Genomic DNA, 288,358 nt, shown 5'->3' with positions numbered 1-288,358 from the left:
CACCAGGAGGCTCTGGGATCAGCCTGCCTAGTGCATCTGGAATATTGTACAGGCTCCATTCTCCGCCGCTGGAAGCGAAACTGGTTTGCCCTGTGGATGGATGGAACCCTGGGATACTACCATGATGAGACAGCACAGGACGAGGAGGATCGTGTGCTCATCCACTTCAATGTCCGTGACATAAAGATCGGCCAAGAGTGCCACGGTGAGCAGAAGCCCCTTCCTCTGTGGCACTGTGACTGTGGGCAGAGCCCTCCCCCTGTGTCTGAGAATACCTGCAGTTGGAAGCCTCTTTGCAGCTTTCAGAGGCATTTCCCAGATGTTGCTTCTAAGCCTCTGTCAACTCCAATTCAGTTTGGTGTGAGTTAAGAAATAGGTCCTTGGCTATATGTGGTGGCTTATGCCTGTAATTTCAGCACTCTGGGAGGCTGAAGTGGGAGGATCACTTGAGGTCAGGGGTTCTAGACCAGCCTGGGCAACATAGCAAGACCCTGTCTCTGAAAAAAAAAAAAAAAAGAAAAAAAAAGGTTAGATGTGGTCACATATGCCTACTTGGGAGGTCAAGGCAGGAGAAGTGCTTGAGCCCAGGAGTTCAAGGCTGAAGTGAGCTATGATCCCAGTACTTTGAGAGGCTGAGGCATGTGGATCACTTGAGTCTGGGAGTTCAAGACCAGACTGGGCAACATGGCAAAACCCCATCTTTACCAAAACAAAAACAAGGAAAAGTGAGCCAGGTATGGTAGCGTGTGCCTGTGGTTTCTACTCAAGAGGCTGAAGTGGGAGGATTGCGTGAGCCTGGGAGGCAGAGGCTGCAGTGAGTGTTCATGGTACTGTACTACAGCCTGGGGGACAGAGCTAGACCAAGAAAGAAAGAAAGAGAGAAAGAGAAAAAGAAGAGAGAGAGAAGAGAGTAAGAGAGAAAGAGAAAGAAAAAAAGAAAGAAAAAGAAGAAAGAAAGAGAAGAAAGAAAGATAAAGAAAGAAAGAGAAATCAGTCCTTTAGTGCCTTTCTCCTCTGTGCTGTGTCTCAGAGGTGAGTCAGGAACAGTTCCTGCCCTCCAGGCACTAGTTACTGGATGAAGATGAAATGAAATTAGGAGGCTCAGAGTAGGGAGCGAAGTGGCCCAGAGTCACAGCAAATCTCCACATTCCTCCCCCAAGGGCTCAGGCCACAGTTGTAACAGGGTAACTGAGGGATGTATGCTGAGGGAAGTGTCAGCATGGAAAGGTTGGAAGGTTTGGAACTGTAGAGTAGAATCCCTGAGAGAGTATATGGGATCGGAGGAGGTTGGCAGTGGCCAGTAAACAGCCCAAAGAAGTCAGTTCCTATTCTTGTTCCTGGTTTACTGGGGGGACCTGGGGCTTGTGCCTGTGGAAACCCATATATATGTGTCTGCTTCCAGATGTGCAGCCCCCAGAGGGCCGGAGCCGGGATGGCCTGCTCACCGTGAACCTACGGGAAGGCTCCCGCCTGCACCTATGTGCAGAGACCAAGGATGATGCCCTGTGAGTCACTCCCAGGAGAGGATGGGGTGGAATCTCGGGAAAGTGACCAGGCACCCCCTTCTCATTGGGCCTTCCGACTCTCTGACAGTAGGAAGAGGGCACTAAAGCCAGTCGGCAAGGGTGTCTCATTGGAGGTGGGTGGAGTGAATATGGAGGGCTCACGGTGATTGGCATGGCACACAGTGGACTCCTCATGCAGTCTCAGATGAACTTGGGATTGCTGAGGGGAGGTGTGCACACCTGCCTCAGGTGTCTGGTTCCTGGTCTTTAGCAGCCTCTGTGTGAGCCCTCACCTGAGTGTTGCAAAGCAGCAGGGCAGCCTAGTGGCACCCTTGCTCCCCTCTGAGAAGACGCCCTGCCCTTCTGGTGGACTCTGATCTGAAGGGTATCCCCAGACCTGCCTACAAAGGCAGTCAGCTATGTCCCAGGCAGGGGTACCCCAATGTCAGATGCATATCCACATGGCCAGCCTGGGTGTGTCCTCCTCAGGCGCCTGCTAACTCACATACCATCCCTTCCTACCCTCTGGCTGAGGGGTGCATGGCCTTTGCGCTGGAGGAGAGTGAAAGAGATGGGTGTGTGGGAGTAGGGAAGCTGAGCTCCAGGCAGACAGCACAGAGCCGCCTTGTCCAACCCAGCAGGTGCCATGGCAACCAACAAAGGCCCAATTGTCCTGTGTCTGCTGGGCCTTCCTGGGGCTCTGGGGTCAGAGCTTTGGGAAACTGTTTTGTTTGTAGATTTGGGGTGTGGAGGGGGGCTGTGGCTAGAGCACCCACCCAGGAGTGTCAGAATCTGACATCCTCTGAGAGACCACCCAAGCCCCACTGTCTACTGTGTAGATGAGGAAACTGGAACTTCTAGAGACAAGAAGAATGAAATTAGGCTTACTTAGTGTTTCATCCATGTGACTGGAGCAGGGGAGGGGTCACCTTTGTCTTCCTGAGGGAGACAAGAGATCTCTCTTTTCATGAGAGACTGGGGCTTGAGGCTGGGTTGGAGAGGAAAATCTAAAATGTGGGGGCCCAATTCCCCTACCCCTGAACTCCTTCCTCATGCTCTGGTGGGATTTGCTTTGCAGAGCATGGAAGACAGCGCTGCTGGAGGCAAACTCCACCCCGGTGAGTCCCCCATTCTCTCCCCCTCTCCCCACCACCTCCATGTGCCATGGAATCATGAGTGACTCAGACTCGGTCTCCACCTGCCGGAAGTTCTCAGTCTCATGTGTTTGTGCAGACTCTGATGCCTAAGTCCCAAGTGGGAAAGGATAGGGGACAGCCAACTGGTGCTCAGAGGAGAGAGAGAAGCCTCCATGGAGACTTGTTGGAGGGAGTGGCATGTGAGCTGGGGAAAAGGAACTGTCTTTTATCGAGCAACTATTATGTGCCAGGCGTGGTGCAGGTACCATTCCAGCTGCTCCTCACAACGGTCCTGTGAGGTTGGGGTTATTGTTCTCTCCCTGTAAGACTGAAACTCATTCATCAGCACAACAAAGATTTAGTGAGCTCCTACTATGAGCCAGGTGCTCTGCCAAGTGCCAGCGATTAGGGGTGAACCAATGGGATGCAGGCTCTGCCCTCCTGTACTCAGCCTAGTGAGGAGCCAGACATGAAATGATTAATTATTCCACTTTAATAGTAATAAGGGCTCTGACAGAGATTTGTAGTGTCTGGCCCTTTCATCCAGGTGGTAGTTCAAGCAAGGCTTAAACCAAGAACTGAAGGATAAACAGAAATTGACTGGGTGAAATGTGTGGGGCTGAGGTAAAGGGAATTCAGCATTCCCTGAATCCCCTTTGCTAAACAGCATTCCAGTCAGAGGGATCAGCATGTGCAAAGGCTCTGACAGAAATTAAGATGTTGGCAAGCTGAGGAACAGAAGGACAGCTGGAGTGGCTGGTGCTTAAGGAGTGAGTGGGTAAGTGGGGAAGGAGGATTGGCAGGACCAGGCCTTGTGGGCTGTATGAAGGATGTTGGTTTCTGCTAAGAGCACCAGGGAGCCATGAAAAGTTTTTGAGCAGAGGGATGGCATGATCAGATCAGGTTCAATTTATATTTTTAAAAAGATACTTGTTGGCCGGGCACAGTGACTCATGCCTGAAATCCCAGAACTTTGAGAGGCAGAGGCAGTCTAATCACCTGAGGTTGGGAGTTCAAGACCAGCCAGACCAACGTGGAGAAACCCTGTCTCTACTAAAAATACAAAAATTAGCCAGGTATGGGTGCATGCCTATAATCCCAGCTACTCGGGAGGCTGAGGCAGGAGAATTGCTTGAACCCAGGAGGTGGAGGTTGAAGCTGAGACTGTACCATTGCACTCCAGCCTGGGCAACAAGAGCAAAATTTCATCTCAAAAAAAAAAAAAAAAAAAAAAGATAAAAAGACACTTGTAACATTTGGCATGTAAACAACAAAGAGTAGTCTGTCAGTTTATGAAATTTTGATAGAGAAAAAAGAAAAAAAAAAGATAGTCTGGCTGGTAGGTAGGGAAAGGATTGTAGAGGGCAACTGCAGACACCTAGAGGCCAGTTAGAAGTCTGAGACACCGTCCAGACAACAGACTGGAGATCTGGACTAAGGCCTTGCTTGCCGAGACAGGCCGATGAGTACAGGACACGTTTAGGGGATGGAGTCAACAAAGCTTGTGACTGATGGAGGTGAGGGTTTCAAGAGCTGTCCAAGGCCCATCTTGGCCTCCACCCCAATCTGCCTGACTCCAGATCTGTGCTTGCTCTTTCTCTGTGTGGCAAAATGGAGGCCCCGCTCACCTACAGAGAAAGTCCACTGGGAAGCAGCAGGGGAGACCTGGATGCATTTAGAAACCCCTTCAGGCATCCACCTGCTGAGGGCCAGGCATCATGCTAAGCCCCTGGCATCAGTGACATTTCATCTTCCAACAACCCTGGCAGGGCAGGTGGGTGGAGGTTGGTATTTAGTCCCATTTTATAGATAAGGAAGCTGAGGTTCAGAGAGGGCAGGTGACTTGTCCAAAGCTTATAGTCTTAAGTCAGTGGAAAAGCCTATCATGGAACTTAGGCCAGTGAGATTCTGAGAGGAGCGCATTATCTGCCGAAGTAACTGCATGAGCAGAGACAGAGAAGTAATGTGTGTGTGTGTGTGTGTGCACAAGTATCTGTGCACATATGCATATGTCTAAGGGCCCAGAGTCTGCTTGGCTGGAGAGCAATTCATGGGGTGAATAAAACAGGAGAGTGACCTCTGAGGTCATCGGGGCCAGCTCACTATGGGCCTCAAAGTCCAGTTGGAGGAAATGGACTTTTCCTGAGGCCTGTACGGAGCAAAAAAGGACTTTCAGCATTGGGGGCTGTGGTCAGATTTTGGGGGACAGACTCAGGCTTCCAAGTGGCAGGTGAATTGGAGGAAGCTGGGAGTAAGGAGGCTATAGCGGTAGTCTGCCGGGTGGAGGGACCCCAGTTGGGCTACCCTGGCTCTGAGCTCTAAAGCTTCTTTATATGGGGTGAATCAGTTCCACCAAAGAGAGGCCGAGGGAAGGAGGCGCAGGCGACCATCTGCACTCTGTGACTCTATGAAGCGACCTCGTCTTTCTCTGCCTGCCCATCTCCTGTGGCTCTCCTGACCCTTCTCTCTGCCCTGACCTCTGTTCTACGTCCCATATTCCACATACACACATTCCTCTGGGCCTGGGCTTACTAGAGTGGGGACGTGTTTGTGCCTGTGTGTTCACCTCTGTGTATATGGGCTTCTCTCTGTAGCCTGTGTGGGAATGACCTGCCCTTTGTCCTCTGACATGCTGCAATTCCTACCTCACTCTGGATGGAGGCTCCAGAAGCCCCTAACACCAGCTTTACTGGGAACACAGGGCCTGGGGCCACAGCCAGGGACGAGGCTTGGGGTGAAGTGGACCAGGTGGGCTAGAGGACAGATGGAAGTCACCCTGTCCTCCCTGGAGATTGGAAACCCCAGCAGCATGAAATAGGGAAGGGTGAGCTAATTCTGGAAAGAGACTACTTGTCCTTTTCTGTGTAACTTTGGCAGTCATCAGCCTTCTCTGAGCCTCCCCCATTACCATGAGAGCTGAGGAGAAAGAGGACACTCCCTGCCACAGCCCAGCTGGCGAAGGGCTCTGGTAGGGTCTGGAAAGAGCTCTGAGTCTCTTCAGGTGTAGAGGGCCTCTGACACCCTCTCCCTCCCCCTTCTTGGGTTTCTGTGGCTTGAGCAGGCCCCAGGTGGAGCCACCGTCCCTCCCAGGAACCGCCGGGTTTGCTCCAAGGTCAGATGTGTGACCCGCTCGTGGAGCCCCTGTAAGGTTGAGAGGCGGATCTGGGTAAGTGCTGGCTCGGCCCTCCCTGCCTCCATACTGGCCACCAGGATGAGCCTCCAAAACCTGGCCTAGTCACATCCCTTCCCTGTGGCAAACATTCCATGGCTCCCTATCACCCACGGAACACCAACCAACTGCTCTGCTGTACCCTCTGCTCCCAGCCACACCAGACCTTTTCCCTCTGCCAGCCTTTGCACATGCCGTTCCCTCTGCCAACAAGACCTCAGTTTCCTCATTCACCTGACAAACTGATGCCCATTCTGTAAGGCCCCACCTCCTCAGTGGGGACTTCCTAGACCACCAGCATCGTCACTCCCTCCCACAGCCTAGTGGCACTAAGGCTTAGTACTTTCTTCATTTTGCCTGGTTTCAGAGCTGGTTTATTCTTGTCTGTGTAGTCTTCCATGAGGCCTAGAACTTCCTCCAAGGCAAGGACCATGCCTGATTGCACTGCCTCTACGGAGCTTGGCACAAGGCTAGGTATATGGCACATGCTTAATTAGTGCTCAGTAATGGGGAGTCTATGCTGACCCTTCTTACACAGTGGAGCTCAGGGAATGTTCATTGAGTGAGCAAAGGAAGGAAGTAAGGAGTGACAACTTCTTTTATAGCAATACTACTACATAGTCTAATTTAGTCTAGGTCTGTCTCCACTTACCCTGAATGCTTCTTGAAGGCAGGATTTCGGTCTGAATCTTTTCTCTGTCCCTGTGCTCAGCACAGGGCCTGGCATGGGGTAGGTTGCAGGAAGGGGCTTAAGTGGAAGAGTACCTGTGATCTTACAGTTAACTGGGAGCTCTTCTTACACAGTGGGGCTCAGTGTGGCTGTGTATCAGGATTGCTTAGGAACTTACAGGCAGTAACAACAAGTATTCATATCCTACCTCTGGATGTCCTAACTTCAGAGATCTAGCATGGGGCCTAGACCTAGGAAACCTGTAGTTTGAACCAGTCTCCTGGCTGGGTGCAGTGGCTGATGGCTGTAATCCCAGCACTTTGAAAGGCTGAGGTGGGTGGATCACTTGAGGTCGAGTTCAAGACCAGCCTGGCCAATATGGTGAAACTCCATCTCTACTAAAAGTACTAAAATTAGCAAGACATGGTGGCAGGTGCCTGTAATCCCAGCTACTCAGGAGGCTGAACTCGGGAGGCAGAGGTTGCAGTGAGCCAAGATCACGCCACTGCACTCCAGTCTAGGTAACAAAGTAAGGCTCCATCTCAAAAAAAAAAAAAAAAAAAAAATCTCCTATCTCCAAAATAAATAAATTGTCTCCCGATGATTCTGATGTGCAGAATCACTAAGCCTAGAAGTGCCTGGGCCACCAAGTTGTATAGATGTGACACTGTTAGATCCTGTGTCTTGGAGAGGTTACCTAACTTGATCAGGGTCACTCAATTCATCAGTGGCGGGTCTGGGACTTCCAGCCCATCATTCTGAGGTATTCTTCATGCCTAAAAAAATAGGATTTAACAGACTGTAAACCTAATAACACCTCAGCTAAGGGGAGTCATTTGTATGCGACCCCCTGATTGGTCAACACTGGTCTTATCCACAAAATAGCTGAGCCTCTGGAGAGGGAGAGGTAGGCTCAAACCCTCAGGTTCTGCCTATGGGTCCCTGGGCTATCTCCACTTGTTGCCAGGTGACTTACAGGAGTTTACTTCTGGGCCTCCCATATCTGAAGAGTAAAAACAGGTGCCCTAGAGGGACATGGGATGCTCCACCCTCTCCAGGGCCTCCCAAGGCCACTGTCTCACTGTGCAGCAGCAGGGCAAGGTGGAGACCCTGAAACTCAACTTCCCCACCAATAAAATTGGATCTGAGAACTTAGATCCCTCCAGCCCCTTTTGGACTTGAAGCCTGGATTCTGGCACTGCCTACCAGAAATCCCTATTGGATCACTGATAGGGAGGGAGCACCATAGAGTTCACTGATGTGTAACATTGCTTGTCTGAGCCTCTTACAGTGTCTTGAGACTGTTTGTTTTCCCTGACTTGAAACTGAACTCAGAGTTGGGCAACCTTAGTTCCAGTCTGGCCTTGCATTTGATTCATTGGAATAAATTCAATAAACATTTATTAGGTACCTGCTGTGTTCCAGTCAGATCTGATTAGACCCAGTCTCTGCCCTCACAGGTGTCTCCTGGTCTGATGGGAGAGACGTACATTCACAGGTACACAATGGCTTCAGCATGATTGGTGCTGTGATGCAGAGATATCCAAGGGCTGTGGGTGTCCAGATGGGAGAACCTGAGGTTCAAGGAGTGATGCTTGAGTTGAGTCTGAAACACAGGTTGGGTACTTGAATGAGAAAGGTGAGAAGCACATCCCTATCAAGGAAAATGGCATGATACTTGAAATCACAAGGTGTGCTTAGAGACCTTCCCCTTACCACCAGACTTCTTGAAAGAGATGTCATGACACGCATATTGCATCCTTCATCTCTCAGCCTTTTTTCAACCCTTCATAGCTTGGTTTTTCCTACTCAGCAACTCCTCTGAAAAGTTTTTTCAAGGTCACTCACAGCTTCCAAGTTGCTAAAACCAGTGACCTATTCTCTTGGCATTGGGCAAAAGAATGGACAGAAGAACATATTTAGAAGGTAAAATCACAAGACCTGCTGACTGGTGTGTCAAAAGTGAATGTGCAAAGACAAGGGCAACAACCTGCTTTCTTTCCTTCTTTCTTTTTCTTTTTTTTGAGACAGGATCTCCCTCTGTTGCCCAGGTTGGCATACATGGTGCAAATGCTGCTCACTGTAGCCTCTACCTCCTGGGCTCAATCGATCCTCCGGCCTCAGTTTCCCAAATACCTGGGTCCATGGGCATGCACCACCACACTCAGCTAATTTTTTTTTTTTTTTGAGACGGAGTTGTGCTCTTGTTGCCCAGGCTGGAGCACAATGGCACAATCTCAGCTCACTGCAACCTCCACCTCCTGTTTTCAAGCGATTCTCCCTCCTCAGCCTCCTGAGTAGCTGGGATTACAGGCATGCACCACCACACCTGGCTAATATTGTGTTTTTAGTAGAGATGGGGGTTTTTCCATGTTGATCAGGCTGGTCTCTAACTCCTGACCTTAGGTGATCCGCCCACTTTGGCCTCCTAAAGTGCTAGGAGTACAGGCATGAGCCACTGTGCCTGGCCTCACTCAGCTAATTTTTAAATTTTTTGTAGATACAGGTTCTTGCTATGTTGCCCTGACTGGTCTTAAACTCCTGCATTCAAGCAATTCTTCTGCCTCATTCTCCCAAAGTGCTGGAATGACAGGCATGAGCCACTGTGTCTGGCCTTTCTTGATATGAGTGCATGGTGATGGCGTGTACTGAGAAAAGCATTTATGAGGCTGAGCACTTTGGGAGGCTCAGGTGGGCAGATCACCTGAGGTCAGGCTGGTCAACATGGTGAAATCCTGTTTCTACTAAAAATGCAAAAAAATTAGCCAGGTGTGGTGGTGGGAACCTGTACTCCCAGCTACTTGTGAGGCTTAGGCAGGAAAATTGCTTGAACCTGGGAGGCGGAGGTTGCAGTGAGCCGATACTGTGCCACTGCACAACAGCCTGGGCAACAAGAATGAAACTGTCTCCAAAAAAAAAAAAAAAAAAGGATTTATAAGAAGAGCAGCAGGTTTAACATATGGAGAAATGTTGCAATCACCTTGAGATGAGTGGAGTTTGAGACACCTGGACTTCTAAGGGGAGCTGGACTGTTCAGTTGTGAATCCTGGTTAGAGAGAGACATAGGATGGAAGAGGGCTAAGAGGAAAGATCCAGAAGAGTAGGGGATCATAAGCCCTCTCCAGGTCTGCTTCCTCATGGGTAAAATGAGGGGTGTGGAGCTTCCATTTAATTCAGCACATAGTTCTTGGCTCCTGATATGCACTAGGCCCTGCTGGTGACACGAACGAATCAGAGTCCTCACCTAGAAGTAGCTTGCATTTGGGCTGCAAGAAAGGCAAAGAGAAAGGATAGCAACAAGAGGCACAAGCAAAGTCCAGAGAATTCAGGAAAAAAAATCATTCTTCCTGAGATTAGGAGCTTCCTGGAGTGGAGTGGGTGACCTCTGAGCTAGGCTTTGAAGGGTTGGTGGAAATCTAATGGGAGAAAGGGAGGGCAGGAAGTACATTCCAGAGAGAAGACTGACCATTGTCTGAGCCTTAGTCCCCAACCCTATGGCTATGTGGAGCTAATACCTGCTTTAAGGATTAGAGGCAGTAACACATGTGATCACTTCCTTCAGGACCTGGTACATAGTGGGTGCTCGATAATCGTTACAGCCTAGTGCAACCTAACAATTTTTGGTCATTGATGGACCACATATACAATGGTAGTTCCATAAGATTTTAATGGAGCTGAAACTTTCCTATCACCTAGTGATGTTGTAGCTGTCATAATGTTGTAAGGCAATGCATTATGATTTCTATGTTTATATATGTTTAGTTAGATGCACAAATGCTTACCATTGTGTTACAGTTGCCTACAGTATTCAGGACAGTAGCCTGTAGTACAGGTTTGTAGGCTAGGAGCAATAGGCTATACCACATAGCTTAGGTGTGTGCCATCTAAGTTTGTGTAAGTACACTCTGATATTCACATGACGACTAAAATTGCCTAAGGATGCATTTCTCAGACTGTATCCCTGTTGTTTAAGAGATGCATAACTGTTTTTTAGTTACTTCTCATCCCTATCCTTCCTTTCCCTTCCTTCCTCCCCAATCCCTGTTTATTTCCCGGGCCTGGGGCTTGGCCATGTTCCCCTCCTTGTGAGCAGTAGACCTGGGTCTCTCAAAGTGGGATCATTATAGAGCTGCTAGCAAATATTAGACTATGAAGAGAAGTTGGGAGCCATGGAGAATTTTTTGAGCTAGGTGGAAGGCCAGGGTAGGAGAATGGGCATCTCTGGGAGGTGCATGCAGGGCGGAAGTTTTAGAGTACAAGGATTGTGGACCTTGTGGGGAAGGCCGGGCCTTTCTTCAAGAGATTCCTGGTGGCAGGAGGCCCATTTCTAAACTGGGGAAGGCAGCTCCATGGATCTGAGAGAGGCCTGAGCCAGGCATGGGGATGGGGACCAAACCCAGGCCAGGGAGTTCCTGGGCATATGACTTGGCTGGATTCTCCAGGTGCGCGTCTACAGCCCATACCAAGATTACTACGAGGTGGTGCCTCCCAACGCACACGAGGCCACGTATGTCCGCAGCTACTACGGGCCGCCTTACGCAGGTAAGTCTCCAGTATACCCCAGGGCTTGCCTCCATCCAGCGCCGTCTCAGCCACGGTCCAACCAGGCTTCATCCTTTTAGTGTGCAGGATTTTCCCAGGCAGAACCCTCCGCAAGCCCGTCCCCATGCCGAGACTGGGATAGCCCTGGGACCAGCATTCCTCTAGAGCTGACCTCATCCCTCCAGGCTGGCTCCTTTCAGCCCTGCGGTCTGAAATACCCATTCCTGAGCCGGTAGCGGCCCCTGGTGGCTATTGCAGGAATGGCCGCCTCCTCCCTCCTCCTAGAGCCTGGTGGTCGGCAACGCCCAAGCGTTAGATGCCACGTGGTTGTGCTCAGCGTTCTCAGGGTTTCCTTGCCGTCCTGCCCTAGCCCGCCATAGTGGACTCCTAGGTTACGGGACGTCCGTAGCAGATCCAAGGCCTAGGAGCCACGGGTGCTCTTCCCAGAACAGGAAGATCACATGAGCAAGGATCTGTTTTTTCGACTGGAGAAGAGGAGAATGGGCTCGGCGCCTTACACTGGGTTGGGCTGCAGGAAGGGAACGAAGATCACTCTACTCCCACCTCTTAAGTCTCTGACCCTCATGTGCTGTCTCCCTCTGCAGGCCCCGGTGTGACGCACGTGATAGTGCGGGAGGATCCCTGCTACAGCGCCGGCGCCCCTCTGGCAATGGGCATGCTTGCGGGAGCCGCCACTGGGGCAGCGCTTGGTTCGCTCATGTGGTCGCCCTGCTGGTTCTGAGACCTGGGACTCAGAGCACTGGCCCCTGCGCTTAGACTACTAGACCCCTCTTCCTCCTGGATCTCACCCTCTACCATCCAAGCCCTGTCCCACTTTGGCCCTATTCTCTCCATTAGTTCCTTCCAGGTTTGGACCATTCCCCCGACTCCCTACCCTCACTTCCCACATGGGAAGAAGCTATCATCCCAGGTACAAACATAGCTCGGAGTCTCCACATCTACTGCCAGACACCCCCAAAATCTGTTAAAGACATTTATGGATAAAGTTTCTCTAAACACACCAGGGCACAGCAAATACAACTTCATTTGGCTTGGAGTTCCCCAGGTGCTGTAGAGACGACATGAACCCGGCTCTCAGGGCTCTCTGCTCTCTCCTCAGGGAGCTTGAGGCCTGGTAGGGAGAACAGGAGTAAACAAGCACTTGATAAAGCTGCAGAGTTATCAGTCCTTTGACAAGAACAGGTGGGGCAGGGAGCAAGGCAGGTAGGCTGGAAAAGACGGTTATTGGCAAGTGTGCAGAGCCATGAATGTCATCACATGTCCAAGGAATTAAATGGGAGTTCATTTGGGCTGGGGTGGAGCCTTCAGGCTAAGGAGGTTCCTGGGTGAAAGGGGAGATGTGAGCCTTCTCTGGAGGGAAGTTTCATGATTGCAACTATCATGAATATATTGCCTGTTTTGTTAATAACACATGCGCATACCCAAAACACCCCTGAGTTAAGTCCCATCCTTCCCACAACCAGCTTCCTGGGTACCCATGCTAACAATTGAGCTGAACTTGGGGGCCCCTGGTTGGGGAACAGGTGAGTTCTATTTGAGACTTCTAGCCCTAGAAAGCTGCCTACATCCAGAAATGCCTCTCATACCAGGAGCTCAGCCCTCTTTTCATAGCTGTGACTGTCACCATCTCAGGCTTTGTCTCATCCTTCATTCTGAGGGAGATGGCAGTGTTCTCCTTTGAGGCCTGATCCACCTTTACACCAGCCCAGGAAGCCCCCATGTGTGCCTGCCCTCAGGTGGTCCAGCAGTTTCCCCCTTTGGTCCCCTTCCAGTCTCTTCCCATCTTCTGTCCCAATCCCCAATGGAAATGCTAACATCCCTGCCTGGTAGCCAAAGTAGCCCACAGAAGTTCCCCTGGAAATGGGGGCTCCATTAGTTCTGCTGCAGAGAGTAATAAAGATTTGGTTGGCTCTAGAACTGGCTGTGGCTTGCTTTGTTCCCCCAGGAGGCCCTGTCTCCCTCTCCATGACACAGCAGCTACTAGTGCCTTCTCTGGTCTAGTAAAAAAAGAGTGTGGATTTTGAGATCAGGTGGAACTGTGACAGCATGTTAGCTGAGTCATTTGAGGCAAGTCAACCTTTCTGGATTTTGTTTTCCCTAAACTTAAGGTAGCTGGTTGAAGCTGACCATTCCTGAAGGCTCAAGAGGAGAGACTACCTTGGAGTCTGTTGTCTGAGCTGATGGATGATCCAAGCCAGGTTCTGCCTGCTTTCTGAGAATACTGTGATGTTGGGGTCTTTTCCAGTAGGTTCCGATCCTTCTAGAGTTGAATCAATGAGTTGTTCTCATAGAACACCAGGTGGCCAGGGAAGGAAACACCACCCTCCTGCATCAGGCCTCTTGAAGCTGTAAGAGAGAACCCCCCTGCTCAAACTGATTTAAGTCAAAGATAAAACATTGAGCCACATAACTGAGAAGTCCAAGAGCTGTGTGATCCAGGGCCTCAAACAGTGTCACTTAAGACATTGCTTTGTTTCCATCTTTACACTTGCAGGGTTGGCTCATTTGGAAGCTGCAGTGATGTTCAGCAGCTCCAGGCTAATGCCCTTCTGAGTTCAAGTCCAACCAAGAGAATTTCTCTTACTATAACAGTGTGACTGAAAGTCCTGGGCCTTGTGGACATCAGTCTAAATTAGGTCCTGTGGCCATCCCCACATCAACCCCAGTGGCCTAGAAAAGGATGGTCTAAAATAATAGGGCTTACAGCATGGGTGGGGTGGTGTCCTAAAGGAAATTTAGGGCACTGTTCCCAGAAGTAGGATGAATAGATGAAAGCTAGTTGGCAAAAATATCAGGTATCCACCTCAGCCACAGTTCCAGAGACACCAACTTAGAGGGGAGACATATATATAAACAGCAATGACTGAATGAGGTTACAGAGGAATGTGGTGCAGTTGGAACTCTGAAGAGGAGGCATACAACTCTGCCAAGGAACTAGGAAAAGCTTTGGGACAGTAAGTGGAAATTTAGTCTGAACCTTGAAAAATGAGTAGGAGTTTGCCAATCTGAGAAAGGAGGGCGAGCTTTCTACACGGAAAAAACAGATGGAAGAAATGGTATGAGCAAAGGCCTTAGAGGCTTGAGAGCACCAAGAAGTTCAGGAACCAGTCTCATATTACAGCAGGTTGCATGGTGAGAGGTGGTGGATTAGGTCAAGTGATAAAAAACCTCATGGGACAGTCTAGCGAACACAGGGCATAGTCCAGTACGTGGCACCAGCTTAAGGACAAGCATGGATGCAAGAAGGAGCCTCGAGAGGACCAAGGTCTGTCAGCATCTGTGCAGTCAGAGGTCACATACCCTGGATGTCACAAGGCCTATACTGTGTTCAGGGGACCCAGCAGTGCATCAAACCCAGTCCCTGATTTGGAACCTCAGCTTTAACTTTTTCTTTTCTTTTCTCTCCCCTCCCCTCCCTGGCGGCAACCTTAATTTTTTCTTCTCCCCTCCCCTCCCCTCCCTCCCTTCCTCCATCCCTCCCCTTTAGTAGCATCTCCATTATGCTGTCTTTAATCATTAAACGGTATCAGGCATGCTCCTGCAGAGACATCTCTTAGTTTGGTTCTGGGAATGACCTTTCCTCTTACTCTCGGGTTCAGTCTCAGGGCTTTTAGAAATCAGTATGTAAGAAAAGCCCAAGCTATCCAGAGTCCTTTCCCAGAATGTGAGGTAAACAAGGGCCAGGGAGCTGGCTGGGCAGGGCATTTGAGATCAGACAGAGCTGGAGGCATTGACACTCATTGCCCAATGCTTCTCCTGCTTTATCTCATAGGTCTTTGCAACAACCCCATGGGCCTGGTGTTACTATCCTTATTTTACCTACAAAGAAGCAGATATAGAGAAGGAAAGTAGATTGTCCAAGTCATGCATGCTGTATCAGAATCTGGATTCAAATATAGATCACTTGACCTTGTCCACCACACCACACTGCTTCTGCACTATATCCTGTGTGGCTCATTACGTGGCAGGAAAATAATTCCCAGAGAGGAGACCAGGATCACTTTAAGTAGGTCAACTGTATAACACAAACACCTCTTCTCTTTTCCTTTAACAAATGCTTTCCTGATAGGTTTTGTGGGCAGACAGGGCTGGGAGCTGGGTACTGGGAGATGAGTTAGACTTGGGCTCTACATTCAAGGAGTGTGTGTGTGTGTGTGTGTGTGTGTGTGTGTGTGTCCCGGGCATGGGCACAGATTATGACAACATGGGCCGTGGGAACTGGTAGCCCCCTGAGGCTATAGGGGTACGGAGAAAGGAGTCTTGACTCAAGTATGGATGGAAGTGTCATAAGCTGGCTGAAAAGACAAATGCTCTTCCAACTATGGTCTTGAGGGAGTTGCTAACTTAAAGAGGAAACAAGAACTAAAGCAGCACTCAGTGCTGAGAGTGCTCTGGGTGAGGCGGATCTGCAGTGTGATGGGTAGAAAAGGGGGTCAGCAGGGTCAAACCATCAGGGGCCTTAAATGCCAGGGAAGGAGCCTGAACTATATACTTAATCCCAGGCCATGGAATCTCTCCAAAAGATTTGAAGCAAAGGAAACATGGTCGAACCAGAAGTTCGATCTCATACACACAAACACAGGCAGTTCTCATGGAAAACACAGTCTCAACCCAGACTACATCATCTCTGCAAACTCTCTGGGCAGCCCAGGTACTGCCTGGCCACTCATAGCCAGCTCACTGGGGGTGTTCAACTCCACATCTGTTCCTGAGACTACCTGCCTCCATCAGCCCCTGCTAGAGGAGATTCTGTAGACAATGAGGGTCTGTTGCATCCCGGCAGTGAGCACTTCTCCAAAAGCAGATGTATAACTCAGTCTCAGAACCAGAGCCCTACATCCAGAATACCTGGCTGGAAATGACCCTAGATGCCTTCTAAAACGGATTCCTCTTCCCTCTGCCCCACCCGACAAGGACGATTCTACTGCTTTCTGCCACTCATAGGGACCGGGAGTTCTCTTACCCTTTCCTTTTCCTGCCCTTGTGAGACAGCTGTCTGTGGGACCTCCTTTCTCAGTTGGTGTTGAGATCTGCCTCCTGAGAACACCCAGCTTGGGTCCCAGCTTTACTTCTGACCAGATCACAGACCTTAGAGCAGGCATCCCCAAACTTTTAACACAGGGGGCCAGTTCACTGTCCCTCAGACCGTTGGAGGGCCGCCACATACTGTGCTCCTCTCACTGACCACCAATGAAAGAGGTGCCCCTTCCTGAAGTGCGGCAGGAGGCCGAATAAATGGCCTCAGGGGGCCACATGCGGCCCGTGGGCCGTAGTTTGGGGACGCCTGCCTTAGAGCTTCCCAGAGGTCTGGAAACATCTTAAATGGTCATCAGAAGACTTCATTGTCAGAATCATGGTCCAATCAGTCTAACACCCTTAAACCTGAAGCACAGAACCTTGAGGTTTGACCCTTTCTGGGTTGGTCACCAGCCTTGGGGATGGAGAGAGGTAACAAGCTAAGGCCAGGATATGCTTAGGAAGGAACATGTGCTAAATATAGAAAGAGTTCCAACTACAAAGCAGATGTTAGCCCCTGTCCTCTAAGATAGTTACCTTCTGGCCAGGCGTGGTGTGGCGGCTCACACCTGTAATCCCAGCACTTTAGGAGGCTGAGGCAGGTGGATCACTTGAGGTCAGGAGTTTGAGGCCACCAGCCTGGCCAAACTGGCGAAACCCTGTCTCTACTAAAAATACAAAAATTAGGCAGGTATGGTGGCGGGCGACTGTAATCCCAGCTACTTGGGAGGCTGAGGCAGGAGACTCACTTGAACTGGGGAGGTGGAGGTTGCAGCGAGGCAAGATGGCACCACTGGACTCCAGCCTAGGTGACAGAGTGAGACTCCTTCTCAAAAAAAAAAAAAAAAAAAAAAAAAAAAAAAATCACCTTCTTCTAGTATATTAGTGGGGAGGAAAGAGGCCTTCTCCACTTGCCAGCTGCTCTCCCCCACACCTTAGTCTGTCTGGACCCACTGGTCACTATTTGAACATCTTAGCGAGATTCTCTTAAATGGATGCCTGATCTCTCCACCTGGACACCAAGTATGGGATCAATGGGGATGGTTTTCCTTTACTGCTCTAGTTTTCATTCTCCACGTCACCACCAGCCCCATCAAGGCATGTGCATCAGACTTCATAGAAAAGGTACAGTAACAAAGGAAAAAGAAGGATATGAAAACATAAAACTAAATTATTCCTTATCCCCCTGTAAGGGGACAGGTTTTTAGTTCACTTGCAGAAGTTCCAACTTCCTCATCTCAATCCTGTCTTCTGTTCCTGGCTTTCTCCAAAAACCTCCCCACATTTCTGCCGATGGTGCTTTCCAGTTGCCCCACTGAATAAAGCAATGAATGCAAATGGATATTCCCGATGCAGTTTACTTCAAAATCTCCCTACTGGTAGGACAGCAACATGAATTTTTAATTCTTCCAGCTGTAGACAATTTTTAAATTATTCACACACACATTAAGACAGACATTAATCCTCATAGACAAACCAGTCTAATCTGGAGGTGGCCTATGGACTAAATCTGGCCCACAAATTGTTTTGTCTGATCAGCACATAGTGTTTTCAAAGTTTTAAATTAAAATGGCCAAAGATGCAAAAGACAGATGACACTAAGTACTGATATGCAACAACTGGAGTCTCCTAAACTGCTGGAATGAGTGTAGTTAAATTGGTACAATTGCTTTGGAAACTGATTGGCAAGACCAAGCATATGCATACATTACAACCAATTAATTCTATTCCTAGGGTGCACCCAAGAGAAATGTGTACTTACCTTCACCAAAAAGTAGGTAGAAAAGTGTTCATGGGCCGGGGCTCACGCCTATAATTCCAGCACCTTGGGAGGCCTAGGAGGGCAGATCACCTGGGGTCAGGAGTTGGAGACCAGCCTGACCAGCATGATGAAACCTGTCTCTAATAAAAATGCAAAAATTAGCCAGGCATGGTGGCAGGTGCCTGTAATCCCAGCTGCTCAAGGAGAATCACTTGAGTCTGGGAGGCGAAGGTTGCAGTGAGCCAAGACTGTTCCACTGCAGTCCAGCCAGGGAAAGAGTAAGACTCCATATAAAACAAACAACAACAACAAAAAAACAAATCTCAATTCCTTAAGTATGGGCTGCACATAGATAACTTCCCTCAAAGAACAGAGATGAAAAGGCAGTGGGTAAGAAGAGTAATATATTATTTTTGGAGACAGCGTCTCACTCTGTCACCCAGGCTGGAGTGCAGTGACACGATCCAGGCACACTGCAACCTCTGTCTCCTTGGTTCAAGTGACTCTGCTCCTCAGCCTCCCATGCAACTGGGATTACAGGCACCTGCCACCACGCCTAATTTTTTTGTAAAAAGTTTTTTACAAAAATCTAAGGCTAAAGAAGTATTTGCCATAGACTAAATAATGGCAGAGCTGAGATTCCAAAGTTCATATTTTTTATACTACCTAAACTGGTAATCCCAGCTACTCGGGAGGATGAGGCAGGAGAATCGCTTGAACCTGGGAGGCAGAGGTTGCAGTGAGCTGAAATCGCACCACTGCACTCCAGTCTGGATGACAGACTGAGACATCATCTGGAAAAAAAAAAAAAAAAAAAAAAAAAAAAAAAAAAGGTTGTAATTGCCTCACAGTTCTGTGGGCTGTAGAAGTATGGTGCTAGCATTTGCTTCTGGTGAGGCCTCAAAAAGTTTACAGTAAGGCAAAGAGGGAGCTTTGCCCTGCTTTTTATCACATGGCAAGAAAAAGAAAGTTATTTCTGTTTCCTCATGAGTTCCTCAATTTAATGTTCCAGCTCTCTAACTCAGCCAATGGAATCCATTCTACGATTTATCCTATGTGTTCTGTATCTTTCCTTTAAAAAACAGGGTCTTGCTTTGTTGCCCAAGCTGGAGGACAGTTGTGTGATTAGAGCTCATTGCAGCCTTGAACTCCTGTGTTCAAGCAATCCTCTCACCTCAGTGTTCTGAGAAGCTGGTACTGCAGGTGTGTGCTACCATGCCCACCTAACTTTTAAATTTTTTTGTAGAGATGGACCATGTTGCCCAAGCTGGTCTTAAACTCCTAGGCTCAAGCTGTCCCTTCTACCTCAGCCTCCCAAAGTGCTAGGATTACAGGTGTGAAACACTGCACCTGGCTGTGTTTATCATTTCAACAATTTAAAGCCGGGCGCGGTGGCTCAAGCCTGTAATCCCAGCACTTTGGGAGGCTGAGGCGGGTGGATCATGAGGTCAGGAGATCGAGACCATCCTGGTCAACACGGTGAAACCCCGTCTCTACAAAAAATACAAAAAATTAGCTGGGCATGGTGGCACGTGCCTGTAATCCCAGCTACTCAGGAGGCTGAGGCAGGAGAATTGCCTGAACCCAGGAGGCAGAGGTTGCGGTGAGCTGAGATTGTGCCATTGCACTCCAGCCTGGGTAACAAGAGCGAAACTCCGTCTCAAAAAAAAAAAAAAAAAAAAATTAAAAAATTTCACACTTAATTTATGATTCTAAATTCGTGTTTCAAATCTTATCTCCTTAATATTTATCAGGTCATCTTTAAATTACTGGTTGTCCTTCCCAAAGTACTTCTGCTTCAGATATTCACTTTCACTTTTGAGGCAGTTTTTAGGTATCAACTACATTGCTGTGTGAGTTCCAATTCCCCTGGGGTATAGGCTAGTAGTATGGAAGGCACAGGGGACAAGACTGTCAAGTTAAGGAGAGGAGGGGACAAACTGGGGCAAGGAGTTCTAGTAACTATAAGACCACATGTAATCACTGCCATTCAGTATCAGTATCATCTCCCCAAGCCACAACTTTTTCAGGACCTTGCCTTTATTTCCATCAGCTTATTGGGGCTTTTTTACCACCCTAATATTACTCTTGTGGACACCTGCACTAGTATTCTGGCCTCTGGCCTTCATTTCTACAATAAAGGGTTCAGCTATGGTTGTCCTTTTCTCTATAAAGAGCCAGATAGTAAACTTTTTTTTTTTTTTTTTTTTTTTTTGGCTTTTAGGGCCAAAGGTCTGTTGCAGCTATTAAACTCTGCCATTATAGTAAGAAAAGTATAGCTGAGTTCCAATAAAACTTAATTTTAAAAACTGGTACCAGGCTGGGTTTGGTGGGAAGGACACAGTTTGCTGGCTTCTGTCCCAAGGCAAAGGTAATAATTAGGAGTAAGGAGGCAAAAGCAGAACTTAAGATACTTTTCTTAATATGTCCTATTACTGCCTCCACCAGGGCTACATCTTTCAAGTTGCAGCCCCTCTCCCCTACCCTCCAACAATACCCACATCAAAAAAAAGTCTTCTGACTCCCCAGGAGTTCCTCACATTTTTTGTTATTTTTCTGGATTCCATCCATATCTGGTAGAGGTCTAGGGAGGGAGAAGCATATGCTAATTAACCATCTTGGTAGGAATGGGAAACCAAGTCAATAATTGTTTTCTTTCGTGTTTTATTTATATATTTTGGCAGCAAAATTGTGTTTATTAAAAAAAAAAATCTGGACTATGAACACACTTGACTGCTTTGAAGAACTCCAAGCCAAATAAAAAGACCAATGTTAAAAGCAGCATAACTGGTTATTTTCTTAAAAATACATAAAAAGAATCAAATGCAACAGTGTAGGAAGACAACCACCCCCATGTCAGAAGTCACAACTTCTTCCAAAGAAAGAATATGACCCATCTGCCATATTGAATCAATATTTATTTCAGGACATGCCATGTCAAAATAAAACAAAGAGTCAACCCTTGCTTTTAACAATTATATTGTATTATAAAAGCACTTTACAACTCCATCCCATCTTTAAGTATAAGTTACTGGTATGTGGGCTAATGATTATCTGTAAGCATTTCTCTATTCAGATCCATAATCCAAGTGCTCTTTGAATATTACAAGGTGACAATAAGTGGGAAGTGGAGGAGGAAGAGGAAAGAGAGGGGACTAAGGTTCTCCCAGTTTAAGGTTTTGTTGCAATGAGGGGATAAGGAAGTATGAAGGTATTTTTGTTGTCTTTTTATCTTTATACTGTGTTAAGTAATGCTTACAACATAAATTCAGCAGGCTTTTCCTGAGCTGTAACTCAGAAGTTTTCTTCCTGCAAACAATGTATTTACAAATGTGTTTATTAGCTTACACAGCAATCTCACAATAACTAGTAAAGATTAAAAGGGCACACTCCTAGTATATTTGTTTGCAGTGTTTTAAGGGAAATACATATTGCCGTGGTGAAGCTCTAAATATATTCAACAAAAGATCTAAAAATTGAAAGTTGTTAAAAAATAAAAGGCAAAGAAATAAATATCACCAAAGAAAAAAGATTAATTGTAGCTTAAATATAAAACTAAATCACTAGTTAATTAGACTATACAGATCTAATACAAACCAAAACCAGCCTGAAAGATCCAACATTAAAAAATGCTAAAAAATAAGGCATAAATCTGCATAACATTGGGTTTTATTTCCATTCTCTCCTTTCCCTCTACTATGCATGCTTTACCTGATCTGCCTCTAGGGGCTTACAAGAAAACGGCTTCCGTCTTCATTTTGACCTCAAATGTCCTGAGCAAAGTTTTTGCTATTCTCCTGAGGGTTCTTTTGTTGGTAAGCTTTAGATACCGTTACTTCTACTAATTTAATAGTTTTGATCATAATGCCAAATTTAAATTCTTCCACTGGTTCTTCTGAAAGGAACTGAACTTTTACAGTGCCTTGCCTACATAGTATTTTTTTTTTTTTTAAAAGAAAACCCAAGCAAAATCTATTGCTTAAAGAGGTTTGTTACTATTTTTTAAACAAACAGAATAACTCTTGACATTTTAAAACCTTGGGAGAAACAGTTCATTAGAACTTCATTATTTTACCACAAAGAATACTAAAAACCTGTTCCGAAGCACTTGGTTACTTTTCTCTCCCAGAGTCTAATAAAGCACATGTGAAAGGGCCATTTGTTTTAGTCAGAAATACATTTTATGTTCTTCTACTTACAAGTACTCAGTATGTTCTTTAGGACTCATTTTGAAGATGCACCAGGACCCTTTTCTCATTCACGCACTGCCTACCATGATAGCTGAATTCTGATCCCAAAGAAGATCTAAGTAATTCATATCAGTGCTCAAGAATAATTTTGGACATCTTGGCCCATGGCCTACAGCAAGTGGTATCTGTAAAATTAAAGGATAATTCCAGTGGGCTTGGTCTGACTGCTGCTTTGCCATCTTATTTGTTTTGAGGAAGTGGGGGAGGCTAGGTAAGATACAGGGAAAGGGGGTAAGAGAGATGTAAGAAAAGCAAGGAGAGATCAAGTAGGCTGTGAATATACTGCTTATTAACCAAGCCATACTCATACTGTTGAGATTTCCATCATTTCGAAGTACATTATCATAACATTAAAAAAAGGAAAAAATGTTAAGAAAATGTATCTAATTTTTAAAGTTATCACTGGAATATGCTGTAATATTTTGGCTTTTTGTAAAATATAAATAATGAAGACACTGACTTTTTTTGTGCTTGTGAAGCTAAAAGATCATCTCCACGAGACAGGCAGCGATGATGAATTGCAATACGTTATTACTGAAGGGAAAAGGTTCAAGCCAATATTCACACTGCAGTCAATGAAAGAGTAAGGGGGCCAAAGCAGTGAGCTTCTGAAGAAGGGTTGAAGATGACATGGGAGATTAGCAGGAACAGCCTCCTTCGTTGACTGGTTGCTCCTGAGGCTTTTCCAGTTTTATGTCAATCACTGAAACAAAAGTTAAGGAGCCATAAATGGGAAAGTACAATTTCAATTCTTCCAAACACTAGGATTTCTGGGATGGCCCTTGTATTCCTATTTGACTTCAGAGCCTACACAATCACTATTTTCTACATAGTCACCTCACCATATAAGGTGCTCAAATGGAATAAACTTGCTTGTATCTACTATATGCAACAAGGGTCAGAATGAGGTACAAGCTCTATTTATGGGTATCTATCCTAAGGAACTTATTCTACAGGAGCAAGAAGTGACATGAAGATTATGTTCCTAATAGAATTATCTATAATATAAATCTAAAAATAGCCTATAAGACAGTTCCAGCAGCAGGGGAAACATTTAATAAATATTGGGACTTTCAGGCCGGGCACAGTGGCTCACACCTGTAATCCCGTAACTTTGGGAGGCTGAGGCAGTTGAGTCATTTGAGGTCAGTAGTTCAAGACCAGCCTGGCCAACATGGCAAAATCTCATCTATACTAAAAATACAAAAATTATCTGGGCATGGTGGCTTGTGCCTGTAGTCCTAGCTACTTGGGAGGCTGAAGCAGTAGAATCACTTGAACCTGGGAGGCAGAGCTTGCAGAGAGCTGAGATTGTGCCACTGCACTCCAGCCTGGGCGACAGAGTGAGACACTGCCTCAAAAAAAAAAAAAAAAAAAAAAAAAAAAAAGGGCATGGGGGGCAAACTTCAACTCAATAGTTAACATATTATGTTTTGTTTGTTTTTTTTGAAACATGATATATATTACAAAGCATATGATACAAAGAACATATTATGTTTTTCTAAAACAATTATGTTTTTTATGAAAACACAAAACATTTACAAGTTGGAAGAGCTGAATACAATGTGCTATGAACTATATGGCTTAGTAAAAATGCCTGCATATGGAAAAACACTAGAAGGTAAATATGAAACACGGAACACATCAAATCAAATTAAAAATCCTTAGTATTAACTAATGTTAGATGTTATAATCCTTGGAAGTGAACTAATACTATGTCCTGTTTCTGAAAACAGAGGCTACAATAAAGCTCCATTCTATTTCTTGCCTGTGTCAAGTAGAAAGTTCAAGTGTTAGAAAAAGTAAAAAATGAAAATACGATATTTTATGAGGAAAAAGCTCAGTCAATGGGACTCAAAATGAAGAGGCAAGGAGACAGGCATTCTGCGTGTTTCCTGCTCATTAAAAAGCAAGCAAGCACACACAAGCCCTCTCACTAATTAACAATGAGCAGCAGGCTACAAAGTATGCACTTGGATAACCAGACCCCATTTGCTATAGAAAACCTCTGAATTTTATGTCCCTAAGCCATCAGTTCCTGGTTTGTAAAAGGCAATGGCACAATATTCTTTAGCCAAGCAAGCAGAACTTTAAAGACTAATGTTAACTATGAAAAATTTCCGATTAAACAAAAAGGATACTGTCTTCTCTGCTTCTGTCCTGTGTGCTTTCCATTCCAGGCAAAGCTGCTGCTACACGTCGAAAGAGCTGTGGGAAAGAGAAAAGTTATAATTGAGAGGCAACATTTAGCAAAGGGTATTGGGGTTTATGATCACTGTACAGTGAGCTGTCTAATGCTGGGCACAGTGGCTCACACCTGTAATCCCAGCACTTTGGGATCTGCCCAAGGTGGGCGGATCACTTGAGGTCAGGAGTTTGAGACCAGCCTGTGTAACATGGTGAAACCCTGTCTTTACAATAAACACAAAAATTAGCTAGGCATGGTGGTGCACGCCTGTAGTCTTAGCTAATGGAGAGGCTGAGCCCGGAGGACTGCTTCAGCCCAGGAGGTAGAGGCTGCAGTGAGCCAAGATCATGCCACTGCACTCCAGCCTGGGCAACAGGGTGAGACTCTGTCTCAAAAATAAGTAAACAAACAAATAAATAAATGTCTATTCATCCTATAAATATTATATAAAAAGTAGTATGACAACTACTAAGAAATATAAAGACATGATTCCTGCTTTTTAACTGGTAAGACATGAACAAATAGCTATTAACAAATAAGCAGCAAAAATGTCACTTGAGTAATAAAGGATTACAGAAATGCAGAAAAATAGCATATCATTCATTTAACAAAACTATATAGTAGCATTCCTATCTTTCATATAAAGAGTTAGGGTTGGGCCAGGCAGGCAGCTCATGCTTGTAATCCCATCACTTTGGGAGGCCACAGTGGGTGGATCATGTGGTTAGGAGTTCAAGACCAGCCTAGCCAACAGGTGAAGCCTCATCTCTACTAAAAATACAAAAAATTAGTTGGGAGTGATGCCTGTAATCCCATACTCAGGAGGCTGAGGCAGGGAAATCACCTGAACCTGGGAGGTAGAGGTTACAGAGCTGAGACTGTCCCACTGCATTCCAGCCTGGGCAACAGAGCACCAGGTTTGGGGGGCAGGCGGTACAGGGAAGAGCTAGGTTCTGAAGTCAGTGTATAATATATTGTGAAAGTTAGTCCAGTCAAAATTACCCTTTATTATTCCTTAGAAAAGCACAATGCTAGAGATTAATATACCACCCTTCAAGTCCAAAACAGCTGGCTTTTCTTCCTTCATTGGAATGAGTGCCAGTGGGAATAGCTGGCTTGTGTTTGAGGTATGAAGCTATGAAAAATATCTTCAACAGGAGAAAGGCACTCAAGCCTGGAGAAACATTCATATTTTAGAGGCATATGAGAACAGATTATGGTACAACAGTTTATACTTCTTACATTGTCCCAACCTTAGGCATACAGCCACTGGGTACAATAGCTAGTGAAACTGCCTGATTATTTCAATTATTTATCTTTTGATTAAGCACGCAACAGAAAATTGAGTCAAAAAAATGTGTTCTCCAGGCCGGGTGCGGTGGTTCAAGCCTGTAATCCCAGCACTTTGGGAGGCCGAGGCGGGTGGATCACGAGGTCGAGAGATCGAGATCATCCTGGTCAACATGGTGAAACCCTGTCTCTACTAAAAATATAAAAATTAGCTGGGCATGGTGGCACGTGCCTGTAATCCCAGCTACTCGGGAGGCTGAGGCAGGAGAATTGCTTGAACCCAGGAGGCGGAGGTTGCGGTGAGCCGAGATCGTGCCATTGCACTCCAGCCTGGCTAACAAGAGCGAAACTCCGTCTCATTAAAAAAAAAAAAAAAATGTGTTCTCCAAACAATATCAGCTGAAAACTTGAAAATAACCGTCTATTATTATCACAAATATAAGTAAATACTTATTATCACAAATATAAGTATAGTGACCACAGAAACAATCTAGTAGCTGACAATGTGACACTATATCAAACTTTAACAGTGTTTTGGGGATACGTTTTAAATTTGTTTTTGTATACAGAAATTCACTCTATAATATAATGGCGATATAGGCACCCCCTCCACTTTTTTTTTTTTTTTTTTGGGAAATATAGTCTCACTCATTATCCAAGCTGAAGTACAGTGGCACAATCACGGCTCACTGAGGCCCCAACCTCCTGGGCTCAAGCGAGCCTCCCATATCCTGGTCTCCTAAGTTGCTGCCACCACACCTGGCTAACTGTTGTTATTTTTTTGTAGAGAAGAGGTTTTGCCATGTTACCCAGGGTGGTCTCCAACTCCTGAGCTCAAGTGATCTGCCCTCCTTGGCCTCCCAAAGTGCTGGGATTACACACACGCGCTACCGTACTGGGTGGCACTTTTTTTTGAGATGGAGTCTCTGTCACCTAGGCTGGAGTGCAGTAGTGCAATCTCAGCTCACTGCAACCTCCGCCTCCTGTGTTCAAGTGATTCTCCTGCCTCATCCTCCTGAGTAGCTGGGACCACAGGTGTGCATCACCACACTGGGCTAATTTTTGTATTTTTAGTAGAGATGGGCTTTCACCATGTTGGCCAGGCTAATCTCAAACTCCTAACCTCAGGTGATCCTCCTGCCTCAGCCTCCCAAAGTGCTGGGATTACAGGTGTGAGGCAGTGCACGTGGCCTGAAATGCCAATTTTGAAAGAAGTTCTACTATGGGTAAAATACTATGAAACACAATTGGATACTACAGAGAAAGTATTTGTGATAGGAAGAATCAATCAATGCAGAAAATCTCATTGTATTAATAGTCTCATTTAAAGAAACTGTCACAGACACTCCAGCCTTCAGCAAGTACTACCCTTATCAGTCAGCAGGCATCAACATCAAGGCAAGACCCTCCAACAACAATATTGACTTGCAAAAGGCTCAGATGATCATTAGCATTTTTAGCAATATTCTTTTTTTTTTGAGACGGAGTTTCGCTCTTGTTACCCAGGCTGGAGTGCTATGGTGCAATCTCGGCTCACCGCAACCTCCGCCTCCTGCCTCAGCCTCCTGAGTAGCTGGGATTACAGGCATGCGCCACCATGCCCAGGTAATTTTTTGTATTTTTAGTAGAGACGGGGTTTCACCATGTTGACCAGGATGGTCTCAATCTCTTGACCTTGTGATACACCTGCCTCGGCCTCCCAAAGTGCTGGGATTACAGGCGTGAGCCACTGCGCCCGGCCCAGCAATATTCTTTAATTAAGATATGTACATTGTTACGACTTTTTTTTTTTTTTTTTTTTTGGACAGAGTTTTGCTCTGTTGCCCGGGCTGGAGTGCAGTGGCATGATCTCGGCCCACTGCAACCTCCATCTCCTGGATTCAGGCGATTCTCCTACCTCAGCCTCCTGAGTAGCTGGGATTACAGGCATTGGCCACCACACCTGGCTACATTTTGTATTTTTAGTAGAGACAGGGTTTCACCAAGTTGTCCAGGCTGGTCTCAAACTCCTGCCCTCAAGTGATCCTCCTACCTCAGCCACCATGCCCAGCCACATACGTTGTTTTGACAAACATAATGCTATTAATAGACTACAGTAAAGTATAAACAAAACTTATACACACTGGAAACCAGAAAATCCATTTAACTGGTTTTATTGACATACTCACTTCATTGCAGTGATCTAGATCCAAACTACAGTATCTCTGAGGTATACCTGTATTCAGTGGGCCTCAATGATTTTAACACCTGGCCATCTAGTCAGAATGTACATTCAGCACATTTCTCTTTCAGTAGAGATGAAGGCAAAGAAAAAGTGGCAGGAAAGATTTCACAGGGAAGAGTTTCCTGAACACATACTGAGGTATAGAAAAGTACAAGGTATACTTCAGAATGGTTATGTAGTCCAGACTGGTTCAGGCATAGAATATGTAAAAGGATCAGGATAGGATGAATATATCTGAGGCCAGACTAAGAAAGATCTTCCTTTACATCCTGTGGGCAAAGGAATCCACTAAAAATAGTAGTTTGCTCTCGGACTTCCATCAGCAATTCCATTGTCTTAATATGGCTAAAGAGACATACAAATCACATAGTGAAATTGAAAGTCATTAAGGTGGAATGGCAAAAAACTAAAAGGTAAAGTGTGGATAGCAGTACAGTGCAGTAGTTAACAACCTGGGTCTGGGCCCTAGGTAGGCCACTTATGTGACAGATCATGTAATCTTCATTCCTCTGTTCCTTGATCTATAAAAGATGGGCTTAAAATAACAGTACACTTGCCTGACTAGATTACTAGATTACTGTGAAACTTAAGGAAAATAATTATGCAAAGTGTTTAAGACTGATCTGCTATATACAAAGTCTTTAAAACAAAACAAAACAAAAAGCAGCCTCGTGAGATGTTTACTTTTGACCGGCTGGGCAAGGTGGCTCATGCCTATAATTCCCACATTTTGGGAGGCCAAGGCAGGTGAATCACCTGAGGTTAGCAGTTTGAGTCCAGTTTGGCCAACATGGTAAAACCCAGTCTCTTCTAAAAATACAGAAAAAAAAAAAAAAAAAAAAAAATTAGCTGGGCGTGGTAGAAGACGCCTGTAATCCTAGGTGCTCAGGAGGGTGAGGCAGGAGAATCATTTGAACTGGGGAGGTGGAGACTGCAGTAAGCTTCCCGCACTCTAGCCTGGGAAACAAGTAAACTCTGTCTCAAAAAAAAAAAAAAAAAAAAAAAAGACAGCTCTATTTCTACCAGAGACAATAACTCTATCAGAGATAAATGAACTCTCATAGGCCTGTAGGATTACAGAACAGATAATTTTGCCAAATGTTATACAACTCTGCAGTGAATTCTAGGACTACAGCAAAACACCCACAGGCTTAATTCTGCTTTAAGAAGAAACTATAAAAAACTGGTAGGAAAGGTGTGGAGGTTGGAGAAGACCTTTTAAAAATATTAGAGCAGAACTGAAACTTTCTTAGGAATATCTAGAAATTGTACCCATAATATACTTGCTTCTGACATAAAATATTTATTAAACTGCTTGCCTATTCAAGATGCATAATCTTTTCGGCCCTTAAGAACACCAGGTTTAGGCAGCTCACGCCTATAATCCCAGCACTTTGGGAGGCCAAGGTGGGTGGATCATTTGAGGTCAGGAGTTCAAGACCAGCTTGCCAACATGGTGAAACCCCATCTCTACTAAAGGTACAAAAATTAGCTAGGCATGAGGGCAGGCACCTATAATCCCAGCTACTTGGGAGGCTGAGGTAGGAGAATCACTTGAACTCAGGAGGTGGAGGTTGTAGTGATCTGAGATTGTGCCACTGCAGTTCAGCCTGGGACACAGAGACTCCATCTCAAAACAAAACAAAAACAATTTATTTTCAGCTACCTTGAAAACAGAAAATCTTTTCAAGAGGGAGGTATAGGAAAGGTTTGGCTACTTTCTGAGTAGAGCTTATGAAAACGGAATAAAATTAGGTTTACAAGTTTGAGACTTTTAAAAAATTAAAATAGATTCTCTTTAGTGAAAAGTACCTAACTAACAAAGTATTCCAGGGCAAGTACCGTTATATTCACATATATCTGCCTATTTTCATTATATATATACATATACTGCTTCATAACACCTATTTTAAAATTCCTTAACATATGGTCCAGCAATTCTACTTTGGGGTATATATCCAAAAGAACTGAAAGCAGAAGTTAAACAGATATTTGCACACCAACATTCATAGCAGCATTACTGACAATAGCCAAAAGGTGGAAACAATCCATGTGCTATATAATATGTAAATATATGTATTATACATAGTATACCCATAAAATGCAGTTATTAATCAGCCTTAAAAAGGAAAGAAATTCTGACACCTACTGCAATATGGATGAACCGTAAGGACATTATGCAAGTGAAACAAGCCACACACAAAGAACAAATATTGTATGAGTTCACTTACATGAAGTGAACTTTATACAAATCTAAGGCTACTTGAGCTGCTTAGTATACATGGAGTACTTCTTATATGGAAAGCACTGTGGAAAAGAGTACATGAACAGCTAACAATCTTAGGTAAGAAGAATGTTTTATAAAATACTACTATTACACATAAATGACAGACATAAAAAATCCATTTTTTAATGACAGAAATGTTAGGCTGGATGTGGTGGCTCATGCCTATAATCCCAGCACTTTGGAAGCTCATGCCTATAATCCCAGCATTTTGGAAGGCCAAGACAGGAGGATCACTTGGGCCCAGAAGTTCAAGATCAGCCTGGAAATAAGGACATCCTGTTTCTACACAGAAAATTATTTTAAAAATATACCAGGTCAGGTGCGGTGGCTCATGCTTGTAATCCCAGCACTCTGGGAGGTGGATCGCTTGAGGTCTGGAGTTTGAGACAGCCTGGCCAACATGGCAAAACTCTGTCTTTACCAAAAAATACAAAAAGTTAGTGGGGTGTAGTGACACACAAGTGCAGTCCCACCTACTCAGTAGGCTAAGGCACAAGAATCACTTGTACCTGAAAGGTTGAAGTTGCCGTGAGCTGAGATTGTGCCATTGCACTTAAGCCTGGGCTACATGCAAGACTGTGTCTCAAAAAATAAATAAATAAATAATACCAAATTGTTTTAATTTATAGTTTTAGTCAATATATTTCACAAACTTGGTGCTTTCTCCAAAATATTCCAATTAGATTAAAAGAATCAGTGCCACTAACCTATACTCAACTCAGGACATCCCAAAATAGGCAAAAAAAAAAAAAAAAACTTTACAAAGGTTTTCAGATTCAAACTTACTTCTTGGTTAAAAAAAGAAGAAGAAGAAATCTTATTTCTTAAATGCCAATGAAATGCTAACAAAGGGTTCTGCTATATTAGGAGTCACAGATGACTTAAGTATAAGGCTAGTACAGTTTGCGTAATACTTAAAAAAAATCCTCATATTTACTGAGTACCCACTATCTAGAAGACATTCTAGGCCTCCTTGGTGTAAGTTTCTTTTCCTAAGTTTTTCCTAAGAAACTTATTAATTTCCCCCTGACCTCCAGGTGTATGGTATTTTAGGCCATAATTTTAGAGCGAAAATTTTTTAGGAATAAATTTTAATATAAAGGGATACACCAGAGAAGGAGATTTCAAAATCACTATGACTACCAGTTCTTACTTATTTTATGAGCAGAAATAATTAAGTAACTATTACTTAAGTAACTTAACTATTTTATAAGCAGAAATATTCTTCCAAAGCAAACTGTTCAAAGAGCAAACTAATCAGTTTTGCCAACTTACAGAAAAAATTCCATTATGAAAGTAAATGTAAGAGTAAAGAGTGTTTTATACAAATTGAATTCTCATAGGAATGTTATTTGTGGACTTTTGACTTTCATTTATTTTTATTTTTCTTGAGACAGATTTTCATTCTTGTCATCCAGGCTGGAGTGCAGTGGCATGATCTTAGCTCACTGCAACCTCTACCTCCTGGGTTCAAGCAATTCTCCTGCCTCAATCTCCTGAGTAGCTAGGATTACAGGCGCCCACCACCACGCCCAGCAAATTTTTTAATTTGTAGTAGAGATGGGTTTTCATCCTGTTGGTCAGGCTGGTCTTCAACTCCTGACCTCAGTGATCCTCCCGAGCCTCAGCCTCCCCAAAGTGCTGGGATTACAGGCGTGAGCCACCACACCCAGTTGCTTTTGACTTTTTGGTAGATCTTAATTTTGGTAGTAAAGTATTTCTTTATTTCTTTCTTTTTTTTTTTTTTTTTTGAGACAGAGTTTCGCTCTTGTTACCCAGGCTGGAGTGCAATGGCACGATCTCGGCTCACCGCAACCTCCGCCTCCTGGGTTCAGGCAATTCTCCTGCCTCAGCCTCCTGAGGGGTTACAGGCACGCACCACCATGCCCAGCTAATTTTTTGTATTTTTAGTAGAGACAGGGTTTCACCATGTTGACCAGGATGGTCTTGATCTCTTGACCTCGTGATCCACCCGCCTCCGCCTCTCAAAGTGTTGGGATTACAGGCGTGAGCCACCACGCCCGGCCTAAGTATTTCTTAAAGATTATTATTTTATTACTTGTATTTTTTTTTTTTTTTCAGTTACTCTTCACAGATCATTTTTTAGAACAGCTAGTGACTTCCTTTTTTGAGACAAGGTCTTGCTCTGTCTCCCATGCACTATCATGGCTCACTGCAGCCTCATCCTCCCAGGCTCAACCAATCCTACCTCAAACTCCTGAGTAACTGGGATTAGTCTCACACCACCATGACCGGCACATTTTTCTCTTTTTTGCAGAGATACTGCCTCCCTATGTTTCCCAGGCTAGTCTTGAACTCCTGGGTTCAAGCAATCTTCCCACCTTGGCCTCCCAAAGTGCTGGGATTACAAAGCATGAGCCATCGTGCCTGGCCTGATTACTTTTAAATCGTATGTGAGATCCTGTCAAATATTTGATGAAAATGGCTTCCTCTCTCACTAGGAATAAAATGCCAAATCCTCACTGAGGACTACATGGTTTTAGACCTCTGTTCTCCAGAACTATCTTTGGGAGCTCTTATCATATGCCTCTTCCTTCACTTTAACCTTACTAATTTCCTTACTATTACTTAAACATGCCAAGTTTCTTTGAACTTGTCACTACACTTGAAGCTTGGAATGCTCTTCTCTGGATGTATAAATGGCTCACTTTCTCAATTCCTTCAGTTCTTTGCTCAAATGTACCTTATCAGACAGGTTTTCCCTATCTTTTATAAGACATCAATATATCATCATTCTCTTCACCAGTACTCTTTATCTTTCTGAACCTTACTTTTTCTATTTTTCTTTTTATGAAACAGAGTCTCAAAAGAAAAAAAAAAAAAAAGAAAGAAACACAGTCACACTCTGTCTCCCAGACTGGAGTGCAGTGGCATCATCTCAGCGCACTGCAGCCTCTGCCCACTGCAACCTCCGCTACCCAGGTTCAAGTGATTCTTGTGCTTCAGCCTCTAGAATAGCTAGGATTACAGGTGTGTACTACCACACTTGGCTAATTTTTGTATTTTTGGTAGAGACAGGATTTCAACATGTTGGCCAGGATGGTCTCGAACTCTTGGCCCTCAAGCAATCTGTCCACCTCAGCCTCCTAAAGTGCTGGGATTACAGGCATAAGCCACCACGCCTGGCCCCTACTTTATTTTTCTCTATAGAATTTATAATCACCTTAAGGATTGTATTTCACATACTGTCTAAACCTCCATACCAGAATGTAAGCTCCAAAATGGAATGGTTAGGTGTTTTGTTCACTATTGTATCCCCAGTGCCTATAATGTAACTAGGATTGCAGGAGGTGATCAACAAATATCTGAGTTAATTAATGACTGAACAGAACCTGATCAATATAATTTCTGCCAGTTCATATTCATCATATAGATTTCTGACCATTCCGTGATATTAAAGTACTACTGTTTTAAGGATATGAAGCACAAGAGGATAAATTAGGGGTGAGGTTAAATTTGAGAGAGGTAGAATACTTTAAGGCTGAAGAGCTCAGATTTTGTAACTAAATAGATCTGGGCTCATATTGTAGTTTAAGTTATAATCTTAAGCAAGTTACTTGGCCTCTAAAACTCTGGTTTCATATCAATAAGATGAATATGCTTATCTGCTTCATAAGGATACTGTGAGAATTAAGTTAAACACTTGGTACATTAAGTGGCTCTAGCAGATGGTATTTAGGCAATTCTGGGAAAGTTATATAATTTCTATGCCTCAGATGTTCTCCCTAAAATCAGAGCAACAACAGCAGCTCACTCATAGGATTGTTACATGGATTATTTCTTGTATTCAACAAGTATCTAAGCACCTAGATATTATATATAAAGTGCTTGCTAGGAAGGCAATAATGAAAGATTTTAAAGTTAATATTCATGGCATAATATTTTCACTATGTGTGCTAGGTGGTCTTGTATCATACATATGTTAATTTCTCTTCTTCTTAGAAGCATCCCCAGTTACTCATCCAAATAAAATACACTGAGTTCAGTTCAGATACTGCTGTTGTTTTGAGAAGGAGTCTCACTCTGTCGCCTAAGCTGAAGAGGAATGATGTGATCTCAGCTTACTGCAACCTCCACCTCTCGGGTTCAAGTGCTCCTGCCTCAGCCTCCCGAGTAGCTGGGACTTCAGGCGTGCACAACCATACCAGGCTAATTTTTGTATTTTTAGTAGAGACAAGGTTTCACCATGTTGGTGAGGCTGGTCTTGAATTCCTGACCTCAGGTGATCCACCTGCCTCAGCCTTTCAAAGTGCTGGGATTACAGGCACGAACCATCGTGCCTTGCCAATAATGCTGTTTTTTAAACAAAGCATTTCTTGACCATTCTAACTATATGTGACCTCATTCAATTATTCAATAAATGCCTTCATGCCAGCATTAATTCTGCTTCTCTCCTTTTCATTTATCTTTTCTGAAACAGGGTCTTACTCTGTCACCCAGGCTGGAGTGTAGTGGCATGTTAATAGCTCACTGCAACCTCCAGCTCCTGGGCTCAGGTGACGGTCCCATCCCAGGCTTCTGAGTAACTGGGACTACAGACACCCGAACACAGCTCACTAATTTTTAAATTTTTATTTATTTTTCATTATTTTGTAGAGGTAAGTTTTCCCTCTGTTGCCCAGGCTGGTCTCAAACACTTGGCCTCCAAGCAATCTTCCCACCTCAGCCTCCCAAGGTGCTGTAAGCCACCACACCTGGTCTTGCTTCTCAATAATTACTGTGTGTCTTACTGTCTGAAGCATTTGCTAGGCATTTATTATGTATGACCCATTCTTTACTGCATAGTCTTCACAAGAATGTGACTCTTCTTCCCAACAATATCTTAAGTTTCTTGAAGTTAGAAACTACATTTTATGTAACTTTTTATTTTCCAAAGTACCTACGGTGGTCTAGCATACCATACTTGATACCTATGGATTAAGGTGCATGATAAAAGTCCAAGATTAATACCTGCTATAAACCAACTGTGGTAGACATGGGAGATATAGTGATGTAAAAAAGATATGATCACCACTAGTGCATAAGGTACATATACTATTTCAGCCAATATAAAATAATTTTCCCACATATATGTCATTGTAACTTCACAGGTAATATGTATACAAGCTTTCACTGAACTGTTAGAGCCGATGCCCATCAGCTATCACTACTTTCTCACAAAGTCTTCTCCTCTCTTTCAAACAAACTTCTTCTTATAAGTACTAATGATTTTAGAAGTTTAAGATCAAGGAGTTTTTCAGCCAGGCACAGTGGCTCACACCTGTAATCCCAGCACTTTGGGAGGCTGAGGTGGGCAGATCACCTGAGGTCAGGAGTTCAAGACCAGTCTGCTCAACATGGCGAAATCTCGTCTCTACTAAAAATACAAAAATTAGCTGGGCATGGTGGCACATGCCTGTAATTCCAACTACTCAGGTGGCTGAGGCAGGAGAATCACTTGAACCTGGGAGGTGGAGGTTGCAGTGCACCAAGATTGTGCCACCTGGGCGACAAGAGTGAAACTCCATCTCAAAAAAAAAAAAAAAAAAAAAAAAATTCAAGAGGTTTTTCTTTTCTTTTTCCATTTTTCAGTACTACAAAATATGTAATAAGAAAGGTGACATCATACACTTATCACTTCACTAAAATAATGTACTAATTCCCAGATGAAAAGTCAGGTGAAAGCTAAAGTAATCACTTATCATTATCATTTCTTCAGCAATTTAAACGCCATACCAGTTTCAAAAACAAAGCAATACTTCCTTTTTTTTTTAAAAAAAAAAGAATTTGGGCCAGGCACCATGGCTAATACCTGTAATCCCAACACTTTGGGAGGTCAAGGTTGGTGGCTCACTTGAGGCCTGAGGTTTGAGACCAGCCTGGGCAACATAGCAAGACTCATCTCTAGGAAAAATAAAAAATTAGCTGGGTATGATACTGGGTGCCTGTAGTCCTAGCTACTTAAAAGGCTGAGGCAGGAGGATTGCTTGAACTCTGGAGTTCAAGGCTGCAGTGAGCTGTGTTCACATCACTATGCTCCTGGGTGACAGAGCAAGACCTTGTCTCAAAAATTTAGAGAGAGATGGGGGAGGGGGGAGGGGAGGGGGGAGGGGAGGGGGAAGGGAGAGGGGAGGGGGGAGGGGAGGGGGAAGGGGGAAGGGAGGGGAAGGGAAGAGGGGAGGAGGGGAAGAGGGAAGGAGGGAGAGGGAGAGGGAGAGAGAGAGAGAGAGAGAATGAGAAATATAAGGCATAAAACTTTTTCATAGGGTATCATTTTATGAAATACTGAATGGAATGAAAAACATTTTACTTAAATATCCTGTATAACACAAATGATCATGTTAGATATTATACTATATTACATTTATGCTAGTTCTAGTACTGATTGTCTTATTTTAAAAATGATAACAATATTCTGTAAGCAGAAACAGGACTTTAGGGCCAAATGTTTAAATCAAAGAGCAACAGGGTTAAGGACAAGACATTTTAAAATAAGAAGGCAAAGTAGTATTATTAGGTAGAACAAATTGTTTTAAGTCAAGGTTCTTGGCTATGGCCTAGTCACTTGAATCATAATCAGATAATAAATTAAGCAAAAGCTCTCTCACAACTATTTAAAAAGAAAGCAACAGAGAAGGCCCATTTTTAAGCCTTTATTACATGATGTGCATTATAATCTAGTAAATGAGGGAATGGGGAATAGGAATCCAATTAGCATATTAGCAAAAAGCTAGGAAACATCTCTGTATATGGAAAAGCAGAACTACATGGTAATTTTAGTACTGATAAATCTATACCTTATATACAGAAAGACTTCTGTGTATCATCTGGTGAAAAGGCATGATTTTGTCAAATAAAATGAGTACAATGCAAAAATCAAAAATAGTTCTGTTTATAAACATACATAGCTGGACAAACACACAATAGTAACAACAGTCATGTAAGACTGTGATTCCCAGTGTTTTCCAAGACAGTGACTAGACTGCAAAATCTACCTAGTTCTGAATACCAGCACCATTTCTGAAACGTGACTGACCTACACAGCAAGAACTCAGAAGGGGTCAGAGATTATTTCATCATAGTTTTATTTCCTTTATCAGACATTTTAGTTTTTACCCCTATAAATTCAGTACAGACTCTAGTTTTGATAATAGCAGAACAGCTTGTATAAGATTAACACACTTGTAGAAACAGCAATGATTAACTCTGTCTCTACTAAAAATACAAAATACTAAAAACACTGTCTCTACTAAAAATACAAAAAATTAGGGGGTTGGGGGGAAAATAAGCCGAGCATGATGGCATGTGCCTGTAGCAATGATACAGGGACATTTCTTATCTCATTCTTTTCATTTTTGGTGGTTTTGTTTTGCTTTGTGTTTTTGAGATAGGGTATTGCATTGTTGCCCAGGCTGGAGTGCAGTGGCGTGATACTAGGCTGACTGCTGCCTCAATCTCCTAGGCCAAACAGTCCAACCACCTCAGCCTCCCGAGTAGCTGGGACTACCACACTGAGATAATTTCTGTGTTTCTTTGTAGAGACAGGGTTTTGTCATGTTGCCCAAGCAGGTCCCAACTCCTGGGCTCAAGCAATCAGCCTGCCTTGGCCTCCCAGAAGTGCTGGAAATACAAGCGTGTGCAACTGCACCCAGCCCAAGAGGGACAGTTGTTTACATAAAACTGTCAACAGGCTGGGTGCCATGGCTCATGCCTGTAATCCCAGCACTTTGGGAGGCTGAGGCAGGCAGATCACCTGAGGTCAGGAGTTTGAGACCAGCCTGACCAACAGGGAGAAACCCTGTCTCGACTAAAAATACAAAAAATTAGCCCAGTGTGGCGGCGCCTGTAATCCCAGCTACTCAAAGCAAACAAATATATTGTTGCTGTTGATTTCAACACCGCCTTCTCAGTAAAAGACAGAACTGGGCAAAAAACTTAAAAGGCTATATAAGGTGGGGTTTTTTTTTTTTTTTTTTTTTTTTTGGCTTTTTGCTTATTGAGACAGTCTTGTTCTGCTGCCCAGGCTGGAATGCAATGGCACAATCATGGCTCACTGCAGCCTCGAACTCCTGAGCTCAAGTAATCCTCTGCCTCAGTCTCATGAGTAGCCGAAACTACAGGTACATGTCACCATGCTCAGCTAATTTTCAAAAAACTTTTCTTCTTTTGTAGAGATGGGGTTTCGCTATGTTGACCAGGATGATCTTGAACTCCTGGCCTCAAGTGATCCTCCCGCATCCACCTCCTCAAGTGCTGGGATAATGGGAATGAGCCACTGTGCCCAGCCAGGCTACATAGATTTGACAATGCTATCAAGCATCTTAACTAGTATACCTGACAACTGTAAAAAAAAATTCTTTTTCCAGTACATATAACAACATTCAATAAGATAGACCGTGCCAGGCATGGTGGCTCACACCTGTAATCCCAACACTTTGGAAGGCCAAGATGGGCAGATCACAAGGTCAGGAGATCAAGACCATCCTGGCTAACACAGTAAAACATTGTCTCTACTAAAAATACAAAAAATTAGGGGGTTGGGGGGAAAATAAGCCGAGTATGATGGCATGTGCCTGTAGTCCCAGCTACTTAGGAGGCTGAGGCAGGAAAATCACTTGAACTCGCAAGGCGGAGGTTGCAGTGAGCTGAGATTGCAGCCATCGTACTACAGCCTGGGCAACAGAGCGAGACTCCATGTCAAAAAAACATAAAAATAAAAATACAGATCACGTAACAGCCCATAAAACTTCTCTCAATAAATTACAAATGACTGAAATATTACAGAGTATATTCTGTGACCATAACAGGATTAAATTAGAAGCCAATAACAATTAAGATATCCAGAAATGTCCCTAAACATTGGGAAATTAAACAACGTATTTCTGTATCTTCACTGCTGTGGTCATCATACCTGTAAATACATTTATCAAAACTTATCTAACAGTGAACTTAAGATGTATACCTTTCACTGTACATAAATGTTTATCTCAATAAAATATTTTTTATATATATATGCATTTTGTTTTGTTTTAGAGACACAGCCTTGCTCTGTTGCCCAGGCTGGAGTGCAGTGGTACAATTCTTGCTCACTGCAATCTCTACCTCCTGGGTTCAATCAAAATAACACCTAATGTTCAAACAGAAAAAAGAGGAGGCATAACTGAAGAATTTTACATCTGTCACCTGCTTCATTCTCCACCCAAGCTCAAAGCTCTCTCCTTTAGGGAATTCAGCCATATATTCATATGGGGTCTGCTCTGTGTGGGGCCGCTGCAGGAAGCTGCAGATACCTTTGCTTAGGGCTTTGAGGCGGGTAGATCACTCAAGACCAGGAGTTTTGAGACCAGCCTAGCCAACGTGGCAAAACCCTGGCTCTACTAAAAATACAAAAATTAGCTGGACATGGTGGCGTGCACCTATAATCCCAGCTAGTCAGGAGGCTGAGCCATGAGAATCACTTGAACCTGGGAGGTGGAGGTTAATAGTGAGCCGAGATCCTGCCACTCATTTCAGCCTGGGCAATAGGGTAAGACTGTCTCAGGTGAAAAAAAAAAAAAAGGTGGTGGTGGCTCACGCCTTTAATCCCAGCACTTTAGGAGGCTGGGGTGGGCGGACCACAGGTAGAGACTGAGACCATCCTGGCCAACATGGTGAAATGCCATCTCTACTAAAAATACAAAAATTAGGTGTGGTGGTGTGCCCCTGTAGTCCTAGTTACTTGGGAGGCTGAGGCAAGAGACTTGCTTGAACCCAGGAGGCGGAGGTTGCAGTGAGCTGAGATCGCGCCACTGCACTCCAGCCTGGCAAGAGAGCGAGACTGTCTCAAAAAAAAAAAGAAAGAAACAAAAGCAAAAAAAAATCTAAATTAAAAATAAGAAGGAATACTATAGCAATAACCAGAAAAGGCTCTTAATCTAAATTTGATTATGTTTGAACTGAGTTACAAATGTTAGATAAGGAAGAAACTAGTTTAGGAAAAAGGACAATAATATACAATGGAAAAATGAGAAAATGGTCTATGTGAAGTACTTCAAGTAGGTATATAATGGCCAAAGATTAGGACAGTGAGATATGAGGGGGGCCATATCAAAGATGTTGAACAGCATGGCCTGGCCTACCAAGGAGTTTAACAGTCATAATAAAATTCACAGAGTAAACTGATCAGCTTGGCATTTTAAAATAAGCACTCTGGGAACAAGATGGAAAATAAACTAAAATGGGGCAAGACTAGTGGCATCTATCAATTAAGAAGCTATAGTAACAGGCAAGGGTATTAGATAGCAAGGTCCTCAATATCAGTAGGAAGAGTAGTTAAGACTCAGACTCTAAATGATTGTTTTCAAGTTATTAATGCAGATGAGTCAAAGAGCTTCTGGATTTCACTAGGTTTTCTCTCCTACTTCATGAAGACTCATTTTCACACTTGGCTACATAACAACTATTTAATTCCTTGTGTACAAATTTGGCTATTACAAAAGAATCAACAGTTTGAGTGTAGGAAGCTTGTCTTCTGTATCTAGCAGGGGTTAGGAAAACTTACTTGTTCAAACAACAAACTGAATAGATTTGACACGATTGATGATCCATCTCTATGGCTTTACACCAGTCTTCTTTTTTTAAAGAAAGTATACCATGCATGAGAAATTCCCTATTTTTTTTTTTTTTTTTTTGAGACGAAGTTGAGCTCTGTTGCGCAGGCAGAAGTGCAGTGGTGTGATCTCAAATCACTGCAACCTCCGCCTCTCAGATTCAAGTGATTCTCCTGCCTCAGCCTCCTGAGTAACTGGGACTAGAGGCATGTGCCACCACACCCGGCTAATTTTTTGTATTTTTAGTAGAAACGGGACTTCACCATGTTAGCCAGATGGTCTTGATCTCCTGACCTTGTGGTCCACCCACCTTGGCCTCCCGAAGTGCTGGAATTACAGAAGTGAGTCACCATGCCAGGCCCTTTTTTTTTTCTTAAGATGGAGTCTCACTCTGTCACCAGGCTGGAGTGCAGTGGCCAGATCTTGGCTCACCGCAACCTACATCTCCTGGATTCAAGCAATTCTCCTGCCTCAGCCTCACAAGTAGTTGGGACCACAGGTGTGTGTCACCACGCCCAGCTAATTTTTGTCTTTTTAATAGAGACAAGGTTTTACCATGTTGGCCGATCCTTTGACTTTGTGATCCACCCACCTCAGCCTCCCAAAGTGCTGGGATTACAGGCATGAGCCACTGCGCCTGGCCAAGAAATTCCCCGAGACTCTTGTTTAAAATGTAGATATATTAGGATACTATACTATGGAATCAACATCCATAAGTACCCCAGGAACCTGTATTTTATTTTATTTTATTTTATTTTTTTGACAAGGTACCACTCTGTTGCCTAGGCTGGAGAGCAATGGTGTGATTGACTAACTGCAGTATCTCCCAGGTTCAAGCGATTCTCCTACCTCAGCCTCTCAAGTAGCTGTGACTAGAGGTACACACCACCACACCTGGCTAATTTCTGTATTTTTTTGGTAGAGATGAGGATTCACCATGTTGGCTAGGCTGGTCTTGAACTCCTGACTCAAGTGATCTGCCTGCCTCAGCCTCCCCAAGTTCTGGGATTATAAGTGTGAGTCACCATGCCTGGATACAACCTGTATCTTAAATAAACTTCCAGGTAACAATTACGTACATTAAAGTTTAGACCCATTAAATCATTCTCCAATCTTCATTTTAGGGAAAACTTACCATTCTAAAACCTTTGTCTTTTGTGGTTTTTTTGAGACAGGGTCCTGCTCTGTCACCCAGGCTAGAGTGCAGTGGCACGATCGGGACTCACTGCTGCCTCAACCTCCTGGGCTCAAGTGGGTCCTCTTGTCTCACCTCCCAAGTAGCTAGGCTTGAACTCCTGGGCTCAAGTGATCCTCCCTTCTTAGCCTCCCAAAGAGTGAGCCATCATGCTCAGGCCTAAAACCTCTGTCTTTTTAAAATTATTGTTTGGATATTAGGTCTTCTCTCTGCCAAGGACAGCAGAGGCAGGGAAAATGATCTTCCTAGCCTCAATGGTTAACTATATGTCTTTAAAAATATGTCTTATAAAAAACTTTTGTAGTATCTTTTTCTATTAAAATTTCCAATGGCAGGGTAAACATGAGATTTCTAATATATACACAGAACTCCTACTACATTTAGTGCACTGTCAAGAATAAAGAGTTGGACTATAGTTATTTGCAGATTTGTTTAGATTTAACTAGGAAAATTTGAATTTTTGTATATAGCTTATATATGAAATAATATCAAAGGCCATGATTTTTTTAAATTTTGGGATGATTTGTAGTGAAACTAAAAGAGAAAAGTTAAACATTTCTTTCACTTCTAGCCATTTAAATATTTAAGTTTTTTATTAAAACTTTTGTTTTGGCCGAGCACGGTGGTTCATGCTTGTAATCCCAGCACTTTGTCAGGCTGAGGCGAGCGGATCACCTGAGGTCAGGAATTTGAGACCAACATGACCAACATGGAGAAACCCAGTCTCTATTAAAAATACAAAATTAGCCAGGCATGGTGGTACATGCCTGTAATCCTAGCTACTCGGGAAGGTGAGGCAGAAGAATCGCTTGAACCCAGGAGGCGGAGGTTGTGGTGAGCAGAGATCATGCCATTGCACTCCAGCCTGAGTAACAAGAGCTAAACTCCACCTCAAATTTTAAAAAATGTTTTTAAGTATTATGCCAGAAGAAGTAATTAAGTATTTAAAACACTCTATTTGACTAGTCCTGAAGCTCCTTTAAAAAAACTTTTAGGCTGGGCACTGTGGCTCATGCCTGTAATCTGAGCACTTTGGGAAGCCGAGGTGGTTGGATCACAAGGTCAGGAGTTCAAGACTAGCTTGGCCAACATGGTGAAACTCCATCTCTGCTAAAAAAAAACAAAAAAAAAGCTTAGCTGAGCATGGTGGTAATCAGTAACTGTAATCAGAGCTACTCGGAGGCTGAGGCAGGAGAACTGCTTGAAACTGGGAGGGGAGGTTGCAGTGAGCAAAGATTATGCCACTGCATTCCAGCCTGGGCAACAGAGGAAGACTCTGCCTCAAAAAAAAAAAAAAAAAAACCACCTTTTATAGAAAGGTTATTTGGAAAAAATAAAAACAAAAGAAAATTTTTAAAAGAAAAAAACAATAAAAATTCAACAGACAAAAATTCAACCCATAAAAAAGTAATGTATTTGTTATCTCATAATTCAAATCAGCAAGTCATTTTCCCAAATGACAGAAATATATTCTGTAAGATCACTGCAATCATTGCCAGTTGAAAGGGGAAGATGTTAACCAATTATTTAAATGTGCTTTTTCTTTGGGATGGAGTTTTGCTCTTGTTGCCCAGGCTCGAGTGCAATGGTTTGATCTCGGTCCACCTTCCAAGTTCAAGTGATTCTCCTGCCTCAGCCTCCAAGTAGCTGGGATTACAAGCGCCCATCACCACGCCCAGCTAATTTTTTGTATTTTTAGTAGAGACGAGGTTTCCCCATGTTAGTCGGGCTGGTCTTGAACTCCTGACCTCAGGTGATCTGCCTGTGTTGGCCTCCCAAAGGGCTGCAATTACAGGCATGAGCCACCGCACCTGGCCTAAATGTGCTTATTAAACTAAGATTTTAATTCTTTTGCCTTCATTTTCTCATTTAAGGGTTCCAGGACTTTTTCTTCCTTGACTGAACTGTATGAGCATACAAAACATGGTCTCTAAATAGTGAAATAAAACACTGTAGGACTCTGTTACAAAATGAAAGACAAGTAATGGTTTTTGTGAGTTAACAAGGAAGCTACACAAAATTAAGTCAACTCAGTTTAAAAAGTTATGAAATAGAAATTTTGGTTACACTTATATTTAAAAGACAACAAAATCAAGTCCCAATAGTATCAGGAACTTTACCAAAATGAGATGTTCTGATAGATAATCTAAATAAGGAAAAATAATAAAGTAGCAAATGGTAGGTTTTTTTTGTTTTGTTTTTTTGAGACAGGGTCTTTAGGCTGGGTGCAGTGGCTCATGCCTGTAATCCAAGGACTTTGGGAGGCCGAGGCAGTTGGATCACATGCTGAGTTCAGTGGCATAATCTGTCACCCAGGCTGAATTCACTGGCATAATCATGTCTCACTGCAACCTCAAACTCCTGGACTCAAGCGATCTTTCCATTTCAGCCTCATGAATAGCTGGGACCACAGGTTTGTGCCACCACACTCAGCTAATTTTTGGATTTATTTATAAAGACAGGCATCTTGCTAGGTTGCTGAGGCTGGTCTCAAACTCCTGGGCTCAAGGGATCCTCCCACCTTAGTCTCCCAAAGTGCTGGGATTACAGGTTGTATAAACCACTGCACCCAGCCACAAAATGGGTTTTGAATTCAGGACAAGATTGCAAAAGAAATCTCTCCTCATTATCACTAGATAGCTGTATCTGTCTGTATGGTTCAGGTTTTCATAAAAAATATATATATACCTAGAAATAAAAATGTTCTAACATCAGATTATGGTAATGGTTGCATAATGCTATAAATTTACTAAATATCAGCCAGGCAGAGGGGTTCACACCTATAATCCTGATACCTTGGGAGGCCAAGGTGGGAGGATCACCTGATTCTAGAAGTTCAAGGCTAGCCGGGCAACATGGCAAGAACCTATTCTCTGGGGGGGGAACAAACTTAAAAATTAGCTGGGCATGATGGTGCATGCCTGTAGTCCCAGCTATTCTGGAGAATAAGGTGGGAGAATCACTCACGCCTAAGAGGTCAAGGCTGCAGTGAGCTGTGATCATGCTACTGCAATTCAGTCTGGGCAACAGGGCAAAAACCCATCTCAAAAAAATAAAAACAGCCGGGCACTGTGGCTCACGCCTGTAATCCTAGCACTTTGGGAGGCCAAGGAAGACGGATTGCCTGAGCTCAGAAGTTTGAGACCAGCCTGGGTCTCAAACACAGAGAATCCCATCTCTACTAAAATACAAAAAATTAGCTGGGCATAGTGTGCCTGTAGTCCTAGCTACTCAGGAGGCTGAGGCAGGAGAACTGCTTGAAATCAGGAGGCAGAGGTTGCAGTGAGCCAAGATGGCACCACTGCACTCCAGCCAGGGCAACAGAATGAGACTGTCTCAAAAATAAAAAATAAAATAAAAATAAATAAAAATAAAATTGGAAGCAATCAAACATTATGAAGATACTAGATATCAGTAGTGTTCACTATACGCTATCTGATAATTCTAGAGCTTCTAAATCTATGAGGCCACTTAGGGTCAGGGCTAGGGGGCTATACAGGAATGCCTTCTTTAGCTATTAACCAAGAAAAGGATAGCTTGTAGCAGGATATACAAGCAATTAGCTCACACCTTATCAAAACGTCTCTAAAAGAGAAAGCCAGCTGGATGTGGTGGCTCACACCAGTAATCCCAACACTCTGGGAGGCTGAGGCATGCAGAACACTTGAGGCCAGGAGTTGAGACAAGCCTGGCCAACATGGTAAAACCCTATGTGTACTACAAGTACAAAAATTAGCCAGGCATGGTAGCGCACACCTGCAATCCCAGCTACTGGGAAATGTGAGGCATGAGAATCCCTTGAACCCTGGAGGCAGAAGTTGCAGTAAGCCAAGATTGTACCACTGCACTCAGCCTGGGTGACAGAGAGAGACCCTGTCTCAAACAAAAAAATAAATAAATATAAGAGAAAAAACATAAGAAATAGAAAAGAGCAACCCAGATGAAGCTACCCACTGCTTTGCCTTAGAATAGTGGCATATGGGCCGGGTGCAGTGGCTCACACCTGTAATCCCAGCACTTTGGGAGGCCAAGGTGGGTGGATCATAAGGTCAAGAGATCAAGACCATCCTGGTCAACATAGTGAAACCCCATCTCTACTAAAAATACAAAAAATTAGCTGGGCATGGTGGCGCGTGCCTGCAGTCCCAGCGACTCGGGAGGCTGAGGCAGGAGAATTGCCTGAACCCAGGAGGCGGAGGTTGCGGTGAGCTGAGATCGCGCCATTGCACTCCAGCCTGGGTAAGAAGAGCGAAACTCCGTCTCAAAAAAAAAAAAAAAAAATAGTGGCATATGGCTAAAATAATGGTATTACACAAATTATTTAACTGTCTGTGGCTCCTACGGGTTCAGTTACTTATCATTTACCACATTCCATATACATTGCTAGGTTCTGGGAATATATAATTTTGATGAGAGAGAGAAAGAGAGAGAGAGAGATTTTCAATATACTGTGGTAAGTAATGATACTGTTTTTGCTGAGATCAGGTCTGTGAAAACACAGAAGACAATCAGGTGTCACAGACAGGAGGTAGGATGGGAATGTCAGAGAAAACGTTGCTGAAGAGCTGACATCTAAACTGAAAGAAACTTATAAGGAGTACAATTAGGAAAGGAAAAAAAGAAGAACATTCTAAGCAAAGGGAACAAAAGCATGAGCAAAAATTTGGAACCATGAAACAATGTTAATGAGGAAAGAATTAGTGATCATTCGATATTACTTACATAATGGTTCAAGGCATGGAGGGACATAAAGTAAAAAATAAAAATAAAAAGATAAAGATTTTTTCATAAAGCTTTAATTATTTAAAGTATGCTACTTTTACCCTTGGTTGATCACCCTCAATTAAGAAAATTATTGGTCTATAAATCTCATAAATCTGGGAACACTACTCTATATGATATATAGCCTTGAAGAATTAAGCAAGTGAATCTCTGGCTGACCTATCTTGTAGAAAATGGCTTGATAATGTGACATCTCCCTATATTTTCCTGTCCTCCCCCAAAACACCTGTTGTAAACATTGCTCAAACACTAGCAGTTTATTAAGGATAAAGTAACCAGAATTTACTTTCACAACATGAAGCAGAACACCATTAGTGACAGCAAATACTTGCTTTCACTTATCTCAGTCTTGGCATCAAATTCTGAAGTAAAGAAAAGTTACCAGCAGGTGCGGTGGTTCAAGCTGTAATCCCAGCACTTTGGGAGGTTGAGAAGGGCGAATCACCTGAGGTTGGGAGTTCGAGACCAGTCTGACCAACATGGAGAAACCCCATCTCTACTAAAAATACAAAATTAGCCGGGCATGGTGATGCATGCCTGTAATCCCAGCTACTTAGGAGGCTAAGGCAGGAGAATCACTTGAACCCGAGATTCGGAGGTTGCAGTGAGCCGAGATCGCGCCATTGCACTTTAGCCTGGGCAACGAGACCAAAACTCCATTTCAAAACAAAAAAGAAGAAAGAAAAACAGAAAATGTATCTTTATTTTTTTTCCTTTTTTTTTTTTTTTTGAGACGGAGTTTCACTTTTGTTACCCAGGCTGGAGTGCAATGGCGCGATCTCGGCTCACCACAACCTCCGCCTCCTGGGTTCAGGCAATTCTCCTGTCTCAGCCTCCTGAGTAGCTGGGATTACAGGCACGCGCCACCATGCCCAGCTAATTTTTTGTATTTTTAGTAGAGACGGGGTTTCACCATGTTGACCAGGATGGTCTCGATCTCTTGACCTCGTGATCCACCCGCCTCGGCCTCCCAAAGTGCTGGGATTACAGGCTTGAGCCACCGCGCCCGGCCAGAAAATGTACCTTTAAAGCAATAAAGTAGGAATGTAGTGAGAGTATGGCAGATTTACAACTTTGCAATACTTCTGTGCACAATCTGAAGTTTGTCAAGTCTTTTTTCTTTTTCCAAAAATTATGCCATATTTATATTTTTCACGGCTTCAAAATACACTGCTAGTTTGTAAGACCTGCTCTTGCCAGGTGGAAGAAAACCGTACACCAGACAATAGAATACTCACCAATTATTTCATGTTTTTTCAATTTGGTAACCTGACCCCAACTTACCTGCTTTACATTGTATCCTGCTTTTGCACTAGTTTCAATAAACATAACATTCAGCTCTTTGGCTTTCCTCTCTCCCTCCTCAATTGACACTTGCCTGTAAAAAAAAAAAAAAACAACAAACTTCTTACTTTTAAGACACGATACAGTACGATAAAGATTATAAAGAAAGCTCTGAAAATAACTTTCCTTGATATAAGGACTGGTTATACAGGTCAGATTAGTTTGAAAATTCATTAATCTGCAACACACTTGAAATTTGTGTGTTTCTGTGTGTGTACACTTAACTTTTTTTTTTTTTTTTTTGAGATGGAGTTTCACTGGTTACCCAGGCTGGAGTGCAATGGCGTGATCTCGGCTCACCGCAACCTCCGCCTCCTGGGTTCAGGCAATTCTCCTACCTCAGCCTCCTGAGTAACTGGGATTACAGGCACACACCACCATGCCCAGCTAATGTTTTGTATTTTTAGTAGAGATGGGGTTTCACCATGTTGACCAGGATGGTCTCGATCTCTTGACCTCGTGATCCACCCGCCTCGGCCTCCCAAAGTGCTGGGATTACAGGCTTGAGCCACCGCACCCGGCCCACTTAACATTTTTTAAAGACTTTTTTTTTTGTTACTGATTTGCTTTTACTTGACAGGGATCACCCTGTAATTTTTTTTACTTTTAAAAACTTAATAGTTTGAGGATTGCTTGAGCCCAGGATGTTGAGGCTGCAGTGAGCCATTATCAGGTTACCACATCACTGTACTCCAGCCTGGACAACAGACCCTGTCTCAAAAAAAGAAAAACCTGGCCGGGTGCGGTGGCTCACGCCTATAATCCCAGCCCTTTGGGAGGCCGAGACGGGTGGAACACAAGGCCAAGAGATCGAGACCATCCTGGTCAACATGGTGAAACTCCATCTCTACTAAAAATACAAAAATTAGTGGGCATGGTGGCGCACGCCTGTAGTCCGAGCTACTCGGGAGGCTGAGGCAGGAGAATTGCCTGAACCCAGGAGGCGGGGGTTGTGGTGAGCCGAGATCGCGCTATTGCACCCCAGCCTGGGTAACAAGAGCGAAACTCTGTCTCAAAAAAAAAAAAAAGAAAAAGAAAAAGAAAAACCTAAAAACAAAACAAAACAAAATCACTTAATAGTCTGCCTCTTTCCTTTAATATTAGACCATAGGTTTTTAGCCTTATAATTCAAATCTTTGTGTAAAATAATTTTTATAGCTAGATAATTTTTGTCAACTTGCTCCTATAATTTATGTAACCATTCCCAAACTATTAGAATGCAATTTGTTTTGAATTTCACACTACTATAAAAATTGTTGCCCTTAATATCTCTGTGCTTAATATTTCATGCAATGCAAATCATTTCCTTAGGTTAGATTTTGTGGATTTCTTTTTTTTGAGACGGAGTTTTGCTCATCGCCCAGGCTGGAGTGCAATGGTGTGATCTCGGCTCAGTGCAACTTCCACCACCTGGGGGGCTCAAGTAATTCTCCTGCCTCAGCCTCCCAAGTAGCTGGGATTCCAGGAACCCACTACCATGCCTGGCTAATTTTTGTATTTTGAGTAGAGATAGAGTTTCACCATGTTGACCAGGCTGGTCTCAAACTCCTGACCTCAGGTGATCCACCCACATCGGCCTCCCAAAGTGCTGGGATTACAGGCATGAGCCACTGTGCCTGGCCAATTTTGTGGATTTTTATAAGTGGAGTGAGTCAAAGACATGTATGGTAAAGCCTCTAGATACAAAATATTAGTACTTTTTCTTTTACAAGGTATTTTGTGATGCATTACAATTAGCACTGTGTCTCAAATTGTGAGCTCTTCAAGTGCAAGATTATCTCATTTATATTGGTATCCCTAATGCCTAAGCTGGCAGATACGAATTTCACAAATATACAAATGTTCTATCATCAGTTGACAAACCCTGCTTCCTACAATACAGAAACCTGGGCAATGGAAGAGAATTTCCACAAGCTCCCATCTGCCTGCATGTGTGCCCTTATGTTGTACCTCTAGTCCTAATACTACAGAAGAATTGTCCTTATTCTCGAAACTTACACCTATGTATTAGATCCCATTCCCTTCTTGCCTACAGGAAATTATTCTAGAATTCTCCACTCCCTAAAAACAAGAACATTCTCTTACATAACACTCCAACTGCTAAGATTTTACATTTGTTTGTTTTATCTTCTCATTCTGTGTATATAAATTTTCTAAGACACTTTTAAAAAACCGTATGAGAGGCCGGGCGTGGTGGCTCAAGCCTGTAATCCCAGCACTTTGGGAGGCCGAGGCGGGTGGATCACGAGGTAAAGAGATCGAGACCATCCTGGTCAACATGGTGAAACCCCGTCTCTACTAAAAATACAAAACATTAGCTGGGCATGGTGGCGCATGCCTGTAATCCCAGCTACTCAGGAGGCTGAGGCAGGAGAATTGCCTGAACCCAGGAGGCGGAGGTTGCAGTGAGCCGAGATCGTGCCATTGCACTCCAGCCTGGGTAACAAGAGCGAAACTCCGTCTCAAAAAAAAAAAAAACCATATGAGAGTAAATTGCCAATATGCAGACCTTTAGCCCTAAATTTTTCAGCTATGTGAATTTCCTAAAAACAAGGACATTCTCTTATACAACCATAGTACAATTATTAAATTTGGGAATTAACATCAATATCATACCATCATTGAACCTATAGGACATTATCCCAATGATGTCCTTTACTGCCAATTATTCCAATGTCCTCTATAGCAAATTACATACTTCTTTGAAAAGAAACTTTCTCAATTATTTGGTTATCCTGAGGTACTCAGAATAAGGAGGGAGTGACAGAAGGAGGGAGAGGAAAGGAGGATAAATGCTTAAGTCAGTCTCTGGCATCTTCCAAAGGTGAACAATGAGTTTTCTCCCTATTATTGTAACTCATGGATTTAAACAAATTTTACAATAATTACTGACTTTCAAATTTTCCTACAGTTTGACCAGTAGAGCTTCTTTGAGTTGGCTCTCCTGAATCTGATATAACCCCAATGGTCTTCCTTGATTTGTGATACATGATGTTCCAGGCCCACTGTTTACATTTTCTGGCCCGGATGCCAAACTTGTCATTTCTTCAAGTAGCCCTGGTTCCTTTGGAGAGAAATGGTATTTACATACAGTACTGTGGGCTCATTCCTCCTGGTTTAAGTCTATTCAGTAGATAGAGCTAGAAAATATTTAAAAATTTCAAATGCTAAAAAATATAATAAGGGCAGGAATGGTGGCTCATGCCTGTAATTCCAGCATTTTGGAATGCCGAGGCAGGTAGATCACAAGGTCAAGCAATCGAGACTATCCTGGCCAACATGGTGAAACCCCATCTCTACTAAAAATACAATATATTAGCCGGGTGTGGTGGTGGGTGTCTGTAATCACAGCTACTCGGGAGGGTGAGGCAAGAGAATTGCTTGAAACCAGAAAACGGAAGTTGCAGTGAGCTGGGATCACACCACTGCACTCCAGCCTGGTGATAGGGTAAGACTCTGTTTCAAAAAAACAAAAAAAGTAATGAATTCATGCTTAAATTTGTTATTTATATTTAACTTCATTAATCTTATAGCTGTATTTCCATCTCCCATGTCCAAAATCTCATTTCCCAAAGACAATTATTAAGCAAAGTATTCATTATTTTATGCAGAATACATAAAATGATTTTGAAATAAGAATACCCAACATCATCACCAACATGTTTACTACAAACAGTAAAGATCTGGCTGGCTGTGGTGGCTCACGCCTGTAATCCCAGCACTTTGGGAGGCTGAGACAGGTGATCATTTGCGGTAAGGAGTTCGAGACCAGCCTGGCCAACATGGTGAAACCCTATCTCCACTAAAAATATGAAAATTAGCTGGGCATGGTGGTGCATGCCTATAGACCCAGCTACTTGGGAGGCTGAAGCAGGAGAATCACTTGAACCAGGAGGCAGAGGTTGCAATGAGCTGAGATCACGCCATTCACTCCAGCCTGGGCGACAGAGCAAGACTCACTCTCAAAAAAAAAAAAAATTAATTTTTTTTTTGAGACAGAGTTTTGTTCTGTTGTACACATGAGTGCAGGGCAGGATTGTAGCTCACCATAACCTCAAACTCCTGGCCTCAAATGATCCTCCTGCTTTGGCCTCTTTTGGGAACAGAGGTGTAAGCTACCATGGCCAGCCTAATTTATTTAAACTTATAATTTATCTTTCCTTTTAGGTCCTGATTTATAGTTTACTGATTGTACAGGTCCCAGTCCCTCATTTCAGCCACTCATGGGCGCACTAATCGAGACTCAGGTTTTCTGCTCAAAGGCATATATGCATAGGAGAGCACTTCCGCTAGGCATGCATTTACCAGCTGGTATCTCTGAAGCAGCCATTTCCCTTCAGACTCTGCGGGCACAACCAGGACTTGAAAGATGGACATAAAGCACAGTGGTGTGAGGGTTGTATCCTCTACCTCTACCATGCTCTGCCTCCAGGCCCTGCTGCAGCTTCTGGAGGTATTTGATGCTAAGCTCCACAGCAGCAGTCCAGCTGGGATGGCAGAACAGTAGGGTCCTCATTTTGTTTTGGGTAATGTGTATATACATCTGTATTTCTCTCTTAAGTAAACTATACCATATGTTACATACTACTTCACTTTGCATTTTTTCACTTAGTCATATATCCTTAAGATTCACTCTAGGCTGGGCGCGGTGGCTCAAGCTTGTAATCCCAGCACTTTGGGAGGCCGAGGCGGGTGGATTACGAGGTCGAGAGATCGAGACCATCCTGGTCAACATGGTGAAACCCCGTCTCTACTAAAAATACAAAAAATTAGCTGGGCATGGTGGCACATGCCTGTAATCCCAGCTACTCAGGAGGCTGAGGCAGGAGAATTGCCTGAACCCAGGAGGCGGAGGTTGCGGTGAGCCGAGACCGCGCCATTGCACTCCAGCCTGGGTAACAAGAGCGAAACTCCGTCTCAAAAAAAAAAAAAAAAAAAGATTCACTCCACAGTAATATATACATTCTTCATTCCTTTTTAAACCTGTTTAGTGCTCCTTTAAAAGGATGTTTGTTTCTACTTTGGGTGAAATAGAAAAAAATAGATAAATAAAAATAAAAGGATGTTTGTAAGTCTGTCAAACCATTTCCCTTTTGTGGGCACCTGGGTTGTTTATAGCCTTTAGACATTACAAACAGTGCTAGAAATTACAAATAGTGCTATAGCAAATAGACTTGTATATATGTCTTTTTTTTTTTTTTAGACGGAGTTTCACTCTGTCACCTAGATTGGAGTGCAATGGTGCAATCTCAGCTCACTGCAACCTCTACCTCAGGGTTCAAGCAATTCTCCTGCCTCAGCCTCATGAGTAGCTGGGACTACAGGCTTCTGCCACCATGCCCGGCTAACTTTTGTATTTTTAGTAGAGACGGGGTTTCACCATATTGGCCAGGCTGGTCTCAAACTCCTGACCTTGTGATCCGCCCGCCTCAGCCTCCCAAAGTGCTAGGATTACAGGCATGAGCCACCGTGCCCAGCCTGTCTTTTTTGTATTCTTAGCAATGTATCTTGAGGAGATTCCTAGAAGTGGGATTTCCAGGTCAAAGGCTAAATGTCTATGTTAGATATTGCCAAAAATCAACTCTCTCTCCTACAGAGGCAACTGCATTGCCTCAGCAATTTATGAGAGTACCTGTTTTCCTTGCAGCCTTGCTAGCAGAGGATTTCAACTTGAAATTCTGGCAGTCTGAATCTGAGGCAAAAATATTTCTCAGTGTAGTTTCAATTTGTACTTCAGTAAGAGGAAAATTGATCTTCTTTTCAGATAGTTAAGAGCTATATTACTTTCTCCATGAACTGTTCATATTTCTAGTCATTTTTTCTATAGTGCTATTTGTCTTTTGCCTTCTCTATTTTTAGAAGCTTTTTTCTTTTCTTTTTTATTTTAAATTGGGGAAAATACCGATTATTCTACAATCAGTTTCTCCATGAACTGTTCATATTTCTAGTCATTTTTTCTATAGTGCTATTTGTCTTTCGTCTTCTCTATTTTTAGAAGCTTTTTTCTTTTCTTTTTTATTTTAAATTGATAGTTCTAGAAAGTCTGGGGAGAATACCGATTATTCTACAATCAATCCTTACTTCCTCAGGGTGAATTCCCAAAAGCTACAGTCCAGGCGTCCCCAAACTGCGGCCCCCTGAGGCCATTTATCCGGCCCCCCGCCGCACTTCAGGAAGGAGACCTCTTTCATTGGTGGTCAGTGAGAGGAGCACAGTATGTGGCGGCCCTCCAATGGTCTGAGGGACAATGAACTGGCCCCCTGTGTAAAAAGTTTGGGGACCCCTGAGCTACACCAACCATTGCATTTTCAGGGTAGTTTCCAGAGGAGATTTAAGTCTGTCGCCCAGTGGAAATACCTGCTCTTTGCAGGTTGGACTAATTCTGTCTTTCTCTCTAGACTCCTCAGCAGGATAGAAGCTTTTTATATATTTGGGATATTAGCCATTTTTGATATGATTTAAAAACACCTTTCTGTAGTTTGCCATTCACTTTGTTTATAATGTTTTATATAATCAAACTTATTAACACTTTCCCTTATTTTGTGTCATAGGATTAGTATGATTAAGAACCAGAATTCAGCCCAGGCGCAGTGGCTCACACCTGTAGTCTCAACATGTTGGGAGGCCGAAGTAGGCGGATCATCTGAGGTCAGGAGTTCAAAACCAGCCTGACCAACATAGTGAAACCCCAATTCTACTAAAAACACAAAAAATTAGCCAGGTGCAGTGGCACACACCTGTAATCCCAGCTACTCAGAAGCTGAACCAGGAGAATCGCGTGCACCCGGGAGATTGCAGTGAGGTGAGATCCCTCCACTGCACTCCAGCCTGGGCAACAAGAGTGAAACTCCGTCTGATTAAAAAAAAAAAAAAAAGAAAAAGGAACGAAAATTCAGTTAGTCTTTATTTTACTTTCACAATTAAATCTCTAATCTCTTTAGAATTTGTCCTAGTGTAATAGAAGAACTTGATCCAATTTTATCTTTTTCTGTACAGTTAATCAGTTACTCCAATCAATTTATTACAGTTCATTTTCTCCAGTGATTTGAAGTACCACTTTGAAACTTATTTTCCATATGAAACTGGCTGTTTCTAGCATTTCTACTCTATTCTACTTTTCCATAACTATTTGTGCACCAAGACCACATTGCTTTAATTATAGAGGCTTTATGTTTTTGTTTTTGTTTTGAGACAGAGTCTCACTCTGTCACCCAGGCTGGAGTGCAGTGACAGGATCTCAGCCCACTGACCTCCACCTCCTGGGATCAAGTGATTCTCATGCCTCAGCCAACCAAGTAGCTGGGATTATAGGCATGTGCTACCCAGTATGGCAAATTTTTGTATTTTTAGTAGAGACAGGGTTTCATCATGTTGGCCAGGCTGGTCTCGAAATCCTGGCCTCAAGTGATCCGCCTGCCTAGGCTTCCCAAAATTCTGGGATTACAGGTGTGAGCCACCATGCTGGCCAAATTTTTCTTTTACTATTATTAATATAAATAGGGTAATCTTGCCGGGCGCGGTGGCTCAAGCCTGTAATCCCAGCACTTTGGGAGGCCGAGGCGGGTGGATCACGAGGTCGAGAGATCGAGACCATCCTGGTCAACATGGTGAAACTCCGTCTCTACTAAAAACACAAAAATTAGCTGGGCATGGTGGCGCACGCCTGTAGTCCCAGCTACTCAGGAGGCTGAGGCAGGAGAATTGCTTGAACCCAGGAGGCGGAGGTTGCGGTGAGCCGAGATCGCGCCATTGCACTCCAGCCTGGGTAACAAGAGCGAAACTCTGTCTCAAAAAAAAAAAGAATGCCCTAAAATGGTCAGGTGCAGTACCTCACACCTGTAATCCCAGCACTTTGGGAGGCTGAGGTAGGTGGACACAAGGTCAAGAGATTGAGACCATCCTGGCCAACATGGTAAAGTCCCATCTCTAATAAAAATACAAAAAAATTCGCTGGGTGTGGTGGCGCACGCCTGTAGTCCCAGCTACTTGGGAGGCTGAGGCAAAAGAATCGCTTGAACCCGAGAGGCGGAGGTTGCAGTGAGCCAAGATAGCGCTGCTGGACTCCAGTCTGGCAACAGAGCAAGGCTATGTCTCCAAAAAAAAAAAAAAAAAAAGAATGCCCTAAAACGTACTCCTTGGTATTCTTCTCCATCTACAATTACTACCTTGTTGATTCCATACAGTCTTAAGGTTTTAAATACCATCTATATGCTGATGACTCCCAAACTTATATATCTAGCCTGGTCTGTTCCTCTGAACCCCAGACACGTATCCAACTGCTTATCTGACATCTTGACTAAGATTTCTAATGGCCATTCTACACTTAACAAGACCAAATCTCAGGTCATGTTCTCTCCCAAAAAAGCTCTTTAGACAGTCACTCTTATCTCAGTTAATGACAGTTACTCAGGCCAAAAATCTAGGTATCAACCCCGACTATTCCTTCATTCACACACCACATTCCACCCATCAGTATGTATTCCATCCATTGCATAAGTATATCCTGATTGCTCTATCTTCAAAATATATCTGAATTTAACCACTTATCACTGTATAAGCTATCATTGTCTTAGTTCAAGTCATAATTTCTTGATTGGATGACAGACTGGATTAGCTTTTTTTTTTTTTTTTGGAGACAGAGCCTCACTAATGGCCAGGCTGGAGTGCAGTGGCATGATCTTGGCTCACAGCAACCTCTACCTCCTGGGTTCAAGCAATTCTGCCTCGGCCTCCTGAGTAGCTGGGATTACAGGCACGCACCACTATGCCTGACTAATTTTTGTATTTTCAGCAGAGATGGGGTTTCACTGTGTTGGCCAGGCTGGCCTTGAACTCCTAATCTCAAGTGATCCACCGGCCTCTGCTTCCCAAAGTCCTGGGACTACAGGTGTGAGCCACCACGCCTGCCCTACCCTTTTCATTTCAATAGAACAAACAGTGATCCACGAAGTTACTCCTCTACTCAAACCCTTTAATATCATTAAGAATGAACCCTTACTTTGCTGTACATGATCTGGCCTTCATTTGATCTGTTTGTTTGTTTGTTTGCCTTAATGCCTACTACTTTCTATCATCCTTTTTTTTTTTTGAGACAGAGTATCACTCTGTCACACAGGCTGGAGTGCAATGGCATGATCTCAGCTCACTGCAACTTCTGCCTCCTGGGTTCAAGCAATTCTCCTGCCTCCGCCTCCTAAGTAGCTGGGATTACAGATGTGCACCACCACACCTGGCTAATTTTTGCATTTTTAGTAGAGACGAGGTTTCACCATGTTGGTCAGGCTAGTCACAAACTCCTGACCTCATGATCTGCCCACCTCAGCCTCCCAAAGTGCTGGGATTACAGGCGTGAGTTACTGCGCCCGGCCCCATCATCCTTTATCCAGTTATATAGGTATCTTTGCTGCTCCTTGAATTAGCTAAGTGTATTACTGACTGTGATGGCTAATGTTGAGTGTCAACTTGATTGGATTAGAGGATGCAAAGTATTATTCCTGGGTGTGTCTGTGAAGGTGGTGCCAAAGGAGATCAACATTTGAGTCAATGGACTGGGAGAGGCAGACTCACCTTCAATCTGGATGGGTACAATCTAATCAGCTGCCAGAGCAGCTAGAATAAAGCAGGCAGAAGTGGAAGGACTAGACTGGCTGAGTCTTCCAGACTTCATCTTTCTCCTGTGCTGGATGCTTCCTGCCCTAGAACATTAGACTCTAAGTTCTTCAGCTTTTGGACTCTTAGACTTACATCAGTTGTTTGCCAGGGGCTCTTGGGCCTTCGGCCACAGAATGAAGGCTGCACTGTCAGCTTCCCTACTTTTGAGGTCTGGGGACTCGAACTGGCTTCCTTGTCCCTCAGCTTGCAGATGGCCTATTGTGGTACTTTACCCTGTATTTGTGTGAGTCCTTAAAAAATTCTCTTTTGGGCCGGGCGCGGTGGCTCAAGCCTGTAATCCCAACACTTTGGGAGGCTGAGACAGGTGGATCACGAGGTCAAGAGATCGACACCATCCTGGTCAACATGGTGAAACCCCATCTCTACTAAAAATACAAAAAAAAATTAGCTGGGCATGATGGCACGTGCCTGTAATCCCAGCTACTCAGGAGGCTGAGGCAGGAGAATTGCCTGAACCCAGGAGGCGGAGGTTGCAGTGAGCCGAGATGGCACCATTGCACTCCAGCCTGGGTAACAAGAGCGAAACTCCGTCCAAAAAAAAAAAAAAAATTCTCTTTTGTATATACGTATATCCTACTAGGCCTTTCCCTCTTGAGAACCCTAATACACCGACTCAGAGATTTTTTTCATTTTCTGAGCCCTTTGCCTACAACCTTTCCCCCTCAAGATAGTTACACAGTTAACCTCCCCCTCTTCATAAAGTCACCAGTCACCTTCTCATTGAGGTCTTCCATTGCCAACCTAACTAAAATTTCAAATCCTTCCTTAGCATTTCATGTCCCCTTTCCCTGCTTCATTTTTCCCTGTTAGCATCTATCACTATCTAACATATTACATATTTTATTGACTTATTTATTGCCTGGATTGCTCTCTGTGATAAAAGTTCCTTGAAGATTTGTCTTTTGTGTTCACTACTATATGCTAGTGCAGAAGCATCTGGAACATAAGTGACACCAATAAATATTTCTTGAATGAGTGCTCACTGGTCTATAAAACCTATACATGGAGGATTCAGGACAGAAATCCTTACTGGTTTTAGACTCCTGATCATATTCACTAAGGTGGTCCTAATAAAATAGTTGGAGGTTAGCTACAGCAATGGTCCCAATTGTGGTTTGACTATGTCAGATACACCTAGGAAGATTCTTCAAAATAGAGATTCCTGGGCCCTACTCCAGGCTCACTAAATCATAGTATCTAAGGGTAGTACCAAAACTCCTAAAACTTAAGTCTTTTATTCACTCTCAAAGAAAGTTAATAAAGATATTTAACTTTGAATTTTTTGTTTTGATTGAAATATATTCTTCTGACTACAAAAGTAAACAATTTTTCAAAGATGAATCAATAAAATCATCCACAATCCCACTTCCTTCCCCAAAAGAACCACAGTTAAGTTTCATGTATTCTTATTCAGATTTTTTCTAATAGAGCAAACAAATATATCACTACCATCTTTTTTTATTTTCTGAGACCGAGTTGTACTGTCACCCAGGCTGGAGTGTGGTAATGTGATCTCGGCACAATCTCAGCTCACTGCAACCTCCGCCTCCCAGGTTCAAGCGATTCTCCTGCCATAGCCTCCCGAGTAACTGGGATTACAAGTGCATGCCACCATGCCCAGCTAATTTTTGTATTTTTAGTAGAGATGGTGTTTTACCATGTTAGCCAGGCTGGTCCCAAACTCCTGACCTCAAGTGATCTGCCCACCTTGACCTCCCAAAGTGCTGGGATTACAGGCATGAGCCACCTTGCCTGGCCTACCATCTTTCTTTAAATAGAAAAGATATTGTGTTATACACACTGATACAAATGCTCTTCTAACCTTCATGTGTTACATCAAGCGTCCCCAAACTACATCCCGCGGGCCGCATGCGGCCCCCTGAGGCCATTTATCCGGCCCCCCGCCCGCCGCACTTCAGGAAGGGGCACCTCTTTCATTGGTGGTCAGTGAGAGAAGCACAGTATATGGCGGCCCTCCAACGGTCTGAGGGACAGTGAACTGGCCCCATGTAAAAAGTTTGGGGACAATATGTTAAAACATCAATAAATTTCTCTCATTCTTTTTAATGGCTACAAAGATATAAATAGTATAAAATACTATTTAAATATATAAATAGTATATAAATAGTATGCTATCTAAATATTCAAATACTAAATATTAATATTTAAATACTAAATAGTATATATAAATGGTATAAATAGCATTTTATACTATTTATATCTCCAATCTATTACTGTTGGACATCTAGATTGATTTTTATTTTTTAGTATTACAAATAATGTTGCAAAACAGTACGGTCACCTTTTCACATTTCTGTGGGACCATCTGTGAGATATTGGGTCAATAACGTTGTTTTAAATTTTAATATAATCCAACTGTTTCCCCCAAAAATTGTATATACATTTTCAGAGCATGAGAGTTCTTACTAATTCAAACTTTTAACATTACTGAGCATTTAAATCTTCTGAATCATAGTCGATCTAATAGGTGAATATGCACTTTATGTATATTCAAACTTATCAATCTTTCCCTTTACGGCCTCGGGATTTCATGTCATGCTTACAAAAGGTCAAAATATAAACATGATAAGAAAAATTAAGTCTTTTACCCATTTGAAAGTCATTTCAGTGGAATGCAGAAGCTCTGTTTCTCTTAAATGTGAGCAGTTGAGAGATCAGAGTCTGGCAAAGATTACGAAGATGGTAATTTCAAAGCAGCTGACAAATGTTACCCTAAAGAAAAACTATTATAAATATAATTTGGGGGTTGGGCATGGTGGCTCACCCCTGTAATCTCAACACTTTGGGAAGCCGAGGTGGGTGGATCACCTGAGGTCAGGAGTTCAAGACCAGCCTGGCCAACATGGTGAAGGGAACCCATCATTACCAAAAAACATAAAAATTAGACAGGTGTGGTGCTGGGCTCTTGTAATCCCAGCTACTTGGGGGGCCAAGGCAGGAGAAATCACTTGAACCTGGGAGACAGAGGTTGCAGTGAGCCAAGACTGTGCCATTGCACTCCAGCCTGAGCAAGAAGAGTGAAACTCTGTCTCAGAAACAAACAAAATATATATATATATATAATTTTGATAAGTTCCTATCATTTGTGTACTCAACTGAAATATTAAGCAATAAAAAAAACTAATCTTATAACCATCCTCCTCAGATGACTCTGGCTATAGAGGGAAACAATTCAGATATACAATTTTTCTATTTAAAAATGACGGTATGGCCAGGCATGGTGGCTCACACCTGTAATCTCAGCACTCTGGAAGACTAAGGCAGGTGGATCACAAGATCAGGAGTTCAGGACCAGCCTGGCCAAGACGGGGAAACCCCATCTCTACTAAAAATACAAAAATTAGCCAGGCGTGGTGGCAGCTGTAATCCCAACAACTCAGGAGGCTGAAGCAGGACAATCGCTTGAACCTGGGGCGGGGGTGTGTGTGTGTGTGGAGGTTGCAATGAGCTCAGATCACACCACTGCACTCCAGCCTGAATGACAGAGTAAGACTCCATCTCCAGAAAAAAAAAAAGGAAGGTACCTAAGATGAAATCACTTTTAATTTACTTTTAAATTAAGAAAGACTTTTTTTGCAACTGTACTACCAATTCTTTTTTTTTTTTTTTTGGAGATGGAATCTCACTGTGTCACCCAGGCTGGAATGCAGTGGCACAATCTTGGCTCAATGCAACCTCTGCCCCCCGGGTTAAAGCAATTCTCCTTTCTCAGCTTCCCGAGTAACTGGGATTGCAGGCGCGTGCCATCACTTCTGGCTAATTTTTACATTTTTAGTAGAGATGGGTTTTTGCCTTGTTGGCCAAGCTGGTCTCGAACTTCTGACCTCAGGTGATCCGCCCACCTCAGCCTCCCAAAGTGCTGGGATTATGCGCATGAGCCACCACACCTGGCCTGTACTACCAATTCTAATTGAAGTGCCATAGGCATAAATGGGCTTGAAATCTCCACAAGTCTTTTAATACTGGCTTTCATTGCAACATTTGAATTAATATCACAAGTTCATTACCTAAATTTCAATATCCATCTCATGAGTAAACAAATAATAAATAGTAAAAGCTCTCACTATTAAGTAGTATGGTCAAAACTATTTAAAGCATAAAGAATATGCAGTAAATCTCTTAAGAATGCTGAAAGCAAATATTCAAGCCAAGGGTTCTACAGTGAATGTTAATATATTTTGCATCCTGTGACTTGAATATCGCTTTGCTCATTTGACTAAGGTATCACAATCAAGCTATTCAGTGCAACTACAGAGTCTGGCTCAACCACACAATTAAAAAAAACAAACACCCAAAAAACAAAATCCCACACCACTGAATTCTAATGAATGTTTTTAAGAAGACTACTAAGAGTCTGCATCTAATCATTATGAATAATTTTTAAAGATAAAGTTTCTTTTCCAAAGGGTTTGCTCTTTAACAAAATATTATTCATGCTTATGAGATCTAAAAAAATGCAAAATATTTACTGGCTTCATGTCTAAACAATCTTGCACAAGAGTTATTCACACATGGGCTTAAACAAAATAAAATTCATTTTCCCTTAAGCACTGGGTGTTTAATGTTTACATTTGCATTTCAGGTTCCCATGCTAAAGAAAAGCAGGGGAGGACATAAACTTAAGGATTAAGCATGTCTCCTCTGAAGTAAGTTCTCATTGAACAAAAATAAAAGGCTGCGTAACACAGAAATCAAACATTACAGAAACATAAAATAACTCCGTACCTCTTGTCAGCAAGATCTGTTTTATTTCCTACTAGCATGATGATAACATCACTTCCTCTTTCTGTTCTGACATCATCAATCCATTTTGTAGTTTGCTGGAATGAGTTAACATCTGGCATAGGAGGGTAGACAGAGAGATTAGTGTTGTAGAAAAATGCCTCCCCAGGTGGTGGGCACCTCCTCTAAAAAAGCCCTCAAACTTGGAAGGGGTCTGGCACATTAGTACTCCACTTTTAATGTGCCTGCAACATAACTCCATTTTATCTGATTACAACTGTCAGCAATTTAAACAAATTACAAGAATAAAATCTTCAAGGTTCCTTTTAAGAGTAGTTAAAAATTTTTTTTGAACATGACCAAATGAGCACAATGTAGTATTTAACTGGGGGGAAAAAAAAAACTTCTTGAAATATAAGGACAGCTATGGCAGATAATATGGTGTCACATTGCCACAATGCTTTTTTGATCACTTACACATATCAAACACGACAAAGAAAGCATTTTCAAAAGTATGTCAGCCAGTAAGTCCCAACACATCCAGAAAAATTTTAAAGCCTTTCAATAGCTTTCAACACCACTGTTTGCACTGTTTCCTCAGTTTGTGATCACTTTAACCTAAAGTTTATTTGTTTAACGCACCAGAAACATTTGCAACAAAATTTATTTTTTCTAGGCTTGGATTCTAAGTAGAGTACTTCAACACTTACTACAGTAGCTAAAGAAAACAATATACTACTACTATTTTAATCACATTTGTGGAATTATAAAAAAAATATACCAGGTTTCACTTGCTTTGGTTAAAGTAAGCACAAACATTTTAAAGCTACAAAACTTGTCAATGCACAATATGAACATACTTCTTTTTTTAAAACAAACAGCAACCCAAAGTAAAAGTACAAAGGAAAAAAGACTGCATATGCATCTATCTCAAAAAAAGTCCTTGAATGCAATCTTCTCATTTTGCCAGCACAATTTTTCTTTATTAGATATGACTCCAGATTGAGGAGATATCAAAAAATGCACAGTAACAGTATTATTAGTCCAAATGAATAGATCCTTTGTCTATGTAAGATTTTCTTTTTAGCCCAAGATACCACATCTGTGTAGTGTGGTAAATTTTTTAAAAATTTAAAAAGAAATCCCCTTTTAAAAAACTTAAAAAGGACTGGGCACAGTGGCTCATGCCTGTAATCCTAGCACTTTGTTGCTGTTGTTGTTTTTGAGACTGAGTTTCACTCTTGTTGCCTAGGCTAGAGTGCAATGGCACCATCTCGGCTCACTGCAACCTCCACCTCCTGCGTTCAGGCAATTTTCCTGCTTCAGCCTCCCAAGTAGCTGGGATTACAGGCATGTGCCACCACATCTGGCTAATTTTATATTTTTAGTAGAGACAGGGCTTCATCATGTTGGTCAGGCTGGTCTCGAACTCCCAACCTCAGGTGATCTGCCGTGGTTGGCCTCCCAAAGTGAGGCGATTACAGGCATGGGCCACTGTGCCCAGGCTAATCCTAGCACTTTAAGGCTGAGGCAGGAGGATCACTTAAGCCCAGGAGCTCGAGACCCTGGTTTTCCTATAAATTATAAACCACTATATGGAATAATGTTTAATATTGCCTAATATATGTCATAAACCAATTTACAAAGGCAATTTCAATCACAAAGCATTTTCTTCATGGAAAATTTATAGTCACTTAAAAGGCCACAGGCATTATTCAATCTTCAGAAAAAAAGAAAAAGGTTACTAGTCGTTTCACCTCTCATTTAAAATTTTTTTCTTGGAGGGAAATAAAAGTGTAATTTGTTAGCAATAAAGTCAGTCACAAAACCAAAATATGATTCAAATAAAAAAGATTAATAAAAAACTATGTATTATGTTTTCTCTGTCTTCCTCTACAGAGAGAATGGCTGGAAGGGGAAAGCAGAGAAAAGCTGGCTAGTAGAAGCTTGTTTGTAATAGCCTCAAAAGAAACCTTGGAGGTTTGGAAAACTTGGCAAGAGACTTAAATGCAGATTATTTTATTTTAGAGAAATCTGAGATCAAATTAAATGAAAAGGAGACAGTCTTCCAACTATAATTATGGTATGGTGTAGGAATAACAGGATACTGAGAAACCCTTGAAGAGAATTAGTAATTGGACCCCAAAGAGAATTTCTGGGGCAAAAAACCTGGCACAGTTAGATATAAAGCACGTTGGTACAAACACCAAAGCAAGTATTTCTGACCTGGCTGGTCTGTGATTTACTATGATAAAACTTACTTTTACATGCCAGTAAGGAAAACAAGCACAAGACAAGAACACGCATGCAGCTAAACTAAAGGTTGAAAGAAGATTAGAAATGCATAATTCCCCCCACTCACTTGTGATATCATAAACAACAACTGCCACAGTGGAGTCACGAATGTAGCTAGGAATCAAGCTCCTGAACCGCTCTTGACCTGCTGTGTCCCATAATTGCAATCGTACCTAACAACAAAATCAGTCAAACAAGCAAGAAAAATATGAAAGGTCAACCCATTGCAATATACCTACTTGTGATATCGTAAACTACTACAGCTGCAGCAGAGTCACGGATGTAACTGGGAATGAGGCTACGGAATCGTTCCTGACCCGCAGTATCCCACAGCTGAAGCCTGATCTGTGAGATGGGAAAAAATAAATAAAAAAAAAAACAAAAAAAAAACTAATACTAAAAAGAAAAAAGAAACAATGTGGTTTTTTTTTTTGTTTGTTTTTTTAAGGGAGAGGGCGGGAAGGAAGTAGAAGAAGATTCATGCAAGAAAGAGGTTGCAGGGAGTGAGGAATGAAAATAACACAAAACTCCTTTTTCAAAAGGGAGAAATATTAAAAAGTTGGGTACTCTGAAAGTAAATGACTGGAAAATGTCACTGGGAAAGATTTCACAGAAACAGAAATACGGCTTCCTTTTTTCCCTACTTAAAACCGATTTGAATCCCTATGTCTTCCCAGGTGGTGAAAAGTAGACTGTTGATGCTTAAATACAGAGAAAAAAACAAAAACAAAAACAAAAACCAACTAAGGTAAATGTCAATGAGTAGCCCAAGCTATCAGAGTAAAGGACTTAATGCTTCTCTGAAAGCTCTCAAGCTAAACTGTGTCACCTTCCTCTAGAACACTTTGAAATTGGGTCTTTACTGTGCATGTATTTCTCCCATACCTTGAGAGAGAGAGAGAGAGAGAGAGAGAGAGAGAGAGAGAGAGTGTGTGTGTGTGTGTGTACTGTAACAAAAAGGAGGAATATCTTTTTGCAGACCTACATAAACATTTCTTTACCTACTATCTCATATTTATATTAAGTAATTCTCCCATACATTTCTCCTCTGTGTGTATGTGTGTGTAAAATGTAACAAAAAGGAAGAGTACCTTTTTGCAGCCCTACATAAACATTTCTTTACCTACTATCGCATATCTACATTACAGGAAGAAAAGCCTGAAAGAGAGAGAGAGAGAGAGAGAGAGAGAGAGAGAGAGAGAGAGAGAGAGAGAAGAGTGTGTGTGTGTGTCTGTGTAACGTAACAAAAAGGAGGAATATCTTTTTGCAGCCCTACATAAAAATTTCTTTACTATCTCATATCAATTTAACAGGAAGAAAAGCCTGAAAATAAGCATCAAGTTCTTGCATCATGATAAAGTTGTTTCCAAGCTTTCAAAAAAAAATTTTTTTTTTGAGACAGAGTCTCACTCTTGTCGCCCAGGCTGGAGTGCAGTGGCGTGATCTTGGCTCACTGCAACCTCCTGCTCTGGGGTTCAATCGATTCTCCTGCCTCAGCCTCCCAAGTAGCTGGGATTACAGGCACCCGCCACCACACCTGACTAATTTTTGTACTTTTAGCAGAGACGGGGTTTCGTCATGTTGGCCAGGCTTGTCTTGAACTCCTGACCTCAGGTGATCCTCCTGCCTTGGCCTCCCAAAGTGCTGGGATTACAGGTGTGAGCCACCGCACTCGGCTACTTTCAAATTTGAAGAAGTGACATGCTATACATCAAAACATAAAAGAGAACATTCTGGAAAAAAACAAATCTAAGAAATAACACTGAAAATAAAATGTTTTTGGTTACGGGTCTCAAAATACTGCATTTAAGATATTCACAGATTTAGGTGACAAGAATCTCTTCAAGGTGTAGTGGCTAGAATACAGGTTTTGCATTGTATTTAAAGAGAACATTCCAAAGGATGGAAGACAAAAATCCAGCAAGTAATTTACACATTTACACATTACGTGTGTATATGTGTGTGTGTGTGTGTGTGTGTGTGTGTGTGTGAGAGAGAGAGAGAGACAGAGACAGAGACGGGGGGCGGAGAGAGAGGGTGGAGGGCAGAGAGAGAGAGAGAGAGAGAGAGAGATTGATTCGCTTTTGTTGCCCAGGCTGCAGTGCAGTGGTGTGATCTTAGCTCACTGCAACCTCCCGCTCCCAAGATTTAATCGATTCTCCTGCCTCAGCCTCCCTAGTAGCTGGGATTACAGGTGCCCACAGCCACGCCTGGTTAATATTTTTTAATTTTTAGCAAAGATGGGGTTTCGTCATGTTGGCCAGGCTGGTGTCAAACTCCCGACCTCAGGTGATCCACCCACCTTGGCTTCCCAAAGTGCTGAGATTACAGGTGTGAGCCACCACACCCGGCCCACATTATCTCTTTGTAGTCAGTCACTTTGATACACATCCTACTCTGACAAAAAAAATCTTGAAGTTCACAAATTGAAATATTTTTGAATGCCTTAAGAGTGGCATTTAGGTCTTTAGCAACTTTAATTTATTCATAAAAATTAAAGCTCTTTGTTTTCATTTTTCCAAATCAAGATGACTGCCAAGTACTACTCTAATAAGAGTTTTTCTCAACAACTGTAACTATCTTTGGTAAATTTGCTAAGCATTTCTCATGGTGACAATCATTGATTATAACTCTGATCACAGTTTCCTAACCTGGAATGTTGCAAAAAATTGCACACTGAAAATATTACTCACTGTTCGATCCTCCAAGTACATTGTTTTTGATAAAAAGTCGATGCCAATTGTTGCCTGTAAAACAAAACGAAGAAGTTAACAAATAATAATAGTTTAATGGTGACCAGTAGTTTAAGATTCAAATGGGATCCATGATTGTGGAAGAAATAATGAGCAAACCAATACAACATAGCCAATTAAGGACAAACAAAATTTGAAGTGATAATGGTTTCCATGTATTCAGCACTTGCTTCATGTTGGAGATTATGTTTTAAGCCTTTTGTTTTATTTTTGTTTTTTTTTGAGATGGAGTTTTGTTTTTGTTGCCAAGGCTGGAGTGCAGTGGCTCGATCTTGGCTCACAGCAACCACCACCTCCTAGGGTCAAGCGATTCTCTTACCAAGTAGCTGGGATTACAGGCATGCAACACCACACCCAGCTAATTTTTTGTATTTTTAGTAGAGATGAGGTTTCTCCATGTTGGTCAGGCTGGTCTTGGACACCCAACCTTAGGTGTTCCACCCGCCTCAGCCTCCCAAAGTGCTGGCATGAGCCATCGCGCCCAGCTGTTTTAAGCCTTTTACATGATCATCTCTAATCTTTATACATTCCTGCCAGGTAGTTTTTCTCATCCCTATTTTTCTCATTTTACAAATAATAAGATAATGACAACTTCAGTTTAAATATTTGTATTTGAACTCTAGTTTGAATATCTTATTGCTCCCCACTCAGAATGGCGCATATTTGCCCCAACAGCAGTTTTATAAAATATTGCTGATATAAACAACTATTCTGCCTGACCTCCTACATAGTGGTTTGTTAACTGTCCTGATGCCAGACAGCCAGAGACTCACAAACATTGTAACTTTCCATAAAAGACATGATTTTTCCAATATAAAATAAAAGTCACTAGGTAAGGAAAATAAGTTTTCCTCTCTACCACACAAAGATAGCTTCCTTCTGTGGTGAAAACACATGTAAAGTTCTATACCTAGCTGCTGTTTTCCCTATGAAGAGAAAATGGTGAAATAGTAAGAGAAGAGAAAGAAGGCAGACTAGAAAAAAGAAGGGAAAAAAAGAATTCAAAATTAATTAGGGGAGATAAAAAGAACGGAAGAAAAATGATTCAAGAAAGAGGAAGTTGATATGGACTCTATTTTAGAAGTTTAATCATCTCATAAATGTTTGTGTGCAAATATGCTATGTATATATGTATGTGTGTGTACATACATATTTTTCCCCTAACTACCTCTGTGCCCTACTCCTTAACACAGAAACTAGTTGAGACTGTGCATTTAAAATATGAGTTATTAAGAATTTTAAATTCTTAATAACAAGCAAAAATTAGATCGGAAAAGTGGTCCATTCAATTGGGAATTTTATTTCTGTTAGCAGAAAAATAGAACTGTGTGTGTGTGATAGTTGAATTCTCACAAGATCTGATGGTTTTACAAGGGGCATTCCCCTCTCTACACTCTGTGCTTCTCCTTGCTGTCACCATGTGATGAAGGACATACTTGCTTCCCCTTCTGCCATAATTGTAAGTTTCCTGAGGCCTCCCCAGTCATGTGGAATTGTGAGTTTTTATTTTATAAATGACCCAGTCTCGGGTATGCCTTTATTAGCAGTATTAGAACGAACTAATACATGTGTCTTCTTTAATTTCTTCCAACGGTGTTTTGTAGTCTTATGCTGTTTGTTAAATTTGTTCCTAAGTAGGCCGGGCGTGGTGGCTCACGCCTGTAATCCTAGCACTTTGGGAGGCCGAAGTGGGTGGATCACCTGAGGTCAGGAGTTCAAGACCAGCTTGGCCATCATGGTGAAACCCCATCTTTAAAAAAAATAAAAAAAACAAAAAATTTGTTCCTAAGTATTTTATTCTTTTCTGATACTTCTGCAAATAATTTTTTTTTTTTTTTTTTTGGAGTCTTCCTCTGTCAACCAGGCTAGAGTGCAGTGGCACAATCTTGGCTCACTGCAACCTCCACCTCTCTGGTTCAAGTAACTCCCCTGCCTCAGCCTCCTGAGTAGCTAGGATTGCAGATGTATGCCACCACATCCAGCTAATTTTTTAGTATATTTAGTAGAGATGGGGTTTCACCATGTTAGCCAGACTGGTCTTGAACTCCTGACCTCAGGCAATCTGCCCACCTTGGCCTCCCAAAGTGCTGGAATTACAGGCATGAGCCACCACGCCCAGCCTGTAAATAAAATTTAAGTAACATTTATATTATCTTTTTTTTGGAGACAGGGTCTCACATTCTGTTGTCCAGGCTAGCATACAGGGGTGTGATTTTGGCTCACTGCAGCCTCAACCTTCTGGCTCAAGTGATGCTCTAGAGTAGCTGGGACTACAAGTGCATGCCACCACACCCCAATAATTTTTGTGTTTTTTTTGGTAGAGACAAGGTTTTGCTGTGTTGTCTAGGCTGGTCTGAAACTCCTAGGCTCAAGAGAACTTCCCCTATTGGCCTTCCAAAGTGCTGGGATTATAGGCATGAGCCACTGCACCCTGCCTAAATATAGTATCTTTATATGACAAACCAATGCAATGTTGGTAAGTCTTTACACGTTTTCACATATATTCAAGAATAAGGCCAGTCTCAGTGGCTCATGCCTGTAATGCCGGCACTTTGGGAGGCCGAAGGAGAGAGATCACCTGAGGTCAGGAGTTCGAGATCAGCCTTACCAATAAGGTGAAACCCTGTCTCTACTAAAAAATACAAAAATTAGCTGGCTGTGGTGGCAGGTGCCTGTAGTCCCAGCTACTTGGAAGGCTAAGACAGGAGAATTGCTTGAATCCAAGAAGCAGAGGTTGCAGTAAGTGGAGATGGTGCCACTGCACTCCAGCCTGGGCGACGAGAGACTCTGTCTCAAAAGAAAAAAAAAAAAAGAAAAGAAAAGAAAGGAACAGTAAATTACGTATCTACTAAGTGCCAATTTATACACATTGCCTCATTTAGTTATTTATTCGTTATTTATTTATTTAGAGACAAGAGTCTAGCTCTGTCGCCCAGGCTGGAGTGCAGTGGCATGATCTTGGTTCACTGTAACTTATGCCTCCTGGGTTCAAGCAATTCTCCTGCCTTAGCATCTCAAGTAGGTGGCATTACAGGCATTCACCACCATTTTAATGAGGCTATCTTGACTCACTGCAACCTCTGCCTCCTGGGTTCAAGCAATTCTCTTGCCTCAGCTTCCCAAGTAGCTGGGACTACAGGGGTGTGCCACCATGCCCAGCTAATTTTTGTATTTTTTAGTAAAGATGGATTTTCACTGTATGTTGGCCAGGCTGATCTTGAACTCCTGACCTCAAGTGATCTGCCCTTACCTTCCTACCAAAGTGCTAGGATTACAGCCATAAGCCACTGCGCCTGGCCAAAAGAAGTATTTATTGATTGCCTGCTAGAAACCATCATTAGGAGCTGAGAATTCTGGTAAAGAATAAAAAGCAGACAAGAATCTATGTCCTTGCAGAGGTTACAGTCTGCTAAGACAGACAAACAGTAAGCTAATTAAGTAAAATAGTATGTTAGAGAGTAGTATAAGAGAGAAAAAAAAAAAACAGGAAAAGGACAACAGAAAATATTACAGTATTGTCAATATTTTTAGATAGGAATACTCAATAAAGGCTAAGAAAATGACTCTTACCACCCCTACCCACGTATCTATATACTCTAAACCAGTACCTTGCATTTCAATACGAAAGATTTGTTTTTTAGATAAATGTAATACCAAAAACGTTATGTATGTCAATTCCTGTGCAGTAAATATTTCTAACAAATAGGTTTTCAAAGAAAAAACTGAACTGTTTCTCAAATTCCATATAAGTGCTTATGCATTTCTCATTCACTTTGACTTAATATGGGATCACTGCATATAGGCTGCAGAAAGTTCACACTCAAGAACAGCTATGTAGGCCAGGCACGGTGGCTCATGGCTGTAATCCCAGCACTTTGGGAGGCCAAGGCAGGTGGTTCATGAGATCAGAAGATCGAGGCCATCCTGGCTAACACGGTGAAACCCCATCTCCACTAAAAATACAAAAAAATTAGCCAGGCATGGTGGCACGTGCCTGTAGTCCCAGCTACTTGGGAGCCCAAGGCAGGGAATGGCTTGAACCCATGAGGTAGAGGTTGATGTGAGCCGAGATCGCACTACTGCACCCCAGCCTGGGCAACAGAGCGAGATGCCATCTCAAAAAACAAAAACAAAAAAGAACAGCTATTCCCAGCACTTTGGGAGGCCGAGGCGGGTGGATCACAAGGTCAAGAGATCGAGATCATCCTGGTCAACATGGTGAAACCCCGTCTCTACTAAAAATACAAAAAAAATCAACTGGGCATGGTGGTGCATGCCTGTAATCCCAGCTACTCAGGAGGCTGAGGCAGGAGAATTGCCTGAACCCAGGAGGCGGAGGTTGCGGTGAGCTGAGATTGCACCATTGCACTCCAGCCTGGGTAACAAGAGCGAAACTCCGTCTCAAAAAAAAAAAAAAAAGAACAGCTATGTAAAGCATGTAAAACAACAGCAATTCAAAAGGTGATTTCAAAAGCAAAGAAAGATATCCCATTGAATACTTCATTTTCTCTTCATGACAAAAACATTCACTTGAGAATATATCAAAGTACATTTATTGATATACACAGGCAACTTCACAAAGCTAATAGTAAATTTTCCAATATATAAGAACAGCACTCTCCCATGTGTGTACCTATGCAACAATCTTGCATGTTCTTCACATGTACCCCAAAACCTAAAATGTAATTTAAAAATAAAAAATAAATTAAAAAAAAAAGAACAGTACTCTCTTCCTCCTCTAAAAATGGCAAATTGTGACTTACAAATTATGCAGCTAGGTAGTACTATAAAGGCCACAATCATTATCATGCCAAGAACATGTTTTCCTAAATATATTTCTTTATAGCACTTTTGACTAGATTAATAAATTATGACTGTTAATTATCCAACCTCTCCCCGCTAGAAGTTCGATGACAGTAAGCTTGGTTTATTTTGTTCACTGCAGTATGCTGTATACCCAGGGTACAGAGTAGTGTCTGGTATATAACAAAAACTCCAGGAAATAAAGAATAATTAAGGTGTTGAGAATGATAAATGCCAGAGAAGATAAGATTTAGCACAGAGACTGGCTTTTGATAGGAAGAGGGCATTTACTACAGTATACTGGAATGAAAGAGGATTGGTACAAATACTGTTTCATGTACACAGCTAATGTGGTAAGAAAAATAAATAAGGGCATTCTTGCCTTACACCTTCCATTTCTCTAAGAAGCAAGGTCTTCAAAGTAAGGGTCAAAGAAGAGTTATAAAGTGGTAAAGTTCAGGTTTGAGGAGTACAGAGTAAGTATGAAATAGTTACTCTGAAGAGTGCTTGGTAAACTCATAAACCAGTTGACACTAGCGACATTAATATATTCTAGAACCAATGAGGAGAAATGAGATGACTAGGTTCATAACACAGATTTTGCCAGAGATAGGTGATTGAACCAAAGAGAAGTGTATTAGTCTGTTTTACACTAATAAAAGACATACCCAAGACTGGGCAATTTATATAGAAAAGGAGGTTTAATGGACTTACAGTTCCACGTGGCTGGGGAAGCCTCACAATCACAGTGCAAGGCTAAAGGCACTTCTTACATGGCGGCAGCAAGAGAGAATGAGAGCCAAGCAAAAAGGGTTTCCCTTTTTATAAAACCATCAGATCTCGTGAGACTTATTCATTACCATGAGAACAGTATATAGGAAACCACCCCCAATGACTCAATTATCTTCCACTGGGTCTCTCCCACAACTCATGGGAATTATGGGAGCTACAATTCAAGATGAGATTTGAGTGGGGACATAGCCAAATCATATAAAGAGGCTAGAAAGTTAAAGAATTTCCCATGGAGTCTAAGCTAAAAAAGGAGAACGGTAAGACAGAAGACATAGGACTGGATGTTTAAAAATAACATGGAAGGGCACGGTGGCTCATGCCTATAATCCCAGAACTTTGGGAGGCCGAGGCAGGCAGACTGCTTCAGCTCAGGAGTTTGCCATAATTCTGGGCAACATAGCAAAATCCTGTTTCTACTAAAAATACAAAAATGGCCAGGCATGATGGCTCACGCCTGTAATCCCAGGACTTTGGGAGGCAGATCACAAGGTCAGAAGTTTAAGACCAGCCTGACCAACATGGTGAAACCCTGTCTCTACTAAAAATACAAAAATTAGCCAGGTATGGTGGCACATGCCTGTTATCCCAGCTACTCAAGAGGCTGAGACAGGAGAATCGCTTGAACCCTCGAGTGGGAAGTTGCAGTGAGCCGAGATCGCGCCACTGTACTCCAGCCTGGGCGACAAAGCAAGACTCCATCTCAAAAAACAAAACAAAAAAATTAGCAAAGCGTGGTGGTGCACACCTGTAGTTCCAGCTACTTGGGAGGCTGAGGCAAGAGATTCACCTGAACCCAGGAGGCGGAGGTTGCAGTGAGCCGAGAATGAGCCGCTGTACTCCAGCCTGGCTGAAAGAGCAAGACTCCATCTCAAAAAAAACAAACTGGGCATGGTTGTGCACACCTGTAGTCCCAGCTACTCAGGAAGCTGAGGTGGGAGGATTGCTTGAGCCTAGGAGTCAGAGACTGCAGTGAGCCAAGATCTCACCACTGCACTCCAGCCTAAGTGACATAGTGAAAGCCTGTCTTTAAAAAAAAAAATTAAAAACAAGTTATTTTTTAAAAAATGAAAAAATTAAAAATTAAATGAAAATAACATGGAGAAAACAATGGGTTGAAGGTTTTAATGTGAACCACTGGAGGAGAAACTATTATAGTAAAAGTACCTGAATAAAAAAATTGGAAGGACAGAAGATCAAGGTCTGAGAAGAGAATACATGATTTTTGGAGAAGGTTGAGATTATGGAAATAAAAAGTACAGAAGGTTAGAAGATGGTCTGTGTGAACATTACAGTTGGTTAAAATGCTGACAGATTATAATGAAGAAGAGTACCATGAAAACAAGTGCTAAAGTATGCAAAGAAAGAAAGAACACAATATTGTTCTCAATGGTAAATGACAATAATCACAAAAGAACAGAGCTTTTGGTCAGGTGTGGGGGCTCATCCCTGTAATCCCAGCACTTTGGGATGCTGAGGCAGGAGGATCTCTTGAGCTTCAAGACCTAGGCAAGACAACAAAACCATCTGTAGAAAAAAATTTTTTTTTAATTAGCTGGGAGTGGTGGCATATATCTGTAGTCTCAGCTACTTGGGAAACAGAGGCAGGAGGATCCCGTTAGCCCAAGAATTCAAGGTGGCAATGAGCTATGATCATGCCACTGCACTCCAGCCTGGGTGACAAAGCAATACTCCCATCTCTTAAAAGAAAAAGAACAGTTTTTTTCCCCTAAAAAGAATAGAGTAATCATCCATACATGGTTCTCACTTTACAAATGTGAAAATACAGATTCTGAAAAATTTAATAATTAGTCTAAACCCACCCAACTACCAAATGGTAGAACTAACATGTAAATAAAGATACTTCCAATTCTAAGGCTCATTAAATAGTTTTCCTAGAAAGAAATGCCCATGTATTTGTTTTTCAGAAGATTCAATTCAGAAGCCATATTTCTGAAAGAAACACTTCAAATATAAAAAAATATATACTAAGAGGATTCAGATTTTAAGTTTACCCTAAAACCTTTCTGAAAAATAAAAATGATTTGATAATAATCGAGATAGCACCGGTTAATGAGTGACAGTTAATAATTCTATGGAAATTAACCATTCCTTTGATCAGATTAACATTTGCTATATTACTAAGACAAAGCAATTGAAAACAAGTTTTTTCTTTAATCTATAGAATGATAAGAAATGAAATCAAGTTTTTATGCTAACTACATTATAATATGTATAAAATGGATAAGTAGATTAAGAGCAATTTTTTTTTTTTTTTTTTTTTTTGAGACGGAGTTTTGCTCTTGTTACCCAGGCTGGAGTGCAATGGCATGATATCGGCTCACCGCAACCTCCGCCTCCTGGGTTCAGGCAATTCTCCTGCCTCAGCCTCCTGAGTAGCTGGGATTACAGGCATGTGCCACCATGCCCAGCTGATTTTTTGTATTTTTAGTAGAGACAGGGTTTCACCATGTTGACTGGGATGGTCTCGATCTCTTGACCTCGTGATCCACCCGCCTCGGCCTCCCAAAGTGCTGGGATTACAGGCTTGAGCCACCGCGCCCAGCCTAATTTTTCTTTTTTTAACTTAATTTTTTTAACAAGACAATTTAAATCTATGCTCCTCAACTATTTAATAAAAACATTTTATAATTGAAAAGCAGTGGTAATTTAAAAAGAAGTTTTTTCAAAAAGTTAATATGGGGCAGGCTTGGTGGCTCACTCCTGTAATCACAGTACTTTGGGAGGCCTAGGCGGGCAGATCACAAGGTCAAGAGATCAAGACCATCCTGGACAACATGGTAAAACCCTGTCTCTACTAAAAAATACAAAAAATTAGCTGGGCATGGTGGCATGTGCCTATAGTCCCAGCTACTCGGGAAGCTGAGGCAGAATTGCTTGAATCTGGGAGGCAGAGGTTGCAGTGAGCTGAGATCTCGCCACCACACTCCAGCCTGGCAATAGAGTGAGAGTCCATTTCAAAAAATAAAATAAAAAAAAACTTTTTTAAATATGGTAAAAGATTCACAATGTGCTCAGTGCCTCAAAGTACTTGCTCTTAAGATTACTAATTTATTCCTTTTTGTTCTTTGTGTTTTTTTTTTGTATTGAAACTGTGTAGGTTGTGAGGGCAGACATCCATACTTGTTCCTGATCTTAGAATGCGTTCAGGCTTTCATCATTAAGTATATTAGATGAGGCATTTTTTTTATAGACGCTCGTTACCATTTTGAAGTCTCCTTCTATTCCTAGTTTGCTGTTGCATGCTTTTATCATGAAAGGCTGCTGGATTTTGTCAAATGCTTTTTACATGTACATTGAAATGATGATGTGATTTTGTCGTTTATTCTATTCAAATAATGTATTATGTTGATTGCTTTTTGTATATTCCACTTCATAAATGATGCATAGGCCAGGTGTGGTCTGGCCTGTAATAATAAAATAATACTGTATAATAATAAAAATAATAGTGTATAATCCTTTTAACATGTTGCTGGATTCAGTTTGGTAGTATTCTATTGATAATTTTTGTGTTTATATTCATAAGCGATATTGGTTTGTAGTTTAATTTTGATTATCTTTGTCTGGGTTGAGTATTAGAGTAACACTGACCTCACAGAATGAGTTGGTAGCATTCTCTTCTATTTTTCCGAAGAGTTTTATCAACTCCTGATATTATTCTCTAAAGGTTTGATAGAATTGACCAATGAAACTATCTGATGCTAGAATTTTCTATGTGAGAAGAAAAGTTTTTATTACTAATTCTCTCTACTTATTATAGATATATTCAGATTTTCTATTTCTTCTTGAGATAGTTTTAGTAAACTGTCTTTCTTGGAATTCGTCCATTTTATCTAAGTCATCTAATTAGCATATAATTGTTCATAGCATTTTTTTTAAGAGATGGAATCTCTTTGTCACCCAGGCTGTAGTGCACTGGTGTGATGTTGGCTCACTGTAATCTCTGTTTCCTAGGTTCAAGTTCAAGTGATTCTCCTGGCTCAGCTACGCAAGCAACTGGGATTACATTATGCCTGGCTAATTTTTATATTTTTAGTAGAAATGGAGTTTTGTCACATTGGTCAAGCTGGTCTTGAACGCCTGACCTCAGGTAATCCACCTGCCTCAGCCTCTCAAAGTGCTGGGATTATAGGCCTGAATCACTGCTCCTAGGCAATCCTTTTTATTTCTGTATAGTTGGCAGCAGTGTTCCCTCTTTTCTGATTTTAGAATATGAGTCTTTTTTTTTTTCTTGATCAGTCTAGCTATAGTCAATTTTGTTGATCTTTTCAAAGAACCACTTTTAGTTTCATTGATTTCCTCCATTGTTTTTCTGTTCTCTCTTTCATATATTTCTGCTTTAACCTCTATTAGCTTCTGTATTAAGCATATCTTTTTACTTTCTATAGTTTTGATGTTTTGACATCAGGGTCCTTGCTAATACTGGAGGGACTGCCCCTGCCAGGATTAGCTTTTTCCTTACAGATAGTGAACCTACCTGTGAGTACTCCTTTCATAGGCAAACCAATCATACTAAAGCCAATACCCTACCATCTCCTCTATGACACTGAGTGCCAGTACTACACTGCCCTAATAACCTGGGCCAGGTACTAGACAACTAGAAATATCCCCTCAATCCCAGAACCCCTGAAATCATCCGAACTAGCTAATCTTAAACCTGCTTACCCTGTCTTGTGTGCCTCTTCCCTTTGAAACCACAATCAAGGCTTTTGCCCACATTTCCCCAACCACCTGCCTTCTAAATGACCCAGTGTTTCCCCATGTGGCCTGCTATAGCATGGCATGCCCTCTCCTCAGGATCTGTGAGTATAATAGACTATTTTTTCAATGGGAATCACCTCCTGATCTCTTGGCCTCACCATACAGTAATAATAATAAAACCTACATTTTAAAGTAGCCTCTTCCTTCTGTTTGTTTTGGGTTTGGTTTTCTTCTAGTTTCTTAAAGTAGAATTTTCGGCTATTTAATATGTTTTTTCCTTTCTGTATAGCAGTGCTTTAGTTGTATACCGTAAGTTTTGGTATGCTGTGTTTTCTTTATTAATTTCAAAGCATTTTCTAATTTCTCTTGTGATTTCATCTTTAACATTAATTATTAAGGAGTGTATTGTTTAATTTCCAAATTTCTTTCTGTTAACGATTTCTAATTTCATTATTCATTTATTCTTAATTTCAAGTGTAGATAAAAATGTCACAGAACCTGTAATCCCAGCACTTTTGGAGGCCAAGGCAGGCGGATCACAAGGTCAGGAGTTCAAGACCAGCCTTACCAACATGGTGAAACCCTGTCTCTACTGAAAATACAAAAATTAGCCAGGCGTGCTGGCATGCACCTGTAATCCGAATTATTCAGGAGGCTGAGGCAGGAGAATCTCTTGAACCTGGGAGGTAGAGGTTGCAGTGAGCTGAGATCGTGCCATTGCACTCCAGCCCAGCCTGTGCAACAGAGAAAGACTCCATCTCAAAAAAAAGAAAAAAAGAAAAAAGAAAGTAAGTCACAGAATCCTAGACTTGGACAAAATCTATAGAGAATATCCACCATTACTTCTGATGCCATCCTAGATGATATCAGAGATATATTTCAACAGAATCTGGAAGAGACAAAAGAAATCAAATAATAAAGTCTGATTTATCCTGGGACTAGAAAAAATCATTTATACTTTGTATTTATACAGCATTTTACAGATTATAGAAAGTACTTTTACATCCATAACTGCATGTAAATAACTTTTTAAAAATATCTTGAATATTACTTATAACACGAAATAGACAACAAATAAATTGGCAAAAACAAAATACCTGATAGGTGTTGTCAAAACTGTCATACATGAATCTGGTGATCAAGGATGTTTTTCCAACTGAAATGAAAAGAAAAACAGATTTGCTCAGTGAACACATTACATTGGGTTCTCAGAAAATTTTTCCACAGAGAACTGCAATTAAAGTCAACGGTAAATATTTGCAATAGTTCTACTAAAATAATTAAAAACTATATAGCCCTAAGATTGTCAAAATGACTTTCTCCAAACATAGACAACAATCTCCCAAATTAAAAGCACAGATAAACAGCATATAGTTAAAAGTTGAAAACACTCTGTTATTATATTTGACATTACTAATTCACAAAAGGCCAAGTAGGTGTTTACTTGGTCTTAAAAAAAAGAATTAAGGGAGGCTTAGGCCCACTTCATCTAATAAATCAAAGTATAATCCTTGGGAGTAGAAAGGCAAAAGACAGTCTTAGAAGGGGTATGAGGGCTACAAGAACAACACTAAATAGAGTGAGAAAAAGTGGCCAGGCACAGTGGCTCACTCGTGTTAATCTCAACACTTTGAAAGGCTGAGGCAGGCAGATCACAAGGTCAAGATATCAAGACCATCCTGGCCAACATGGTGAAACCCCGTCTCTACTAAAAATACAAAAATCAGCTGGGTGTGGTGGCGCATGCCTGCAGTCTCAACTACTTGGGAGGCTGAGGCAGGAGAACTGCTTGAAGCCAGGAGGTAGAGGTTGCAGTGAGCCGAGATCATGCCACTGCACTCCAGTCTCCAGCCAAGCAACAGAGTGAGACTCCATTTCAAAAAAAAAAAACACTGAGAAAAACTGACAAGAGAAGCTGTTTTAAAAATCATTTCAAAATCAAATACATCTCTCTACCTCTCTGGCAGGGAATTCCCAAAGATCCATAACTTTACTTTGAATTTTAGGTTAATCCATATGAAAGTGTGACAAGGTCAAAAGCAGTGGAATGCTGGCAATTTCTTTACTAGCACATTCTCCAAGGGCAAAAACCATATCTGATTATTTTTCTATTTTGCCAGTGGCTTGGCAATGACTCAAAATACCAAATGAATGCGAAAAATGTATCAGTTAGAAAGGAACTGGGTAAATCAACATCTCTAATGCTCCCCAAAATGTACTTTTTGGGCACTTAAGAACCATACACAGTCATTCATATTTTATTGTGAATTAAGTAACTTTTGATTTCAAACCAGTTTTTAGAGACCAGATCTGGCTTCTACCTATCCCCTTCTTATATGCCATATGAAAACCTGAGGAAAAAACTGGGCCAAACAACAAAAAGGCCCACAAAATTATCTACTCCAAAATGTCTTTTTTATTCAGAAGAGCCTAAAATAGCAGGCTGAAAAGAAAAGCTATAACTAGCTTCCCTAGATGCTAGCCAAACCAAAACTGATGTTTGGGAAGAAGCCACTTTTTTTTTTTTTTTTTTTTTTTTTTGCCTTTGAGACAGAGTCTCAATCTGTTGTTACCCAGGCTGCAGTGCAGTAGTGCAATCATGGCTCACTGCAGCCTCTGCCTCCCAGGCTGAAGCACTCCTCCCACTTGAGCCTTGCAAGTAGCTGGAACTACAGACATGTGACACCATGCCCAGCTAATTTTTTGCATTTTGGTGGAGACAGGGTTTCACCATGTTGCCCAGGCTAATCTCCAACTCCTGAGCTCTAGTGATCCGCCTGCCATGGCCTTCCAAAGTGCTAGGATTATGGGCATGAGCTATCATACCAGGCCTGGAATATTCTTTACCGAGACTCCTGGAGTTCTAGGTGGCCAGGGGCATTGTCCAATAGCAAAAGAACTTTAAAATGAATTCAGGAACAAAGCATCAATGAAACCACTCCAGAACAAGAGTTCTTGTCCAGACCATCTTGTACACAAAAGATTGGCAGCTAGTGTTTACCTTTTCTCTTCAAGGCTTGGGTTGGTTAGCAGCTTTATAGACAAGGGCAGTCATAATCATAAACTCGACTGCATTTGCACAAAAGAGTAGAATTGGACTATCCCTTCCTGCCTTAAATGCTGGTGCTTGTTTCTCTTCCTTACCAATAAATGTCCTTTGTGGCATTTTTCCCCCCAAAATAGGGCATTTTTGTCTGCATTAAAGACCTGTTCAGGCTGAGCGTGGTGGCTCATGCCTGTAATTCCAGCATTTAGAAAGGCTGAGGCGGGTGGATCACTTGGGTCAGGAGTTCGAGACCAGTCTGACCAACATGGTAAAATTCTATCTCCATTAAAAATATAAAAATCAGCTGGGTGTGGGTGCACATGCCAGTAATCCCAGCTACTCAGGAGGCTGAAGCACCAGAATCGCTTGAACCTGGGAGGCAGAGGTTGCAGTGAGTCCAGAGTGTACCACTGCATTCCAGTCAGGGCAACACAGTGAGACTCTGTCTCAAAGTAAGCACACAAACAAACAAAAAGACATGTTTAGGCAGATATGCTATCCCTTCTCCTCAATGATTTTCTTTCCTCCCTCCCACTCCACCGAGATGGAGTCTTGCTCTGTCACCCAGGCTGGAGTGCAATGGCACAACCTCGGCTCACTGCAACCTCTACAGCCTAGGTTCAAGCAATTCTCCTGTCTAGTCTCCCAAGTATCTGGGATTACAGGTGCATACCACCACACCTGGCTAATTTTTTTATTTTTAGTAGAGACAGCATTTCACCATGTTGTCCAGGCTGGTCTCGAACTCCTGACCTTGTGATCCTTCCAGGTCAGCCTCCCAAAGTGCTGGGATTACAGGTGTTAAGTCACCAAGCCCAGCCTTATTTATTTTCTTAATGACATCTGGAAACTTGTCTTGGTTGGCACAAGCTGATTCTGCTGTTATCTTTTTTTTTTTTTTTTAAGCCAAATCTTATAAAAATTATCAGTAAGGCCGGGCACGGTGGCTCAAGCTTGTAATCCCAGCACTTTGGGAGGCCGAGGTGGGTGGATCACGAGGTCGAGAGATCGAGACCATCCTGGTCAACATGGTGAAACCCCGTCTCTACTAAAAATACAAAAAATTAGCTGGGCATGGTGGCACGTGCCTGTAATCCCAGCTACTCAGGAGGCTGAGGCAGGAGAATTGCCTGAACCCAGGAGGCGGAGGTTGCAGTGAGCCGAGATCGTGCCATTGCACTCCAGCCTGGGTAACAAGAGCAAAACTCCGTCTCAAAAAAAAAAAAAAAAAAAAAAATTATCAAGTCATCCCTTCCTGGAATTAATTCTCTAGCTTCAGATCCTTCACCTTCCTTTTAAGTCTCATATAATTATTTCACTTTTTCTCAAATCATATTAGTCTATATTGCTCTATCAATTCTGCACCTACATAAAAGCTGTATTTTAGGCTAGGCGTGGTGGCTCACGCCTGTAATCCCAGTACTTTGGGAGGCCAAGGCAGGCAGATCATGAGGTCAGGAGTTCAAGATCAGCCTGGCTAATATGGTGAAACCCTGTCTCCACTAAAGATACAAAAATTAGCCAGGCATGATGGCACACACCAGTAGTCCCAGCTACTCGGGAGGCTGAAGCTGGAGAATACCTTGAACCTGGGGGCAGAGGTTACAGTGAGCCAAGACTATGCCACTGTACTCCAGCCTGGGCGACAGAGCAAAAGTCTCAAAATAAATAAATAAATAAATAAATAAATAAAATTAAATACAAAAGCTGTGGCCAGGCGCGGTGGCTCACACCTGTAATCCCAGCACTTTGAGAGGCCAAGGCAGGCATCAGGTCAGGAGATCAAGACCATGCTGGTCAACACGGTGAAACCCCATCTCTACTAAAATACAAAAAATTAGCCGGGCATGGTGGCACGCGCCTGTAGTCCCAGCTACTCAGGAGGCTGAAGCAGGGAATTGCTTGAACGCAGGAGGCGGAGACTGCAGTGAGGTGAGATCTCGCCACTGCACTCCAACCTGGCAACAGAGCAAGACGCCGTCAAAAAAAAAAAAAAAAAAGCTGTATTTTTAAATGTAAGACTTTTTGTATTTAAGAAAAAAGTACAAGGTTTTTTGCCTGCTGGCATAGGTACAGTAATGGGTACACAAATTTCCCTTAAAAAAAAAAAGGTCCTTACGTTAGATTCATTCACTTTGTAATGGCAGGTAACTGTAGATGCAGACCTTGAGCTATGGTATATATCAAGCAATTCAACAAGTTTTTCCTGTAAGGTCCTGACTTTTCTCTGCCTTGTGGGAGCACTTCCAGGAACACCAGTGGCACTTCATATGGGTCTCACTGTGTTACTCAAGGTTATGCTACTGCACTAAACACGATGAGTAAAATGAAAGAACTGCGAGAGATCAATTATTCTGATCACTTTTTACTGCAATATGCTATTTACTGGAGAGACAACTGCTTACCTGGAGATGATTAGAGTCATGGGCATTTTAAACAGATAGTCACAACCCTTAGGCTCACCACAACACCAACAGGAGGTGGCCACAAAATAATTACAGTATATACTACAGTGTTTTATGCAGTTATAATTTAATACTGCATCTTTATGTTTACTTATATTTCACTCCACTGTGAACGGTGCCATATATGGTAAGCACAGTGTATACATAAGTTTTAATACATTTTAATTTTTGCTGGGCGCCATGGCTCATGCCCATAATCCCAGCACTTTGGGAGGCTGAGGCAAGAGTATCACATAAGGTCAGGAATTCGAGACCAGCTTGGCTAACATGGGTGAAACCCCGTCTCTACTAAAAATACAAAAATTAGCCAGGCGTGGTGGCACGCACCTGTAATCCCAGCTACTAGGGAGGCTGAGGCAGGAGAATCACTTGAACTCAGGAGGCAGAGGTTGCAGTGAGCCGAGATTGTGCCATTGGACTCCAGCCTGGGCAACAAGAGCAAAACTCCATCTCAAAAAATAAATAAATCAATTTTTTTTTTTTTGGAGACAGAGTCTTAATCTGTTGCTCAGGTTGAAATGCAGTGGAACACCCTCAGCTCACCACAATCCCCACCTTCCAAGTTTAAGCAATTCTCTTGCCTCAGCCTCCTGACCAGTGGGAATCTCAGGCCTGTGCCACCACGCCCAGCTAATTTTTGTATTTTTAGTAGAGACATGGTTTCACCATGTTGGCCAGGCTGGTCTCAAACTCCTGACCTCAAGTGATTTATCTGCCTCAGCTTCCCAAGTGCTGTGATTACAGACACGAGTCATCGATCCAGGCCAAATTTTAATTTTTTAATAATAGATTTGTCTATATGTTTTATAGTAATAAATGGTAACACTGACTAGTATTTAAATATGTTTTATGCATTCAAAAAATACCTTTTTCTTCATCTTTTTCAATATTTTTAGGCTACATAGTTTGCAAATTTTCAAAGTATCACAAATCGCCAAAAAAAGTTCAATGCATTTATTGAAATAAAATTCTTATATAAGTGGTCCCCTGCAGTTCATACCAGTGCTACAGACCAGGTGCAGTGGTTCATGCCTGTAATCCCAGCACTTTGAGCAGCTGAGGTGAGAAGATCCCTTAAGCTCAGCAATCTGAGGATCCAGTGAGCCAAGATCATACCACTGCACTCCAGCCTGAGTAAAAGAGTGAGATTCTGTCTCAAAAAGAAAAAGAGGGGGTAGGGAGAACTCCTACTGTTCAAGGGTCAAATATATATATACTTCAATCCTAATCCTTAACTTTTCCAAAAATAAGTGAGATAGAAATCTAATTTTTTTCTGACAATTTCTGCTTAAGGAAAACCTTTGATTTTGCTAGCAAGAAAAAGGTGGTTGGAGGCGGTGGCTCACGCTTACAATTCCAACACTTTGGGAGGCAGGGTTGAAACTCTGTCTCTACAAAAATACAAAAATTATCTGCGTGTAGTGGCAGACGCCTGTAATCCCAACTACTCGGGAGGCTGAGGCAGGCGAACTGCTTGGACCCAGGAGGAAGAAGGTGCAGTGTGCTGATATTGAACCACTGCACTCCAGCCTGGGCAACAGAGCAAGACTCCATCTCAGGAAAAAAAAAAAAAAAGTACCACTGGAATGGGATTATGCTATACAGTTAATCTGATCAAATGAATTTTTTTAAATGATAGGTAGAAAAGAAGATGACCTCAGAGAAATCTTAAATTTACCCTACTTCCTTATTGCCCCAATTCTTTTAAAAACACTCTACTGATGAAACTCACACCTAGAATTAAAGATCACATCCTTGTTCTGGGAGTTTGCCTCTAAAACTGCAGTAAGATCTAAGGTCTAAGTAAGTTTATTTTATGGGCCGTGCATGGTGCCTCATGCCTGTAATCCCAGCACTTTGGGAGGCAGAGGCGGGCAGATTACTTAAGCTCATAAGAACAAGACCAGCCTGGGCAATGTGGTAAAATTCTGTCTCTAAAAAAATACAAAAATTACCCAGGAATGGTGGTGTGTGCCCTGTAGTCCCAGCTACCCAGGAGGCTGAGATAGGAGGATGGCTTGAACCCAGGAGGTGGAGGTTGCAGTGTGCCTAGATCATGCCACTGTACTCCAGCCTGGGTGATAGAGTCAGACCTTGTTTCAAAAAAAGCTTATTTTATGGAAATACTTAAGATGAACTTAGGAAGGTGCATGTAAAATGTTTTTATAAAAATTAGAAATAAAAATCTTTGGCCGGGCGCGGTGGCTCAAGCCTGTAATCCCAGCACTTTGGGAGGCCGAGGCAGGTGGATCACGAGGTCAAGAGATCGAGACCATCCTGGTCAACATGGTGAAACCCCGTCTCTACTAAAAATACAAAAAATCAGCTGGGCATGGTGGTGCATGCCTGTAATCCCAGCTACTCAGGAGGCTGAGGCAGAATTGCCTGAACCCAGGAGGCGGAGGTTACAGTGAGCCAAGATCGCGCCACTGCACTCCAGCCTGGATAACAAGAGCAAAACTCCGTCTCAAAAAAAAAAAAAAAAAATCTTTTAGGCCGCACTCAGTGGCTCATACCCGTAATCCCAGCACTTTGGGAGGCTGAGGTAGGAGGACTGCGTGACCGCAGGAGTTTGAGACCAGCTGGAGCAACATAGTGAGATCCCATCTCTATACAAAATTTTAAAAAGTTATCTGGGCATGGTGGCATGCACCTGTAGTCCCAGCTACTCAGGAGGTTGATGTGGGAGGACCGCATAAGCCCCAGAGGTCCAGGCTGCGGTGAACTGAGATCACACCATTCATTGCACTCCAGCCTAAGTAACACAGTGAGAACCAGTCTATTTAAAAATAAATAGCCCAGGCTTGGTAGCTCATGCCTGTAATCCCAGCACTCTGGGAGGCTGAGGTGGGTGGATAACCTGAGGTCAGGAGTTGGAGACCAGCCTGGCCAACATGGTGAAAATCTGTCTAAAAGTACAAAAATTAACCAGGCATGGTGGCACATGCCTGTAATCCAGTTATTCAGGAGGCTGAGGCAGAAGAATCGCTTGCCCTTGGAGGCAGAGGTTGCAGTGAGCCAAGAATATGCCATTGCATTCTAGCCTGGGTGACAGAACAAGACTCCATCTCAAAAAGTAAATAAATAAATAAAATAAATAAGGCCAGGTATGGAAGCTCACACCTGTAATCCCAACACTTTGGGAGGCTGAGGTGGGCAGACCACCTGAGGTCAGGAGTTCAAGACCAGTCAGGCCAACATGGCAAAACCCTGTCTCTACTAAAAATACAAAAATTAGCTGGGTGTGGTGATGCTTGCCTGTAATCCCAGCTATTCAGGAGGCTGAGGCCGGAGAATCACTTGAACCCGGGAGGTAAAGGTTGCAGTGAGCTGAGATCACGCCACTGTACTCCAGCCTGGGCGAAAGAGTAAGATTCCATCTCAAAAAAATAAAAATAATAAAGAGAATGGACAAATTGTGGCATAGTCATAAAATGAAATATTACAATGGTAAAATATCCTAATATATAAAACTACATGAACAAATTTCAGACACTACATAGAGTGAAACAGGTCAGACACAAAAGAATATATATACTCTATGATTCTATTTACATGAAGTTCAAAACTGACAGAATTAATGCTGATAGAAGTCAGAAAAGTTGTAAGGGGTTTCTAACTGAGAAAGGGACCCAAGGAATCTTCTAAATGCTGGTATTAATAGTTACAAGGGTGAATAAAAAGGTAAAATTTCCAACAAACCACATATTTAAGCTTTGTCTACTTTATGCCCTTTACTGGATGTTATTCTTTAAAAAAAGAAAATCTTTTTCTCAAAGAGTAAAACACTTTATTACATACGTATCATTCCCAATAAAAAGTGTATATATTTATGTGGCTATCAAGTACCCTGTGATATATACTGTGGCAACAAGGGCACTTCACCCGGTGAAGTGAGAAAAATTCCAGTTTAATAGTGGAGAAAAATTTACCCAGTTTATCAAGTTTTTGTTTTTGTTTATTTTGAGACAGAGTCTTGCTCTGCTGCCCAGGCTGGATGAGTACAGTGGTACGACCTTGGCTCACTGCAAACTCCATCTCCTGGGTTTAAGTGATTCTCCTGCCTCAGCCTCCCAAGCAGCTGGGACTACAGGTACATGCCACCATGCTCAGCTATTTTTTGTATTTTTAGTAGAGATGAGGTTTTGCCATGTTGGCAAGGCTGGTCTCAAACTCCTGACCAAAGATGATCCGCCTGCCTCAGCCTCCTAAAGCGCTGGGATTATAGGAGTAAGCCACCACACCCAGCCAATTTATCCAGTTTAATAGTGAGGGAAAAAAACTGACAAACCCAAATTGGAGGTAATCTACAGCAGCAGTCCCCAACCTTTTTTGCACCAGGGACAAGTTTCATGCAACACAATTTTTCTATGGGTGTGGGGGAGGTGGAATAGTGAATGATTTCAGGATGAAACTTATCTACCTCAGATCATCAGGCTCTAGATTCTCATAAGGAACAAGCAACCTAGATCCCTTGCACAGACAGTTCTTATAGACAGGATTTCCGCTCCTATGAGAATCTAATGCCAGCACTGATCCTACAGGAGGTGGAGTGCAGGCCCATAGCTCGCCTCCTGCCACTGAGGCCTGATTCCTAACACAAGAAATCCAAAACCTAGGAGAAAAAAACTAAAGAATATCTCTCAGTAAAAGTAGGTAGGAACAAGACAACTACAGCTTGAATATCTCTTATCCAAAATGCTCAGAACCATAAGTATTTCAGATTTTAGAACATGTGCATTATACTTGAGCATCCTTAATCCAAAAGCCTGAAATGAGAAATGATCCAATGAGCTTTTCTTTTGAAAGTCATACCTAAATGTAAAATTTTGATGTAGGTACTTGTAAATCATCTCTGAAAAACAACATTGGCATTCACTATCCTTCCTCAATGCAATCTCCAGAAACAAAATAGAAATTCTAGCACAATTTCAACACTTATAATAACATTCCTGAAATCACACCATCTGCACCACGCTAATTACACACTCTGTGTAATTCTGTGAAGGCCAGGCATGACAATGATCTCAGTTGAATTCACATTCCATTTAAGTGTATTAACAAGCACCGGCAAACAACTTGGGTATAAATCCTAATTCAAATGATAGGGCTAAATCTTTGAAACGTTTGTGGCCCAGGTCAAATATAATGGAAAAATGATCCTACTCAATTATATTTCTTCATTTTAATGAGAACATACAATTTCTTCATTTTGATGAGACTATGCAGGGACTGAACTATGCTGGGGATATAAAAACAATCAGAACATAATACTAATACTTGCTAAGGTTAAGTCAGAGAGACAAAAAATTCGAGTATGTTGTAAATGGGGGCAGTCTTCTATAAGGAGGCTGGACGGTAAAGCAACTTTTCCAGAGAAAAGTAACTTTAAAGCTGGCGTCTGTAGGAGAGAGTTTAGCTAGAAGAAAGAGAAGATACCTCAGGCCTTTAACAAGTACCATGAGGGCTGGGCGCAGTGGCTCAAGCCTGTAATCCCAGCACTTTGGGAGGCCAAGGCGGGTGGATCACAAGGTCAAGAAATCGAGACCATCCTGGTCAACAAGGTGAAACTCCGTCTCTACTAAAAATACAAAACATTAGCTGGGCATTGTGGCACGTGCCTGTAATCCCAGCTACTCAGGAGGTTGAGGCAGGAGAATTGCCTGAACCCAGGAGGCGGAGGTTGCGGTGAGCCGAGATTGCGCCATTGCACTCCAGCCTGGGTAACAAGAGTGAAACTTTGTCTCAAAGAAAAAAAAAAAAAAAAAAACCAAGTACCATGAGTTATTAGAGAACTAATATAGGAAACTTTATTTATTTTTCCAATCTTATTTGGAAAGAAATAAATTAAAATACGTGCCAGGCACAGTGGCTCACGCCTATATTCTCAGAACTACAGGAGGCTAAGGCAGGCAGATCACAAGGTCAAGAGATTGAGACCATTCTAGCCAACACAGTGAAACCCCGTCTCTACTAAAAATACAAAAATTAGCTGGGTGTGGTGGTTCACACCTGTAGTCCCAGCTACTCAGGAGGCTGAGGCAGGAGAATCTCCTGAACCTGGGAGGCAGAGGTTGCAGTGAGCCAAGATTGTTCCACTGCACTCCAGCCTAGCAACAAAGTGAGACTCCCATCTCAAAAGGAAAAAAAAAAAAGAAAAAAAGAAAGAAATTTAAATACATAACTCTACTTACATATGAGATTACCTAAATTCTTCAAAATTAAATCAGACAAGTAAATCTGTAATGAGCCATATCCAGGATATAACCTTGAAGTTACAGGCCCTCTAATAGGATTTTGCTGCTAATATCAAACCTATCCCAACCTCAAAAGTCTACTTGAGACAATAAGCAGTATGTGAGGAGGCAGTTTCCAGAATTCCAGCCATGCCTTTAAAAAAAAGAGAGAGAGAGAGAGAGAAAGAATAAGAGAGAAATCACATGCCATATACAATTCACCTTTTTTTTTTTTTTTTTTTAAACAGAGTGCAGTGGCATGATCATGGATCACTGTGGCCTCTGACCTCAGCCTCCTGAGTAGCAAACGCTACAGGCAGAAAACGCTGGGATTACAGACAGGAGAAATTCACCCTTTTAAGGCTAAGTGTGGTGGCTCACGCCTGTAATGCCTGCACTTTGGGAGGCCAAGACGAGCGGATCACTTGAGGACAGAAGTTTGAGACCAGCCTGGCCAACACGGTGAAACCCCATCTCTAGTAAAAACACAAAAACTAGCCAGGCACGGTGGCAGACACCTGTAATCCCAACTACTTGGGAGGCTGAGACAGGGGAATTGCTTGAACCTGGGAGACGAGGTAGCAGTGAGCTGAGATTGCGCCACTGCACTCCAGCCTCAGCAACAGACTGAGACTCTAACTCCAAAAAAAGAAGAAAGAAAGAAAGAAAGAAAACAAGTGCAGTCAGGCAAGGTGGGTCACACCTGTAATCCTAACACTTTGGGAGACCAAGGTGGGTGGATCACCTGAGGTCAGGAGTTCGAGACCACATTGGCCAATGTGGTGAAACCCTGTCTCTACAAAATATACAAAAACTGGCTGGAGGTGGTGGCTCACACCTGTAATCCCAACACTTTGGGAGGCTGAAATGGGTGGATCACCTGAGGTCAGGAGTTTGAGATCAGCCTGGCCAACATGGTGAAATTTCATCTCTACTAAAAATGCAAAAATTAGACAGAAGTGGTGGCTCATGCCTGTAATCTCAGCTACTCAGGAGGCTGAGGCAGGAGAATCACTTGAACTCGGGAGGCAAAGGTTGCAGTGAGTCGAGATCACACCACTGCACTTGAACCTGGACAACAGAGTGAGACTTCATCTTGACAAAAAACAAACAAACAAACAAACAAACTAGCCAGATGTGGTGGTGCATGCGGTTGTCCCAGATACTTTTGAGAGGCTAAAGTGGGAGGACTGCTTGAGCCCGGCAGGTCAAGGCTACAATGAGCCATGATCATGCCACTGCAGTCAAGCCTGGGTGACACAGCGAGACACTGTCTCAAAAAAAGAAAAGGAAGAAAGAAAGAAAACAATTGCTGGGACACAAAGCAAATCTCAACAAATTTCAAATGTTTGAAATCATATAGAATGTGTTCTCTGCCCCCGGTGAAACCGAACAAAAAAATGTATAATTAAAAGATACCCAGAAAACGATGAAATGTTTGGAAATAAAGTAATAAACTTCTAACCCAGAGGTTCAAGAATATATAATGGAAATTTAGGCTTGGTGTATTGGCTCATGTATGTAATCCCAGCACTTTGGGAAACTGAGGATCAACTGAAGACAGGAGTTTGAGATCATCAGCCTGGGCAAATAATCTAGATCCTATCTCTACAAAAAAATGTAAAAACTCCCAGAGTGTAGTGGCGTGCACCTGTAGTTCCCTACTTGGCAGACCAAAATAGGATTGCTTGAACCTAGGAATTTGAGGCTGCAGTAAGCTATGATCACACCACTGCACTCCAGCCTGAGTGATGTAGCAAGACCCTGTTTCTAAAAATCATCATCATCTGAGCTAAATAATAATGAAATCGTTTTAACTTACAGTATACGCTACCCTAAGAGCCAAAGTGCAGAAACAAGCTAAATGTCCATCAACTAATAAACAAAATGTGGTATAGAGATACAATGGAATGAAGTACTGATAATATGCTTCAAAATGAATGAACCTTGAAAACACTACACTAACTGAAAGAGGACAGTCACTAAAGACCACATATTATTAATACATACTAAAAACCACTAAACTGTACATTTGATGCAGGTAAATTGTATAATATGTAAACCAGGCATCACCAAACTTTTTACACAGGTGGCCAGTTCACTGTCCCTCAGACCTTTGGAGGGCCGCCACATACTGTGCTCCTCTCACTGACCACCAATGAAAGAGGTGCCCCTTCCTGAAGTGCGGCGGGGGGTCGGATAAATGGCCTCAGGTGGCCACATGCGGCCCGTGGGCCGTAGTTTGGGGACGCCTGATGTAAATTTTATCTCAGTAAAGCTGTTATTAAAAATGTATAGGGGTGATGGTTGTACTAAATGTGAATTTTTTTAATTTATTATTTATTTATTTATTTATTTATTTATTATTATTTTTTTTTGAGACGGAGTTTCGCTCTTGTTACCCAGGCTGGAGTGCAATGGCGCGATCTCGGCTCACCGCAACCTCCGCCTCCTGGGCTCAGGCAATTCTCCTGTCTCGGCCTCCTGAGTAGCTGGGATTACAGGCACGCGCCACCATGCCCAGCTAATTTTTTGTATTTTTAGTAGAGACGGGGTTTCACTATGTTGACCAGGATGGTCTCGGTCTCTTGACCTCGTGATCCACCCGCCTCGGCCTCCCAAAGTGCTGGGATTACAGGCTTGAGCCACCGTGCCCGCTTATTTATTTATTTTTAATAGAGACAAGGTCTCACTATGTTGCCCAGGCTGGTTCTGAACTCCTGAGCTAAAGCGATCCTCCCACCATAGCCTCCTAAAGTACTAGGATTACAGCCATGAGCCACCATGCCTAGCCAATACGACAATGTGAATGTTCTTAATGCCACTGAACTACACACTTAAAAATGGCTAAAATGGCCAGGAACAGTAGCTCCTGCCTGTAATCCCAGATACTTGGGAAGCTGAAGCTGGAGGACTGCTTGAGGCTATAAGTCAAAGGCTTGCTGGGCAACATAGCAAAACTCCATCTCTAAAAACATTTTTAAAAAATTAATGGCCAGGTGCAGTGGCTCACACCTGTAATCCTAGCACTCTGGGAGGCCAAGATGGGAGGATCACCTGAAGTCATGAGTTCAAGACCAGCCTGGCCAACATGGCAAAACCCTGTCTCTACTAAAAATACAAAAATTAGCTGGGCATGGTGGCATATGCCTGTAATCCCAGCTACTAGGGGAGCTGAGGCAGGTGTATCACTTGAACCCAGAAGTTGTGGAGGCTGCAGTGAGCCAAGATCCTGCCACTACACTCCAGCCTGGCAGCCTGGGCAACAGAACAAGACTCCACCTCAATTAAAAAAAGAAAAAAAAAGGCAATTTAGCCAGTCTGGCAAGGTGGTTCATGCCTAAAATCCCAGCACTTTGGGAGGCCAAGGTGGGAGGATCAACTGAGGTTGGTAGTTCGAGACCAGTCTGACCAACATGGAGAAACCCCGTCTCTATTAAAAGTACAAAATTAGCCAGATGTGGTGGCGCATGCCTGTAGTCCCAGCACTTTGGGAGGCCGAGGTGGGTGGATAATTTAAGGTCAGGAGTTCAAGATCAGCCTGGCCAACATGGTGAATCCCATTTCTACTAAAAATACAAAAATTAGCTAGGTGTAGTGGTGCACGCCTGTAATCCCAGCACTTTGGGAGGCCAAGACAGGTGGATCACCTGAGGTTGGGAGTTCAAGACCAGCCTCACCAACATGGAGAAACCCGGTCTCTACTAAAAATACAAAATTAGCTAAATATAGTGGCACATGCTTGTAGTCCCAGCACTTTAGGAGGCCGAGGTGGGCAGATCACTTGAGGTCAGGAGCTCCAGACCGGCCTGGCCAACATGGTGAATCCCCATCTCTACTAAAAATACAAAAATTAGCTGGGTATGGTGGCAAATGCCTGTAATCCCAGCACTTTGGGAGGCCGAAATGGGAAGATCACCTGAAGTTGGGAGTTCGAGACCAGCCTGACCAACATGGAGAAAATCCGTCTCTACTAAAAACACAAAATTAGCCAGATGTGGCGGCGCATGCCCGTAATCCCAGCATTTTGGTAGGCCAAGGTGGGCGGATCACGAGGTCAGGAGTTCAAGAACAGCCTGGCCAACATGGTGAAAACTTGTCTCTACTAAAAATACAAAAATTAGCCAGGTCTGGTAGTACATGCCTGTAATTCCAATACTCAGGTGGCTGAGGCATGAGAATTGCTTGAACCTGGGAGGCGGAGGCTTGCAGGGAGCCAAGATCACAGCACTGCACTTCAGCCTGGGAGAGTGATACTCTGCCTATATGTATGTGTGTGCGTGTGTGTATATATATGTATATATATATGTATACATATGTATACATATATATATGTACATATGTGTATACATATATGTATATATATAATATTGGGACACCAAAGATAACTAAAAAATAAACTAAAAAAGGTTGATTTAAAAAAATTTAAGAGACGAAATCTCACTATATTGCCCAGGCTGGTCTCGAACTCCTGGGCTCAAGTGATCTCCCTGCCTCAGCCTCTCAAATGCTGTAATTACAGTCATGAGCCACCAATGCAGTCAGTCTCATTTTTTTTTTTTTTTAACTGGGGACAGGGAGAGGGTGGGAGAGCATTCATGCTGGGGGAGGGGTGGCCTGACACCCCCATTTTTTTTTTTTTTTTTTTTTTTGAGTCAAGTCTTGCTCTTTCAGGCTGGTGTGCAGTGACACCAATCATGGCTCATTGAAGCGGCAAGCTCCTGGGCTCAAGCGTTCCTCCCACCTCTAAGGTTGATTACTAAAGGTTAGAAAAACTAATTAGTGGGGCCTCAACAAAACCGAGGGATTTTAATTTAGAAGATAATTTTTATAAATGGTAAAGTAAGTCCTCACATAATATACTCTTGAAGAATACCTAGGATTCACAGAATCTAAGACTTGTATTTGCATAAAAGAAGAAGTCTCAATTAGTCTACAAACTGATAAATTATGACCTGATCATAATTCTTGGTCAATAACATTGAAAATAGTATTGAATTAGACCAATTAGATATTTATATTTTCTAACTGTTTCCCATGAAAAAACACTACAAAAGATTAATGTGCTATGATAATAGTAATTTAAATCATATGCTATGATTGTAGTAACAAAGCTAAGCAAAAAACACTATCTGTAGTCATTGTTCCATCCTGGTAACAAAGACAGTTGAGAAAAGTACCTAGGGATCACAACAGAAAAGCTCAGTGGCAAGCAAACCTCACTGCAACATATCAAAGGCATCTCACCTAGGTGACACAATTCTAGAGGAAAATAAAATCAATTAAACCAAGGTAATGCTACTTTAATGTAGTTTAGGTAGTCAATAACACTAAAGTTTAAAAATCAAGTAGCCTTTCTCTAAAAGACCTAAATTGAATCAATATTTTTTTTGTTTCTCCTAAAGGTAATTATAAAACAAAAACAGGCCGGGCGCGGTGGCTCACACCTGTAATCCCAGCACTTTGGGAGGCCAAGGCGGGTGGATTACGAAGTCAAGAAATCGAGACCACCCTGGTCAACACGGTGAAACCCCATCTCTACTAAAAATACAAAACATTAGCTGGGCATGGTGGCGTGTGCCTGTAATCCCAGCTACTCAGGAGGTTGAGGCAGGAGAATTGCCTGAACCCAGGAGGCGGAGGTTGCGGTGAGCCGAGACCGTGCCATTACACTCCAGCCTGGGTAACAAGAGCAAAACTCCGTCTCAAAAAACAAAAACAAAAACAAAAACAACTAGCTGGTTGGGCACAGTGGCTCATGCCTGTAATCCCAGGACTTTGGGAGGCCAAGGCAGGCAGATCACCTGAGTTCAGGAGTTTGGGACCAACCTGGCCAACACGGTGAAACGTCGTCTCTACTAAAAATCAAAATTAGCCAGATGTGGTGGTACACGCCGGTAATCCAAGCTACTAAGGAGGCTGAGGCAGCAGAATTGCTTTAACCTGGGAGGCGGAGGTTATAGTGAACCAAAATCTCGCCACTGCAGTCCAACCTGGGCGACAAAGTGAGACTCTGTCTTTAAAAAACACACAAAAAATACATTACCCTACATTACACTTGTACAATATTTTTAAATGGAGACAATAAATTTGGTTGTAGAGAAAATTTGTTAAAATAAGTAATTTCTTATCTATGGCTCAAAAGTTGTTTTTAATAAAAGCGATTTCTCCATAATATTTATTAGATCTATAGTGTGAGTTTCTAGCATGATGCAATAGATTCATCCAAAGTAAAAACAAAAAATATTTACCTTACAAAACAAAATAGGCTAGGGGCAATGGCTCATGCCTATAATCCCTGCACTTTGGGAGGCCAAGGCATGTGGATAACCTGAGGTCAGGAGTTCGAGACCAGTCTGACCAATAGGGTGAAACCCCGTCTCTACTAAAAATACAAAAATTAGCAGGGTGTGGTGGTAGGCACCTGTAGTTCCAGCTACTAGGGAGGCTGAGACGTGAGAATAGCTTGAACCCGGGAGGCAGAGGCTGCAGTGAGCTGAGATCAGGCCATTGCACTCCAGCCTGGGAAACAGAGCAAGACTACGTCTCAATAAAAAATAAATAAATAATATATGAGATATACTCTTTCATAGTGAAATAGCTCACCTATTTAATAGTTCACCTACAATGTGAACTTTTTTTTTTTTTTTTGAGACGGAGTTTCGCTCTTGTTACCCAGGCTGGAGTGCAATGGCGCGCGATCTCGGCTCACCGCAACCTCTGCCTCCTGGGTTCAGGCAATTCTCCTGCCTCAGCCTCCTGAGTAGCTGGGATTACAGGCACACGCCACCATGCCCAGCTAATTTTTTGTATTTTTTTTAGTAGAGACGGGGTTTCACCATGTTGACCAGGATGGTCTCGATCTCTTGACCTCGTGATCCACCCGCCTTGGCCTCCCAAAGTGCTGGGATTACAGGCGTGAGCCACCATGCCCGGCCTAAATGTGAACTATTAAATGAAAATGCACTTTTTTTTTTTTTTTTTTTTTTTTAGACAGAGTCTCGCTCTTGTGACCTAGGCTGGAGTGCAATGGTGTAATCTCAGCTAACTGCAATCTCCAACTCCCAGGCTCGAGAGATTCTCCCGCCTCAGCCTCCCGAGTAGCTGGGACTACAGGCACCCACCACCACGCCTGGCTAACTTTTTGTATTTTTAGTAGAGACGGGGTTTCACCATGTTGGCCAGGCTATTCTCAAACTCCTGACCTCAGGTGATCCACCCGCCTCGGCCTCCCAAAGTGATGGGATTACAGGCACGATCCATCACGCCCGGCCCAAAATTTACTCATAACATATGATCCGGCAACCATGTTCCTGATATTTACCTAAAAGAGCTGAAAACTTCTGTACACACAAAAATCTGCACCAAAAGAAAAAAAGAAAAAGTGTGCACATGGATGTTTACAGCTGCTTTTTTACTTGTAACTGCCAAATCAAAACTTGAAAGCAATCAAGATGTCCTTCAGCAGGTGAAAGGATAAACAAACTGTGGCATATTTGTATAATTGATTATTATTCAGCACTAAAAAGAAATAAGCTATCAAATCATAAAAAGACATGGCAGAACCTAAAATGTGAACTATTAAAAGAAAATACTGTATCTGAAAAGGAATGCATACATGATCCAACTATATAATATTCTGGAAAAGACAAAACTGAGGGGAGATAGTAAAACATCAATGGTTGCTAGAGGTTGGGAGTGGGGAGAAGTAGGCAGAGCAGAGGATGCTTAGAGAAGTGAAAATATTCCATCTAATACTATAAAACGGTAGATACATGTCATTATGTACTTGTCCAAACCCACAGAATATACAACACCAGCAATAAATTCTAATGCAAACAATGGACTTTGGGTGATTAATGATGTGTCAATGTCAGCTCATTGACTAATGTATCATTCTAGCAGGGGATGTTGATTATCGGGGAGGTTAATGCATGTGTAGAGGCAGGCAGTAACAGGAAATATAAGTTCCTCTCACTTTTGCTTCGAACCTAAAACTGATCTAAAATAATTAAATCTTAAAAACTTCATTTTATTTTGTTTTAATTTTTTATTAAGATAGATAAGAAGGGGATGTGATTTTAAAAAGAAAAGCAAAATTAAAAAAGAAAATAGGCTGGGCATGGTGGCTCACACCTATGATTCCAGCACTTTAGGAGGCCAAGGTGGGTGGATCACTTGAGGTCAGAGACCAGCCTGGTCAATATGGTGAAATCCTGTCTCTACCAAATATACAAAAATTAGCTGGGCATGGTGGCACAAGCCTGTAATCTCAGCTACTTGGGAGGCTGAGGCATGAGAATCACTTGAAGCTGAGAAGTGAAGGTTGCAGTGAGCCAAGATGGCGCCACTCTACTCCTGCCTGGGCAACAGAGTGAGACTCTGTCTCAAAAAATAATAATTAAAAATAAATAAATAAATCACACGTTCACTTTTAAAATATGCCATTTATACCTGTTGTCTATTTCCGAATCCTCCTTCATTCCCAAAAAACTCTACCAAAACTATCTTGAAGCCTGTAATTGCAGCCCTTTGGGAGGCCGAGGCAGGCAGATCAACTGAGGTAAGGAGTTTGAGACCAGCCTGGCTAATATAATGACATCCCGTCTCTACTAAAAATATAAAAATTAACCAAGTGTGGCGACACACACCTGTAATCCCAGCTACTAGGGAGGCTGAGACATGAGACTCTCTGGAACCCAGGAGGCAGAGCTTGCACTGAGCTGAGATCATGCCACTGCATTCCAGCCTGGGCAACAGAACAAGACTCTACCTCAAAACGAAAAAAAAAAAAAAAATGTGGTATACATCTACCATGAAACACTACTCGGCCATAAAAAGGAATGAAGTAATGGCATTTGAAACAACCTGGATGGAGCTGGAGACCATTATTCTAAGTGAAGTAACTCAGGAATGGAAAACCAAACATTTTATGTTCTCACTTATAAGCAGGAGCTAAGCTACAAGGACACAAAGGCAAAAGAATGATATAATGGGCTGAGCACAGTGGTTCAAGCCCGTAATCCCAGCATTTTGGGAGGCCGAGGTGGGTGGACCACCTGAGGTCAGGAGTTCAAGATCAGCCTGGCCAACATGGTGAAACCCCTTCTCTATAAATAAATAAATAAATAACGATATAATGGACTTCGGGAACTCGGGGGGGGGAAGTGAGGGGGGATAAAAGACTACATACAGCCAGGCACAGTGGCTCATGCCTGTAATTCCAGCACTTTGGGAGGCCAAGGCAGGCAAATTATGACGTCAAGAGTTTGAGACCAGTCTGACCAACATGGTAAAATCCCATTTCTACTACAAATGCAAAAATTAGATGGGCATGGTAGCTCAAGCCTATAACCTCAGCTACTTGGGAGGCTTAGGCACGAGAATTGCTTGAACCCAGGAGGCGGAGGTTGCAGTAAGCCAAGATTGTGCCACTGCACTCCAGCCTGGGAGACAGAGCAAGACTCCATCTTAAAAAAAAAAAAAAAAAAAAAAAAGACTACATAAACGCTGGGTACAGAATATACTGCTCAAGTGACAGGTACACCAAAATCTTATAAATCACTACTAAAGCGCTCTTCCATGCAACCAAACACCCACTAGCTGTTTCCCTAGAACTATTGAAATAAAAATAAAAAGCAGAGACATGTTCTGTACAGTATATACCTTAGCGACAATAAGAACCCAAACTAGGCTGGGCTCAGTGGCTCATAACTGTAATCTCAGTCTTTTGGGAGGCTGAGGCCAGAGGGTCATTCAAGGACAGGGGTTTGAGACCATCCTGGTCAATAAAGCAAGAGCTATCTCTATGAAATAACTTAAAAGTCAGCCAGGTGTGGTGGTATGTGCCTGTAGTCCTTGCTACTCAGGAGGCTAAGCCAGGAAGAATGCTTAAACCCAGGAAAGAACTTGAGGATACAGTGAGCTATGATCACACCACTACACTCCAGCCTGGGCAACAGAGCAAGACCCTGACATAAGAAAAAAACCAACTGGCAGGGTGTGGTGACATACGCCTGGAGTCCCAGCTATTCGGGAGGTTGAGGCAGGAGGATCACTTGAGCTCAGGAGTTCAAGGCCAGCCTGGGCAATGTATCTTGTCTCTAATTAAAACATATTTTAAAAAATAAGTGGAGCAAAACCAACATCTAGATCAGCGCAGCAGCCACTGAGGTGTCCCTGGCCACTGTCCTTCTACCTGTCCACAAGCATGGGGAACATCTTTGCCAACCTCTTCAAGGGCCTTTTTGGCAAAAACAAAATGCGCATCCTCATGGTGGGCCTGGATGCTGCGAGGAAGACCATGATCCTGTACAAGATTAAGCTGGGCGAGATTGTGACCACCATTCCCACCATAGGCTTCAATACGGAAACCGTGAAGTACAAGAATATGAGCTTCACTGTGTGGGATGTTGGTGGCCAGGACAAGATACGGCCTCTGTGGCACCACTACTTCCAGAACACACAAGGCCTGATCTTCGTGGTGGACATCAACGACAGAGGGTGCATGAACGAGGCCCATGAGGAGCTCATGAGGATGCTGGCTGAGGACAAGCTCCAGGATGCTGTCCTCTTGGTGTTCGCCAACAAGCAGGACCTCCCCAACGCCATGAATGCGGCTGAGATCACAGACAAGCTGGGGCTGCACTTCCTACACCACAGGAACTGGTACATTCAGGCCACCTGCACCACCAGCAGCAAAGGGCTCTATGAAGGACTGGACTGGGAATCAGAAGTGAATGCGATCCCCCTCCCTCTCACTCCTCTCACCCTCTGCTTTACTCTCATGTGGCAAACATGCGGCTCATGGTATAAGTGCCAGAAGCTGCCTCCGTGGTTTGGTTACCATGTGCCAGAAGCTGCCTCCGTGGTTTGGTTACCATGTGCATCGCACCATGCTGTAAATGTGGCAGATGCAGTCTGCAGCCAGGCTTTTTATTTAATGTAAATAGTTTTTGTTTCCAATGAGGCAGTTTCTGGTACTCCTACGCAATATTACTCAACTTTTTTTATTGTAAAAAGAAAAATCAACTCACTGTTCAGTACTGAGAGGGGATGTAGGCCTGTGGGCACCTGGCCTCCAGGAGTTGCTATGTTGGGAAGGCCAGGCACACTCTTGACTTTAGAGCTGTGTTGAAATCCATTTTGGTGGTTGGTTTTTAACCCAAATTCAGTGTATTTTTTTAAACAGTTAAAAATCCAAGTCGAGAACACTTGAACACATAGAAGGGAGACCCTACCTAGCACAGATTTGCAGTTATGGCCTGAATGCCAGTCACCAGCCTGGCTGTTCCCCTTGGGAACATGAGGCGGCAGCATGGCAGACCACAATCAATTCTGCATGGTCATAATAGAGATCCGTGCAACTTGCTTGTCCTTGGGTCACCCTGCATTTCATAGCCATGTGCTTGTCCCTGTGCCCCCATGGTTCACAGGGGCCAGGCTGGGAGCCCACAACCGCCCCACTCTCCCACAGGCCGCCCCACCAACCTTCAGGCAGCCTATGGGAGGCAGGGCCCCACCTGTCCCTCCGTCAGCATGTGGCCAGAGTGAGTCCGTCGTCCCCAGTACTCGTGCTTGCTCACACACTTTGGCAGGATGTCTGGGGCCTCACCAGCAGGAGCGCGTGAAAGCTGGGCAGGTGGTCCGCCTAGATCCACAGCCCCTCAGGAGCACCCCACCTCCGTGTGTGATACAGCTTTGTTTCCCTCAAACTGCAAGGGTCCAATTTGCCAACAAAAAAGACAATCTCTACTTTTTTCTTTTGTATTTTGATAAACAGTGAAGAAGCTAGAGCTGTTGAATTTATCTTGGGGAAATCTCAGAACTGGTCTATTTGGTGTCATGGAACCTCTTACTGCTTTCAATACACGATCAGTAATCAACTGTTTTATATACTTGTTTTCAGTTTTCATTTCGACAAACAAGCACTGTAATTATAGCTATTAGAATAAAATCTCTTAACTATTAAAAAAAAAAAAAGAAAAAAATAATTTTTTAAAAAAGCTGCCTTGTAATAACAGGTAAAGATTAGTGTTAGAAATAAGTGAGATAGGAAGTGAGATAAGTGAGAAGTAAGAGATTGGAAGGTAGAAGCCAGACTATGAAAGGCTTTAACTCAGACAAGAGAGTCTGGATCTCATCTCTTTTTTTTTTTTTTCCAAAGACGAGATTTCACCATGTTGGTCAGGCTGGTCTTAAACTCCCGACCTCAGGTGATCCGCCCGCCTTGGCCTCCAAAGTGCTTGGATTATCAGGCGTGAGCCACCACAATGGGCCTTGGATTTCATCTCAAAAGAGAAGTCTGTTGGGATGCTTTGGCAAGGTTTTATTCAATCTCACAATGGACAGAATAACAAAGGTTTATTTAGTACTTACTAATTTTAAAAATTGTAAAATATTTATCCTTTTGTGACTGCCTTATTTCACTCAGCATAAAGTTGTCAAGGTTCATCCACACTGTATACTGTATAGCATGTGTCAGATTTCCTTCCCCTGCCTCCCTTTTTTTTTTTTTTTAGACAGAGTTGTGCTCTGTCGCCCAGGCTAGAGTGCAGCGGCATGATGCCAGCTCACTGCAACCTCTGCCTCCTAGGTTCAAATGATTCTCCTGCCTTAGTCTCCAGAACAGCTGGGATTACAGACACGTGCCACCACACCCAGCTAATTTTTTTATTTTTAGTAGAGGCAGGGTTTCTCCACGTTGGCCAAGCTGGTCTCAAACTCCTAGTCTCAGGCGATCCTCACACCTTCACCTTCCAAACTGTTGGGATGACAGGCGTGAGCCCCCACACCAGGCCAAGATTTCCAATTTTTTTTTTTTTTTGAGATTGAGTCTCATTCTGTTGTCCAGACTAGAGTACAATGGCACGATTTCGGCTCACTGCAACCTCTGCCTCCCAGGTTCAAGTGATCCTCCTGCCTCAACCCCCGTAGTAGCTGAAATTACAGGCATGCACCAACTGCCCGGCTAATTTTTGTTTTTAGTCGAGAAGGAGTCTCACCACATTGGCCAGTCTGGTCTCAAACTCCTGACTCAAGGTGATCCACCTGTCCGGCAATTTCCTTCCTTTTTAAAGCTAATATTCCATTGTATACATGTGTCAAATTTTGTTTATTCATTTATCTATGGATGGATACTCATTAACCTCTACCTTTTGGCTATTGTGAATGCTAGTATGAATACGGGGTAACTAAGTTGGTTTTAATTTTATAAAATATACTTTTTTTTTTTTTGAGACAGGGTCTTGCTCTGTTGCCCAGGATAGAATGAGGTGACACAATTAAGACTCAGCATCCAAGGATGACCTCCTAGGCTCAAGCCAGCCTCCCAAGCAGCTGGGACTATAGGCATGTGCCACCATACCTAATTTTTTTATATTTTGGAAAGATAGGGTCTCACTATGTTGCCCAGGCTGGCTTGAACTCCTGGCCTCAAGCAATCCTGCCTCAGTCTCCCAAAGTGCTGGGATTACAGGTGTGAGCCACCATGCCCCCCAGCCAAAATGTACTTTTAAAAAAGAAGAGAGCCTAGTCCCAGCCACTGAGGAGTCCAAGGCAGAAGGATCACTTGAACCCAGGAGTTCAGGGCTGTGGTGTACTTAACATAAGTGTTGCTTCTAAGAAAACCTAAATCATCCAAGTTAGAAGGTAGAAAGCAAATGGAAAAGTAGTAATTGACGTAACAGTCTCAATAATGATCAATTTTAAACCGACAATGGGGCAAACTGAGAAAGCTGATTTGGACCACAGAACCCCCACTGGCTTAGGAATTGTCCAGGCCAAGTACATCTAGAAATAAAGGTGAAGATGGAGCTAAAAACAGAAGGAAGGGATAAAAGTCTATTTAACAAGTAGATTAACACTCTCTTCTATCCTCTCTTCTGTTCTGCACAGCTGGGTCCCTCGTCCATCTGATCAGAATGCTGCTCAGAAAGAAAAACAGGGTTTCTGGACTAGGGATTACAAGGTAGAATTGAGGGACAGAGTACAAACAATATTAACAACAAGGAGACCAAATCTACTTACTGTATGTTATGACTTCAAACCCTCTCTCCATTCAGCTCCAAGAACACTGACAACCAAGAGTCTCTCCAGCAGGGCAATGAGTAATTCTGCTTTAGGGAATCTGACCAGCACAAACACTTAAAAGACCTAACATCAGAGACTCCCAAAAAGGAACTCCACAAGATCATTCTGCGGTAAAGACCCACAAACCCACACAAGAGCTTAAAAAATTGTTGGCCAGCTGCGGTGGCTCAAGCCTGTAATCCCAGTACTTTGGGAGGCTGAGGCTGGTGAATCTCTATTTTCTGTTTGATGTGGTCTTCAAAAAACTAATGTTTCTTGGCTATTTGCTTCTATTTAAGAGTTGAGCACTAGGCCAGGTATGGGTGGCACATGCCTGTAATCTTAGCACTTTAGGAGGCCAAGTGGATCGACTACGATCAGGAGTTCAAGACCAGCCTGGGAAACATGGTGAAACCCCATCTCTACTAAAAAACACAAAAAATTAGCTGGGCATGGTGTCACTCGACTGTAATCTCAGCTACTCAGGAGGCTGAAGCAGGAGAACTGCTTGAACCCAGGAGGCAGAGGTTGCAGTCAGCCGAGATCGTGCCATTGCACTCCAGCCTAGGCAAGAAGGTAAGACTCGCTCTCAAAAAAAAAAAAAAAAAAAAAAAAATGGGGTCTTGCTCTCTCACCCAGGCTTCAGCACATGGGTGCCATTATAGCTCACCACAACCTTGAGCTCCTGGGTTCAAGTGATCCTCCCACCTCAGCCTCTGGAATATTTGGGATTAGAGGCATGTGTCATTGCCCCTGGCTGATAAAAAAAAATTTTTTTTTCAGCAACAAGATCTTGCTGTGTTACCAGGCTGGTTTTCAACTCCTGGCCTCAAGTGATTCTCATGCCTCAGCCTTCTGACTCTGGAATTACAGGCATGCACCACCTCACGTTGTTTGGACATTTTATTAGACTTCCTGATTTTATTTCATCTGGTCTCTTTTCTATTTTCTTATGCTTCTGTTTTAATTCTCATTTAAGACTTTTCTCAACTTTCTTCCATTCTATTATTTTTTTCTGCTATCATTTTAATTTTTCTTTTCTTTTTTTGAGCCGGGGACTTACTCTGTCACCCAGCCTGGAGTGCAGTGGTGTGAGACCACAGGCGTGCACTACCAAGCCCAGCTATTTTTCTATTTTTGGTAGATATGGCATTTTGCCATGTTGCCCAGGCTCATCTCGAATTCCTGAGCTCATGTGATCCACCCAGCCTCAGTCTCCCAAATTGCTAGGATAAGGGGCATAAGACACCGCTCCGGGCCTTATCATTTCAAAGAGGGCCTTATCATTTCAAAGAGTGTTAATTAACTCATTCATTAAATGAAAGGTACAGGTAGGTGGATGGCCTGAGGTCAGGAGTTGGAGACCAGCCTGACCAACACAGCAAAACCCTGTCTCTATTAAAAATACAAAAATCAGACAGGTGTGATGGTGTGCACTTGTAGTTCCTGTTATTCAGGAGGCTGAGGCATGAGAATCACTTGATCCTGGGAGTGATTGTGCAGTGAACCAAGATTGGCCACTCCACTCCATCCTGGACAACAGAGTGAGACCTTGTCTCAAAAAAAAAAAAAAAAAAAAAAAAAAACCACCTAAAGAAATATGAATAAAATATGGCCTTGAGTAAATAATAATGAATCACTATTGGTTCATTAATGTGAAAAATATATCATACATGAAAGGTGTTACGGTTGGGTGCAGTGGCTCATCCCTGTAATACCAGCATTTTGGGAGGCCAAGGTGGGTGGATCACGAGGTCAGGAGTTCAAGACCAGCCTGGACAAGATAGTGAAACCCCATCTCTTTTTTTTTTTTTTTTTTTTTAATGATTCAGTTCTCCATAGACTGCCAAAAATTGCCAACGCTGACTATATTTCAAGTCGTCATGGCGGGGTATTGGGAAAAGTTTTCAATTAGCAACAATCGCGCCTCGGCTAAACCTCATTGGCTACAATACTGCCACTGCACAAAGCTGTGAAACCCCATCTCTACTAAAAATATAAAAATTAGCAGAGCATGGTGGCAGGCACCTGTAATCCCAGCTACTTGGGAGGCAGGGAACTGCTTGAACCTGGGAGGCGGAGGTTGCAGTGAGCTGAGATCATGCCACTGTACTCCAGCCTGGGCGATAGAGCAAGACTCTACAAAAAAAAGAAAAAAAGGTATTAATAGAGGAAAACTAGGTATAGGGTGTATGAAAACTGTACTATCCAATTTTTCTGTGAATCTGGAACTACTCCAAAATAAAATTTATTTTAGAAAAAAGAATGGGAAAGCCATGTACTAATATGTACTAATATCCTAGAGATCTTTTCATATGTACTTATAGGATATGCTGTTAAGTGAAAAAAAATCTGACACATTTTATGTAAGGAAAAAGAGAATAAGGCCCAGCGTGGTGGCTCACACCTGTAATGCCAGTACTTTCAGAGGCTGAGGTGGACGGATCACCTGAGGCCAGGAGTTCAAGACCAGCCTGGCCAACACGGTAAAATCTCGTCTCTACTAAAAATACAAAAATAGGCCGGGCGCGGTGGCTCAAGCCTGTAATCCCAGCACTTTGGGAGGCTGAGGCGGGTGGATCACGAGGTCAAGAGATCGAGACCATCCTGGTCAACATGGTGAAACCCCGTCTCTACTAAAAAAAATACAAAAAATAAGCTGGGCATGGTGGCACGTGCCTGTAATCCCAGCTACTCAGAAGGCTGAGGCAGGAGAATTGCCTGAACCCAGGAGGCGGAGGTTGCGGTGAGCCAAGATCGTGCCATTGCACTCCAGCCTGGGTAACAAGAGTGAAACTCCGTCGCAAAAAAAAAAAAATACAAAAATACAAAAATAGCCAGGCATGGTGGCGAGCGCCTATAATCCCTGGTACTCAGAAGGCTGAGGCAAGAGAATCTCATGATCCCAGGAGGGGCAGGTTGCAGTGAGTCGAGAACGCACCATTGCACTCTAGCCTGAGTGACAAGAAAGAAACTTGGTCTCAAAAAAAAAAGAAGAAATTATATTCAGGCCAGGCGCAGTAGCTCACATCTGTAATCCCAGCCCTTCCAATGTGGGCAGATCACGAGGTCAGGAGTTAAAGACCAGTCTGGCCAGCACCGTGAAACCCGGTCTCTACTAAAAATACAAAAAAAGTAGCTGGGTATGGTGACACGGGCTTGTAGTCTCAGCTACTCGGGAGGCTGAGGCAGGAGAACTGCTTGAACCTAGGATACAGAGGTTGCAGGGACCTGATACTGTACCATCGCACTCCAGACTGGGTGACACAGTGAGACTCTATCTCAAAAAAAGAAAAACTATATTCATATTTGCTTGTAGAAACCCTGGACTATACAGAAGAAACTAATATATATAATTACTAAAAAAGAAACAAGATGGGCCAGGCATGGTGGCTCACACCTGTAATCCCAGAACTTTGGGAGGCTGAGGCAGGTGGATCACCTGAGGTCAGGAGTTTGAGACCAACCTGGCCAACATGGTGAAACCCCGTATCTACTAAAAATACAAAAATTAGATGGGTGTGGTGGCAGGCGCCTGTAAAACCAGCTACTTGGGAGGCTGAGGCAGGAGAATCGCTTGAACCCAGGACACAGAGGTTGCAGTGAGCCACTATTGTGCCACTGCACTCCAGCCTGGGTGATAAAAGTGAAACTCAATTTCAAAAAAAAAAAAGAAAAGAAAAAAGCAGGGTAGAAAACAGGGTCACAGGAATAGAAGTAAATTTTCTCATAGTATGTATTTTTATATAATTTTGATTTATGAAATATGTAATTATATTACCCACTAAAAATGAAGGTAGAGAAAAATAAAGAGTGGCCCAGTTTAAAACTCTAAGACAAATGGATTAGATATTCTCTCAGTCTTCCCTAACTTTGGAATGCTCCAATTCAAGAATTTCAACTAAATAGGCTTAAACTATTAGTAAAGGTCCCTTCCCTAAAACTCAATGCTTGCATTACTCCTATGTAGCTTTAAGTTCTACTTTTTTTTTTTTTTTTTTTGAGATGCAGTCTCGCTCTGTCACCCAGGCTGGAGTGTAATGGAGTGATCTCGGCTCACTGTAACCTTTGCATCCCGGGTTCAAGTGATTCTCCTGCCTCAGCCTCCCAAATAGATGGGATTACACCATCATGCCCAGCTAATTTTTTATATTTTTGGTAGAGACAGGGTTTCACCATGTTGGCCAGAATGGTCTCCAACTCCTTACCTCAAGCGATCAGCCTCCCAAAGTGCTGGAATTATAGGTGTAAGCTACCACACCCAGCCTTAGCTCTACTTTTAAAAGCAGCTGCACTATCATACTATACAGTATTAGGTATTGTATATTTCTTCCCTGACAAAATGGAAATTTCTTAAGAGTAGGCACCAGGCCGGGCGCGGTGGCTCAAGCCTGTAATCCCAGCACTTTGGGAGGCCGAGGCGGGTGGATCACGAGGTCAAGAGATCGAGACCATCCTGGTCAACATGGTGAAACCCCATCTCTACTAAAAATACTAAAAATTAGCTGGGCATGGTGGCATGTGCCTGTAATCCCAGCCACTCAGGAGGCTGAGGCAGGAGAATTGCCTGAACCCAGGAGGCAGAGGTTGCGGTGAGCCGAGATCGCGCCATTGCACTCCAGCCTGGGTAACAAGAGCGAAACTCCGTCTCAAAAAAAAAAAAAAAAAAAAAAAAGAGTAGGCACCAAACCACCTGACACTAGCAATTTTCAATAAACATTTGTTAAATTAAAATACTTACTGAGCACTTCTCATGTGCCTGGCACTCTTCTAAATGTTTTGCCATATTTGACTAGTTTAAACTACGCAATAACTCTACGATACGTCTATTATCTTTATCTTATAGATAAGAAAAATGAAACATAAAGAGATGTTGAGTAATCTGCCAAAGGTTAGTAGCCACTGCTAAAACATAAAACCTGTATTCACTCTCCATCTCTACTAGTCCTCTAGTGCTCTAAATCATTAACTCTACTGTTTAGTTTTAAGGCTTCAGAACAAGATATGAAAAACTGGCAACATGATAATAGGAGATACAATTGGCTTGATATTACCTAACCCAGCAGTTTACAAAGAGTGGTCCACTGACCCCTTGGGATCTTCCAATACCCTTCAGGAGGTCCACGAACTCCTGGATGTCAAAACCATTTTCTTTTTTTTTTTTTTTTTTTTTTTTTTTTTTGAGACGGAGTTTCGCTCTCGTTACCCAGGCTGGAGTGCAATGGCGCGATCTCGGCTCACCGCAACCTCCGCCTCCTGGGTTCAGGCAATTCTCCTGCCTCAGCCTCCTGAGTAGCTGGGATTACAGGCACGCGCCGCCACGCCCAGCTAGTTTTTTGTATTTTTAGTAGAGACAGGGTTTCACCATGTTGACCAGGATGGTCTCGATCTCTTGACCTCGTGATCCACCCGCCTCAGCCTCCCAAAGTGCTGGGATTACAGGCTTGAGCCACCGCGCCCGGCCTCAAAACCATTTTCATAATATTAAGATGTTATTTAAAGTGGCATGTTTTGAGGAAAATAAATAAATATTTTTTTAAAAAAGATGTTATTTAATCCGGGCGCGGTGGCTCAAGCCTGTAATCCCAGCACTTTGGGAGGCTGAGGCAGGTGGATCACGAGGTCAGGAGATCGAGACCATCCTGGTCAAAATGGTGAAACCCCGTCTCTACTAAAAATACAAAAAATTAGCTGGGTGTGGTGGCGCATGCCTGTAATCCCAGCTACTCAGGAGGCTGAGGCAGGAGAATTGCCTGAACCCAGGAGGCGGAGGTTGCGGTGAGCCGAGATCGCGCCATTGCACTCCAGCCTGGGTAACGAGAGCGAAACTCCGTCTAAAAAAAAAAAAAAAAAAAAAAAATGTTATTTGATTTTTTCACTCTTATCCTCTTGCAATGTATTATGGAGTTTCCCAGTGCCTATACAATGTGTAATATTACAGGATTGAATGCATAAGCAGCTATGAGAATCCAATTGTCTTCTATTAAGTCAGGTATTACAGAGATTGCAAGTATGTAAAACAATGCCACTCTCACTAAATCTCTGTCTGGAAAATAGTTATTTTTCATTTCAAAAATGATGTTAACATGAAAGCTGGGCATGGTGGCTCATGCCTGTAATCCCAGTACTTTGGGAGGCCAAGGCAGGAAGGTCACTTGAGGCCAGGAGTTTGAGATCAGCCTGGCCAACACAGCAAAACCCTGTCTCTACTAAAAAGACAAAAAATTAACCAGGCATGGCCTTTGCATCGTCAAGAAAGATACATTAAAAAAAAAAAAAAAGTAAAAATTTACCAGGCATGGTGCTGTGTGCCTGTGGTCCCAGCTACTCAGGAGGCTGAGGCATGAGAATCGCTTGAACCCGGGAGGCACTCACTCCAGCATGGGCAACAGAGGGAGACTGTCAAAAATATATATATATATGTTAACATACAATGGGTTTATTACTATTATTTTATTTAATTAATTAATTATTTATTCACGACAGGGTTTCGCTCTTGTTGCCCAGGCTGGAATGCAAAGGCACAATCTTGGCTTACTGAAACCTCCGCCTCCCAGGTTCAAGCAATTCTCCTGCCTCAGCCTCCTAAGTAGCTGGTTTTACAGGTGCCCGCTACCACACCTGGCTAATTTTTTTTGTATTTTCAGTAGAGAAGGGGTTTCACCATATTGGCTAGGCTGGTCTCAAACTCCTAGCCTCAAGTGATCTGCCTGCCTCGGCCTCCCAAAGTGCTGGGATTATAAGCGTGAGCCACCGCATTCAGCCCTATTATTTTTTAATCTATTAAATATTTTTAAATTTTCTGTTTTCAGTACAGTAAATGTTGATATGAACTACATAAACAAAAGCCAGGCACAGTGGCATGTGCCTATAGTTCCAGCTACTAAGGAGTGTGAGGCAGGAGAAGAGCTTAAGACAAGGCTGCAGTGGGCCATGATCGGCCCTGTGAACAGTCACTGCATCCCAGGAGAAGGTGGAAGGAGGAAGAAAGAAGGAAGAGGAAAGGGGGAAGGAAAGGAGAAGGGGAAAGGGGGAAGGCAGAGGGAAGGGAGAAGGGAGAAGGAAGGGGGAAGGGAGAGGGAAGCGAAAAGGAAGAGGAAGAAGAGGAGGGGGAAGAAGAAGAAGAAAAGAACAAGAGGAGGAGGAAGAGGAGGAGAAGGAAGAGGAGGAAGAGGATGGGGAGGAGGAAGAGGAAGAAGAGAAAGAGGAGGAAGAACAACAACTACATTAACAGAGTTATTTAGGATCCTCAAAAATTTACAAGAGCAGAAAGAGGTCTTGGGGAAAAAAAGTTTAAAAACCACCGATCTAGCCAATAAAAAATGTTTAGTACTGGCCGGGTGTGGTGGCTCACACCTATAATCCCAGCATTTTGGGAGGCTAAGGCGGGAGGATCTCTCCAGCTCAAGAGTTTGAGACCAGCCTGGGCAACATGGTAAACCCCATCTCTATAAAACAATACAAGATTAGCCTGTAGTCCGGGCTACTTGGGAGACTCACTTGAGCCTGGGAGGCAGAGAGTGCAGTGAGCCAAGAAGGCACCACTGCACTCCAGCCTGAGTGACAGAGCCAGATCCTGTGTCAAAAGAAAAACAACTGGTCAGTACTCCTGGTCTCTGACAGTAAGATATCTTTTCCTTATCTAACATATTGCAATTTGATCAGAATTGATGTAGGAGAAAAAAAGGCAATATACAGGGGAAAAAGCAGTAGCAGACTAAGTATGCACTTCTCTCTGCCATTACATCTCCTAATTTATAATTGGTAACATATATATATATATATATATATATATATATAAAATTTTCTACTGTAAACCACTGAGTGACATTACTAAAAGTGCCTCTGCATCTCAAGACAATAGGAAGAGGTCATAACACAAGAGACTGCTCAAGGAAACTTACAGTTGTATATTTCAACATTCTTTTATTTATTTATTTATGAGACAGCATCTCCAAAAAATATTTATGGGTCATAGTCTCATAAATAAAAGAATGTTGAAATACACAACTGTAAGAGAGAGTCTCGCTCTGAGGCCCAAGCTGGAGTGCAGTGGGGAGATCTTGGCTCACTGCAACCTCCACCTTCCAGATTCGAGCTATTCTCCTGCCTCACCCTCCTTAGTAGCTAGGATTACAGGCACACACAACCATGCCCAGCTAATGTTTGTCTTTTTAATAGAGATGGGGTTTAGCCACATTGGCCAGGCTGGTCTCGAACTCCTGACCTCAGATGATCTACCTGTCTCAGCCTCCCAAAGTGCTGGGATTACAGGCGTGAGCCACCGTGCCCAGCTTAACATTCCTTTATTAAACTGTAAGAATGTATCCAAGGTCAAGATTAATGTCATTAACCCAATCTGCTTCATGTAACTGACACAGTTCATTTTCATTACAGAGCATAGTATCATATACATATGTATGTATGTATGTATGTGTGTGTATATATATATACACACACACACACACACACACACCCCTATATACATACACACACACACACACACACACACACACATTTTTTTTAAAGAGACATGGTTTCACCATGTTGGCCAGGCTGGTCTTGAACTCCTGACCTCAGAGAATCTACCCACCCACCTCGGCCTCCCAAAGTGCTGGAATTACAGGTGTGAGCCACCATGCCCACCCTAGCATCTTAAATTTTTGATAAGCCAAATAAAACCTAAATTCAAATCAGTTCCATGAGTATATGAGCACATCATTAGTATAATTTGAATACTTTTCATGTGTTATATTAACAGCAAATAATTTAACAACTTTAACAAAGGAAGGCTAGTTTTGTTCAACTCAAGAAAAAAAGTACAAGATTCAGGTCAGTCCTATTTTTCAAATAAAATGGTTGGGTCTCTAAATGATTGGTTTCTCCACTCTCTTAAGTGTCTGATATATTTCCATATACAATCAAATGACGTAAGTTTAAGTGTTGTTAAATTATCAGTTGCAAAAGGAAAAAATGTGAACTTCAACATGGCAAAAACTGTAATATAGGCTACTAGCTTTGGTTATTATTAGATTCAGCCATCATTCATTCACCCAACATGTCTCAGCAGCTACTATGAGCCTGGTACTATGCTAGGTAATGGGGATACAATGAACAAAAAAGGTAATAGTTTTTATCTTCATGGGATTTGTATTCTTTTGTGGGAAATAAACACCCAAAAAAATCAGATAACTATAAATGAGGCAAATGCTATTAAGGAACAAAACAAGGCTTTGCCAGAGTATAGTGTTTGAAAGCTGGATTGTGGAATTCTAACAGACTTAAAAATAAGTAATTCATGAAGAGTTACGTCAAAACGACATAGAGTCTACAGATCTCTACTAACACATAAGAAAACTATAGACACTGACCATGAAAACAGAGATCAATCTTTCATTGTCAAAGCTACTGAATGGCATTACTTGGCAATATAGTAACCTCAAAAGATAATTAACTTCATATCATGAATTGAATGAAAAAGTACATTGGGTTAAAACTAAAAATCTGAATAAACTATGGACTTAATAATAACATACCAATATTAATTCATTAATTGTAGCAAATGTGCCACACTAATGCAAGATGTTAACAAGAGGGTAAACTAGATGTGTGGGTATATGGGAACTCTGCGCAATCTTTTCAATTTTTCTGTAAGTCTAAAACTGTTCAAAAAAACGATGTCTATTACAAAAAAATCTAATCAAGCTTTAGTAATGGAGGGGGAAGAGTAGTAGAGGCTTGAACAAGGTAAGCAATCAGAAGCCTTAAAACTCTTCATTATGAATTAGAACATACACAAATAAAAAATTCAAAGGAAACCTGAAGATAGGAAATTAAGCTCTCCATTCATGCTAAAATCTTTTTAGACAGGGAGATTAATGGGTTTTTTATGCAAACTAAATAGCTGTGCATCACAACATAAGGAAGGCAATAATACCCCTAGAATGCACAATAAGCACTTTGGATCCTTTTTATCAGTAATGACTAATAAACTATAGTTTATCTTTGAGAACTAACCTGAAGTTGACATATAATAGCTGGACCAGAATCAACTCCATAGGTTCTACCAAGTTACTCACCTGAAGACACAAGTTTATACTTACTTCAGGAAAATATATAAGCAAAACAGAGGGAGATTGGATTTTTTTTTCCAAAAGGGAGGAGGGGAGGATAATCTACATATGAAAGAAGAAAAATTATTTCCTAGTTCTAACTGGAGGCAATTTTTCAAGAATATTAACCTGTCATGGCATACAAATTAGTATAAGTAGTTCAAAGTAGTAATAAAATCTATGAATTTATATCACTTATATGCCTTCCAGTCGAAACAAATATCTAATGTTTTCTATAACCTCACCTAAAACACCTAGCAGGAATTCAATGTTTGATGACTCAGAACGAATATCTCAATGTCTGAATTTTAAAGATGGTCATGAAAAGTGTGAGAAAAACAAAGGAGGGTAATCATCTCTGAACTGCAGAGTGTCAAGTTTGCATACTACAGTAGAAAACTGGAATTACTACACGAAGTAATCGTAGAAATAACCATCACAAAATTAGAATCTTGTATCTAATACAAAAGTACAGTGATAACAGAACCTGACCAGGTAAATGACATAACAACTTCACTCATCAGATAGTACGAAATATTAAGCATAAAAGAATCATAGCCCAAATCATGTGTAAATCTAATTCAGATAACTAGATGATTAGTCTATTCCTACTCTACTCCATTTTCCAAAGGAAATCCGAGAAAACAAAGATATTTGTTATTCCAAGCCTTCTCTCTCATGAATCCTCAATATATCTATCATTGGAAAATAAGAAGAAATGAATAATTAACATTTCCCCAGTAATTCCCATTTGTACCACCATGACACTCAAACGCTGCTTCATGTTGAAACGAGAAAAAGGAGAGGTGAGATGAGAAAAATTCCAAGTAAAATGATCATGACATAGCATCTGGCAGAGATTGAAAAATCAACACTGCCAAAAAAAAACTGTCAGTGATGAAAAGTCAGGAGAACAAAATGAGGTTTTCCGACAAGCCACAGCCCAATTTAACCGAAAGGGCAAAAATCTCTTCTGCCGACGCTATCCTTTTCACCCCCAACTACCCCCATGCTCAAGTCGCCTCCAATTCAGATGTTTTCCTCCAGACTGATTTCCCACTCAGGTGAAAACCATGTAATATTTTTTTTTCTACGACCACCCCGCTTCCCACCTTCCACGACAGCAGCACTTCTCAGGGCCAAGCCTCTGGGGAAAACAACGCCCAGATCCCACCCTCCTTGGCCAAGGTTGAAGAGGGCCCGCTCTCAGGAGTGGAGCTTTCCTGAGTGGGCCTCACGGAGCCGAGGAACTGGGAAAAGGGCAAAGAATAAGGGTGGGGCTCGAGAAAGAAGGCCGGGGTAGGGGAGACGACGGAGACCGGAGGAAGAAAGGGATGGACAAGAGGCTGGGCGGGGTGAGGGCTGGGGAGGGAGGGCAGATCGACCGGAGATGGCCGGGCTGCGGAGAACGGAGACGGCGAGTCAGGGATCGAAAAGCCCGGGGAGCAGGGTAAAAACTCGACGGACGAATCCAGGCGGAGGGCCGGTGGCACCGGCGGGCACATCGGGAAGGGCTGAGGTGGCAACGAGCGCGGCGCGAGGCGAGCAGGGAGCCTCCGCGGACCGAAGGGCCGCACCGGGGGCGGTGCGGGGACGCTGCGGCCAGCTGCCAGGAGTGGGGGAGCCACGCACTCACCGCTCTGCTCCCCCAGGAACACCAGCTTGAATTTCCTCAGCGGATTCCCGAAGTCTCCGCCCGCGGACATGGTGGAAGCAGAGGAGCTGCCGCCGCCTCAGCCCAGAGACCTCCCGGACCGACGCTGCTCCAACCCGCTGACGAAAAAGGCGAGCGGAAGGGCGGGCGCCGAGCTCTCTCGGCCCCTGCAGGGCCCGCCGGAGGAGCAGGGCTGGAGGGCAGCAGGACTCTCCACAGACTGGCAGCCGCCGCCGCCGCCTCCCCGCAGAGTCGCCTAGCACTGAGCGAGGCCCGCGGCTGGGAAGGGAAGGAGGGCGGTGTCGGCAGGAGCCAGGGGTGTGCTCAGGCTTCCCAAGGCTACGGCCGTTCCCTCCTTCAGCGCCCAGCTCCGAGACCTGGGTGAGAGAGGCGGAGGGTGGCGGAGCCGGAACCGAAGACGTGTCTGGAACCTCTCACGCACAGCGCCTCAGCTTCCACAGCTGCCGCCGCCGCCGCCGCAGCCCAACCTGCTGAGTGCGCGAGCCTCTGGCGCGGCGCGGGGCGAGCCCGGGCGCGAGCCTGCTGCCCCGCCGGCCGCTGGCGTACGTGCGTGCGTGCGCGCCCCCGCCACCGCCACCGCCATCGCCTTCCTAGTTTGGACGCCTTCCTCCCGTGAGGCGGCGGCGGGGCAGGTTCTTCTGACTCGCGTCAGAAGCCAGGGGGAGGCGGGGCAAACCAGGGATAAGTTAGCGGGTGGATAGAGCCCTTACGTCACTTACATACTAAGCCAATCGGAATAGGCTGAGGGCGGGCCGACACGCGAGTGAGGTGGCGGCATGAGAGCGCGCGCAGCCCTCGAGCAGTGGAAAGCAGAGCACGGTGGCGGCCATACGAAGTGTGGCGCTTCTCAGCCTGGGGAGAGAGGAAAAAGAAGGGAGGGAAGAGAAGGGGAAGGGATGGGGCGGAGGCGGAAGAAAGGTGAAGCTGAGGCGGGGCCGGGACTAAGGTGGAATGATACCATGATACCCCAAAAAGTGTGAGTGGGGCCTATAGCCCTAAGATTTGTAATAGGAGCCTCTTTCTTGAGCCCTCAGCCGGCCTCACAGTCCTCAGATCTGTCCTTCACCTCTGCACACACCCCACCTTCTCCACCGTATCATAATTCCTCACACGGCATCTTACTAAATAACATTCTTTTCCATTGCTTCCAGGAATTTTATAACTGTCAGAATCAGGGCCTCCCAATTTTGCAGATGAGGAAACCGAAGCCTAGAAGTAGAAAATGACTTGCAAAATCCATAAAGCTGCCTGGTGCGAGGGTTCACGCCTGTAATCCCAGCATTTTGGGAGGCCGAGGCGATAGACTCGCTTGAGCCCAGGAATTCGAGACCAGGCTGGGCAACAAAGCAAGACACTATCTCTACAAAAAAAAAATAAAATAATTAGCCGAATGTCGTGGTGCACGCCTGTAGTTCCAGCTACTCAGGAAGCTGAGGCAGAAGGATTGCTTGAGTCCAGAATTTGGAGGCTGTAGTATGTTACCACTACACTGAAATCTGGACAACAGAACAAGTCCCCGTCTTTAAAAAAAAAAAAAAAAAAAAAAAAAAATTGCCAAGTGAAGAAAAAAGAGTCCTTACATTTGTGTATAGTATCTTATATAATTCACAAAAATATTTATGTACGTTTTCTCATTACTGGGTAGTTATTTGCTTAGCTGTAGAAACGACAGGATCAGAAAAGTGACTTCTCAGCCCCAAGGATGAATTGCTGACCTAGAATAAATCACGGGGAGGAACTGAAGTTCTTAAAATATCATCTGTTCTGGCCTATCAAGACAACAGCTCTATCCTCAAACACTCACTATCAAAATTTATTCCCTTCTGTTTCCTCTGCCAGCCACGTGCAGGTAGAATATGCATCTAAAGAAAAATGGTAAAAACCTGACTTGTGGCGGGACATTTGATTTTACAAGCAGTTTGTCAGGTCTAATAGGGTCCACTCCACCATTAATCCAGACCCTGGCACATACAAAGAACAGTTTAAACAAAGAAACTTTTAAAAAAGCTTATGCAAACAAAAGTGAGTAGCTATTTTCCTTCTGATGGGTACCAGGTTTTCATTATGTTTCCTGAAATAGACTTTAAAGTAACGTCTGAGGACTGGAACTATAATTACTTTGTACTTCCTGCAGAACTTTATGAATCAATCCTCCCTGCTGCTTCAGTCTCTGTAGTCACCTAGACAGGTGGTACTATTCCCTGTCATTTTGAAGGGCCATATGGTATAGTCCACCTCTTACCTAAAATATTTTAATGTTTTAAGCTTTCATTTTGCATTGACACATATACAGCCTCATTAGCCTCTGAAGCTGCCTTCATATTTATCATGCACTCTGTGTAAGTTTTGTCTTCAGAGACTTTATGGCCTAAACATTGCATATTAAGTGTTACAGGGTATAGCAAATGGAAAAATTACGTAAGAGAAAGAGGAATTTTCAGGCAGAGAAGGGCCTAAAGAAAAGAAAAAAAAGAGAAAGAGGAATTAGGCCCTTTTCAAGAAAATTTTCACCTTCATGATTTCCTACACTCACTTCTCTTTATCGCAAACACTCTTCCCCTCTTTTCCCCACCCTTCCCCAATTCCTACTCATCCTTCAGTTAAAGAAAGTGTCTTTTTTTTTGGCCAGGCACGGTGGCTCACGCCTGTAATTCCAGCACTTTGGAAGTCAAGGCAGGCAGATCACAAGGTCAGAAGCTCAACACCATCCTGGCCAACGTGGTGAAACCCCATCTCTACTAAAAATACAATAGTTAGCTGAGTGTGGCGGTGTGTGCCTATAATCCCAGCTACTCGGAAGGCTGAGGCAAGAGAATCACTTGAACCTGGGAGGTGGAGGTTGCAGTGAGCCGAGATCACACCACTGCACACCAGCCTGGCAACAGAGTGAGACTCCCTCTCAAAAAAAAAATTCTTTTTTTTTCCCTTTAAATCACCACTTAAAGAAGTTGTCTTTGTCCATTCAGGCTGCTATAACAGAATACCATGACTGGTTGGCTTAAAGAGCAAACAGTTATTTTTCACAGCTGGAGACAAGAAAGTTCAAGAGCAAGGTACCAGAAGATACAGTGTCTGGTGAAGGCCCACTTCCTGGTTCATAGACAACCATCTTCTCTCTGTGCCCTCACATGGCAGAAAGAGATCAAGAAAGCTCTCTGGAGTCCCTCTTACAAGGGAACTAATCCCATTTATGAGTGCTCCACCCTCATGACCTAATCACCTCCGTAAGGCCCCACCTACTAATACCATCACATTGGGGACTATGGTTTCAATATATGAATTTTGGGGAGATACAAACATTCAGTCTATGCTACAAGTCTTGCTCCCATCTGCTCACATCCCCACCAACAGTATAAGTACATTTGCCTGTCCTATTGTACCCTATTCTTAATTGTTCATTGTCAGTCTTCCCTACTTGACTGTAAGCTCCATGAGGTCAGATCTCATCTTGTATCCCCAGTGCTTGAAGAGTGCTTACTACATAGTTAGCATGCAGCAGATATTTGCTGACAAAAGAGGAATTATTTTTCACTGTCTTGGAAGGATAAATGGGATTTGGGCATGCAGAGAAGGAAGTTAAGAGCATTTTGGAGAAAGAGAGCATCACCCAAAAATATGTAATTTGGTACTTCATTCCTAAACCATTATTTATGAAAAAGATGGCCAAAACAGATCTTGTAACTAAAAATTAGGAACAATGGGAGAAGACAGGCTTCACAGCTCCAAATTCTAAGTACCTAAAGCAGCTTTTATTATCAATTTAAAGGTGATATCTAAATTGAAGCCTATGACTGTGCAGGGAATCTATCACACAGAAATTATAAAATTGTAGCTTATCTTCTGCCCTGAGCAACACAAAGCATCTTGCAGGAGGACTGAAATTTCTTTCTTAATTTTTTTTGGAGCTAGAGTCTTAGTCTGTTGTCCAGGCTGGAATGCAGTGAGACGATCTCAGCTCACTGCAACCTCTACCTCCCGGGTTCAAGAGATTCTGCTGCCTCTGCCTCCTGAGTAGCTGGGATTAAAGAAATGTGCCACCATGTCTGGCTAATTTTTGTATCTTTAGAAGAGACAGAGTTTCACCATGTGGCCAGGCTGGTCTCAAACTCCTGACCTCAAGTGATCCACCTGCCTTGGTTTCCCAAAGTGCTGAGATTACAGACATGAGCCACTGCTCCCGGCCAATTTCATCTTATTCTTAGTGACAGACACTATTGGTTGCATATCCAGCAATGCACACACAACACACACACATACTTCCACCATATATACTAGAGATAACAGATATGTTTCCAGCCTTCCTTCAGCTAAGGTATAGATACATGAGTCCGTCTGAGCCAGTGGGAGATGAAGGAAATGTGTTAGAGGCTTTTTTCTTCTAAGAGAAGAAGAGATAAAGAGAAACATATTTTCTTCCTTGATGAAAAGGAATAAATGAGAAAAAGACTGCAATTTTTCTGCCATTGATGTGGCTATATGAGGAAATGATATTTAGAGCTAAGATAGCTCTTCTGAACATTAACATATAATTCTAAAGAAAAAAGCCAATCCATCGATGATGGCTAAGCAGGAAGCTAAAAGACATCATTGAGCCACTGTACCAACCCTGGAACTGGCCTTCTTCTAGATTTCTTTTTACTAACATAATAAATGTCTTTATATTTAATAATGCCTTTATGTGTCTTTGTATTTCTTTGTTATTACTCGCAGCTGAAGGCAGCTGACATTCTCATCTTTAGGTCCCTTAAAACACCTTGCATAGTTGCTTGAATATTAGGAACTCAATATTGTGGGTATATATATAAAGCAGTAGTTATCAAACTGGAATTGCCTTTTTCTGTTTACTACTCCCTAAAAAGGGATTTGTTATGTCGGAGAGGCAGGAAATCAATAGAAGGAGAAAAACTGTCCAGGTAAAAGGACTGAAACCATACTGCTCACATTTGAAACAAATAATAGCTCTGGCAGGAATTCAAATTCCATCAAATGCAAAGCCCTTCCAACCTACACTGCAGGTTATTGTAATCATTGCTACTAAAAATAATAGTGGGTCAATATACAAAGCATAAAAATGACAAGCAATTCAAGGTGACCAATTAAATGAGTACAATTAACACAAGATATGTTGAATTAAGTCTCTTTTTTTTTTTTTGAGTCAGAGTCTCACTCTATCACCCAGGCTGGAGTCCAGTGGTGCAATCTCAGCTCACTGCAACCTCTGCATCCCAGGTTCAAGTGATTCTCCTGCTTCAGCTTCCTAAGTAGCTAGGATTACAGGTGCACACCACCAGGCCTGGCCAATTTTTGTATTTTTAGTAGAGATGGAGTTTCACCATGTTGGCCAGGCTAGTCTTGAACATCTGACCTCGTGATCCACCTGCCTCAGCCTCCCAAAGTGCTGGGATTACAGGTGTGAGCCACCATGCCCAGCCCATAGGTCTCATTTTCAAAAGACCACAAGAAAAAAATGGGGAAGGTGTCATGTTAAAACCTGTTTTCCAAATACTTTGACCTATAAGGACATGCCATTCAAGAATAAAGATTAGTCTGTCAAAGCGGAGAAGGTGGTAGGACTTAAATGGAATGGTCCTTCCTGTAATTACAACCAATTAATAGCTAAGTCAGAAGATATTTTTGCTACAGATTGATCTACAGAATCTATTTTTGATAATTCCATTTTGTTCTGTTCATGTGAATCATGGTCCCCGTTATGAATAATGTGATTTCTCAGAGCCTTGTAAGTGTGGTGTTACTTCCAGGCTTTGAAATTGCAGTGGGGGAAGAACTTGCTTCTTTTTATGCTAGTCCAGAATGTATAAAATCTGACACATTGCTGGAGCTCTCCTCTCCCCACACTCTATCCCCCACAAATAATAAAGTCTCCTCCAAGATGTACCAGAGAATGAATCACTCCACCTGCTACTAAAGTGATAATCACTCAGAGTAGAAGAGAACAACTGCCTCTACTGCTGTTTATATAAAGAACATAGCATCTTAGGATAGAAAAGTGAGACCAACACTGTTTGCACTGAAATACCAACAGAACGCACAGCCAAATTGTAACTTGCCAAAGAAGCCAAGAGAAACTATCTTTCTGCAAATATTTCTTCAGCTTTTCAATTAATAAAAAGTGACTAGGACTTTATTTTATATAAAATCAAAAGATATCAAAATAATTATAGAAATTGTTGCTCAAAATATCCAGTGAGATAATAAGCCCCAACATCATAGGGAAAACAAACTAACTTCCAGTTTTAGGAAGCTAGATTAAAGATGTTCTGTCTTCCCTTTTTGAAACCATTCCAAAATGAGAATAAAGAAATTAAAATGGCAAACTCTGTCTTTGACATCCCTAACCCAGAGCCATAACATTTTAAGATGGGAGACAGAGATAGGGCAATGGTAACTGACTAAACGGAACATATAAAGTGCTTACTGAAGGATGAAGTCACAAGAAGCAAGCCAATCAGCTAAGAAGAACTGCAGAAATTCTGCTCAGGAATGTGAAATATCAGGTACCACATAAGGTAGGGATAAAGCAAGGACAAAAACAAGAGAATTGTATTAATGACTGTATAGACAACAGTTTTAAACCCATCCCTTTCTAGGCTGGGCACAGTGGCTCACGCCTGTAATCCTAGCACTTTGGGAGGCTGAGGTGGATGGATCATGAGGTCAAAAGTTCAAGACCTGCCTGGCCAATATGTGAAACACTGTCTCTACTAAAAATACAAAAATTAGCCAGGCGTGGTGGCGTGCACCTGTAGTCCCAGCTACTTGGGAGGCTGAGGCAGAAGAATCACTAGAACCCAGGAGGTGGAGGTTGCAATGAGCCAAGATTGCACCATTGCACTCCAGTCTGGGCAACAGAGTGAGACTTGGTCTCAAAAAAAAAAAAAAAAAAAAGAAAAAAGAAAAAAAAGTAAGCTATGAAGAAAAAGAAATGCCAGAAAGTTAGGTAGAAAACCAGGAGAGAGAGTGGTGACAAGAAAGACAAGGGAAGAGAATGTTTCAAAAGGAAAGGCTTAGTCAGTGGAGTCAAATACATCAGAGCAGTCAAAAAAGTCAAAGACTAAAAAGCATCCTACTGTCAAAGGTGAGTGACTGCAAATGGGGACAAGAAATCTTTTTAGGGTGATAGAAATGTTCTAAAAATTATACTGTGTTGATGATCACACAATTCTGCACATTAACTAAAAATCACTGAATTGTATGCTTAAAATGAGTGACTTTCGTGGAATGTAATACCTTAAAAGAGGGTTATTCCTCTTTTTTTTTTTTTTTTTTTTTGAGACAAAGTTTTTGCTCTTGTTGCCCAGGCTGGAGTGCAATGGCGTGGTCTCAGCTCATTGCAATCTCCGCCTCCCTGGTTCAAGAAATTCTCCTGTCTCAGCCTCCCAAGTAGCTGGGATTACAGACACCTGCCACCATGCCCAGCTAATTTTTGTATTTTTAGTAGAGATGCGGTTTCACCATGTTGGCCAGGCTGGTCTAGAACTCTTGACCTCAGGTGATCCGCCCACCTCAGCCTCCTAAAATGCTGAGATTACAGGCATAAGCCACCATGCCCGGCTCTTTTTTTTGAGACAGGGTCTCACTCTGGATCCCTAGGCTGGAGTGTGATAGCACGATTTCAGCTCACAGCAGCCTTGACCTCCCAGGCTCAGGTGATTCTCCCACCTCAGCCTCCTGAGTAGCTGGAACTGCAGGTATGAGCCACCACACCTGGCTAATTTTTTGTATTTTCAGTAGAGACAGGGTTTTGTTACATTGCCCAGGCTGGTCTTGAATTCCTGTACTCAAGCAATCCTCCTGTCTCTGCCTCCCAGTGGGTGGGGATTACAGGAGTAAGCCACTGCACCGGGCCAGAACAGTATTTTCAAGAGGGTTATTGGTGGCCTGGATCTGAAAAGTTTCAATGAAGTAATGAGACAAGAAGCCAGATTTGGATTTAGGAATAAATTTGAAATGAAGAAATGGAGGCAAGAAGTGAAGACTCTTTCATTTAAGGAAATTGGTTCTAAAGGAAGAAAAGAAAAAAAGTAACACCTACAGAGACCCACAAGGTCAAGAAGGGAAGGAGGTGGTAAGTTTAGTTTTAGATATATTCCATTTGAGGTAAGACTCCATATAGCTAGTAGACAATTATTCCCTTTTGTTTTAGAAGTAGGAACTGTGGCAGATTGCTTAGTACAAAAGTTCCACAAAGGTGGGCATTGGGATGAAGTTGGAAAGAGAGCAACACAGCAGATAAAGGGTCCCACCTGGTCTCTAGGCAAACTCCATCTCCAGAATGACTGAGCTCAGAGAATATCCGTAGGACTTCATCTCTATCAGCTTCTGGGTATATCAACATCAACTTATTCCTTAGTACATATAGTGAAGAATTTCTCTCCACTCTCCAACTATGCCCTGTTCCAGTTCTTCATTATCTGGAAGCTTTTCCTAGTGTTTAACTAACACAAATCTCTCTTCAAAGTTGAGTCCTTTAAAACTTTTCATTTAAGAACAGATGTGGCAGCCAGGCGCGGTGGCTCAAGCCTATAATCCCAGCACTTTGGGAGGCCAAGGTGGGTGGATCACGAGGTCAAGAGATCGAAACCATCCTGATCAACATGGTGAAACCCTGTCTCTACTAAAAATACAAAAAATTAGCTGGGCATGTTTGCACGTGCCTGTAATCCTAGCTAGTCAGGAGGCTGAGGCAGGATAATTGCCTGAATCCAGGAGGCGGAGGTTGTGGTGAGCCGAGATCATGCCATTGCATTCCAGCCTGCGTAACAAGAGCGAAACTCCATCTCAAAAAAAAAAAAAAAAAGGAACAGATGTAGCTAGGTGTGGTGGCTCATGCTTGTTTTCTCAGTGCTTTGGGAGGCTGAGGTGGTAGGATCTCTTGAGCCCAGGAATTCAAGACTAGCCTCTGTTACATGGCAAGACCCCATCTCTATTTTAAAATAATAATAATCAAATGTATTTTTAAAAAAGAAAAAATGTTGTGTGCTGTTAGGCTTCCTATTTCTAGTATTTATAAGATAACCAAGTGTCCTCTATTTTTTTTTTTAAGACAGATTCTTGCTCTGTCCAGGCTGGAGTATAGTGGCTCAATCTCAGCTCACTGCTACCTCCACCTCCCAGGTTCAGCCTCCCAAATAGCTGGGATTACAGGTGCCCACGACCATGCCCAACTAGTTAGTAGAAATGAGGTTTCACCATGTTAGCCAGGCTGGTCTCAAACTCCTGACCTCAAATGATCCTCCCACCTCAGCCTCCCAAACTGCTGGGATTACAGGTGTTAGCCACCATGCCTGGCCCTAATTTTTAAAGATTTTTTGTAGGGACAGAGTTGTTATATTGAGCAAGTTGTTAGGAAAGCGCCACACTCTGAAATCTGATTGTGAGTCCTTTATTGCTGGCAACCAAGAGTCAGCTCACGCTCAAAATCTCTCGGCCCGAGGAAGGGGCTTGATTCCTTTTTATACCTTAAGAAAGGGGAGCAGAAGCCTAGCTGAAGCGAAATTTTACAGAAACAGAACAAGCAAGTTAGGGGAGGTGGCTGGTAACTAGGAGGCAAGAGGCTCCCATGATTGTTGATTAGCTAAGGAGGGTATACACAAGCAGTTCCCATGATTGCTGGTTACCAACGGGAGGGGGCATTCGGTACTTTCCATATAATCAATCAAGGGGGTATTCACCATAGCAAGTGGGCTTGTCAAGAAGGATATGGTTACAATGGTTACATGTTTCTATAGTTGTAAGTACAACATGACCCAGCACAGGCACATGACCCAGATATGCACTCAAAGGAGAAATGGTGGGAGGGGCAAGGTGGAGGTTAAGATGGAGTCTGTCTGACCCTCAGCAAAATGGAGTCTGTCTGGCTAACACAGTGTAGGTTAGCACAGGGTCTTCCCGTATTGTCCAGCCTGGACTCAAACTTCTGGGCTCAAGTGATCCTCTCACCTTGGTCTTCAAAAATGCTAGGATTACAGGTGTGAGCCACCACCACGCTCAACCCCATTAAACCCTTTTTTTTTTTTTTTTTTTGAGATGGAGTCCTGCTCTGTTGCCCAGACTAGAGTGCAGTGGCATGATCTCCACTCACTGAAACCTCTGCCTCCCAGGTTCAAGCAATTGTCCTGTCTCAGCCTCCCAAGTAGCTGGGACTACTGGTGCACACCACCATGCCCGGCTAATTTCTGTATTTTAAGTAAAGATGGGGTTTCACCTTGTTGACCAGGCTGATCTCGAACTCCTGACCTCAGGTGATCCACCTGCCTTGGCCTCCCAAAGTGCTGAGATTACAGGTGTGAGCCACCATGCCTAGCCTAAATTCTGAAGAGAAGGCAAAACCAAAAGCATAACAAACCACTATTTTTTTTTTTTTTTGAGGCGGAGTTTCACTCTTGTTACCCAGGCTGGAGTGCAATGGCGCGATCTCGGCTCACCACAACCTCCGCCTCCTGGGTTCAGGCAATTCTCCTGCCTCAGCCTCCTGAGTAGCTGGGATTACAGGCACGCGCCACTATGCCCAGCTAATTTTTTGTATTTTTAGTAGAGACGGGGTTTCACCTTGTTGACCAGGATGGTCTCGATCTCTCAACCTCGTGATCCACCCGCCTCGGCCTCCCAAAGTGCTGGGATTACAGGCTTGAGTCACCGCGCCAGGCCTATTTTTTTTTTTTTTTTTTTTGAGACAGAATCTTGTTCTGTTGCCCAGGCTAGAGTGCAATGACATGATCTTGGCTCGCTGCAACCTCTGCTTGCCAAGTTTAAGCAATTTTCCTGCCTCGGCCTCCCAAGTAGCTGGGATTACAGGCACTCACCACCATATCCATCTATCTATCTATCTATCTATCTATCTATCTATCTATCTATTTTTTTAAGTAGAGACAGGGTTTCACCATGTTGGCCAAGCTGGTCTTGAATTCCTGACCTCAGGTGATCCACCTGCCTTGGCCTCCCAGAGTTCTGGATTACAGGCATGAGCCACTGCGCCCAACTATATATATGTGTATATACATATCTATATAGTTGTATATACACATATATATACGTATATATGTACACATATATTTTTGAGAGATAGTCTCGCTGTGTCACTTAGGCTGGAGTTCAGTTGTGCGATCTCGGCTCACTGCAACCTCTGCCTCCCAGGTTCAAGCGATTCTCCTGCCTCAGCCTCCAGAGTAGCTGGAATTACAGGTGTGCACCACTATGCCCAGCTAATTTTTGTATTTTTGGTAGAAATGGGGTTTCACCACGTTAGACAAGCTGGTCTGGAACTCCTGACCTAAGGTAATCCTCCCACCTTGGCCTCCCAAAGTGTTGGGATTACAGGAGTGAGCCACTGCGCCCAGCTAAAAATTATTGATGAACCTCAACCATAAAATAAAGCAAATTCAAAATAATGAAGAAAAGGTATTTATTTAAAGCCAAGCACAGTGGTTAATGCTTATAATCCCAGCACTTTGGGAGGCCCAAACAGGAGGATTGCTTGAGACCAGGAGTTTGAGACAAGCCTGGACAACATAGTGAGGTTTGCATCTCAATAAAAAACATGAAAAAAAGAAAAGTTAGTTGGGCATGGTAGTGCGTGCCTATAATCCCAGCTATTCAAGAGGCAAAGGTGGAAGGATCAGTTGAGCCCAGAAGTCAAGGCTGCAGTAACCTATAATTACACCACTACACTCCAGCCTGGGAGGCAGAGGAAGACATTGTCTCAAAAAAAAAAAATATTTCCCTGGCTTCAATCCTCCTATCTTGGCCCACTTTACACTATGGAGAGTTAAAATGTTAGACAGTTTTTTTTTTTTTTTTTTAAATGGAGTCTCTTGCTCTGATGCCAGGCAATGGCACAATCTTGGCTCACTGCAACCTCCACCTCCCAGGTTCAAGTGATTCCCCTGCCTCAGCCTCCCGAGTAGCTGGGACTACAGGTGCCTGCCACCATGCCTGGCTAAGTTTTTGTGTTTTAGTAGAGACGGGGGTTTCATATTGGTCAGGATGGTCTTGATCTCCTGACTTCATAATCTGCCTGCCTCGGCCTCCCAAAGTGTTGGGATTACAGGCGTGAGCCACTGCACCTGGCAATGTTAGATAGTTTTGTTCAATAACATATTTCTGCTCTGGTAGCAATGGCAATCAGCCATGCTGATTCTAAGAGCTGTACTACAGAGGAAGGACTCTGTTGTTCTTATAAATACAAATACCTGGAAAGAACCAATACCCCAAATCCAAAGAAATAATACAAAGATTTTTAGCCATCTCTATGTATATTATCATAAATGTAGTGTTTGTGGCAGTCACGGTGGCTCACACTTGTAAGCCCAGCACCATGGGAGGCTGAGGCAGGCAGATCACTTGAGGCCAGGAGTTTGAGACCAGCCTGGCCAACATGACAAAACCCTGTCTCCACTAAAAATACAAAAATTAGCCAGATGTGATGGCAAGTTTTTGGAGATAGAGTGCAGTGGCGTGATCTTGGCTTACTGCAACCTCTGCCTACTGGGTTCAAGCGATTCTCCTGCCCCACCACTGTGCCAGGCTAGTTTTTGTATTTTTAGTAGCGACGAGGTTTCACCATGTTGGCCAGGCTGGTCTTGAACTCTTGACCTCGTGATCTGCCCGCCTTGACCTCTCAAAGTGCTGGGATCACAGGCATTAGCCACCAGGCCTGGCCAATTTTTTTTTTTTTTTTTTTTTTTTGAGATGGAGTTTCGCTCTTATTACCCAGGCTGGAGTGCAATGGCATGATCTCAGCTCACCGCAACCTCCTCCTCCTGGGTTCAGGCAATTCTCCTGCCTCAGCTTCCTGAGCAGCTGGGATCACAGGCACGCACCACCATGCCCATCTAATTTTTTGTATTTTTAGTAGAGACGGGGTTTCACCATGTTGACCAGGATGGTCTCAATCTCTTGACCTCGTGATCCACCCGCCTCGGCCTCCCAAAGTGCTGGGATTACAGGCTTAAGCCACCGCGCCCGGCCACCTGGCCAATTTTTTGTCTTGAGGTAATTTAGAATCCTGTTTGTTTCTTTATCAACAACAGCAACTTGGTTTGCTTAATACTGACCCCAAAATTACTCAATCCAAATAGTCTACTGTCCTAATAACTTGAACTATATGCACAACCTTTTCTCTTTATTCTAGGAGCAAAGTTGTTCGGAGATTTACTTGATTACAGTGTATTATTATTATTATTATTTTTTTTTTTTTGAGGCGGAGTTTCGCTCTCGTTACCCAGGCTGCAGGCTGGAGTGCAATGGCGCGATCTCGGCTCACCGCAACCTCCACCTCCTGGGTTCAGGCAATTCTCCTGCCTCAGCCTCCTGAGTAGCTGGGATTACAGGCACACGCCACCATGCCCAGCTGATTTTTTGTATTTTTAGTAGAGACGGGGTTTCACCATGTCGACCAGGATGGTCTCGAACTCTCGACCTCGTGATCCACCCGCCTCGGCCTCCCAAAGTGCTGGGATTACAGGCTTGAGCCACCGCGCCCGGCGCTACAGTGTATTATTATTACAAATAAAACTCTACTTAATAATTTTTAAATTTTATTTTTTAAGATGGGGTTTTGCTCTTGTTGCCCAGGCTGGAGTGCAATGGCATGATCTCGGTTCACTGCAACCTCTGCCTCCCAGGTATCAGCAATTCTCCTGTCTCAGCCTCCCAAGTAGCTTGTATTACAAGCATATGCCACCATGCCCGGCTATTAGGGATGGGGTTTCACCATGTTAGTCAGGCTGGTCGTGAACTCCTGACCTCAGGTGATCCACCAGCCTAGGCTTCCCAAAGTGCTCGGATTACGGGTGTGCCTGACCACACCTGGTCTTTAAAGTTGTTTTTATAGCACTGGTTGTGGAAAGAACAAGGTCTTAGGAATGGTCTCACTCTGTTGCACAGGCTGGAATGCGTAGTTCACTGTAGGCCTTAGTCCCAGCTGTCTTAACTTCCAGAAATCTTACACACTCAGGTCTTTTCCCTATAGGATTCAATTTCTTTTCTTTTCTTTCTTTCTTTTTTTTTTTTGAGACTGAGTCTCGCTTTGTTTCTCAGGCTGGAGTGCAGTGGTGCAATCTCAGCTCCACAACCTCCGCCTCCCAGGTTCAAGCAATTCTGCCTCAGCCTCCTGGGTAGCTGGGACTACAGGCGTGCACCACCATGCCCGGCTAATTTTTGTATTTTCAGTAGAGATGAGGTTTCAATATGTTTGGTCGGGCTGGTCTCCAACTCCTGACCTTGTGATCCATCCGCCTCAGCCTCCCAAAGTGCTGGGATTATTTTTTTGAGACAGAGTCTTGCTTGGCCACCCAGGCTGGGGTGCCGTGATGTGATTTCAGCTCACTGCAACCTCCACCTTCTGGGTTCAAGCTATTCTCCTGCCTCAGGTTCCCGAGTATCTGGGATTACAGGCATGGGCCATCATACCCGGCTAAGTTTTGTATTTTTAGTAGAGACAGGGTTTCATCATGTTGGCCAGGCTGGTCTCAAACTCCTGACCTCAGGTGATCTGCCCACCTCAGCCTCCCAAAGTGCTGAGATTATAGGCTTGAGCCACTGTGCTTGGCCTTAGGCTTCCGTTTCTACACCTATAAAATGAGATGGGCTGTAGGACCTTGAATTTGAAAATGGTTTCTTAAATATGACACCAAAAGCACAGACAACTAAAAATAAATTGGACTTGACTATAATAAAAAAATTTTGTTTGTCAAAGGACACTATTGAGAGATTGAAAGACAATCCATATAATGGGAGAAAATATTTGCTAATTATATATTTATAAGGATTTAATATCCAGAATATGTATCTAGAACTCATACAAGTCGGTTGGGTGCTATGGCTCACGCCTGTAATCCCAACACTCTGGGAGGCCAAGGCAGGCAGATCGCCTGAGGTTGGGAGTTCAAGACCAGTGTCACCAACATGGAGAAATACCACCTACACTAAAAATACAGAATTAGCCAGGCATGGTGGTGCACGCCTGTAATCCCAGTTACTCGGGAGGCTGAGGCAGGAGAATTGCTTGAACCCAGGAGGTGGAGGTTGCGGTGAGCCGAGATTATGCCATTGCACTGCAGCCTGGGCAATAAGAGCAAAACTCTGTCTCCAAAAACATAAAAAATAAATAAAGAAAAAAAGAACTCACACAACTCATCAACAAAAAGACAAACAAGTGCAGGTGCAGTGGCTCACACCCAAAATCCAGCACTTTGGGAGGCCAAATCAGGTCAATCAATTGGGCCCAAGTGTTTGATACCAGCCTGAGCAACACAGCAAGACCCCATCTCTAAAAAAATAATAAAAAATAAAAAATAAAAGCCAGGCGTGGTAGCATTCACCTATAATCCCAGCTATTTGGGAGGCTGAGGTGGAAGGTGGAAGGTTCACGTGAGCCTGGGACGTCAAGGCTGCAGTGAGCCATGATCCTCCCACTGTACTCCAGCACTCTTCAAAAAGCCAGACCCTGTCTCATAAAAAAAAAAAAAAGGACAATCCAGTCCAACAATAGGCACAAAGGACTTGAACAGACATTTCTCCAGGGAACACATACAAATGGCCAATATAGTGCATAAAATAATGCATGGGGGTGGGCGCAGTGGCTCAGGCCTGTAATCCCAGCACTTTCGGAGGCTGAGGCAGGAAGACCCCGCAAGTGCCGAGGAGTCAGAAGCCTCAGCCTATTCCCATATAAAGAATGAAGAAAAACATAACTAGAGGTATTCATAGGTTATCTTAGTTATTCATAGGTGATTTTAGCTATTCATATGTGATCTTAGTGCTTTTTTTTTTGGAACAGAGGCTCACTCTGTCACCAGGCGCCAGGCTGGAGTGCAGTGGCACAATCTCGGCTCACTGCAACCTCCGCCTCCCGGGTTCAGGCAATTCTCCTGCCTCAGCCTCCTGAGTAACTGGGACTACAGGTGCATGCCACCACGCCCAGCTGATTTTTGTATTTTTAGTAGAGACAGGGTTTCGCCATGTTGGGCAGGATCGTCTCTATCTCTTGACCTCATGATCCGCCCACCTTGGCCTCCCAAAGTGCTGAGATTACAGGCTTGAGCCACCAGGACCTGCCAGATCTTAGTTCTTTTACTAATGCCTTTTAGGTCTCGAAGTGTGAACCTGGGGTGACATTGTGAAAGGAATGACCCTAAGGCAAGATACTTTAAGCCCTCTGTCACACCCGCATAAGGGCTGCTGGAGGGCACCTTGGCTGTGTGGCAGCGCTAGCACTGGGAAAGCGCCCGATGTTTAGCCAGCTAGGGAAGCAGATATCCACAATGTCCAAGACATCTCCTTCCTTGGGGGCGTTAGGAGAAAACTCTGCTCCTCCAAGCTCTTGCAGTAGGCCTGACAGTGGTCAGGTAGGCCCGAGACACCCCGGGGCTTAATTGTCTTTATGTGATACTGTGCTTCAGTGATCACATTTCAGGCCCACTTTCATGTTCTGTTTCTGCACCTGGTTCCTTTTTTCTTAGAAGAGATAATCAGTAAAAATAATATAAATCTTAATGTCTTTGTTCTTTCTGACAAGTATGGAAAACTGCTGATGAATTATGCTCCTTACCTCCTCTTGGCTACTAGAAAGCCTTGGGCCCCTACCTACATGACACATGATGTACTTGACCCTATCACTGACCACCAATGCCACGCCCTACCTACCCTGCCCCCTGCTTTGTACTCAATAAAAGTCAGAGTGTCCAGGCACTCAGGGCCACTGCCAGACTCTGCACTTTGGTTGGCAGTGGACTCCTGGGCCCAAACTCTCTTTTCTCTATCTCTGTGTCTTGTGTCTTTTATTTCTACAGTTTCTGGTCTACACACCAGCAGAGAGGGGATCAAAGGATCCTGTAGGGTTGGACCCTACACAAGACCAGCCTGGCCAACATGGTGAAGCCCCATCTCTGCCAAAAATACAAAAATTAGGCAGGCATGGTGGCAGATGCCTGTAATCCCAGATACTCAGTAGGCTGAGGCAGGAGAATCCCTTGAATCCAAGTGGGGAGGTTTCAGTAAACCAGGATTGTGCCATTGCACTCCAGCCTGGGCAACAGAGCGAGACTCCATTTCGATACATAAATAAATAATTTAAAATGCTGAACATCAGGCCGGGCGCGGTGGCTCAAGCCTGTAATCCCAGCACTTTGGGAGGCTGTGGCGGGTGGATCATGAAGTCAAGAGATCGAGACCATCCTGGTCAACATGGTGAAACCCTGTCTCTACTAAAAATACAAAAAATTAGCTGGGCATGGTTGCACGTGCCTGTAATCCCAGCTACTCAGGAGGCTGAGGCAGGAGAATTGCCTGAACCCAGGAGGCGGAGGTTGCGGTGAGCCGAGATCGCGCCATTGCACTCCAGCCTGAGTAACAAGAGCGAAACTCCGTCTCAAAAAAAAAAAAAAATTAAATTAAAAAAAAATAAAATGCTCAACATCTTTTCATCTTTTTTTTTCTCTGAGATGGAGTTTTGCTCTTATTGCCCAGGCTAGAGTGCAATGGCACAATCTCAGCTCACCACAACTTCCGCCTCCCAGGTTCAATTGATTCTCCTGCCTCAGTTTCCTGAGTAGCTGGGATTACAGGCGTGCGCCACCACACTGCCTAATTTTGTATTTTGGGAGTTTCTCCATGTTGGTCAGGCTGGTCTCGAACTCCCAACCTCAGGTGATCCACCAGCCTCGGTCTCCCAAAGTGCTGGGATTAAACAGGTGAGCCACCATGCCTGGCCTCAACATTTTTAATCATTAAGGAAATGAAAACCAAAACGACAAAGATACCATTTCACACTACTAGGATGGCTTATTAAAAAAAGTGTTGGACACAGGGAGGGGAGCATCACACACTGGGGTCTGTCGTAAGGCAACAGGGGAGGGACAGCACAGGGTGGGGAGTTGGGGAGAGATAGCATGGGTAGAAATGCCAAATATAGGTGATGAGGAGGAAGGCAGCAATTCACACTGCCATGTGTGTACCTATGCAACAATCCTGCATGTTCTTCGCATGTACCCCAAAACCTAAAATGCAATTAAAAAAAAGTGTTGGGACCTTCAAATACTTGTACAAATGTTTGCAGCAGCTTTGTTCACAATAGTCAACAGGTAGAAACAACGCAAGTGTTCGTAAACAGATGAATGGATAAACAAATTGTTGTATGTCTATAAAAGGGAATATTATTTAACTAGAAAACAAAATAAATTATAAATACATGCTACAATACAACATAGATGAACCTTGAAGACATGCTAAGTGAAACGAGGCAGACAGAAAACCTCAACTATTGCATGAGTCCATTTATGTGAAACACCTAGAATAGGCAAATTCGTAGAGACAGAAAGGGGCACTGGAGATTAACAGGGGCTGGTGGGAAAGGTTAATGGAGAGTTATTGCTTACTGGACACAGAGATTCTGCTTGGGGCAATGAAAAATTTTGGAAATAGATAATGGCGATGATTGCACGACATTGTGAATGCAATTAATGCCGCTGAATTATACACATATTGTTAAAATGGAAATTTTCATATATATTTGGTAACAATTTTTTTTAAAAAAGAGCTGACTCTAAGTACGGTGACTTTAAGTAAAGTGACTATAAACTCCAGAACAGTTCACATTTACTACTGTTGTATGGATTGTAATTATTGATAGTATACCCCTAGACTCGCAAAGCTATCCCAGTTTGAACAGTAAACTATACAGTCACCCAGTCTCTAAGTTTTCATTGTGAACGGTTCTGTAATCCTAACCTCGGGCATTAGGACCTTAGAAAGGTTTTGCGATGACATCACCTCTAGAAAATCAGAACCCACTGGCCTCCAGGGAAATGGAGGCGGGGTAGAAGATGTGTGCACGTCACACAAACGCCCAGCTCCCACGTGAGAATCATTTCAGTGGTAAATCACCTGTTTACTTCGGGTCCCGAGAGCCCACGACTAAAGGGAAACACTTGCAGAGTGTGTGGGATGGAGTCAGCGGCGGCAAAAATAGAGAATAGACCCACCCTCCCCTAACTCGCCACACTCATTATGGCCGCCGGCGTCTAAGTGGAGAGGGAGCGCGCCTCCTCCCGCAGCTCCAGAGGGGCGGGCCCTGGGAAACCGAACGAGCTTCTGCGGACCAATGGGGAGAGGCAAGGGGCGGGGTTGGCCTGGGTCATCTGCCGGAGGACGGTGAGGTTGACTTGGACCGGCGCGTTTTGTTGTGCCGCGGTTGCCACGTTATTCCCAGCTTTTGAGGTCGCTTTTGCCTGGTCGTGTGCCACCGTCAGCGCTTCCGGGTTAAAGTCCTGCTGAGCTGACCAGATCCCATCCCACCCAGTGCTTGTCCCTCCCTTTCCTAGCCAGCCCGAGTCAAAGCCCTGTTGGCCCCTCCCTCTCCTTTGAGATGACTCATCTGTGAATGCCAACATCGCGGTATATTGGTGGCTCCAGCTGTGGCCTGACACGTTGGAACTTAAAACCCTTTTTTTCTGATTATAAAAATATATGGATATTTTGGGAAATTAAGAAAAGCGTAATGGAAATAAAAGTGATTTACTGTCCTATCAGCCAGAAACAATCATGATTAACTTTTGTCTTTCTTTTTTTCCCTCTGTGTATCTATTTTAACACAATTGGGACAATGCTGTATAAGCTATATATTGTTTGCATATTGTTTGTCCTTGTAATTTTAAATGAATGCATAGGATTCATTTAAAGTAGTCCATGGATGAATGTACTATAATTTTTTATATTTTCCCATTGAGCATTTAAACTAAACTTTGAAGCCTGGCACGGTGGCTCACACCCGTAATCCCAGCACTTTGGAAGGCCAAGGCAGGCAGATCACTTGAGGTCAAGAGTTTGAGACCAGCCTGGCCAACATGGTGAAATCCCGTCTCTACTAAAATTACAAAATTAGCTGACTGTGGTGGCACATGCCTATAATCCCAGCTACTTGGGAGGCTGAGGCAGGAGAACTGCTTGAACCTGGGAGGCAGAGGTTGCAGTTAGCCAAGATCACGCCACTGCACACTAGCCAGGCAACCAGAGTTAAACTCCATTTCAAAAATAAATAAATAAATAAACCAAACTTTGAGTGGACAGCCTCTTGGAGGTGGAGCAGGTTAGGAAGGAGAGACAGCTAAGAACTGGCTATTCCACAGCTTCACCCTCCCTTTGCAAAGTTGCTCTACGAGAATTACAAGATTTTAGTGTCTTTCAACACTAGGATCTTAGGGTTCTAAAGCAGTACAATTGAGAAACTCAGAATCGTTAACATCTTGGGCTGGTAAGGACCTCTGAAAAAACAAGTCCAAGCCTCTACCAAATAGTTTTACTCTAAAAAACAAAACAAAACAAAAACTGTCTCTCATAAAAAAATACAAAAATTAGACAGGCGTGGTGGTGGATGCCTGCAGTTCCAGTGACTTGGGAGGATGATGCAGGAGAATCACTTCAACCCGGGAGGCAGAGGTTGCAGTGAAACAAGATAATACCACTGCACTCCAGCCTGGGCCACAGAGCAAGAGTCTGTCTCAAAAAAAGAAACATAGAAAGAGAGAGAGAGGGAGGGAGGAGGGAAGGAGGAAAGGAAGGAAGGAAGGTAAAGAAAAAGAAATTTCTAAGAGGAGGTGTGACAAAAATCAAATGGTAATAGTAATTCCCGTAGGGCTATACAGCTGAGCATATAGGATCGTTCTTCTTGAGGCCAGAACAGTTTTCATGCCAAAATAGCATTATCAACTCAAGAGTGACTTGTTTTAAATGACGAACTGAGTTATTTTGGTGCTAAGGAGCAGGTTATCTCAAGTGGTTTAGGGTAAAAGTTTGTTGTGCATTTCATTATAACAATATGCATGTCGGAGGGCCCTGAGATGCTAAGCAGCCCAATTTCAGAAAGAGTTAGGATTCAAAAAGAGGGTGGTTCTGGATTCAAGAAAGGGTAGGGACCACAACAAAGGTGGAAGGTCTGGTTTTCTTGCAGCCAGACTTAAAGCATAATCTATTCATTCAAACTGAGGCTCAGTTTCAACATCTGTAAAATGGAAATAACCATACAGTTGTTTTCTAACTGGATCATTAACAATGTATGATGGTACAATGAAATCTAAGACCATTATAGGACAAGTTTCAAGCCTGTAATCTCAGTACTTTGGGAGGCAGAGAAGGAAGGATCACTTGAGCCTAGGAGTTGAAGGTCAGCCTGAGGAACATAGCCAGGCCCCATCTCTAGTAAATGAATAAAGTAAAATAAATAAATACATAAAACCACTAAAGATAAAAGGGTTCAGGCACCGTAGTTCAAGTCTGTAATCCCAGCACTTTGGGAGGCCAAGGCAGAAGGGTCACTTGAACCCAAGAGTTCGAGACCAGCCTGTGCAACAGAGTGAGACCCCCATCTCTACTCAGAGTTAAAAATTAGCTGGGTGTAGTGTCATGCACCTGTATTCCCTGCTACTTGAGACGCTGAGGCTGAGGCAGGAGGAGCACTTGTGCCCAGGAGATCAAAGCTGCAGTGAGCTATGATCGTGCCATTGCATTTTAGCCTGGTGACAGAGCAAGGCCTCGTCTCAAAAAATAACAATGATAAATAAATAAATAAGACATGGACTGGGTGCGGTGCTTCACACCTGTAATCCCAACACTTTGGGAGGCCAGGTGGACAGATTACCTGAGGTCAGAAGTTTGAGATCAGCATGGCCAACATGACAAAAACCCATCTCTACTAAAAATACAAAAATTAGCCCGCCTGTAATTCCCAGCTACTCGGGAGCCTGGGGCAGGAGAATTGCTTGAACCTGGGAGGTGGGGGTTGCAGTGAGCTGAGATTTCGTCATTGCACTCCAGTCTGGGAGACAGAGCAAGACTCCATCTCAAAAATAAATAATCATGGCCGGGCGCGGTGGCTCAAGCCTGTAATCCCAGCACTTTGGGAGGCCGAGGCAGGTGGATCACAAGGTCAAGAGATCGAGACCATCCCGGTCAACATGTTGAAACCCCGTCTCTATTAAAAATACAAAAAATTCCGGTAGCTCAAGCCTGTAATCCCAGCACTTTGGGAGGCCAAGGCGGGTGGATCACGAGGTCAAGAGACCGAGACCATCCTGGTCAACATGGTGAAACCCCGTCTCTACTAAAAATACAAAACATTAGCTGGGCATGGTGGCACATGCCTGTAATCCCAGCTACTCAGGAGGCTGAGGCAGGAGCATTGCCTGAACCCAGGAGGCGGAGGTTGCGGTGAGCTGAGATTGTGCCATTGCACTCCAGCCTGGGTGACAAGAGTGAAACCCCATCTCAAAAAAGAAAAAATCAGCTGGGCATGGTGGTGCATGCCTGTAATCCCAGCTACTCAGGAGGCTGAGGCAGGAGAATTGCCTGAACCCAGGAGGCGGAGGTTGCGGTGAGCCGAGATCGCGCCATTGCACTCCAGCCTGGGTAACGAGCGAAACTCCGTCTCAAAATAAATAAATAAATAAATAATAAAAATACAAAAAATAAATAATCATAATAAAAGACATGAAGAGGCCGGGCGCGGTGGCTCATGCCTGTAATCCCAGATCTTTGGGAAGCCGAGGTGGGCGGATCACCTGAGGTCGGGAGTTTGAGATCAACCTGATCAACATGGAGAAACCCCATCTCTAGTGAAAATACAAAATTAGCCGAGTGTGGTGGCACATGCCTGTAAACCCAGTTACTCAGGAGGCTGAGGCAGGGGAATCGCTTGAACCCGGAAGGCAGAGATTGCGGTGAGCCAAGGTTGTGCCATTGCACTCCAGCCTGGGCAACTAGAGTGAAACTCGTGCTTGCTTCGGCAGCACATATACAAAAATTGGAACGATGCAGTGAAGATTAGCATGGCCCCTGCACAAGGATGACACGCAAATTCGTGAGGCATTCCATGTTTTTAAATTATTTTTTTACAAAAAAAAAAAAAACAACAGGAGTGAAACTCTCAAAAAGGAAAAAAAAAAGACATGAAGAAAGAGAAACATAATGAAATGCATAAAATGTTAACATTCTGGCTGCCTTTGGGTTGTGTTGATTTTTGCTGTGGTTGTTTTACTTTTCTGTGTTTTCCAAATGTATTACAGTTAATTACATTTTTTTTTTTTTTTTTTTTGAAGGAAAGGCTCTCAGGGGCTAAAATAGGAGTTGCTAATCATGACAATCATCTTTATTTTGATTTAAAAAAACCTTGGAGCCAACGTTCTTAGTATTCTTCAGCAAGCCCAGTGTTCATCCACAAATTATTTCTGGTACCTACAATGTGTAGATGCTAAAAAGATATTGAAAGAAACACAGAATGGGATCAGACAAGGATCCTAAAATCAAGGAGCATCATCCAGTGGTTTGAAAAAACACATCTTCAGACAACTATAAAACAAATTATAAAATATATAGAGAGGAGGTATAGGAAAACATGTTGAACAGTTATCAGTGTGGTATGTGCAATGTGCATGTGAATAGAAATGGCTGAATGGTAAATTGGAGACAGATCATGAAAGCTATAAATACCAGGGTAAGGAGTGTACTGTTAAATTGGAGCGCTGTAAGTAGCTATTGAAGGGTTTTAAATCTTTTATTATCATTATTATTGTTATTATTATTATTATTATTATTATGAGACAGAATTTTGTTCTTGTTGCCTAGGCTGGAGAGCAATGGCACAATCTCTGCTCACTGAAACCTGTGCCTCCTGGGTTCAAGTGATTCTCCTGCCTCAGCTTCCCAAGTAGCTGGGATTACAGGTGCCTGCCACCAAGCCCGGCTAATTTTTTGTATTTTTAGTAGAGATGGGGTTTCACCATGTTGGCCACGCTGGTCTCGAACTCCTGACCTCAGGCCTCGCAAAGTGCTGGGATTACAGGCATGAGTCATCACACCTGGCCTATTATTATTATTATTATTTTGAGATAAGTTCTCGCTCTGTCACCAAGGCTGGAGTGCAGTGGCACAATCACACTGAAACACTGGCGCTGAGATTCGTGGTGCTTTTTTCCCAGGAATCTCTTGGCCTGGCTCCCTGTTTCAGTTCCCTTTTTAATCAGATGGATGGGCGACTCTGCCTTCCTGGAGCTCCAATCGCCAGCTAAAACAGTCCACAGACCCGTATATTTGTACGGAGAACCACTGCACTGGGGCACTGGCAAAACAGCCGCATAAGCCAAAATAGCTGCACTGGCCAAAACAGCTGCACTGGTGACCCATTACTCCGCCTGGGAATCTCCTGGTCTGTGGGCAGTAAAAATCCATCTGGAAATGTGGCGTCCACTCACCCTCTGCGCTTTCACTGGGAGCTGCAATCCTGAGCTGCTCCTAATTGGCCATCTTGGATCCCTCACCTCTTTGTTTGTTTTGCTTTTTAAATCATGATCTCTATGAAATATGCTTCAAGAAACTTTTTGGAAATAAACTGGAATAGAAATGAGACTAAAGACTAGCAGAGCAATTAGTTATGCCAGCACAATAGTTCAGATGAGAGATAACGAAATGGACCTTGGCTAGTACATGTGGAGGTAAAGAGGAGGGGCATTCAATTGAAGAGATAGAGAGGGTAGTTGGAGATGAAGGTCAGAAGTGCCTATCTCATTAGGTCAAGGAGTTATTACCATCCTCTGAATAATGTATTTCAAAAACTATCTCCACATTATGATTTTGTAAAATTTTCACCTGTCTCCTAATCCCAGCCTGCCAGGCAGGAGAATTACACTAGAGGCTATGGGTGGTATGCTAGAGTGGAACTAGAGTTTTTCTATTTCTGTTTTCCAGTACATGTATGATATTTGGGTCTTGGACAGCAGCAACACAAATAACTTTTCCATAAGAAAAGGGTTTTGTTTTGTTTTGCTGAGATGGGGGTCTCACTATAGCCCAGGCTGATCTCAAACTCCTGGGCTGAAGCAATCCTCCTGCCTCAGCCTCCCAAAGTGCTGGGATTATGGGTGTGAGCCACCACACCTGGAGGAAAAGTTTTCTTACGTTGAACAATGTGTTTGTGATAACAAATGGTTCAGTGCAGGCCAACCTGATGGGAAGAGGTGGATAAGGATAGCCTCTCAGGTGTCACAGTATCCCTGGGCTGGAGAAGCTCTGTGCAAGAAGTTCTCTCCCAGAGCTAGACCAACCAGAACACAGGTTTTGGGCTTTCACAAGGATTATTTTTTAAGTTGCACACCTAACTGCCTGGTGAGTGGTTCTCTGCACCCTCTCCCTCTTTTTTTTTTTTTTTTTAGACGGAGTTTCACTCTTGTTACCCAGGCTGGAGTGCAATGGCACGATCTCGGCTCACCACAACCTCTGCCTCCTGGGTTCAGGTAATTCTCCTGCCTCAGCCTCCTGAGTAGCTGGCATTACAGGCACGCGCCACCATGCCCAGCTAATGTTTTGTATTTTTTTAGTAGAGACGGGGTTTCACCATGTTGACCAGGATGGTCTTGATCTCTTGACCTCGTGATCCGCCCGCCTCGGCCTCCCAAAGTGCTGGGATTACAGGCGTGAGCCACCGCGCCCGGCCTCTTCTTTTCTTAAGAGCCAGAGTCTGGGCCAAGCAAGATGGCTCATGCCTGTAATCCCAGCACTTTGGAAGGCCAAGGTGGGTGGATCACCAAAGGTCAGGAATTTGAGACTAGCCTAGCCATAAGGTGAAACCCCATCTCTACTAAAAATACAAAAATTAGCCAGGCATGGTGGTGAGTGCCTATAATCCCAGCTACTCGGGAGGCTGAGGCGGAAGAATCTCTTGAACCTTGGAGGCAGAGGTTGCAGTGAACTGAGATTGCACCACTGCACACCAGCCTGGGTGACAGGGTGAGATTCTGAAAAAAAAAAAAAAAAAAAAAAAAAAAAAAAAAAAAGGTGGGGGTCAGAGTCTGGGTCTGTCCCCCAGGCTGGAGCACAGTGGTGCGGTCCTAGTTCACTGCAGCCTTGAACTCCTAGGCTAAAGCAGTCCTCTTGCCTCAGCCTCTCAAGTAGCTAGGCCTACAGGCTGGCACCACCACTCCCAGTTATTTTTTAAACTTTTCCTTACCTTGGCCTCCCAAATTTCTGAGATTGCAGGTGTGAGCCACTGTGCCCTGCCCCTTCCTGTCGGCTTCTGTGATCTTACTAAACAGCCGAGCTTTCCTCTTGCATGCCTCTTTCATCATCCTTTCACCTTCTTTCTAGGGTTAGGTAATTCCCACTCATTCAGCCCAGCCCTGCACAAGATAAAGTTCAGGCTGGGGACTCAGCACCATCTCTTTCTGGTGTTTCCTAGGTAGCCAGTCCTCTTCCACCTCTGGCCTTTTATATATTTTTTTCCTTTTAAGTATGATTTTCTTTGTACCAAAACCATGCCAAGAAATAGAAGCAGAAAAGTTCTACTGAAGCTAAAATAGTTTTCAATTTGAGGTAGCTTAAGGTATATATTTTCACTTAAGCTATAGATTAGAACTTTTTGGTACTATGGGGAAACTTTTTATAATACGTGATCATGGAATTATTACTTTAAAGGAAGTTTAACCAGAGATCAAACATAGTCTTTCTAAAGGGCTTTTCTTTACTCTCTTGCTCCCTAAGGCATTCTCTGATGTGGTCATGCTGAGAACCAGGACAGTTTCTTTTTTCTCTCCCTTTTTTTTAAAGCTTTAGAGGAAGGCTAGCTTGTAAAAATAAAACCAGAAAGGCAAAGATCCTCAATGCTTTTTTTTGTGATGCAAGATCTTATAAAAATCTAAAATCCATATTTGCTTCTAGAAACTTTAAAAAACACATTCATTATTTCATTTAACATTTGTTGAACCTTCATTGTGTTCTATGACCTGTGCCAAATGCTGAGGATAGAAAGAAAAATGAACAATATTCCTCTAAAAGTGCTCTAGTGAATCCAGTGAAGATCTAGTGGAGAAGATACACAAGTGAACAAATAGTTACAATAGTTTGTGTTGAGAGTATGAGAAATGAGCTGTGGAAGTGCAGAGAGGAGACCACATTATTCCTACGAAGTGGCTGGAAATGGCTACACAGGAAAGATAACATTTGACTTGTGTCTGGAAATAGAAGTAGGAGTTTTCCAGGTGAATGAGTAAAGAAAGGTCATTTCAGCAGAAATATTGCAGGAGCAAAGCAGGGAGGTGTGATAGAGAATATCATGATTGGAGAATTACAGGATTTAATATTGGCTGTGGAGTAATATTTGTGTTGAAAAGGGTGGAAAGGCCAGCCAGGCTCAGTGGCTCACACCTGTAATCCCAGGATTTTGGGAGGCTGAGGCAGGAGGATTGCTTGAGGCCAGGAGTTGGAGACCAGCCTGAGTAACAAAGTGAGATCCCATCTCTACACAAATAAAAATTTAAAAAATAAAAAAATCAGCTAGTCACAATGGCATGAGCCTACAGTCCCAACTACTTGGGAGGCTGAGGTGAAAGGATCACTTGGGCCCAGGAGCTTGAGGTTGCAGTGAGCAAGATCACATCACTGCACTTCAGCTTGTGTGACAGAGCTCTTGCTCAAAAAGAAAAAAAAGGTGTGTCAGGGGGTGTGGAATAAGGCTAGATAGGGAGATGGGAAATAGAGAGCAAAGGACTTGGTATTTAGGAGTTTGGACGTGGTTCTATAGGCCGCTATAAGGAGCCACTAGCCATATGTGGTTATTTACATTAAAATTAAATTAAAATCCAGATTCTGAATCACACTAGTCACATTGCAAGTACTCAATAGCCACATATGGTTGCTAGCTATCTATTGGACAGAGCAGATATAGAACATTTACATATTCGCAGACAGTTCTGTTGGACAGCACTGCTATAGGCAGTGTGTGAAGGGCATTAAACAACCTTGGGCAAATAAGTGACATGGTCATATTTATGTTTAGAAATATCACTCTGATAGCAGCATAAGGAATGCATAGAGGCTGGGTATGGTTGGCTGCACCTGGCGATCCCAGCTACTAGGGAGGCTGAGGTAGGAGAATCATTTAAGCTCAGGAGTTCGAGTCTAGCCTGGGCAACATAGCAAGACCCCATCTATTAAAAGAAAAAAAACAATGGACTAGGAAGAATCCTCTGTGTTGCTGCTGTCCAAAGCCCAGAAATCACGACTGTAATGCCAGCATTTTCTGAGGCCAATGTGGGAGGACTGCTTGATCCTGAGAGGTCAAGTCTTCACTGAACCATGATTGTATCACTGCACTCCAGTGTTGGTGACAGAGGACAGAGTGAGAGCTTGTCTCAAAAAAAAAATGGCCAGGCAAGGTGGTTCATGCCTGTAATCCCAGCACTTTGGGAGACCAAGGCAGGCAGATCACCTGAGTTCAGGAGTTCAAGACCAGCCTGACCAACATGGAGAAACACTGTTTCTGTTAAAAATACAAAATTAGCTGGGTATGGTGGTGCATGGCTGTAATCTCAGCTACTCAGGAGGCTGAGGCAGGAGCCTCACTTAAGCCCAGGAGACAGAGGTTGCAGTGAGCTGAGATGCCGTTGCACTCCAGCCTGGGCAACAAGAGCAAAACTCTGTCTCAAAAAAAAAAAAAAAAAAAAAAAAAGGCCTGGAGGAGAGAGAGAAAGGGATTTGTCAAAATCATTTTAAAGTGAAGTGATCACAAATTACTATTTGGTTCTCTCTTTCTTAACCCTATGGTTATAGCTGCCTTTTTTCTGATATCTACTCATCATGAAGGACAAAACTGTCCAGAATTTAGGCCCAAAGCACTGACTTCAGGGAGCCTTTTTCAGGTGGCATGCACATGCTCCAGCCCTCTCCTTCTCTCTTTCCTACTAGAGAGCTCAGGATGCATTTGGTGAGCCTCATTCTTTTTCCCACTCTAGGCTGATGGGCAAAAGTTCTTCTGGGCAATAAGAAGAGGGGCAGAAGTGGTCACATGCCTGGGAGACTGGGAAATTGGCTTACTGCTACCTAGCTGCAGATGCTCCATATTCATCTCAAAATATAACTTAGAATTTCCTTTACTGCTTACATCTTATCAGTCACCAAAGTCTGGCCACTCTATCTCTCGTATTGATTCCTCTCCATCTCTATCAGTGCCTTAACTTAGGCCCTTCTCCTTGTCACTTAAATCACCACTTTAGTCTTCTGGCTGGACTCCCTGGCTCTGTTCTCTCTTCTACTTTTCCACTCTTAACTGGTTCCTGATTGGTCAAAGCCTCTCCAATTCTTTGGCCTGGCATTCAACAGTTTGACTCTTTGCTGCCTCTCTTATTTCTTTTCTCAATAGTTTTCTCTAAATCTACATTTCAGCCAAACCTGAAGTCCCCTAAACAACTAAACATTCACCACTCTCTTTTTCTTTTCTTTTCTTTTTTTTTTTTTTTGAGACGGAGTCTCGCTCTTGTTGCTCGGGCTGGAGTGCAGTCATGCTATCTCGGATCACTGCAACCTCCCTCCACCTCCCGGGTTCAAGCGATTCTTCTGCCTTAACCTCCCAAGTAGCTGGGACTACAGGTGCGTGCCACTATGCCTGACTAATTTTTGTATTTTTAGTAGAGAAAGGGTTTCACCGTAATTGGCCAGGCTGGTCTTGAACTCTTGACCTCGTGATTCACCCACCTCGGCCTCCGAAAGTGCTGGGATTACAGGCATGAGCCACCTCGCTTGGCTACCACTCTCTTTTTCAAAACCACACAGTGAGTAAATGGCAGAGGCAGGAATGAATCCAAGCCCATATTCTATGCACATTCTCCCATCCCTGTGCGTCTACTATGTTGTTTGTGAAGAAGCAGACAAGAAATATCATTGTAGAAATGGGTTATAGGTAGGAGCAAAGAGAAAAAAGAGGGAGCTTTCAATTCAGTTCACCAGATGCATATTACCATGGGCTGAGCCCTGGACTAGATGCTGGAGATACAAAGATAAATAAGGTATTGGCCAGGTGTGGTGGTACATGTCTGTAATCCCAGTGCTTTTGGAGGCTGAGGTAGGAGGATCACTTCAGGTCAAGAGTTCGAGACCAGCCTGAGCAACATAGCAAAACCTCCTCTCTGTAAAATAAATACATAATTAGGCTCGGCATAACTGTATACGGCTGTAGTCCCAGATATTCAGGAGACTGAGGCAGAAGAATCACTTGAGCCCATGAGTTTGAGGTTACAGTGAGCTATGATCACGCCACTACACTCCAGCCTGGGCAGCAGAGCAAGACCCTGTCCCAAAACAACCACCACAAAACAATTAAAGATCAATAAGATAAACATATCCTTAACCTTGGGAAGCTCATGATTTAAAAAAAAAAAAAAATAGATCATGATAGGCCAGGAGATTTTTTTTTTTTTTTTTTTTGAGACAGAGTTTCACTTTGTCGCCAGGCGTCAGGCTGGAGTGCAGTGGCGCAATTTCGGCTCCCTGCAACCTCTGCTTCCCCGGCTCAAGCATTTCTCCTTCCTCAGCCTCCCGAGTAGCTGGGACTACAGGTGCACACCACCACGCCCAGCTAACTTTTGTATTTTTAGTAGAGACGGGGTTTCACCAGGTTGGCCAGGATGGTCTCATCTCTTGACCTCATGATCTGCCCGCCTCAGCCTCCCAGAGTGCTGTGATTACAGGCATGAGCCACCACACCTGGCGGAGCTCATGATTTATAGAAGGATGAAGTAAAAATCAGAAGAACTTGGTACCTGGAAAGTGGCCTCTGTTGAGCTGTCTTGGTTTCCCCAAATGGTTGGGGTGGCTTCGTTTTTAGCTGAAGACAAAATAAGCCAGAGAAGCTACAGAATATTAGGTATGCAGGGATTTCTGCTTACATCTATATGAAACTGTCCTTCTGGGAAGTTCAGTAAACTCATGCCTTTATAACACATAACATCATTAACAGAGCTTGGCAACAAAAATATCCATTCCAATACATTCATGGATTTTGCTAAGGTGCCTTTGTATTTATATATGCTGATTTTACCTCGCTTTTGGGTTTTAGATTCCTAACCTTTAAAATTATTCTAGTTGTTCTTCTCTAAGGATAGAAAATAGATCTAAAAAAAAAATTCTTCATACAAACGTCTAACCGTCTCCTTCTTCCTTTTCCCTTTCCTTTTCCCTTTCCTATCCCAGAAAGTATATTAACACAAAGATGGATTTGAATCTTATTACATTGTATTTACCTGGACTAGACAAGGAAAGAAACTCTCTGGTGCCAACCTACCCTTTCACAAACATATAGTCACAGTCCCATAAAACAGATGAAACACAGGGACTGAAATGAAACAGCTCACCACTTATATAACATGATGTTAACTAGGTACCTTCTTCCTACCTCTGTTCCTCATCTATGAAATGGGTATAATGGGCCAGGTGTGGTGGCTCACGCCTGCAATCCCAGCACTTTGGGAGGCCAAGGCAGGCACATAACGAAGTCAGGAGATGGAGACCATCCTGGCTAACATGGTGAAACCCTGTCTCTACTAAAAACACACAAAAAATTAGCCAGGTATGGTGGCACGCGCCTGTAATCCCAGCTACTCAGGAGGCTGAGGCAGGAGAATCACTTGAACCCTAGAGGCAAGAGGTTGCAGTGAGCCAAGATTGTGCCACTGCACTCCAGCCTGGACGAGAGTGAGACTCCATCTCAAAAAAAAAAGAAGAAAAGAAGAAGAAAAAAGAAACAAATGGGTATAAGCCGGGCACGGTGGCTCAAGACTGTAATCCCAGCACTTTGGGAGGCCGAGGCGGGTGGATCACGAGGTCAAGAGATCGAGACCATCCTGGTCAACATGGTGAAACCCCGTCTCTACTAAAAATACAAAAAATTAGCTGGGCATCGTGGCGCATGCCTGTAATCCTAGCTACTCAGGAGGCTGAGGCAGGAGAATTGCCTGAACCCAGGAGGCGGAGGTTGCGGTGAGCCGAGATCGTGCCATTGCACTCCAGCCTGGGTAACAAGAGTGAAACTCCATCTCAAAAAAAAAAAAAAAAAAAAAAAAAGAAACAAATGGGTATAATGATCCTCAGTCTTATAGGGTTATTGGAAAGACTGAATGAACTCATACACCCAAAAAGAACCGATCCGGCACAGACTAGCATTTGATTGAATTTTTTGTTTGTTTGAGACAGAGTTTCGCTCTTGTTGTCCAGGCTGGAGTGCAATGGTGTGATCTTGGCTCACCACAACCTCTGCCTCCCAGGTTCAAGCAATTCTCCTGCCACAGCCTCCTGAGTAGCTGGGATTACAGGCATGCGCTACCAAGCCCAGCTAATTTTGTATTTTTGTATTTTTTATTTTGTAAATTTTTGTATTTTTAGTAGAGATGGGGTTTCTCCATAGTCTTGAACTCTGACCTCAGGTGATCCACCCACTTTGGCCTCCCAAAGTGCTGGGATTACAGGTGTGAGCCACCACGCACGGCCCGTTGTTTTTTTTTTTTTCTTATTTAATATTTCACTTCAAAAACCCCAGTAGCTTTTATTAGGCAAAACTCAATCCCTGTAGTGGAGGAAGTATGACTGGTCCATTATATTTCCAAGTAGAATTAATTGTCATCTCTGTGTTACCTGAGTACTTTGCACACAATTCTGGTATTTCACTTACCATACTAGATACTAATTTTTTGTTACTATATTTTCTCCATATTTGATTGTGTTCCTCAAGGATTGATATCCTGTCTGATTAATTCATTCTAGCATCTGGCACAGGACTGGAAATCTGACTTCTAATCTCAATTTAAGAGATGATTGGCTGGGCACGGTGACTTATGCCTGTAATCCCAGCATTTTGGGAGGCTGAGGCAGGCAGATCACCTGAGGTCAGGAGTTCGAGACCAGCCTGACCAACATGGAGAAACCCTGTCTCTACTAAAAATACAAAATTAGTCGGGCATGGTGGCGCATACCTGTAATCCCAGCTATTTGGGAGACTGAGTCAGGAGAATCCCTTGAACTTGGGAAGCAAAGGTTGCAGTGAGCTTAGATTGTGCCATTGCACTCCAGCTTTGGCAACAAGAGCGAAACTCCATCTCAAAAGAAAAAAAAAAAGGCAGGGTGCAGTGGCTCGTGCCTGTAATCCTAGAACTTTGGGAGGCTGAGGTGGGCAGATTGCCTGAGATCAGGAGTTCAAGACCAGCCTGGGACACATGGTGAAACCCTGTCTCTACTAAAATACAAAAAAATTAACCAAGCATGGTGGTGTGCACCTGTAATCTCATCTACTAGGGAGGCTGAGGCAGGAGAATCACTTGAACACAGGAGGCAGAGGTTGCAGTGAGCCGAGATTGTGCCATTGCACTCCAGCCTGGGAGACAAGAGCAAGACTCTATCCCAAAGAAAAAACAAAAGATTCTCATAGGAGTGTGAACTGTATTGTGAATTGCGCATGCAAGAAATCTAGGTTGTGCAGTCCTATGAGAATATAATGCCTGATGATCTGAGGTGAAACAGTTTCATCAGGAAACCATCCTCCACCCCACCTCAGTCCATGGAAAAATTGTCTACCATAAAACTGGTCCCTGGTACCAAAAGGTTGGGGACTGTTGGTATAGCCTACTACACAACTAGGCTATATGGTATAGGTTGTTGCTCCTAGGTTACAACCCGGTACAGTATATTATTATACTGAATACTGTAGGCAATTGTAACACAATGATAAGTATTTGTGTATCTCAACATAGAAAGGGTACAGTAAAAATATGGTATTATAATCTTATGGAACCACTATTATATATGCAGTCCATCACTGACTGCAATGTTAGGCAGTAAATGCCTATACATACATATGTATCTGTGTGTGTCTGCGTGTCTATGTATACAGTGTGTATATATACACCTCACTCAGATCATGTATGTATATATACATATATATGTATACACACACACACACACGATATAATGTATATTGTGTGTGTACATATGAGGCCCATCCACATTAGGGAGGGCAATCAGCTTTACTGGGTCTACTGATTTTAATATTAATGACATCTAAAAATACATCCCTTACACATCCCTCAGAATAACATTTGACCATATATCTGGGCATCCCACTGCCTAGTCAAATTGATGCATAAAATGAACCATCGTAGTCTCCTAGCAGCTCTGCCTGAGGAGTCAGGGGAAGAAGGGCTACATTTGTGGGAAAGAGATTTACCTACATAGCTCTCAGTAGTTCCTGGGAATTTCATCATAGGAAGGATTGATAAAACATTATGATAAGGGATCTTGGCAGGGATTCTGACAACAAACTAAATTTCCTATGATTGCATCTCTATTCATATTTACCAGTTTTTACACCTTTTTCTCACCAAGAACAATAACAGTGGCCGAACCAACAGTAACAGCAATAATAAAAACAATAGCATATTTGTTATTTCACCTGATGCTGAATTTATGTGCTCATGTGTTCCCTTTGTATACAGAGTTTATATGTATATCTCTGTAACTTAAATTTCCTTATTGTTTTATAATTACTTATTTATGACTTTGTCTCCTTGCTAATCTCTATGGGACACTTAATGGCAGGGTCACATAATACTCATTTCTGTGTTCCTAGGGTTCGTTCAAAGGACTGGCACAAAATTATGCTAAACAATTGGTTGAGCATGTATAAAATGAGCAAATGAAAGCTTTTGGTGACTTTATTATCTCATGTGAGGAGTGTGTCAGAGGGAAAACACTGCATAAATGAGACAGAGTCTGAAATTCGCTTTGCTTCACTTGATCCCAGACAAGTCCTTTAACCTCTTGATTCAATCTTTATCTGTTAAGTCAAGTGATAATATCTCCCTAACAGGCTGTGATGAATAAACTGATGCACTGAGCATAATGTATTGCATATAGTGGTCGCTCACTCGAAAAATAGTTTAATTCTAAATTATTATGAGGCAACTGAATGTCAAAAAGGTTCACTTAGGGTCAGTCAACTCTTAAATCGAGATTAGAAGTTAGATCTGTGCAGCTGAGCTTGGTGGCTCACGCCTGTAATCCCAATGTTTTGGGAGGCCAAGGCAGGCAGATCACCTGAGGTCAGGTATTCGAGACCAGCTTGACCATGTAGTGAAACACCGTCTCTACAAAAAAATACAAAACTTAGCCACGGTGCCGGGCACCTGTAGTCCCAGCTACTCGGGAGACTGAGACAGGAGAACTGCTTGAACCGGGAGGCGGAGGTTGCAGTGAGACCAAGATCGTGGGCGACAGAGTTAGACTCTTGTCTCAAAGAAAAAAAAGTCAGATCTGTCCTAGACGCTGAAAGGAATTAATCAGACAGGATCTCAGTCTTTTAAGAACTCTTTCAAATAATAGAGAACAGGTGGTAACAAATAATGAGTACATAGTACTGTAAGTGAAAATTCAGAATTGTGTGCAAAGTACCGGGGTAACACAGAGATGGCAATTAATTCTGCCTGGAGAAACAGCAGTGAAGGTGACAACCTGATGAGGGCGGAAAGCAGAATTTCTAAAGGCTGAATTTCAGAAGCTTCCGGAACTAAAGTGATACGGAAGTTGAGTGAGTCTCGGTCGCATATTGCTGCTGCACTTGGTCAAGGCCCTTCTGCTAGTGTTTTCAGACGCCCAGGGAACGCGGCTGCGGGAGCGGTTCTTCGGTTTGCACAGCTAGAGGCCTCGCTGCAGCAAAGGATGAGCGGAACCTTGGAAAAGGTAACGTAGGCACGCGGGGCGCGGGGAGATGGTGGAGAGTGCAGAGCCGGGAGCTGGCGGCAAGCTGACATCCGGGAGTGAGACTCAAGGGCGCCCGGCGTCCTTCCCAGCAGCACATGCGTGTTAAAGGGGCTGAGCAGATTCCTTCCCCCCGGGCGAACTCGGCCGAGCTGACCCGTGCCACGCCCACGCCACTTGCCACTCTCTCCACCCAGTGCCTGGAAAGGGAAGAGCTTCGCGATGGGAATCACGACACCATGATATAGTCCCGATAAACTGTATGACCTTGAGCAGGTCATTTTATATTTGCATTTAGTCATCAGCTTCTAGAATTTTGTCTAAGAATGCAGTTTTGACTTGCTGAACTGATAAGGATGTGAAGCTACCTGGTAATAAGGAAAGAGTAATAGTACACTACATTTTCTTTTTTCTTTTCTTCTTTCTTTTTCTTTTTTTTTTCTTTCTTTTTTTTTTGAGATGGAGTCTGGCTTTGTCGCCCAGGCTGTAGTGCAGTGGTGCAATCTTAGTTCACCACAACCTCTGTCTCCCAGGTTCAAGCGATTCCCCTGCCTCAGCCTCCCTGGTAGCTGGGACTACAGGTGTGTGCCACAACGCCTGGATAATTTTTGTATTTTTAATAGACACGGATTTCACAGTGTTGGCCAGGCTGGTCTTGAACTGCTGACCTTGTGATCTGCCTGCCTCGACTTCCCAAAGTGCTGGGATTACAGGAGTGAGCCACCCCTGGCAATAATAAACTATGTTTTCATTTCCAAAACCTTATTTTATTTAAATGATTGTCATAGGCCGGGCACGGTGGCTCAAGCCTGTAATCCCAGCACTTTGGGAGACCGAGGCGGGTGGATCACGAGGTCAAGAGATCAAGACTATCCTGGTCAACATGGTGAAACCCCGTCTCTACTAAAAATACAAAATAATTAGCTGGGCATGGTGGCGCGTGCCTGTAGTCCCAGCTACTCAGGAGGCTGAGGCAGGAGAATTGCCTGAACCCAGAGCCGAGATCGCGCCATTGCACTCCAGCCTGGGTAACAAGAGTGAAACTCCGTCTCAAAAAAAAAAACAAAAACAAAAAACAAAAAATTAGCTGGGCATGGTGGCGTGTGCCTGTAATCCCAGCTATTCAGGAGGCTAAGGCAGGAGAATTGCCTGAACCCAGGGGGTGTAGGTTACCGTGAGCCGAGATCGCGCCATTGCCCTCCAGCCTGGGTAACAAGAGCAAAACTCCATCTCAAAAAAATAAAATAAAATAAAATAAAAAAATGATTGTCATAAAACCATATAAACCACTATAAATATGTTCCTTGGCTTTCCTCCTGTTCCCTTCCCTTAACAGATTTAACAGATTTCATTTATGCTCTTTCATTTGTATCATGCTGCTTCATGACTCATTTTAACAATTTATATTAAAATTTTGTTTTAGGCATTAATTGTGGAGACTGTATTTTCATGATTCATAGGTCAGCATGGTCGTTGCAGCTCATGGATCTAACCCGTGGTTACCTTGGGGCTGCCCCTGAATGTCTAAGAGCCCATGCCTCACTTCATCCTTTATGAAACAATTCACTTGTTCACCTTAGCCAGTTTGTAAGAATTTGACTAAATATGATGCCAAGATAATAGAAAAAAAAATCAGAAAGTTTCAAAATTACATTTTTTTTTTTTTTTTTTTTAAGATGGGGTTTCACCTTGATGGCCAGGCTGGTCTTGAACTCCTGACCTCAGGTGATCCTCCCACCTCGGCCTCCCAAAGTGCTGGGATTACAGGCGTGAGTCACCGCGTCCGGCCTCAAAATTACATTGTTAAAGGTGGTCACACTGGTGACTACACTCCTTGATTTGCCTTGGTTCTGAGAAATGCTAAAAGGGAGGGATTATTTTTCAAGGGATACTATTTCTGTCCATGCAATTCTCCAGAAGAGCCCATGGAAATCGTCATTAAGGCCAGCACATAAAGATACATGGGTATATAGGGCCTCTCAAAGTCGGATGCCACTGTTCTCTTCCAGACTCCTTAGTTATTCCTTAGTTGCTTTAGTCAGCTAACCTCATCATTATATGCCAAATGGAAGCCTGTCTTAAAGCGTTAGTTAATACTTTACATTTATTTATTTATTTATTTTTGAGACGGTTGAGTTTCACTCTTGTTGCCTAGGCTGGAGTGCAGTGGCACAATCTCAGCTCACTGCAACCTCTGTGTCCCAGGTTCAAGCAATTCTCCTGCCTCAGCCTCCCGAGTAGCTAGCTGGGACTACAGGCATGCGCCACCACACCCAGCTAATTTTGTATTTTTAGTAGAGATGGGGTTTCTTCATGTTGATCAGGCTGGTCTCGAATTCCCGATCTCAGGTGATCCTCCCACCTTGGCCTCCCAAAGTGCTGGGATTACAGGGGTGAGCCACCGCCTGGCCAATACTTAACATTTATAAGGAAGGCCTTGCGATTGTGTCAGACCTGAGCTCTGTCTCTTGCTGTGATCTTGTAGGCAATTTATTTAACTTTACTGCTTTAGTTTCTTATCTGTAAAATGCAGATGATCTCACCACATGGAATTGTAGAGATTATAAAGGATAATGTAAATAGGAGTAGTTTGTAAGGTGTGAAGGATGATGCAAATAAGAATATTGATATTATTCTATAGTTAATAAAGTTTCATTTACATAATTCATTTGATCGTCACAGTATCACAAGATAATCCTGGCAGATGCAACAGACGAGGAAATGGAAGCCTTGTGTCTGGCATGTAACAGAGATTTTAATGTCATACTGATGCCTTGAATGAATGGCTGAAGCCTAGAGTTTGTTTTTGTTTTTGTTTAGAGACAAGGTCTTACTTCTCACCCAGTCTAGGGTGCAATGGTGCAATCATAGTTTACTAAATCCTTGAATTCCTAGGCTCAAGTGATCCTCTTCACTCACCTTCATGAGTGGCCGGGACTACAGGTACACACCACCATGCTCGGGTCATTTTTTAATTTTTGGTAGAGATGGGATCTTGCTTTGTAGCCCAGGCTGGTCTCAAACTCTTGGCTTCAAGCAATCCTCTCACCTTGGCCTCCCAAAGCTTGGGATTATAGATATGAGCCACTACTCCTGGACAGAACCTAGATTAGTTGTACTTCTTCTAAGACCCCACTGCCTTTTCTTTTCTTTTCTTTCTTTTTTCTTTTCTTTTCTTTCTTTTTTTCTTTTCTTTTCGACAGGGTTTCACTTCGTTGCCCAGGCTGTAGTGCACAGTCTTGGTTCACCGCAGCCCCAATCTCCTGGGCTCAGGTGATTCTCCCACCTTGGCCTCCCAAGTTGCTAGGACTACAGGCACCTGCCTCCATACCTGGCTAATATTTGTATTTTTTATAGAGACAGGGTTTTACCATGTTGCCCAGGCTGATCTTGAACTCCTGAGCTCAAGCAATCTGCCTGTCTTGGCCTCCGAAAGTGCTGGGATTACAGGCGTGTGCCACCATGCTTGGCCCACTGCTTTTTCTGAGTATTTCACATCTCCCTAATATAATAATATTCTTGGTTTTTCTCATCTGTGAAATGCGGGATGAAAACCTTTCCTGGCTTTCCTATGTGTCAGACCTTTCTTTCTTTGTAACCCATACAGCCCATTATATTGATCTCACATAGGATAATAAATAATTTGCCATCTGCTTTCCTCATTGGCAAGTTTTGTGGGTATGCAACTATATTTTCTTTTTTCTTTCTTTCTTTTTTCTTTTCTTTTCTTTTTTTTTTTTTTGAGACAGATTCTTCCTCTGTCACCCAGGCCGGAGTGCAGTGGAACGATCTTGGCTCACCGTAGCCTCTGCCTCCTGGGTTCAAGCAATTCTTCTGCCTCAGCCTCCCAAGTAGCTGGGACTACAGGCATGTACCACCATGTCCAGCTAATTTTTGCATTTTTTAGTAGAGTTGGGGTTTCACCACATTGGCCAGTCTGGTCTTGAATTTCTGACCTCATGATCTGCCTGTCTAGACCTCCCAGAGTGCTTGGATTACAGGCATGAGCTGCTGTGCCCAGCCCTTTTTTCTTATTTTGCTTTGAAACGGGGTCTTGTGCTGTCACTCAGGCTGGAGTGCAGTGGAGTGATCTCAGTTCACTGCAACCTCTGCCTCCTGGCTCAAGGGATCCTCTCACTTCAGCCTCTTGAGTAGCTGGGACTACAGGTACGTGCCACCACACCTGGCTAAGTTTTTGTGTTTTTTTGTAGAGATGGGGTTTTGCCATGTTGCCCAAGCTGGTCTCAAATTTCTGGGCTCAAGCAATCCACCTGCCTCTGCCTCCCACAATGCTAGGATTCAGGCATGAGTCACTGTGCCAGGTTGCAACTGTATTCTTTTTTTTTTTTTTTTTTGAGACGGAGTTTCGCTCTTGTTACCCAGGCTGGAGTGCAATGGCGCGATCTCGGCTCACCGCAACCTCCGCCTCCTGGGTTCAGGCAATTCTCCTGCCTCAGCCTCCTGAGTAGCTGGGATTATAGGCACGTGCCACCATGCCCAGCTAATTTTTTTTTTTTGTATTTTTAGTAGAGACGGGGTTTCACCATGTTGACCAGGTTGGTCTCGATCTCTCGACCTTGTGATCCACCCGCCTCGGCCTCCCAAAGTGCTGGGATTACAGGCTTGAGCCACCGCGCCCGGCCTAACTGTATTCTTTTCTGTATGTACCTACCCTATAGTGTATTTGGCCTGAAGTTGGTACTTGGTAAATGTCAAATGAATAAGTGAATGAACAAATGTTCATATTACATGGTAAGCACATGGTGGAATTGGGACTAGAACTTCTAACTCTTCATTCAGTGCTCTTTCCTTGGGACCCTAAGAAATTTCTGGCTACAAATAATCTCAAATTTTATTTTATTTTTTAGACAGAGTCTCACTATGTTGCCCAGGCTGGTCTCAAACTTTTGGGCTCAAGTGATCCTGCCGCTTCAGCCTCTTGAGTTGATGGGATATCAGACATGCCCTTTTGTGCCTAACTTCATCTCAAATTTTAGATGAGTGAGAAGCGTAGCTTTGCTAGAATAAAACTGGATAGAGCCAATACATCTTTGAGTCAACAGGAGTTCAGCAGGGTAGAACCAGATAAGACACTAATGCTGATATTTATCAGATCAGTGTATTGATTGATCACGATGGCAGGATGGTATCTGGCGAAGTTAGAATGCACCAAGGAAGTGAGTATTGAATCACCTGCAGTTCTTTGCACAGAAAATGAATGGCTCTGGAGTGTCAAGCTCAGGTCTAGATGCCACTCACTCTGAGGTTACTAATATTTTCTCAGGAATTACCTTACTCCTGAATCACAAGGGTGTGGTTAGGGGAGAGGCTGTGATCACTAATGCTATGCCAAGTTGTGTCTAATATGTCAGCCCAGGAGAAAACATCCTGGGGGACTGATCTCAGAGATAAGATGTTTTCAGGTTTCAGCAACTGAAGGCTAAAGTGGAACAGAGTTCACATGAACAAAATGTCCTCCTAATTCATTCAACAGACATGAATTAGGAGAACATTAAAGGACGTGAACTAGTAGTATACTTATTCTAGATTACCTAGAAGGGCAGGAAGTCCAAAAACACAGAATAGTCAAGAAGTTGGCTATTTCCTGGTCACCACTAGACAACAGGCTCTGGAGGAACTTTTCTATTTTTTGTTAATGGTTTTATCTTTAGCACCTCTCACACCCTAAGGTACACATTGTTTCACAAATGAGGAATTGAACCATTACCACCACCATTATCATCATTGTTAGCTCTTTTCATATGTTATCTAATTTAATCATGTCAACAAGTCTATAAGGTAAATGTGTTTACAAACTCTTCAGAGATAAGGAGATGAGGTTTAGAGGGATTTACTAATTTGATCAGCAGATATTTATTGGGCACTTGTTCTGTGCCAGAGTGTATGTTAGATGCTGTGATGCAGCAGGTTCCTGTCTTCATGGTGCTTATTAAGAGATGGACTAATTAAACTTCTAACTACTTAATTGACTATGAAAAATGCTACAAATGAAAGATTCAGAGTGCTATATGACTGTGTAACAGCAGGATCCAAGCAAGTCTGAGCAGTTGAAAAAGTTTTCTTGAGAATGTTGCATGACTACTAAGATTTAAAGAATAAGTAGGATTTAGATAGAGAAAAACATTCCAGGCAAGAAGAACATGTGTAAAGGCCCTGAAATGAGAACACACTGGGAGTTCCAGAGGTCCTAGAGGAAGTTGGGTGGGAGAGAAGCACTGGGGTGTAGATTAAGGGAGAGTGTGCAGAGTAGTAGTATGGGGTGAGAATTGAGGTAAGGGATTGGATTTATATTTAGGCGAGGTACAGTGGCTTATGTCTATAATCCTAACACTTTGGAAAGCTGAGGTGGATGGATTACTTGAACCCAGGAGTTTGAGACTAGCTTGGGCAACATGGCGAAACCTCATTTCAACAAAAAATACAAAAATTAGCCAGGTGTAGCGGCATGCTTCTGTAGTCCCAGCTACTTGGGAGGCTGAGGTGGGAAGAACAGTTGAGCCTGGGAGGCTGAGGCTGCAGTGAGCTGTGATCGCCCCACTGTACTCCAACCTGGGTAATAGATTGAGACCCTGGAACTGTCTATCTATCTCTAAATACATAAAATTAAATAAACCAAATGAAGTCAGACAAACATTTTAGGTGGTAACCACAGGGATTGTAAAATTGGGTTAAATTCTAAAGAAAGTTAGGGAATTGAGTTTAATGGAGCTCAGCTCTAGCTTAGAAGTACCATCTAGCAGTTGTGTTATGAGGCCAAGTATTTACTTTCCTTCCCTTTTTTTTTTTTTTTTTTTTTTTGAGATGGAGTCTTGATCTGTTGCCCAGACCAGAGTATAGTGGCGTAATCTCAGCTCACTGCAATCTTTACCTCCCAGGTTCAAGCAGTTCTCTTGCCTCAGCCTCCCGAGTAGCTGGGATTACAAGCATGTGCCACCATTCTGGGGTGATTTTGTATTTTTAGTAGAGATGGAGTTTCTCCATGTTGGTCAGGCTGGTCTCGAACTTCCAACCTCAGGTGATCCACCCGCCTTGGCCTCCCAAAGTGCTGGGTTACAGGCGTGAGTCTCTGCACCTGGCCCATCTGTAAATGTTTCTTTTTTTTTTTTTTTTTTTTTGAGACGGAGTTTCGCTCTTGTTACCCAGGCTGGAGTGCAATGGCACGATCTCAGCTCACCGCAACCTCCGCCTCCTGGGCTCAGGCAATTCTCCTGCCTCAGCCTCCTGAGTTGCTGGGATTACAGGTACGCGCCACCACGCCCAGCTAGTTTTTTGTATTTTTAGTAGAGACGGGGTTTTACCATGTTGACCAGGATGGTCTTGATCTCTCGACCTCGTGATCCACCCGCTTCGGCCTCCCAAAGTGCTGGGATTACAGGCTTGAGCCACCGTGCCCGGCCCCATCTGTAAATTTTTTTTAAAAAATGTGTAACAGCAGGATCCAAGCAAGTCTGAGCAGTCACAAAAGTTTTCTTGTGACTTTCTTTTTTAATAATTAAACAAATTATTATTTATGTATTATAATATTCATTCTGTTAAAGTAGATAATTTAATGGTTTTTAGTATATTCACAAAGCTATACAACTGTTACCACTATTTAATTACAAAACCTTTTTATCATCCCAAAAGGAAACTCCTTACCCATAAGTAGACACTCCCCTACTGTCATCTCCTCAGCCCTTAGCACCCACTAATCTTTCTGTCATATGGATTTATTTATTCTAGTCATTTCATATAAATGGAATCATATAATATTGGTGGCAGCAGTGGAATAGCCATTGCCATCATGCTGGCTGCAGCAGGAAGGTGTGGCCAAGGGTGCATGTTTCATGGAACCAGTGGGAGCCAGGGACAAGTGGGAGCCCTGTCCCTTCCCAGGTTGGGTGGGAGCTCCCCAGTGTGGCTGCAGCTGCCTAAGTCATGGCTGTGGATCTGAGTTTCCTGCTCCACGGAACAAGCAGGTGACTGCGGACGTAGGTACCTCTGCACTCTTGTGGGGCCTGGATAGGCTGCCCCTGCCGCCACAGGCTCAGAGACACCTGCTCCCACTGCCTGGCTTCTCCCTACTGTCGGCACCAGCTCTGATTCTGGAGCAAAGTTGGGCCAAGCCCAGGCACTGTCGCAGCCTAGTCAGTTGTGCACAAGCTCTGGGCAGTGCTGACAAGCCAGCCTCTTGCTCTCTTGGCTCCCTCTGGATTTTGGGCACTAACAAGTACAGGAGGGAAGCCATAGGGGGGCTGAGGGCATCTCAGCACTGGCCTGCAGGTGCCTCTTGGCACCTAGAGCCTGGGCTGGGCTACCAGTCCTGTGGACAGGAGTGGGAACTTATGGTGCCTTTTCCAGGCCCACCCATGGCCACCCATGAACAAATCAGCATGTACTTCCTCCCATCTGAGGCTCACAAAAGCCTTGGGGCTGGATGTGTTGGCTCATGCCTGTAATCCCAGCACTTTGGGAGAAGGCAGGCAGATCACCAAGGTCGGGAGTTTGAGACCAGCCTGGCCAACATGGTGAAACCCTGTCTCTACTAAAAATTTTAAAAAAATTAGCTGGGCATGGTGGTGGGCACCTGTAATCCCAACTACTTAGGAGGCTGGGGCAGGAGAATTTCTTGAACTCAGGAGACAGAAGTTCAGTGAGCTCATGTCATTTCACTCCAGCCTGGGCAACAATAGCAAGACTCTGTCTCAAAACAAAAAAACAAACCTTAGGCTCAGCCAGAGCTGAGCATCAGGACAACTGGCTGCAGAGAGGAGCTACCCACTTTAGAGCCTCGTCTGCTGAGAGCTGGGAAGACATCCAGACGACCTGCCTGCAGAGAGGAGCTGCCCACTCCAGGGCCTCCTATGAGCTGTTCTGTCACTCAGTAAAGCTCCTCTTTGTCTTGCTCACCCTCCACTTGTCTGCATACCCCATTCTTCCTGGTTGTAGGACAGGAACTCGGGACCCATCTAATGGTGGGGCTAAGAAAGCTGCAACACAAACAGGGCTGAGATGTGCCCCTTGTTCACCATGTTCTGGGTGAAAGAGAAGGAAAGAAGAGCTGCAGCCCTTCGGAGAGCCGAGACCTGAGAGCTCCCTGAGCCAGGGCTGTGACTTCCTCTTTGGACCCCTGTGGTTGCTGGCATCTCCAAGCTTCTGGGAGCCACGTGTTCCCCAGTGCCAACTATGAAAGCTGCTTGTGGTGCACCTGGTCTGGCCTCACAAGAACCAGTGCCTGTGCCAGCACCTGGAGCTGCCCACCCCACTGAAGCAGCCAGCATGTCTGACTATGCACATTGGCCAGACCCCATGCTCATTCACACACCCCTCACCGGTCCATGCCTGACTTGCCCTTGGCAGGTGTGGGACTCAGGCTGGTAGCGTGAACCCAGCACAGCCTGCCAAGACAAGTGGGTGAAACAAGCCCAGTGGACCTGAGCAAAACTCGGACAAAGGTGCCACCAGCCACAGACTTTTCTGGCCAGAAAAATTACACTCCAAAAATCCTGTAACAATATTTAAGGCCAGCTGACTTGCCAGGTTTATACAGCTAGTAAAATGGAAGTGCTGATACTCAAACACAAATTCATGTTTGGGTTTGGATATAAAACTTGTGCTCCTAACTGCCAAAGGACCCAATCCAAAGGTAGACTTTGATAGTCAACATAAATATGTTCAGAAGCTTATAGCTAAAGGAAAGACTGGAAACAAAAGCAATTTTTGAAAGAACTTGAAAAAACCTGGGGGCAATTATTATTACCTTCAAATACTTGAGGAGTTTCACGGTTTGACTTCTTGTATGAAAAACAAGAACTGAACTTACTCTGTGTGATCTCAGAATGGAGAACTAGGCACAAACCATAGAAGTTATAGGGAGTTAGGTTTTGGCTTTCTGTGTGGGAGAACATTCAGATAACTAGAAGTGTCTGAAAATGTTTCGGTTTTTGTCCGGGAAGGTATTTATTTTATTTTTTATTTTTTTGAGGTGGAGTCTTGCTCTGTTGCCCAGGCTAGATTGCAGTGGCTCAATCTCTGCTCACTGCAACCTCCGCCTCGCAGGTTCAAGCGATTCTCCTGCCTCAGCCTCCTGAAGAGCTGGGATTACAGGCGCACGCCACCACGTCCTGCTAATTTTTGTGTCTTTAACAGAGACACGGTTTCACCATGTTGGTCAGGCTGGTCTTGAACTCCTGACCTCGTGATCCATGTGCCTTGGCCTCCCAAAGTGCTGTGATTACAGGTGTGAGCCACCGCTTCTGGCCTGAACTTCTGACCTCAGGTGATCCACCCTCCTAGGCCTCCCAAAGTGCTGGGATTACAGGTGTGAGCCACCAAACCCAGCCTGGATCTTTTTTTTTTTTTGAGGCAGAGTTTCGCTCTAGTCATCCAGGCTGGAGGGCAGTGGTGCAATCTCCGCTCACTGCAATCTCTGCCTCCTGGGTTCAAGCGATTCTCCTGCCTCAGCCTCCTGAGTAGCTGGGATTACAGGCACCCACCACTGCACCCGGCTTTTTGTATTTTTAGTAGAGACGGGGTTTCACCATATTGGCCAGGCTGGTCTCAAACTCCTGACCTCGTCATCTGCCCGCCTCGGCCTCCCAAAGTACTGGGATTATAGGTGTGAACCACTACGCATGGCAACAGGAAGATATTTAAGTAGCAGATGGATCATTATGGACAGAGAGGCTAGTATTGGTCCTGTACGTGAGAATGGTAGTGATGGGCACTGAGTGTGGAAAGCCAGTGAGGAGAATTTGAAGCTTCCAATAAATGAACTCAGGCAGGGACTGGGCTTTTCCAGGCTGCGTAAGATGAGAGTAAACTCCATTGCAAGCTTTGGAATATAGAGCCTGGGCAACATGGCAAAACCCCATCTCTACAAAAAAATTTAAAAAATTAGCCGAGGTCAGGGGGCGGAGGCTGCAGTGAGCCAAGATTACACCACTGCACTCCAGCTTGGTGAAAAAAAAGTTAGCTGAGTATAGTGGCACACATCTGTAGTCCCAGCTACCTCGGAGGCTGGGGCAGGAAGATGGCTTAAGCCTAAGAGGTCAAGGCTGCAATGAGCCATGATGATGCCACTGCACCCTAGCCTGGGTGACAGAGCAAGACCCTGTATCAAAAAAAAAGAATTGGAATATATATACATCAAGGTGCTCTCTCATCTCGGGGAAGAAAATAAGAGCTGTCATGTAATAGCAAACTTACTTTGCAACAGGAGTATAGGATATAGTATATGGTAGTGGAGAGACCACTGATTGTGGGGTCGGCTAGAACAAGACTTATTAGTTGTGTGCGTAAGACTTTTTTTTTTTTTTTTTTTTTTTTTTTTTTTTTGGGGAACAGGGTCTTGCTATATTGCCTAGGCAGGTCTCGAACTCCTGGGCTCAAGCTATCCTCCCGCCTCTGCCTCCCTAAGAGCTGGGATTACAGGCATGAGCCACAGCGCCTGGCAAGACTTTTTTTTTCTTTTTTCTATTTTTATTAAGACATGTTAGTTCACTTTTCTGAGCTTTGATTTTCTCACTATAAAATGGGGTAGAAATATCTACAGGAGTAGAATAAGACATTGGAGACTTGGAAGGATGGGAAGGTAGGAGGGGGATAAGAGATGATAAATTGCTTAATGGGTACAATGTTCCTCATTTAAGTGATGGTTGTACTAAAAACTCAGATTTCATCAATATGCAATGCATCCATTTAACAAATTGGCACTTGTACTCCCTGAATCTATAAAAAAGAAAATACAAAGAACTATGCCTCACAGAATGGTTGTGAAGATTAAAGGAGACTGTGTTTGGCATATAGCAGGTGCCCAGTAAATGGTAGGACTATTGAATGGCTGTTATCATTAACTATGAACTTCACTAGTGTAAATTGGTATCACTTTTTTGAGAGGTAGTGTGGAAGAATAGAGAGGATGGACTTTGGATTCAAGCAGACCTGGGTTTGCATTTCTCTTACTGAACCAATTACTTTGGGCAACTTACATAAACTTCTTTTTTTCCTGTGTAAAATTGAGGCAGTTGTCTCAATAATGCCCCTATCAGAGGAGGTTGCTGTAAAGATTAATTGAAATAATATGGGCTAGACCTGGTGGTTTACTTCTGTTATCCCAGCACTTTGGGAGGCCAAGACAGGAAGATTGCTTGAGGCCAGGACTTTGAGACAGTGTGAGATCCAGTCTCTTTAAAAAAAAATTTTTTTTTAAAGAAATAGTATGCGTAAAGTGCCTAGCAAAAACGATGTACTCAATAAATGGTAGTAACAATGCTATTTTAAATAATATTTATTAATACACAAATATATTCTGTTCCTTTTCATGAAAGAGCTCTCAGTTGCTTGCATCAAAGACCCCTGACCCATTGCTCTCACCACCCACCCCAGGCTCTGGTGTCTTAAGCTACTCACATGCTGTAGATTTTGCCCTGTGACTTCAGTTTTTTGGTAGTTGTGCAGTCCTTGGCTTGGTTCCTGGCTCATGGGAGTATTTTTGTTGCCCACTGCAGCAGCTGTGTCCTCATTCATTCATTCGTTGGCGTCACCACCCTCCTCTTCCACTTGCAGAGCCAGAGCTGCTCTTCATTTGCTGATGGGGGAGGGGGTAATTGTAGATACAGTCCCAAAATAGATTACTTTTGTCCTGATAAATAATGCCAAGCATTGCAGGAGAGAGGAAGCACATTTCCCAGAGCTGACAGAGTTCATACCACAGTTTGAATGTCTTCCAGAAAGTTGTCAACTCTTTTGGCTTTTAGATAATTAAATGCTTAGTTATTGTAGAGACTCAGAAATCTGAACAGTTAAAATGAGAAAGTAGTCCCATTTTGATCTTTTTTTCCCATCCAGTACCTCTTCTATATGAAGTGGTCCATTTAAAAATATATTCTGTTCATTCTCATTTCTGTTCTGTTTGTCATGGTTAATAGATCCTGGCCCTGGAGGGACTTTAGAGTCATCTTCTCTAACTTCAAGTTACATGGCCAGTAGTTGGGAGAGCTGACCTGACCTCTCCTGGGGCCCCAGTTTCCTACTCTGTCTTTCATGCTGACCAGTATTAGGTTCAGTATATTGTACACATACTTTACAAAGTCTTTTGGTACCTGATTCAATTGTGCTTTTTGGGAACATCTGCACACTTCGCCCTTTTGTCTGTTCATATCCTTCCCAATCTTCGTGGTCTCACATCCTCTGGGAGAATTTTCCTAAGTTTTACTTCCCCCTCCTGATTTCCTAAGCACTAACACCTTCATTTATGTGAGAAAAGGTGTAGACTAGTAGGGAAATTATGGATATTGGTGTCAGAGAAACCCAAGACCCTTTGCTGGTTTCAACAGTAGCTGTGTGACTTTGGGTAGGTTACTTAATCTGTTTCTTCAACTGTAAAGTGGGGATAATAATGCTTATCGTGTAAAGATGTTGTGATTTAGACACATAGTAGATACTCAATAAAGTAGATGTGGGTGCTTAATACATGGCAGCAATAATTATCATTTACTCACTGCTTTCTTCTTCTTTTTCTTTTTTTTTTGAGATGGAGTTTCACTCTTGTTACCCAGGCTGGAGTGCAATGGCGCAATCTCGGCTCACCGCAACATCCGCCTCCTGGGTTCAGGCAATTCTCCTGCCTCAGCCTCCTGAGTAGCTGGGATTACAGGCATGCGCCACCATGCCCAGCTAATTTTTTGTATTTTTAGTAGAGACGAGGTTTCACCATGTTGACCAAGATGGTCTCGATCTCCTGACCTTGTGATCCACCCACCTCGGCCTCCCAAAGTGCTGGGATTACAGGCTTGAGCCACTGCGCCCGGCCTATTCACTTCTTTCTAATTCATTTATTCATCAAAACAAACTTTGATTGTCTATAATGTGCCTGAGAGGAAAATGACATGACCCTTGCTTTTGAGGATCTCTTGGTTTAGTGTAGGGGTTCTTGGGTGCTAAGAGTTTTGGTGACTTTCCTGAAGTAGTAGGCAAACTTTTTGTATATCCACGTCTGTATGCATTTGTCTAGGAAGAGGGTTCATGACTGAGCAGATCCTCAGCAACGTCTGCAACTCTGCAAGAGCTAAGGATTTCTCCTAGCCATCTCCCCCTGGATTTCCTGCCAGGTGTGCTTGTTGTTCACACTGCCTATTTTGACTTCATCATACAATGCTTACAATATTGCTTAGCTGCTTAATACAAATGTATGTCTGTGTCTCCAGCCATCCAAATTCCTGAAGGATAGAGATTGTGCAAACAGTTTTTGATAGCTTTATTGAATATAGTTCACAAATATAGTTAACATACAATTCACCTATTTAAAGTGTGGAATTCAGTAGTTTTTAACATATTCACAGAGGTTTACAACTATTACTACAACCAATTTGAGAACGTCATCCCAAAAAAGAAACTGCATACCCCTTAGCTGTCATCCCTAGCTCCCCAGACCTTCTAGCCCCAGGCAGTCACTAATCAACTTTCTTTCTCCATAGATTTGCCTATTCTGGATATTTCACAGAAATAGAGTCATATAATATTTGGTCTTTTGTGACTGATTTATTTAGTATAATGTTTTCAAGATTCATTCCTATAGTTACATTTTGGTCTTAATATTCAGTACAGCAGTTGGCACATAAGCTGTTTTTTTTGTTTTTGTTTTTGTTTTTTAACTTGAGTAAGGGTCTCATTCTGTCACCCCCAGGCTGGAGTGCAGTGGCACAATCACGGTTCATTGCAGCCTCAACCTCCAGGATCCTCAGCCTCTTGAGTAGCTGGGATCACAGGTGTGTACCACCATGCTCATCTAATTTTTTTAATTTTTGTAGAGAAAGGGTCTCCCTATGTTACCCGGGCTAGTCTCTAAATCCTAGGCTCAAGTGATCTTTCCACTTTGGCCTCCCAAAATGCTTGGATTATGGGTGTGAACCACTAAACCTGGCTTATACAAAATAAGCTTTATTTTAGAATAGATTTAGATTTACAGAAAACATACAAAGATAGTACACAGACTTCCTGTATCTCCCAATTTCCCCTATTATTGTCTTTTTTTTTTTTTTTTTTTTTTGAGACAGAGTTTTGCTCTTGTTACCCAGGCTGGAGTGCAATGGCATGATCTCAGCTCACTGCAAAGGTTCAAGTGATTCTCCTGCCTCAGCCTCGCGGGTAGCCGGGATTACAGTCATGCTCTACCACTCCCAGCTAATTTTGTATTTTTAGTAGTGACAGGGTTTCTGCATGTTGGTCAGGCTGGTCTCAAACTCCCAACCTCAGGTGATCTGCTGCCTCAGCCTCCCAAAGTGCTGGGATTACAGGCGTGAGCCACCATGCCCAGCCCATTATCTTTACATTAGTTAGTTAGTTTGTTTGTTTGTTTGTTTGTTTGTTTTTTGAGACGGAGTTTCGCTCTTGTTACCCAGGCTGGAGTGCAATGGCGCGATCTCGGCTCACCGCAACCTCCGCTTCCTGGGTTCAGGCAATTCTCCTGCGGAGTAGCTGGGATTACAGGCACGCGCCACCATGCTCAGCTAATTTTTTGCACCATTAGTAGAGACGGGGTTTCACCATGTTGACCAGGATGGCCTCGATCTCTTGACCTCGTGATCCACCCGCCTCGGCCTCCCAAAGTGCTGGGATTACAGGCTTGAGCCACCGCGCCCAGCCTGTTTGTTTGTTTATTTTGATGCAGTCTTGCTCTGTCACTCAGGCTGGAGTGCAGTGGTGTGATCTCTGCTCACTGCAACCCCTGCCTCGGGGATTCAAGCGATTCTCCTGCCTGAGCCTCCCAAGCAGCTGGGATTATAGGTGCATACAACCACGCCTGGCTATTTTTTCTATTTTTAGTAGAGACGTGGTTTCACCATGTTGGCCAGGCTGGTCTTGAACTCTTGGCCTCAAGTGATTCACCTGCCTCAGCCTTCCAAAGTGTGGAGATTACAGGCGTGAGCCCCTGCGCCCAGCCTAGTGTAGTTTATTTTTTATAATTAATGAGTCAGTATTGGTGTATTATATTAGCTAATGTCCATACTTTGTTCAGATTTCCTTACTTTTTCTCTAGTGTCCTTTTTCTTTTCCAGATCCCATTCAGGATATTATATTTTATTTAGTCATCATCTTTTCCGTAGGCTCCTCTTGACTGACAGTTTCTTGGATTTTCTTTGTTTTTGCATACTAGACTTTTCATACATCCATGTTGAAAGAATTTAATGTTATCCATAGTGGGCAGGATTTTTTCTTTTTCTTTCTTTCTTTTTTTTTTTTTTTGAGACGGAGTTTTGCTCGTTACCCAGGCTGGAGTGCAATGGCGCGATCTCGGTTCACCGCAACCTCCGCCTCCTGGGTTCAGGCAATTCTCCTGCCTCAGCCTCCTGAGTAGCTGGGACTACAGTCACGCGCCACCATGCCCAGCTAATTTTTTGTATTTTTAGTAGAGACAGGGTTTCACCAGGTTGACCAGGATGATCTCGATCTCTTGACCTCGTGATCCACCCCCTTTGGCCTCCCAAAGTGCTGGGATTACAGGCTTGAGCCACCGCGCCCGGCCGGATTTTTTCTTTATGTTATGGGATCTTAATAACAGACATTTGTTGTTCTTTCCCATAAAACAAACAAACAAACAAAAGAAGGCTGGAGCAAGGGAATTGCTTGAGTCTGGGAGATCCATGCTGCAGTAGCTATCATGGTAATTGTTTTTTTTTTTTGTCCTTACCTCTATTGTGGAGTATTGTTATCACGTTATTGAGAGAGATAGTGTGCTGTAAAAGAGCCATAGCATTTTGTAGTAAGTCAGTCCTCTTAGCAGCTTATTAGGTATAATTTTTTGGAATATAACCTCTCTGGGCCTCAGTTGCCTCACTTGTAAAATTGTCTTGCAGTGTTTTGAGAATTAAAGAAGATTTAATAAAGCCCCTATCATGATGCTGTGGACGGCAGATTCATAGTAATTGTTGATGGATATTAGGAAAAATAGATTAAGTTGGAAATGGTCAGCAGTAAAAAAGCAGTGTGGGAGGGGAACTTCTGTTTTGAGCATTTACTATAGTGGGTGGAATGAGAACGATGACCTTGGTTTGTTTGCATGCTTGGTGTTAATTGTAGGATAGCTTCTTTGTTAGATAAGAGCCTTTTTGTCCTTTTTTGGTTTCTGTACTGTACGTTTCTTGCCTCTCTAAGAAGACATACTTGGAGGTCTGTAAATGCTCAAGATTGTCCTAACATGACTGTTTTGCTGTAGGTGCTGTGCCTGAGGAACAATACCATTTTAAACCAAGCCTTTTCTCTCTTAAGGTAAGGATATTAATAACAATAATTAAATGTAGCTAATATTTGTGTTTGGCTTCATAGTTCACACAGCATATTTTTATCATATCCACTTCCATATCTATAAGCACATCAACCATCTCCTCTGCCATCTTGCTTCTTCCCCATTCTCAGTTAATACCATCTCCATTCATCTAGTTGCTGAGGCAAAAATACTTGCAGTTAATCCTTGATGCTGTTAATTCTTTTTTTCTTATTTTGTGAGATGGAGTTTCTCTCTGTCACCCAGTCTGGAGTGCAGTGACGCAATCTTGGCTCACTGCAAACTCCACCTCCCACGTTCACGGGATTCTCCCACCTCAGCGTCTCAGGTAGCTGGGATTACAGGCAGCTGCCATCATGCTTGGCTAATTTTTGTAGAGATGGGGTTTAACCATGTTGGCCAGTCTGATCTTGAACTCCTGACCTCAGGTGATCTGCCTGCCTCGGCCTCCCAAAGTGCTGGGATTATAGGTGTGAACCCCCGTGTCCAGTGGATGCTATTAATTCTCCTGCAAAACTTGTTGGCTTTACTTTTGAAATATATGCATTATATACACAACCTTTTTTTTTTCTTTTAATTGAGACAGGGTCTCTCTCTGTTGCCCAGGCTGGAGTGCAGTGGCATGATCACAGCTCACTGCAGCCTTGACCTCCCAGGCTAAAGTGATTCTTCCACCTCAGCCTCACAAGTAGCTGGGACTACATGCATGTACCAGCATGCCCAGTTAATTTTTGTATTTTTTGTAGAGACAGGGTTTCACCATGTTTCGTAGGCTGGTCTTGAACTCCTAAGCTCAAGTGATCCACCCAAAAGGCTGGGATTACAGGCATGAGCCACTGTGCTCGACCTAGAACCATTTATTTCTCCAGTTTTTGCCACATGCTGTCTGTTTTGCCAAACCATTAGGGGCCCACTCCTTATCTTCTCACTGCTTTGCTACCATCACTTTGCCTCCCAACTTGTCTCCCTATGTTTACCTTTGTCTTCTATTCTTCCCAGGAAAGCAGTGTCTTTTTTTTTTTTTTTTTTTTTTTTTTTTTGAGACGGAGTTTCGCTCTTGTTACCCAGGCTGGTGTGCAATGGCGCGGTCTCAGCTCACCGCAACCTCCGCCTCCTGGGCTCAGGCAATTCTCCTGCCTCAGCCTCCTGAGTAGCTGGGATTACAGGCACGCGCCACCATGTCCAGCTAATTTTTTTTAAAAAAAAAAAAAAAAAAAAAAAAAAAAAAGAGAGAGAGAGAACTAGCTGGGCATGGTGGCTCACACCTGTAATCCCAGCACTTTTCGAAGCTGAGGCAGGGGGATAACAAGGTCAGGGGTTTGAGACCAGCCTGACCAACATGGCGAAATCCCGTTTCTACTTAAAAATACAAAAATTAGCTGGGTGTAGTGGCAGGCACTTGTAATCCCAGCTACTTGGGAGGCTGAGGCAGGAGAATCACTTGAACCTGGGAGGCGGAGGTTGCAGTGAGCTGAGAGCACCCCATTGCACTCCAGCCTGGGCAACAGAGTGAGACTCTGTCTCATTATCACTCTGTCAATAAAGAGACCTAACATTATGAACATAAGAATGATTCTTTTAAAGCCAAGTTAGCTCATATTACTCCTTTTCTCCAAATTCTCCAGTGGTATTCCATCTTACTCAAAATAAAACCTGCAATCTTTACCATGGCCTACAGGACCTCCCATAAGCTGTATCCTCATTTTATACTACTTACTCAGCTTTAGCTGTACTGTGGCTTCCTATTCCTTGATAATCTAAGCACCTTCCCACCCCAGGATGTTTGCATATTCTTTTCTCACATGTCCATATGGCTGGCCCTGTAGTTTATTCAGGTTTCTGCCCAAATGACATCCCATCCAAGAGACCTTCCCTGACTACCCTATGTAAAATATACACCCCTCTATCAATCTCTGTCTACTTACTTTGCTTTATTTTTCTTTATAGCAGATGTTACCATCTGACACATTTTGTGCATATAAAAATGTTTAACTGTCTTTCCTTGCCTCCTAAATATAAGCAGCATGGGGACATGGACTTTTAGTTGTGTTTACTGCCCTATTCCCAGGCCTAGAATGGTATCTGACACATAGTAGGCATTTAATAAATATTTGTTAAATGAATGAATTGACCCTCATAGTGACCTAGTAAAACAGATGATATTATCTCAATTTTGTATAAATAACTGTGGTCCAGAGAGGTTAATCTGTTGTTCTGACATGACAGAGCTAATTTGGGTTGGAATTAGGATCAAATCCTAATTGTCTTTTTTTTTTTTTAAACTGCTCTTTATATAGAGTGCAACCTCCCCATTGCTTTTCTTTCTTTTTCTTTTTCTTTTTTTTTTTTTTTTTGAGGCGGAGTTTCACTCTTGTTACCCAGGCTGGAGTGCAATGGCGCGATCTCGGCTCACCGCAACCTCCGCCTCCTGGGTTCAGGCAATTCTCCTGCCTCAGCCTCCTGAGTAGCTGGGATTACAGGCACACGCCACCATGCTCAGCTAATTTTTTGTATTTTTAGTAGAGACGGGGTTTCACCATGTTGACCAGGATGGTCTCGACCTCGTGATCCACCCGCCTCAGCCTCCCAAAGTGCTGGGATTACAGGCTTGAGCCACCGCGCCCGGCCTCTTTTTTTTTTTTTGAGACGGAGTTTCGCTCTTGTTACCCAGGCTGGAGTGCAATGGCGCGATCTCGGCTCACCGCAACCTCCGCCTCCTGGGTTCAGGCAATTCTCCTGCCTCAGCCTCCTGAGTAGCTGGGATTACAGGCACGTGCCACCATGCCCAGCTAATTTTTTGTATTTTTAGTAGAGATGAGGTTTCACCATGTTGACCAGGATGGCCTCGATCTCTTGACCTCGTGATCCACCCGCCTCGGCCTCCCAAAGTGCTGGGATTACAGGCATGAGTCACCGCGCCCAGCCCTCTTTTTTCTTTTCTTTTGAGACAGAATCTCACTCTTTCTCCCAGGCTGGAGTGCAGTGGGACTGTCTCGGCTCACTGCAACCTCTGCCTCCCAGGTTCAAGCAGTATTGACATAGCTTTAGTGAGAAAATATAAATTTTGCTAACTATGCACATAAAATATGGGTTTCTAATTGTATTCAACATACTTTCTCCCTCCTCTTAGGTTTAGAACTTCAGGAGAGAAGCCCATCTATTCTGTAGGTAAGCAGTTTTTACCGGATATAGTTGGCCTGCTTTAAGTGACCCTTTAGCACTCTATAATAATTTTGCATTCTGTAATAATTTTGCCTAGAAGGAAGCCTACCATATCTTTGAGAACAGTGGCCTGAACCAAATCCTACCCCTTTATGTGAGCATGGCATAGAACCATGTGAGAACATAAAGTATGGTTAAGAGTAAGAGCTCTAGAGTAAGTTTGGATTCCACCTGTACTACATATTTATTCTGTTACCTTTGGCTATTTCGCTGTAGCTTGGTTTCCTCACTTTAAAAAATGAGCAGGCTGGGTAGCATGGCAAGACCCTGTCTCTACAAACATTTTTTTAAAAAATTAACTGGGCATGGTGATACAGGCTTGTGATCCCAGCTACTTGGGAGGCTAAGGCAGGAGGATTGCTTGAGCCCAGGTTACAGTGAACTATGAACATGCCACTGTACCGTAGCCTGGGTGACAGAGCAAGACCCTGTTTCTTTTTTTAAAAAAGATAATTATAATATAAACTGCAGTACACCATTTGAAGATTCAGTGAGATCAAAGATATAAAGTGCTCAAAAAGTAGCAGCTGTAATTATTATTATTAATACTGCTACTATTCCAGACCTGCCTTGTATATCCATCATCAGGCTAGGGCTTTTCTCATACTTACTGATTTAAATGTAAATAGACAGATAGAAGTAAATATATAAAATGAGATCTAAAGAGACTAGATGAAGGGAACTTTGAATGCTCTCATTATAGCATGAACAAAAAGGCAGAGACAGAGAAGCATGGTATATTCAGATCCAAGTAGTTCAGTGTAATTAGAACAACTGAAAGAAGTTGGAAAAGAAATTTTGAAAAATGTGGGCAGCTGCCAGGGACAAAATTGCAGATTGTTTTGGTAAAATATCTTGAGAACCATTTTTGTTTTGCTTTGTTTTGTTTTTAAATATACACTTACTGAGCACATACTGTTTGCCAGGTGATGGCATTGTTTCTGCCCATGAGGGCCTTACAGTTTATTGACTGGAGAGAACAACTTATAATTAGCTTCTTGGCTGGGACTACCCTAATTATTTTTCTCTTTCCCTACCTGCATATCCCTGCTAAAAATGCTTATCCCAATTCTGAATGAAAAATAATTAAAACGAAGTTGTTTATCCACATCCTGGATTGATGGGTTTAGTTCTCAGTTTAATAACAAGAATGTTGAAGGACAGTTGTCTCTGGCATATGTGAAGGAAATATATGTGAGTGCTGTGGGAAACGTCAGTTTGTGATTACATCTTATAATTGTGATAATTGAAAGATTTTTCAGAGACTCGTTTTGAAAACCTGGGGTTTTGTGTCTTTCTTTAGTGAAGAGTTACCTTTCTCTCAGGAGGCTACAATGTTAATGTGACAGCAGAAAACTCAGTTATTGACACTACGAAGGGGAAAATAATTCAGTTGAACTTATTGGAAATCTAAGGCTTTCAAACTTGTAAATTTTATAATTAAAACAACTGGCTAATTAAGCAGTTTAACTACTGGTAATTTGAGCAAAACCTTTTATTTAAGGGGGAGAATGGTTTATTTAACAGTAGTTTGAACCAGCTTCTTAATTAAGCAGCTGCTCTAATTATAAGTATTGCCCCAAACTGAATTTAAAAATGCCTTCTTGCCAAGAAATTCCAGTAGATATGAGGCTGAGGAAAGCATCTGCAGTACTTTCACCTAAGATGTGTCATCATCTCCAAGATCCTTTTTGGTTCTGCTTTTTTTTTTCTTTTTTTCTTTTTTTTTTTTGTGGTTCTGCTTTTTGAAATTACAGATAGATAATTGAGTTTCTATGTACTTAAAGATGGTGATTAACATCTGAGTTTTCTTTTTTATTTACACAAAATGTTTTATTATATAATGGAGGCATGATAGAGCTATCACTATGAATTAAACTCTTGATGATCTTTGTATATTTAAGGCAGTAGAGGAGTTTCACGGCAATGGTAGCATTTGAGCTGGCTCTAGAGGCTGTGTAGAATTTCACTGTCCAAGACGTATTGTCCCAGCAGGGTAAACAGCCAAGGAAGGCACAGAGACATGAAAATTGTGGGGTTTTTACAAAATGGCAAATGTAACTCTGTGGCTGGGGTGCCTCCTGGGTTCAGGCAATTCTCCTGTCTCAGCCTCCCGGGTAGCTGGGATTACAGGCTTGCACCACCATGCCCAGCTAATTTTTGTATTTTTAGTAGGGAAGGGGTTTCACCATTGTTGGTCTCGAACTCCTGATCTCATGATCTACCCACCTTGGCCTCCCAAAGTGCTGGGATTACAGGCATGAGCGACTGTACCCCGCCATTTGTAATCTTATATTTACTTTGTGACTATTAGTCTAATGATTCCCTCCTCCCACTAGACTATAATCTCCCTGAGCAGAGTTTTGTTGGCCTTGTCCACGGCTATATCCTAACCCTTTCCACAGTGTCTGGCATCCCCTTCCTAAGCCTTGCCTGTTTCTCTTTTTATTTTTTTATTTTTTATTTTTAAAGACAGGGTTTCACCATGTTGGCCAGACTGGTCTCGAACTTCTGACCTCAGGTGATCCGTCCTCCTTGGCCTTCTAAAGTGCTGGGATTACAGGCGGGAGCCACCGCACCCAGCCAGCCTTGCCTGTTTCTCCAAGCTCATCTCTTGCCACCCTGATCTTCACACTCTACTTTAAAATTCTCCCTGGCTCTTTCTCTGCCTATACCGTGTTTTATCCTAACTCCTGCTTATCCTTCAAGTTTTACTTAAAAGCTAACCGCTCTAAAAATCCTTTCCTGACACTCAAGTGCAGCCTAAGTGCTCCTCCCATGTACAGTGCTTATCAGACAGCACTTACCACCTTGCATTGATATTATTGTGTGTCTCCCTATGTGGCAGGTTCTATATTGCAGAGACTTTGTCTTTGTTCATTGTTGTAACCCCAACTTCTATGGCAGTGCATGGTACTTATCAAGCCTGCCATGGATATTGGGTTGATTGTACACTGCACAGCTCTGGTGTGTGCCATTCATGTGGTTGTGGGGTATAATTGTTGCTGCCTACCTTGAAAGGTAATAATAAATGTTCGTTGAATAGATGATCATACTTTGGAGAGTTCAGTGCTTTTTAGGAGGTCTTATTTTGAGTCATAAAAAAATCTTCTTCCGTAAGATTCATTTGTAAGGCCCTGGCCTGTGGATCGCTGTGTACCCATCAAAGAGATTTGGATATCAGCTCCATGGGTGGGTCCCCAGGTTGGAGAGTCTAGAGCCCAAAGTTGCAAAAGGTCAAAGGTTTTAGATTCAGAGAGATGAAACTGGGGCATCAGTCAGAAAGATAGCTTGGTTATAGTCTGCTCTTTGGGAACCTCTGGCCAAAAATACCTCCCTATTCCTTTCATGGTAAATTCTTTTTTTTTTTTTTTTTTTTAATCAAAACCACCATCAAAAGAATCGTAAATTCTTACTCTGCTTTCAAGAGTTCAGCTATTGCCTCTTCTGAACCTATTCCCCTGTACCCTCCCCCATCCCTCAAAGGGAGAGTTAGTTTTCCCTTCCTCTGGGCACCTGTGACATTGCTCACATCTCCATTAAAGTACTTAGTACACCGTAAGGTGATTATCTCCTTTTCCTTTTTCGTTTCATAGTATACCTTGAGTATCTCAAGGGAAAGTAGCATATTTTATTTGTCTTTGTAACTATCTGAGTGACTATACAGTTATTGGCATGTAATTGTAAATGTGGACTAATGTATTTGTGGAAGGGATCCATCGTATTTCTGGACTGTCTTGATGAAATAATGTGGATTGTAAATGCAGGGAAGTTCTCTGAAGCCAGGAATCTCTGATTGGCCTCATATAAAGCAAACCTGCTTGGAAACCCATTTCAGAAAAGAGAGGCCTAAGAAACCTTTCGTTTGATGTCACTTAGATCAGGAGTCCCCAAACCCCAGGCCACACAGCAGGACATGAGGGGCAGGCAAGCCAGGGAAGCTTCATCGGTATTTACAGCCCCTCCCAGCTACTACCCATCACTCAAGTTATCACCTGAGCTCCATTTCCTCTCAGATCAGCTGTGGCATTAGATTCTCATAAGAGTGTGAACCCTATTGTGAACTGGACATACGAGGGATCTAGGTTGGGTACTTGTTATGAGAATATAATGCTTGATGATCTGTCACAACCTGCCATCAGCCCCAATATGGGACTGTCTAGTTGAGCTCAGGGCTCTCACTGATTCTCTATTATGGTGAGTTGTATAATTATTTCATTATATATTACAATGTAATAATATAAATAAAGTACACAATACATGTAATAAGCTTGAATCATCCCCAAACCACTACCCCACTCCCCACATCTGCCACATCTGTGGAAAAATTGTCTTCCATGAAACTGGTCCCTAGTTCCAAAAAGGTTGGGGACCGCTGACGTAGACTTCTTTACACCATCTTGTGTTTAGTCTTCCACAGAATGGTGACCCTGAAGAAATGAGAGAAGGACCACAGCATCTTCAAGGAAGGACTTGCTGCCCATATCTTGATGCCATATATACATACATACACATACATATAGATACACACACATAAACATGTTATCCTTTAATCCTCTTTATTATCCTCATTTATAAATAAAGAAGAAACAGTAGCTCAAAAAATTTGGTGTAAGTAACCAGGAAAGTAACGGGTGGGACTTCTATTTAAACTCAGGTCTGCCGGGTGCGGTGGCTCACGCCTGTAATCCCAGCACTTTGGGAGGCCGAGGCGGGTGGATCACAAGGTCAAGAGATCGAGACCATCCTGGTCAACATGGTGAAACCCCATCTCTACTAAAAAAAATACAAAAAATTAGCTGGGCATGGTGGCGCACGCCTGTAATCCCAGCTACCCAGGAGGCTGAGGCAGGAGAATTGCCTGAACACAGGAGGTGGAGGTTGCGGTGAGCCAAGATCGCGCCATTGCACTCCAGCCTGGGTAACAAGAGTGAAACTCTGTCTCAAAAAAAAAAAAAAAAAAAAGAATAGTGTAAAAAAAAAATAAACTCAGGTCTATCTGACTGAACAGCCTATGTCCATAACCACTAGGTTATAACACTTGAATTTCTAGAATACAAAAGTCTAGCTAGACTTCATCTTTCTTACCTCTGATTTCAGTTTCTTATCTTTTCTTTTTTTTTTAAATTTAGAGAGAGGGTCTCCTTATGTTTCCCAGGCTGAAGTTCAGCAGCTGTTTGCACTGCAGTCTCAAACTCCTGGTCTCAAGCAATCCTCCTGCCTCAGCCTCCTGAGTAGCTGGGACTACAGACACATGCTAACGCTCTGGCTATCTGGGTCTATCTCTCTGAGTCTACCACAATGTATATGTATATAGAGACCCTATTTTTTTAATCCAGCAGTAGCATACATACATATTATTCTACACTTTCAGTTTTTGTTTTTGTTGTTCCCTTGACAATATTTGTTGGAGATTGTTTTCAGATCAGCACAAATAAATCAAATTAGATTATAAAAATACTTTACGGAACTCTATGCTTTTCCTCTTTGCTGGCTATTTTTGCTGCCTGTGTCTTTCTCAATACAGTCACAGAAAATTTCAAAAGGGAATGGGGAGGGATTTTTTTTTTCTCAAAAGAGAAAAAGAAAACCTCAAAAGGATTATTGCCTGTTGAGGAACAAGAAGAGATGAGAACCCTCTGAGAATGTATTTTATCTCCCTACTGCCAGTAGCTTTATCAGGAGATAATTTCTCAGAGAAAGGGAGAAAGATGAGTAGTGGGAATTGGGCATATTCTAGGATCTAAAAGGAGAGGATAAGGGGACAAACTGAGAATCAGTCCAGGATCAAGAAATATCCATGGCTCTTTAAACCAACACGAAGTCAGCTACCACCAAATCCTCCCAGTCCTGCAGTGGAGAATTTGTCCCTTCAGATCATCTGTCTGTCCCTAGAGGGGCTTAGAAAGAGGTTTTAATATAGTTCTTGTATGTTAAGGTAATCAGCATTTCTCTGTTACATATGCTTTGTATGTTTTCTAGTCATCTATCCCTTGACTTTATTTTTGTTGGTTTTTTTTTTTTTTTTTTTTGAGATGGAATCTTGCTCTGTTGCCCAGGCTAGAGTGTAGTGATGTGATCTCAGCTCACTGCAACCTCTGCCTCCTGGGTTCAAGTGATTGTCCTGCCTCAGCCTCCTGAGTAGCTTGGATTACAGGCACCCACCACAGTCCTCAGCTAATTTTTTTTTTTTCTTTTTTTTTTTTTAGTAGAGACGGGGTTTCATCATCTTGGCCAGGCTGGTCTCGAACTCCTGACCTCATGATCCTCTTGCCTTGGCCTCCCAAAGTGCTGGGATTACAGGCATGAGCCATCACGCCCGGCCTATTTTGTTGTTGTTGAACAGATGTTTTAGCTTTTTATATAGCTAAGTTTATTAATAGTTGATTTCTAGCCGGGCGCGGTGGCTCAAGCCTGTAATCCCAGCACTTTGGGAGGCCAAGGCGGGTGGATCACGAGGTCAAGAGATCGAGACCATCCTGGTCAACATGGTGAAACCTCGTCTCTACTAAAAATACAAAAGATTAGCTGGGCATGGTGGCGCATGCCTGTAATCCCAGCTACTCAGGAGGCTGAGTCAGGAGAATTGCCTGAACCCAGGAGGCGGAGGTTGCGGTGAGCTGAGATCACGCCATTGCACTCCAGCCTGGCTAACAAGAGTGAAACTCTGTCTCAAAAAAAAACCAAAAATAGTTGATTTCTAGATTGTGTTTCATGCTTAGAAAGATCTCTACTCCAAGATTATTTTTAAAAATCCTTAATGTTACCTTGTTATATATGGATTTCATATATATAATACCAGCGAAGTATGTATTAATATATAATATATATATATTTATTTGTGGTCCAGGCTAGACATGGAGCCTCACACCTGTAATCCTGGCACCCTGGGATGCTGAGGTGGAAGGAGTTCCAGACCAGCATGGGCAACATAGCCAGACCTCAGGTCCACAAAAAATAAAAAATATTAGCTGGGCATGATGGCACATGCCTGTAATCCCGACTACTCGGGGTCAGGGGTGGGGCATGAGCTGAGGCAGAAGACTGTCTTGTACCCAGGAGTTTGAGGCTGCAATGAGCTATGAGATGGCATTACATCCCGGTTTGGGTGACAGCAAGACCCTGTATCTTAAAAAACAACAGTAATAATGACAGCAAATAAACAAGTTTGTTGTATTTTCTCTGTTTTAGGTGGCATTCTGCTAAGTACTAGTCGGCCCTACAAGACAAAACCCACCCATGGCATTGGAAAGTACAAGCACCTAATTAAAGCAGAAGAGGTAAGGGGCAGGAGAGTCTTTTGGAAAAGGGTAATGTGCAGCTTTTGCAAAAACCTGAAGGTCAGATATGTATAGTTTGGATAATATTGGAGCTAGAAATGATAGAGTTGCCCTTCAATCCTCGCCAGTGATTAGCTTAGAATTTCCAGACGGAGCCGGGCGCGGTGGCTCAAGCCTGTAATCCCAGCACTTTGGGAGGCCGAGGCGGGTGGATCACAAGGTCAAGAGATCGAGATCATCCTGGTCAACATGGTGAAACCCCGTCTCTACTAAAAAAAAAAATACAAAAAATTAGCTGGGCATGGTGGCACATGCCTGTAATCCCAGCTACTCAGGAGGCTGAGGCAGGAGAATTGCCTGAACCCAGGAGGCGGAGGTTGCGGTGAGCCGAGATCGCGCCATTGCACTCCAGCCTGGGTAACAAGATAACAAGAGTGAAACTCCGTCTCAAAAAAAAAAAAAAAAAAAAAAAAAAAAGAATTTCCAGACGGAGATGTTTCTACCAACTTCCAGTCTTATCCCTAGGCCAGGTTATCATAGTAAAAAGCAAATGGTTTGAAAAAAAATTTTTTTTTGAGACAGAGTCTTGCTCTGTCATCCACGTTGTAGTGCAGTGGCATGATCACAACTCATTGCAGCCTCAACTTCCTGGACTAAAGCGATCTCAGCGTCCCAAGTAGCTGGTACTACAGGTTCTCACCACCATGCCCATCTAATTAAAAAAATTTTTTTTTACAGAGACAGGGTCTTGCTGTATCGCCCAGGCTTGTCTCAAGCTCCTTGCCTCAAGTGATCCTCTTGTTTAAGCCTCTGGAAGTACTGGGATTACAGGCATGAGCCACCGTGACTGGCCTGATTTTATTATTTGTAATACTTAAAAAAAAAAATCTTCCTAATAGTATACTTACTTCACTATGGACCTCATAGTAGAAATGCTAATTCAGTTTAATTGAGTGAATGATTTGTGGCAAGTAGAGGTAGATTGATATTTTCAGCCAGAATACTGATTCTGTTTTGTTTTGTTTTTGAGATGGAGTTTTGCTCTTGTTGCCCAGGCTGGAGTGCAATGGCACAATCTCGGCTTACTGCAACCTCCACCTCTCAGGTTTAAGCAATTCTGCTTCAGCTTTCTGAGTAGCTGGGATTACAGGCATACGCCACCATGCCTGGCTAATTTTGTATTTTTGGTAGAGACAGAGTTTCTCCATATTGGTCAGACTGGTCTTGAACTCCTGACCTCAGGTGATCCACTTGCCTCAGCCTCCCAAAGTGCTAAGATTACAGGTATGAGCCATCATGCCTGGCCATTTGTTTTTTTGAGATGGAGTCTCACTCTGTCACCTAGGCTAGAGTGCAGTGGCATGATCTCAGCTCACTGCAAACTTTCCTTCCCAGGTTCAAGTGATTCTTGTGCCTCAGCCTGCCAAGTGGCAGCGATTATAGGTGTGTGCTGCCACACCTGGCTAATTTTTGTATTTTTAGTGGGGGGGTGCGGGGGCGCGGTTTACCATGTTGACCAGGCCAGGTCTTGAACTCCTGACCTCAAGTGATCTGCCTGCCTTGACCTCCCAAAGTGCTGGGATAACTGATTCTTTTTTTTTTTTTTTTTATACGGAGTTTTGCTCTTGTTGCCCATGCTGGAATGCAATGGCGCAATCTCCGCTCACTGCAACCTCTGCGTCCCGGGTACAACTGATTGTTCTGCCTCAGCCTCCCAAGTAGCTGGCATTACAGGCATGCGCCACCATGACCAGCCAATTTTGTATTTTTAGTAGAGATGGGGTTTCTCCATGTTTGTCAGGCTGTTCTCCAACTCCCGACCTCACGTGATCCGCCTGTCTCAGTCTGCCAAAGTGCTCAGATTACAGGTGTCAGCCACCACGCCCAACCAGCTGATTCTTATTATATTTTCAAATCTAAAATAGGCCAGCTGTGGTGGCTCACACCTTTAATCCCAGCACTTCGGGAAGCCAAGTCAGGCAAATCCCTTGAGGTCAAGAGTTCAAGACCAGCCTGACCAAAATAGTCAAAACCCCATCTCTACTAAAAATATAAAAATTGTCGGATGCGGTGGCTAACGCCTGTAATCCCAGCACTTTGGGAGGCCGAGGCAGGCAGATCATGAAGTCAAGAGATCGAGACCATCCTGGCCAACATGGTGAAACCCTGTCTTTACTAAAAATACAAAAATTATCTGGGCGTGGTGGCATGCACCTGTAGTCCCAGCTACTCAGGAGGCTGAGGCAGGAGAATTGCTTGAACCTGGGAGGCAGAGGTTGCAGTGAGCCAAGATTGGGCCACTGCACTCCAGCCTGGTGCCTGGTGACAAAACAAGACTCTGTCTCAAAAAAAAAAAAAAAAAAAAAAAAAAAAAAATATATATATATATATATATATATATATAAAAATTAGCTGGGCATGGTGGCACATGCCTGTAATCCCAACTACTCAGAAGGCTGAGGCACAAGACTCACTCGAGCCCAGGAGGCAGAGGTTGCACTGGGCCAAGATCATGCCATTGTATGCCAGCCTGGGCAACTGAGCGAGCCTCTGTCTCAAAAATAAATAAATAAACAAACAAATAAACATAAAATATATTATGTGCTCCTTGAATCCTTTAACTCAGGTAAGTGGGTATTAGTTCTAAGCATTATGAAATTATTTAGCCCATTTCTTTGGTTCCAGTTAGATTTCTATGTATGTGCAGAGGATTTTCTTATGGGGTGGATACAGCTTGAGCCCAGAACCAGAAGACTAGCATGGGCAACACAGGGAGACCCTGTCTCTACAAAAATTTCTAAAATTTAGCCAGGCTTGATGGCATGTGCCTGTAGTCCCAGCGACTTGAGAACCTGGGACAAGGTAGAAGACCTGGCTTTCAATCTCAAGTCTATCACTTCCTGCAAACGGTACAGTGGGAGAGATTTTGGGGAGACTTCAATATAATCTTGGTTCTTTAGCTTATTTTGATGCTCCCATTCAACCACGCATATTTCCTATTTGCCTCTGTCTTCTTGGCAAGGTCCAATTCCATTGAATTTGGGCTTTAGAAACCACTAACCTTGCCATGTTCTCCTGAGCATCGTCCTTGCAGTAAGGAATTTCAGGAGAAGAACATTACCACATATCAAGCCTGTATCAGGCAGGCTCCCAATAAGAAACAAAATTGTTCCTTTGTAGTGGGAAGACTGCTGAATTAGGAAAAGGAAAGTTGTGTTCTAGGCTTGGTTCTGCCACTTTTCAGCCTTGTGACTTTGGGTAAGTCAACCTTCCTCGTCTAGGCATGGTGGGTCCTGAAATTACATGCAAAATGTTTCCTGTAGGTGAATTTTTCTGAAGAGAGTCCAGAGTTTTTATCAGACTCTTCACAAAGGTTGAGGAATTCTGAATTAGAGTATCTCTAAGACTAGAATTTCAACTTGTATGTCATGTAACTTCACAATGCTGTGCAATAGTTATTGAATATCTATTATGTGCTACGAACTCTTGATGCCTTGCCTTTTCAAGAGTGAGTTGCAAAATAATTTTTTTTAATTAAATAGAGTCTCTGCCTCACAGGATGGACTTCAGTGTTGTGATCTCAGCTCACTACAACCTCCGCCTTCTGGGCTCAAGACATCCTCCCATTTTCAGCCTACCGAGTAGCTAGGACTGCAGGCACGTACCACCACACCCAGCTAATTTTTATATTTTTTTTGTAGAGACGGTGTTTTTCCATGTTGCCCAGGCTGGTCTGGAACTCCTGAGCTCAAGCAATACACCTTCTTCAGCCTCCCAAAGTACTAGGATTACAAGCATGAGCCATCATGCCTGGCCAGCAAAATAATTTTACAAAATTCATGATTAAGACATGGTTCATCCTCAGAGAGAACTGGTAAACCAACAAAGATAAGACACAGGTAGTATACCTCCAGGCAGAAAGTGATGAGTGCTAAAAGGAAGATACAAAGCACTATTAAAATTTAGAAGAAGGAGTGATATACACCCTTTTGGAGTTGTGACACCTTAGAGTAAATTGTTGAAGTTGTTTTATTTTGAGATATCCCCCTTCTATTTTTATAAAAATAATAAGCATCGTTTTGTTTGCTGACACCATGACAAAAACCGATTACATTTGTAACAAATAAGCCTTTTCTTGAGTTGAAGTCAGAGGCAGTTCTTTCCAAAATGTTAAGTAAAACAGTGTATAACATCAGTGAGACATCCCCCTTCTAAAAGTCCCACATGAAATAGAGGGAAATAAAATCAGTTTTATTTGACAGGGACTTTTTTGCCTCTTTAAAAAAAAAATGTCTTGCCGGGCGCGGTGGCTCAAGCCTGTAATCCCAGCACTTTGGGAGGCCGAGGCGGGTGGATCACGAGGTCGAGAGATCGAGACCATCCTGGTCAACATGGTGAAACCCCGTCTCTACTAAAAGTGCAAAAAATTAGCTGGGCATGGTGGTACGTGCCTGTAATCCCAGCTACTCAGGAGGCTGAGGCAGGAGAATTGCCTGAGCCCAGGAGGCGGAGGTTGCGGTGAGCCGAGATCGCGCCATTGCACTCCAGCCTGGGTAAGAAGGGCGAAACTCCGTCTCAAAAAAAAAAAAAAAAAATGTCTTTGCCAGGTTCGGTGGTTCACGCCTTTAATCCCAGCACTTTGGGAGGCCGAGACAGGCAGATCATGAGGTCGGGAGATGAAGACCATCCTGCCCAACATGGTGAAACCCTGTCTCTACTAAAAAAATAAAAAAATTAGCTGTAATCTGAGCTATTCAGGAGGCTGAGGCGAGAGAATCACTTGAATCTGCGAGGCGGAGATTGCAGTAAGCCAAGATCGCACCACTGCACTCCAGCCTGGCAACAAGGTGAGACTCTGCCTCAAAAAAAAAATTTCTTCGAATCTTCTCTCTCACATAATTTTCTGCATATGCCATGCTCTGACCCACTCTATTAACGTGGTATAAAAGGAAACTTAATGCCATCTGTCCCCCTGTTCCTCACCAGCCTCTTCTCCACTCTCCTGGATACCATGCTTTAATTGTTTTGGGCCTCTTGTTTTTCATCCAAGTCATTATACTTTTTCAAGACTTCCACAAGCTATTCTGCCTCCTTGGAAGACTTCCCCTTCTTTACCTGGCTAATTCCTCTTCAACCTAAATCTCAGTGAGAAAGCAGGGTGAGGAGGGAACACAAACAAATTTCTCCTCTTTCTTTTTTTGAGATGGAGTTTCACTCTTGTTGCCCAGGCTGGAGTACAATGGCATGACCTTGGCTCACCGCAACCTCCACCTCCTGGTTTCAAGCGATTCTCCTGCCTCTGCCTCCCGAGTAGCTGGGATTGCGGGCATGCGCCACCACGCCCCGCTAATTTTGTATTTTTAGTAGAGATGGGGTTTCTCCATGTTGGTCAGGCTGGTTTCAAACTCCAACCTCAGGTGATCTGCCTGCCTCAGCCTCCCGAAGTACTGGGATTATAGACGTGAGCCACCAAGCCCAGCCACAAATTTCTCCTTCTAAGAAACCTTCCTAGATTCTCAGCACTGAGTTACTTTTCTTTCTTTCTTTTTTCTTTTCTTTTCTTTCTTTTTTTTTTTTTAATTTGAGACATGGTCTCACTGTGTTGCCCAAGCTGGAATGCAGTGCTGTAATCATGGGTCACTACTCCTTGAAATCCTAGGCTCAAGCGGTCCTTTTGCCTCAGCATCTCAAGTAGCTGGGACTACAGGTACATGCCACCAAGCCAGGATAATTTTTAGAAATTTTTGTAGAGACGGGGTCTCCCTATGTTGCCCATGCCAGTCTTCTGGTCCTGGGCTCAAGTGATCTTCCCACCTTGGCCTTCCAAAGTGCTGGGATTACCAGTGGGAACCACCATGCCAGCCCTGAGTTGCTTTTCTTACCGTGAGCTGCCAGAGTTCCTTGTGCTTCCTCTGTCCTAGGACTTACCACTCTATGTTTTAATCATCTGTTGTTGTGGTTTTTGTTTTTTTTTTTGAGACAGGTTCTCGCTCTGTCGCCCAAGCTGGAATGCCGTGGTGCTATCTCAGCTAACTGCAACCTCTGCCTCCTGGGCTCGAATAATTCTCCCTCCTCAGCCTCCTGAGTAGCTAGGACTACAGGAATGTGCCACTGTACCCAGCTCATTATATTTTTGTAGAGATGGGGTCTTGCCATGTTGCCCAGGCTGGTCTTAAGTGATCCACCTGCATCAGTCTCCCAAAGTACTAGAATTACAGGTGTGAGCCACTGCACCTGGCCTTAACTATCTGTTTTTATGACTGTTCCCTTCTAGATTATGAGATCCCTAAGGGTAGAAGTCTCATTTTTCTTCCTATCCTCAGTGTCCAGCACAGGGCTTGGCATCAAGGAGAGGGCAGTAAATATTGATTGAACTGAACTGAAATGTGGTTGCTGGAGCTGTCTTGTGTTTTTATAAATCATATTTCTCAAATAAACCCACTATCTGCAAACACCTGGCCCAGATGACCTTGGTTGCTTGAATAGATTGGATGCTCCCTTTGTTTAGGACTGTAGGCTTTTCTCTGATGTTATTCAGTGTCTCGGGGTAGCTAGTACAGTAGTGTTAGATACTGGGGGAAGTTGCCCCCGCCTCCTGGCTTCCTGCATGGGACAGCACAGTGAAAGCTTTCTTCTGCCACCTTACAGAGGCTCTGTCCTGAGTTCTGTATCTTATCCCTCTGGGGAACTGGACTAGTTATACTAAAAGGAATCTTGTGTGGCCTCCTTTCTTTCTCTCCCTAAGCCTAGAAAAAATAATACGTTGCCAGGTTCCCATTTTTTCCTTTCAGGGTCTTGGTCTGGCCCCTCTATACTAGTGAGCCCAACATCCCTAAGACAAGAGTAAATTCTCATGCTTATGCTCAAAGTACCCAACCCTTGTCCCATTTCTGCTGGTATAATCCCTTCATGCCTCCTTCAAAAGGTCCCACAGTCAGTCTTATAACTTTGAAGGCAAGGGGGTATCTACTTCATCTCAGCTTTCCTTGTTAATACTATTTTTATCTTTCTTTTTTTTTTTTTTTTTTTTTGAGATGGAGTCTCCTTCTGTCCCCCAGGCTAGAGTGCAGTGGCGCCATCTTGGCTCATTGCAACGTTTGCCTTCCGGGTTCAAGCGATTCTCCTGCCTCAGCCTCCTGAGTAGCTGGGATTACAGGCATGTGCCACCATGTCCTGCTAATTTTTTCTTATTTATTTATTTTGAGATGGAGTCTCACTCTGTCACCCAGGCTGGAGTGCAGTGGCCTGATCGTGGCTCACTGCAACATCCACCTCCCAGGTTCAACTGATTCTCCTGCCTCAGCCTCCTGTGTAGCTGGGATTACAGGTGCACACCACCACACCTGGCTAATTTTTGTATTTTTAGTAAAGATGAGGTTTCTCCATGTTGGTCAGGCTGGTCTCGAACTCTTGACTTTGTGATCTGCCCACCTCGGCCTCCCAACGTGCTGGGATTACAGATGTGAGCCACCGTGGCTGGCCTAATTTTTGTATTTTTTTTTTTTTTTTTTTTTTTTTTTTTGAGACGGAGTTTCGCTCTTGTTACCCAGGCTGGAGTGCAATGGCGCGATCTTGGCTCACCGCAACCTCTGTCTCTTGGGTTCAGGCAATTCTCCTGCCTCAGCCTCCTGAGTAGCTGGGATTACAGGCACGTGCCACCATGCCCAGCTAATTTTTTGTATTTTTAGTAGAGACGAGGTTTCACCATGTTGACCAGGATGGTCTCGATCTCTCGACCTCGTGATCCACCCGCCTCGGCCTCCCAAAGTGCTGGGATTACAGGCTTGAGCCACCGCGCCCGGCTGCTAATTTTTGTATTTTCAGAAGAGATGGTGTTTCACCATTTTGGCCAGGCTGGTCTCAAACTCCAGACCTCAGGTGATCCACCCACCTCGGCCTCCCTAAGTGCTAGGAGTATAGGCATGAACCATCACACCTGGCCTGTTTTTATCTTTTTCTTACATGGCTTGGTATGTAACTCTGAATAGCTTCCCACCCCTCCGTCCCGTGTCCTTGTCCTTGATTCTTTTTTGAAGGGGTAGATGAGAGATAAAAATGAGGAATTTTCTTGGGTGACAGTATGGGGGATGACAATAAATGTGGCATTTCAGCTTGCTTGCAGTATGGACCTGACCTCCTTCTCAGTGATTTCCCTTTTTGGACCTTTGTTTCAGGCATGTTTTCTCATACACCCATGCTCTCTCCTGCTTCTCTGCGTTTGCACATGTTCTTTCCTTTGTATGGGATGATACCCTCCCTTTTTTCTCTATGGTGCTCATGCTGTAAGACCCATCTTGACCTGTGGCAGTGAGGGATCACATTTTAGAGTGTATCTCCAGACCTAGCATCCTGTCTCAAAGTGTAGATCTCATTATTCCTTAAAGGGCCTTCATCATTCTGTTGAATTTAAGAGGCTTTAGATTGTTTGGAGTAATTTATATTTGATAGAAGTAAAAATAATAAGGCCAGGCGTGGTGGCTTATGCCTGTAATCCAGCACTTTGAGAGGATGAGGTAGGCAGATCACCCGTGGTCAGGAGTTTGAGACCAGCCTAACCAACATGGTGAAACCCTGTTTCTACTAAATATACAAAATTAGCTGGGTGTGGTGGCACATGCCTATAATCCCAGCTACTTGGTAGGCTGAGGCAAAAGAATCGCTTGAGCCCAGGAGGTGGAGGTTGCAGTGAGCCAAGATTCATGCCACTGCATTCTAGCCTGGGCAACAAGAGCAAAACTCCATCTCAAAAAATAAGTAAAAATAATAATAGTCCTTCACATTTGTATAGCACTGAGTCATTTTTCCCAAGATTACTTACTTCCTTTACTTCCTTGTTCTCAGCTATTGTCCAGCTTCTAGTCTTGGGGTCATGGCATCTTAATAATCTGAAAATTGCCAGGAGAAAGACGTGGGAGGATGAAATGGAGGCAACATGAATTTCTATCAGTTTGTTATATGTTTTCATTTCCAGGCCTTGGAGCAAGAGAGTTAGATATATCTTTTGTAACTGAGACAATTTTCTTCCTCTTTATAGAACGGCCCCTAGGAATGAAGTAGCTTTTCTTTTGGAAACTTCATGCTGTTTTTAGTGTTGACAGAGAGGAGGTGTCTGCCATTTCTGTCACCTATTTATTTTGTTGTAGCACCCGTAATAGATCAGCTCTCACAGCCACAAATCTGTGAGGAGACTGGAATCATTCCCAGGAAAATGAGCAGGTCAGAATCACTTTATGGTAACAGTCCTAGCTTCTTGAGAGCTTGTCTAAAAGTCCTAGCAGAGGAGGACAGCTACTCATATACTCTTGACCAAGGACCGATCCTCCTCTATCAGGGATGATTGTCCTCTTCAACTGAGCGCACAGCAAATGGAGTGGTAAGGGAAGAAGAGGACACTCACCTTGATATTTAGTTTATTCCCCTAGTAAGGCACTTACCACAGGTATTTAGTTACACTTTTGAGCACTAATTTTCTCAGCAGACTTTATGCTTTTTGTAGAAAGGGACCAGGCCAGGCGCAGTGGCTCAAGCCTGTAATCCCAGCACTTTGGGAGGCCGAGGTGGGTGGATCACGAGGTCAAGAGATCAAGACCATCCTGGTCAACATGGTGAAACCCCGTCTCTACTAAAAATACAAAAGATTAGCTGGGCATGGTGGCGTGTGCCTGTAATCCCAGCTACTCAGGAGGCTGAGGCAGGAGAATTGCCTGAACCCAGGAGGCGGAGGTTGCGGTAAGCCAAGATCGCGCCATTGCACTCCAGCCTGGGTAACAAGAGCGAAACTCCATCTCAAAAAAAAAAAAAAAAAAAAAAAGAAAGGGACCATGTCTGATCTATCTTAGAACTGATCTGTCTAAGGGGACTAGCCAACGAAATCAGCTGAGTCAACCCTGGCAATCAATGCGGTGACAGATGTCGCAGCCAGATCACCCTCACATCCAGTCCTACCTTCTTGGTAACAGAACAGTTGATTTTGCTGGTCTAATGTCTGTAGAGCTAGACATGTATCATAGGACTGGCTTAGGGAGAGTTACTTTATATTAGCACCCATGTTTTCACTTGTTTATCTCTTGTAGCTCATTAAAAGAAGAACCATAACTGAGCATCTATATGCCATGCACTGTGCTGAGTACCCATGATGGTCAGGTGAATGGGGACATGGTCCTTTCCTATAAAAAGTATAAAGTCTGCTGGGAAAGTGAGTGCTCAAAAAGTATAACTAAATACTTGTGGTAAGTGCTTTACTAGGGGAATAAACTAAATATTAAGAGAGCAAAGATAAACAATTCCTTCATGATATTTTACAGGGTAAATACATACAATTTTAAAACAAAAAAGAAGCGGTTGCCAGGCACGGTGGCTCAAGCCTGTAATCCCAGCACTTTGGGAGGCCGAGGCGGGCGGATCACAAGGTCAAGAGATCGAGACCATCCTGGCCAACATGGTGAAACCCCGTCTCTACTAAAAATACAAAAAAATAGCTGGGCGTGGCGGCGTATGCCTGTAGTCCCAGCTACTTGGGAGGCTGAGGCAAGAGAATTGCTTGAACCCAGGAGGCGGAGGTTGCAGTGAGCCAAGATTGTGCCACTGCACTCCAGCCTAGTGCCTGGTGACAGAGACTCTGTCTCAAAAAAAAAAAAAAAAGAAGCAGTTCTCCCCGAAAGGGTCAGTGAAGGTGCTACAGAGTTCAGCTCAACAAACATGTATTAAATGCTACCTGTATCTTGATACTGGGAGGGTAAAGTTGAACTGGACACTCCTCTAGCAGTATGTAGTTGCTTGGGGTAGCTGGTGACACAGGGCTGTAAAGAACATAAAAAAGCTACCCAGGGCTAAGTACAAAGAGTGACTCTTGTAAAGACCTGAGTCTGCCAGTGCCATTAGAGCTCCTGGTCTCCAGCCTGCTGGGAGTCTCACCCCGTGTCAGCGAATTACAATAGTGTCTGATTTTTAGAGGGATTCATGTTTGATATGAATAATAGTAATGACTCTTTTCCATTCTGAAAGTACTTTGACATCCATTATCTCAGATGCAAGCCATATTCCCTTGGAACATTACTAGAGCTAAACCCCTCCTCAAGTTGAATAATAACAGTCTTTCCCATTTTAGAAGAATATTAAATGAATGGATAGAATTTTCTGATTTTCACATATTTCTCCCATCAGTTTTATTTGATGAAAACAAATATTAACAGAGAAACTCAGTGATGTTTTTATTTTATTATTTATTTATTTATTTATTTTTGAGATGACGTTTCACTCTTGTTGCCCAGCCTGGAATGCAATGATGTGATCTCGGCTCACTGCAATCTCCACCTTCCAGGTTCAAGCGATTTTCTTGCCTCAGCCTCCTCAGTAGCTGGGACTACAGGCACGCACCACCATGCCTGGCTAAATTTTTGTATTTTTAGTAGAGATGGGGTTTTGTCATGTTGGCCGCACTGGTCTTGAACTCCTGACTTCAGGTGATCCACCCGCCTCAGCCTCCCAAAGTGCTGGGATTACAGCAGCTGTGAGCCGCTGTGCCCAGCCTTTCTGGAGGGACTCCTTCCTTTTTTTTTTAGACAGAGTCTTGCTCTGTTGCCACCCTGGAGTGTAGTGGTGCAATCTCAGCTCATTGCAACCTTCGCCTCCCAGGTTCAAGCGATTCTCCTGCCTCAGCCTCCCCAGTAGCTAGGACTACAGGCACACACCACCAAACCCAGCTAATTTTTGTATTTTTAGTAGAGACGGGGTTTCACCATGTTGGCCAGGATGGTCTCGATCTCTTGACCTTGTGATTTGCCCGCCTTGGCTTCCCAAAATGCTGGGACTACAGGCCTGAGCCACTGCACCTGGACCTATGTTTTAATTTTTTTTTTCTTTTTTTCAGAGACAGGATCTTGCTCTGTTGCCCAGCTTGGAGTGCACTGGTGTGATCATAGCACACTGTAGCCTCAACCTCTCAGGCTCAAGTGATCTTCTCACCCTGCCTCCCGAGTAGTTGGGACTATAGATGTATACCACCACACCTTGCTAATATTTTTATTTTTTAAATTAATTAATTTTTTGAAATAGTCTCACTCTGTCACCCAGGCTGGAGTATGGTAGCATAATTATGGCTCACTGCAGCCTTGACCTCTCTGACTCAGGTAATCCTCCCACCTCAGCCTCCCAAGTAGCTGGGATTATAGGTGTGCGCCACCACACCTGTCTAATGTTTTGTAAAGATGGGGTTTCACCATGTTGCCCAGCTGGTCTCGAACTCCTGGGTTCAAGTGATCTACCTTTCTTAGGCTACCAAAGGGTTGGGATTAAAGGTATGAGCCCCCACAATTGGCCTAGAATTCATTTCAGTTCAACTCAACGTTTAATATTTTGGGGCTCTAGGAATAAAAAGATTAATGAGACATAGTAACATAGTATCTTCCTACATGAATTGTGGCAGTAGTTTAGCTACTGTAATAAAGAGACCTACAATACCAGGGGCTTAAGTAAGATAGAAATTTCTTTGTTTTCTCACATAAAAGTGTAAGTAGATATTCCAGCTTTTTGTTCGCCATACTTACCATATTGCTTCTATCTCATGGTGTCAGATGGCTGCTCCTTCTTTAGCCATCATGTTCTCATTTCAGCCAGCAGGGAGGGAAAATGGGAAACAGTAGTCATCATGTTTCTTTTCTTTCTTTGTTTTGTTGTTTGTTGTTGTTGTTGTTGCTTTCAGTACTTTAGAGGACCTCCAGAAATGTTGCTGTTGTTTTATTTTGTTTGTTTTGTTTTTTTGAGACGGAGTCTCACTCTGTCACCCAGGCTGGAGTGCATTGGCACGATCTTGGCTCATTGTGACTTCCACCTCCCGGGTTCAAGTGATTCTCCTGCCTCAGCCTCCCGAGTAGCTGGGATTACAGGTGACTGCCACACACCCAGCTAATTTTTATATTTTTAGTAGAGACGTCGTTTAACCATGTTGGCAAGGCTGGTCTCAAACTCCTGACATCAGGTGAGCCAGTGCTTGACCTAATTTTTGTATTTTTAGTAGAGATGGGGTTTTACCATGTTGGCCAGGTTGGTCTCAAACTCCTGACCTCAGGTGATCTGCCAGCCTTGGCCTCCCAAAGTGCTGTGATTACAGGTGTGAGTCGCTGTACCTGGCCTGTTTTGTTTTTTTGAGACAGGGTCTCATTCTGTCATCCAGACTGGAGTGTAGTGGTGTGATCATAGCTCACTGAAACCTCAAACTCTTGAGTTCAAGCAATCCCCTAGCCTCAGCCTCCTGTGCAGCTGGGACCACAGGTACATGCCATCACACAGGGCTACTTTTTTTTTTTTTTTTTTGAGACGGAGTTTCGCTCTTGTTACCCAGGCTGGAGTGCAATGGCGCGATCTTGGCTCACCACAACCTCCGCCTCCTGGGTTCAGGCAATTCTCCTGCCTCAGCCTCCTGAGTAGCTGGGATTACAGGCACGTGCCACCATGCCCAGCTAATTTTTGTATTTTTAGTAGAGACAGGGTTTCACCATGTTGACCAGGATGGTCTCGATCTCTTGACCTCGTGATCCATCCACCTCGGCCTCCCAAAGTGCTGGGATTACAGGCTTGAGCCACCGCACCCGGCTCACAGGGCTACTTTTTAAATATTTTTGTAGAGATAGGGTCTTGCCGTATTGCCCAGGCTTGTCTCAAACACCTAGGCTCAAGCGATCTACCCACCTAGGCCTCCCAAAGTGCTGGGATTACAAGTGTAAGCCACCGTACCCAGCTGTGTTGTCTCTTTTTAGAGTAGCTGAACTAGCACTTTGCATACTGCAGATGCTTAATACATTCTTCATTCCATAAAATTTACCAGTTGCAAGTTGGGACCATGCTTCTCTCCAATGTATATAGTAGTAACAGTAGTGTCCTATCTATGTACCCTACACAACATCTTTTAAAAATGCCGTTTATGGCTGGGTGCAGTGGCTCACAACTATAATTCCAGCACTTTGGGAGGCTGAGGCTGGTGGATCACCTGAGTTCAGGAGTTTGAAACCAGCCTGGCTAACATGGTAAAACTCCATTTCTACTAAAAATACAAAATTAGCCAGACATGGTAGGCAGATGCCTGTTATCAGTTACTTGGAAGGCTGAGGCACAAGAAGAATTGCTTCAATTTAGGAGGTGAAGGTTGCAGTGAGCTGAGATTGTGCCATTACACCCTAGCCTGAGTGACAGAGTGAGACTCTGTCTCAAAATAAGAATAATAATAGTGCCATTTATTTATTTTTAATTTATCTTTTTGAGACAGGGTCTTGCTGTCACCCAGGCTGGAGTGCAATGGTGCAATCTTGGCTCACCGCAACCTCTGCCTCCTGGGTTCAGGCAATTCTCCTGCCTCAGCCTCCTGAGTAGCTGGGATTATAGGCTGGCGCCACCTTGCCCAGCTAATTTTTTTTTTGTATTTTTAGTAGAGACGGGGTTTCACCATGTTGACCAGGTTGGTCTAGATCTCTTGACCTCATGATCCACCCACCTCGGTCTCCCAAAGTGCTGGGATTACAGGCTTGAGCCACCGTGCCCGGCCCTAGCTTCAGAATATTATATGGTTATTCGAGACCCTGTTTGAGGAATCCAAGACCCACAGAAAGATTAAATGATGTGCCCACATGGCTAGAAATTTTCAGAGCCAATATTTGGAATGAGGATGGCCAGAATTCATCTAACATCTCTAGCATTTCCATTTCATATAAATTCACTCTATTAAGCTTCACAATAACTTTAGATGTTACAGATGAGGAAACTGAAGCCTAGAAAGGTCACCCAGTGCCATGTAGTGACTAAGCAGATATTTAGGATTTGAGGTCAGGTTTTCTTTGGCTACCATCTCAGTCTAGTGCACTTTATACAGCATCAGGCCGTGTCTCCTTGCTACCCTAGTCAGAGCCAGGCCTTTTGTCCATGTCTCTCAAGTGTGTAACACAAGGTTATAAACATGCTTGATTGCTGTGTACCTCACAGCTGATTATGGACTGTTCATAATATCATAGTTTATACTATCACCAAATCATTCAAATCCTCGGGTGTAAATTTTGTTATTTTCATCACCAGAATTTCTGGAAGCTGAATATGCTGCAGGCATATCAGACTTTTTGTTTGAGGATTCAGATAATGGATAATTCTTATCCAACTTTCTCACTCTGGAGAATGTCACTTATAGCAATAGGTAGATACTATCACTTTAGAGGAGAGAGCCCAGGCTTGGGGCTGCAGACTCAGCTTCTAGCTCTGGATAGATGTAAGGTGGTTACCTTTGCCCTTTTCTTACTGTTATAACCTTACACAAGCCATTTTCCTTTTCTGGGTCTCAACTTCCCCCTTGTATAAAATTAGGGGGAAGGAGAGACTAAATTATCTCTAAGATCCTTTCCAGCTGTAACAGGCTATGATTCTAAATTGATTCCTTTCTTTACCTGTTCTTTCCAGCAAAGTTTCTCAGTAACCTTGGGCAAGTAACTTGCCGTGAGAGGACCTCAGTTTTCTGTCTGTAAAACAGGGATAATAATGTGAACATTTCTGTACAAGACTTGTTTCATAATTTATCCTATGATCTATTTGGGGGACCACAGTACAGTCCCACAAGGACCTAAGAAAGACAATCCTGGGCCATTCCATAGTGAATCCAGGCCATAGAAGTGCCAATGTTTGATGATGGACTGTAGTCCATCCTTTCTACTACGTTTCTCCTAGCTTCTTATCCTTTCCAGCCTGGCTGGCCTTCATGTGCAGTCAGGTTGAGCTTCCCAAAACACAGCTTTATTCATGTATAACCTTTGCACAGATTTTTTTTTTTAGACAGAGTCTCACATTGTCACCTGGGCTGGAGTGCAGTGGCATGATCTTGGCTCACTGCAACCTCTGCCTCCCGGGTTCAAGTGATTCTCCTGACTCAGACCCCTGAGTAGCTGGGACTACAGGTGCCTGCCACCACGCCCAGCTAATTTTTTTGTATTTTTGGTAGAAATGGGGTTTCAACATGTTGGCCAGGCTGGTCTCGAACTCCTGGCATCAGGTTATCCACCCACCTCAGCCTCCCAAAGTGCTAGGATTACAGGCGTAAGCCACCATGCCAGTCCCGCACAGATATCTTTAATAGCTCCCCATGGCATTCATGAAGGCCTGAACTCAATCAGTAGGAGTAGAGAGAATGGGGTGGATGTGAGAAAATGTGTGTAGATAGAGTGACAGAAACTGTTATCTGGTATTATATGCAGTTAAGCTCTTGCTGGCTATGCTGTGCCCTGTCTCAGAACTGAAATATATACTGTAATATCACAGTAGGATCCTGATAATGTGAATTGGTTCAGGAAGATCTAGGCCAACAAGGAAAAGCAGGTGAGATGCCAAGAGGGATACTGGGATCAGCTTTCTTTCTTTGTTTCCCTAAAGCAATACCTTTGGAGAGTCCTGGCATTTTCTGTGGTTAAGAAAAGCCTCCTACAGGCTTCAGAGAAGCTCCTCCTCTCTCTGCTGGAAAATTTTAGCCACTCTCCATTGCATTCTCACTTTAGCATTCTACACAGCTCTTACTGCAGTGCTGCCTGTCACAATGAGAAGCCCTTATTCCTGCATTTGGCCATGAGTGTGGTGGGCTCTGAAGAAGAGAGAGCCAAATGCCTGCACCTTGGTGGTTGATCTCTAGAGGTTGGGTTCCCACTCAGAGCAAGGTCTAGCACCCTGGGGTGGCCACCATTGTTAAGAATTTTAGTAATACAGAGGAAAAATTCCTGCATTAGGCATCAGGAGGTCTGGATTTTAGTTCCTAGAGTCTGTCTTGTCTGGCTCTGTGACTCTGGGAAACATATATATCTGTTTGGGCTTGATAGTCTTCCCTTGCAAAGATGAAGAACCAGGACAAAATCATCTCTAAGTTCCTTCCCGTTCTAAAATTTTAAAATAATGACTCATTGTATGTTTTCTCTTTGTCGGGTCCTGTGCTAGATATGAGGAATATAAAGTGAAAATAATAATAAAACTTAATGTTTATTTAGTGTTTAAATATGTGCCACAGATTGTACTAACCATTTTACATATAGTATTTTGTTCAATTCTCAAAACATTCCAGTGAGATTAGGCCTATCATCAGCATTACTGGCTTTGTAAAAGGACCATTTCTTTGTCCTCTTTCTGCTTTCCCAGATTGGGTTCCTGCTCTTCACAGGTTGCCCTTCTGAGCAGCAGCATAAGGGAATCATTGCAGGTGCTCTGTCAGGAATAACGCTGCTGTGGAAGCCACTAGACTATTAGCTATTAGATGGGGTGACTTAAGACATGTAAGTAGAGGCAGATTTTTTTTTTCTTTAAAAAAAAATTTTGCCCCATCGCAAGACTTACTACCTATCTCCAGTTATTAGGACATGGTGGTATTATCTCAGGGCTAGACAGATGGCCCAATGGAACAGAAGAGTAGAGAAACAAATGCATATATCTCTGGGTACTTGTTCCATGACATAGGTGGCCCTGTAAAGCAATGTGGCTGAGTCCTTTTGGCTGGATGATCTTGTGAAAACAAAGAATGACTGTTGACCCTATTTCACACTGCACACAGGAAATCACTTAAAGGTGGACTGTAGATCTAAATGTAATTGTTAACATAATAAAACTGATAGGAGGTAAAATACAAGGATAGCTCCATGATCTGAAGGTAGGCAAAGATTTCTTACACAGGAACAAAAATCACTATAATGATAAAAAAATGAATATATTGGACTACATTAAAAATAAGAACTTTAAAAAAAAGAATAAAAAATAAGAACTTGAGGCCTATTGTGGTAACTTACTCCTGTAATCCCAGTGCTGTGGGAGGCTGAGATGGAAGGATTGCTTGGGGCCAGGAGTTCAAGATCTGCCTGGGCAGCAGAGTGAGACCCCTCCAATCTCTACAAAAAAAATTTAAAAATTAGCCAGGCATGGTAATGTGCACTGTAGTCCCAGCTACTTGGGAGGCTGAGGCACGAGGATCACTTGAGACCAGGAGTTCCAGGCTGCAGTGAGCTACAGTTGCGCCACTGCACTCCAACCTGGGCAATACAGTGAGACCCTGTCCTTAAAAAAATCTGAGCTTCATCAGTGACAAGTTAAACCAAAAAAAAAAAAAAAAAAAAAGAAAGAAAGAAAGAAAGAAAGGAAATAAATACAAATAGAAAAAGAACTTCTTATCAAAATATACCATCATAAAGTCAAAAAGGTACTGGAAGCTGTGGCTTCTGCCTGTAATCTGAATATTTTGGGAGGCTGAGGCTGGTGGATCACTTGAACCCAGGAGTTTGAGAACAGCCTAGGCAACATGGAAAGACCCTGTCTCTATTAAAAAAAAAAAAAAAAAATATATATATATATATATATATATATATATACAAAAATTAGTTAGATATAATGGCTCATGACTGTAATCCCAGCTACTCGGGAGGTTGAGGTGTGAGGATCACTTGAACCTAGGAGGTCGAGGCTGCAGTAAGGTGTGATTGGGCCACTGAACTCCAGCCTGGGCAACAGAGTAAGATTCTGGTCTTACAAAAAATTTTTTTTAAAAACTAAAAAAAAATTTTTTTTTTTTTTTTTTTTTTTTTTTTTTTGAGACGGAGTTTCGCTCTTGTTACCCCAGGCTGGAGTGCAATGGTGCGATCTCGGCTCACCACAACCTCCGCCTCCTGGGTTCAGGCAATTCTCCTGCCTCAGCCTCCTGAGTAGCTGGGATTACAGGCACACGCCACCATGCCCAGCTAATTTTTTTGTATTTTTAGTAGAGACGGGGTTTCACCGTGTTGACCGGGATGGTCTCGATCTCTTGACCTCGTGATCCACCCGCCTCGGCTTCCCAAAGTGCTGGGATTACAGGCTGAGCCACCGCGCCCGGCCTAAAAAAAAATTTTTTTTAATAAAATAAAAAGAGAAGGTACAGAGAGGGAGAAGATATTTGTAGCACTTACAAAGGATCATGTTTAGAATATATAAAGAGCCTCTGCAAGTCACTACTCGCTGCAACCTCTGCCTCACAGGCTCAAGCGATCTTCCTGTCTCAGCCTCCCAAGTTGTGGGACTACAGGTGTACATCACCACGCCTGTCTAATTTTTGTGTTTTTTGCAGAGATGGGGTTTTGCCATGTTGTCCAGGCTGGTCTCGGACTCCTAGGCTCAAGCAATCTACCTCCTCATCCTCCCAAAGTGCAGGGATTATAGGCGTGAGCCACTGTGTCCAGCTGATGCTAATATTTTTGTACGTGCTTCCAGAGATATTTTTAAAATATGCAATCAGGTAATTACACACATGCACACACACATCTATTCTCTTCTAGCTCCCCCATTTCTTTCCATTTTTTTTTTTGCCTTCAACCTCAGTGACATTTCTAGGGGCTAGGTCCCCCATTTATATGTGTGGCAACATTTTGAACACTTTAGTCTGCAGTTTGCTTTAATCATTTATATTAAAGACCTTTCCAGTGCCTGTACATAATGGAGTGGCTCCTTACTTTTTACAGCTGCATAATTTACTTAATAAGTCTCCCTTTTTTTTGAAACAGGTGCTCACTGTGGCCCAGGCTGGAGTGCAGTTGTATGACCATGGCTCACTGCAGCCTCAACCTCTCAGACTCAAGCCATCATCCGACCACAGCCTCCTGAGTAGCTGGGATTACAGGCACTTGCCATCATGCCCAGCTAATTAAGAAATATTTTTTGAGGCCAGGCGCGGTGGCTCAAGCCTGTAATCCCAGCACTTTGGGAGGCCGAGGCGGGTGGATCACGAGGTCAAGAGATCGAGACCATCCTGGTCAACATGGTGAAACCCCGTCTCTATTAAAAATACAAAAAAAGTAGCTGGGCATGGTGGCATATGCCTGTAATCCAAGCTACTCAGGATGCTGAGGCAGGAGAATTGCCTGAACCCAGGAGGCGGAGGTTGCGGTGAGCCGAGATCGCACCATTGCACTCCAGCCTGGGTAACAAGAGCGAAACTCCGTTTCAAAAAAAAAAAAAAGACATATTTTTTGTAGAGTCGGGATGTAGCTATGTTGCCAGGGCTGTTCTTGAACCCCTTAGCTCAAGTGATCCTCCTGTGTTGGCCTCCCAAAGTTCTGGGATTACAGGTGTGACCCGCTCCACCCAGCCATAAGTCTCTCTCTTTATGGGCATTTAGGTTAGATTATTTTCAGTTGAGATGCTTTCTTCTTTCTGATCTATGTTGTGTTAAATATCTCCTAGGCTTCCTTGTAACTTTTTTTTTTTAAAGACTGAGTCTCACCTCTTGCCCAGGCTGGAATGCAGTGGTCCAATCTCGACTCACTGCAACCTCCTCCTCCCAGGTTCAAGCATTCTTCTGCCTCAGCCTCCCATGTAGCTGGTATTACAGGTGTGCAGCACTATGCCCAGCTAATTTTTTGTATCTTTAGTAGAGATGAGGTTTCACCATGTTGGCCAGGCTGGTCTCAAACTCCTGACCTCATGATCTGCCCGCCTCAGCCTCCCAGAGTGTGGGAATTACAGGTGTGAGCCACTATGCCAGCCTTCATTTTAACTTTTTACAGCAGCCTACGTAAGTTGTTATGTAGTAAAGCAGTATTTTGTATGACAGAAAAAGAAAGAAATATAATAATCTAGGCCGGGTGTGGTGGCTCATGCCAATAATCCCAGCACTCTGGGAGGCTGAGGTGGGTGGATCACTTGAGGTCAGGAGTTCGAGACCAGCCAGGCCAACATGGAAACCCCATCTTTAAAAGGAAAAAAAAAAGAAATATAATAATCTACCTTTCGGTTCTCAAAAGGAATGCTGTGTAGACAATTGTAGAATTTCGAGCTAGAAGGAGTAGAAGAGAACTAATACTGAGATTCTTTTCCGTTAATTTTTTTCATAATTCTGATAAAACTCAAGATTCTCTCCTCAGAAACATGTACATGTAAAATTTTGCATATAAATTTTGGGGCTTGGCTGGGTGCAGTGGCTCACACTGGTAATCCTAGCACTTTGGGAGGCCAAGGCAGGCAAATCATCTGAGGTCTGGAGTTCAAGACCAGTCTGGCCAACATGGTGAAACCTTGTCTCTACTAAAATTATAAAAATTAGCTGGGCATGGTGGTGGGCACCTGTAATCCCAGCTACTTAGGAGGCTAAGGCAGGAGAATCACTTGAACCTGGGAGGCGGAGATTGCAGAGAGCTGAAACTGTGCCATTGCACTCCAGCCTGGGAGACAAGAGTGAAGCTCTGTCTCAAAAAAAATAAATTGGGGCGCTCATATAACCCTTAATTCATCTATGAGTTAGGAATATTTTAATCCACACCAGGCGTGGTACTTATGCCAGTAATCCTAGTACTTTGGGAGGCTGAGGCGGGTGGATTGCCTGAGCTCAGGAGTTTGAGACTGACCTAAGTAGCATGGTAAAACTTGATCCCTATAAAAAATACAAAAAATTAGCCGGGCGTGGTGGCGGGTGCCTGTAGTCCTAGCTGTTTAGGAGGCCGAGGCATGAGAATTCCTTGAACTGGGGAGGAGGAGGTTGCAGTGAGCCGAGATCACACCACTGCCACTCTAGCCTGAGTGACAGAGTGAGACTGTCTCCAAAAAAAAAAAAAAAAAGAATATTTTAATCTGACACAACCCTATCAGTTGATGAATAGTAATAGAAGGCCAGATATGGGAAGTGAATCTCAAAACAAGGAAATAGCAGAAGACAGTCACATGTATTCATGTTCCAGTTGTACATGTATTCAAATAATGACAGCAATATTCTCTCTCCTTGCATTGGCTGATGTCACAGTTCAGACTCGTGAGGGAAGTTGCCCATTCCTTCACAGGAGAACTTCAGTTTGTACCTAGGGTAACCCGAGAGCAAAACGTGAACAGATTTATTAGAAAGATTGACTTTTAAAAATATCAAGAGGGGAGATATCCCAGAGTTCAGCGCGGCGCCAGCCCTTCCGCCACAGTCGCCATTGTAGAGGAGCAGCCATGGCTCTTCGGTATCCTATGGCCGTGGGCCTCAACAAGGGCCACAAGGTAACCAAGAACGTGAGCAAGCCCAGGCACAGCCGCCACCGCGGGCGTCTGACCAAACACACCAAGTTCGTGCGGGACATGATCCCGGAGGTGTGTGGCTTTGCCCCATACGAGCGGCGTGCCATGGAGTTGCTGAAGGTCTCCAAGGACAAACGGGCCCTCAAGTTCATCAAGAAAAGGGTGGGGACACACATCCGGGCCAAGAGGAAGCGGGAGGAGCTGAGCAACGTCCTGGCTGCCATGCGGAAAGCTGCTGCCAAGAAAGACTAAGCCCGTCCCCTGCTGTCTCCTGAAATAAACAGCTGCGCCCAAAAAAAAAAAAAAAAAAAAAAATCAAGAGGGCCAGGCACGGTGGCTCACACCTATAATCCCAGAACTTTGGGAGGCCGAGACGGGTGGATCACGAGGTCAAGAGATCGAGACCATCCTGGTCAACATGGTGAAACCCCGTCTCTACTAAAAATACAAAAATTAGCTGGGCATGGTGGTGCACACCTGTAGTCCCAGCTACTCGGGAGGCTGAGGCAGGAGAATTGCTTGAACCCAGGAGGCGGAGGTTGCGGTGAACCGAGATTGCACCATTGCACTCCAGCCTGGGTAACAAGAGCGAAACTCCATCTCAAAAAGAAAAAAAAAATATCAAGATAGTATTATTAGAATTTTTCGTGTGACACGTTGATTTATTTTCTCTTTTTGTTTTCTCTTTAGCCCAAGAAGAAAAGAGGAAAAGTGGAAATGAGACCCATTAATTTGGGGACAGATTATGAATATGGGGTTTTAAACATTCATCTGACTGCATATGACATGACCCAGGCAGAAAGTTATGCCCAGTATGTTCACAACCTCTGCAACTCTCTCTCCATTAAAGTCGAAGAAAGGTATGAAGGATGCTTTTGTATGGGATGTTCTTGGTGTGGGTCGAATGCTCTGCTTTTTTGTTAAACTAGGCTTTTGAGATATAGTTAAATGTAGTAAAATTAACTCCTTTTAGGTATATAATTTGACACAATAAAAATATAGAATAGTGCTATTAACCTGAAAAGTTCCTTGGTGCCCTGGTGTAGTCAGTTTTCTTCCTCTTCCCCACTCAAGTCCCTGGCAACCACTCACCAATTTTCTGCTCTTAATGTTTTAACTTCTCCAGAATTTCACATAAATGAAATCACACAGTATGTAGCTGTTTGTGGCTGGCCTCTTTCACCAAGCATAATGTGTCTGACATTCATCCATGTTTTTGCAAGTTGTTTTTTTTTTTTTTTTTAAATTGTGGTAAAATACACATAACATAAAGTTACCATCTTAACTACTTTTAACTGTACAGTTTAGTGATATCAAATGCATTCATAATGTTATACAAACATCACCACCATCCATCTCCATAATGCTTTTCATCTTATAAAAATGAAACTCTGGCTGGGTGCAGTGGCTCACACCTGTAATCCCAGCACTTTGAGAGGCTAAGGTGGGAGGATCACTTGAGCCCAGGAGTCTGAGACCTGCCTGGGCAACATAGTGAGACCTTGTCTCTACAAATAACAAAATTAGCTGGGCATGGTGGCATGTGCCTGTAGTCCCACTTACTCAGGGGGGTGTGGTGGGAGGATAGCTTGAGTCCAGGAGGTGGAGACTCTGCAGTGAGCCATGTTCTTGCCACTGCACTCCAGCCTGGGCGACAGAGACTGAGGGAATATATTCTCTTCCCAGGTCCACAGGGGGCATAGTTTCTAGGGCAGGAACTTCCCAGCGACATGCCCCACCTGCCTTCCCCCAGGTCTCCACCTGGGAGACTTAACCGTCTTTGTTTAACTTTGGCACACGGGAAAGGATCAAAGATCAGTTACTCCAGCGGAAGTTTAAAGGAACTCTTTTCATTGGCCAGGGGGCTTGGAGAAGGTGGAAATTCCTCCCAGGTTAAAAGTTCCCTTCTTCCACACCTCCTTGGATTCCATACTTGGGTCTCCTTCCACTACCTTCGTGAAAGCTGATTTCTCTCTCCTGGATTCCATCTTTCTGTATTCTCTTACTCAGTGTGAGAGGAGTTTCCTTCCCTGATTTTCCCCCTGGGAACCCTTCTCACTCAGTGTAAGAGCGGCTTTTCTTTCTCCTCACTCAGTGTAAAAGCTAGCTGTTTCTCTCTACCCCTTCTCCTTTTTTCTCTTTCTCTCTGCTTAAATAAATCACTTTATGCAAAAAACTTTTTGGGTCCGGTATTTACTCCAAGGTGCTCACCTTCACTGGCAGGTTGTCCCCTTTCCCATTCTTGGGTAAGTGAAGGACAAGAACCTGGGGCGAACCTGATCGGAAAGAGAATAGGGCCAGTGTCCCTTTCCCTCCAAGACCCCGTATCAATATTTAATAAAACAGGGCAGGTACGTTTGGCTCACGCCTGTAATTCCAGCACTTTGTGAGACAGAGGCAGGTGGATCACCAGAGTTCAGGAGTTAGAGACTAGTCTGGCTAATATGGCAAAACCCCATTTTTACTAAAAATGCCAAAATTAGCTGGGTTCAATGGCATGTGCCTGTAGTCCCAGTTATTTGGGAGGCCGAAGCAGGAGAATCAGTTGGACCCAGGAAGTCGAGGTTGCCATGAACTGAGATTGTGCCACTGCACTCCAGCCTGGGCAACAGAGCAAGACTCAGATCTCCAGATAAATAAATAAATAAATAAATAAATAAATAATTAAACACTGAAACTTTGTACCCATTAAACAGTAACTGCCCATTTCTTCCTCCCCTAAGTTCCTGGCAACTACCTTTCTACTTCTGTCTCTGATTTTGACTACTCTTCCTCATATAAGTGGAATCATATAGTATTTGTCCTTTGGTGACTGGCTTCCTTCATTTAGCATAATATCCTCAAAGGTCATCCATGTGGTAGCATGTATCAGAATGTCCTTTCTTTTTCTTTTTTTGAGACGGAGTCTCGCTCTGTCACCCAGGCTGGAGTGCAGTGGTACGATCTCGGCTCCCTGCAACCTCTGCCTCTTCGGTTTCATCATGTTGGCCAGGCTAGTCTTTTAACTCTTGCCTCAAGTGATTCTCCTGCCTCAACCTCCCGAGTAGCTGGAATTAGTTGTGCGCCACCACACCTGGCTAATTTTTGTATTTTTAGTAGAGATGGGGTTTCACCAACCACATTGGTCAGGCTGGTGTTGACCTCCTGACCTCAAGTGATCCGCCTGCCTTGGCCTCCCAAAGTGCTGGGATTACAGGTATGAGCCACCGCACCCACCTCCTTTCTTTTTCTTTTTTCTTTTAGAGACATGGTCTCTCCCACCCAGGCTGGTATGTAGTGGTGCGATCATTGCTTATTGCAGCCTCTACCTCCTGGACTCACAAGATCCTCCTCTCTCCCAAATAGCTGGGACTACAAGCACACACCCACTCCCCAAGCTGATTTTTTTCCCCCTGATATGACCTAGTCTTCTGAATGCCTGGCTAATTTTTACATTTTTTGTAGAGATGGGGCCTCACTTTGTTGCCCAAGCTTCCTTCCTTTTTTTTTTTTTTGGTTTCTGTCACCTAGGCTGGAGTGTAGTGACAAGATCTTGGCTCACTACAATCTCTGTCTCCCTCCAATCTTGCCTCCAATTTCTGGATTGCATAGTAAGTTTATGTTTAACTTTGTAAGAAACTGCCAAACTGTTTTCAAAACGGCTGCACCATTGTGTATTCCCACCAACAATGTTTGAGGGTTCTGGCAACTTTTCATCCTGGACAGCAGTTGGTATCATCAGTTTTTTAAAAGCTATTACTAGGTTTATGGTGGTATCTCATAGTGGTGTAAATTTTCATTTCACTAATAAATAATTATGTTGAGCATCTTTTCATGGGCTTATTTGTTATCTGTGTATCTTCCTTGATGAGATGTCTCTTCAAATCTTTTGTCTATTTAAAAAAAAATGGCTTGGGCCAGGTGTGGTGGCTCACGTCTGTAATCCCAGCACTTTGGGAGGTTGAGGCGGGCGGATCACAAGGTCAGGAGTTTGAGACCAGCCTGACCAACATAGTGAAACCCTCTACTAAAAATACAAAAATTAGCCAGAGGTGTTAGCATGCGCTGGCAATCACAGCTACTTGGGAGGCTGAGGCAAGAGAATTGTTTGAAACCGGGAGGTGGAGGTTGCAGTGAGCCAAGATCACGCCATTGCATTGCAGCCTGCGTGACAGAACAAGACTCCGTCTCAAAAAACAAACAAAAGGCTTGTTTCCCTATTGGGGTTTGAAAATTTTTCATCTACTTTTGGATGCCAGTCTTTTTTTTTTTTTTTTTTTTTTTTTTTTTCAGACAGAATTGCACTCTGTCACCAGGCTGGAGTGCACTGGCACAATCTTGGCTCACTGCAACCTCCGCCTCTCAGGTTCAAGCAATTCTTCTACCTCAGCCTCTGGAGTAGCTGGGACTACAAGTCTCTGCAACCATGTCCCACTAATTTTTGTATTTTTATTAGAGATGGGATTTTACCATGCTGACCAGGCTGGTCTCAAACTCCTTTCCTGACCTCAAATGATCCACCCACCTTGGCTTCCCAAAGTGCTGGAATTACAGGTGTGAATCACTGCACCTGGCCACCGGTTACTTTTCAGATATGTGTTTTGCAAATATTTTCTTCCTGTCTGTGACTTATCTTCTTGTCCTCTTAACAGTGTGTCTTTTGAAGAGCAGAAGTTAAGCTAGATGAAGTTCAGTTCATCAATTTTTTTCTCTTATGGTTTCTGCTTTTGCTTTTATATCTAAGAAATCTTTGCCTGACCCAGTCATAAAAAACATTCTTCTATGTTTTCTCCTAAAAGTTCTATAGTTTTAAGTATTACATTTAGGTCTGTGATCCATTTGAATAATTTTTGTGTATGAAAATAATTTTTGTGTATGAAAAAGTGTGTCAAAGTTCTTTTTTTTTTGGCATATGAATATTCATTTGTTTCCAGAACCATTTGTTGAAAAGATTTTCTTTCCCCACTGAATTTTCTTAGCACCTTTGTTGACAGCCAGTCAACCATGTATATATATGTGAGTCTATTTCTAGGCCCTATTCTGTTACCTATATGCTTATATCTATACCCACTGTCTTGATTAGTGTAGTTTGATTACTGAAACTCTTTGTTTTTCTTTTTAGAAATATTTTGGCTATTCTAGGTCCTTTGGGTTTTCCATAAACATTTTTAGAATTAGCTTGTTGATTCTACAGAAAAGAGTCTAATGGGATTTTTTTTATAATTGTGTTGAATCTGTAGATCTATTTGGGAAGAGTTGATATCTTAATTGTTTATATTGAGTCTTCTGATCTACTAACAGAGTTTATTTCTCCATTTACAGTATTGAAATAATCTTTGTTTGCTCTGCTTTTATGTGTTCTTTGGATTTGTTGGAAAACTGTAAGAGAGGGAAGTAACATTTACTGACTACCTACCTGGTTCAGTCTGGGTTCTTTACATATCTTATGTCAGTATTTCACTCGATATAGGATGCCCTCTGGTTTGCCTTAAATAACATTTAATCCCATGGGTAGAAATTCCTTCCCTTTTTAATTTGTTGGTTTTTTTTTTTTTTTGGAGACAGATTCTTGCTCTGTCACCCAGGCTGGAGTGAAGTGGTGTGATCTCTGCTCACTGCAACCTCCGCCTCCCAGGTTCAGATGATTCTCCTGCCTCAGCCTCCCTCGAGTAGCTGGGACTTCAGGTGTGTGCCACCAGGCCAGGCTAATTTTTTGTATTTTTAGTAGAGATGGGGTTTCACCATGTTGGCCTGGCTGGTCTCTTAACTCCTGGTCTCAGGTGATTCGCCTGCCTCGGCCTCCCCAAGTGCTGGGATTATAGGTGTGAGCCACCACACCTGGTGGCAACTTCTTATCTATGTTCTGCCCTTATAGTTTTGCCTTCTTCAGAATTCCATACAAATAAAATCATATAGTATTTTTCTTTTTGTTTCTTCTTTTGGTTAGTATGCTGTATTTGAGATTCATTCATGTTGTTGCCCGAAAGTAGTTTTTTGTTTTTTTTTATTGTTGTTGCTGAGTAGCATTTCATTGAAAGGATGTGCCACAGTTTATTCCTTCCCTGATTGAAGGACATTTGTGTTTTATCAGTTTTGGGCAATTATAAAGCCACTATAAATATGTATAGGTTTTTATGAGATCACACGTCTTCATTTATCTAGGAGTATGACTGCTGAGTCAAATAGTAAATGAAGTGTATGTTTGATTTTATAAGAACTGCCAAGGCTTGGCACAGTGGCCCACACCTGTAATCCCAGCACTTTGGGAGGCTGAGGAGCACGGACCACTTGAGCTCAGGAGTTCGAGATCAGCCTGGGCAACATAGTGAAATCCTGTCTCTACATTAAAAATACAAAAACTAGCTGGGCATGGTGGTGTGCGCCTGTAGTCCATACCACTTGAGAGGCTGAGGCAAGGAGTATTGTTTAAGCCTGGGAGGCAGCGGTTGCAGTGAGCCAAGATCGTGCCACTGCACTCCAGCCTGGGCGACAAAGTGAGAGTCTGTCCTTTTTGTTTGTTTGTTTGGGATGGAGGCTCACTCTGTCATCCAGGCTAGAGTGCAGTGCCGAGATCTCAGCTCACTGCACCTTTGCCTCCCAGGTTCAAGCAATTCCTGCCTCAACCTCCTGAGTAGCTGGGATTACAGGTGCATGCCACCGTGTGTGGCTAATTTTTCTAATTTTAGTAGAGACGGGGTTTCACCATGTTAGCCAAGATGGTCTTGAACTCTTGACCTGGTGACCCTGCCGCCTTGGTGTCCCAAAGTGCTAGGATTACAGGCGTGAGCCGCAGCGCGCAGCAGAGAGCCTGTCTTAAAAACAACAACAAAAATGTAATTTAGGTAGTCTGTCACTGTAGCAAGGTAATATATGGCATAGTATGTGGATATGGCAAAATTTATACTTTCTTTTTTTTTTTTTTTTTACACTGAGTCAGAAAATTATTTTAATAGCAAAACTTTTCTTTTCTTTCTTTTTTTTTTTTTTTTTGAGGCGGAGTTTCGCTCTTGTTACCCAGGCTAGAGTGCAATGGCGCAATCTCAGCTCACTGCAACTTCCGCCTTCTGGGTTCAGGCAATTCTCCTGCCTCAGCCTCCTGAGTGGCTGGGATTACAGGCATGTGCCACCATGCCCAGCTAATTTTTTGGATTTTTAGTAGAAACGGGGTTTCACCATGTTGACCATGATGGTCTCGATCTCTTGACCTCGTGATCCACCCGCCTCAGCCTCCCAAAGTGCTGGGATTATAGGCTTGAGCCACCGCACCCGGCCTCTTTTTTTTTTTTTTTTTTTGAGACAGAGTCTCACACTGTCACCTAGGCTGTAGTGCAGTAGTGTGATCTCAGCTCACTGCAATCTCTGCCTCCTGGGTTCAAGCAATTCTCCTGCCTCAGCCTCCCTAGTAGCTGGGACTACAGGTGTGTATTAACATGCCCGGCTAATTTTTTTGTATTTTTAGTGGAGACAGAGTTTCACCACGTTGGCCAGGATGGTCTCGATCTCCTGACCCTGTGATCCATCTGCCTTGGCCTCCCAAGGTGTTGGGATTTCAGGTGTGAGCCACCACGCCTGGCCTTGTCTACTCTTTTCTAAGTTGCTTTAATAACCTTAAGTTGTCTAAATTCTTTTCTCTCTATTCTTGGTGGTTTTTTCATACTTCTGAGGTTTGGGCTATACAATTTTTTATGATTTTGTTCCAAATGGCAAGAGCTGCCATCAAAGACCCATAAAGTTGTTTACAGGTTTGGTTGGCATCAATTTTCCCTGCAAAGGAAGCTGTTGGAACCTTAGTGTTTAATTTATATCTATTCTGTCATCAATTGTCTTCATCACTTTGATTAATTCTTGGAACTGGGCGAACTCCTCAAGTTCACACTGCCACTGGGCACCGCCAGATTGAACAAACAAAAATTATATTTTCTGGCTGGGCGCAGTGGCTCATGCCTGTAATCCTAGCACTTTGGGAGGCTGAGGTGGGTGGATCACCTGAGGTCAAGAGTTCAAGACCAGTCTGGCCTTCATGGTGAAACTCCATCTTAAAAAATAAATAAATAAATAAAATTATACTTTCTTACTCATTAGATATTAGTATATTCCCATTTTACAGATGTGGAAATTAAGGCTCACAGAGGCCAAAAGCACAGAACCAGTAACTTGCCTGGATTTAAACCCAGTTCTGCCTGACAAGTATTTTCAGTTATATAGGGTCTTATTTTAAGTCCTTCAGCCAAATTTGAACTTTTAAACTTTTACACATTATAGTACAACTATGCTAAAAATGTTCTTTAAAAAAATTTGATAATAAGCTGTGACTTTAGCTCTCACAGCTGACAATACTTCAATTCCTTTAAACCTAAAAATGTGCTTCATCTCGTTCTGATGCCCCAGAGAGTTGGTTCTTCTTTCAGCACTTGACACATACTTCATGTCACTTAGTGCTCTGGGCTTGAATGATCTATTCCTGTGGCACTTTCTCTTCCCTCTGACAGTGCATTCCTTCTGGATGGGGACTGTGTTCTTTGTTTCTTTAGTAACCAGTACAAGGCCCGCCATGTGGGAGACATTCAGTCATGAATGAAAGAATTACAGGTTCTTGAATGTCACTATACAATCCAGTTGTGTGGTGTACATTTCCTAAACTAATGAAAATCCTTTTAATGAATTTATTCAAAAACTATTTATTGAGCCTCTTCTTGCTATGTGGTGAGCACTGCACTAGACATTCTGGGAGAAATTAAGGTGAACCTCCTTAGTTTCAGGGAACATACACACACACAGTGTATGCACACAAACATGCATGTATATACACACTGAGAAACATAATTATAACATAATGTAAAAGATAAACTACAATTACAGCTCAAAGAGGCAGTAGTAATTTAGAGTAGTGCTTCTCAAAGTACCATTCTGAGAAGATATTTCAGGAGCTTATGCCAAAATGTACATTAATACTTTGTTTCCTTCATTAGGAAAGTCTTGATATTAAGAAAAACCTTGGCTGAATGAAACGGTTTGTTTAGTGACTGGTTGCACATTTCTTGTCTGTCACGGGCCAATGACGATTAGGCTGTTCACTGGCAGCTTGTCTGTGGACCACACTTGAAATAACATGTGGTTAAGAGTACAAGCTCTGTCCACAGAATGAGAGGAAATATTTTCAAGCAATCCAGCTGACAAGGGATTAATAACGAGAATATTTAAAGAGCTCAAACAACTCTACAGCGAAACAACAACAAACAAACAAATTAAAAACCTAATAATCTGGCCGGGCGCGGTGGCTCAAGCCTGTAATCCCAGCACTTTGGGAGGCCGAGGCAGGTGGATCATGAGGTCAAGAGATCGAGACCATCCTGGTCAACATAGTGAAACCCCGTCTCTACTAAAAATACAAAAAATTAGCTGGGCATGGGGGCGCGTGCCTGTAATCCCAGCTACTCAGGAGGCTGAGGCAGGAGAATTGCCTGAACCCAGGAGGCGGAGGTTGCGGTGAGCCGAGATCGCGCCATTGCACTCCAGCCTGGGTAACAAGAGCGAAACTCCATCTCAAAAAAAAAAAAAAAACAAAACCTAATAATCTAATTTTAAAATGGGCAAAAGATCTGAATAGACATTTCTTAAAAGAAAACATACAAATGGCAAACAGGCATATGAAAAAATACTCAATGGCATTTTGAGCAAAGAATTGGACAAACTTTTTTAAAAAGTGCTCAACAGGCCGGGCGCGGTGGCTCACGCCTGTAATCCCAGCACTTTCGGAGGCCGAGGCGGGTGGATCACGAGGTCAGGAGATCAAAACCATCTTGGTCAACATGGTGAAACCCCGTCTCTACTAAAAATACAAAAAAAAAAATTAGCTGGGCATGGTGGCGCATGCCTGTAATCCCAGCTACTCAGGAGGCTGAGGCAGGAGAATTGCCTGAACCCAGGAGGCGGAGGTTGCAGTGAGCCGAGATCGTGCCATTGCACTCCAGCCTGGGTAATAAGAGCAAAGCTACATCTCAAAAAAAAAAAAAAAAAAGTGCTCAACATCACTGATCATCAGACAAATGCAAATCAAAACTACAGTGAGATATCATCTCACACCAGCCAAAATGGCTTTTATCCAAAAGACAGCAATAACAATGTTGACGAGGATGTAGAGAAAAAGGAACTTTCCTACACTATTGATGGGATTGAAAATTAGTACAACTACTATGGAGAACAGTTTGGAAGTTCCTCAAAAAACTAAAAATAGAGCTACCATATAATCTAGCAATCCCACTGCTAGGTATAAACCCCAAAGAAAGAAAATCAGTATATTGAAAAGATATCTGCACTCCCATGTTTATTGCAGCACTATTCACAATAGCCAAGATTTGGAAGCAACTGAAGTGTCAACAGGTGAATAGATAAAGCAAATGTGATACATACACACAGTGGAGTACTATTCACCTATAAAAATCAATGAGATCCTGTCATTTGCAACAACATAGATGCAACTGGAGGTTATTATGTTAAGTGAAATAAGCCAGGCACAGAAAGACAAACATTGCATGTCCTCATTTATTTCTGGGTGCTAAAATTAAAAACAATTGAACTCACAGAGATAGAGAGTAGTATGATGGTTACCAGAGGCTGGGAAGGGCAGTGGCGGTTCGAGGAGAAATGGGGATGGTTAACGGGTACCAAAAACTAGAAAGATTGAATCAGATCTAATATTTGATGGCACAATAGGGTGACTATAATCAATAATTTAATCGTACATTTACAAATAACTAAATGAGTGTAATTGGATTGTTTGTAACAGAGAGGATAAATGCTTGAGGTGATGGATACCCCATTTACCCTGATGTGATTATTACACATAGTATGCCTGTATCAAAATATCCCGTATACCCTAGTAATATATATACCTGCTATGTACCCGCAAAAATTAAACATAAAAAAAAAAGAGTACGAGCTCTTGAATCAAACTGCTGACATTCATATTCTAGCTTTATCAGTTATTAGCAGTATGACCTTGGGAAATTTTGAGCCTCAGTTTCCTCATCTATATAATGAGGATGATACATTTTTCTGTTTCTTTGAGTTCTGAAAATTAAACAAGATGGTATATGACAGCACTTAGTACAGACACTGGCACATTGTAAACATTCTGTTACTAATGTTATTGTTGTAATAATTAAGAATTTTTTTCAGCTGGCAGGAATTAGAGATAGCTTCTTAAAGGTTGGTGGCAAAGAGCGTTAAATGTCATTCACAGAATGCTATCATACCTACAGTGGATCAGTTCCTTGGAATTGTGTTTGAAATTTTTAGGACTCTTTTTAGAGACGCTGCTTTTACCGTGAAGGGCGCTGAATTTCTGTTTTTCCTTTGGCTTTTAAATTTTGCCACATAGCTAGGTTTCTGGTTCCCCCACAGCTGGTGTGTTCACATAAGATTAGGGTCGTGTTAGAGGGAATAGTTTCCATGTTTTGTTTGTTTGAGTCAAGAGTCTTGCTCTGTTGCCCAGGCTGGAGTGCCATGGCGTGATCTTGGCTCACAGCAATCTTTGACTCCTGCCTCAGCCTCCTGAGTAGCTGGGACTACAGGTTCCTGCCACTACCACTCCTGGCTAATTTTTGTATTTTTAGTAGAGATGGGGTTTCATCATGTTGGCCAGGCTGGTTTTGAACTCCTGACCTCAAGTGATCCTCCTGCCTTGGCCTCCCAAAGTGCTGGGATTATAGGTATGAGCCACCGTGCCCAGCCTAGTTGCAATGTTTATAGGGTAGTTGTGGTAAGAAGCTAGTTTATTTTACATCTGGCTAAGTGATCAGTGCTGCATGGTTGTATACTCCTGGATTATAGATTAAAAGAATAGTCCAAAAAAAAAGTTTCTTTAAAAAACTCAGCTGTAAAATACTCTGGCTACATTTGAGTGAAATCAGAAAGGCAGTTACATTTGTCGAGCACCTACTATCAGTGAGGCACTCTGAACAAGCTAAGTACATTTTTTGTGTATTATTTAACTCAAACACCTTGTACACAGTAGATTAAAGTATCAACGCTGGAGCCAAACTGCCTTCGTTTTACTCTTGCTCTACTGCATTCTTACTGTATGACATTGGGCAGTTTGCTCAACCTCTTTGTGTCTTGGTTTCCTCATCTGTAAAATGTGGTTACTAAAAGCACCTACCTTAAAAGAATATAGTGAAAATTAAGGGAGCTAATATATATAAAGTACCTAGAACTATGTCCAGCAACTATTGGCTGCCATTATTACTACTAATTATTATTATTATTATAGAAGCTTGCCCATAGTCCTACACCTAATAAGTGGCAAGTTCTGGAGTTAACCCTACTTTTTTTTGGCCAGGCACGGTGGCTCACACCTGTAATCCGAGCACTTGGGAGGCCAAGGAAGGGTGGATCACCTGAGGTCAGGAGTTCGAGACCAGCCTGACCAATATGGTGAATACAAAAAGTTAGCCAGGTGTAGTGATGCATGCATGTGGTCCCAGCTGGTTTGGAGACTAAAGCAGGAAAATCCCTTGAACCCAGGAGTTAGAGGTTGCAGTGAGCTGAGATTTGCCATTACACGCCAGCCTGGGCAACAAGAGTAAAACCATCTCAAAACAAAAACAGAAAAACCCAACTTTCCCCCCTAATTCTCTATTCTTCTAACTGGTTCTCCATACAATGTTTAGGATGATCTTTCTAGGTGGAAATATGATTATGTCACTCTCCTGCTTCAAATCCTTCGATGGCTTCCCACTCCCTTAGGATCACGATGAAAGTTTCTCATGTAGCTTCCTAGGTGGTCCAGGGCTTGCCCCGCTTCTCTTCGCACTTCCCTCCCTACCTCCATCTACGTCCAGTTACACTGGCTTTGCTTTTGTCCCTTTCCACCTCAGCACCTTTGCATATGCTCCTCCCCTCTTCATCTAACTAGCTTCTACTACTTTTTTCTTAGGTGTCATCTTTTTTTTTTTTTTTTTTTGAGACGGAGTTTCGCTCTTGTTACCCAGGCTGGAGTGCAATGGCACGATCTCGGCTCACTGCAACCTCCGCCTCCTGGGTTCAGGCAATTCTCCTGTCTCAGCTTCCTGAGTAGCTGGGATTACAGGCACGCACAACCATGCCCAGCTAATTTTTTGTATTTTTAGTAGAGATGGGGTTTCACCTTGTTGACCAGGATGGTCTCGATCTCTTGACCTCGTGATCCACCTGCCTCGACCTCCCAAAGTGCTAGGATTACAGCCTTGAGCCACCTCGTCCGACAGGTGTCATCTTTTTAATTACTTTTTGTGTTTGTTTGTTTGTTTTCTTAGGGGTCATCTTGAATGTTTACTTCAGGGAATCTCATTAAGTTAGGTCTTTATTTAGAAGAAGGAAAAGGTATTTAACTGCCCTTTTATAACATGCACTCCTTGCCCTTGTAATTAATTACTTGACTATTATTGGTCTTTCCTATTAGACTCTAAGCTTTGCAAGGCAAGGACTGTTGCTGTCTTCATTAGTGACCTAACCCTAAGATCTTGCCTAGTACCTGACACATAGTAGGCATTGAATAAAGACTTGTTGATTTGGATTGAATTCTAAAAGGCATGGCAAACGTGATTCCTAGAACAGCAGAATGAATGATGTGCTGCTTTTTGCCTCTTTGCTGGCTCTTTGCTCCAAACAGCTCAGAGAAGAAAGAGCTGTTTGTTTTTTAGCAACTCAGTTCTCTATATTGATTGAGGTTTTCAGACTATCGTACTGTTAGGTAATCTCACTGCCCAGTCTTTCAAAGATTAAATTCTTTTCTTCTGATTTTCATTTCATCTTGATCCATTTCTCCTTGGGGAGAGTGGGTAGAGATGATGGCCATGACCTTGAGATGGAATTGGGCTAGACAGCAGGATACCAGCTTTTGTTCTCTAAATGGTTTGCACTGCTGCAGCTACAACTCACCCAGGAGAGGCGAGGAAGAGCCTCTCATGTGAGTCCCTTAATTTGCCTGCATCGCTTGCCGAGCAGCTGTGTGAGGAGATGGAAATCTCACTCACCTGGGAGCAGCTTCCAAGCCTGAAGTAGAACCAGCACCTGTGCTCTGCTGAGAGTAAAAGCATCACTCAGCTCACTCGCTGTGAAGCTACTCTTCTTTTTAAAAAATCAATTTACATTTTAAAAAATTGAGGTATAGGCCAGGCGTGGTGGCTCACACCTGTAATTCCAGCACTTTGGGAGGCCAAGGCAGGTGGATCATGAAGTCAAGAGATCGAGACCATCCTGGCCAACACGGTGAAAACCTGTCTCTATTAAAAATACAAAAATTAGCCAGGTATGGTGGTGTGCACCTGTAGTCCCAGCTACTTGGGAGGCTGAGGCGGGAAAATTGCTTGAACCCAGAAAGTAGAGGTTGCAGTAAGCTGAGATTGCGCCACTGCACTCCAACCTAGTAATAGAGTGAGACTCTGTCTCCAAAAAAAAAAAAAAAAAAAAAATTGAGGCTGGGTGTGGTGGCTCATGCCTGTAATCCCAGGCATGGGAGGCCAAAGTGGGTGGATCATGAGGTCAAGAGATCGAGACCATCCTGGTCAACATGGTGAAACCCCGTCTCTACTAAAAATACAAAAAATTAGCTGGGCTTGGTGGCACATGCCTGTAATCCCAGCTACTCAGGAGGCTGAGGCAGAAGAATTGCCTGAACCCAGGAGGCGGAGGTTGCAGTGAGCCGAGTTCGCGCCATTGCACTCCAGCCTCGGTAACAAGAGCGAAACTCCGTCTCAAAAAAAAAAAAAAAAAAAAAAAAATGAGGTATAACTTGTATAAATTGAAGCTTCCCAACATCCCAGCAGACTTCCTCATGTCCCTTTCTCAGCAATACTCCCCCCAAATAGCATTATTTTGTCATGTTGGGTTGACTCCTAAAATTCAGTTCTTTCTTTTTTTTCTTTTCTTTTTCTTTTTTTAAGATGGGGTTTCACCATGTTGGTCAGGCTGGTCTTGAACTCCTGACCTCAGGTGATCCACCCGCCTTGGCCTCCAAAGTGTTTGGATTACAGGTGTGGGCCACCATGCCTGGCCAAATTCAGTTCTTTCATTTCTTTCCTTCCATTTTACTGTCTGATCATCATAGCAATGTTTATTGCAGAAAATTTGGAAGATACAGATTATAGAATAATATAGGTACTAAAACAAACAGAAACAAACAAACAAACAAAAACCCGTATGTACTGTTACATACATAAAGGCCTGTTCTACGTCTTGATAAATGACTGCCTCCTATGAAGCCTTCCCTGAGCCTCCCTTTCCTCACGCTCTTGTCCTTATGGTATTTGGCACATCTCTATTATTGCCTTTGTCTTACTGTAGTAAAATGTTTGTATACTTGCCTAGCTCTTTAAAACACTCAGAGTGAGCGCCTTGAAAGCATAGACCTCTTTTTTGAGACTGAGTCTTGTTCTGTCACCCAGGTTGGAGTGAGGTGGCATGATCTCAGCTCATTGCAACTTCCGCCTCCCAGGTTCAAGCGATTCTCCTGCCTCAGCCTCCCAAGTAGCTGGGACTACAGGCACTCACCACCACACCCAGCTAATTTTTAGTAAAGACAGGTTTTTACCATGTTAGCCAGGCTGGTCTTGAACTCCTGACCTCAGGTGACCCACCTGCCTCAGGCTCCCAATGTGCTAGGGTTACAGGTGTGAGCCATCATGCCCAACTGAATTTTTTTTTTTTTTGTAAATAGAGACGGTCTCACTAGGTTGCCCAGGCTAGTCTTGAACTCCTGGACTCAAGCAATCCTCCTGTCTTGGCCTCCCAATGTGCTCACATTATAGGTGGGAGCCACCACACCTGGTCGCATAGACTTCTTATTGTCCATTAGGGTGCCTAGAACAGAGCAGGGTGTTAGTAAATGTTTGTTGAGTGAATAAGTAAATCAATGAAATCTTGCTGAAGTAAGTGTTGAAGAATAAAATCCATGATTGGTGGCAGGAATGGACAATTCCCACTTTAGTCAGTCAGTCCTATCTGCAAAATGCCAAAAAAGAAAAATAGTATTTTAGGTTGTTTTTGCTTTTCTGAAACAATTATTTCATTTGATCATCCATAAGAAGTCTATGATTATGTCCCCATTTTTTTATATTGAAAAGTTATTACTGTATTTGAATTTGAAGAAGAGGAGATCAGAGATTATGCTGAAAAGCAGTAGGGGTGTTACTTAGAAAGACTGCCCGAAAGAATTTGTAATACCTTGCTTTTACTGACTACATTTACGGTATGCCAGGCAATTACTTATGTGATCTCATTTAATCATTGCAGTAACTCTATGAATTAGGTATTATTATTTTCAATTTATAGCAGAAGAAATGGAGATTCAGAAACCTGAATTTCCATGTTCAAATAGGTAATAAGTGGCAGAGCCAATATTTAATTCTAGGACTGACTGACATGTCTCTAATCCATTTTCTATTACTTCTAAACTCCTGCCCTCGGGATCCACCTGCCTCGGCCTCACAAAGTGCTGAGATTACAGGTGTGAGCCACTGTGCCTGGCCTATTACTCTAAACTTTTTTTTTTTCTCTCTGTTGCCCAGGCTGGAGTGCAGTGGTGCATCTCGGCTCACTGCAACCTCTGCCTGCCAGGTTCAAGCAATCCTGCCTCGGCCTCCTGAGTGCTGGGATTACAGGCGCCCACCACCATAACTGGCTAATTTTTGTATTTTTAGTAGAGACGGGGTTTCACCACGTTGGCCAGGCTGGTCTCAATGTCCCAACCTCAGATGCTCCACCTGCCTCCGCCTCCCAAAGTTCTGGGATTACAGGCATGAGCCACTGTGCCCGGCCTCTAAACTTCTTTTGTAGAGGTCCACCTATAGAGGGCCATGCCGCTTGCTTATTAAGTGATGATTTTGTGACATAGGAAAATTTAGGAATCCTACTGTCATTATTATTTCATTTATCTTCAGTTTTATGAACTTTTTGATAAGATGAACATAACACTAATACCATATTTCCATGTAGCCATTAGTCCAGTCTTACATACATGGTCCTCACAATTCTCTGTTGATATAAGCCTAGATGGTTATCCTGTTTATATGAAGAAACTGAGGCCCAGAGGGGGAAGTGACTTACCTAAGTAAATATTGCTAATAAGTAGCAGGGCCGACACTTGACTCCATGTTCCATGTTGTTTTCACTGCAACATGTAGACATACTGAAGCTGATTTTAGTATGCATAAACTCTACAACCTGAGAGAGAAGTCACCCCTTAGGGTAAAATTAATAATGTCTGGAGGTAGTTTTGACTGTCACCACTTGGGGAATACTGCAGATATCCAGGGGGTAGAGGGATGTATGTGGATGTGTAGGTCAGCCCTTGCAGCGAAGAATTATCTGGTCTAAAATGTCTGTAGCACTGACGTTGAGAAATCCTGTTGTAGAACACTTAGTTTTTATATATTATTTCTCCAGAACAGGTTTAATACCCAAGGTTAGCCTCCAAAGCATACCTGGTAATGAGCTTGATTCTTTTTTTTCTCTCTTTTTTCTTTTTTTGTTTAAGACAAGGTCTCTCTCTGTTGCCCAGGCTGGAGTGCAGTGGCGCCATGTTGGTTCACTGCAGCCTTGACCTCCTGTACTCAAATGATCTGACCATTGCAGCCTCTTTAGCAGCTGGGACTACAGGAGCGTGCCGCCACACCCAGCTAATTTTTGTATATTTGTAGAGACAAGGTCTCACTGTTTTGCTCAGGCTAGTCTTGAATTCCTGAGTTCAAGTGATCTGGCTGCCCTGGCCTCCCAAATTCCTGGGATTACAGTTGTGTGCCACCACACCGGGCCACTTGATTCTTTTAGAATGGGCTATTCTTCAGTAGCAACAAATTATTTATTAATCAGCAGGTTTTATTCAGAGCGTTGTATTAAGTATGATTAGAGATGCAGAACTGCATTAAACATTGTGTATTTGCTTAGGGAGTTTGGAGACTTTTGAAGGAGATAAGGGGGATCCAGTTATTTTGCTCCTGGTTGCAGATAAGCATCCCCTACATTCCAGGAACTAGTGCATGCAGTAGTGGCTATATGCATGGACTACCATGATTGAAGTTGTTGGTGGCTTCAGTGAACACTCACACTAGCTGACTCTTCCTTCCCACAGTTATGCGATACCAACCAAAACCTTAGAAGTGCTGCAGTTGCAGGACCAAGGCAGCAAAATGTTCCTGGACTCAGTGCTTACCATCCATGAGCGAGTGGTTCAGGTAGGCACTCCAGGAGAATCAAAAATGTATTTACTTCTCCTGGTTCTTGTCTCTGTCCACATTTTCCCCTTCTGTCATGCTCTTTTTTTTCTCCTGCCTGCCCTTGAATGATGGTGTTCTCCAGGGTTCAGTTCTTGACACATCCATCTCTCCTTTTATAATACCTTCCCCCTATGCAGTCTCATTCATTCCTCAGGCCTCAGTGACCACCATTTAATACCGATGACGCCCAGATGTATACATCTCTAGTCCCAATCTGTTGGCTGAGGCTTGAAGCTCGATACTCGGTTGTCTACTGGCCTTCTCGACTTAGATGTTCCACAGGTGTTCTCCCTGCACTCCGTCTATGCAAAATTAGTTATAGAGGGGCTCATTTTCTGTAATCTTCTTCACCTTTGAGCTTAATGTGTCACCTTTGTCCTCTGATATCTACTCATTCACCAAATTCTGTAGCTTCTACCTCCTAAAAATCTTTCAGATTCATCCACTTCCCCTTACCCCCATACCAAGTGATCCTATCATTTTCCTGCTTGAAACCCCTCAGTGGCTGGCTTCCTTTGATCTCTAGCAGTTGTCCTCTTTCCTTCCTGTAGATAAAGATGAGTGCCAACCACACCACCATGAGGGTGCCCAGAGGTATTAAAAATTCACAGCTTCCCCAGTTTTAACATCATCCCCCTTTTAATAAGAGCATTAATTGACATGTAATGGACACATTCAGTTTACCAATTTGAAGTATACAATAAAGATGGTTTTTAGTATATTCAGAGAGTTATGCAACCATCATCACCATCAATTTCAGAACATTTTCATCACCCTAAAAGAAACCGTGTACCCATTAGCAGTCACTCCTCTTTCCTGATCACTCCAACCCCTTGCAGCCACTAATCTACTTTCTATCTCTATGGATTTATCTCTTCATTTAAATGGAGTTGTACATCAAATGACCTTTTGTGTCAGGCTTCCTTCACTTAGCATAATGTTGTCAAGGTTCATCTCTGTTACAACATGCATTGGTACTTCCTTCCTTTTTATTGCCAAATAATATCCCACTGTTCAGGCATCACCCCTTTTTGATCCACTCAAGGGACATATCAGCAAGGTAATAAAATGAATGTTAAATTTAAGTCTAAGTATGCTAATTTTAGAAATAATTAAGTATAATCTTTGGCTTTTAAAATATAATCAGAAATAGATTATTTATAATATATTCGTTGACAGATCTGACATGTTAGAAGCCATAGAATAGTTTGAACGCTTTAGGTTGGTACTCAGCTGCCTTCATGATTCTCCTCCTGCTTTTCTTCTTCACAGCCCATTTACTCCAGCCACACAAGGAACTAGTTTTAATTTCCTAACACTGTTATGCCCCCACATTTTACTGAATGTTGTTTCCTCTCCCTTCAAAATCCTCCACATTACTATTGAATTCTCCTAGTTTACTCCTATTTTTCTCCAAGATTTCACCCAGATACTACCTTTTCTGGAAGCTTTTTTGACTTTCTTTGGTTGAGTTGGGTAGGAATTTCTCTTGTGGGTCCTTGCAGCCCCCTGCCTGCCCTTTTACCATACATCTGATTCACCTCTGTGTTATTAGCACAGGGTCTGACACCAGTCAGATCCTGGTGTGCCTGGATATGGGCAAAGCTGAGTTGAATCAGAAAGTGTGCCCGGGTACAGTGATTCACACCTGTAATCCCAGCACTTTGGGAGAACAAGGAAGGTGGATCATGTGAGGTGAGGAGTTGACCAGCCTGGCCAACATGGTAAAACCATGTCTCTACTGAAAATACAAAAATTAGCCAGGCATGGTGGCAGGTACCTGTTATTCCAGCTTCTTGGGAGGCAGAGGCAGGAGAATTGCTTGACCTGGGAGGTGGAGGTTGCAGTGAGCCAAGATAGCATCACTGCTCTCCAGCCTGGGGGCAACAGAGCAAGACTTCGTCTCAAAAAAACAAAAAAAGAAAGTCAGCCTGAGCTGGGTGACATGGTTCATGCCTGTAAACCTAGCACTTTTAGAGGCCAAAGTGGGAGGATTGCTTGAATCTAGGAATTTGACCAGTCTGGGCAACATAGCAAGACACTGTTTCTACCAAAAAATAAAAATAAAAAATTAGTTGGGCCTAGTGGCACATACCTATAGTCCCAGCTACTCTGGAGGCTGAGGAGGAAGGATTCTTGAACCCAGGAGTTCCAGGTTGCAGTGAGCTATGATTGCTCCACTGCATTCCAGCCTGGGCAACAGAAAGAGACCCTGGACTTTTTTTTTTGAGATGGAGTCTCACTGTGTCACCCAGGCTGGAGTGCAGTGGCGTGATCTTGGCTCACTACAGCCTCTACCTCTTGGGTTCAAGCAATTCTCCTGCCTCAGCCTCCTGAGTAGCTGGGATTACAGGTGCCTGCCACCACACCCAGCTAATTTTTTGTATTTTTAGTAGAGATGGGGTTTCACCATATTGGCCAGGCTGGTCTTGAACTCCTAACCTCAGGTGGTCCACCTGCCTCAGCCTCCCAAAGTGCTGGGATTACAGGTGTGAGCCACCGCGCCATGCTTTATTTCTTTCTTATTTATTTATGAGATGGAGTTTCGTTCTTGTTGCCCAGGCTGGAGTGCAATGACGTGATCTTGGCTCACTGCAACCTCTGCCTCCTAGATTCAAGCGATTCTCCTACCTCAGCGTTCCCGACTAGTTGGGATTATAGACATGTACTACCACACCCAACTAATTTTGTATTTTTAGTAGAGATGGCATTTCTCCATGTTGGTCAGGCTGGTCTCAAACTCCTGACCTCAAGTGATCCGACTGCCTCAGCCTCCCAAAGTGCTGGGATTACAGGCATGAGCCACTATGCCCTGGCCAAGACCCTGAACTTTAAAACCTCTTGGTCCAGTAATGACATCTAATACCCATGGGAGTAGATATTGGCACTGACCATCTCAGCAGCTTGGCAGACAGCAGGAGAAATCCTGTAGAGACCAGGTTCAGAAACCAGTTTTGGTGCTAAACTTCTGTCCTTGGCCTCTCCAGACTCTATTGGAGCTGGCATTTGAACCCATGCCATGTCTGCCTAATTGCCTTGTTTTTAGCTCCTCCCACCCCTCAGAACACCTTCTTTCATTTTGCAGATCAGCGGTTTGAGTGCTACATTTGCAGAGATTTTCTTGGAAATAATCCAAAGCAATCTTCCTGAAGGAGTCAGATTGTTAGTGAAGGAGGTAGGTGCTGATTTGAGAAGAGGCCCCTGCTGGCCTGTGTATGCTCAAAATAAGGATAAGAACATCTGGACTTCCTGGTTTCTCAAAAATTAGAAAGAACAGAGAAATGTGGGTAATGTAGCCTAAATAATAATCAGAAAAGACGTGCACTCTGATGATACTGTGATCATTATTCCAGCTTCTGAGGCATCAAGGATGATGCTTTGTGGCCTATGAGTGCTGACTTTCAGCACATCATCCTGATGTTGGTGGTGAGCGTATGAGGCCCCAGAATTATCTCCTTTTTCAGGCAGTTGTGTAGAAGAAAGAACATGGTTTAAGAGAATATATAGTATAATAAAGCAGAACACCAATTGGAAAATACGTGTTAGAGAAAAGTTTCCTGTACCTTCAAGGCTTGACTGTAGCCTGACTGAATATATTTCATGAAGAATGCTAGTTAATAGGATTTTTGGTCAGGCATGGAAAACTTGGAGAACATTAGGAATCTTAGCCTAAAAACTAAGTATTTGGGTCCAGTTGCCAAGACAATCCTTCTTCTGACACAGATGTAATCAGGTCATCTTAGATTGGTACCATTTGCTCCATCCAGCTCTGCTTGTTCTGAGTCCACGTTTGTCAAGCTTCTGGTTGTTATTTGGTCTTCACATAGATTTGGGTACAGGGACAGCATGTGGTGGTCATGCTGACTTAAAATAGTCCAATCCCTGTTTGTTTTATTTCCCATGTAAATAAATAATTTTGGTATTTGATCTCTCTCTTAAATGCTTCTACTGTGATAGTTATAGCATTTTGACATTAAATCTTCATATATCTGTCTTTTCTAACCAGACTGTAAGTTCACTGAAAGCAAGGAGAAAATCTGAAGTTTGAATCCCTAATATCTAATACAAGTCTGCTACATCGTCGATAATAAAAGTTACTTGACTCTGAATGATTGTCTACACTACAGAGCTGGCTTATGGGCCCTTTTTGGATGCTGTACATATTTGGGTAACTAAAAGCTCTGCAGTAATTTCCACTTATTTTCTTTTTCTTCTCCTTAGCACACTGAAGAAGACTTCAAGGGAAGATTCAAAGCTCGACCAGAACTGGAAGAACTATTGGCTAAGTTGAACTAGCTACTGTAGACCCTTTCATGCCAGCACTCGTCATACTGAGTGCCAAGGAGAAGAGCTTACTGGGTGGTCAGAGTTCATCAGGAGACCTGACATTTAGATTTCATAAGTACCCATTCCCACAGCCAGTAATGCCCGCACTCCTCTGTGGCATGGCTGTACTTGCCATTTGTTACCACTTACCTATGAGCTAACCCTTGTTATCCTCCATCTAATAAAAATCTGCTACTGATGTGTATATGTATGTGTGTTAGAGAAATTGGCTCATCCTGTGGAGTATCTTTAAGAGATTCTGGCTGGGCACAGTGGCTCACACCTGTAATCCCAGCACTTTGGGAGACCAAGGTGGGTAGATCACGAGGTCAAGAGATCGAGACCATCCTGGCCAACATGGTGAAACCCCATCTCTACTAAACATACAAAAAATTAGCTGGGTATGGTGGTGCACGCCTGTAGTTCCAGCTACTCAGGAGGCTGAGGCAGGAGAATTGCTTGATCCCAGGAGGTGGAGGTTGCAGTGAGCCAATATCATGCCACTGCATTCCAGCCTGGTGACAGAGCAAGACTCTGTCTCAAAAAAAAAAAAAAAAAAAAAAAAAAAAAAAGAGGTTCTATATTTTGGCCAGGCACAGTGGTGTATCCTTGGAATCCCAGCACTTTGCGAGGCCAAGGCAGGAGGATTGCTTGAGACCAGGAGCTTGAGACCAGCCTAGCAATGTAGGGAGACCTTGACTTTACCAAAAACATGTTTTTAAATTAGCCGGGCATGGTGGTATGCACTGGTAATACCACTACTTGGGAAGCTGAGGTGGGAAGATTGCTTGAGCCCAGGAGTTTGAGACTGCAAGAGCTATGATTGTGCCATTGCACTCCAGCCTGGGTGACAGAGCAAGACCCTTTCTCCAAAAAAAAAAAAGGGAGATTTGGCTGGGCGCAGGGGTCACACCTGTGATCCCAGCACTTTGGGAGGCTGAGGCGGGAGGATCAGGACGTCAGGAGATCAAGACCATCCTGGCCAACATAGTGAAACCCTGTCTCTACTAAAAAATATAAAAATTAGCTGGGCGTGGTGGTGCACACTTGTCGTCCCAGCTACTCAGGAGGCTGAGGCAGGAGAATTACTTGAACCCCGGAGGCAGAGGTTGCAGTGAGCCGAGATCGCGCCACTGCACTCCAGCCTGGTACCTGGCAACAGAGCTAGATTGTCTGAAAAAAGAAAAAAAAAAAAACATTCTGTTTTCTCTTTGCCTGATGCTTTAGCTCAGAAGCATGTTCCCCTTCCATATTTCTCCATCTAGGGTGAATTCATCCTTTAAAGCAATCTGGCATGGTGTCCTGTAGTGAAGCAGAAGATCATAACAGAAGTGAACTCTCTGCAGATGGAGGTTGGAGAGAGGGAGATTTTGGCTTTCTGCATGAAAAAACTCTCCAGATAGAAACAGATTCTGCCGATAAGTGAAATAAATTGCTTTGTGGGGTAATGAGTGACTTATTCAGCTAGATGTTGCATAACTGCTAATTAAGTTTGCCTGGATTGAGTTTAAGCAAATAATTGAAGGTTTATCTTAGTCAGCTGTCAGCAAACTATTGCCCATGAACCAAATCCTACCCACTCCCTGTTTGTGTTTTTTTTTTAACATAATATATTGAACTGAAATTCGTATTTACAAAATTAAACATTTTAAAATGAATAATTCAGTATCATTTACAGGTAGTGCTCGACTTACGATCATGGTCAGGACCGCGGAACGGTGGTAACACAATTTGGTCGTAAGTTGAGTAGGCTACATGTACAGTTGAAATGGTGCACGCAGAGATGGTAGTGCTGCCAGAAGCTGGTCCGCACTGTCATATGCCCAGCTAGGCGACGTTTGCGCTATCAGATGCGGAGCAGTCATGGCTAGTGATTGTGGTCATAAAGTCGAATGGTCGTAAGTTGCATAGGTTGTAAGTCAATCAATACCTGTATTTAGTACATTCACAAAATTGTGCAATCACCAGCTCTATCTAGTTCCAAAACCCCTCCTTGTTTTTTAAAGTAAAGGTTTATGGGGGCCGGGCGCGGTGGCTCAAGCCTGTAATCCCAGCACTTTGGGAGGCCGAGGCGGGTGGATCACGAGGTCGAGAGATCGAGACCATCCTGGTCAACATGGTGAAACCTCGTCTCTACTAAAAATACAAAAAATAGCTGAGCATGGTGGCACGTGCCTGTAATCCCAGCTACTCAGGAGGCTGAGGCAGGAGAATTGCCTGAACCCAGGAGGTGGAGGTTGCGGTGAGCCGAGATTGTGCCATTGCACTCCAGCCTGGGTAACAAGAGCGAAACTCCGTCTCAAAAAAAAAAAAAAAGGTCTATGGGATAAGAGCCTTGCTTACTCACTTACATACTGTCTCTGGATGCTTTAATGCTACAATGGCAGAGCTGGGTAGCTGCATGTGTATTGCCTCTATATCATATGGGCAGTGGGCATATCACGTGTTTTCCATTTGGAAACCTGTAAAAAATAGCAGTCTTTTCCAGTTGCTCAGTTGTTATCAATATGTGGAAGCAGGAATCAGAATTTCATAAATTGACAAGATACTGGAGCTTAAGGACTTTAGGATGCAGCCAAACTAATTGTGTCTTTTAGCTAGTACAGGTTAGGGGTCCATAGAGGGCAATCCTTTGCCCAAGGTCACGGGGTATGTCATTGGCAGAGGGGCAGCAGGATTAAATCTCTTGATTCCTACTCCACCTCTTTCTGTCACATTACTCAGGAATGAGTCAGGCTTCTGACACAGGAGGCAACTGGATTCTGTCACCTTGGAGCTCGTGTGTCACTGACCTAGTTGATGATTTATCCTCTCACTGGAGTCAGAGAGCTTTTGTTCCTCATGATTAGTTTCCCCTGAGACAAATGAAAATTACTCTTAATGTCTTATCATGATAAGAGGGACTGGAGATATTCTGATTGCCAGAACCTCAGGGTTACAAAACAATTATGAGCTTTGACTCACCTGGAGGGAGGCTCAGAAGGAAATGGATGTTCTTAGGGTCACGTGGCAGTGAAACTAAATAGAACACAAGTCTTCTGGCTCCAGGTTGAAAATACCTTCCCTTCCCTCCCTGAGACAACCTTTTAAAGGAAAAGAGGCAAACAAACCTGGGTTGTGCCTGACTTCTACATTTATTAGTTTTGAAGCTGAGTTATTCTAACCTCAATGAACCTCAGATTTCTGATCTGAAGAATGGGGATAATCCCTTTTTAGGGATTTGAGATGGGGATAATGTATATAATGAGCTAGTAACGATCAGTAAATGTTATATTTCCTTCCCTTCTAAAACTTCTTTGGCATACGTTTTTAAAATTTTTTTCATTGTGGTATAATTTGTATATAGTGACACACAGATCTTGATCGTATATTTGATCAATTTTGAAGCTACGTCTACCTATCCATGAAATCCATACTTCTATCAAGGTAAAGAACATGTCCATCACCCCAAAAAGTTCTCTCATAATCTTTTTCTCCCCCTCCCTCATCCTCAGAGATGGAGTCTTGCTCTGAAGCCCAGGCTGGAGTGCAGTGGTGCAAATCTCGGCTAACTGCAACCTCTGTCTCTGGGTTTAAGCAATTCTCCTGCCTCAGCCTTCCAAGAAGCTAGGATTACAGGTGCCACCATGCCTGGCTAATTTTTGTATTTTTAGTAGATACAGGGTTTTTACCATGTTGGCCAGGCCAGTCTCCAACTGGCTGGTCTTGAACTCCTGACCTTGTGATCTGCCTGCCTCAGCCTCCCAAAGTGCTGGGATTATAGGCATGAGCCACTGCACCTGGCCATCTTTCACATTTTCCCCAAGCAGTAACCACCAACCTCCTTTCTACTCCCATAGATTAGTTTTGCCTATCTAGTACTACATATAAATGAAATATACAGTATGTATTCTTTTGTGTCTGACTTCATTTAGCATAATGTTTTATCCATTGTGTTACATCAGTACTTCATTTCTTCAGCATACTTTCAGCATTTAATATCCTAGTTGGGGTTAAATTATTTCTAGTAGTGCCATGGAATCTCAAGGGATAGGCAGGAGAGAAGAAGGAATATTGGTGGATTGGGAATCAGAATAGATGGGTTCAAATACTGGCTCTATCAATACATAACCTTAGAGATAAACTATTTTGATCTTCATTTTACAAATGTGTTAACTGGTCCAAGGAGGGAAAGAGACTTGTCTAAGGTCACCTAGTTAGCCAGTGGCAGAGCCAAGAATAGTTTAAGGTTACTCAATCCCTGGTTGAGTGGCTGAATGCACATTACTGAGATTTTTTAAAAAGAATTTTTTTTTTTTTTTTTTTTTGAGACGGAGTTTCGCTCTTGTTACCCAGGCTGGAGTGCAATGGCGCGATCTCGGCTCACGGCAACCTCCGCCTCCTGGGTTCAGGCAATTCTCCTGCCTCAGCCTCCTGAGTAGCTGGGACTACAGGCACGCGCCACCCTGCCCAGCTAATTTTTTGTATTTTTAGTAGAGACGGGGTTTCACCATGTTGACCAGGATGGTCTCGATCTCTTGACCTCGTGATCCACCCGCCTCGGCCTCCCAAAGTGCTGGGATTACAGGCTTGAGCCACCGCTCCCGGCCTAAAAAAGATTTTTATGTAGATTACTCATTTTCTTTCTTTCTTTTTTTTTGAAACAGAGTTTCTCTCTTGTCACCCAGGCTGGAGTGCAATGGTGCAATCTCAGTTCACTGCAACCTCCACCTCCTAGGTTCAATTAATTCTCCTGCCTCAGCCTCCCAAGTAGCTGGAATTACAGGCAACTGCCACCCAGCTAATTTTTGTATTTTTAGTAGAGGCAGGGTTTCACCATGTTGACCAGGCTGGTCTCGAACTTCTGACCTCAGGTGATCCACCTGCCTTGGCCTCCCAAAGTGCTGGGATTATAGGCCTGAGCCACCGTGCCTGGCCAGGTCACTAAAATGGGTAAAATTGGCAGTTTTCCTACTTGAAGCCAGCAGATTCCTCAGCTTTATGTTTTTGTTCCTTTCCTCTGGCTGGGGGTGACTTGTTTCTCCACCATGGAAGCCTGGAAATAGCCAGCTACGGATTCTAAAAAGGTATGTTTTAGACAAGGAGAAACAAATGAAGTCTAGGTATTTTGGCCACTCAGACACTAGCAATGCTGAGACCCCTGGGTCCCCTCTGTTTCTAGTGTACTTAAGGAAAGCTTTCTGAGCCTGTATTGGGTGTGCTTAGAACTAGACCTGCTGGAGAGACACCACAGAGGTGGCCAATGTGTCTTGTGCTTGTTTAATCTGTACTTTGATCTCTGTGAATATTTGTTTTCACATGTCTGATCTTCCTTTCAGAATCTGAAATGATTCATTTGGCTATAATAATCTCCCTGGAATAACTTTCATTCTCAGACATTTCAGCTCATTTTAGGAAATCAGCTTACCATTTATTTAGAAAGAGTGCCCAGGCTCTGAAGAATGAAAACTCTTGAAAAGATATCTTCTGAGAGGCAGGAATCACTGCTACCTCTGCCTGCTTTAAGTCCTTGCTGGAGCAGAGGAGGGATCCCCAGCATTTTCTACAGGAAAATGTAAGGATTCAGTCTGGACTTCTTCAGTTCTCTTTGGGTTTCTTTTTTCTTTTTTTTTTGAGAGAGGGAGTTTTGCTCTATCACCCAAGTTGGGGTGTAATGGCATGATCTTGGCTCACTACAACCTCCATCTCCCAGGTTCAAGCAATCCTCTTGCCTTGGCCTCCCTAGTAGCTGGGATTACAGGCACCCGCCAACACGCCCAGCTAATTTTTTGTATTTTTAGTAGAGAAGGGGTTTCACTATGTTGGCCAGGGTGGTCTTGAACTCCTGACCTCAGGTGATCCACCCACCTCAGCCTCCCAAAGTGCTGGGATTGCAGGCATGAGCCACCACGCCCAGCTCCCTTTGGGTTTCTAGTCCACAGCCCAAGGACTTAGTCTGGCAACTTTATGGAGAGAGGGTGGGAGGAGTATCTTATTCATCCAGTAAAACACATTACAGTGCACCTTTGTACTGAGCACAAGGCGAAGTTCCCAGCCAAGGACCTTGCAAGGAAGAACTAAACCATGAGTCTGCCCTAGGCCTAGCCAAGAGAGGCATCAAGTCAAGAGGTCTCTCCACTCATCCCTGGCACCAAGCTTCTCTGCAGAGGCAACCCAAAGTTGCCAGAGTTAGATCCTATAGGGACAGGTATGGACCACCTTAAAGTCCAGCTCCTAGACTGTGGGCTGCAGAGCTGAGACTAAAGAAAAACATACCAATCTAGATCACTGTGGGCAACTTGCACTAATTAATTGCAAACACTTAATTTCATTTTTGCAAAGAGCTGATAAAAGCAAAGTCAATGTGGTTACTCACTACTGTGTGTTAAGCACTGTACTGGGCACCAGATGCCTCCAAGAGTACAGAGCAGAAAACAGCCTAGGCTTTAGAGCAAGACACGCTTAGAGTGTGATCCCCAGTCTGAGCTTTATTTCCTCATCTAAAGGAGATTGAATGTCATGTTCAGAGGACTCAAGATTAGATTAGGTAATGTAACTCAGGACAGTCACTAGCACACATTAATAGTGATGATGGGGCCGGGCGCAGTGGCTCAAGCCTGTAATCCCAGCACTTTGGGAGGCCGAGGTGGGTGGATCACGAGGTCAAGAGATCGAGACCATCCTGGTCAACATGGTGAAACCCCGTCTCTACTAAAAATACTAAAAATTAGCTGGGCATGGTGGTGCATGGCTGTAATCCCAGCTACTCAGGAGGCTGAGGCAGGAGAATTGCCTGAACCCAGGAGGCGGAGGTTGCGGTGAGCCGAGATCGTGCCATTGCACTCCAGCCTGGGTAACAAGAGCGAAACTCTCTCAAAAAAAAAAAAAAAAAATAGTGATGATGGTTAATAGCTAATGTTCAATGAACACTTACTATGTGCCAGATGTTGTTCCTAAGCTAAACCAATGACTCAATCTTTCAACAATCCTATGAGGAAGGCCTGTATTAATTTTGAGGCTTGTGAAGAAGGCATTATATTTGCATTTTTACAAAAGTAAAAATAGATCCTAAGATGTTAAGTAACTTGTCCAAAGTCACAAAACTAGTAAGTGGCATAACTGGGATTTGAAGGCAGCACATCATTGGGATTGTGAGGAGGCTCTGGAACCAGATTGTCTGAGTTAAATGCCCCCCCACCAAATTTTTTTTTTTTTTGTGGTACACGAAAAAAGTTTAGACACAATGCCCAATAAATTTTTAACACTTTTTTTTTTTTTTTTTTTTTTTTTTTTGAGACGGAGTTTCACTCTTGTTACCCAGGCTGGATTGCAATGGCGCGATCTCGGCTCACCGCAACCTCCGCCTCCTGGGCTCAGGCAATTCTCCTGCCTCAGCCTCCTGAGTAGCTGGGATTACAGGCACGCGCCACCATGCCCAGCTAATTTTTTGCACTTTTAGTAGAGACGGGGTTTCACCATGTTGACCAGGATGGTCTCGATCTCTCGACCTCGTGATCCACCCGCCTTGGCCTCCCAAAGTGCTGGGATTACAGGCTTGAGCCACCGCGCCCGGCAACACTTTTTATTATTAGCTACGTATGTTTCATTCCCTCATTTATTTGTCTTAGTAAGCTTGTGACATAGAAATTATCCCCATTTATTTGAAATAGGCTTGGAGGGCAAGAGTCCTCTTTGTCTGATCAAATACATTCTGTGACCCACCCTGTGCTAACTCCCTATTAGAGCCAGTGTCCTCCAAAACATGCTTGTTCCACATAGCTGGTTTGGAAGCCATCCTTCCTGCTAAAGAGGCCCTTTATGCTTCTCTCTGCTACTATCACCCCTCCTCCATAGCCTTTTTTTTTTTTTTTTTGAGACAGTTTCACTCTATTGCCCAGGGTAGACTGCAATGGTACGATTTTTTTTTTTTTTTTTTTTTTTACCTTTAAGGAAAACCACCTTTATTCCATGTAAATGGCAATACAGATATAATAAGCAAATGATACCGTAAGCAGATTGATATAATATGCAATTGCAATGGGAAGAGGAGAAAAGATGTTTACACTCATTGAGCTATGGAGGATTCACCACCACATTGGGAAGCAACAGCCTGGGCTCCAGAGTCGGCCATGGCCACTCATCAGTGCGCAGATGAGGAGGGTCTCATGGAGCTTAGGTGCAGTGTGGGACCCCAGCTCTTCTTGTAGCAACTTGTTTGGCATGAGGCTCAGTCAGGAGGGTCTTTTGTGGCCAGGCTTAAGGAACATGGAAATGTCAACTTGTTTCTGTAACTCTGTTGTTTTTCAATAACTAATGTATAAAAACAGACTGAAATAGAGATTTCTTCAAAACAATGCTGGATAAACGCCTCAAGGGGGTCACTTAACTCGTTCCCAGACTAGAAGATCTTGACTCACTGCAACCTCCACCTCCCAGGTTCAAGTGATTCTCCTGCCTCAGCCTCTTGAGTAGCTGGGATTACAGGCACGTACTACCATGCCTGGCTAATTTTTGTATTTTAGTAGAAATGGGGTTTCATCATGTTGGCTAAGCTAGTCTCCAACTCCTGACCTCATGATCTGCCCACCTTGGCCTCCCAAAGTGCTGAGATTATAGGCGTGAGCCACTGCACCCTGTCCATAGCCTTTTTTTTTTTTTTGAGACAGTCTTGCTCTTTCGCTAGGCTAGCGTGCAGTGGTACGATCTCAGCTCACTACAACCTCTGTCTCCCAGATTCAAGCAATTCTCCTGCCTCAGCCTCCAGAGTAGCTGGGACTACAGGCGTGTGCCACCATGCCCGGCTAATTTTTTGTATTTTAATAGAGATGGGATTTCACCACAGCCAGGATGGTCTTGACATCCTGACCTCATGATCCGCCTGCCTCGGCCTCCCAAAGTGCTGAGATTACAGGCGTGAGCCACCGCACCTAGCCAGCCTACTATTTTAAATTACGAAAATACATACATTCCTGTTGTAAAAGATTTCAATACACAACCAAATTCCTTATTGATGGAAATTGACATTGTGACTGTTTACTCACTATTACAAACAATGCTGCAATAAACCTAATGTATATATGTCTTATAAAAATATAATTCTGGCCAGGCAAGGGGGCTCATACCTGTAATCCCAGCACTTCGGGAGGGTGAGGTGGGAGGCTCACTTGAGCCCAAGTGTTTGAGACCATCCTGGGCAATATACTGAGACCTCATCTCTACCAAAAACAAAAATTTCTGTGATTTCTATGATGTAGAGCGTATTTAGTTTCCTATGTTTTGCGGCTTATTTGTTCCTTTTTTTTTTTTTTTGAGATAAGAGTTTTGCTCTGTCACCCAGGCTGGAGGGCAGTGGCATGATCTTGGCGCACTGCAACCTCCACCTCCCAGGTTCAGGCAATTCTCCTGCCTCAGCCTTCCAAGTAGCTGGGATTACAGGCACATGCCTCGCTAATTTCTTTGTATTTTGAGTGAGACAGGATTTTGCTGTGTTGGCCAGGCTGGTCTGAAATTCCTGACGTCAAGTGATCCATCCACCTTGGCCTCCCAAAGTGCTGGGATTATAGGCATCGGCCATTGCACCTGGCCTATTTGTTCACTTTTCTATCAATCTATGTGCTTCTTAGTGGCTTCCAGGTACTTTTTATTCTGGAGGGTAATCTTTTCTGTTATAATTTATAAATAGATAATGTTTACTTCATCTTTATTATTTATTTATTTATTGAGACAGTTTCACTCCATTACCCAGGCTGGAGTGCAGTGGTGTGATCTCAGCTTACTGCCATCTGCACCTCCCAGGTTCAAGAGATTCTCCTGCCTCAGCCTCCCAAGTAACTGAGATTACACTCAGCATGCACCACTGCGCCTAATTTTTTTTGTATTTTTAGCAGAGATGGGGTTCGCCATGTTGGCCAGGTTGGTCTTGAACTCCTGACCTCAAGTGATCCATGTGCTCTGGCCTCCCAAATGTTGAGAGTACAGGCGTGAGCCATCAAGCCCGGCCTACTTCATTTTTAAAAGTTCAACTTGGCCAAGCACGGTGGCTCATGCCTGCAATCCCAGCACTTTGGGAGGCTAAGACTGGTGGATCTTGAGGTCAGGAGTTAAGACCAGCCTGCCCAATATAGTGAAACCCCATCTCGACTAAAAATACGAAAATTAGTCAGCTGTGGTAGCAGGCGTAATCCCAACTACTGGGGAGGCTGAGGCAGGGAATTGCCTGAACCTGGGAGGCGGAGGTTGCAGTGAGCCAAGATTATGCCACTACACTCCAGCCTGGGGGACAGAGACTCCATTTCAAAAAAAACAAGTTCACCTCAACTAATTCCCTTCTCTTCTCTGAGATTCTTGCTGAAAACTCCAGTGCACACTGCTTGTTTACTCTGATGGTATCAGCATCGAGTACACAAGAGCACATAGCGATTTGTCTTTTTATTATAATTTGCCTGATTATCCCCCTTAGCCTGAAATAGGATTATTCTTTAAACTCCTACTTTCTCCCCTCTTTTCTCTTATAGTGCTCAAGAAGTATTTGTTATTGGCCATATGCGGTGGCTCACACCTGTAACCCCAGCACTTTGGGAGGCTGAGGCAAGAAGATCACTTGAAGTCAGGAGTTCAAGACCAGCCTGGCCAACATGGTGAAACCCCATCCCTACTAAAAGTACAAAAATTAGCTGGGTGTGATGGCACTTGCCTGTAGTCCCAGCTACTTTGGAGGCTGAAGCAGGGGAATTGATTGAACCAGGGAGGCCGAGGTTGCAGTGAGCCAAGACTGTGCCACTGCACTCCAGCCTGGGTGACAAAGCAAGGCTCTATCTCAAAAAAAAAAAAAAAAAAAAAAAAAAAGAAAAGAAAAAAAAATTGACTACAATGGAAAAGAGTAGTTTTGTTGAAGAAAAATGAAAAGTGATATGCAACTGTTTTGAATGGGAAAACACAACCTCCTCAAAGGGGAATTATTACTCAGCTCCAGCCAATTGTTAAGAGGGAATAAAAGTCAATGTTGACAGCTTTTCCACTTTTCAAAAGCTGAAAATATACTTTAAAAATGTTAGCCCAAGGCCTGGCACGGTGGCTCACGCCTGTAATCCCAGCACTTTGGGAGGCCGAGGCGGGTGGATCACGAGGTCAAGAGATCGAGACCATTCTGGTCAACATGGTGAAACCCCGTCTCTACTAAAAATACAAAAAACTTAGCTGGGCATGGTGGTGCACGCCTGTAGTCCCAGCTACTCGGGAGGCTGAGGCAGGAGAATTGCTTGAACCCAGGAGGCGGAGGTTGCGGTGAGCCGAGATTGCACCATTGCACTCCAGCCTGGGTAACAAAAGCGAAACTCCATCTCAAAAAAAAAAAAAAAAATGTTATCCCAACTCTGTGTGTTTGTTGGGTTGGGAGCAGGTTGAGGCCAGACTCATTATCTGTTAATTCAACAGAATCTGGCATTTAATAGGTACTCAATATTTGACTAATTAGCTGTGTGTGGTTATGCTCACACCTGTTGTTCCAGCTATTTGAGAGGCTGAAGTGGGAGGACGGCCTGAGCCCACTGAAGCTGCAGTGAGCCATGACTGTACCACTGCACTCCAGCATGTGCAACAGAGGCCCTGTTTCAAAAAACAAAACAGGCTGGGTGCAGTGGCTCACACTTGTAATCCCGGCACTTTGGGAGGCAGAGGTGGGCGGATCACAAGGTCAGATCGAGACTATCCTGGCCAACATGGCGAAACCCCAACTCTACTAAAAATTCAAAAATTAGCTGGGTGTGGTGTTGCGTGTCTTGTAGTCTCATCTACTCAGGAGGTTGAGGCAGAAGAATTGCTTGAACCCCGGAGGCAGAGGTTGCAGTAAGCCAAGAATGCGACGCTGCACTCCAGCCTGGCAACAGAGCAAGACTCCATCTAAAAAACAAAACTATATTTGAATAAAAAGTTTCCCTATTTGCTTTTTTCTTTCCCCTAAACTGATTGAAACATCAGAACAAGTGATGAAAGAGAAAGGCACTAATTAGGTAACCAATTTACCATTAGATTATGAATTTAATTTAAAATACAAATGTCCCTAAAATCATCTCAGTACACTGACCCAAGATGTGGGGTGGGGGAGCATCCCTTACCCCATTCTTTGTTTTCATGGCAAATACTGGTGGAACAAGACAGCTGAGGATGTGTGAGATGTGACCCTGAATATATGATAGCTATTTGTGGCAGTCATGTCCAAACCCATTGCTCTCAACACAGATCCAAAAACTATCCGCATGTTTTACACCTCCCACACCCACCATTCAGAATTTCTTCCTCTATGATCTCTCTGGGTGCTGGTTTTGGCAGGGCCATCTACTGGGGATAGCTAGTATGGGGTCTCAGTGGTGGGCACTGGCTTGTTCTTTCCTCCTCTGCAGTTCCTCTTGCCGCCTCGCCTGCTGTTCATTCATGCAGTCCTTGAAGGCCTGCACCTGTGGCTGGCACTGCCGCCAGTCCTGGTGCTGGGCCATGCACTCCTGCACTGCAAAGTGGGAGGCAGCACAGCCAGAGCGGGAGATCAGCTGGTCTAGCGGGTCCTCCTCCTCCTCTTCTTTCTTCACAGGTCGGGTCCAGGTATGGCCTTGAGGGACTGAGGTTGACATCCTGGGGGTGAGGAGTCTATAGAACATTAACAGAGACAAGGTTAGAGTATCGATATGATGATATATAAGGTTCGTAGATTATAAATAGCAATGACCAGACTGCACTGTCTAGCCTGTTTATGTCTGTCTCCTGTGAGAGACTCTAAGCTTGAAGACACATGCTTGTTTTTATTTATTTTTTATTTTTTTATTTGAGGGGGTCTTGCTTTGTCACCCAGGATCACTGTAGCCTCCATCTTTAGGGATCAAGCAATCCCTCAGTCGACCCCTGCCAGAATAGCTGGGACTACAGGTGTGCACCACCACACTCAGCTAATTTTTTTGATTTTTAGTAGAGACAAGGTTTTTCCATGTTGCTCAGTATGGTCTCAAACTCCTGGTCTCAAGTGATCCTCCCACCTCGGCCTCCCAAAGTGGTGGGATTACAGGTGTGAGCCACTATGCCCGGCTGATGTTTGGTTTGTCTTGATTTACCTTTGTGTCCCCAGCACTAGGCCTGGCCGCAGCAGCCTGCAGAGTGGTTTGAACTGAATGAGATAAAGTATGTGAGAGTGCTTAATATAACATTCAATAAGCTCAATGGATTTTGCTACTGGAATATGAATTAGGTGAAATGTCATCTTTTTAAAGACACAATCTGTGATCTACCTAAAAAGAACTGAACTTTCAGCCAGGTACGATGGCCCACACCTGTAATCCTAGCATTCTGGGAGGCGGAGGCAGGAAGATTGCTTAAGCCCAGGAATTTGAGACCAGCCTGGGTTAAAGCAAGACCTCGTCTCTACAAAAAAATTTAAAAATCAGCGGGGCATGGTGACACATACTTGTAGTCCTAGTTACTCAAGAGGCTGAAGTGGTAGAATCCCTTAAGCCCATGAATTCAAAGGCCACAGTGAGCTATGATGGTGCCAGTGTACTCCAGCTTAGGTGACATAGTGAGACCCTATTTCAAATAAATAAATAACCTTTCTTCTTTTATCCTACTGGCCTTATTCTATACCTGAAGAAAGTTTAAAACATGAAAGAGTGCCCAAATATGGGTAGGTTCTGACACATGGGGAGGATGGAAAGAGTTAAGTGTGGTAGTAGCATACAGCATGCAGAGGCCAGGTTAAGACATGAATCTATAAGGTAAGTGAGATGGCTTTGTAAACCATACAAAAATGTGAGGTGTATTTATTTGTCCAAACTGTCTTACCCACTTGCATCAGAGGACTCAGCACAAAGTAGCATACAGAAGGAACTTAAGGTTTGAAGAGAAATGACTTCAGCCTTTGCAAAAATTTCACCATGATGGGCTATGAAGAAACTAGTAGGACTCCTTGATACCTTTACAGTGTCTGTCATTCAATCAACAAATGACTAAGTACCTATCATTTACCAGGCACTATGCCAGTGCTGAGGATTCAGGAGTGACTAAGTTAAGTTCCTGGCTTCATGGAGTTTACAGCCTAGACAAGGAAACAGACAGGGCAGTTTACTACACAGTGTACAGATGGCTAAGACTGGGACCACAGTTGAGGGATACCTAATCCAGATAAGGCCAGGAATAGGCATGGAAGGCTTCCTAGAGGAAGTGATTTCCAAGCTGAAACTTGACAGATGAACAGAAGTTAGCCAGAGATGGAAAAAGTATTTTTGGTCAATGGAAGAGCAGATGGTTGAGACAGAATCTGACACGAGAGAAAAAAGAAGTTCAGTGACTGGAGAACAGAGTATGAGAACAAGACAACAAATTAAACTGGTGATATAAATAAGTGATCATCACAAGGCTTAGTAGGATATAGTAGAGAATTCAAGACTCTTTAGGGAGTTAGGCACTTTACACAACTCATTTGCCTTGGAAGCAGTATAACTTAGGAGGGGGTAAAATGGGCTTTGAAACAGACTTGGACCTAGCTTTGTCACTGCTTCATTTGGTGCCCTTGGACACGTCATTTGATAACCTCTCTGGAAACACAGAGATGAAGCCAGGTGCCATGGCTCACCCCTGTAATCCCATCACTTTGGGAGGCTGAGGTGGGAGGTAGTTTGTGCCCAGCCTACGCAACACTTTGAGACCTCGTTTCTAGAAAAAATAAAACAAAACTATCCTGGTGTGATGGCAGACGCCTATAGTCCCAGTTACTCAGAAGGCTGAGGTGGAAAGATGACTTGAGTATGGGAGGTCGCAGCTGCAGCGAGCCGCGATCACCCCACTGCATTCCAGCCCGGGTGACAGCGGGAGACCCTTTCTCAAAAGAAAAAAAAAAAAGGTTTGTAAGGAGGCTGGTACATCTAAAGAGTTCAATAAATGATAGTTAATAGTTTTCTTTTCCTAAATACACTGTTAACTCTTTCAATTTTTTTTTTTTTTTTTGAGACGGAGTTTCGCTCGTTACCCAGGCTGGAGTGCAATGGCGCGATCTCCGCTCACCGCAACCTCCGCCTCCTGGGTTCAGGCAATTCTCCTGCCTCAACCTCCTGAGTAGCTGGGATTACAGGCACGCGTCACCATGCCCAGCTAATTTTTTGTATTTTTAGTAGAGACGGGGTTTCACCATGTTGACCAGGATGGTCTCGATCTCTTGACCTCGTGATCCACCCGCCTCGGCCTCCCAAAGTGCTGGGATTACAGGCTTGAGCCATCGCGCCCGGCCCTGTTAACTCTTTAAATAGGCCAGGAACAAATCATTTAGAGCAAGAACTGTGGAATGGAAAGTGCCTTGGATCCTAAACCAATCCTAAACCTAGATCTGTGTTCTTATCCCAGCACTACGCCCTTACTATGCCACCTTTTTCATCTTAGTTTCCTCATTAATCTCATTTAATTCGCACAATTAGAATGAGTAGTAATATAACGAATGAAAAGTGCTTGGGCTACAATAGGACTTAGTAAATGCTACTGTACTCTCCTCTCACCACCTTCTGGTTTCAGTCTACTCTGAAGTAAAATGAGGACGACCCGTGCTCAGAGATCAGGACAGGGTAGATGGCTGGCAGCTGAATCGTGGAGGCTGGCTTAAACTAGGAAGTCATGGAAAGGATCCTGAAGCATAAAAATGTTGGCAGCTAGGAGGCCTGAAGCGCCTCTCGGGCGCAGACTTTGAACTTTAAGGACGCATGCGCGCGCGTCGCTAAGCGCCGCCCTGTTGCGCTCACAGCGCCTCCTGGAGAAAGAACAAGGTAAGCGATGCTCACCGGACACGTGGGAAAAGAGGGCCCGAACGCGTGCACCTACGCGGCGGCTTGGGCTTCGCAGGCGGTTGGAGATCCTCTGCCCATTCCTCCCAGGAACAAGGCCCTCGTAGGGAGCGCGCACACGGAAGGGGCGGTGAACCCACCGCACGTTTTCATTGGTGGCCTCTTGGTGGACGCCCGCCCTCTGTACTCGCCACACCCTTCTCAGGAACCCACTTCCGGGAAGGGGAGGAAGAGGTGGGCTGGTGGAGGCGGGGTCGAGATGGCGGCGCCTTTGAGGATTCAGAGCGACTGGGCTCAGGCCCTCAGGTGAATCCAGGCTCAGAACGGAGGCAGAGAAGGAGGGTAGTGGATGTTGCTTTTGCTTCAAGGAGAGCCATGCCTGGTCCAGGATATCCATAGGGGTTACTTCGTCAATTGTTGAGGGATATGGAGGGAACAGGGTCTGGAAAAAAGTATCAAACCCGTATGGTCATTCTATGAAAAGTTATCCCAGGCCAAGGGAGCACATGAGCTGTGTGATCCCCGTGTCAGAACTAGGATCAGTGAGTTGGAGAAAGACAAGGATACTGGGAGGCAGGAAGGCTCTTGGCCAAGTAGTTATTTAGCAAATATTGATTAGTCATCAGTTATTTCCAAAAGTCCCTGTGCTCACCACCACTTTGTATATGTGATGGAACCTTTATATTCTCCTAGGCCCATAATGCTATATTAGGCATACTAGACAATACTATTAAGGAAACTAACTAACACCATGTCCAGGTCCCATACTGGATACTTGGTGGAGCTCAGGTGTATACTCTAAATATAAGTGATGGTTCCTGCTGTTCCGGAAGCTGACATCCAGGCCAGACGCGGTGGCTCACGCCTGTAATCCCACTTGGGAAAGCTGAGGTTGGTGGGTCACTTGAGGTCAGAAGTTCAAGACCAGCCTGACCAACATGGTGAAACCCCCGTCGCTACTAAAAATACAGAAATTAGTTGGGCGTGGTGGCAGGCGCCTATAATCCTAGCTACTTGGGAAACTGAGGCAGGAGAATCGCTTGAACGCAGGAGGCAGGTTGCAGTGAGCCAAGATCGCACCAGCGCACTCCAGCCTGGGTGACAGAGCGATACCTTTCTCAGAAAAGAAAAGAAAAGAAAAAGCTGACATCTAAGTTAGGAGTACACAGCAAACTATTCATTTTTTTTTTTTTTTCCCCTGAGATGGAGTTTCACTCTTGTTGCCCAGGCTGGAGTGCAATGGCGCAATGTCGGCTCACCGCAACCTCCGCTTCCCAGGTTCAAGCGATTCTCCTGCTTCAGCCTCCTGAGCAGCTGAGATTACAGGAATGTGCCACCACACCTGGCTAATTTTTTTGTATTTTTAGTAGAGGCAGGGTTTCTCCGTGTTGGGCAGGCTGGTCTCGAACTCCCGACCTCAGGTGATCCACCGGCCTCAGCCTCCCAAAGTGCTGGGATTACAGGCTTGAGCCACCATGCCTGGCCATGTTTGTCAATCTTATACTGTGCCAGTTATTTCTCTAGGCATCAGGATGAATATAGCAGTGCCATATTTGGCAATTGCTGCTGCTAATAAGGGTTTTTCAAATTGAAACAATGGTGAAGAGAAAACAACAACAAAAAAGAAACAATGGTGAAGATTAATGAAACATAGCCTTCTGCATTTAAGAAATTTACACCTTATAAATTTACACTTTACTTAATTTTATGTGGACTAAAATATGGACTACTTACTAGTACACAGAACGTGATAAGTAATAACAGTAACATGAAGTGCCACCAGGTACCTATGAGAAAATACAGCACAGAGGACTTAACTTGCCCAAGATCATGCATCTTGTCAAATGATAAAGGGTTGCTGTCAACCTCGATCTTTGTCTTAAAAGCATAGACCCTTTCCATTATACCCTAAAAGTGCTAGGGTGAAGGATTTGGGTGTTTGGGCAGGTGCTAAAATAATAAAAGGAATCTTGTTTGGTTATTGTGAGGGTTAATGATGCCGTATGTAAAGTGCTTAACACAGGACTTGGTTTGCAATAATCCAGATAAATATCTAAATAAAATGACCTTGATTTTTCAAAGTGATCTCACTTTGATGGATGAGCATTAATGTAACCAACAGATATCTATTAATTAAATAGTTAATCCACAAATATTTCTTGAACAAATAAAGTTTGTCTGTCTTAGAATGATCTATACCTGATGAGAGGTTGAACTAGATCAAGTCGAAGTACTATGACCAAACTGGAGGTTATATGACCTTCCTTCTTCACTTGTAACTATGGCATCCCATTCAACTTTGGTAAGCCTAATTAGGCTTTTGTCTTTCTTCATAGGAAGGATGAAGGGGAGGCCTGGCTGAGCTGTCATCCCCCAGGTAATACCTATAAATCTATATGCTCTCACTTTAAAGAAGGATTGTTACCCTTAGAAGAAATCTTCTTACTTTCTCCTGGCCCAGCCTCCTTACATTATATAGTCTGCAAACATGCTCGATCAGTCTGTACTGTATGGCCATCACCCCAAATCTTCCATTCCAACAGAAGGCCTTCAGATTGATTTTCCATTTGAAAGCCACAGACTTATTTGTGAAGACATTGTTGATGCATCTTAATTAGTTCCTTATCTTGTGCTGTTGTATTCTAAGCACTTCTGCAGCTTCAGGGACGTTCTTGATGTTGATTTCTAGATCTAGCCGGGTGCAGTGGCTCACGCCTGTAATCCCAGCACTTTGGGAGGCTGAGGCGGGTGGATCACGAGGTCAAGAGATCGAGACCATCCTGGTCAACATGGTGAAACCCCGTCTCTACTAAAAATACAAAACATTAGCTGGGCATGGTGGCGCGTGCCTGTGATCCCAGCCACTCAGGAGGCTGAGGCAGGAGAATTGCCTGAATCCAGAAGGCGGAGGTTGCAGTGAGCAGAGATTGCACCATTGCACTCCAGCCTGAATAACAAGAGCAAAACTCCATCTCAAAAAAAAAAAAAAAAAAAAAAAAATTTCTAGATCTATAGCTCCAGCCCTGACCTCTCCATGTTCAAGCAGAAATGGGAACAGTTGTTTGCTAGAGATTTCTGCTTAAAGCTTATTGTCACCTTAAGTTACCTGACTTACTGAAGTCCAAAAGCAAGCTGAGTACATTTGTTGTCAAAAGCATTCTCTTTCTTGATTTTCTCATTTAAGTTACCATCATTTTTCTTTTTGTTTCTTTTCTTTTTTTATTTATTGCCACCATCCATGTAAGTTACCATCATTTATCTAGGCATCAGAGTGAAAAACCTAGTTACTTGACCTTCCCATATCCAGGAAGCTCCCAAGTCTTATCAATTTTTCTTTTGAATGACACTCTTGTGTCATTTGCACGATTCTTTTCAAATTATAACCAATGTGGTACGATTCTAAAACAAATCAACCTTCCTTCCTTTTTTTTTTTTTTTTTGAGACGGAGTTTCCCTCTTGTTACCCAGGCTGGAGTGCAATGGCACGATCTCGGCTCACCGCAACCTCCACCTCCTGGGTTCAGGCAATTTTCCTGCCTTAGCCTCCTGAGTAGCTGGGATTACAGGCACATGCCACCATGCCCAGCTAATTTTTTGTATTTTTAGTAGAGACGGGGTTTCACCATGTTGACCAGGATGGTCTCGATTGATTTCTTGACCTCGTGATCCACCCACCTCAGCCTCCCAAAGTGCTGGGATTACAGGCCTGAGCCACCGCGCCCAGCTTCAACCTTCCTTCTAAATTCTGTGAGAAAGTTTTGTTTTGCTGGTTATCTTTCATTTCAAATGTTGCTGATATATTTTATTTCTATGAGAAATAAAGTTTTAGCTGGGTACGGTGGCTCATACCTCTAATCCTAGCACTTTGGGAAGCTGAGGCAGGAGGATCACTTAAGTCCAGGGGTTCGAGACAAGCCTGAGCAGCAAAGTGAGATCCCCGTCTCTATAAAAAATAGAAAGATTAGTCAGGCTTAGTGGCATGCACCTGTAGTCCCAGCTACTTTGGAGGCTGAGATAGGAGGAACTCTTGAGCCCGGGAGGTTGAGGCTGCAGAAAAGATTATCATTGCCAGGCGCTGTGGCTCACGTCTGTAATCCCAGCACTTTGGGAGGCTGAGGCGGGTGGATCACGAGGTCAAGAGATCAAGACCATCCTGGTCTACATGGTGAAACCCCATCTCTACTAAAAATACAAAAAAAAAATCAGCTGGGCATGGTGGCATGTGCCTGTAATCCCAGCTACTCAGGAGGCTGAGGCAGGAGAATTGCCTGAACCCAGGAGGCGGAGGTTGTGGTGAGCCGAGATCGCGCCATTGCACTCCAGCCTGGGTAACAAGAGTGAAACTCTGTCTCAAAAAAAAAAAAAAAAAGATTATCGTTTATATCAGTGGAATAAAGAATGGACTTTATAGTATTGTGACTTGCCAATCTTAAAATGCAAGGCTAGACCTGGTGGCTCACACCTGTCATCCACCGTTTTGGGAGGCCAAAGCAGAAGAATTTCTTGAGACCAGCCTGGGTAACATAGGGAGACCTCATATCTACAACAAATAAACAAAACTAGCCGGGCATGGTGTTGTGTGTCTATAGTCCCAGCTACTCAAGAGGCAGAGGTGAGAGGATTGCTCAAGTGCAGGCAGTCAAGGCTGCAGTGAGCTGTGATCACGCTATTGCATTTCTATGCTGGACCAGAAAGTGAGACACTATCTCTAAAAAAAGAAACACATACTCACAAATACACAAATGTATATATATATTTTATATTATGTAATTACAGCTAGTTATATTAATTATATAATAAAAAATATATTAAACATAAAAATTCAAGGAAAATACTATATTTTATTTTACCTATTTTATTGTGTTTAATTATGTTCAAAAATCCTATTCTAACTGCTTGAGCTATGATTGTGCCACTTGATACTCCAGCCTAAGAGACAGAGCAAGACCCTGTCTCAATGAAAAAAAAAACTCATAAAGACTTACATTTTATTTTAACTAAAATATATAAACATAACATTAAAAGTCACCATCTTTTCATTAGTCCACTGATTATTACAAGGACCTTGGCTTTCTGGTAATACAACATAACTGAAAGGCACAGTTTCTTTAAAGTAAGGCAAACTGTTTACTTACACTAAAAAGACAGTCTGAGAGCAAAACTTCCAACTGGGTTTTTTTTTTTTAAGATCTTTTCCCTAACATTTTGCATTTATCTTGCCCATACATACTACTAAAGCAGTGTTGGAGGTAGAGCCTAATGGGGGGTGTTTGGGTCATGGGGGCAGGCCCCTCATGAATAGATTAATGTCCTCCCTGGGGAGTGAGAGTGACTGAGTTCTCCATCTGTTCTTTCCTGAGAAAGCTGATTGTTAAAAAGATTCTGGCATCTCCCTCCTCCCTCTTACTTCCTCTCTCACCATGTGATCTCTGCACACACTGGCTTCCCTTCTCCTTCTGCCATGAATGGAAGCAGCCTGAGGCTCTCATCAGAAGCAGATGCTGGTGCCATGCTGCTTGTACAGTCTGCAGAACCGTGAGCCAAATAAAACCTCTTTTCTCTATAAATAACCCAGCCTCTGGTATTCCTTTATAGCAACAATAAATAGACTAAGATATCTAATCTAATTCTCTTTCTACTTCACCTGACTTTTAACACAGGTACCTGTTTTTCATTCAAGGGCCAATTTTACGGGTGTACTATTTATACAGATTCCTGAATTGGGTCTTCAAAGAGAAAAATACTAAATTCTTATTTTTTGGGACATGCTTCTTTTGTACCATACAGGGAAACCATCTTTGTATGGCAGCCTAACTTGTCAAGGAATTGGCCTAGATGGCATCCCAGAGGTTACAGCTTCAGAAGGATTTATTGTGAATGAAATAAGCAAGGTATGTTTTTATGTCTTCTCGATGGCATGATATCTAAAACTATTAGTACCCATACATCTACTTGAGATATTTATACTATTATCTGTTTATCTATGTATCTATACTTCATTTGTATAAGAATCATAGTTTTTGCTGCCTATGAGTGTCAGTAGTTTTCTTTTTCTCTTGTAGTTACATATACTTTTTTTTTTTTTTTTTTTTTTTGAGATGGAGTTTCGCTCTTGTTGCCCAGGCTGGAGTGCAATGGGACGATCTTGGCCCACCACAACCTCCGCCTCCCAGGTTCAAGCGATTCTCCTGCCTCAGCCTCCTGAGTAGTTGGGATTACAGGCATGCGTCACCATGCCCAGCTAATTTTGTAGTTTTAGTAGAGATGGGTTTTTACATGTTGGTCAGGTTGGTCTCAAACTCCTGACCTCGGGTGATCCACCCACCTCTGCCTCCCAGAGTGGTGTTGTTACAGGCGTGAGCCACCACACCTGGCCAGTTACATATATCATATACTTTTAAGTGCAATCAGACTTCCTCTTACTTCTCTTATATTAGCTCTTGTAATACAAGATGCATGTGTAACTTAAAATTTTCTAGTAGCCACATTATAGAGAGAAAAATAAATGATGAAATGGATTTTTTTGTTTGTTTGTTTGTTTGTTTTTGTTTTTTTGAGATGGCGTCTTGCTCTGTTGCCCAGGCTGGAGTGCAATGGCACTATCTTGGCTCACTGCAACCTCTGCCTCCTGGGTTCAAGCGATTCTCCTGCGTTAGCCTCCCTAGTAGCTGGGATTACAGGCATCTGCCACCACACCTGGCTAATTTTTTGTATTTTTAGTAGAGACAAGGTTTCACCATGTTGGCCAGGCTGGTCTCAAACTCCTGGCCTCAGGCAATCCACCTGTCTCAGGCTTCCACAGTGCTGGAATTACAGGCATGTGTTATCACATCCAGGCAAAATTGATTTTTTTTTTTTTTTGAGATGGAGACTTGCTCTGTTGTACAAGCTAGAGTGCAATTGCATGATGTCGGCTCACTGCAACCTCCGCCTCCCAGGTTCAAGTGATTCTCCTACCTCAACCTCCCAAATTGCTGCGATTACAGGTGCCTGCCAACGTGCCTGGCTAATTTTTGTATTTTTAGTAGAGACGAGGTTTCATCATCTTGGCCAGGATGGTCTCGAACTCCTGACCTCGTGATTCACCCACCTCATCCTCCAAAAGTGCTGGGATTACAGGGAAATTGATTTTAATAATATAATAATTGATCTAACCTAGTATATCTAAAACATTATTTCAACCTATAAATAATATTAAAAATTATTAGAGATATTTTACATTCCTTTTTCTTAAGTTTTCAAAACCCCATGTATATTTTACTTTTACAGCTTATCTCAGTTCAGACTCTAATTTTTATTAGAAATACTTGATCTGTATTTAGATTTTATAAAATATACAGTTGAAAACAGAGATGCCTGTATCCAAGTAGTTCTCAGTTGCCCGATATGGCTGTTACCTACTGTACTGAACAACATAGTATAATCTGTATCTGGTGAGGCCTTGATGAAGAGCTTACATGAACAGTTTTTCTTGTTTGTCTTTGAGGTGAGTAGGTGGGTAAGCAGTGTTGGAGAACCCATGATTTACCTCTCCCTACTCATTCTGACTGCTGCAGTTGGTGTGCTCTGGTGAGATGATTCCCAAAGAGTGGACCAGCCTTTTTCATTTTTCATTTTTTGTGTAATTAAACTTTTTAGTTATAAAAAATATTTTGGGTATACTGACAAGAACAGAGAATGCTTTGTTGTTTACTAAGATTTTTGGCAAATGTTCATTCATTACTCTCTTTGGGCCAGATATTAGGCTACATGTTATTACATATTTTATACTTGTTTTTCATAAACAGCTGTGGGTATTGTAAATGTCAGAAGATCTAAGTCATAGTTAACTCTGACGCTTACTAGGTTTGTGATTCTGGACAAATAACTTAGTCCTCTGAGTCTCAGTTCCTCATCAATAAAGCCGAGAGCCTATTCTACCTCACTGAATGGTTAATGGGGAGTGAGACTGCATGTGGATGAATCTGTAAAATACTACAAAAGTTAGTTTTGGTTGTTTACCATAACAATCCTCTAGGATTGGCACTTTAAATTTCCATTTTGCAGATAAGCAAACAGACTCAGAGAGGTTAATTAATTTCTAATAATCAAAATCAGACTGTGTGCTGGAATTGAAAGCCAGTTCTGTTGATTCCAAGTTTAGCACTACCACGCAAGTCTACGTTTTCCCCAGGTATTTTGACACAGCTTGGGTGTTGACTTCTTTCGTCCCTTCATACTCAGACCTGGATACAGTCCTTATCACTTCAAACATGATTGCTAATTTTTGCTGTAAACCTGCTGGGTGGGTTCAGACAGTAAGTGCTTATAATTGCACATTCATTTGTTTCCTAACTGTCATGAGTCACTTTGCTATTTGATATTGCTACATTGTTCTCTTAAACAGTCAATCTGCCATTATGCTTAACTATCTAACCCTGGAGGATAAAAGAAGTTTGACTTAGAATTTTATCTTGGTGCAGCATACTCACACTTTTTTCCCTTAGATTTTGTCTGTTTTGGTATCTTGCTGTTTTTCTTTAAAATATTTTCATTAACAGCATGATTGCCCACTGCTAATGTTGGAAGATATTTTAACATTTATCTTCCTTTGTAGTCTGTTTATGGATTAGGTTGATTTTCAAGATTGCAAAGTGGGAGAAAAGTACTGATTATTGAAATCTGTCACATAGCTCCAAAGAAATGAAGTCTTCTGAGGGCAAACCCAATTCTTACAGAGGCCCAAACACTAAGCTTTTGAAGCTCCTTGCATCCATGCTAGTATGAGTATTCAGCCAAGAGAATTTAGCTGACACTTTAGTTTCTGGTACAAGAGGCAGTTCCAAATCCAGGCCAGCACTCTTGCAGCTATATGGGCTTTGTCACGTAGTTAGAAGCAAAAACTCATTTAATGAAAGGCCTGCAGGCAGCCAGGCATGGATATGCTGGCTAAGAAAGTGCTGTTTGTGTAGATAATCTAATTGTTATTTTAAAGGAGTAGATGATCTGTAACGAGCGTATTTTCAGTGATGAGAATATTTTGACTCTGAAACCATTCTTTCTAATAAACTGTGAGGACCAGTGCTCGTTTGTTATAAAGAAGTTCAGAAAATTTTTATTACTGAAGACATTTTCATTGTCCTGAAGAATTACCAGAGACTTTGAAGTACTACTGCAGAAGAGATAAAAGATTAGGGGTCCTTTAGTGAGTGCAGCTCCTCAGCTCCTTATAGGAGATCTATACTTAGGTAATAGTGTTGGTGTTACACTGGTTAGAGTAAGGGACTGTCATATTGCAAGAATCCTTGAGGATGGGTTTACCAAGCCTTTTTTTTTACCTCTACATATGCTACCCTGAAATGCCAACATTCTTACCTAAAATGGTTACATGCAGCCCTGAGTAAGTCATGTCTCCTGAATCTAACATCTAGTTCTAGGTATACTTTCCTAATATGCCACCAGTGTTATCTTCCCACAGTAACTGAAAGACTGGTGATAACGACTAGGTAGAACACATGAGGCATCTAAATACAGTTGTGTTACAATAAACAGTCTGTGAACATCTACAGTCAGTTTAAGTCTTAGGTGGGAATAGGCACTGCAAGCCTGACCCAGGCATATACATTTTGTGGGTATACCGTAATTTACTTTACCAATTTCCTCTGACATTGTAACTGTCAGTAGTCTGACATTCTTTTGTTTGTTTGTTTGTTTGTTTATCACCAATGCCCAATGATACTTTCTAAAAGTTCTTATAGGCAGCAAGTTTACTTTTAGACTTGTCTTTTAAGACCTAGGCTTAGGAGCTGGTACTTAGTTTTCTTACGTCTCTTTATGTCCTCTTCTGCTGATCCTGTACCTTGCCCCACTGCTAACTGCGAGTATTGGTACTAGATTTTCTTCTAAAAATAATGCTCTAATGCTTGTTGGTTGTATCATATTTATTGGTGTCTGTCTTCTGTGGAGAAATTTATTTCAAACACAAAAAGATAATGGCATCTTAGCAATACCAAATTACACTGTAGCCCTCAGCAGTTTAAAAGGACTGTTGATCTATGTGGGAGGGATAATTTTGTGGAGTGGGAAAGAAGGATGAGAGAGGATACACTGAGAAGATGAGAATGTCCTGTAGTCCTAATGTTTTCTTTAAGAGGCTTTAATTATAATACATTGGAGAAGTTTTACTGACAAATCTCATTTTTTTCCTCTTTGTTTAGAAAAGCATTCATATTTCATGTCCAAAGGAAAGTACATCTTCTAAGTTTTTGGCACCATATACTACTTTTTCCAGAATTCATACAAAGAGTGTAAGTATTTTGAAAAAAAATGAAGAAAAAATGTAATAGCCTGTTATTTTTTCATTTTATTTGCTTGTTTAGTGCTATAAACATATTCATAATTAATATACCTTTCATTTACTTTGCGTTGTAAGGTGATACAGCTGATGAAGTACATGTTTGGCAAAACTGGTACTCAAGTCCACATAGAATATGTGTTCAAATCTACTCCCTGGTAATCTTAGAGATTATATGAAATTTCCTTATATATATTTTAGGAGAGTTACCAGCTTTCGTATAATTATATAACACTGATGCTTGGCTAGGTGCAGTGACTCACACCTGCAATCCCAGCACTTTGAAAGGCAGAGGCAGGAGGATCACTTGAGACCAAGAGCTTGAGACCATTCTGGGCAACAGAGTGAAACTGTCTCCACAAAAAAATAAAAATTAGCTGGGCATGGTGGCACGTACTTGTAGTCCTAGCTACTCAGGAGGCTGAGGTGAGAGAACTGTTTGAGCCCAGGAGTTGGAGGCTGCAGTGAGCTCTGATTGTGCCACTGTACTGCAGTCTGGACTCTGTCTCCAAAACATAAATAAATAAAAATAAATTTGTAATAGTTGATGCTTACATAATATTGCTGCTGCTCATGTTATATTCCTTTTCCTAAAGGACAGGAACATTTTCTCAAAATTTCAAATATGCCACATTGAGGAGTAATTTTCAAAGGTCTTTGTAGTAAAGACTTTTCTACTACCATGGGCTTCTTGGAAGCAGAAGTGAGAAATTGGTGGATAAACTGATTATATTGAAGGCATTCACTTCTTATTGTGTGGTACGTTTTTTTTTTTGTTTTTTTATTTTATTTTATTTTATTTTTTTTTTGAGATGGAGTTTCGCTCTTGTTACCCAGGCTGGAGTGCAATGGCGCGATCTCGGCTCACCGCAACCTCCGCCTCCTGGGTTCAGGCAATTCTCCTGCCTCAGCCTCCTGAGTAGCTGTGATTACAGGCACGCGCCACCATGCCCAGCTAATTTTTTATATTTTTAGTAGAGACGGGGTTTCACCATGTTGACCAGGATGGTCTCGATCTCTTGACCTCGTGATCCGCCTGCCTCGGCCTCCCAAAGTGCTGGGATTACAGGCGTGAGCCACCGCGCCCGGCTGTGTGGTACGTTTTTAAAAGAGCTATTTTTGGCCGGGCACAGTGGCTCACGCCTGTAATCCCAGCACCTTGGGAGGCCGAGGTGGGTGGATCGCTTGAGCTCAGAAGTTAAAGGCCAGCCTGAGCAACATGGTGAATGCCTGTCTCTACAAAAAAAATACAATAATTAGCCAGACATGGTGGCACATGCCTGTAGTCCCAGCTACTCCGGAGGCTGAGGTAGGAGGATTGCTTGAGCCCAGGAGGTTGAGGCTGCAGTGAGCCATGATCACGCCACTGTCCTCCAGCTGGGGCAACATAATAAGACACTGTCTCACCAAAAAAAAAAAAAAGAAAAGAAAGAAAAAGCTATTTTTTACCCTTATTACAAAACAAATACATACTTAGTGATGAAAATTTAGGACGTGAAAAAAAGTGAGAATCACTCGTATTTCTATATTCTAAAGATAACTATTAGGAACTTTTGCTGTATATTCCTTTTAAATAATAATAATAGTAGTAAAGCTCACATTTATTGATTGCCTGCTATGAGCCAGCACCATGGCAACTCTACATATCATCATTTTACTTAATACTCTATCTTTTCCTTAAATATTTTACCGAAATGGGTTTTTACCCTACATGCTATTTTATAGCTTGCTTTTTATTACTTAATTGTATGTCCATTATTCTATACTGTCTTTGATGTATTCTTCTAAGAGCTGTATGATATTCTGTTGATGAGTTTACTATAATTTTCCAGTTTTGTATTACTGGACATTCAGGTGTTTCCAGTTTTGTGATTTTGTATTTTTATGAATATACTTATAGGAAGAAATTAGAATATATTTGTAAAAGTGGAATTTCAGTGTCATAGGGGGTAGGAATTTTTTTTTTTTTTTGAGACAGAGTTCACTCTTGTTACCCAGGCTGGAGTGCAATGGCGCGATCTTGGCTCACCGCAACCTCCGCCTCCTGGGTTCAGGCAATTCTCCTGCCTCAGCCTCCTAAGTAGCTGGGATTACAGGCACGCGCCACCATGCCCAGCTAATTTTTTGTATTTTTAGTAGAGACGGGGTTTCACTATGTTGACCAGGATGGTCTCGATCTCTTGACCTCGTGATCCACCCGCCTCGACCTCCCAAAGTGCTGGGATTACAGGCATGAGCCACCACACCCGGCCACAGGTTGTGGGAATTCTAAGGCTTTGGGTGTGTTCTAATGCATCTCCACTTAACTGATTAAGTCAGTTGTTGCTCTGCATTTCCTATGTAAAATGTACTGTTAGGTTGAATGTTTATGAAGAGTCAGTTTTAATGCCAGTTATGTTATTTTTGGAATTATATAAATTAATTAAATATTATGTTAAATATCAATAAAATATGAATGTGAAAATTAGAGAGCAATTATTTATTTGAAGACTAGGCCAGGCACGGTGGCTCACACCTGTAATCCCAGCACTTTGGGAGGCCGAGGTGGGTAGATCACCTGAGGTCAGGAGTTCGAGATGAGCCTGGACAACATGATGAAACCCTGTCTCTACTAAAAATACAAAATTTAGCTAGATGTAGTGGCGTGTGCCTGTAATCACAGCTACTCGGAGGGTAAGGTAGGAGAATCGCTTGAACCCAGGAGGTGGAGGTGGCAGTGAGCCAGATTGTGCCATTACACTCCAGCCTGGGCAACAAGAGTGAAATACCGTCTCCCAAAAAAAATTAAAAAATTAAAAAAAAAACTAAACATGGGCGTGATGGCTCATGATGGCTAATGCTTATAATCCTAGCACTTAGGGAGACCCAAGCAGGAGGATCACTTGAGCTCAAGAATTCAAAACCAGCCTGGACGACATAGTGAGACCTCATCTCTATAAAAAAATTAAAAATTAAAAATTAGCCAGGTATGGTGATGCACACCTGTAGTCCCAGCTAGTCTGGTGGCTGAGGTGAGAGGAATTGTTTGAGCTCAGGAGTTCAAGGCTTTGGTGAGCTATGATTGTGCCACTGCACTCCAGCTTGGTTAAGAGACTCTGGCTTAGGAAAAACCCAAAAAACAAAAACTAAGTTTATTGCTTTGTAAAGATGTGATAAAGATGATTTTTTAAAAAAACTGCTTTGATAGCATGCATGGGCAAGATAAATGCAAAATGTTCAGGAAAAAAATTAAAACAAAAAGCAACCCTAGTTGAATTTTTGCTTAGATTGCTTTGTAAGTGTGAGTAAAGATTTGCCTTGCTTTAAAGAAACTGGAAATTGTAAATTGTGCCTTTTGGTTATATATATATATGTTTTTTTTTTTTTTTTTGAGATGGAGTTTCGCTCTTGTTACCCAGGCTGGAGTGCAATGGCACGATCTTGGCTCACCACAACCTCTGCCTCCTGGGTTCAGGCAATTCTCCTGCCTCAGCCTCCTGAGTAGCTGGGATTACAGGCACACGCTACCATGCCCAGCTAATTTTTTGTATTTTTAGTAGAGACGGGGTTTCACCATGTTGACCAGGATGGTCTCGATCTCTCGACCTCGTGATCCACCCGCCTCGGCCTCCCAAAGTGCTGGAATTACAGGCTTGAGCCACCGTGCCCGGCCTGGTTATATTTTATTACAAGAAAGCCAAGGTCCTTTTAATAATCAGAGGACTAATAAAAAGTTAGTGAATTTTAATGTATGTTTATCTGTTTTAGTTAAGATAAAATATAGATCTTTATGTATCATTTTAAAAAAAAGAGATAGGATCTCAGTCTGTCTCCCTTTATCAAAAATCAATTTGTTGAAAAGACTATCCTTTCTCTACTGCGTTGCCTTTGTACCTTTATAAAAAATCAATTATCCGTATATGTGTGATTCTATTTATGTGCTCTCTATTCTCATCCTTTCTCTGTCTCTGTGTACCAAAACCACATTGTTTTGATCTCTGTAATTTTATAATAAATCATAAAATAGGAAGTGTAAATCCTTCAAATTTGTTTCTCTTTCTCAAAATTGTTTTGGCTATTTTAGGTCCTTGGCAATTCCAGATAGTACATTGGTACAATCATAGCTTACTCTAGCCTTGAACTCTTAGGCTCAAATGATCCTCCCACCTCAGCCTCCTGAGTAGCTAGAACCGTGAGGTTCATGTACCATACCTGGCTAATTTTTTTTTAGATGGAGTCTCACTCTGTCCTCCATCCTGGAGTGCAGTGGCATGTTCTCAGTTCCTTGCAACTTCTGCCTCTGCCTCCTGGGTTCAAGCGATTTTCCTCCCTCAGTCTCCTGAGTAGCTGGGATTACAGGCTCCCACCACCACACCTGGATAATTTTTGTATTTTTAGTAGAGACAGGGTTTCATGATGTTGGCCAGGCTGGTCTTGAACTCCTGACCTCAAATGATCCGCCCATCTCGGCCTCTGGAAGTGCTGGGATTACAGGTGTGAGCCATTGCACCTGGTCTAAAAATTTTTATTCTTATTTTTTGTAGAGGTGGAATCCCGCTCTGTTGCCCAAGCTGGTCTTAAACTTCTGGCTTTAAGCGGTCCTCTCTCCTTGGCTTCCCAAAGTGCTGGGATTATAGGAATAAGCCACTATGCCTGGCCTTTATACATCATTTTTTATTATTTTCTGCTTTCACTGAGGGAGGAGGTGATTAACCTCTGGGAGAGTTGGGAAAGCCACTCACCTTTTGAGAAATAAGTCATTTTAAAAATCATTAACAGGCTAGGCATGGTGGCTCAGCACTCTGGGTGTACCCAGAACTCCGGGAGGCCAAGGCAGGAGGATCACTTGAGTTCAGGAGTTCAAGAGCAGCCCAGGCAACATAGTGAGACCTCATCTCTACAAAAAATAAAAAATAAACAAAATAGGCTGGATGTGGTGGCTCAACCCGTAATCCTAGCACTTTGGGTGGCTGAGGTAGGCAAATCAGTTGAGGCCAGGAGTTCAAGACCAGCCTGGGCATCATGGCGCAAACCCATCTCTACTAAAAATACAAAAATTAGTTGGGCGTGGTGGCGCGCAACCATAATCCCAGCTACTAAGGAGACTAAGGCACAAGAATCACTTGAACTCAGGAGGCAGAGGTTGCACTGAGCCATTATCATGCTACTGCACTTCTGCCTGAGTGACCAAGCAAGACTCTGACTCAAAAAAATAAATAATACAAACAAAATTAGCTGGATGTGGTAATGTGTGCCTGTAGTCCCAGCTACTTGGGAGGCTGAGATGGAAGAATTGCTTAGGAGGTCAAGGCTTCAGTGAGCTGATTGTGCCATTGCACTCCTGCCTGGGTGACAGAGCAAGACCATGTCTGAGAAACAAATAAACAAACAAAAATTAGCTCTGCTCCTTTTCTATTTCTTATTCTCTTTTTATTTGAGCTTACTGAAAGATGATTCATCCATTTATTAATCACCGACTATATTTCAGCTACTCTTGTGGGCACTGAATAAACGAATGAAACTGCCCTTGTAGAGCTTACATTCTAGAGGTGTGGGACCAGAAACGATTTGCTGATGACTTGGATGTTAGGTATGAGAGAAAATGAGGAGTTAGGATAATTCAAAAAATTTTGGCTGGAGAAGCAAGTAAATTGTGTTCCATTTACTAATTGGAGGAAGAGCAGTTGTATTGGGATGGGGAAGGGGAAGTAAAAGTTCTGTTTGGACATGTTCAGTTTGAGGTGTCCACTGTAGCCTAGGCATCCACTGGCTACCAGCAAGCAGTTGGATAGATGCCACCTGTCTCAGGAAAGAATTTGAAATATATTGCTTATAAGTGAGGGATCCACTACTAAGTTACCAGTCCTTTTATTCTAAAGAAGCAAAATAAAGAAGAAAAGTCTTAGACAATGTTAGAGTTGATGGATATATCCCTATAGTTCTTGCCAAACTTATTCATTTTGGCGTAATTGGCGTAGAACAAAGTGAAATACAGAGTTGGATAATTAAAGCCAAAGTTCCTACTTTTTTCTTAATAACTTATGTGGGAATTATTCTTGCTGGGAATGTGTCTAGAATTAAATATCTTGGTCTCACATTTGCGGAGCATTTGCAGCTGGTTGTTTTTTAATAAAAGGGCACTTGTATGCATTTGTATAAAAGATTTGTTATTCTGATCATGGCCTATATGAAGTGATTGCTGATACTGAAATTATAAAAGTGAGGCTGGGTGTGGTGGTGCACGCCTGTGATCGTAGCACTTTGGGAGGCTGAGGCAGGAGGATTGCTTGATCCTAGGAGTTCAAGACCAGCATGAGCAACATAGGGGAACCCCATCTCTCCAAAAAGAAAAAAAGTTAAAAAATTAGCTGTACATGGCAGCCCATGTTTGTAATCTCAGCTACTTGGGAGGCTGAGGCAGTAGGATCACTTGTTCCTGAGAGGTTGAGGCTGCACTGAGTTGTAATCACACCACTGCACTTCAGCCTGAGTAACAGTGAGACCCTGTCTTAAAAGAAGGAAAGAAAAGGAAAGGAAAGGAAAGGGGAAAGGGGAAAGGGAAAGGGAAAGAAAGGAAGAAAGAAAAGAAAGAAAGAATGAATTAAAGTGAATTTGGAAAACAAAAACTGACTGAAATTTCTCTATTCTTTATTCTGGAAGATCTATATCTCTATATTTTCTATAGATATACCTATATATAGATATATGTGGAAATATCTTTGCTCTTCCTTGAATCCTCGTGGTGCATCTTAGAACATTATTTTTTGTGTAAGTAGCTTTCTAAGAATTAGGAGAGGTATCTTAATTTCCTTTTTACTTTTTTTTTTTTTTTTTTTGAGACGGAGTTTCACTCTTGTTAGCCAGGCTGGAGTGCAATGGCGCGATCTCGGCTCACCGCAACACCTCCGTATCCTGGGTTCAGGCAATTCTCCTGCCTCAGCCTCCTAAGTAGCTGGGATTACAGGCATGCGCCACCATGCCCAGCTAATTTTTTGCATTTTCAGTAGAGACGGGGTTTCACCATGTTGACTAGGATGGTCTCGATATCTTGACCTCGTGATCCACCCGTCTCGGCCTCCCAAAGTGCTGGGATTACAGGCGTGAGCCACCGTGCCCGGCGTTCTTTTTACTTTTTATATTTACTTTAAATTGTTTTTGTAGAGATAGTCTCATTATGTTGCCCAGGCTGATCTCGAACTCCTAGGCTCAAGTGATCCTCCTGCCTTGGCCTCCCAGAGTGTTGGGATTACATAGGTGTGAGCCACTGCGCCTAGTTTTAATTTTAAAATAAAATAGCAGGTCTGAGCATGGTGGTTTATGCCCATAATCCCAGCACTCTGGGAAGCTGAGATAGGAGGATCACTTGAGTTCAGGAGTTTGAGACTAACTCGGGCAACATGGCAAAACCCTGTCTCTACGAAAAAACACAAAAATTAGCCAGCTGCAGTGGTGTGCACCTGTAGTCCCAGCTACTCAGGAGGCTGAGGCAGGAGAATTGCTTAAGCCTGGAAGGTAGAGGTTGCAATGAGCTGAGATCAGGCCATTGCACTCCAGCCTGGGTGATAGTAGTAAAACTGTCACAAAAATAAATAAATAAAATAGCAACACACAAAACTGTGGAGATGAAATGGGAATAGGGCAAACTTTTTAGCTGAAGCAGGAGACTACAGTTGATTAGAGGAATATCTTTTTGTTTGAACAAGTAAAAGGTGTTTACTTCAGCCTTGTTGGGAGGTTGGTGATGATAACTCAAACTTTACATCAAACACAAGTCCTTTTGTTGGGAAACACAGGCTTGAAGAAATCTTGGAAGAATGAAACAAGGGAGGTTATAACATATTTCAAGGGAATAAGAGTATTTCATTACTTCTAACGCATTGTTTTGTCTTTGAACAGATAACATGCCTGGACATTTCCAGTGGCGGAGGTCTTGGTGTGTCTTCTAGTACTGATGGAACCATGAAAATCTGGCAGGCTTCCAATGGAGAACTCAGAGTAAATGATTTGGATATGCTTTTAGGGTCTTACATACAAAGGGTGGTTTGAGAAGCCTTGGACTGGGACGTGGAAGGAAGAATGCCCATTCTAAAAATGTGGGGCCACTCTGCATGTCAGTCGATCTCTTTTCTCCTATTTGTGTGTTTTTTTGTTTGTTTTTTTTGAGACAAGAGTCTTGCTCTGTCACTCAGGCTGGAGTGCAGTGGTTCGATCTCAGCTCACTGCAACCTCTGCCTTCTGGGTTCAAGTGATTCTTGTGCCTCAGCCTCCTGAATAGCTGGGATTACAGGCACATGCCACCACACACATCTAATTTTTGTGTTTTTAGTAGAGATGGGCTTGTGACATTTTGGCCAGGCTGGTCTTGAATGCCTTACCTCAAGTGATCTGCCCGCCTTGGCCTCCCAAAGTGCTGGGATTACAGGTGTGAGCCACAGCTCCTGGCCTCCTATCTTAATTGGAGAACCATTCTCAAGCTTAGGGATTTGGCAGAACAGAGTAGGGCTGGAGCAGTTAAGGAGTCAGGCCAATGAACTTCTAGCGGGTGTGCCCTTGTTGCTTTCAGTGATCAGTTTCCAAGACACAATAGCTTGGCTGTTAGACTGAATCTATGGCTGAGCCTCCAACCTTTACAAAGGATTTTAAACACAGATGAGTAAAAAGTCCCCAAGCCACCTCAGCTCTTTATTCTTGTAACTAGACCTAGAGATGGCGGTGAGAGCCATGGAATTCTTTTTTCTTTTTTTTAAGCTAGGTTCTGGGGTGTTTTTACATGGAATTCAATTCTATAACCTCTATAGCTGAAATCCAGGAAAGGGAACACTACCTGGTAGACAAATAAGCTAAGAGAACCTTTGGATATCCTTAGTTTTTAAAACCCAGCATGTGGGTTTAGCATGTAGGTATTTCATATCAGAGACCAGACTATGGGAGGTAAGAGAACATCGGGAATGGACAAAAGAACTAGCATGGAATTTTCTTTTGTTTTTCCAGAGAGTATTGGAAGGACATGTGTTTGATGTGAATTGTTGCAGGTTTTTCCCCTCAGGCCTTGTAGTCCTGAGTGGGGGAATGGATGCCCAGCTGAAGATATGGTCAGCTGAAGATGCTGGCTGCGTGGTGACCTTCAAAGGTCACAAAGGAGGTATGAAGTGTGGTTTCTCCAAAAGGCTTCTCTAATGATCCCCAGAGATGAATCACTGAAAAGGTAGAAACAGAAGCTAGTTATTTACAAACATACAAATAATCCTCCCAGATGGGCATTTTGATGAGCTGCCATTTCCCAAAGGACTAGAAATTCCTTTGCCATACAGTCTTTTTATTGCTATCTTGAACTGTCTTACACAATTGGTTTGATATCTAAAGCCTTTTTTAGCTGGGTGCAGTGGTGCATGCCTGTAATCCCAGCTTTATCAGTTGTTTTCCATAATTGATAAAGGAAAAAGAAAGCCTCCCTAGGAAATCATATACTTGTGTGCTGGGAAATAGAGTGAGAGAGAAGGAGGTGTGCCTACATTTTCTCATGTTAGTCTTTTGGCTGAGGGGACCATAAAAGCTGGGTGGCTAACAGCTGCATCATCAGCCGTTATAGAGCTTTATGATTCTCATAGATTTAAATTACGTTTCATTTTTAAAAAATGGATTGGCCATATAACCTTGTTGATATCAGATTATAATCAGATTATAGAGATAGAACATCTTCCCTTTGTAACTGACTTTTGCAGGGAAAATATATATTTTAGATATGTTTTATACTTAATTAGAATATTAAAAAGGGGATGTCGGCCAGGCGCGGTAGCTCAAGCCTGTAATCCCAGCACTTTGGGAGGCCGAGGCGGGTGGATCACAAGGTCAAGAGATCGAGACCATCCTGGTCAACATGGTGAAACCCCATCTCTACTAAAAATACAAAAAATTAGCTGGGCATGGTGGCGCGTGCCTGTAATCCCAGCTACTCAGGAGGATGAGGCAGGAGAATTGCCTGAACCCAAGAGGCAGAGGTTGTGGTGAGCCGAGATCGCGCCATTGCACTCCAGCCTGGGTAACAAGAGCGAAACTCCGTCTCAAAAAAAAAAAAAGGGTGGGGGGAATAAGTAGATACGTATGCTATTCTTATTTTACAAATTTGAAAATTTTTTAAAGATGTGATAATATCCCCAAATAATTCCTTGATCCTTCTTCTGGAACCATAATACACATTGTACCACTCATTTAGGAATTAATGATGTATTAACCTCTTTTTATGGTATTTTTAACTCTGTGTACATTGTGAGTAACTTGTGTGTGGAGATCAAGTTTTAAGCCTTTTTTTTTTTTTAATAGAGACAGGGTTTCATCATGTTGGCCAGGCTGGTCTCGAACTCCTGACCTCAGGTGATCCGCCCGCCTTGGCTTCCCAAAATGCTAGGATTACAGGCGTGAGTCACCGCACCCGGCCTAGCTTTTTACTGTGTAAGCTCTGCCTCCCAAGTAGCTGGGACTATAGGGACACGCCACCATGCCCAGGTAAGTTTTATATTTTTACTAGAGATGGGGTTTCACCATATTGGTCGGGCTGGTCTCAAACTCCTGGCTCAGGTGATCCACCCACTTCAGCCTCTCAAAGTGTTGGGATTACAGGTGTGAGCCACTGTGCCTTGCCTTTTTTTCTTTTCCTGTGTTTTTTTTTTTTTTTTTTTTTTTTTTTTGAGACAGAGTCTTGCTTGTGGCCGAGGCTGGAGTGCAGTGATACCAGCTCAGCTCACTGCAACCTTCCCATCCCGGGCTCAAGCGATCCTTGTGCCTCAGCTTCCCAAATAGCTGCAATCACAGGCATGCACCACCACACCCGGCTACGCTTTGTGTTTTTCAATAGAGATAGGATTTCCCTGTGTTGGCCTGGCTGATCTTAAATTGACCTCAAGTGATCTACCTACCTTAGCCTCTAATAGTGCTGGGATTATAGGTATGAGCCACTTTGCCCAGCCCAAATTGTAAGTTTTTTGATTTTTGTGTGTGTTTGGTTGGTTGGTTGATTTTTTTTTTTTTTTTTTTTTGAGACGAAGTCTCACTCTGTCACCAGGCTGGAGTGCAATGGCGCAATCTCGGTTCACTGCAACCTCTACCTCCCGGGTTCAAGTGATTTTCCTGCCTCAGCCTCCTGAGCAGCTGGGATTGCAGGTGCAAGCCACCATGCCCAGCTAATTTTTTGTATTTTTAGTAGAGACAGCGTTTCACTGTATTGGCCAGGATGGTCCTGATCTCTTGACCTCGTGATCCTCCTGCCTCAGCCTGTTTTAAGTTTTTTTTTTTTTTTTTTTTTTTTTTGAGACGGAGTTTCGCTCTTGTTACCCAGGCTGGAGTGCAATGGCGCGATCTCGGCTCACCGCAACCTCCGCCTCCTGGGCTCAGGCAATTCTCCTGCCTCAGCCTCCTGAGTAGCTGGGATTATAGGCACGCGCCACCATGTCCAGCTAATTTTTTGCACTTTTAGTAGAGACGGGGTTTCACCATGTTGACGAGGATGGTCTCGATCTCTCGACCTCGTGATCCACCCGCCTCGGCCTCCCAAAGTGCTGGGATTACAGGCTTGAGCCACCGCGCCCGGCTGTTTTAAGTTTTAATATTTCTTTTTTTTTTTTTTTTGAGACGGAGTTTCACTCTTGTTACCTAGGCTGGAGTGCAATGGTGCGATCTAAGCTCACTGCAACCTCCGCCTCCTGGGTTCAAGCAATTCTCCTGCCTCAGCCTCCCGAGTAGCTGGGACTACCGGCACACACCACCATGCCTGGCTAATTTTTGAATTTTTAGTAGAGACGGGGCCAGGCTGGTCTTGAACTCCTGACCTCATGATCTTCCCAGCTTGGCCTTCCAAAGTGCTGGGATTAGAGGCATGAGCCACTGCACTCAGCCGAAATTGCTACTTTCTTTTCTTTTATTTTCTTTTTTTTTTTGAGACGGAGTTTCACTCTTGTTACCCAGGCTGGAGTGCAATGGTGCGATCTCGGCTCACCACAACCTCCGCCTCCTGGGTTCAGGCAATTCTCCTGCCTCATCCTCCTGAGTAGCTGGGATTACAGGCACGCGCCACCATGCCCAGCTAATTTTTTGTATTTTTAGTAGAGATGGGGTTTCACCATGTTGACCAGGATGGTCTCGATCTCTTGACCTTGTGATCCACCCGTCTCAGCCCCCCAAAGTGCTGGGATTACAGGTGTGAGCCACCGCGCCCGGCCGAAATTGCTACTTTCATATCTTCTTTCTAAAGTCGTTCTTCATAGGTTCCCACTTCTCTAGGCTCCTCTTTTTTTTTTTGAAACGGAGTCTTGCTCTGTCACCCAGTCGAGAGTGCAATGGCACGATCTCAGCTCACTGCAACCTCTGCCTCCCTGGTTCAAGCGATTCTCCTGCCTCAGCCTTCCAAGTAGCTGGGATTACAGGCATGCACCACCATGCCTGGCTAATTTTTTGTGTGTTTTCAGTAGCGGCGGTGGTTCACCATATTCGCCAGGCTAGTCTCGAGCTCCTGACATCAGGCCATCCATCTGCCTTGGCCTCCCAAAGTGCTCTGGGATTACAGGCATGAGCCACCACACCTGGCCTGGCTCTTTTCTTTATTCTTGTCATCTAAGTGTTAAGAGATCCACACTAGATGCTGTTATATTTTGAATGACATTTTACTAAAGAGAGGGTGATAACTTTCCACTCTGCGTTTATAGAAAAAGAAAACTTTCTGCCAGGTATGGTGGCTCATGCCTGTAATCCCAGCCGTTTGGGAGGCCGAGGTGGGCAGATCATGAGGTCAGGAAATCGAGACCATCCTGTCCAACATGATGAAACCCCGTCTCTACTAAAATACAAAAATCTTAACTGGGTGTGGTGGCGTGTGCCTGTATTCCCAGCTACTCAGAAGGCTGAGGCAGGGGAATGTTTGAACCCCGTCAGCGGAGGATGCTGTGAGTCAAGATCGTGCCACTGCACTACAGCCTGGGCAACAGAACAAGACTTTGTCTCAAAAAAAAAAAAAAAAAAGAAAAAGAAAACTAGATTGCAGCTCTTTGCTGAGTACTGCTTGAAATGTATACACAGTTAATAATGTAGTCAGCTTTCTAGCCACAGCTGTAGCATCCCTGCCTTGCATACATACTTTTCAGAATTGCTTTTTTCCGTTAGTATGTGTCACTTCCATGGAACTCAGTAGCATTTTGAAATAGTAGTTGGAACTTCCCAGTAGAGACATAATGAGATCTTTAATTGTTTAATAAGAGCTGAAAGACCTTCCTTATAGTGATTCCTTAGGATTCTTAAAATCTCTAAGATCTTTCCTAATTAAATTTTTGCTGAATGTATTATGGAGTTAAAATAGAAACATAGATTTTCCAAACTCAAAATACTTTAGTGACCAATTGCAAAATAAGAAACAAAATGGCAGCAAACCATATAGGCTCGATAGATCTGTTCCTGAGAGGAAGACTGAACAATCTTTTTTCTAGTGGCCTTTATCCAGTGGGTATAGAGCTGTGAGAATTACATCTACCCAACAACTATTGTCAGCTGTATAAATTGAATTTAGGTTTTTTTTCCTTCCTCTGTCACCCAGGCTACAGTGCAGTGGTGCAATCTTGGCTCACTTCAACCTCTGTCTCCTGGGTTCAAGTGATTCTTGTGCCTCAGCCTCCAAGTAACTGGGATTACAGGCACCTGCCACCACACCTGGTTAATTTTTATATTTTAGTAGAGCCAGGGTTTCACTGCATTGGCCAGGCTAGTCTTGAACTCCTGACCTCAATTGATCTGCCCACCTTGGCCTCCCAAAGTGCTGGGATTACAGTTGTGAGCCACTGTACCTGGCCTGGATTTAGTTTTTATTTTAAATTGGATCTATTTGAAAAGTTACACTATAGTGATTAGGTGCCACCTGAGTTGCTTTTAATTATATTTTCCCACACAGGCCCTAAACTGACTACTTTTTAAAGTTGTGGCATTTTCATAAACTCTTTTTCTAAACAAAGTGAAATTTTCAATAAGAATTGAGAGACGTAGCCAGGCGCGGTGGCTCAAGCCTGTAATCCCAGCACTTTGGGAGGCCGAGGCGGGTGGATCACGAGGTCAAGAGATCGAGACCATCCTGGACAACATGGTAAAACCCCATCTCTACTAAAAATACAAAAAATTAGCTGGGCATGGTGGCCCGTGCCTGTAATCCCAGATACTTAGGAGGCTGAGGCAGGAGAATTGCCTGAACCCAGGAGGCGGAGGTTGCAGTGAGCCGAGATAGTGCCATTGCACTCTAGCCTGGGTAACAAGAATGAAACTCTGTCTCAAAAAAAAAAAAAAAAGAATTGAGAGACATGTGGTTAATCACATTGGATTGGCACTTGTATGTTATGCTGAGTTTCTGTAGAGTTTTTGTCAGGGTTTACGTATCTGAAATCACTTCATTTTAAGAGGAATGAGAGTATGCAAAAGACCGCTAATTAGCTATGTGAACTTTGGTCAGGTACTCTTAATTTATTGGGCACCTATAGTAGGCTTCATTAAATGGGTTTTAATAAAACAAATACTAGCCCTGCCTGGATCACTGTAGGGTTGCACTACCTCTCTGCTCCAGGCAACTTTGTTTTTTACACCTGTGCTATCGTATTGTTAAGTCTTTTTTTTCCCCCGAAGACATTCTGTTTGTGTATTTTTTTCTCTTTTTTTCCACTGTAAGTCTTTATGTCTATAATTAACTCTATTTTTTATGCTGTTTATTCCTGAAACTAGGGACCATAGCAAGTATCAGATTATAGATAATAAAGGGCCTCAAAAACTTTAAAATCCATGGACATTTTGGACATTATACACTCGCTCTTAATTCTGTCATCTTTTTTGACAGGCAGTTCCCTGCTGAGGTATGAGGACTCGGTAGATAAGAACGTTCAGCTTCCTAGCGGGCTCCCCTGTCACTACCCTGGCAAAAGTGGAGCACTGACTCACCACCTCACATTGCAGACAGGGGAGGTGGAAGTTCAGTTTCCCTTTGGTCTTGTGTCACCTTGCTAAAAGTAGGACACGATTGCACCACCTGACTTACATCACCTCATTGCCTCCTAGTGGCAGTATAAGCTCGGTTCTCTGCTGACTGACACCTGGAAAGGGGTTGTGAGTACCTCAGGCACCTCTTTGTGTCTGTCACTACCAGGTGGGGATGGAAGCTGAGCTCACTGCTGGATTCTGATGACAGTCAATCCCACTGCTTAGCCTGGTCAACCCCACTGGGTAGGGGAATGGGAGTGCTGCTGCCTGCTTCCACGGGAGTGGGGTAGATGATTACCTCCTGTTCAGCCCCACTGAAACCATGGCGGAGGAGGAGTCACAGTTTTTCTGTTGGTGTCTACTGGCATAAGGTGGATGTTGCCAAGAAGATTTCTATTTTGTGAGCTGCTACTTCTCAGTCTTTAGGCTAGGGGCAGCAGGCTTTACTGGGAATTTTGTTTTGTTTTTTAAAAATCTGTTCATGTTGGAAGCTTCTGCAGTGTCCTGTCCAGGTTATGTGGGAGGCAGTAATGATATCCAGGAGCTCATTGCTGTGTTGTTCCACCACCTTCTTTCTATCATTCAAAGTCTTCCCATGCTTGCGGTGTTCATGACTTTTCAGTTATAAATGGAAGGACCTAGGAGCAATGGGACTACTCTTGTTTGGCCAGAATGAGAAGTCACATCATTTTTCAAATGGGGAGGCTAACCCTTTTAATCAATTATGAGTGAAAGCAGCAGCAGGATATATGTGATTGTATGTATATATAGCAGGATCTTGCCCCATCGCCCAGGCTGGAGTGCCGTGGAGCAGTCATGGCTTACTTCCGCCTTGAATTCAGGGCTCAAGCAATCCTCCCACCTCAGCCTCCTGAGTGGCTGGGACCACAGGCATGAGCCACCATGCCCGAATTAAATTTTTTGTACAGAGTTTTGCTGTGTTGCTCAGGCTGGTCTTGAACTCCTGAGCTCAAGGGATTCTCCTGCCTTAGTCTCCCAAAGTGCTGGAATTACAGGTGTGTACCACTGCACCTGGCCAAGGCAGTGATTTTCAAAGTGAATTATCTTATGTGTCTACTTTTTTTTTTCTCCGAAGTTCTCGTTAAGATATCTACTTTATTTTTTAAAAAGGGTTTTGAAGACAAAATAACTTGAACATGACTGCTCTAGCATACTTCACTAAAAATTAAATCTAGAACTTGTTTTTCCATGCTTCTCTTTCACTGCTAGACATTGATTCATTGGGAGGCTGGGACTCTTATTTATTCTTGTTTTTCTAGCACTTGAATGTGGCCAGCATGTGATACCTGTTCAGAACATGTTTATAAAGGGATGGAGTCATTTATGCAGCTCCATCTTCTCTGCCCTTGTAGTTCCTTTACTCCATCCTCCATCTTAGGGAGTTTTTTTCTCTTGCCAGGTATCCTGGATACAGCAATCGTTGATCGGGGGAGGAATGTGGTATCTGGTTCTCGAGATGGGACGGCACGACTTTGGGACTGTGGGCGCTCAGCCTGCTTGGGAGTTCTTGCAGACTGTGGCTCATCCATCAATGGAGTGGCGGTGGGTGCTGCTGACAACTCCATAAACCTTGGCTCTCCTGAGCAGATGCCCAGTAAGTTGATAATGATGTGTAAGCTTTTATTTTCTTAGGTCCCCTTCAGTTTTTGCCTTAGTTTCCCGTTTTCTTCCTCATCCTTTTCTGCTTTGTACCTGGTATTTCTGTTTTCACCATACAATTAATATTTATTCTGTACCTACTATGTTTCTATTGCTTTGGAATCTATAAAGGAAGTATATGTCGTAGTATTGTGTTTGAGTAAACAATCTAATTTAGCAGATGAGACAAATGCCTATAAAACAGGGTTGTCTGATCTTTTGTCCTCCCTGGGCCACATTGGAAGAATTGTCTTAGGCCACACATAAAATAAACTTAACATTGATGATAGCAGAGCTAAATAAAAAACAAATCTTATAATGTTTTAAGAAAGTTTATGAATTTGTATTGAGGCTCATTCAAAGCCATCCTGGGCTGCAGGTTGGACAAGCTTGCTGTAAAACATTTAGAGAACAGTAACATTTTGCCTGAAATAATTAGTGGTTCTTTTTACTTATTTTATTCTTTTAGAGATAGAGTCCTGCTGTTTTGCCCAGGCTGGCCTTGAACTCCTAGGCTCAAGTGACCCTCCCACCACAGCCTCCCTACTAGTTGGAACTATGGATGTGCACCACTATGTCTGGCAAATTAGCGAGTCCTAATGCAAATATAATAGGTTTCAGAGGGATGGCATGTTCCCGGTTAGTGTAGGTAGGAAAGATGTCACAAAAGAAATTGGCTTAAACATTCAAAGGATAGGTTCATGTTGAACAGACAGGATTGGTAAGGATAGGAGAATGGGAGCTAGGGCAAGGGGTAAGTGTAGGGGCAGTTTGCATAACAGCTTGGATATGAAACTGAGTGTTATATAAAAAGATATGCTTGGCTGGGCTAGAAAGTTGATTTAAGAGGCTAGGCGCGGTGGCTGACACCTGTAATCTCACCACTTTGGAAGGCTGAGGCAGGCAGATCACCTGAGGTCAGGAGTTTGAGACCAGCCTGACAAATATGATGAAACCCAGTCTCTACTAAAAATATAAAAATATAAAAATTAGCCAGGTGTGGTGACATGTGCCTGTAATCCCAGCTACTTGGGAGACGGAAGTTGCAGTGAGCTGAGATCGTGCCATTGCATTCCAGTGTGGGCAACAAGAGCAAAGCAAAACTCTGTCTCAAATAAAAAAAGAAAGTTGAATTAGAGGGGTAGTAGTGGGAAATGGGTTAAAAAGCAGTGGTGAGAGAATAGTAAAGGTCCTAATAAGGTAACTTTAATTCTTATTTTTCTGTGATAATTGCATTTCTGTTCCATAGGACAATTTTTTTTCCACCATTGTCTGAGCCCCTCACATTTAAAAAAATAGACCTTATTTTTTAGCACCATTTTAGATTCACAGCAAAATTTAGCAGAAAGTTTTGCCCTAACCACCCACACATAGCCTTCCTTACTATCAACATCCTCCACCAGAGTGGTACATTTGTTGCAGCTGATGAACCTATGTGATACATCATTATCACCCAAAATCCATAGTTTACATTAGGGCTTACTCTTGGTATTATACATCCTATAGGGTCTGACAAATGTACAGTGACATGTATTCACCATTGTAGTATCATACATAGTAGTTTCTTAGCCCTAAAAATCCTCTGTACTCTGTTCAGGCAATCCTCCTGCCTCTCAACCTCTCAAGTAGCTAGGACTACAGGCATGCACCACCACACCTAGCTAATTTTTTTTTTTTTTTTTTTGTAGAGACAGGGTCATGCTATGTTGCCCAGGCTGGTCTTGAACTCCTTGCCTCAAGTGATCCTCCCATCTTAGCCTCCCAAAGTGCTAGGATTATAAGCATAAGCCACTGTTCCTGGCTCTAAAGTAATTTAAATGAAAATATTATTGCTTGTTTTCTGTACTTTTTCATTTCCCAGTTACTCTTCAGCCCATTCTAGGATGGTTTATGCCCAAGTACTTGACCAGAATAGCTGTTGTTAAAGTCACCAGTGACCTTCCTTTTTTTTTTTTTTTGGAGATGAAGTCTTGCTCTGTCACCCAGGCTGGAGTGCAGTGGTGCAGTGGTGCAATCTGTCAACTCACTGCAACCTCTACCTCCCAGTTCAAGTGATTCTTGTGCCTCCCTCGTAGCTGGAATTACGGGTGCCCATCACCATGCTTGGCTAATTTTTGTATTTTTAGTTGAGCCAAGGTTTCACCACATTGGCCAGACTGGTCTTGAACTTCTGACCTCAAGTGATGCCCCTCCTCAGCCTCCCAAAGTGCTGGGCTTACAGGCGTGAGCTACAGGCCCCAGCCACCAGTGACCTTCCTATTGCCTAATCCAATCTTATTTCTCTAAGGTTGTCTTTCTGAATTCAGTGGTGTTTCATGTAGTAAACCCTCTCCTCAAAAAACATTTTTCTTTCATGGCTTCTGTGATACCAACAACACTGGCTTTCTTCCTATTTCATTGACTGCTACTTCTTAAACATCTCTTTTTATGAAACTCCTCTCTTCTACTTTTAAATAATAGAGGGCCCCACTATTAAGACCTGTGCTCTCAGCTATAACTACAGTTTCTCCCTTTGTGATCTCATCTATTCTATAGCTATCATTATTTAAACTGATGACGATTTCCAAAGTTCATGTAAAGCATAAAACTCACCAGAGTTTCAGACTCTATTTCGATGTCTAATAAATAAGTTGAACTTATCTTGTCTAACAAGGAATATTTCACCCCTCCCCACCCCAGACTATTTTTTTCATCTCAGAAAATGGCACCACTATCTACCCATTTGCTCAAGCACCAAGCTTGAGATTCACTCACCGTTCACCCCCTCTTTCCTCATGTCCCACGTCAGCAAAGTCTATCATCCTCTAACTTCAAAGTGTTTCTGATTTTTCTATTTCTCTCTCTCCCTCCCCATCTCTCCCTTTCTTCTGCCAACATCATGGTCCAATCTATCATCTATTGCCTGTACTACTGCCTAGACTATTCTCCTATAACCCAGTCTTTTCAGAGCAATCATTGTGGTCATTTAAGAAAATCATAAGTCATGTCATACTCCTGCTTAAAACTCTCCAGTGGCCTCCCTTTATACATATGTTGAAATCATAACCCCTTAGCATGGCTTACAACAAGCTCTTATACTTTCTGACCCTGGCATGGCATTTCTCTCTATTCTCATGTCATACCACCCTCTGCCAGGCCCACTACATTTTGGCTGCAGGCCTTTAGTTTGGTACAGTGGACTCTCCCAGTCTCCTGGACTTTGCCTTCTTCTTCTTCTTCTTCTTTTTTTTTTTTTAAATTGAGACGGAGTCTCCCTCTGTCACCTAGGCTGGAATGCAGTGGCACATTCTCTGCTCACTGTAACCTCCACCTCCTAGGTTCAAACCATTCTGCCTTAGCCTCCCAAGTAGCTGGGATTATAGGTGTATGCCACTGTACCCAGCTAATTTTTGTATTTTTAGTAGAGATGGGGTTTTGCCATGTTGCCCAGGCCAGTCTTGAACTCCTGACCTCAAGTGATCCACCCACCTTGGCATTGAAAGTTCTGGGTACATGAGCCACCACACCTGGCCTGACTTTGCCTTCTTTTTCCCTTAGTCTGGAGTATACTTCCTGCAGCTCTTCACATGACTGGTTTCTGTTCATTATTCAGGTCTCACCATTCAGTTGAAAAGCAAGGCTGGTCATGGTGGCTCACGCCTATAATCCTAACACTTTGGGTGGCCAAGACGGGCAGATCAGTAGGTCAGGAGTTTGAGACCAGCATGGCCAACATGGTGAAACACCATCTCTACAAATAAAAAAAATTAGCCAGGTGTGGTGGCGCATGCCTGTATTCCCATCTACTCTGGAGGTTGAGGCAGGAGAATCGTGTGAACCCAGGAGGTGGAGGATGTGGAGGATGTGGTGAGCAGAGGTCATGCCATAGCACTCCAGCCTGGGTGACAGCGCAAGACTCCATCTCAAAAAGAAAAAGAGAAAAGTGACCTCCATAGAGGCTTTTTAGAGTTGAAGTTTCAGCTGGATATGGTGGCTCACACCTGTAATCCCAGCAGTTTGGGAGGCTGGAGTGGGCAGATTGCTTGAGCCCAGGAATTTGAGACCAGACTGGCCAACATGGTGAGACCCCCATCTCTATACAAAAGTTTTTTTAAACAGCTAAAGTTGAAGTTTAAATTTAAAGTTGCTCTCCCCACTTAGCCTGCCACCATCTATTCACTTCTGACCTTATTTTCCTATTTTATTTTCTTTTAGAACTTATCACTTTCTGAAAGTGTCCTACTTGTTTATTTACCTATTCAGTAGACTCTTTGAGAGTAAGGACCTTATCTGTTTGTCCATCACTATTTCCTTAGCAGTTAGAATAGTGCGTGATGTCATCACATAGATGATGATGGTAAAAAAAAGAAAAGAAAAAAAAGAATAGTGCCTGATACATAGTAAGCCCTAAAGAAATATTTGATGAGTAAATGAATAAATTTCATTTCCTCCAGGCTGTAAGATCTTTGAGGTCAGAGACTGTTTTTTTCCAGCATTGTATCCCTGCTTCGAGTGTGGCATCTTATCACGGTACAAACAACTTAATATTTTAAAAATCGGATTGATTGCCATTCATGGTGTACACACCTGTAGTCTCAGCTACTCTGGAGACTGAGGCAGGAGAATTGCTTGTGCCCAGGGATTCAAGGCTGTAGGGTGCTATGATTGTGCTTGTGAATGGCTCCTGCACTACACCCTGGACAACATACCAGACCTTGTCTCAAAAACAAGTAACACACACATGTATTTTAAAAATGAATTTGGATTTACTGAGATATTTTTTACATATGGTAAAAGTCATGCTTTTCCTTGGCTATTGGAAACCATTAAAAAACATTTTTAAAATGTAAAAATAAGGCCAGGCGCAGTGGCTCAAGCCTATGATCCCAGCACTTTGGGAGGCCGAGGTGGGCGGATCACGAGGTCAAGAGATCAAGATCAACTTGGCCAACACAGTGAAACCCCGTCTCTACTAAAAATACAAAAATTAGCTGGGCGTGGTGGTGTGCGCCTGTAGTTCCAGCTACTTGGGGGGCTGAGGCAGGAGAATTACTTGAACCCGGGAGGCAGAGGTTGCAGTGAGCCGAGATTGTGCCACTACACTCCAGCCTGGCAACAGAGACTTAGTCTCAAAAAAAAAAGAAAAAAAAGGAAAAATAAAGTCAGTCTTTTTAATTGTATGGTTCTGTGAGTTTTGACAAATATGTCCAGTTGTGTAAATAATACCACAGTGAGATACAAAACATAACAAATGTTTTCTTTGTAATAAGTGAATTGCTAACATAGAGTATAATCAGTAATCAACCATTAGTATTGGTGCTTTGTGGGCACTGCCAGCTGATTGGCCTCACTGTTATTAACACAGTTCATTTGTCATGCAGGTGAACGGGAGGTTGGAACAGAGGCAAAAATGCTGCTGTTGGCCCGGGAAGATAAGAAACTTCAGTGCTTGGGACTACAGAGCAGACAGCCGGCAAGTGCTTCCTATATGACCTTTGAACTCAGAGGCAACCTTGGTCACTCTGTTTCTTAGAAAGCTATTTTGGAAACATTTCTACTTGCTCCCTGTGTTCACTTTTGAGAAGGCTGCATAAGAGGCAGTACAGTGTAATGATGAAGAGTGTGGGATTTGAAATAAGAGCAACATTTAAATCCCAGTTCTTTTTTTTTTTTTTTTTTTTTAAGACAGAGGCTCACTCTGTTGCCCAGGCTGGGTGCAGTGACACAATCTTGGCTCAGCTCATTGCAACCTCTGCCTCCTAGGTTCAAGTGATTCTCCTGCATCAGCCTCCCAAGTAGCTGGGATTACAGGCCCTCCATCATGCCTGGCTAATTTTTTTGTTTTCAGTAGAGACAGAGTTTCACCATGCTGGCCAGGCTGGTCTCAAACTCATGACCTCAAGTGATCCACCCTCCTCAGCCTCCAAAAGTGCTGGGAGTACAGGTGTGAGCCACTGTGCCTGGCCCTAAATCCCAGTTCTTGTGCAACACTTGAAGATAATAATAAAATAAATCTCAGTACTTCTATTAATAGAAGTATTAATACTTTATGGTTATAGCATTGGACAAGTTACTTAACCTCTGTGAGCCTGTTTTTTCATAACTAAATTGGGTATAATAGGGTATGTGATGAGGATTAAATGCTCTAGTGTTTTGTGATCTTCATTAAGTCACTTTTCCTCTCGGGGCCTTAGTGTGCTACCTAAAATGATGAAGTTGTATAGCTTTTCTTTCTTTCTTTTTTTTTTTTTTGAGATGGAGTTTCGCTCTTGTTACCCAGGCTGGAGTGCAATGGCGCAATCTCGCCTCACCGCAACCTCCGCTTCCTGGGTTCAGGCAATTCTCCTGCTTCAGCCTCCTGAGTTAGCTGGGATTACAGGCACACGCCACCATGCCCAGCTAATTTTTTGTATTTTTAGTAGAGACGGGGTTTCACCATGTTGACCAAGATGGTCTCGATCTCTTGACCTTGTGATCCACCTGCCTCAGCCTCCCAAAGTGCTGGGATTACAGGCGTGAGCCACCGCGCCCGGTCTAGCTTTTCTTTCTTTCTTTTTTTTTTTTTTTTTTTTTGAGACGGAGTTTTCGCTCTTGTTACCCAGGCTGGAGTGCAATGGCGCGATCTCGGCTCACCGCAACCTCCGCCTCCTGGGGTTCAGGCAATTCTCCTGCCTCAGCCTCCTGAGTAGCTGGGATTACAGGCACGCGCCACCATGCCCAGCTGATTTTTGTATTTTTAGTAGAGACAGGGTTTCACCATGTTGACCAGGATGGTCTCGATCTCTTGACCTTGTGATCCACCCGCCTCAACCTCCCAAAGTGCTGGGATTACAGGCTTGAGCCACTACGCCCGGCCTAGCTTTTCTTTCTTTATGAGTCCTGCTACCTCTAAGGTAATGTAAAAAAATTCTGAGTAAAGAGCTCATATGACCAGGCATGGTCTCATGCCTGTAATCCCAGCTTTCTGGGAGGCCCAGAAAGGGTGGATTGCTTGAGTCCAGGAGTTCGAGACTGGCCTGGGCAAAAAACCCCATCTCTATTAAAAATATAAAAATTAGCTGGGCATGGTGGCATGCACCTGTAATCCCAGCTACAGTTACTTGGGATGCTGAGGTGGGAGGATCACCTTAGCCTGGAAGGTCGAGGCTGCAATGAGCCAAGATTATGCCACTCTACTCCAGCCTGGGGAACCAGAGTGAGACCTCAAAAAAAGAGTGGTCTCAAAAAAAAGGACTCATGCATTCAGGACTCTTGATCAGTTAATGAACAGAACTATTAGTTGAAGTTTCTTCCTACATCCTCTGAAGTTTTCTGGGCAGATTATGTTCTTAACTAAATTCTCTCTTCCCAGAGATTAGATTTTTAAAATTTCCTTCTAGCTCCTGTAATCGTCATCCAGACAACTGGAATGATTTGCTTTGGCCACAGGGTTTGCTGTTTTCATTTCATCTTGTTAATGCATTGTGCTGGTGATGTTTCCATTTCCAAAGTTTGTTTCAGGAACATTACCATTTTTGCTAATACCGGCTTTGTACTTGAGTTTCCATGCTGGCTTTTACTTCCAGAGGGAAACCAGGGTTGTTTATTTTGATTTTGGCCTTTTATTTTTAGAATGTTTGGGGAAGACATCAGTTTGAGCTAACAGTAAGGAATAAATGAAAATCTAATAACATATTTCTCAGATTCATGGGGAGAATTGTGATTCTTTACATTGCTACTTTATTTTAGCCTATTTATTTTCCTACAAAATACCCTCCTTCAAAACATTGAAGTAACATGGAGCAAAACTTACATGTGAGAATCCCAAGTGGTTCTCAAATAGAAGGTGTCATGAAAAAGGGGAAAAGAAGGAGTTTTGATGGTGAGGATCCTGTGAGAGTGTGTTGAGTGGTTGTAGTTGGAAAACTGCCACCTCAGAGTATATTACATAAACTGCTCAAGTCCTTAGTCAACCTTAGGTTCCTGAGATTCTGGGAGTACTACTTCTTAGTTTTTGGTGAATGTGTAATTTACCATTTGAGAATAATTAAGGGGGGAAGAAAGAAAATATCTCAAAAAAAAAATAGTGAAATATTTCCTTTTTTTTGGTGCCTGTTTATTACTGGAAACAAACTAATCTTTAAACAGCATTTTTGCCTACTACTTGTTCCCAGGTATTCCTCTTTATTGGCTCAGACGCTTTCAACTGCTGTACTTTTCTCTCTGGCTTCTTGCTATTGGCTGGGACTCAAGATGGAAACATTTATCAGCTGGATGTGAGGAGTCCAAGGTGAGTCACCATTCATTACATGATTCAGGACTTCTACAGAGTGGAAATTTTTATTGGCTTTAACATTGATTTAGCCTAGCATATAGATGACTATTGAATCAAGGGTATATTTTTCCATTTATAGAGGTTTTCCAGTCTGAATTTTCTATTCTTATTATTATTCCTGGACTCATATTAAAAGATAATATCATTTATACTGTCATGATTGTCTGACTAATGATTGCTTTGAAAATTAAGCTTAAATATGAACTAACATTTCATTTAAATTGGTTATCTATAACTTTTAACCTTAAAGAGTTCAGTAATTTTCACAGACTTTAGACCCTGGCTAGGCTAAGATTGATCTTTTTCAGTTCAAGGAACCCAGCTCTGTTTGTTATGTAGTTTTGATCATGACTTTTCCAAAACAGGCTTTTCCTTGGTCTTAATGATATCCCAGCTGGGCACAGTGGCTCATGCCTGTAATCCCAGCACTTTGGGAGGCCAAGGTGGGTGGATCATGAGGTCAGGAGTTTTCGAGACCAGCCTGGTCAACATGGTGAAACCCTGTCTCTACTAAAAATACAAAAATTAGCCAGGTGTGGTGACACACGCCTGTAGTTCCAGCTATTCGGGAGGCTGAAGCAGGAGACTCGCTTGAACCCAGGAGACAGAGGTTGCAGTGAGCTGAGACCGCACCATTACACTCCAGCCTGGGTGACAGAGCAAGACTCCATCTCATAAATAAATAAATAAATAAAAATAAAGATTTCCAGAGAGAATCATATAATCTCTCTGTTGCAGGATTTAACGATTTCTACAATTTTGTCCCTTCCTCCTTTGATTTCCTTCCTTTTCAACTGATATTTATTGAGTAGCTTTTGTGGGTACCAGGCTTGGTGCAGGGCACTGAAAAACAGAAATAAAAGATACAGACTCTGCCTTTGAGGCACTTGGAATCTAATGGTAAACACAAGTAAAAGACTGTTGTGCAGTGTGATCACTTGTCTGACAGCGCTATCATAGAAATTTAAGGAAAAGGAGAGGGAAGGAGGTGAGACTCCTTCTCTGAGGAAATGAGAAACATTGGGTCTTGTTGAGTAGGAAGTTACCAATAAGGAGGAAAAGAGCTTGCCTCCGTAGAAGCTCATGTATAGAATCTCATATATGAAGGCATGTGATGATGGGTTGCTTTGAGGGGTCTATGACAGGTATGCCTTGCAGATGGGGGCAGTGGTGAGAAGTGATACCAGACAGGAAAACAGGAGCCGCTTAGACCTTACCTGCCATTCTAAGTTTATTCCAAGAGCAGGGAAGAAATTCTAGTAGGTGGTGACTAGCTTATACCTTTTCTTCCATTATCTCAGTTACTTAATTTTTTCTTTTTTTTCTTTTTCCTTTTCTTTTCTTCTTTTTTTTTTTTTTGCCTCCACAGAGATAGAGAATCCCTGATCACTATTATAAAATCACCCTTACATATATATTGAATTGATTCTCACTCAGCTTTCCTTTTCTTTTTAGAGTCCTGACAATTTTAATATATTTTTTTTTTTTTTTTTGAGACGGAGTTTCGCTCTTGTTACCCAGGCTGGAGTGCAATGGCGCGATCTCGGCTCACTGCAACCTCCCTCTCCTGGGTTCAGGCAATTCTCCTGCCTCAGCCTCCTGAGTAGCTGGGATTACAGGCACGAGCCACCATGCCCAGCTAATTTTTTGTATTTTTAGTAGAGACGGGGTTTCACCATGTTGACCAGGATGGTCTCGATCTCTTGACCTCGTGATCCACCCGCCTCGGCCTCCCAAAGTGCTGGGATTACAGGCTTGAGCCACCGCGCCCGGCAATATATTTTTTTTGAGACAGAGTTTCGCTCTTGTTACCCAGGCTGGAGTGCAATGGCGTGATCTCGGCTCACTGCAACCTCCGCCTCCTGGGTTCAAGGAATTCTCCTGCCTCAGCCTCCCGAGTAGCTGGGACTACAGGCATGCGTCACCATGCCCAGCTAGTTTTTTTTTTTTTTTGTATTTTAGTAGAGACGGGGTTTTACCATGTTGACCAGAATGATCTCGATCTCTTGACCTGGTGATCCACCCGTCTCGGCCTTCCAAAGTGCTGGGATTATAGGCGTGAGCCACCGCACCCGGCTAATTTTAATATTTTATAACAAATCTTAATTATTTCATTAAGTAAAAAGGTTAATATACTGCTAATATTGTTATCTTCAACCCATATCATACCTGCCCTAAAAACTCAGGATTTGGGTGCTGACTTAGTTCATGTGTAGAGACATGGATGGTTTTAAATGAATTACCTTAATCTGCAAGTTAAGGTTCTTGCCAGGAGAGAAACCATAGAAATGTTTAATCTTTCTCCACATTTACCCTGTTTGTTCTTATATAGTTAGTACTATATGTTGAATATAGTCAAGAATTGCTTTTGAAGAAAGAAAGTAAAATTTCCCCGTTCTCTGAATCCTAGGGCTCCAGTACAAATCATCCACAGATCAGGAGCACCAGTTCTATCCCTGCTAAGTTTCAGAGATGGATTCATTGCTAGCCAAGGTAGGTCCCTGGGCCGATTGACAGAGATGCTTCTCTGTAGTTCAGTTAATTAAACATGGTTTTAAGGGTCTGATCTATGGCTGCGTTGGGGCTTGGTCCCCCATGATTCTTTGGCATATTGTACTTATCAATAGTGTTTGTCACTCTATGTTGTGATTGTCTGTGTCCTCCTTCAGTTCAAGCTCCTTGAGGGTGGTGACTTTCCTTATTCATTGTGTTATTCCCAGAATTTAGCTCAATGCCCACCACTCTTCTGCCCTAAAGGAGCTCACAGTAAGGCAGACAGAAGTGAACATATGATTGCAGTCCAGTTTGATAAGGACTGCATCAGAAGACTGCATGAGGACATGGAGAATAGCTAATTCTAGAGGTAGGAGTGCTGTCAGCAAGGTCTTCGTGGACTAGGTGGCATGTAAGCCAGTAAAGATTTCACACACTGGAGATGTAAAGATGGACACTGAAAGCCGAAGCGATTGTGTCTGCAAAGTCATAGATGAGGGAAGGGGGCCAAAAGAAGGGCACTAGCATTTCCTGAGGGCCTGCTATGCAATAGGTACAGTGTTTGATGCTTTACATACATATTCTAGGTAAAGCGAGTACCTTGGTATAGCCAGGACAAACTGGAATGGAGGTCAGGAATGGTGCTGGGGAAATGCCTGGAACATAGTGTACATTAAGGGACACTGGATTCCTGTAGGAATGATGTAGGTGAGGAGGACTGGACTTTACAGGCTGGACGGATTACCTACCTTGAGCATTTCAGTGTATCAGCTAGGATGTTTTGAGCTATTATTTACAGAATACCCGGCTGAATATGGCTTAAACAGTTAGGAAAATATACTGCTTCACTTAACAAGAAGTCCAGATTTTGTTTCTGATTATAATAATTTAACGATTTCAAAATAAAGTCAACCAAGGAGACTAAGGAAACTTGACAACTAAGTCAGTATATTCTGGATTGGATCCAGGATGTTAAGGTTGGCATCTTTATTTTAATGGCATAAGATGATAGATAACTCTTGGGAAAAACTGAAACTGACCATGGGCATATGGGGACTTTCTGTACAATCTTTTAACTTTTCTGTTAATATAAGATGTTTTACCCTTTTTTTTTTTTTTTGAGACGGAGTTTTGCCCTTGTTACCCAGGCTGGAGTGCAATGGCGCGATCTCGGCTCACTGCAACCTCCGCCTCCTGGGTTCAGGCAATTCTCCTGCCTCAGCCTCCTGAGTAGCTGGGATTACAGGCATGCGCCACCATGCCCAGCTAATTTTTTATATTTTTAGTAGAGACGGGGTTTCACCATGTTGACCGGGATGGTCTCAATCTCTCGACCTCGTGATCCACCCATCTCGGCCTCCCAAAGTGCTGGGATTACAGGCTTGAGCCACCGCGCCCAGCCTTTTTTTTTTTTTTTAATTTAAAAAGCAAATAGGCTGGGCAGGGTGGCTCACGCCTGTAATCCCAGCATTTTGGGAGGCTGAGACGGGAAGATCACTTGAGCCCAGAAGTTTGAGGCCAGCCTGGGCAACATAGGAGACCCTGTCTCTACAAAAAATAAAAATTACCCAGGCATGTTGGCTCATTTCTCTGCTCCCAGCTACTCAGGAAGCTGAGGTGGGAGGATCACTTGAGCCTAGGAGGTTGAGGCTGCAGTGAGCCATGATTGTGCCACTGCATTACAGCCTAGGTGACAAAGCGAGACCCTGTCTCAAAAATTATTTTTTTTAGTTAAAAAAAAGTCTTAAAAGATAGTGACTAGGCGTGGTGGCTCACGCCTGTAATCCCAACACTTTGGGAGTTCAAAATGGGTGGATCACTTGTGGTCAGGAGTTTGAGAACATCCTGGCCAACACAGTGAAACCCTGTCTCTACTAAAAACACGGAAATTAATTGCATATGGTGGCATGCGTCTGCAGTCCCAGCTTCTCGGGAGGCTGAGACAGGAGAATTGCCTCAGCCTGGGAGGCAGAGGTTGCAGTGACCTGAGATTGTATCATTGCACTCCAGCCTAGGTGACAGAGTGAGACTCCATCTCAAAAAAAAGAAATTTAGAAAATAAAGTCGAGTGCGGTGCTGACGCCTGTAATCCGAGCACTTTGGGAGCCCAAGGTGGGTGGATCACCTGAGGTTAGGCATTCAAGACCAGCCTAGCCAACATGGCGAAACCCCATCTCTACTAAAAATACAAAAATTAGCTCTGTGTGGTGGTGTACGCCTGTAATCCCAGCTACTCGGGAGGCTGAGGCAGGAGAATTGTTGAACCAGTGAGATGGAGGTTGCAGTGAGTCGAGACAGAGCCACTGCACTCTAACCTGGGTGATAGAATGAGATTCTGTCTCAAAATAAATAAATAAATAAATAAATAAATAAAATTTAAAAATGAAATAAAAAAAAAAAAAAGCTTTAGCAAGGAAAAGGAAACAAAACCAAGAATCTAGCTTCTTTTCCATTTTGGCTCTTTCCACCCTAGCGTGCTGGCTTTTGTCCTTCAGCTTGTTCCCTTATGGTCTCAGTACAAGATAGCTGCAGCAGCTGTCTTTCTCACGTAACAGTGGATGTTCTGTCCCTTTTTTTTTTTTTTTTTTTTTTTTTTTTTTTTTTGAGGAGGAGTTTCGCTCTTGTTACCCAGGCTGGAGTGCAATGGCGCGATCTCAGCTCACCGCAACCTCCGCCTCCTGGGTTCAGGCAATTCTCCTGCCTCAGCCTCCTGAGTAGCTGGGATTACAGGCACGCGCCACCATGCCCAGCTAATGTTTTGTATTTTTAGTAGAGACGGGGTTTCACCATGTTGACCAGGATGGTCTCGATCTCTTGACCTCGTGATCCACCCACCTCGGCCTCCCAAAGTGTTGGGATTACAGGCTTGAGCCACCACGCCCGGCTGTTCTGTCCTTTTTAAGAAGAAGGAAAATTTCCTGAGAAGCAGCCCCTGAACTTGCAGACTTAACCTCCCTAGCCAGAATTATACCACATGCCCCCACCTTAGACTCTGGCAAGGAGAATGGAATTACCGTAATTGGCTTGCACTAATCAAGATTAACCCCTGGGTCACTTGTTAGTAGAAACAATTTGGGATTCTTTTAGCTGGGAAAAGGGCAGGGAAGTAGTTGTTGAGTAGGCAGCCAACAGTGTCCAGATTTCCATGGCCATTGCTCTGACATAGGAAGGTAGCCTTTGTCCCAGTTAAAACTGGTACCTTATTTCCCCTGCCCTTCTCCAGGATTTCTAGACCATAGTAAAGAGTAATATTCTCAATCTCTCCTTCTTCCCATGCCTTAGCATCAGTTTGGTGATGCAGCAGTACCGTTTCAGAACTTTGCTAAGAGAAGAGCTGGCATACACTTGTGGCACCCTCCCTTGATGCTGCTGCCACCACATATGTGATCTATTTCATTTTCCCCTTGCACCAGATTTCTGGAATGAGGAATTTTGCTGCCATGCCACACTCTCCCAGTAGATTTCTCTGCAGTTCAGTCTCCATTCCTGTCCCTCTACTCACATTGACCTCTTAAAGGCCGCCAATGATGTGCTTCTTGCTAGGTTCAGTGTTTCACCCACTAATCCCTAAGTTTTCTTGAGGGCAGTTACCATTCTTCTTCATCTCTGTATCCCTAGCTTTACATAGGTCTGAAGAATCTCCATAAATACTTGTTCAATGAATGAGTAAAGATGCATCTTTTATCACTTTTAGTGTTAAATATATCACTATTATTTCTTCTTAAAACTCTTGTCTCTTGACTTCTGTGACACTATTTAATTTCCTGGTTATTCTCTCTTTCCAGTTCTGCTCCTTTCTTGGGTTTCAGTAGCTTATGTTTGTAAGTGCCTAGCATGATTCATAGTTCTCAAATTGTTTTTTGAACTTGAATCCTTTTGCTATTCCTTTTATTGTTGCCTTTCCTAAGCCGGAGAAATTTCCTAGTTCAGCTTTTGTTTGTTCTTTTACCTTTTCTTTGTCCATGCTTCTTCTTTAGCATAGCATGTCAACTGTTAACATAGTTTTAGCTGTTAATGATGGGAATCCATAGCTCTAGCCCTGACCTCATACTTAGCCCTCATTTTATTGGGCAACAGTATGATGTAGAAAGAACATAGAATTTAAACCTAAACTGACAACTGAACCAATTAGTTTAAATCCTCACTTTCTCACTTACTATTAGATTCAGCCCTGTGAAATTTTTTCTTCTTAGATGGAGTCTCCCTCTATTGCCTAGGATGGAGTGCAGTGGTGCAATCTTGGCTCACTGCAACCTCTGCCTCCTGGGTTCAAGTGATTTTCCTGCCTCAGCCTCCCAAGTAGCTGGGACTACAGGTGCCCCGCCACCACACCCAGCTATTTTTTTTGTATGTGTATTTTTAGTAGAGACAGGGTTTCATCATATTGGTCAGGCTGGTCTCGAACTCGTGACCTTGTGATCCACCCACTTTGGCCTCCCAAAGTGCTACAATTACAGGTGTGAACCACTGCACCTGGCCAAAATTCTTAATATTTGACCAGTTTTGACTTATAAAAATGGCACACATATACAGTTTAATCTAATTGCTCTGTGACCTTGATAAGTCATAGCTTTTCTATGCTTGAGTTTCCTTAGAGATAAAATATGTAAAATACCTGCCATAAGGCAGACATTCTATAAATGTTAGTGTCTTGTTACTCCTGCTAGCACCCCATGCCCTGATAATCTCTCCTAAAAAGTGTTTCATATCCTCATGTTCTAATGATAAGACACACACCTACCAAAAGTAGAACATATCTTACAGGGTAAGATATGTTGAAGTATCAAAGGAATAATAAATATTAGAGGAGATAGATAGAGAAAGAATTCACCATATAGGATGGTGACAAATATTAATAGCTTCCTGGAGATGATGGAAATAGAGCAGGGCTTATCTAGTGGATAACATTTGTATATAGAAACTTATGAGTGCAGAAGAAAAGCCATAGTAATCATATGCTGTTCCGAGATGGAAAATACTCAATACTAGATGTCACTTTTCCTTGTTGAATGACATAATAACAGTGAGAAGCCAATAAAAGATTATGGTGGGTTTCCCACTCTGGCTTAAAGTGAGATTTTCTGTTACAAGAGGAATGTGGTCTTCAAACCTAGAGCCATACTGCAGCACATCCAAAGCCTATGTTGTCTCAGTGGCATCTCTAAAGTACCTTCTTGATGTGCCCATCAAGAACCAGCAGGTAGGCCTCCCAGGGCCTCAACATTTCTCCCCTCCTGTGTCCCACCTGTAGGCCATTAGACATTCCCTATTACAAATAATAATCTAGGATAAGTTTGCAAATATATATGTGTGTGAGTGTGTGTGTGTGTGTGTATATATATATATATATATATATATATATATATTAGAGTAGATAGAGAAAGGATTCACCATATAGGATGGTGACTTATCTATGTATGTGTGTGTGTGTGTGTGTGTGTGTGTATGTATGTGTGTGTGTGTATATATATATACCCACACTTGTGGTTGCTTGCTCTGTGCCTTTGACAGGCATTGCTAATCAAAGACATCCCTTCTTCCCACAGAACTCACACTTACTCTTCAAATCCACCCAGCTCAGCATTCTAGGCAGCCACTATAGGTCATCATAATTGGCCCACATAGGCAGGGCACGGTGGTTCACGCTTGTAATCCCAGCACCTTGGGAGGCTGAGGCGGGCAGATCAGCTGAGTTTGGGAATTCAAGACCAGCCTGGCCAACATGGTGAAACCTTGTCTCTACTAAAAATATAAAAATTAGTTGGGTGTGGTGGCGGACACCCATAATCCCAGCTGCTTGGGAGGCTGAGGCAGGAGAATTGCTTGAACCCCAGAGGTGGAGATTTCAGTGAGCTGAGACCATGACTTTGCATGCCAGCCTGGGCAACAAGAGCAAAACTCTTGTCTCAAAAAAAACCCAAAAAAACAAAAAAACAATATATATAGGCCCACATGGTAAGATCTATTTGCCATTCTGGGTCTTCGAACCATCTTCTTTAGGCTGGTGTTCTACAGGAGTAAATAAAAATATTGAGCTTTAAACTCTTTGTATGCAGTTTTCTCTTATATGAATTTTCTTTCTGCCTTTTAGGTGATGGAAGCTGTTTTATTGTCCAGCAGGACTTAGACTATGTCATTGAGCTCACTGGGGCTGACTGTGACCCTGTGTACAAGGTACAGGCTTGGGACGAGACCAGGCCTGGGTGATTCTCATGTGAGATCTAGGGCTTTTACAAAACTGAATCCAGCTACCTTGTGGTCATTAGGGATGATAAAATGGTGCATATTGTATAAGCAGTGTGGTGGGATGGGAAGACATCAAGAGCTTGAGTCAGGCACAGTGGCTCAGATCTGTAATCCTAGCACTTTGGGAGGCCGAGTCAGGCAGATCACGAGGTGGGGAGTTCAAGACCAGCCTGGCCAGCATGGTGAAACCCCGTCTCTACTAAAAATACAAAAAAAAGTAGCTGGGTGTGGTGGTACACATTTGTAGTCCCAGCTACTTGGAAGTCTGAGGAAAGAGAATCGCTTGAATCTGGGAGGCAGAGGCTGCAATGGGCTGAGATCATGCCATGACACTTCAACCTGGGCAACAGAGTGAGACTCCATCTCAAAAAACAAAAAGAAGTGATTGACGGTTGTAATCCCAGCACTTTGGGAGGCTGAGGCAGGTTCAACTCCTTGAACCCAGGAGTTCAGGACCAGCCTGGGCAATAAGATGAGACCCCTTTCTCCACAAGAAATACAGAAAAATTAGCTGGGGATGGTGATGCACACACCTGTAGTCCCAGTTACTCATTCCGGATGCTGAGAGGGGATGATTGCTTGGGCCTGGGAAGTGGAGGCTGCAGTGAGCTGTGATGGTGCACACCAGCCTAGGTGACAGAGTGAGACCCTGTCTCAAAAAAAAAAAAAAAAAAAAAAAAAGACTTCATCACTTACTAGCTCCATAAACTTAAAAACTTACTTCACCTCACTAGCCTGTCAATTCATCTGTAAAATGAAGTTCGTAATATAAAAGCTCTTTGTAAATACATTCTATAAATATTATTCATTATTTTTTTAACAGTCCAGAGGTCTTTTATTTATTTATTTTTTTAACACCTATTAAGCCATGAATTCATAGGGAATAGGTTCCAGCAGCTCAGGCTCCTTCCCATTGGTTCTCACAAAGTGTGCTTCTCTGGGTGGAGCAGGCTGGTGCTTCAGTTGGACCCAGGTAACTTTCTCTTTGGCTTCTTTCTTTTTCTGATCATTTTCCTTCACACGTTTTAGGAAGCTATCTCGGCTCTTAGAGTGCTTGATGTGCTCAATACGCACATTAATTCTCTTGGCAAGAATCTTGCCCTTAACTTGTTTGTTTACAACAATGCCAACAGCATGCTGGGTAACATTGTAGACCCTTCCAGTTTTGCCATGATAACATTTGTGGGGCATTCCTTTTTGAACAGTACCCATTCCCTTGATGTCTACAATATCACCTTTCTTATAGATTCACATATACGTGGCCAAAGGAACAACTCCATGTTTTCTAAAAGGCCTAGAGAACATGTATCGAGTGCCTCTCCTCTTTCCCTTTGTGTTCGTCATTTTGGCGAATTACTGGAAGATGGCGGTTCTGGCCGAAAGGCTATTCATTATTATTATTAAAACTTGTTGACTGATTTTCTCATTTCTTTAGAATAGAAAGAGAGAAAAGGGAAATATTTATTGCCCAGACATTATGGTGAACCTTTTATATATATTATCTAATCTTTGTTACCTAATCTTTGAAGTGTAGGTATTACTACACTTTGTTATCTAATCTTTGAAGTGTAGGAATTACTTTTTTTTTTTTTTTCTTTTTTTTAGAGGCAGGGTTTCACCATGTTGGTCAGGCTGGTCTTAAACTCCGGACCTCAGGTAATCTGCCTGCCTCACCCTCCCAAAGTGCTGGGATTACAGGTGTGAGCCACTGCACCTGGCCTGAAGTGTAGGTATTACTATTCCTATTTTTTCCTACAATTTTTAAAAAGTTGTACAGTTAATATCTATAAAAGTTGAAAACATACAGAATTATACACATTTAAAAGTCTCGTTTATGACCTTTTTGGTTCCCTCCCTCTTTTCCAAAAGTAACTAGTGTTAACGGTTTGGCATATATTTTTCAAGACTATTTTCAGAGAATTTGCACACTTAATCTTTATTAATGTAAATAAGATACTTTTATATTCAGCCTGTACATAATTGAGACTATTCTCTATATATTACCCTGTGAATTTTTTTTTTCTTTTTTCTTTTTTTTTTGAGATGGAGTCTCAATCTGTCACCCAGGCTAGAGTACAATGGCGCGATCTCGGCTCACTGCAACCTCCGCCACCTCTACCTCCCAGGTTCAGGTGATTCTCCTGCCTCAGCTTCCTGAGTAGCTGGGATTACAGGCATGTGCCACCGCGCCCAGCTAATTTTTGTATTTTTAGTAGAGATAAGGTTTCAAAATTTTGGCCAGGCTGGTCTCGAACTCCTGACCTCATGATCCACCCACCTTGGCCTCCCAAAGTGCTGGGATTACAGACGTGAGCCAGGGCTCCTGGCTGTGAATTTTTTTTAAACTTACCATCTTAGAGCTAATTCCAGGTAAATGCATAAAGATGTATTTCATTTTTTCTTTTCTTTTTTTTTTTTTTGAGACGGAGTTTCTCTCTTGTTACCCAGGCTGGAGTGCAATGGCACGATCTTGGCTCACCGCAACCTCCGCCTCCTGGGTTCAGGCAATTCTCCTGCCTTAGCCTCCTGAGTAGCTGGGATTACAGGCACGCACCACCATGCCCAGCTAATTTTTTGTATTTTTAGTAGAGATGGGGTTTCATCATGTTGACCAGGATGGTCTCGATCTCTTGACCTCGTGATCCACCCACCTCAGCCTCCCAAAGTGCTGGGATTACAGGCTTGAGCCACCGCGCCCGGCCTGTATTTCATTTTTTAAACTTCTTGTGTAGTGTTATTTATTTTGAATCAACACATTTCCATTGTACAAATGAGAAAACTGGGGTCCAGAGGGGTTGAGAAAGTTGCCCTAGGTCATGCAGCTAGCTGGTAGTAAAGCTGAGATTAACTCCAGAATTCACGCTATTTTCCTTGAGAAGTTGATGAAATCCTCTTCAGAAAAAAAGGCACATATTCAGAACTTTTTTGCATTGAATTTTATAAGTTTCAAGAACAGCCAAGCCCATTTATGAACCATCTCCTCCCCAGAGGTAGACCATCTGTGCTAAACGTATACAACACTAATAGGCCTGCTTTCCACTTGGGCCAGTTAGTTTGTCTGTTCTGCAGTCACGGGTGGATCCCAATACTTGGGATACACCCATCACTATGGGCCAGAGATTTTTGTAATCATGGATGTAATTCTGTTGCCTTCATAAAGTCTTCTCAAACTCCCTGGAACTAGTGTGTATCAATCATAAGCCTGCACCTTTTGAAATGGAATAATCTCAGGCTTCCTTTGAACTGTGAATTCTTGTGTTCTAGGTAGCCACATGGGAGAAACAGATCTACGCATGCTGTCGAGACAGTCTTGTACGACGCTACCAGCTTTCTGACCTCTGAACTCTTGGAAAGAACAGTCCCAGTTAGTGAAAAGGTTTGACCCTGATCAACAGTGAGCAGAAACATCATCAGTCCTTCCCAAGGACCATGGCCTGTAATGTCTTGGGCACCCCTTGGAAATCACAGAAAGTCAGCTGTACTGGCTTTATGGAACTCATCCCAGGACCTACTTTGAACTGAGTAAGAAGCTTACCTGTGCCCACTGCATTTGTCCCAACTTCTCCTTGTATAAACTCACCCCAGCAACCAACATAGGGCAAGGATATAGATGCTTCTAGTTTGTTCTCAAACCAATTGTGTTAAATGTTTACGAGACCTCAGTACTAAAGCCTGTTTTCTGGAGGAAATAAAGAAAATATGTTTGGAAATGCCTGAATATGAAAAACTTTGTTAAATACTCTTACTCCAGCAAAAAGTCAGTCAGGATGATAGAATTCCTTCCTCAGCACTCTGTTGCCTGGCCATAGAGAAGGCCTGCTTGGTAATAGCAATAAATGTCCTGTAAGCTGCAACCTGGGAGAGATTCTTATGCAGGTGGTAACCAACTGTCCCAGTTTGCTAAGGAACTAAGGAGTTTTCTGTGACTTGAAACTTTCATTGCCAAAACTGGGGAAGTCTCAGACCAAAATGATTGGTCAGCCTATATGTAGGTGAGGAAGTTGAGTCAGAATCATTGTAAAGGCATTGACTGTCAAAGTATGGTTCTTAGAACAGCAGCATCAGTATCACCTGGGAACTTGATAGAAAATAGAAATTGTTAGGCCCAATCCTAGACCTGAATCAGAAATTCTACGGATGCAGCTAGCAATCTGTAGTTTAACAAGCATTCCAGGTGATTCTGATGCATGCTGAAGTTTGAGAACCACTGATCTAAAGGAAGAGATGGTGGAGGGCACATTAGTCACAGCTGGAACCCAGGGCTCAAGATGAAAAGGTTGCCAGAGGCTGGCAGAGCCCAAATAAGGAAGGAGCATGGATATCAGGTAAGGAGCTCAGACTTCACGTGGTTGGCAGTGGGGAACCCCTGAAGGATTTTAAGCAAGGGAATGGCATGGTCACCTCTTTTTTCTCTAAACATAGAAATGGAATCATAATGTATGTATTCCTTGGCTAATTTTCACTTAGTATGTCTGAAATTTTCCATCTCAGTACATTTAGATGTTCCTCATTCTTTTTAACAATGTCCAGAGTATGGGTACCGTACTATTTATATTTTTGAGATTATTAGAGAAAAGTGTCTTGGAAGATGCAACATTTGAGCTAGGACATGCAGATTAAGATTTCAATTTATTTAAGAGAGAAAGGTCATTCCTGGCTTGGGTAATAATATTTTGGACAGAGGCTTTTTTTTTTTTTTTTAAGTGAGTCTTGCTCTGTCACCCAGGCTGGAGTGTAATGGTGTGATATTGGCTCACTGCAACCTCTGTCTCACAGGTTCAAGCAATTCTCCTGCCTCAGCCTCTCAAGTAAGTGGGACTGCAGGTATGTACCACCAAACCCAGCAAATTTTTTTTGTATTTTTATTAGAGATGGAGTTTTTCACCATGTTGGCCAGGCTGGTCTCATCCTCCAACCTTGTGATCTACCTGCCTCAGCCCCTCAAAGTGCTGGGATTACAGACATGAGCCACCACGCCTGGCAAACAGTTGTTAAAAACGTATTCTCATGTAAATTTTTTTTTTGAGACAAGGTCTTGCTTGTTGCCCGAAATGCATTGACATGATTACAGCTTATTTCAGCCTCAACCTCCTGGGCTCAAGCAATCCTCCTACTTCAGCCTACCACCACACTCAGCTAATTTTTAAAATTTTTTTGTAGAGACAGGGTCTTGCCATGTTGCCTGGGCTGGTCTCAAACTCCTGGACTCAAGTGATCCTCCCACGTTGGTGTGGGATAGTGCTGGCATTATAGGCATGAACCACCACACTCGGCCAGGAACTTAGTCTT

At 43.1% G+C, this 288,358-nt stretch overlaps 6 protein-coding genes, 2 non-coding genes and 1 pseudogene across 17 annotated transcripts in view; 6 read left to right on the top strand and 3 right to left on the bottom strand.

The window, feature by feature from the left end:
• Positions 1 to 12,960, top strand: part of PLEKHB1 (pleckstrin homology domain containing B1) — a 14,405-nt gene extending 1,445 nt beyond the window's left edge. Inside the window, exons 2-7 of one of the 2 annotated variants that reach the window (XM_074400950.1) lie at positions 53 to 205; positions 1,403 to 1,505; positions 2,584 to 2,623; positions 5,703 to 5,807; positions 10,923 to 11,022; positions 11,628 to 12,960. In XM_074400950.1, coding sequence (XP_074257051.1) covers positions 53 to 205; positions 1,403 to 1,505; positions 2,584 to 2,623; positions 5,703 to 5,807; positions 10,923 to 11,022; positions 11,628 to 11,764 — 638 coding nt within the window. In that variant the 3' untranslated portion in view covers positions 11,765 to 12,960. The remainder of the gene's footprint in view (positions 1 to 52; positions 206 to 1,402; positions 1,506 to 2,583; positions 2,624 to 5,702; positions 5,808 to 10,922; positions 11,023 to 11,627) is intronic. The other variant, XM_074400951.1, reaches the window with a different exon arrangement.
• Positions 12,961 to 20,468: 7,508 nt separating this feature from the next.
• Positions 20,469 to 115,882, bottom strand: RAB6A (RAB6A, member RAS oncogene family). Of its 2 annotated transcripts, none has more exons than XM_039470863.2 (8): positions 115,313 to 115,882; positions 78,845 to 78,903; positions 67,374 to 67,427; positions 64,920 to 65,025; positions 62,389 to 62,500; positions 47,911 to 48,004; positions 24,213 to 24,279; positions 20,469 to 22,774 (listed from the first exon to the last, which is right to left on the bottom strand). In XM_039470863.2, the coding sequence occupies exons 1-8, from the start codon at positions 115,380 to 115,382 to the stop codon at positions 22,710 to 22,712; spliced, it is 627 nt and encodes a 208-aa protein (XP_039326797.1). In that variant the 5' UTR covers positions 115,383 to 115,882; the 3' UTR covers positions 20,469 to 22,709. The 2 variants fall into 2 exon arrangements, with proteins under 2 accessions (XP_039326797.1, XP_039326796.1); XM_039470862.2 differs by lacking the exon at positions 64,920 to 65,025 and adding an exon at positions 64,748 to 64,853 and having other exon boundaries at positions 115,313 to 115,880.
• Positions 99,664 to 100,442, top strand: LOC120364621 (ADP-ribosylation factor 1 pseudogene; annotated as a pseudogene).
• LOC120364891 (U4 spliceosomal RNA) lies at positions 105,398 to 105,536 on the bottom strand. The gene has a single exon (XR_005580011.1). It is a non-coding gene; the product is annotated as a U4 spliceosomal RNA (small nuclear RNA).
• A 22,252-nt stretch (positions 115,883 to 138,134) lies between the features above and the next one.
• LOC120364739 (U6 spliceosomal RNA) lies at positions 138,135 to 138,241 on the top strand. The gene has a single exon (XR_005579887.1). It is a non-coding gene; the product is annotated as a U6 spliceosomal RNA (small nuclear RNA).
• A 12,485-nt stretch (positions 138,242 to 150,726) lies between these two features.
• On the top strand, positions 150,727 to 223,492 carry MRPL48 (mitochondrial ribosomal protein L48). Its single transcript, XM_039471233.2, has 8 exons — positions 150,727 to 150,907; positions 168,141 to 168,193; positions 171,340 to 171,377; positions 178,623 to 178,711; positions 201,419 to 201,588; positions 218,817 to 218,919; positions 222,047 to 222,136; positions 223,183 to 223,492. The coding sequence occupies exons 1-8, from the start codon at positions 150,887 to 150,889 to the stop codon at positions 223,255 to 223,257; spliced, it is 639 nt and encodes a 212-aa protein (XP_039327167.1). The 5' UTR covers positions 150,727 to 150,886; the 3' UTR covers positions 223,258 to 223,492.
• Positions 200,586 to 201,049, top strand: LOC120364656 (large ribosomal subunit protein eL36-like). The gene has a single exon (XM_039471235.2). It carries the CDS (start codon positions 200,663 to 200,665, stop codon positions 200,978 to 200,980), a length of 318 nt encoding a protein of 105 aa, XP_039327169.1. The 5' UTR covers positions 200,586 to 200,662; the 3' UTR covers positions 200,981 to 201,049.
• Positions 223,493 to 235,282: 11,790 nt separating the features above from the next.
• Positions 235,283 to 235,889, bottom strand: COA4 (cytochrome c oxidase assembly factor 4 homolog). Its single transcript, XM_003923449.4, has one exon. It carries the CDS (start codon positions 235,887 to 235,889, stop codon positions 235,626 to 235,628), a length of 264 nt encoding a protein of 87 aa, XP_003923498.1. The 3' UTR covers positions 235,283 to 235,625.
• Positions 235,890 to 235,899: 10 nt separating this feature from the next.
• PAAF1 (proteasomal ATPase associated factor 1) lies at positions 235,900 to 286,779 on the top strand. 8 transcript variants are annotated; one of them, XM_074400947.1, is made up of 13 exons: positions 235,900 to 239,054; positions 241,409 to 241,449; positions 244,548 to 244,607; positions 244,860 to 244,963; positions 249,269 to 249,358; positions 257,281 to 257,379; positions 258,376 to 258,526; positions 265,799 to 265,993; positions 271,398 to 271,489; positions 274,170 to 274,285; positions 276,741 to 276,823; positions 282,915 to 282,997; positions 286,334 to 286,779. In XM_074400947.1, exons 3-13 carry the CDS (start codon positions 244,571 to 244,573, stop codon positions 286,409 to 286,411), a joined length of 1,128 nt encoding a protein of 375 aa, XP_074257048.1. In that variant the 5' UTR covers positions 235,900 to 239,054; positions 241,409 to 241,449; positions 244,548 to 244,570; the 3' UTR covers positions 286,412 to 286,779. The 8 variants fall into 8 exon arrangements, with proteins under 8 accessions (XP_074257048.1, XP_074257047.1, XP_074257046.1 ...); XM_074400946.1 differs by having other exon boundaries at positions 244,437 to 244,607; XM_074400949.1 differs by lacking the exon at positions 244,548 to 244,607 and having other exon boundaries at positions 239,026 to 239,054.
• The last annotated feature ends 1,579 nt before the right edge of the window (positions 286,780 to 288,358 follow it).

Source organism: Saimiri boliviensis, chromosome 6 (assembly GCF_048565385.1).
Source record: "Saimiri boliviensis isolate mSaiBol1 chromosome 6, mSaiBol1.pri, whole genome shotgun sequence".
In the NCBI taxonomy this organism is placed as follows: Eukaryota; Metazoa; Chordata; class Mammalia; order Primates; family Cebidae; genus Saimiri; species Saimiri boliviensis.
Note: the sequence above shows the minus strand (reverse complement) of the source record. Positions and strands in the feature narration are given on the sequence as shown.

What these genes read in the sequence shown, in the direction of transcription:
- LOC120364656 (XM_039471235.2), top strand. Translation starts at nt 200,663, where the DNA reads ATGGCTCTTCGGTATCCTATGGCCGTGGGCCTCAACAAGGGCCACAAG.
- PAAF1 (XM_074400945.1), top strand. Translation starts at nt 239,062, where the DNA reads ATGCTCACCGGACACGTGGGAAAAGAGGGCCCGAACGCGTGCACCTAC. An exon ending in CCAGAATTCATACAAAGAGT is followed by an intron (nt 249,359 to 257,280) that starts GTAAGTATTTTG and finishes GTCTTTGAACAG; the next exon opens with ATAACATGCCTGGACATTTC. An exon ending in TTCATTGCTAGCCAAGGTAG is followed by an intron (nt 276,828 to 286,337) that starts GTCCCTGGGCCG and finishes TGTTCTAGGTAG; the next exon opens with CCACATGGGAGAAACAGATC.
- COA4 (XM_003923449.4), bottom strand. Translation starts at nt 235,889, where the DNA reads ATGTCAACCTCAGTCCCTCAAGGCCATACCTGGACCCGACCTGTGAAG.
- RAB6A (XM_039470863.2), bottom strand. Translation starts at nt 115,382, where the DNA reads ATGTCCGCGGGCGGAGACTTCGGGAATCCGCTGAGGAAATTCAAGCTG. An exon ending in TGTACTTGGAGGATCGAACA is followed by an intron (nt 65,026 to 67,373) that starts GTGAGTAATATT and finishes CCCATCTCACAG; the next exon opens with ATCAGGCTTCAGCTGTGGGA. An exon ending in CAGGATACAATGTAAAGCAG is followed by an intron (nt 24,280 to 47,910) that starts GTAAGTTGGGGT and finishes TCTTTCCCACAG; the next exon opens with CTCTTTCGACGTGTAGCAGC.
- MRPL48 (XM_039471233.2), top strand. Translation starts at nt 150,887, where the DNA reads ATGAGCGGAACCTTGGAAAAG. An exon ending in GAAGCCCATCTATTCTGTAG is followed by an intron (nt 171,378 to 178,622) that starts GTAAGCAGTTTT and finishes TCTCTGTTTTAG; the next exon opens with GTGGCATTCTGCTAAGTACT. An exon ending in TCAGATTGTTAGTGAAGGAG is followed by an intron (nt 222,137 to 223,182) that starts GTAGGTGCTGAT and finishes TCTTCTCCTTAG; the next exon opens with CACACTGAAGAAGACTTCAA.